At 57.9% G+C, this 228,003-nt stretch overlaps 51 protein-coding genes across 51 annotated transcripts; all 51 read left to right on the forward strand.

Moving 5' to 3' along the window:
- Positions 1 to 1,312: 1,312 nt before the first annotated feature.
- Positions 1,313 to 2,491, forward strand: LINJ_19_1190 (putative actin-related protein 2; the record flags this gene model as incomplete). The annotated part of the gene is made up of 1 exon (XM_001465042.1): positions 1,313 to 2,491. One exon carries the CDS (start codon positions 1,313 to 1,315, stop codon positions 2,489 to 2,491), a length of 1,179 nt encoding a protein of 392 aa, XP_001465079.1.
- A 1,010-nt stretch (positions 2,492 to 3,501) lies between these two features.
- On the forward strand, positions 3,502 to 4,131 carry LINJ_19_1200 (conserved hypothetical protein; the record flags this gene model as incomplete). Its single annotated transcript, XM_001465043.1, has 1 exon — positions 3,502 to 4,131. One exon carries the CDS (start codon positions 3,502 to 3,504, stop codon positions 4,129 to 4,131), a length of 630 nt encoding a protein of 209 aa, XP_001465080.1.
- A 1,132-nt stretch (positions 4,132 to 5,263) lies between these two features.
- On the forward strand, positions 5,264 to 5,962 carry LINJ_19_1210 (conserved hypothetical protein; the record flags this gene model as incomplete). The annotated part of the gene is made up of 1 exon (XM_001465044.1): positions 5,264 to 5,962. The coding sequence occupies one exon, from the start codon at positions 5,264 to 5,266 to the stop codon at positions 5,960 to 5,962; it is 699 nt and encodes a 232-aa protein (XP_001465081.1).
- A 2,266-nt stretch (positions 5,963 to 8,228) lies between these two features.
- LINJ_19_1220 (conserved hypothetical protein) lies at positions 8,229 to 9,260 on the forward strand (the record flags this gene model as incomplete). The annotated part of the gene is made up of 1 exon (XM_001465045.1): positions 8,229 to 9,260. One exon carries the CDS (start codon positions 8,229 to 8,231, stop codon positions 9,258 to 9,260), a length of 1,032 nt encoding a protein of 343 aa, XP_001465082.1.
- Positions 9,261 to 11,845: 2,585 nt separating this feature from the next.
- On the forward strand, positions 11,846 to 17,218 carry LINJ_19_1230 (conserved hypothetical protein; the record flags this gene model as incomplete). The annotated part of the gene is made up of 1 exon (XM_001465046.2): positions 11,846 to 17,218. One exon carries the CDS (start codon positions 11,846 to 11,848, stop codon positions 17,216 to 17,218), a length of 5,373 nt encoding a protein of 1,790 aa, XP_001465083.2.
- A 1,192-nt stretch (positions 17,219 to 18,410) lies between these two features.
- On the forward strand, positions 18,411 to 19,796 carry LINJ_19_1240 (putative peroxisome assembly protein; the record flags this gene model as incomplete). Its single annotated transcript, XM_001465047.1, has 1 exon — positions 18,411 to 19,796. One exon carries the CDS (start codon positions 18,411 to 18,413, stop codon positions 19,794 to 19,796), a length of 1,386 nt encoding a protein of 461 aa, XP_001465084.1.
- A 1,285-nt stretch (positions 19,797 to 21,081) lies between these two features.
- On the forward strand, positions 21,082 to 21,597 carry LINJ_19_1250 (conserved hypothetical protein; the record flags this gene model as incomplete). Its single annotated transcript, XM_001465048.1, has 1 exon — positions 21,082 to 21,597. One exon carries the CDS (start codon positions 21,082 to 21,084, stop codon positions 21,595 to 21,597), a length of 516 nt encoding a protein of 171 aa, XP_001465085.1.
- A 599-nt stretch (positions 21,598 to 22,196) lies between these two features.
- On the forward strand, positions 22,197 to 22,880 carry LINJ_19_1260 (putative RNA binding protein; the record flags this gene model as incomplete). The annotated part of the gene is made up of 1 exon (XM_001465049.1): positions 22,197 to 22,880. The coding sequence occupies one exon, from the start codon at positions 22,197 to 22,199 to the stop codon at positions 22,878 to 22,880; it is 684 nt and encodes a 227-aa protein (XP_001465086.1).
- A 799-nt stretch (positions 22,881 to 23,679) lies between these two features.
- LINJ_19_1270 (conserved hypothetical protein) lies at positions 23,680 to 24,513 on the forward strand (the record flags this gene model as incomplete). The annotated part of the gene is made up of 1 exon (XM_001465050.1): positions 23,680 to 24,513. One exon carries the CDS (start codon positions 23,680 to 23,682, stop codon positions 24,511 to 24,513), a length of 834 nt encoding a protein of 277 aa, XP_001465087.1.
- Positions 24,514 to 26,702: 2,189 nt separating this feature from the next.
- LINJ_19_1280 (conserved hypothetical protein) lies at positions 26,703 to 27,554 on the forward strand (the record flags this gene model as incomplete). The annotated part of the gene is made up of 1 exon (XM_001465051.1): positions 26,703 to 27,554. One exon carries the CDS (start codon positions 26,703 to 26,705, stop codon positions 27,552 to 27,554), a length of 852 nt encoding a protein of 283 aa, XP_001465088.1.
- Positions 27,555 to 29,257: 1,703 nt separating this feature from the next.
- On the forward strand, positions 29,258 to 31,822 carry LINJ_19_1290 (hypothetical protein, unknown function; the record flags this gene model as incomplete). The annotated part of the gene is made up of 1 exon (XM_001465052.1): positions 29,258 to 31,822. The coding sequence occupies one exon, from the start codon at positions 29,258 to 29,260 to the stop codon at positions 31,820 to 31,822; it is 2,565 nt and encodes an 854-aa protein (XP_001465089.1).
- Positions 31,823 to 35,180: 3,358 nt separating this feature from the next.
- On the forward strand, positions 35,181 to 38,093 carry LINJ_19_1300 (conserved hypothetical protein; the record flags this gene model as incomplete). Its single annotated transcript, XM_001465053.1, has 1 exon — positions 35,181 to 38,093. One exon carries the CDS (start codon positions 35,181 to 35,183, stop codon positions 38,091 to 38,093), a length of 2,913 nt encoding a protein of 970 aa, XP_001465090.1.
- Positions 38,094 to 46,593: 8,500 nt separating this feature from the next.
- On the forward strand, positions 46,594 to 47,832 carry LINJ_19_1310 (putative glycerol uptake protein; the record flags this gene model as incomplete). The annotated part of the gene is made up of 1 exon (XM_003392382.1): positions 46,594 to 47,832. The coding sequence occupies one exon, from the start codon at positions 46,594 to 46,596 to the stop codon at positions 47,830 to 47,832; it is 1,239 nt and encodes a 412-aa protein (XP_003392430.1).
- Positions 47,833 to 50,309: 2,477 nt separating this feature from the next.
- LINJ_19_1320 (putative glycerol uptake protein) lies at positions 50,310 to 52,832 on the forward strand (the record flags this gene model as incomplete). Its single annotated transcript, XM_003392383.1, has 1 exon — positions 50,310 to 52,832. The coding sequence occupies one exon, from the start codon at positions 50,310 to 50,312 to the stop codon at positions 52,830 to 52,832; it is 2,523 nt and encodes an 840-aa protein (XP_003392431.1).
- Positions 52,833 to 55,549: 2,717 nt separating this feature from the next.
- On the forward strand, positions 55,550 to 57,274 carry LINJ_19_1330 (putative glycerol uptake protein; the record flags this gene model as incomplete). Its single annotated transcript, XM_003392384.1, has 1 exon — positions 55,550 to 57,274. A coding segment is annotated over one exon (1,725 nt), but the record flags the coding sequence as incomplete, so codon positions are not given.
- Positions 57,275 to 57,366: 92 nt separating this feature from the next.
- LINJ_19_1340 (putative glycerol uptake protein) lies at positions 57,367 to 59,016 on the forward strand (the record flags this gene model as incomplete). Its single annotated transcript, XM_003392385.1, has 1 exon — positions 57,367 to 59,016. The coding sequence occupies one exon, from the start codon at positions 57,367 to 57,369 to the stop codon at positions 59,014 to 59,016; it is 1,650 nt and encodes a 549-aa protein (XP_003392433.1).
- Positions 59,017 to 60,448: 1,432 nt separating this feature from the next.
- On the forward strand, positions 60,449 to 62,782 carry LINJ_19_1350 (putative glycerol uptake protein; the record flags this gene model as incomplete). The annotated part of the gene is made up of 1 exon (XM_003392386.1): positions 60,449 to 62,782. One exon carries the CDS (start codon positions 60,449 to 60,451, stop codon positions 62,780 to 62,782), a length of 2,334 nt encoding a protein of 777 aa, XP_003392434.1.
- Positions 62,783 to 63,808: 1,026 nt separating this feature from the next.
- Positions 63,809 to 66,142, forward strand: LINJ_19_1360 (putative glycerol uptake protein; the record flags this gene model as incomplete). The annotated part of the gene is made up of 1 exon (XM_003392387.1): positions 63,809 to 66,142. The coding sequence occupies one exon, from the start codon at positions 63,809 to 63,811 to the stop codon at positions 66,140 to 66,142; it is 2,334 nt and encodes a 777-aa protein (XP_003392435.1).
- A 2,980-nt stretch (positions 66,143 to 69,122) lies between these two features.
- Positions 69,123 to 71,327, forward strand: LINJ_19_1370 (conserved hypothetical protein; the record flags this gene model as incomplete). The annotated part of the gene is made up of 1 exon (XM_001465067.1): positions 69,123 to 71,327. One exon carries the CDS (start codon positions 69,123 to 69,125, stop codon positions 71,325 to 71,327), a length of 2,205 nt encoding a protein of 734 aa, XP_001465104.1.
- A 4,846-nt stretch (positions 71,328 to 76,173) lies between these two features.
- LINJ_19_1380 (phosphatidic acid phosphatase protein-like protein) lies at positions 76,174 to 77,376 on the forward strand (the record flags this gene model as incomplete). The annotated part of the gene is made up of 1 exon (XM_001465071.1): positions 76,174 to 77,376. One exon carries the CDS (start codon positions 76,174 to 76,176, stop codon positions 77,374 to 77,376), a length of 1,203 nt encoding a protein of 400 aa, XP_001465108.1.
- A 1,511-nt stretch (positions 77,377 to 78,887) lies between these two features.
- LINJ_19_1390 (hypothetical protein, unknown function) lies at positions 78,888 to 79,154 on the forward strand (the record flags this gene model as incomplete). The annotated part of the gene is made up of 1 exon (XM_001465070.1): positions 78,888 to 79,154. One exon carries the CDS (start codon positions 78,888 to 78,890, stop codon positions 79,152 to 79,154), a length of 267 nt encoding a protein of 88 aa, XP_001465107.1.
- Positions 79,155 to 80,802: 1,648 nt separating this feature from the next.
- Positions 80,803 to 81,297, forward strand: LINJ_19_1400 (conserved hypothetical protein; the record flags this gene model as incomplete). Its single annotated transcript, XM_001465069.1, has 1 exon — positions 80,803 to 81,297. The coding sequence occupies one exon, from the start codon at positions 80,803 to 80,805 to the stop codon at positions 81,295 to 81,297; it is 495 nt and encodes a 164-aa protein (XP_001465106.1).
- Positions 81,298 to 83,327: 2,030 nt separating this feature from the next.
- LINJ_19_1410 (conserved hypothetical protein) lies at positions 83,328 to 85,571 on the forward strand (the record flags this gene model as incomplete). Its single annotated transcript, XM_001465068.1, has 1 exon — positions 83,328 to 85,571. One exon carries the CDS (start codon positions 83,328 to 83,330, stop codon positions 85,569 to 85,571), a length of 2,244 nt encoding a protein of 747 aa, XP_001465105.1.
- A 3,490-nt stretch (positions 85,572 to 89,061) lies between these two features.
- On the forward strand, positions 89,062 to 90,903 carry LINJ_19_1420 (putative cation transporter; the record flags this gene model as incomplete). The annotated part of the gene is made up of 1 exon (XM_001465072.1): positions 89,062 to 90,903. The coding sequence occupies one exon, from the start codon at positions 89,062 to 89,064 to the stop codon at positions 90,901 to 90,903; it is 1,842 nt and encodes a 613-aa protein (XP_001465109.1).
- A 1,073-nt stretch (positions 90,904 to 91,976) lies between these two features.
- On the forward strand, positions 91,977 to 92,858 carry LINJ_19_1430 (transcription initiation factor-like protein (TFIID-like protein); the record flags this gene model as incomplete). The annotated part of the gene is made up of 1 exon (XM_001465073.1): positions 91,977 to 92,858. One exon carries the CDS (start codon positions 91,977 to 91,979, stop codon positions 92,856 to 92,858), a length of 882 nt encoding a protein of 293 aa, XP_001465110.1.
- Positions 92,859 to 93,728: 870 nt separating this feature from the next.
- On the forward strand, positions 93,729 to 94,415 carry LINJ_19_1440 (conserved hypothetical protein; the record flags this gene model as incomplete). Its single annotated transcript, XM_001465074.1, has 1 exon — positions 93,729 to 94,415. The coding sequence occupies one exon, from the start codon at positions 93,729 to 93,731 to the stop codon at positions 94,413 to 94,415; it is 687 nt and encodes a 228-aa protein (XP_001465111.1).
- Positions 94,416 to 96,632: 2,217 nt separating this feature from the next.
- Positions 96,633 to 99,434, forward strand: LINJ_19_1450 (conserved hypothetical protein; the record flags this gene model as incomplete). The annotated part of the gene is made up of 1 exon (XM_001465075.1): positions 96,633 to 99,434. The coding sequence occupies one exon, from the start codon at positions 96,633 to 96,635 to the stop codon at positions 99,432 to 99,434; it is 2,802 nt and encodes a 933-aa protein (XP_001465112.1).
- A 1,094-nt stretch (positions 99,435 to 100,528) lies between these two features.
- Positions 100,529 to 101,593, forward strand: CPA (cysteine peptidase A (CPA); the record flags this gene model as incomplete). Its single annotated transcript, XM_001465076.1, has 1 exon — positions 100,529 to 101,593. One exon carries the CDS (start codon positions 100,529 to 100,531, stop codon positions 101,591 to 101,593), a length of 1,065 nt encoding a protein of 354 aa, XP_001465113.1.
- An 8,228-nt stretch (positions 101,594 to 109,821) lies between these two features.
- LINJ_19_1470 (conserved hypothetical protein) lies at positions 109,822 to 110,919 on the forward strand (the record flags this gene model as incomplete). The annotated part of the gene is made up of 1 exon (XM_001465077.1): positions 109,822 to 110,919. The coding sequence occupies one exon, from the start codon at positions 109,822 to 109,824 to the stop codon at positions 110,917 to 110,919; it is 1,098 nt and encodes a 365-aa protein (XP_001465114.1).
- Positions 110,920 to 111,208: 289 nt separating this feature from the next.
- Positions 111,209 to 112,300, forward strand: MPK4 (putative mitogen activated protein kinase 4; the record flags this gene model as incomplete). The annotated part of the gene is made up of 1 exon (XM_001465078.1): positions 111,209 to 112,300. The coding sequence occupies one exon, from the start codon at positions 111,209 to 111,211 to the stop codon at positions 112,298 to 112,300; it is 1,092 nt and encodes a 363-aa protein (XP_001465115.1).
- A 389-nt stretch (positions 112,301 to 112,689) lies between these two features.
- On the forward strand, positions 112,690 to 114,444 carry LINJ_19_1490 (oxidoreductase-like protein; the record flags this gene model as incomplete). The annotated part of the gene is made up of 1 exon (XM_001465079.1): positions 112,690 to 114,444. The coding sequence occupies one exon, from the start codon at positions 112,690 to 112,692 to the stop codon at positions 114,442 to 114,444; it is 1,755 nt and encodes a 584-aa protein (XP_001465116.1).
- Positions 114,445 to 115,650: 1,206 nt separating this feature from the next.
- On the forward strand, positions 115,651 to 116,004 carry LINJ_19_1500 (conserved hypothetical protein; the record flags this gene model as incomplete). Its single annotated transcript, XM_001465080.1, has 1 exon — positions 115,651 to 116,004. One exon carries the CDS (start codon positions 115,651 to 115,653, stop codon positions 116,002 to 116,004), a length of 354 nt encoding a protein of 117 aa, XP_001465117.1.
- A 796-nt stretch (positions 116,005 to 116,800) lies between these two features.
- On the forward strand, positions 116,801 to 118,666 carry LINJ_19_1510 (putative protein kinase; the record flags this gene model as incomplete). The annotated part of the gene is made up of 1 exon (XM_001465081.1): positions 116,801 to 118,666. One exon carries the CDS (start codon positions 116,801 to 116,803, stop codon positions 118,664 to 118,666), a length of 1,866 nt encoding a protein of 621 aa, XP_001465118.1.
- Positions 118,667 to 120,807: 2,141 nt separating this feature from the next.
- On the forward strand, positions 120,808 to 121,653 carry LINJ_19_1520 (eukaryotic translation initiation factor-like protein; the record flags this gene model as incomplete). Its single annotated transcript, XM_001465082.1, has 1 exon — positions 120,808 to 121,653. The coding sequence occupies one exon, from the start codon at positions 120,808 to 120,810 to the stop codon at positions 121,651 to 121,653; it is 846 nt and encodes a 281-aa protein (XP_001465119.1).
- Positions 121,654 to 122,434: 781 nt separating this feature from the next.
- Positions 122,435 to 122,779, forward strand: LINJ_19_1530 (conserved hypothetical protein; the record flags this gene model as incomplete). Its single annotated transcript, XM_001465083.1, has 1 exon — positions 122,435 to 122,779. The coding sequence occupies one exon, from the start codon at positions 122,435 to 122,437 to the stop codon at positions 122,777 to 122,779; it is 345 nt and encodes a 114-aa protein (XP_001465120.1).
- Positions 122,780 to 124,076: 1,297 nt separating this feature from the next.
- Positions 124,077 to 125,042, forward strand: LINJ_19_1540 (conserved hypothetical protein; the record flags this gene model as incomplete). The annotated part of the gene is made up of 1 exon (XM_001465084.1): positions 124,077 to 125,042. One exon carries the CDS (start codon positions 124,077 to 124,079, stop codon positions 125,040 to 125,042), a length of 966 nt encoding a protein of 321 aa, XP_001465121.1.
- A 5,081-nt stretch (positions 125,043 to 130,123) lies between these two features.
- Positions 130,124 to 132,481, forward strand: LINJ_19_1550 (conserved hypothetical protein; the record flags this gene model as incomplete). The annotated part of the gene is made up of 1 exon (XM_001465086.1): positions 130,124 to 132,481. One exon carries the CDS (start codon positions 130,124 to 130,126, stop codon positions 132,479 to 132,481), a length of 2,358 nt encoding a protein of 785 aa, XP_001465123.1.
- Positions 132,482 to 133,559: 1,078 nt separating this feature from the next.
- On the forward strand, positions 133,560 to 134,858 carry LINJ_19_1560 (peptidylprolyl isomerase-like protein; the record flags this gene model as incomplete). The annotated part of the gene is made up of 1 exon (XM_001465085.1): positions 133,560 to 134,858. One exon carries the CDS (start codon positions 133,560 to 133,562, stop codon positions 134,856 to 134,858), a length of 1,299 nt encoding a protein of 432 aa, XP_001465122.1.
- A 4,353-nt stretch (positions 134,859 to 139,211) lies between these two features.
- Positions 139,212 to 141,809, forward strand: LINJ_19_1570 (choline/Carnitine o-acyltransferase-like protein; the record flags this gene model as incomplete). Its single annotated transcript, XM_001465087.1, has 1 exon — positions 139,212 to 141,809. One exon carries the CDS (start codon positions 139,212 to 139,214, stop codon positions 141,807 to 141,809), a length of 2,598 nt encoding a protein of 865 aa, XP_001465124.1.
- Positions 141,810 to 142,775: 966 nt separating this feature from the next.
- Positions 142,776 to 143,969, forward strand: LINJ_19_1580 (conserved hypothetical protein; the record flags this gene model as incomplete). The annotated part of the gene is made up of 1 exon (XM_001465088.1): positions 142,776 to 143,969. One exon carries the CDS (start codon positions 142,776 to 142,778, stop codon positions 143,967 to 143,969), a length of 1,194 nt encoding a protein of 397 aa, XP_001465125.1.
- Positions 143,970 to 145,399: 1,430 nt separating this feature from the next.
- On the forward strand, positions 145,400 to 146,944 carry LINJ_19_1590 (inosine-5'-monophosphate dehydrogenase; the record flags this gene model as incomplete). The annotated part of the gene is made up of 1 exon (XM_001465089.1): positions 145,400 to 146,944. One exon carries the CDS (start codon positions 145,400 to 145,402, stop codon positions 146,942 to 146,944), a length of 1,545 nt encoding a protein of 514 aa, XP_001465126.1.
- A 2,038-nt stretch (positions 146,945 to 148,982) lies between these two features.
- LINJ_19_1600 (hypothetical protein, unknown function) lies at positions 148,983 to 149,729 on the forward strand (the record flags this gene model as incomplete). The annotated part of the gene is made up of 1 exon (XM_001465090.1): positions 148,983 to 149,729. One exon carries the CDS (start codon positions 148,983 to 148,985, stop codon positions 149,727 to 149,729), a length of 747 nt encoding a protein of 248 aa, XP_001465127.1.
- A 945-nt stretch (positions 149,730 to 150,674) lies between these two features.
- LINJ_19_1610 (hypothetical protein, unknown function) lies at positions 150,675 to 151,796 on the forward strand (the record flags this gene model as incomplete). Its single annotated transcript, XM_001465091.1, has 1 exon — positions 150,675 to 151,796. The coding sequence occupies one exon, from the start codon at positions 150,675 to 150,677 to the stop codon at positions 151,794 to 151,796; it is 1,122 nt and encodes a 373-aa protein (XP_001465128.1).
- Positions 151,797 to 152,757: 961 nt separating this feature from the next.
- On the forward strand, positions 152,758 to 154,554 carry LINJ_19_1620 (metallo-peptidase, Clan MA(E), Family M41; the record flags this gene model as incomplete). Its single annotated transcript, XM_001465092.1, has 1 exon — positions 152,758 to 154,554. One exon carries the CDS (start codon positions 152,758 to 152,760, stop codon positions 154,552 to 154,554), a length of 1,797 nt encoding a protein of 598 aa, XP_001465129.1.
- An 842-nt stretch (positions 154,555 to 155,396) lies between these two features.
- On the forward strand, positions 155,397 to 155,897 carry LINJ_19_1630 (conserved hypothetical protein; the record flags this gene model as incomplete). The annotated part of the gene is made up of 1 exon (XM_001465093.1): positions 155,397 to 155,897. One exon carries the CDS (start codon positions 155,397 to 155,399, stop codon positions 155,895 to 155,897), a length of 501 nt encoding a protein of 166 aa, XP_001465130.1.
- An 892-nt stretch (positions 155,898 to 156,789) lies between these two features.
- LINJ_19_1640 (putative protein kinase) lies at positions 156,790 to 157,626 on the forward strand (the record flags this gene model as incomplete). The annotated part of the gene is made up of 1 exon (XM_001465094.1): positions 156,790 to 157,626. One exon carries the CDS (start codon positions 156,790 to 156,792, stop codon positions 157,624 to 157,626), a length of 837 nt encoding a protein of 278 aa, XP_001465131.1.
- Positions 157,627 to 158,091: 465 nt separating this feature from the next.
- On the forward strand, positions 158,092 to 159,018 carry LINJ_19_1650 (putative potassium voltage-gated channel; the record flags this gene model as incomplete). The annotated part of the gene is made up of 1 exon (XM_001465095.1): positions 158,092 to 159,018. One exon carries the CDS (start codon positions 158,092 to 158,094, stop codon positions 159,016 to 159,018), a length of 927 nt encoding a protein of 308 aa, XP_001465132.1.
- A 546-nt stretch (positions 159,019 to 159,564) lies between these two features.
- Positions 159,565 to 159,942, forward strand: ATG8 (putative ATG8/AUT7/APG8/PAZ2; the record flags this gene model as incomplete). The annotated part of the gene is made up of 1 exon (XM_001465096.1): positions 159,565 to 159,942. One exon carries the CDS (start codon positions 159,565 to 159,567, stop codon positions 159,940 to 159,942), a length of 378 nt encoding a protein of 125 aa, XP_001465133.1.
- A 4,372-nt stretch (positions 159,943 to 164,314) lies between these two features.
- On the forward strand, positions 164,315 to 165,997 carry LINJ_19_1670 (hypothetical protein, unknown function; the record flags this gene model as incomplete). The annotated part of the gene is made up of 1 exon (XM_003392388.1): positions 164,315 to 165,997. The coding sequence occupies one exon, from the start codon at positions 164,315 to 164,317 to the stop codon at positions 165,995 to 165,997; it is 1,683 nt and encodes a 560-aa protein (XP_003392436.1).
- Positions 165,998 to 169,983: 3,986 nt separating this feature from the next.
- LINJ_19_1680 (hypothetical protein) lies at positions 169,984 to 175,242 on the forward strand (the record flags this gene model as incomplete). The annotated part of the gene is made up of 1 exon (XM_003392389.1): positions 169,984 to 175,242. One exon carries the CDS (start codon positions 169,984 to 169,986, stop codon positions 175,240 to 175,242), a length of 5,259 nt encoding a protein of 1,752 aa, XP_003392437.1.
- Positions 175,243 to 198,107: 22,865 nt separating this feature from the next.
- On the forward strand, positions 198,108 to 203,333 carry LINJ_19_1690 (hypothetical protein; the record flags this gene model as incomplete). The annotated part of the gene is made up of 1 exon (XM_001465097.2): positions 198,108 to 203,333. One exon carries the CDS (start codon positions 198,108 to 198,110, stop codon positions 203,331 to 203,333), a length of 5,226 nt encoding a protein of 1,741 aa, XP_001465134.2.
- Between the last annotated feature and the right edge of the window lie 24,670 nt (positions 203,334 to 228,003).

Consider the following 228,003-nt stretch of genomic DNA (forward strand, 5'->3'; position numbering starts at 1 on the left):
TCGCTCGTCGGAGCTGCGCAGGCTGTCGCCCTGTCGTTGTGTGCCTGTGTGGACTGTGGATGTCGTTGTCTCGTTTTCGCTCGTAGTCGGTGTAGCCCCGTGACGGCATGGGGGAGCACACCTCTCCGTGCGTGCTATCTCAGGGTCCAGTGCCCACCCACCCCCCTCGCAACTCGCTGTGCTGGAAAGCCAAGCAGCACCCCGATCCCCATCCCCTGCCAAGTGCCGAGCCGCTTCTGCTGGTGACAGGGGGGTTAGTGTTGGGTGCAGGGGCCGCGCTCAGGTCACCGAGCTGGCGCCTTGCCGTAAACGCGTGTGTCTCCTGCCGCCTCGCACCACGCGGATGGGGCCTGTGGCAGGGGCCGAGTGGTGGGGAATGGGATGCGGAGTGGCGTTGGGCCTCGCGTTGCATGGCCGCGAGATAGAGAGCGTGGACACAAGTTGGCATGCGTATGCGAGGGTGCTTGGGCGCACTGCCACCTGGTCCTCTGGCTGGCGCGTGTCCGTCTTCCCCCCCCCCGCCTCTCTCTCTCTCTGGCCCTACTCGTTCTCTGTCGATTGCTGCCTGTTTAGCTCCATCACACAGATCACGTCACACGTTTTGGCTCCGCAAGGCACACCGAAAAGGGGGGGCTGGTGTCCGCGGCGTCTGCGCAATGTTCGTCGAGGCGGATCACATGCATTGGTGCAGCGGAGCTGCGTCTTGTGCATGACCCTCCCAGGCGGGGCTCCCCTCCCCTCCCACTGCCATCCCCCTGTGCCCTCGCTTCGCTTGTGATTTTCTTTGTATTTGCTTTTCTGCTGCTCGTTTTTCGGATGATCTCGTTGCTTAACGCTCCTCTTAGCGCCCCGTCTCCCCCTCCCCGGCTTCTCCTCAATTCTCACACTATATATGCCGTTTCGTGCAGCGCCCATCCACACCCCAGGCCACACGCACGAGCAGCTGAGAGAGCGAGCTGGCGCTGCAGCTGCCTAGCAGGGCACAGCGAGCACCGCTGTTGTCCGACGACATGAACTGTGTTTGAAGGGAAGTAACGAGAGAGAGAGAATGCCAGTAGCTGCTTCGATGGCTGGCACACCGGTGGTTCTGGATAACGGGACGGGCAACGTTAGATGCGGCTGTGCCGGCGTCTCTCCGTTGCCGCTGCTCCTCTGCCCCACCGTCCTGGGCCGACCGACGATGCAAGCCGTCACCCCACTCTCGCGCATCGCAGACTCGCCTGCGGCCTCGCTATCATCTTCTCACTTCGCGAAATCCTCCCTGTGCACGTCAGTGTTCAAGGGGCTGACGGCGGTGCGTGGCCTGGAAAGCATGCGTCTCCATCGAGCACAGCCTCTTGAAAAGAAAGCCCTGTGCGGGGACGACCTTGCGGCGACGGGGGCGCTCGCCATGGTGGAGCTGACGTATCCGATGCGCAACGGCGTGGTTCACAACATGGACGCCATGCAGGTGATCTGGGACTACGCCTTGTGCGAGCGGCTGCCGGCGCTGGTGGGGCCGTCTGGTGGGAGCACAGCCCGATGGCGGTACGAAGACGGCCTCGCGTGGCTGCAGGACAGGCCCTTGCAGCTGAGCGAGCCACCGAATATGTCGCTTCGACAGCGATGTGACCTTCTTGGGCTGTTCTTCGAAAAATACGGCCTTTCAGCGATTCAGACGGTGCAGCAGGGAATCCTGTCGCTCTTCGCGAACGGCACCGAGCGTGGCGTCGTCGTCGAGTGCGGCGAGGGGCTCTCCCACTGTACGCCGGTGTTCGACGGATTCGTGCTGGCGACTGCACAGCGCCTCGTTGACGTGGCTGGTCGCGCGGTGACGGAGCGCCTTGGGCAGGTCCTGGGGCATCAGCAGCCGCATCGACGGTACCAGCGTCGTGTGCCAACAGGGTCTGATATAGGCGCAATGTCGCATGCGTCTTGGCTCTTCAATGACATGAACACACTCCGACAGATTAAGGAGCATTACTGCTTTGTGGCACACCGGAGGAACGGCCTGGAGGATCGGCTGACGCGGGAGACGAGCGCTCTGCACCGCGATTGTGTGCTTCCGGACGGCACCTCCTGCCGCCTGGGGCCCGAGCGGTTCGCCGCGCCAGAGGTTCTCTTCAACCCGCAAGAGATCGACCACGAGTGTGACGGCATTGCCACGGCGCTGTGGAAGTCGATCGAGGCCGCCGACATCGACGTGCGTGCTGCCCTCTATGAGAACATCATCCTCTCCGGAGGATCCACCTTGCTGCCAGGCTTTGGGGCGCGGCTGCAGCGGGAGATGAAATCCTTCTACTTGACGGAGAAGCTAAACGGCGACCCGGCACGCATGGCTCGGTGCCCGATCCGGGTAAAGGAGCCGCAACGGCGGCAACACATGGTATACATGGGCGGTGCCCTCCTTGCAGAGCTATCGCAGGATCAGCCAGAGAGGTGGCTGTCGCGGAGCGCCTACGAGGAAGGCGGCACCTCTGCGATCATCGCTCGCTACCATGGAGCAAACTGATCGAGCGTCGATTTGTGCGCTCGTTGTTGCCGCGCCGGCGGCATTTTATCCGTCGACTTGTTGGCCAACGGCGCTGCAGAGAAGAGCGGCAGCACATGCATCGCTCTTTGTTGATTTTTTCGTGTTCTCTGATGACCGGAGGATACCCTCACCCTCAAATCTCAGGGTCCAGTGCCCACCCACCCACCCCCTCGCAACTCGCTGTGCTGGAAAGCCAAGCAGCACCCCGATCCCCATCCCCTGCCAAGTGCCGAGCCGCTTCTGCTGGTGACAGGGGGGTTAGTGTTGGGTGCAGGGGCCGCGCTCAGGTCACCGAGCTGGCGCCTTGCCGTAAACGCGTGTGTCTCCTGCCGCCTCGCACCACGCGGATGGGGCCTGTGGCAGGGGCCGGGTGGTGGGGAGTGGGGTGCGGAGTGGCGTTGGGCCTCGTGTTGCATGGCCGAGAGAGGGAGCGGGGGCGCACGCTTCCGTTAACCCTTTGCAGGCGCATTTCCTGTTGAGGCGCGCCCCTCCTTTCTGCTCGTCGCGCGTTGCGCCACCTATCCCTTCTCGCCCACTCGCGCTATTTTCATTTGTGCTGCGCAGCACCGCTCCGCCGCAATGCCTTCCACAACAAGCAATACAGAACAAGCGTGTAAAGAGCAAGACACAGTCACGTTGATCAACGCAGCCGCCGTAACTGTTACCTCCCTCCCACCCCTCCATGCATGGGTGCACGTGGGACATGTGCGTGCAAGACTCGCTTTCCTCTTATCCCGTATCTCCGGCGTGTCAGTGACATACCGATGCGGTCGAAGCTTCCTCTTCGTCAACCTCACGTCGCTCTCCCGCCTTTCTTCTCGGCCACACTCCACCGGCCTCAACGTCTCGTGTGGTCTCTCTTCGTTCGGTTTTTTGTCTGTTGCTCATATATATATATATATATGTTTTACTTCCTCGTGCCTCTCGGCGCACGGACAACGATGGCGCGCGCACAGAGAGTTCGAAACACACCAACAGCAGCAGCAACGATGGGCAAAGTCAAGAGGCAAGCAAATCATGCCATCAAGAAGATCCTCATGAAGGAAAAGTCGCTCGCCATGAAGAAGAAACGCGAGGCGGAGAGCTACCACGAAACCCCCGAGTCCAACACCACCAAGCAGGCGACCAAGGACTACGCGGCTGTGCTCTTCCGCAAGGCGCTGGTGACTCAGGCGGCCCCGACGCGCACGGCACACTTTCTCTCCTACAACACCGCCCTCGGCCCGCCGTACCGCATCTGGCTCGACACAAACTTTATCAACTTTTCCATGCAGAACAAGATCGACATTGTGCAGGGCTTGATGGACTGCCTTCTAGCCAAGGTCATCCCGTGCATCTGTGACTGCGTCTTTGCAGAGCTGGAGAAGCTAGGCAAGAAGTTCCGCATCGCGCTGAAGCTGGCGCGAGACAAGCGGTTTGAGCGTCTGACGTGTGACAGCAAGTACGCTGATGACTGCGTGGTGCGCACCGTGACGCAGCACCCCATCTACATTGTAGCAACGTGCGATCAGGAACTCAAGCGGCGTCTGCGAAAGGTGCCTGGTGTGCCTATCATGTACATTGCGAAGCACCGCTACACCATTGAGCGTCTCCCGGAGGCGTACGGTGCCCCCGAGTAGAAAGGCCGAGAAGAGGCGTGAGTTAGGGTGAGGAAACGAAGGAAAAGAATACGCGTACAAGCGGAAAGAGGCGCTGCACGCACCTCTCAACGCTTGCCCTGCCTGTATCCCTGTGCAACATCGCCCCACGTACCTGTGTCCATGTGTGTGTGTGTGTGTGTGTGTGGGTTATCGGCTATTCGCTTCTCTTCGTCTTGGCCGTGGCTTTTTGCTCTTCTTGATCGTCAACGTTTAAGCGTAAGCTGCACCAGCAGCACCAAAATGTCATCGTCATCCTGCACGCACAACGGCGTGCGCTCTGCTTCTCCATTCGACGGATTCCACGCGGCATATGCGTCTGGTAGTGCTGGTGGTGGTGGTGGGAATAGGAGGGGAGGTGCCCGTGGGGCTTTCATAAAAGGCTCGCGCAAACACGAAGGACAGAAGAAAACGACCTGCGGACTCGAGTGCGCGCCTCTGGCTGCTCATCTGGGACAGTTGAGAAGCCCGTAAGTCTCGCGCGGGGAGACAGGCACGGAGCACAGCAGAATAGCGCGCCTTGTCGTCGCCGACGGCCATGATCTCGAGCACGCAGGCGGCGCGGCGCATTGTTTCGCACGCGCAGTAACATCAAGGAAGCGCCACTATTTCTCTGACGCTCCCTCTTCGTTCTTCTTCTTATGCGCCTCGCGTGCCTTTGTCGGATCTAGGAGGACCATGCAGAGGCCTTTCGATGGGAAAAGGAGGAGAACGAGGAGGGCGAGTCTTGAGGCGAGGAGGTGCGTTCCTAGCGCTGCATGCCTCCCTGTCATTGCTGCGGCCGGTTCTCATGACGACTGCGCTTCACAGACCTCTTCGCTCGATATGCATACGATTATATTTCTCTCCTCTTCCTGGCGCAAACACTGCCCCCACAACATACCCCTCCCCCCGCCCACCGCCGCAGCAAACGGCGGAAACGAATTGTTGCATGTGGCGCCTCCGTAGCTCAGGTCCGTGCGCTGGCCACGTAGCTCGACTGGCCGCCTTTACGGCGTGCCGTGTCGTTGTCGGCTCATCCGGTGCGGCCTCTGCTGTCGCGGCGAGCTTCCGCACCACCTCAGCGGGTACCGCCCTCGTCGTAGCCCACCGCGCCAAGAGTTATCACTTCTTCATGAACCTAGACGACCCTGACGCGACGCGGCGCCGCATCGAAGACGACCTGGACCGCCTCGCCAGCGACGAAAAGAAGAACACGACGGCCTACCTGCACAGCCTCCTGAATCTGGCTCTGAGCCACTACCAGCGCGGCGACTTTATCAGCGCACGCGACATGGCCGACTACACCCATCAGAGGGCGCTGGTGCACAACTCCAAGTCTTCTTTGATCTACTTCACGGCAACGACGTGCGCCCGTTGCGCCGAGGCACTGGCGAAAGAATATGAGGCACACCTACAGCGAAAGGATGAACAAAGCCACGTATCCGCCGCCCTGACGCCGGAGCCGTCGGTGGTGTTCAGTGCGCGGCGCGCCATCAAGAAGCTGCGCGCTGACGCGGAGCGGTACCGCGCCATCGCACATCGTGTGTACCACCGCCCTGACATGGCGTTCATGCGGGGCAGCGGCGACGGAGGTGGTGGGAGGTGGCGCTCGTCGGCACGACACACCGAGGGCCGTGACACCCGCCACACGTGGGCGGACGACAGCAGCAACAACGGCGTTGATGAGGAGTACATGCCGTACATATACGGCCCCCGTTGGCAGGATCGACGGAAGCGGCCGGAGCACGCGGAGATGAAGCACTACTACAAGCATCAGTGCGGGACGTCGCCGTCGTCGCGTGGTGAGACGCGGTGGAACGTGCCTAAGTGATAAAGCGAAGGAATCGTGGCAGCAGCATGCCTGCACGTAAAATGAGGAGGGAAGCATTCGTGTGCTCGCCTTGAAAGTCGCTCCCTTTTCTCAACCTGTCGCACCGGGTAGGTATGTGCGCGGAGGCATGGCCAGCGCGTCCCGACGAGGAATGCGCATCCTGTTGTCCGCCCACCCCATCCATGAAGTGTCGCCACACCGGTGTGCCATGTCTTTGCGTGTAGGCCGCTCTTCTTCCTCCATAGGCACAGCGGTCTTTTGATGGATGTCGCCGATGCTTCGGGCGCTGTAGAACTCGTTGCCCGCCCACCTCCTCGCCCTGGTCGGTGAACGCACTCGCCAACATCAGCTGGTGATCAAGCACACACACATACACACACGCACAACTCGAAGAAGGGGAAGGGAGGGCGAGAATTACGTCGAGCGAAAAACAAGGAGCACCGCGCACTGCAGCTCGCGGCGGCGTCTCGTCAAGAGTTACGGCTTTTTCACTTCCTTCTTTGGTTGCCAACGCCCCGCTCATGAAGAGCGCTGAAGCGCCCCTTTTTGTGGAGAGGAGGGGAGAGGGACTATACCAACTCCTGCGCGCTACGGCCGAAGCCCCTTTTCGCTCGTATGCCCTCAAGTGCGCGCACGCGTCTGCAGCGATGATGTGGCGGGCCTTTATCTTTTTCGCGTTTCTGCCGTCGCCTCCTTCTCCGTCGATCTTCACCACCGCCCCCCCCCTCCTCCCTGCCTTCCATCTCGCCACAATTGGCTCTCCCACTCGATCACGCTTTTCGCCCCACAACTGCCGCAACCCCTCACCGCTCGTCACCCCACAGACATACACGCATACCTGCCTCCGCCAGCTCACGAGCGCCACCAGTGCACGTCTACAGCGGTGAAGGCTCGCAGTCGGCGGTCCACGCAGATGCCCGTCGATCGGCCTATGCCTTCATACGTCCTCTCCTCCCTCCTCTTGCTCAGCCAGTTCGCGAGCCGCTGCTTTTGTGGCTCCAACGCGTCCGCTCTACCATGCGCAGGTCAGTAAGTGCGCACATGCACAACCACAGCTCACCGATCTCTGTTGCACTGCGGCGATGTCGCCGAACCAGGCCAAGCAACATCGTTTGGCGCCATCCAGTCCACTGCAACGCCAGCTCATACAGCGCAGGCTCGCTCCAGGATTAGGCTCGTCACCGCCTTCCAACCTCAACGGCCCAGTTTCTTCTCATGGCTCCACCCGCCTCTCTCTTCATGAACGCAACCCCTTTCGCAGGCGCCTGCACTTGTACCTTTCTGTATATCTTTGGGCTTGCTTGCGCATCTGCTTCTCTGCTCTGTCTTTCTGTGGGTGTGTGTGTGTGTGTGTGTGTGTCTGCCGCTGATGCTCTCCGCACACCACCACCACCCACCCCCTCCTCTATCGCTCGCTCGCTCGCTCAAGGCTGGCGCCATCACGACTGAGGCATAATGCGCTAGCCAAGCGCTGCACGGGTCGGCAGGGCTGCGCATCGTTTGGGCGCATCGAACTGCTGAGCGAGTCTTCCCTCACCGCGTTGTCTATCTTTGAGCGGAGCAGACCGCCGCCGTTCCGTCCATTCTCCCTCCCCCCCCCCAGCACTAGAGGAGGCTGTCGAGCGGTGGTACCTCTTGGACAGCGGCTTGCCATGGATTGCCCACTGGACGGGCCTTCTCCATCTCCCCGCGGCTTTTGTTCTGTGCGCAGCTCACCCTCCCACCCTTGCTGTACCTCTCTCTCTCTGTCTCTGTCTGTCTCCGCCCCACCGAACCCCGACAGCCTGAGCGAAGAAGGGAAGCGTATTGCTCTTTCTTGCTTTCGGGCGGGGGTGGCGTCTTTCTGGTACGTTGCCGCACGACCTTCGTCCCGGCGCCCGCACTCCAAAACGTCCACGCCCTCCCCCACCCACCCAAGCCTTCCCTCCTGATTCTCCTCATCCCCCTCCAAGGCGGCGGCACATTACCGCATACGGGGGTAGCACCAGCTGCAGAAGGAACGCCATCGCACACAAGCGAGAGAGAGAGAACGGGGGCGTCGAAGTACGTTCCTCCCTCTCTCCCTTCCCCTCCCTCTGCCCCTGGTATTCCCTCAGTTCTTGTTTTTTCGGTGTGCGAGTGCGGCACTGTCATGCTGAAGCGGAGCGTCAGTGCGGCGGCGAGGAAGGCGGGTGGTGGCGCGTCGGCCGCAGCACCCGCGGCCGGGCAACAGCCGCCCTCCAATCCACTTTTGCCATACGCGCTGCGTCGCGCGGCAGCCTGTGAAATGCTCTACGGTGGCTCTCGCGTGCAGTATCTCGTGCAGCCGCCATTCAAGCTTCACAAGATTCGCAGCGAGAACCTGCCGCCGCCGTCTCTCTACGCGGAGCGGCACGACCTTGGGCTCGAGATGCAGCTGCCGCGTGACATGCACGTCTACAACAGCATTAACATGGCCATCCAACGCCAGGTCGGAGCAGATTCTAGCACGCTGGACGGGGAGCAGCAGCAACAGCAGCTGCAGGATGGGCACGCTGACAGCTTCGACATGGGCGCTTTCTTCACTGAGCAGCACCACCCTGAGCGGCATCACAACTCCTCCTTGCCGTACGCCAAACACGATACGAACAACGTGCTCGCGATGCGGCTCTTTCCTGTCAACATTGGCGTTCGCGCGCGTACAGAGGCGATTCGGATTCGCACCGAAGACTGCTTGCAGCGCCTTCGCGACGCTGATCTCTGCGCGAAGATGCGCATACCGCTCGAGTACCCCCTCCCATTGAGCCACCGCAGCCAGTACGCGGCTGTTCATCGCGCGCGACGAGAGCGTTGCTACGATGCTCCGACGGAGAAGGCAGGAGAAAGCGCGGCGGTAGCGGCTGAAGAGGCGTCGCGAACGGCGCATCTACGCGGCGCTGCTGCCCATCCGCCGCCGTCAGAGCTCTCCATCTTAACTCGGCCAGTCGACCGCCTCGGCAGACACAGCGGCAGCAGCGCCGCTGCTTGCACCGCAGATGCCGACCACCTAAGCTTCCCCGTGCACCCCTTTGCAGCTGCTGCTGTCTCGTCCGGCTGCCACAGTGCGCGCAGTGGTAGTGCCGCCCGACTCGCCTCGCAGCGTTGGCTGCCGTTGCAGACGCTGAAGCCGATGGGGCACAACTGGAGCGCCGCAACGCGCAGCAGTGGTGTGCGCGGGCCGCACATGCAGCTCATGCAAGAGCGACTTGACCAGAAGGGCTTCGGCTGGAAACGCAAATCTCGCTCGCTTTGGCAGCAAGACGTGGCAACGGCCGGCTTCCGTCCGCATCGCTACTTCTAAGCACCGGCAATCAATCATCCCCCCCCCCTCCGTGCGCGGTCGGGCGGGTGGTGGCGGCTGGGCGCGGTGACACCGATCGTACGAAAGCCGCATGTGATTTGCGTGCTCGGGTTTGTGCCTCCGGCCATCTTCACTTTTTTTTTACTTGTTGGTGTCGGTGTTCGCTTCATGTGGTAAGCCGTGTTGTGAGCAGCCGATGGGCTGGGGTCTCCGCGTGTCTGAGCCTGACCTCTCGGGCTCCCTCTCCCTTCTGCGTGCGGGGTGGGAAGGTGCTGGATGGGTACCTACACGCAGCATGCTCATGAACGGTGATTCAAAAGAATGCGCTTGGAGCGGCAACGGCGGCAGCGATGCTAAGCGGTCCTCGTGTTCAGGATCGCCGGCATGGCGTCTTGTGCATCCACGTCTCCCGCCCACCCACTCAGCCCCACCAGAATATCGTGCGTCCGACGTGGGATAGCAGTAGTCTTGAGGGCGTGGTGGTAGTGGATGATCGAAACCGTTGCAGCAGCGCGCCATCATCCACGAGTGAGAGTGAGGAGAAGCAAATCGAAGGGCTCACTGGAGAGACAACAGCCGTTCTTCCATCTCTCGTCCTTCCAGCCCCGCCAAGCACCCGCAATCACGCTCGCATGCTGTCCCGAGCTGTCTTTCTGCTTCGCCTGTTATGCCTCTCCTCGTCTCTTCCTGGTTTTCAGCCCTCGCACCCACTCACCTCCGTCCACCCTGGGCGCACGCCCGCGTGATCGCGTTTGAAATGCATCGCCAACGACACTACCGCTAGCACCGCGGCAGCGTGGTGTTGTGCACAGTGCTGCACCCACACGCACGCACACACACATCCACATATGCATATATATGCAAGCCAGCGCCCATGTCACCTTGCAGCTCAGAGCGCCGCTGATACCACCACAGAAGAGAGCAGCTAAGGCCCGTCGGCCTGACTCACTCCTCCCTTTTCCACCGGCACGCTCCCTCCTCGTCTTCTCTACTCGCGCCTTTCCCGTCCATCACTCGTGCTCCTCTGACCTCTGCATGCCTTCTTGGATGTCATACACCGTCTATGCGTGCTGTGCTTGACCGCAGGTGCACACAGCGCTCGCATTTTCGGGCCCTGGGGCCTGTTTCCGGACGGCGTTGCTGTCCGTGCGGCTCGCTGCTGTGCGTCTGTGGCGGCGGGGGCATTCCACCCTCTCCTGAACCCGCGCGTAAGCGTGTGTCTGCGCACAGCGAGCTCACGGCTTGCCGTTGTGAAGGGGCACACAGGGGGGAGGGGGGGCAGCCATAGACACGCGACAGGGGAAGCGCATGCAGCGCGAGGCAGATGTGCGCGTAGCCGCATCACTGCGCGCAAGACCACAGCGCGAAGCGCGCTGCGCTTCGGGCTTCGAGCAACCCGCGAATCTCGCGTAGCATACCGGGCACAGCGCCTGGTATGCCGCCCTCACAGCGAACACAGGCAGGGGAGGGGTGGCGGTGCCGCCTGCTGCACCGCCTGCCTGCGCTTCGGTGCGGGACAGACGCCGGCAAGGAGCGCGTGTCGCATCGTGTAGTGCCGTAGCGGGGGCTGTCGGCCTGGCGTGTGAGACCGGTGGCCGGGTCCGCAATCCATGCAGTCGGCGTCGGCGCCCCTGGCATGGCTGGCTTTGCAAGCGTGCCCGCCACGTCGTTGTGCACCAGCTCCCAAGGGCCAGAGACGGGCTGGAGTGAGGGGCGAACGCGACAGGCCAGCAGACCCGGCACCTGTGCCCCCCCGCCAATGCGTCGCGATGTGCCATCCTCCACCGCTGTCAGGCCGGTGCGGAGCGCCGTGAGGAGGGAAGCCAGGCTGCTGTGGGTGGGGCCTGTCTTCCAGATGGTCACGTGGGCATGCGGCGCGAAGCAGGAGCACCAAACGTGCGAGCGGGCGCAGGGCACCTCATCGGCAGCAGTTCCGCGGGAGTTCTAGCGGAGCGTATCATTTTCTTTGTCGGAGTGTTCTCTGTCACTCTCGAAAGGCGTATATGTCTGGTGGACGACCACCTAAACACCTCCTCACCCGCACCCCTCCGACTGACGCGCTTACATCTTCTTCACGCTTGCTCGTTTCGCCCCTGCGACTCTCATGATTGCCGACCCTCCATGTTGGGCATATTTCGAGTTGGCTTCGGTGTGCGTGCGTGCGCATGCACTCGGAAGGGCTTCGACCTTCTGAGAAGTTTTTTTTTCGCGGATCCATCGCCCTGTTCAATGGATGGATGATGTGAAGCAACGCTGCCGTTGAGCCCCCCCCCACCCACTCACCCCACTCCACATGCACACTTTCTCCGCTATTTCTCTTCATCTCCCTGAATGCGTACCGCACGCGGATGCGGCGATATCCAATCGCTATCGGAGTACGTGCACATCAACACACACATACACACACTATCATCCACTCGTGCGTGTGTGTGGCGGCGGTGGTCCAGCCGATCACCTCGAGCTGCGCCTTGTCCCCTTTCCCTCCCCCCTCCACACACACACACAAACACACACACACACGCACGCACGCCCACACGCCACTCATACACAGGACTCGTTTTGATGCGTGAAAGGAGACGAGAACGATGAAGGACAGCAGAGACTATATACTGCGTCTGTGGAGCCTGGCGGAGGACATGGTGATACACAGCGGCAAGCCTCTACATGCGTTTCTTCTGCTGCACCACGTCTTGACAAAGCCACCCCCGTCGCTGCGGCGTGCGAGTGGAACGACGGCGGGCAAGCCTAGCATCAACAGTAGCGGTGTTGGAGCAAGCACGGTCACGCTGCCCACAGCAGCAACGTCCGAGGCTGCACTCCCACTGCACGTTACCGCCTTTGATGCCGAGTGGAAGTGCGAAGAACTTGTCACGCGGCTGCGTGCGGCCGAGTATCTGCTGCTCGCGGACGTGCCTGCAGCACGCACAGCGGTGTCATCGGCGAGTACCGCCGCGCCGGCCGCATCGTCTCCGCGTACGCTCAGCTGCACCGCCGGCCTGGAGGCGCTAGAGCTGGCGGAGCAGGTGCTGGCGCCGGTCTTCGCAACGACATCTCTCTCGGTGTCGACTGACACTGTCCCCGGAGCCGCGCCGCCGCCGCCGCCGTATCAGCAGGCGTCTTCCACCGCGTCTTGGTGGCATCGAAGGTGTCGTGCTTCCAAAGACTCTGCAGGAGGTGGCGACAAGAGCAGAGGCAGCTGCAGCGCTTCGTACTCCCTCGATGACGTGCTGCGAGAGGTGGCGGACGTGAGCCGAAGCTCCGCCTCCGCGGCTGCCCGCTCGTCCTCTGATTCATTGGGGGCGAGCATTGACGGCACCGGCGCGGGGGTACAGTCGCGGGTGGCGAGCATGTATTTCCTCAATCATGCTACCGTCACAGCCCTGGCCTGGCCGCTCTCCAGCTTCACGCTGGCCTGGCCGATGCGTGAAGCAGCTGGGGATGGTGCAGACAGGTCCCACCGTGCAAGCGGGGACGGCGAGCAGCACCTCCGTTTTGGGCCGGCCAGTGAAACCATAACCATCTCGGTCTCGCTGGTCGTACGCGCGCATGTGCTGCAGGCCTTCATATGTCACCGACGCGCTCAGCACAAACGCGCTCTACAGTGTCTGGCGGAGGCGCGGCAGTGGATCGCGCAGCAGTATACCGATGCCGCGCGTGCGCGAACCGTGCGACTCTTGTGGGAAGACCTTCAAGAGCGCTGGGCGCCCCCCAGTCCGCCACCGCCGCAGCAGCAGCAGCAGTCGTCCGGCACGTCTTCATCGTCGTCAGCGACTGCCATCTCCGCAGCCCAGCTGCCTCCCCTGCCGGCCTTTTATCGGCTAATCGAGCGTTTGATTGCGGAGGAGGGCCGTTCCTGCGCTGCCATGGTGCAGGTGGAGGAGTGCAAGGTGCACTACGCGATCCTGCAGGCGTGTGGCTCGCTGCCGCCACCGCCTCCGCTGCCGGTGCGAACCTCCTCGATTGCCGTGACAACCACCTTAGCCGATGCCAGCGCCCAGATGCAGGCACACGCCGCAGACCTGCGCCTGCATTACCGCCGCTATCAAGAGAGTCTCCAGCTTCTGCATGTTTTATCTCGGGCTTACATGACGGTGGTGCGGTGGATAGAAGAGGAGGCGCAGGGAGACGTGATGACGGCTACTGCGGCAGAAGCGCCGCCTCCGAACGGAAGCATGGACGTGCCGGAGCAAGGCGTGGCGTGGCGTGAGGCGCTGCGGTGCGTTCGGAGTCAACTGAGCCCGTTCTGCCTCTGCGCGCTGCAGTACACCTGCAACCGTGCTACTCCAGTGGCACCGCGCGGCCTCGCCACGGACACCGCGGCCACGACAACGACCGCCGACGTCTCTCCGTGCTACGCGCTCGGCTTCGATGTCCGGCTGGCCGCGGAGGTTCTGGGCCTGTACCACTGCCTCAGCTACGTGTACCTGCTCTACCAGCAGTCTGCCGCGGCATCGACGCTGCAGCCGCTTTCCGCGAAGCATCACGAATCGCTCTCCGTCGTTGAGCTTATGGCACGAGGCACCGGCGGCGGCGGTTGCAGCGGGCAACAATCGTGCAACGGCAGCGCTATGGAGGAGCGCACGAAGGACAGGCATGCGAGTCGAGGAGACGACACGTTTGAGGCGACCAAGGAGGAGGTGGCGTTCCTGCGGCGCTACCGCAGCGACCCGGCCTACGTGGCGCTCTTCGGCGATCACCAAATCCGTCCTCAAGCACGGCAAACGCTCTCCTCCTTGGACGCGGCACTCGACACGGACGCCGCAGACGACGCAGACGTACTCGCCATCACTCGCGATTTGGTGCACAGCGCGGTGGAGCACGCTAAGATCAACGCGTTCGTCTTCGGTCAATGGCGTTTGGGTGACGCCGCCGTAACCGCGACGTTGCGCGCTCCATCTTCCACCAGTGCGAACGTGAAGGGGGAGAAGCGACTGAAGACGGAGAGCGCTCATAACGACGAGACCGGTGGTGCACGCGATCAGTGCGAAGGGGTACAGGTCGCTCCACTCCTTCGTTGGTGCGCACCGAAAGATGCTGAAGCAAGCACAGCACCTGCCACCGCGCACGAAGCCGCACTGTTGTGGTGCCTGGTGGAGTTGGGCCTACGGGATAACTATCCCTTCGTCATTCGATTCCTGCGGGAGCTGAGCGGCGCCCTGTCACGAGTGACCGGCATCACGTATGCCTCTGGCGAAGGTGCGGCAGATTGCGTGGCCGCGCCGCCTCAGCTACCCGAAGAAGCTGCCGAAGGCGAAGTCGGCGTAGGTGACGCTCTGCCAACGTGCCCTCGCCCTGAGGGGGCATCCCTGCCGGGCATCCGAAAGCACAGCCGCTCGCCGTCGCCATCGCCGATGCCTCTGATGCATCGAGCGTCCCATGGGGCCACGTCACGTCTGCAGCCGCCGCCTTCAGGCAACTGGGTGTTTCCTGGCTTCCGCCGAGCCTTGCAGCTCTACCTAGAGCTTGTGACGGTGCTCATGCGATCAGCCGCCACCATGCATGCCACTTCATCCACCGCCGCCACTGGCGCCGAGGAGCCGCAAAGTGCAGCGGCCTTCTCCTCCACAGCGACGTCATCTACGGCACCATCGATCCCCATCCTGCGACTTGGCTTGCACGATGCGGAGCAGCTCATGGCGCAAGTCCTCTTCACCGTCGACGCCGAAATGTTGCACCTGACAGGCAATACGTGGGGCATTGCTTCTGGCGCTAGTGCGCGGGAAGGCGGCTGCACACGCGTCACCGGTGCCACGGACTACCGAAACCGGAACGGAAAGGGCACCAGCAGTGGCGACATTAGCCTATCTCACCTTAGGCAACGCTTCCTGCTGGCTGATCAGCTGCAGTGCTCCGCCCCGGCGCAACTTCGCGGGCTGGTACAGATCAAGGCGGCGGCGCTGGTCACCATGGCGCGCCACCACCTCACGCAGCTGTCTCTCGTGCGAGCTGTGCATTACCTCCGCGAGGGGCAGCAGTTTGCTCGCGTTTTCCATCGGCAGGCAAAGCTGACGCTGGTGCCGGAGATGCACGTTCTGCTGGCGTGTCTTGCGACGTGCATGAGCCTGCGGCGGCTCCCAGACCTCCCAGAGCCGGCGGTAAAGAAGGGAAGAAGAAGCGAAGGCAGGGGCCACTCCGTGAGCAGCGGGGACGGGGAGGCGGCCACTGACGTGGCACTCGGCACCGCGCATGATGCGCTGTACGCCTCTGCGCAGGGCTGGATCTCGGCGGAGCGAGCCACGTCCATTCACGCCGGCAGTGACGATGGCGCAGCGCCCCACGAGCCGCACTCGCTGAGCGGGCACCACAGCAGCCACGTCGGCAACGGCACCGGCGCCGCGGCCTTTGCTGTTCCCCCGCGAGAGGAGTCCACGGTGGCGCAGGACGTTGGGCTGCCGTACCTGCACCTGCTCGCCGCTGAGCGTGCCGCCTGCACCACCTTGCACACCCCACCATCTCTCTCCCTACTCCTCTATATCTTGAAGGCATGGACTGTCTTTCATCTCGTGACCGCAGGCGAAGAGCTAGTCTGGTCGGACGTGGGCTGCAACGTCTCCTCACTGCTCACGACGCCACCGCACGCCCCGACGCCGCTGCAGCAGCAGCAGTCGATACGCCAGATGAATGGGTCACCATCGATGTCGGCAGCCGTCCCGCGATCACTGGCGCTGAAACCAGCGTCACCGTCACCGCCTTTTCTGCCGCTTCCCTCACCTTCTCACGCCACCACGACGCTCAACACCACAGTTGAGGATCAGCAGCGTCGCGTGGCGCGACTCGACAGTCTAACATCGACACCAACCAGCACCCCGACTCTGCGCAGCCGACACGCCACGGTGCCGACGGAGATGCACCGCATTCAGCTTGAGCCTGCCATAATGTCGGCGGCCACCGCCCGAGCGACAGTGCAAGCGGTAAAAGGCGAGGGCAATGACGACGAGGGCTGCGGAGTGGGACGCGCCGCCACGGGTGTCGCGTACGTGAATGCAAAGGGGGCCAACGATGGCAGTGCCGACGGGAAGGTCACTCACAGTCTTCAGAGCCGCGGCAGCAGCGGCGTCGACAAGAGTAGTGCCGTGAATTCAGAGAGCGGCATTGGCGGTACGCATGTACGAGGCATCTGCACAAGCTTTCGCGGCGCCTCAGCCATGGCCGCAACGGCTTCATGTCCCGCGGGTGCGCACGTGAGAGCACTCCCGCACACGCAGAGGCACCGCGCCGGTGATGTGCTGCAACGCATGATGGCCGTCCTCCTCGACCACTACGAGACGCATGGCGTTTACGCGGCGCCCATAACGGCAGCAGCGCCCTCGCTCTCCACAGAAGCTGAGAGGGCTACCCTTCAGCAAGTTCCTGCCGCTGCGTGGACGCCGCAAAACGTCGCTCTCTTCCGCCTCCTTCGCGGGGCGGTGCTGCTGTGCGAAAACAAAGACGAGCCGGCAGCGGCGCGGGAGCTGAAAGAAGCCACACACATTGCGAAGCGGCATCTCGGCGTCCTTCACCCGTACGTGGCCGATGGGCTGGCGCTGCTGGCGAGCGCGTACGCTTCGCTCGATGTGGACGCTGTGCCGAGCGGCGATAGCCATAGTCACGGTGAGCCCTCCGGCTCCGCCACCTCACCGTCGCCACAGCAGGTGACGGGAGGCGCAGCTCGAACACGGAAGGTAGCGGTGCAGGTCGCCATGCGCTGCAGCTGCATGGCGCTGGCCTCCCTCTACGCAACGTCGGCGGCCAACGGCAGCGATAGCGTCGATGCTGCTGGAACGACGACGGCACAGCAGCAGCAGCAGCAGACGGCGCCCTTATCCACCATAGGAGCACGTCTTCAGGAGTGGTGGGGCAGCCAAGTCCTCCACGGCTTGTGTGGCAGCGGCAGCGGTGGGTACAATGCAAATGCGGTTCAGCATCTGCGGCTTCTGTTCGGTTGGCTCCCGGGGTCGGCAGAGTACTGCTTCTCGTAAAAATAGCTGTCTGCGAACGGGCCACGCACGCTCACCCACTCACGTACGTCTCCGACACCGATCTTGTGAGTTGATCCTGTCACTCTCCGGCAGCATTGATCACTCTGCAGTTGTATATGTATATGTGTGTGTCTGTGGAATGCCGTCTGCGTTCACTCGCAGCGACTCACCTACGCGTGCATGCGCAAGTCTGCGCCAGGGCCAGCGCTGACTGATAGCCTCGATGGTTCTCTCCCCCCCCTTGCTTCCCTCTTATCTTTGATGTGTTTCTCTCCTTGAGTCGCCCTTGATCCACTCGTCGCAGTGCGGGTGCTGCTGTAGTCGTTATTGTTGCTCTTGTGGTCGCCTCAGCAGCGGCAGCAGCGGCAGCAGCAGGGCGGGCACGCAAGAAGCGGAAAGACACCAAGAGGTCAGGGGCATCGGGTACGTCTGCTTGTTTCGTTGGTTGCGGCCGGACCCCACCCCCCTCCCCACACACGCCGCCCTCTATTCTCTCTCTCCTCACTGTTTAGACAAGGAAAAGCACATCAAGATAGATGATTTCGAAAAACCAAGCTCAACAATGCAAAGACGACAAGCTCTTCCCGCCTCCCCCCCTCCAACCTGTGTATGTGTATGTGTATGTGTATGTGGGGGGGGGGGGGGCGGGAGGCGGGTACGTTCGCTGCATCACTTGGCTGGTGGTCGTCGTGCACACACACACACAAAACCACCTACCCACCCACCCACCCACCCACCCTCCTCGCCCTCACAAGCTGAAGTGCACGGAGTGGGGAGGGCTTGTTTTTGCCAGCGAGAACGCCGTCGATCCCCCATGTCGTGCTTTTTGTGCTTTCCTCTCACTGCACACCTGACTCACCCCCCTCACCCCTCCCACCACCAACACGAACGCCATCGTCACCACCCCTCACCTTTATAAACAGGCATGCACGCACATCCCAATCTCAGCCCTTCTCCGACAGGGTCCGCGCGCGTTTCTTTGTCTTTTGTCTCGCCCCTCCGCCACATATATACACACACCCTTTTCCACCTATCTGTGGGCGGGCACCTGTAGCCATCTCATACCTTGTGCTAATTAGCGCACACTCGCATCAGCTCTCGTTCTCTTCATCTTCGAACACACAAACGCTTCCGCCGTCAACACTCCCTCCCTCCCACCACTCTCCTATCATTGAAGGAACGCGCGGGCACAATGTTCGAGAGCAACCTCCTCTCGCAGATCAACACCTCGTCACCGCTGCCAACAGTGGTCGAGGTGCAGTTCACCACCAGCATCAACCAGACCCTCTACAAGGCATTCCAGTTTGCTCACACGCTGCTCGCGGAGAAGAGTGACCGGGCGGCTGTGCTGCTGCCGTGGAGTGATGAGATATACTTGGCTTTGTCGGGAATGATGGAGCGGCTGATGCTGGAGCACGCTGACACCACCTTCTCCGAGATGATATTTGCCCTGCGTCGCGCGGAGGTGGACGGGCCGCTCGCCGCTGCCCCACCACTCTCCTCGTCATCCGCCGCCGCGTCTGGGCCATCTTCGCCAGGGCTGCGGCCTGGTGCGCGTGGTCGGTACCTTCGCTGGCTGCTGCTGGGGCCACCGCCGGTGACCACTCCGGAAGAGCGCGCCATGAACTTCATCAACGACGGTGTCTCCTCACAGCTGCGCGTTCACGCCAGCGCACCGGCAGACGCCGCCGTCGCGGCGATCGTGTCGCCGGATATGGCGACGCCCACGCCGCTCATGGATGCCGGCGCCACAGACTCGACGGCGGCGGTGGGGAGCGCGGCGGACGCCGCGGCGCTCTCGCAGCTGAAGTCCGTCGAGCTTCTCAAGGCTGAGCACGCTCCGTACGGCTACCTGCGCTTCAAGACGCTTAGCCGTCGCAACAAGGTCATCTCTCTCCTCCTCTTGACGCTCAAGCCGTACCTGGAACGAAAGGCGGAGCAGTGGTACGTGCGCAGCACCGACACCTCCGTCGACGCCGTCGCCATGCGGAACGCGTATGCTTACCGCTACCCGCACCGAGCGGCCCTCTTGCACTTCCTCGCGAAGTACGTCTACCCCATCTACCACGTCATGAAGCAGGGGTCACGGTTCCTGTACATGATGTGCTTCCTGCTGGAGATGACGCCCTACACGTCGCCGCTGCATCGCGTCTTCGGCATCGCGCTGCGCCGGAGTACCCTCGAGGACTCGCTTGCGACGGGCCCCCGTGCGCAGCGCGCGCTGCTTGTCGCGCGCGTCGTGCTGATTCTCGTCTTCTGCGGCTTCCGGCTGCTAGACTTCACACGGAACGCTGACGGGGCATCCTCGCCACGTCAGATCCGGGAAGAGGGGCTTCCGATTCCGCCGCCACCAGTGCTTGGCAGCGACGTGCCGCTGCCAGAGGACCGAAGCAGCCTCCCGAAAGCTGGTGAGTGCCCCGTCTGCCGCAGACACGTTACGAACGCGGCGGTCTGTCTCATCAGCGGCATCGTGGGCTGCTACCCTTGCCTGCAAGGGTACGTGCAAGAGCAACGAGCGTGTCCTGTCACGCACCAGTCGATGGGGGTGGAGCAGATCCGCCGAGTTTTCGAGTGCTAAGGTGCGGCGGTGCCTGAGAGAGAGGAAGAGGTGGCGCGCACGCAGGTGGGGGAAGAACAGGAGCGAGAAAGGGCTGAGCCGGGGAGAGAGCTCTAGGCGGCTGGCTCGCTGGTGTTTGCCTTTGGCCACGGGACAGATGTGTTGTGTGTGGCGATGTGCGCTCCTGTAGGGCTCATGTGTTTGTCGTAGAGGGGAGGGGAAGGTGGGGGCGAAGACGTGCCGTAGGCAGAAGCAGAGCTCGTCTGATGGCGCATGCCACCATCACGCCCTCCACCCATCTCCGTGTATGTCGGCGCTTCTCCTTCGTTATTCGCTGTGCTATTTGTGATCTCTCTTCAGCTTTTCCGTGTGTATCTCTTCGGTGCCGGATGGTTCCCTCTCCCCCCCCGCCTTTCTCTCTCTTTCGGTGGGCAAACGCTGGAGTCGCCACCCAACATCGACGTTGGCGCTGCGGAGCGTGCTCACTTTGCCCTTCTGTAGGTGTGCGCTATTCGATCAGCTTCTGTTGTGTGTCAGGGGATGGGCGGGGGGGGGGAGTACTGTTGAAGCGGACTCCTGCCGATGTTTGTCATTACGTTGCTGGAGCCTGCGCTGCGCCTGCACAGGCGCAGCTGTGTGTGTGTGTGTGTGTGTGAATGCATATTTGGATGGGAATGCGCGCCCCAGTAAAAAGGGAAGAGGCGTGTTTTGAGAGGCGCAGCTGCGCGTGCCAAGACATTACGCTCCTCCTTTTTCGCCTCAAAAAGCGTCCATCTTCCGCCACGAGCGCGCCAGCAAGCGGTTGCGCCGGCAACTGCCGCAGCAGCTCGCCCACCACGGCGAAGTCCCCGGGCGTCTTGGGCGAACGGTCCTGCCGACGAATCGCGTGACATGAAGCAACACACAGAAAACAAAAGGAGCTGTCGTGCAGCCTGTTAGGCTCCCCCGCATCATGCTGGGCACCCACGCGTGCGCGTATGTGTTCGTGTGCCGATACACCCAAGCATCACGCCCGCCTTGTGCCAGCGCCTTCGTTCGCGAGTGGAGGCGACCAACAGGACGGCTGTTACGCTACCCATGACTGCCGCTGCTCTCCCAGGACACTCACTCTCCGCTCAACCGCCTTCTATCACTCTGTTTTTTTTTTTTTTTCGGGACATATATACACTTATGCGGGCATCACTCTGCGTCTTTCATCTGCGCGTCGGCGCATCGACGACACTGGCAAAATGAGGTGGGGAAGCAACGCCGAGCTAGAGAAAAAAGGGCTTGGAACTCCTGCATTGAGGTTCGGCTGCCTTTGTCAATGTCAACGATGGGAGGCATCAAGGGTGGCGTAGGCAGCTTCCTCCTCCGTCGTACAGCCGCGAAGAGCATCCGCCAGAAGCACTTCACCGGCCCGCAGTTCTACAAGCGCAAGACCTTCAACTTCCCAATCGGTCACCATCAGCTTCACCGCCGCGTTGCCCCGGCTCTGCAGACTGGGTCACCGACACATCAGCGGGAGCATCAGCGCTACGCCCACCTTCCGGGAGATGCCCGCACACGGCCGAGCGAGGACTTCACCTTCTCCCGCTCGCCCTCGCCTCGCGACAGCGGACGGAGTCGGCAACGGGTAGACAAGGCCATGTACGCCTGGGCGAAGCGTGGCTCACTGCAGCTCTACCAGATGGGTGGCAAGCGCGAGACCTTTGTGTGCTACAGGTGCGGCTACCCTGTGCGGAGCGCTCTCGTCGCCATCAAGGACGATAACTGGGATTACCGCATGTGTTACAACTGCTACACAAAGACCGTGGACACCGGAATGGAGAGAAACACGTAGGAGGGCTGACGCTTCTGGTGCGAGTCTGTGTGGTGGCTTTGTGCGCCGAGTGCCCCCACTCTCTTCCTCCGACTGTCTCATCACATACTCTAACCGACACGCTTCTGGATTACGTCTGAAAAGGCCTGCAGGACTTGCATGGAAAGCAGCATTCGCGGGTGCGCCGAACGTTCGCCTGTGCGCGAATGCCAATACCCTGCATGGCCTCTTGCGCACCTCCGTCCTGGTGCCCACGTACAGCTTCTTCCTCATCGACGACGGAGAGAGCGGGCGAGCGAGCCGGAGGAAAGTCGACAACGCATCTGCCGCGGTGACGGCTGCACAGTCGCTGGGAGGGTGTATGGCGGCATCAAAGTCGCCGATCGCCCCTCACTGTTGGTGTTGGCCCTCTCGGCGGGCGGCCGCTTTTTCTCTTGCCGACGGTCTCGTGATGATCTTCAGTGACCAGCCTTTCACTTATTCTTGTTTGTCCTCCTCTCGCCTCCCTCGTGAGTCGGTCATCACGCACACGCACACGCACACGCAACGGTTTGCGAAGCACCGAGAAAACACAAAAACGAAAGGAAGCCAGTTTTGGACCACAGCCTCCGACCCTCTCTATGGCGGACTACAACGCAGCAGGTGACGGCACGGCGGTGGTGGACGACAACGTGCCGCCAGGCATCACGACGAAGCAGGACGAAATCATCCAGTACGTGGCCAAGTACGTGGTCGCATCGTGTGACGGGGCGCGATATCAAGACAAGGTTCGCACACGCACAAAGCATAATCCGTACTTCGATTTCCTCAACGCCAAGCACCCGTACCACCAGTACTACCAGTACCTCCTCGAGTCCTACCGGCATTGGATGCGCAATAGCGAGGCAGTCGGGGCGGGGACGTGGGGCGGCGGTGTCGATGCGATGCAGGGCCAGGGGCAGCAGCAGCAGTGGAACGAGGAAGACTACTACCAGTACTACGGCGCCTACGCTGGACAGGCGAGCGGCATTGAATTTCAGGGCAACGCCGCTGCTCAGCTTGGCGAGGGAAGCAGCTATGTGGACGCATCTAGCTCCGCGCACGCGCAGAACGCCAGCAGCGGCGTCGATCCCACCTTGTATGAGCCGGAATCAGTCACTGTCACGGGCTATGGCGCTGGCTACGACCCCTCGGCGGTAGGCCCGGAGCCGGCTCAGGCGGCAACGACTGCAGGCAGCGGCGAAGCTCAGGCCGAGGAAGACGAAGACGACGAGTACGAGCTAGTCATGGAAAACGGGCAGTGGGTGTCACGCAAGCGGATGTAGCTGCATCGCTTTTCATGGCTTTGGCTCTCTCCATCGGCGTGTGGGACGACATATATGTGTGATGGTGTCCGCGCGTGCGAAGGAATAGCAGAAGACATGCGGTGAGGGTTTATGGATTGTTGAAGCCGGCCAAAGGAGGAGGTGCGAGGTAAGGCGCTCGCCCACCAATCAACACCAGCGCCTGCCTCCTCCTCTCTCTCGCACCTTTTCTATATAGTAGCCCGAGTAATCGAAAGGAAAGAAAGGGGGGGTGCAGGCCACCGTGGCCAGCACTCCACGGGCACGAACATATATGCCAGCACTTGCTTGAGTGTCTCTTAGTGATGCCCCTCGGCGTCTCACACGCGCCTTGTATGAGGCGGTGCAACTCGCCGAACCAGACGCATCATCATCGAGTGTCACGAACCCGATAACCCCCACCCACTCCTCTGCCTCCTTGATGCGTCGCTGCAACATGGGACAAGGACCTTGTTATTCGTGCTGCTGCTGGAGCGCCCCTGAACGCATTCCTGTGTGTTCTTTTCTCTTCCTCTCGCTTAACCATCCGTCTGCACAGAAGCACGCGTGCATCCACTCTGCAGCGACCACATCCGTCACAAATCCATCTCTCTATACGTGCGTGTGTGTGTGTGTGTGTGTGTGTGCGTGTGCGTGTCTTGCGTTTTCGTTCGTGTTCGGTGTTCTGGCTCGTGCACGCCGACAAAGCACTCGAGCGGCAGCGTGAGATCATCGCCGTCATCGTCATCGTCCATCTCCTCCATCCACGGATCACCTCCTCGACTCTCTTCTCATTGCACCAATGGGCACTTGCCCGTCCATCTCTCAGTCCGAGGTCGGTATCGTCGAGACTTGTGGCCGCTTCTCCTACACTGCCGACCCCGGCATCCACTGCCTGTGGTGCGGCTCCATCCTCGTTCGCCGCATTACTCTTCGCCTGCAGGAGTACGAGCTGAAGGTGGAGTCGAAAACAAAGGACAACGTGTTTGTGACCCTATCGCTCGTCATACAGTACCAAGTGGCCCCTGACAAGCTCGCCGAGGTGTACTACGCATGCGACTCGTCGCTGGAGTGCATGCGGGACTACGTCTTGAACTCGATTCGTGCGAAGATTCCTCTGTACAAGCTGGAGGCGCTGTACGTCGAGCGCGGCACCATCTCGCAGCAGCTGAAGGATGAGGTTGACGCAATCATCAACACCTATGGCATCGAGATCGTGTCCGCCCTCATCTCCGACATTGACCCTGGCGCGGAGATCACGAAGGCGATGAACGAGGTGCAGAAGTTTCAGCGGCTGCGCGTCGCCTCCGTGGACGCTGCGGAGACAGAAAAGCTGAAGCGCGTGCGTGCTGCTGAGGCTCGGTGCGAGGCGCGTCGTCTCTCCGGTGAGGGTCTCGCCGAGCAGCGCAAGGCCATCGTCGCTGGTCTGATGCAGTCCATCGAGGACGTGCAGAGTGAGGTGCGCGACTTGTCCTCCAACGACGCAACGAACATGCTGCTAATGAACCAGTACTACGACACGCTGCAAGCCATCGCCGCAAACAGCAGTTCAAGTGTCATTATGTTGGAGTCGAATGGCGGGCTGGAGAAGGTGGCGGCGCAGCTGCGCCAGGGCGTGACGCACATGATGCGGTGAGAGCGAACGAGGGGGAAAACACGGCTGTGAGCTCACGCAGCAGTCCTGCCATCTTCGGGGCATCTGCACACACGCACGCCACATCTCTTTCTCTTTCTTCGCTTTCAAAGTCAGCGCCCCGCTGTCTGAGCTCTTGGAAGCTCGCACGCTCGCGCATTTTCTCTTTTCCTTCTTTCGAGTGCGATGCGTCGCGTGTTTTTTGCTTTGCTGATGTTTTTTTCGTGGGTTGTTGGCGCACCTCTGCATGTGCGTCTGTCTGCCGGAGAAGGGGGCGAGGAGGAAGGAGGGGGTTGCGCTGTAAAGCTCGCGTATTACGTATCCTGCCGCTGTCTCGCCCTCTGTCTGTGTGTGCGTGTGCAATTCTTGTTGCTCTATGGATGCACATATGTGAAGAGTCGACAATAAGGAGAGGAGCGGCACCTCTGCGCCTGCGTCCAACGGATCGCCTCTTTCGTGGTCGTCGTCTGCGGGGGCGTGTACGGCTGTTCTTGTTGTTGTCGCTCTTGTTGTTGCGTTCTTTTGCCTCGCTTAGACTATGCATCCTTGCCTCCGCTCACCCTGGCGCGCCAGCCCGCATGCGTTGCTTGGCGTGGGTGTGTGCATCCCTGTCTGCGCGCCTTCGCCTTGAGCTCCGCCTTGTGTCGCTCTTCTCCTGATTGGTTGCATCGCGGCAGCATCACCGCCGACGTGTCGGCACACACACAAACACGAGCAGGCAGGCTCACCACTATGAAGGCTAGGAAGCGATTTAGCGAAAAAGAAAAGGCGAGGAAGGCTGGTGCGCCACGCATAGACTTAGACACGCGCCCATCACGCGCGTGCTAACGCATATCGCTCGCCACCACCACCACCCCCTTTTTGTGTGTGTTTGGTTGCCATGACGCTGCTCGAATCATACACGTTGTTGTTCTTGTCGTGCCTGCTCCCATCGCTCCACCCTTGGGCATGCGCTGGGCAGAGGATGGGCATGTCCAGTTCCTTTCTACATACATATACAGGCACATACACATATGCGTATATATATATATACATGTATACATATTCTTTCGACGAGGTGCGATTCTTCCGCTCACGCACGCACGCAGACACGCAAGCCGCCTCATATTCGTATTTATATCTCTGTTCATTGTATCGGTATGGCTGCCCGTGTGACTGCGTGGCTTCCCCCACCCACCTCACCCCAGACAACGGAACGGAAACCAAAAAAAAAATGCCAAGCTTTCGTGTGGATACGAAAGTCGATCGATATGGAGAGGGAAAAAGGGGGAGGCGGGGCGGGCCTTTCCGTTGACTCCGTTCCGCAGATGACGGCGGCACGCGGCGCCCCCTCCTCCGGTGAAGCGCCCGCTTCCCAAAGCTGTCGAAGAACACAACGTGAGCGTGTAAGGAGGGGGAGGGGAGGGGAGGGGAGGGGAGGGGAGGGGGGCGATCGCGAGAGGGAGAGTCGCACACGCGAACCCGAGAGATGAGAGTGTCTTCTTGACGCATGGAAACTGGGCTACGCTTCCATCCCCGCTCCACCCCCGGCTCTCTGCACTTCTGCCTCTTCCCCCCTTCGAACCTTGATCGCCTCCCCGCTGTCACCCCTCACTTGCATGAGGAGCACCTCTGGCACTGGCTATGGTGGGCGCGCTTGAAGAAGCGTTGACGATGTCCTGCCTTTGACTGCTTCTTTTCTCTATGGATACCACCTTCATCATCCTTGCCTCCTCTGTTCCTCTCTTCTTTCTTGTTTCATTTTTTTCTCTCTGCGCTGGCACCCATCCGCGGCCGCGTTGTTGCCTCACATCTCATCTGCTGCGCATGCGCGTCTACTTCGCAGGCAATTCAGCCCTATCGTCCTCCCTCCCTCCCACCCTCCCTCCGCACCCCTTACACACATGACTACGCCCTAGCGCCCACCCTCATCTCCGCACGCGTCGTTTCGATTTTTGTTCGTCTTCGCTCCCTTTCTGCTGCCCACGTAAATCCGCGCTTGTTGTTGCTCGCTCGGCTGTCCTCGTGACTTTCCCTGGTGTGTGTGTGTGTGTGTGTGACGTGCGCGTGTGGGTAGCCGCACCTCCCTCCGTCGCTTAATCGTGTCGTCTCTCGTCGATTTTCGTGTCTTTGTGCTTGTTTCGGCTGTGGCTCGCTCGGTTTTCTGTCACGCCTGGACCGTCTGGGCGGCTCGCGCCTGCTCGACGAGGAAAATGACCTTCTGCGGCTGTGGGTGCGTGTCGACGTCGGAGGTCGGCATTATCGAGAACTGCGGCAAGTTTGACCGCACTGCCGACCCGGGCTGCTTCTGCATAGTTCCGTGTGTCGAGTCGGTGCGCGGTGTCGTCTCACTCAAGGTCGCCATCTCCACCGTTCGGGTAGAAACCAAAACACGCGACAACGCCGTCGTCAACATTGAGACCCGGTTGCACTACAAGGTCATCGCCGAGTACGCCGAGGATGCCTTCTACCGCTTCTCGAACCCCTCAGAGCAGATCGCGAGCTTCGCTGCCAGCATAGTGCGTGGCGAGGTGCCGAAGTACACGTTGGACGAGCTGTTCCTCATGTCTGACGAAATCAAGAAGGTGGTCAGTGCCGAGCTGACCGAGAAGCTGTGCGGCTTCGGCTTCTCGCTGGAGAGCACGCTGCTCACCCGCATCGAGCCAAGCGCGAGTGTGAAGACGGCCATTTCGCAGACGCAGATCAACGCGTACCGCCGCACGGCAGCTGAGCACGAGTCGGAGCTGAATAAGATTTTGGCGGTGAAGGCGGCCGAGGCAGATTACGAGGAGAAGAGACTCTCCGGTGTGGGCCTCGCCCAGGAGCGCCAGGCGATTATGAAGGGCCTGAAGAGCAGCATCGAGTCTTTCGTGAACGCCGTGCCGAGTATGCGCGCAAAGGATGTTATGAACCTGCTTCTGCTGAACCAGTACTTTGACGCCATGAAGGAAGTGGGCTCGGGGAAGTCGAATAAACTCATCCTGATGCCCAATACGTGCGGTGCCGCCCCGAACTTCATGGCTGATCTCGTGGCAGCACAGGCCGGGGCGGCGAGGATGATGTGATGGTGAACCGCTGGAAGCCAAAACGGCCGGGCTACAGAGGGAGAAGGAGCTGCGTGAAGTGGAGAAAAGGGAGCGAACGAAGCTGCATCGTGTACTACGAGAGAGCGGTTAGGCGGAGGCGAGGGCGAGGGGGTCGGGGGTGTCGGGGGCTCAGGCAGAGCGGGAAGGGCAGGCCTCGTGCAAATTCGCACATATAGATAGGAATAGACAAGCAGCGGTGCGCACGCGCACGCCTGGTGCCGCGTGGCACGCAGAGGGCTCACTGTGCATTTTCCCTTTCTCTTCGATTATGATTTGCCTTCTTTCTTTGTTTTACCTTCTCTCTCTTTCTGTGTGTGTGTATGTGTGCATGCCCTCGCTCTAGACGGTTCCGCACTCGTGTGCTGCCTCCTCAGCGTACCCTTTCGTTGTCTATCTTCTTGTTTGCGCGCACGCTCTCCGTCACATGTCCTGATCGCTAGCGTCGATACCACACGAAGAGCGAGAGGGCAAGAAGAACAGCAGCGAAGGTTGTCGGTGGTGTCGTTATCCGCCTACCCCCACCCCCGGGCAGCCCTGGCGTTTGTGTAGAACATCGACGCATCCCCCCCTCCCCCACGGCCTTCCTCATACCTCCCTCTCACTGACGTTTCCGCCCAAGTGCCACCTACGCGAGCACGTGCCGACAAGGGCATGCAGCGGTGTGCCGTCATTCCTTGAGGCCTGTCACTAACTCTCCGAGGCAATCATTCTGAAGCGACAGCAGCTGCTGCAAGCAAGGAAAGGGGATAAAGACGGAGCTCTCATGTCGCCGGCTTGTGTGCGTGCAATGTGAGTGGGCTGGTGCGAGTGCCGGCACGCCCGTTCGCTTGACGGTGTTGAACAGATCCCTTTACGCCATCAAGGCCCACAGCGGGCGTGTGTGTACTTGCGCGTCTGTCGGCTCGTCTGCCCTGTACGACTCGGTGAGTTTTCATGTGTGCACTACCTGCGCGGCACCGTTCGCTAGTGTCGTGTTGCATACACAGACACACATATATGTATCTTGTAAGGTGTTGCTCCGACATTCTTTTTCTTTGCGTTTTTATTTTCTGGCGTCTTTCTCCATCCCTCTCTGTGCGCCTGTGTGTACATGTGTGTGTGTGTGTGTGTTCGCTTAAGAACTCGCACATGCTGTTGTCTTTGTCTCTCTTCCTCCTCCTCCCCCCACACACACACACCGCGCCCGCCTCCCTGCGGTCGCGTCCAGCGTTCCGCGTCATGAGCTTCTCCGTCTGGTTGCCTATGAGTGTGTCTATCGAGATGTCACGCGCGCATAGGCATGCCGCACTCTGGTCTGTCCTATAAAAGGCCCCCAGCAACTCTGGCGACTCCAAGGTCGGAAGCATCCACCTGCACTGCATCGAACGCAGACACGCTCGCTGTCTCTGTGCAGCAGCCGGCTCCCCTTGCTTTTGTACCACCACCGCTACGGCCACCGTCTGATGTGAGTTTGACTTCTCTCTTGCTAACCTCGCCTCTCTCGCGCCGACCACTTCTCGAAAAGACCTCAACCGCATCAGCCACCACGCCCACCGCCCCACCCCGCGCATCACCACCGCCGTCAGTCCCCTCCCCCTCACTGCGCTGCACGGACGCCTGCCTGGACACAGACACGCATACACACGGAACCGGCCCTTTTATACGACTCCCATCTTCTCTTTACCGGTTCTCCGCCACTCAAGATGCCCTTCCGCGCCCACGTTGGTCAGCACCTCCTCCGGGAGACAGCAGCTATGGGTCTGCCGGAACTGCTTGTCCCGCCCTTTGAGTGGCCGCTCGTCATCACAGCGTTGGACGTGCTCGAGAGTACGAATCGCGCATCAGCGCAGCCGCCCGACACCGACGTGAACGATGTTGCCGCCGCCTTTGAGGACATCCGCGATGATGTCATGGAACCGGAGTGCGTTGCAGCGCCGTGGGAGGCGCAGCGCCACCACCGGCGTGCAGTGTGCTGTCTGGTTCAGCAGCTCGCCGGTCCGCAATTTCGGGTTCTGCCATGGGACCCGGACGCTATGCAGCAGCGCGTGGTCGCCTCCACTACCCCATCGCGGGGGCCGCCCCTGACGCTGCCAGCTCTGCCGCCTCGCCGTGTGTTCCTCGCGGAGAGCACCGACTTCGCCGGTCGCGGGTGCGTCGTGAAGCTGCTCCCTGCACCTGCCCTGCAGCGCAGCCATGCACACATGGGGGCGATCTCGAGTGCGACTGGCCCGTCGACCCCTGGCTCTCCCGCGTTCACTCAGCGATGGTCCCCGTACTGCCCTGTAGAGGAGCCCGCAGTAGCAGGGGAGGTGGCTGCTCTTCTTCACCTTCGGACTGCTACCTCACCTCGCGATGGCCGTGATGGAGTGCTCGGGCGACGAGTTCTCGAAGCACACCCCAACGTCGTCACCTTATTTGGAGTAGTCACCGCCGAGGAGAGGGTGTGCTGCTGCGGGTACGCCGGCGGCATCGAAACGCCGATAGCCACGGCGGCGATGACGCACGGAGCAGGTCTTGTCGAGGGTGTCGATCCCGCTGCTGTTTCCCTCTGCCAAGTGCGTGCAGTGCTGTTGGAGAACGTCTCCGGCGGTGCGTGGTGCGACTTCCTCGCCACCTACGGCAAGTTTCTGACGCCTCTATGCGTCATGCGCTGGTTCAGGGACGTGGTTACCGGCCTGGCGCACCTTCACAGCCGCTTTATCGCCCACGGCAACCTCACGCCGGCCAACCTTCTGGTGCGGCTGACAGCTGCTGGGCCACAAGGCGTCTGTGGGGGCGCGGGCGCCGCCGCTCAGGGGTACGACTGCGTGAAGCCGCTGCTGGAAGCGCTGACACCCTCGGCGGACATCGTCGAGATCACGGGCGCCAACGGCTCTGCTACGGTGCGGTGCGAGCAGATGATCGTCTCGGCGCTGCTGGAGAGAACGCAGCTGGTTCTCAGCGGTTTCCGCTGCGCGGCGCGGATGAGCAATGACGACGGCGGCTGGGCTGCTGCGCATGCTGCGGAGACGGAAGACGACGTGCTTTTCGGACGCAGTGCTGCGGACAAGGGTCGGCGTTCGCTGCGGACAGAGTCTCGCGAACCCCGCACTGATGCGGTGGGCGCATGTGCCGCTGCTGCGGATCTGTGGAACGCGGCCTTTGCATTCTACCTGCTGCTTGTCGGCGGCGCGACGGCGGTGGCCCGCGGGTGGGGTGCACTCGCGACGTCTGACACTGGTCTGGGCGGAGCTGGAACCCCGAAACATCTGCGTGGTTTTGTTGCGAGTCGCCTACCACGGCTGGTGAGCATGCGGTTCCCAGGAGCGCTGTCAACGGACCCGGTGCAGAGTGTGGACGGTAGGAGCGAGAGCGCCTGCGAAGTGGCGCAGGGCTACTCGGGCCCGGAGATGGTCGCACGCCTCGTATCGCACACCGACGCATCAGGTGCCGTGCTGCCTCTCAACGCAGCTCAAATGGGATTGCAGCTGCGTCTGCTGTGGACGGCGCTTCCCCGCGAGTTTCTCGAGATTCTGGACAATATCCTGCAGGGCGACGGGGATGCCGCCAACCGGCAGACGGCGGCAGAAACTGCGCGCCTTGTGGACCAAATAATGGCCTCGCCGCCAGTGCTGCAGCGGTGCATCGTATGTGCCGTACCCCCGCCTGCACTGCTGCTGGAGCAATGGCTGGACTACCTGCAGGACTCATGGAGTGACTCCTTCGTGTGCCGCCCGATGGCGCGCATGCCGCTGGAGCGCGCACTGCAGGACGCGGCTACTCGCATGCTGTGTCTGCGCGTCGCAAGTGGCGTATGTGATGCGGCTCCGCGATGGCTGCAACTGGCCAGCTGGCGAGCCCGTCTGCTCGAGCTCGAGGGCTTGCTCAGGCAGCCAGCGGAGGTGCTGGAGGAGTGGGCGGCGGTGAGCAACAGTGCGCTCCTTCTGCAAAGCGCGCTGAGATGGTTATCTCAGCTCCGAGCCGGTACCCGTCAGCTGGAGCTGCCGCGCGCTGACGTCACCATCCTCTTGGGCAACAGCGTGCTCCGTGCCCTGGATGAGGTGACATTCGCCTATGAAGAGCAACCCGACAGAAGTCGCGGCACCACGCTCGGTTTCCACGACGCCTTTCGGTGCTTCGTTGCGCGCTGCGTCGCGGGCGGGCAGCCACCGTCGCCACCACTTCTGGAGGAACTTATCCTCCACGTCGTCATGGCGGTCTGTTCCCATCTGCCACGCACCTTCAACGCGCGAGAGGGCCGCCTTGCGTGCAAGTATGTGCGGGGTTGAGCAGGCTCACTTCCTTCTCTGCTTTCCCTCGTCACCTGACTCTTCAGTTCGATTGGAGTCATGTCGTTCCTGTGGTGGCTGCTCTGCGTGCGTGTGCGTGTGCTCAACGGACTCTCGCTGTGTGTTTTGCTTTGTCGTGAGTTTTGTTTGTGTCGGTAAGGGTGTATGCGCATCTGCGTGTGCACCATCGCTGTTTGGCCGATGAGATACGCCAAACACTCGCAGACACGCGCCCCCCTTCCCTCTTCGTTGGTTCTCTCGCTTTCTCTCTCTTGTTATGTCGTGCCCGCGCAGGCGGGTGAGGGAGGGGAGGGGCGGAGTTGAACAGGAAGACACAACGGGAGGAACGCCGCGTGTCTGTGTGGCCCTCATGTGGCCTTCTTTCCGTGCCCTCGTTATTCTTTTTTTTCCGTTTTTCGATTTTTGTTTCCGTTGTCGTCGTTACCTAGCGGCTTCTAACAGAACATGCTCACACGACAAGCTCCCTCACTCGCCCACAAACATACACACACACTCATGCACGCACCTGCGCGCCTGTCTTTCTCCATCCGTCTCTATCTTTGTATGCATTACAGACACGCGAAATAGTCCCCCCCCCTCCTCCTTTTCCTGCCCGTCTCGAGGTCCAGGCATAAAACGGCGCCCTACGCACGCGCAAGAGGCATACGCGTGGGCGCTTTTCTTCTTCCTCCGTTTCTTTTATGTGACGTTCCCTTCTCCCGCTCGCCCTCTCTAGCTTGATATCTCTGTCCATCCTGATATCACCTCCTCTTACGCAGAGCCTTCGTGGTGCCTTGATATTGCCATATATATTTCTTATATATATATATATATGTATATATTTGTGCCGATGCATGCATATATATAGCTGTATATATATATATATATACTGATAAATTTATAGTGATATAGGTATGTGTTTATATATAGTATGTATATTTATATGCGTATATTTATGCTGTTTTCTTTTTTGAAAAAAAAAATGCTACATATTTCTACCTTTGTGCATGTGTTTGTCTGTAGTTGCGTGTGCGCTGCCGCCTCACTCTCACGCTTATTGGACTCGCCTGTTTTGCCACACGTGCGTCAGGGCGGCCGCCACCACCATCACAGGCTCCGCATCGGCTTTCCTCTCTCTCCCACACTTGGTACTCTGTTGTTGTATTTTGTTTTCTTGTTCGTCGTCTTCTCCGTTCTTTTCCCTCTCCCTGTGGGTCGTGTACTCGACCTAATCATGCCCACCCCGCCACCTTCTCACGCATGCTCGTTCCTCATTGGGGTGTACACATACCGCGCTGCGGGCCATCATGCTGGCAAGCTACACACCCATCTGTTGATATAGAAAAAGGATTACGAAGCGGAGGGGAGAGGCCGCAGTGGCATTGGTGCCTCGCAAGAAGAAAGCGAAGGCACACCTTATCACTATCACTAATCCATCGTGATTTACAGCTTATTCTCCTGTCGTCGCATCTCTCCTCACCACACCACCCAAAGCAGCCCCGTGCAATTTTTTCTTTTTCGGGCACAGCTACGCAGGTCACTATATGTATATGTGCCCGTATGTGTGATGGTCAGCGCGCCTTCTTCCCTCTTTTTCTTTTGGTGTGTATGTGTGTGTGTGTGTGTGTGTGTGCACGCGTGCTCAGCGAATGGCGTGCACTGCGGCAACGCCCCCCCCCTCTCTCCCTCTCTCCCTTCCTTTGCCTTGCCCTCCCCTCCCTCCCAAACCGTATTTGCTTGTACTTCTCTGCCGCCTCTCTCTCTATCAATGGCGACAGTGAGATGGCCATAAAGACGGCATCGCTTCCTTGTACGCACTCTCCTCTGAGCCCCCTTCCTCCTCCTCTCCCCTCCTCCCCCCTCCACACACACACACACTTGGCCCTTACCTCACCCCGATGAAAGCCGCGGTCTCAGCGCAGCTAGACATCACCCTCCCCCCTCCCCCAGACATCACCACCCTTTTCTTCGTTTCTCTCCTCTACTGCCTCGCCCTCTCTCTTTCTCTCTCCCTCCGTGTGTGTTCGTGTGTGTCTGTCGTCTTCTGCCGCTGCCATCTTGATGTACTGCCCGTGTCAGCACTAGGCATAAGAATTGGAAGGGAGTGGAGACGAGTCACACAGATCAACCATGATAGTGGAGCTAGAGCGTGTATGGTGTGCGTGCGTCAGTGCGGACCTCCTCAGTGCCTCGACACAGCCGCGGACCGCTTCAACACGGCATCAGAGACTTCTTTTTTTTTTGGTTTGTTTGTTTGTTGGTGGTGTTTTCCTGCCGACCTTACAACTGCAAGGTGAGATCAGCTGCGTCCTTGCGGCCGTGTCTAGCTCGCTGGATTCTCTATGTTACGCCCATGAGTGACGGCGTCGTTGGCCTCGTTCAGTGCAGAATCGCTTGGAAGGAATAAAAAGAGTGCTCAGACGCATCACCGCTGCCTGCGTGTGTGCTACCGGTGGTTCTCTCTTCTGCCTGCGCGCCGCCCTTGCAGCAGTTGTTTGTCGGCGAGGCACTCATGCACGCGTCGAGATAAAGGAATGTTCTTTCCTCGCCGTACGCGCTTGCGCTGTCAACACTGTAGTGTGGTGCCTGAGATGGCGGTGGCTGTTCGGCTGTACTCTCCGCGCCTTGAGCAAGCCTCAGCATCGAGCCGCTGTCACCAGACACACGCATCCTCACGTTTTGTCTTCTCTCGCCCCTCCATTCCCTCTTGACCACGCTGCGGTCTCCTCGTTGGCCGTCGTATCCCCGGCGCTGATTCCTCTGTATCGGTGCATCTCCGTCTTGCGGCAGAGGCCGCAGAACCGCTGAGCAATCCTGCTAGAGCCCACACGCACACGTACACAAGTACTGGCACAGAGCCTACCCAGAGCGCTAGGCTCACGGTGTGTTGGCCATCACCACCGCAACCGTGCACCTCTCTTTCTGTCTCTCGCGTTGCGCTTCTCTCATGCGCCCTCCCTTACCCCCCTCCCTTACCCCCCTCCCACACACACACACGAAAAAAAAAAGCGAAGGCCCCACGCGGAGGATCGCCTGCCCACACGCACTCACGAAAGCCCTATAGACGCACACCACCCATATCTTCAATCCTTATTGGTTTGCTCACCCTTGAACCGTCACCACTGTAGAAGACACATAGACATAACACATACACGCACACACGCGCCATCACGCTCGCAGGCTCAAAAATCAAGAGAGCACTGGCACAGCGCTTAGTGGTGTATTCATTGCTTTCAACACGCACGAAGTGCGACACTTTCCTTTTTTCCTTCGTATCTGCCACGCACGTCTACAACTCACCGTGCGCTCCCGTGCGTCTCTTTGCCTGTGTGTGTGTGTGTGTGTGTGCGTGTGTGCGATGGACGCAGTACAGACGGGAGGTGGGCACCTCGTCAGCGGTGCCGCCAGTGCGGGCTTCACGTACGCAGAGTACTGGCAAACGCTGATGGCCACAGCCGAGCACACGGGGCAGACTCTTCGCGCGGATGGCTCCCACGAGCCTGCCCCTTCCCTACAAAGACCTACACCGACCCCCCCGCCCCCATCGCGACGCGTGGCGCCGGGCAGGCAGAGCAGTGCTGCCGCCAACGTCACACCGCGCGCACCGCCTAGTCATCTGACAGAGGCTGGTACGTACCGTCTCAACCTTGCCCTCACGCCCAGCCCTCACCAAGCGCAGCGATCACCTCTACTGCAGCATCAGGAGCCGCTGCGCACGACAACGATGTCCAATCATGTTGGCGAGAGAGAGAGAGGAGAGTGGATCGCGAGGGCGATGCGAGCGGGCAAAGAAGCCTCCGCTCCTGCTGGGCAGTCGGTCCGCAAGCCGTCGAGTGCGCGGAAGTCTCCGCCACCTGCGGAGCGCGCTAGGTCACGGGGCCCTCCGTCGTCAGCACTCGACACTGCGGCCGACCCCAGCGTTGAGGACGCCGGTCCAACCAGGGCAACGGATTCGATACGTGAGCAACGGGCGCGCGCCACAGTGATCGGAGGCACTCGTCAGGCGGGGAGCTCCGTCGGCGATCAGCGAGACTCATCTGCCCCATCAGCCGACAAAGACCTTGTGGACTCGCCTCGCCAACACTCCTCCGCAGCAGACAGCACCTCAGCTCAGCACGCCTTCTCGCTCACTGCAGGAACACCACCAGTGGATGCTGTATACGCCTATACGCCGGATGACCTCGTCGTGAAGGCGGCTCAGTGCTATGAGGAATGGCGTCGGTGCGTCATGGAGGGCAGCATAGACACCGAAGACGACAATGATTCGACACGGGAATGCTGTTTCAGTGGCGAAGATAGCTCTATGGCAGGGAAGGGCGAGCCTGGTGATGCTGTGCATCGAATCAGCCCCCCTGAAAGCCGTGCGCGCGAGGGCGCGGAGTCGCATGGCGCCGCAGCGCCGAACTACACTCCCAGCGCTCTGTCACGCACGCCCACCAACAACAGGCGTGGTGCACTCAATCCAGACAGAAGCAAAGTCCGTTCTGATGGGAAGTCCTTGCTCTCCCCAGCGTGCACGCGAGGAAAACAGACACCCTCTCGCGCCGAGGGCACCCAAAGCCGTATCCACAGCGCTGAGACAGCAACACATGGCTTAACGAGCGGGAGACGAGACCGAGAGGGTGACACAGACTCAGCCATCACGGCGGCAGTGACGTTGGCATCGCTGTTCACGTGGATGGATGCGTCACCGGCCGCGAAGAGCCCATCTCCGCACGTCGCATCAGCGGCTTCCACCGTCTTTCGTAGCGTCAGAGCGCTCGATGAAAAGGTAGCGGAACGGCTCACCGTAGAAGACGAGGTGGAGACAACGGTAGCGAAGCCAGGGGCCCGCTCCAACGGCGCGATACGGCCATCACAGCAGCAGCGCCACAAGCACCCTTTGATTCAGGCGCGTCACTGCTTTCATCAGCGAGCCGAAAGGATTCCGAAGATGGCCGCGAGCACATCCCGCCCCGAGCCGACACACCGGACATACATGAGCAAGGACGTGCGCAGTGTTGATGAGGCTTCGGGCTCGTTGCAGAGCTCCCCCGTGGCAGAGGCCGACGTGGACGACGCGCATAACGCGGCGCCGCTCAGCTTTGTTTACCGCCGCCTCTTCGCAGACGAGGTCGAGGACTGTGGCGGCGGTGTCGCTGATGCCCGTCATCCCGAGAGAGGTGGCGTCACAAACGCCGATGGCGCTCTCTCTCTGGACACGCCTTCTTCTGGCAAGGAAGGGCAGGAGCGGTTGCCGGCTGGCGCACTTGATGTCCTCGCCGAGTGTGAGAGCGAGGTGACGAGGATGATGAGCAGCGACGCTGCCCACAACCTAACCACGTTGGCTGAAGTCGATCATGTTCGAGAGACCTTGATTGAGCTCAGCAGCTGCTGCAGCAGCATCGAAGATCGCAGCGATCCCGTTGGTGAAGCAGAACTCAACGAAAACGAGATCGCGTCACACACGGAAGCCAACCTTCACCAGGGAGCAAGTAATTCTTCGCACGGCGCACCATCTCTCAACGGGAGCCGGAGCAACCCGAGCTTGCCGAGCGTTTCCCGCCTCTCCTTGCCGTCTTCGGTACCGCCTGTCGACAAGGGCAAACGTGACGGTCCGGATCGAGCAGAGATGACCGATAGTGAAGCGCAGGTGCCCCCAGCTGTCGCCGCGAGACCCTTGCTGTGCCGTGATCACCCCCTGTGGTGTAAGCATCACGCCTCCGTGTCGATGCTGTACGCGTCGCGGCTGCTGCCCAGTGAGCAGGCCAATGATGAGCTGCAGCTCTTTCTCTGCTGGGCGCAAGAGAAGGCCGAACGGCAAAGTCGATGGAGGCAGCATCATCACAACAGCGACACCGGCGGATCTTCGGAGACGGTGCTCGTGAGGAGCGAGCTTGGGGCAGGTCCGCATGTGTCTTGCGCGGCCGCCGAGGTGTACAAGGGAGCCTACGCCATGGCACGACGTGGCAAGTGGGTTGGTGCGCCTCTGTCGCGGGTGCAGCGAGATAGTGTCAGCGGCAACAGCGAGCGAGACGCAGCTGTAGGTGCGTTGCCGGTAGGATTCGCCTCCGCACAGGCCACGTCTCCATCCCGCCAGCAGGCGCCACCCTTACCTCACCCAGTAGTGTTTGTGGCCGCACCCGTGCAACGCAGCGAAGCGGCGCGGCCGTCGACACCATCCGAAGATGTCGATTGGACGGTCACGCCGTCCGCCGCGCCGTCGCGCTTTGTCGAGTGGATCGCGACGGAGGTGGACCCCTACGAGAGCCTCCTCTTCTCCCCTCTGTGAGCGTGCTTGGTCTGCCTCGCCTTGGCAGCCGTCGGGCGTGCAACGGAAATCACACGCAAGCACGCAAAGGATGACAAGCTGCAAGGATCGGAGGACGATGCGCGACGCAAGCCGGTGCGGTGTGCCTGGGCCCTTGTCGCCGTGATATTCTCTCATACCTTTTTCGTTTCTTTTTCGATCGTATGGTCCTTCCGTCGCGTCGGACCTTGCTGCCGGTGGAGCTCACAACGCCATTACAGACAGGTACACGCGCGCATGCGCACACATGATTCGGCACGTTGGCATGCAAACCTCCCTCCTGAAGTTGTGCGCGGTCCTCAGACATGCAAGCGCTGACGAAGGTGGAGAGAAAGAAGGTCACGAAGGCAGCAGCAGCAGCAGCACCGGCTGAACACCCGCGCAACAGCCGTCCTTGTCCGCATTTTGATTGCCTCTACGCTCGTCACGCCATTCCTGTGTGGAAGACGGATAGCTGGCAGGGTAGATGCGGGCGAGGCGGCCATATGCAGGGTCGCTCCTCTGCTGTCGTGCCTGAATTGCATTCGCGTTCGCCACCGCCAATGCCGACCTCTCACCCTCGAACGAAAACGAAACACCTTCGCAATCGCTCTCTCTCCTGCATGCTGCACCACCCATACTGCTCTTGAGAAGACATAACAGCAGGTTCCGTCGCTCTTTACAGTACCAGCTGAGCGATGCTTTCGGCGTGCGTGTGCGTGTGCGAGCGTTATCGGCTTCAAAACGCACAGACACGCGTGCGCAACGAGATCGAAAGACGCATCAAGAGACCAATAATGGAAAGAATCAGAGGCGTCCTGGAAAAGAGAGAAACACGCGCTCCGCTCGCTGTGGGGCGAAGGGGAGAGGGATATCATCATTACAATCCTTTCAGTGCGTCAGTCTCTGAGTGGATAGGGAAAGCGCGACATTTACGCGAGCCTGCATGCATACACGCATGCTCGCCTTGCATGCTTGATTAATCTCTGTTTGTGTGTTTCGAGGTGTATGTACTCGCAGGCCATTGATTACTTAATGGTGTGTGCGCACCTCGCCTCCCTTTTTCGTGGCTATCGTTGCTCGCTGCGCCGCTTCACCGGCATCGACATCGCCATGCCGTTCGGCGCTTACTACGCCTACCACGGCGCTGCCGTGGACAGAAAAGGTCTCGGTGAGGCGCACTAACTGCTTCAAGGCGTACGTGCTGTGGCGCGGCGGCTGGCCGCCATCCGCGACGTTGCAAAGGTGCTGTGGCTGTGAGCAGAGGAGCGCGTGTGGACGGACCTGATATCGGGGCTGAACGTATTCTCGATCTGCGCGCCGCGCGTGGTAGCCTTCGCGGCGAACCGCTACAAGGCGACCTGTGCGAGCGACACCGGCAACACCGAAGCGAGGGGCCGCCTTTTCTCCAAGTACCGCTCACAGTGCCCGCGCGACGTCGCTGTCTACACGCTGCTGGGCTACACCGCCCATCTGCTGCAGCTGCCGCCGCCGCTTGCTGAACCGCTGCGCACGCACAATGTCTTCGTCTCTTACTTGGTGAGGCGCACACTAGCAGCGCCTCAGCGCCTTCCTCGGGTCCGACTGGATCCTCGCCGACCTCGCGCCGTACCAGATCCTCAGCATAGCCCTCTACACGCACATGATTCATCTGCCCCTCGAGCTCAGCACCATCTGGAATCTCTCGCGCGGGATGGCGCTGCTCAACGGCGTCGATACACCGGAAGACATGCCCGCGTTTCTAAGCCGATGTGGTCCGCGAAGGCAGAAGGAAAGCGCACGAAATGCTCGCAAAGGGCAAAGCCTCTTCAGCCTAGCCACTCATGTCGTGCGGCGCTGCGTTCGTTGCGTCAAGGACAGGGTGCAGGCCACGGGCAACCCCCTTTGACCTGTGCGTGCTACCGCTCGGTACAAGCACCGGATTGTCCGATATCGTGTCTTGCGGAGACTAGGCGACCACCGGCAAGCTGGTCGAGAGGTTCACGGTGCCCCGCTACTCACCTGCAACGGAGTTGGCGTATCTGAAGAGTCGTCTGTGCGGTGCGTCGATAACGAAGGATGGCGTGCTCGAAGACCGCTCCAGCGATAACGCCTTTCAGGGTTTCTTCCGCACCTGCGCAAACAAGTTTATGTTTGTGAAGGCGGCTCCTCCTTGGAGGGAGGCGACAACGCCAACGGTGAACAACACGTCGAGGCCGCGGATATGGCGAATACCGAAGCTGTAATCATGGAGTTCCCGCGGCGGGGAACGATTTGCGCAAAGAACCTGCCAGGCCGAGGTCGAGGCAACGCCCGGCGCGGCCGAGACGGCAACCGTCGACGTGACAACCAGACGCCTCGGTACCGCGACGGAAGTGATGCGACCGCTGAATCCTCCAAGGATGGGGCCACCGATCTTGCATTGGAAAAGAACGGGTGAGAGCCCCTGCGAGCGAGGAGGTGGAGGCGCAGCCGCCGAATGCCCTTCGGTGGAGCCCGTGCTGAAAGGTGGACGCTGCTGCACGGCTTGCGGTCGCGCTCCGCTTTGGCTGTGTTGGAAATGGAGCACCGCGCACCACTGCGGATGCCCATCTCTTCCCTGCTGCTCACACGCCACCACGGGATCGCTGGCGTCATCGAGGAGGGTGAGCACGGAGGCTCCGGAGCTGCACATCTTTGACGCAGCACCAGCGTAAGAGGTGCGCAAGCATCTAAAGAAAACGCTTTCTGCGCATTGGTCAGGCATCGCAGCGCCCGTCAGTGGATGTGCCCGGCAGAAGCGCGACAGTGGCGGCGGAAAACTTTTCTAGGATCGCCACGGTTTGCGCCGGACATCTAGGCGCGGACGTGGGGCGCGCCGACTCCACCGCTCGCCGGTCGCGCGTTTTCCTGACGGATGTGCTTCAGCACTATCACGTAAACAGCTCTGGAAGCCAGCGCGCGCGCTGCTCGACCGACGCCCCTCGACAGTAGACTGTGGCGACGCAGACGCCGGCTTTTTTTGGGGGGCGGAAGCGCTTCCGATACGAAATGTATTGACGAGCTGCTCCGCAAGGTCACGTAGGTAGGGGGCGCTTGCGCACACGGCACACGGTGAAGCCCGCGAAACCCAGGCTGGGGGGAGGGCGGGAGCCGCGCGTTGGCAATCTGCAGGCCTGGGGGTGCACGGTGCAAACGTTTTTTCTGTCTCTGAAGTGAAGGGGAGGCGGCGGAGGATCCCCGGGCCGAATATGCACTCTGTCACCGGCAAGGAAGACTTCCCACCATTGACGAACCCCGAGAAGGCGGGAGCATGTACACGAGGGCTGCGGAACGCCTAGCACACTATCCCACCGTCCGTTTTTTTTTTGATGCGTTTGAAGCTGCTAGTCCGCTTCGGTGAAGCGGTTCGTGATGCACTTGTTCCGCGGTTGACCTCGTATGGGTGTCTGCGCCTGACAGCACGGCCAACAGGTGCGCGATGGAGCGCGGCCGTGGGCCCGGGTATCACACGCATGATCGTGGGCATGCCGACCGCCGCGACAATCCTCACCGGTATCACCGGCACGATGCTTGCCACGAGGGAAGGCTACAAGCAAGTTTTGCTTTCAGCCGTACGCGCAATCCTCAGATGTGTTGGACAGACGAACCTGCTGCCATCCCCCAGACAGAGGAACTAGGGCGCAAAAGGAATACGGGGCGACTGCAGGTGGCACACGATGAGCTGAGCTTTCGTGAGGCCAAACATATATATGTATTTCCGTGGCGGCACGGCCGTGAGCGATATTCGCCTCGCACTCACTCCATTCAGTGGCAAAGCCGGCGTTAGCGATGCGCGCCGAAGCCTTTACCTGCGGTCTTGTTGCCTTTACGTGTCGCTGGCAATGAATGCTCTGTATGCAGCTATGATGCGCCCACCCAACCTTTTTTTTCCCGGTTGTTGCTCGAGAGGGCATCGTTGTGTCTACCGTCTGGTGGATCGGGGCAGAGAACGGGTCTCACCGCTTCCGTACCTGGACCCTCACGCGCGAAGCCTGACGAGAGGTCAAGGCTCGCCGGCTCATGCAGAACCCGTGGTGGCAGATCTCACCTGAGATGGACGTTGGTGACGACGGGCGAAACACATGGCTACATCAATGTCACTGACGCCTCGGCTGAGAGCTGGGGTGCCTTAACTCGCTGGCGCACCGGCGACGGTTTCCAGTGCCAGCAAAGGTTGGTGAGCAACCTTGAAGGCGAGCACAGCTCCCTACCGCGAAACGAAACCCTGCACTTCACGGCAAAGTATTCGGTGCGCGCGGATCCAGCGGCGGCGTTGAGACCCCTCAACCTGCTTTACCGCTGTTGTCCGGAAGAGGGTCAGAAGTGAGCTGTGATGGCCGGCCGCATCACCACTGTGCGTGCGCAACGACGACAGAGCGGTTACGGTGGGGTCGGGAGAGAAGACGTCGTGAACGCCCTGCGAGAGTGCATGCACTCCCTTGTCCACAAGAAGAATATGCAGGTGGCATTCTTCTACATGGCAGGCGAAACCAACCCTGCCGATGGCCTCCCTCGCGGCATTGACGCTTACTAACCCTGCACAGAGGATCAGGCTCCCGTGCAAGCGACTTTGGACTTCCGAGACAGCCAAGCACTCATTGCTCCCCCGTACGGGTAATCCTCTAGCTGACAAGAGAAACGGAGTGGCTACGGATGGGGGTACTACGCGAGACTGCACTAGCGGGGTAGTCGTCCATAAATCTATCGAGCATCTCAAAGAAGCGTGATGCCCCTCGATGGGCAACAAACCGGTGCGGCCATGCGAGACGTCTGCGCACCGCGTTTGTGGCCGAAGTGGCGCGTTCCCCTGAATTCCCCCATCCCCGCTGAGCATCTTTCCACTTTCAATCAGGAAATCGGCGGGCACGACCCAGCATGGCCTGCGCATGCTCCCTCTCCTCGCGAGCACCGCTTCAGGTCGAATGCACACCCAGAAACGAAGAAAAAGAAATCGCCATTCGATTCTTAGCTGCCGCAGGTTGTCACACCTTCTCCCTCGCAAGGACGTGGAGAAGGCGAGGCAGAGAACTGGCAGGACGGGAAGCTAAGAGTCTCTGCTCGGAGCAAGAATCTTGGACGGTGACAGACCCTACTGTTGCCTCTCGGCAGCGGCTGAAAGCCTTGATGGGCGCGTACGCGGAAATGCGCCGTTGTGCTTCTTTCACTCTCTCCTTTCTGTCTCCCTGTCGCTCTGCCTCGTTGAACCGACGGCAAACCCGCCGTTTTATGCAGGAGCTGTGGAAGCCATACAGACTAAGGAAGAAAGGCAGAGCACCTCTCGACTTGCGCTTGCCTGTCGGTCGGTCTGAGTTCCTTCTCTATCTTTTCACGGGCGGTGCGTCACTGAGTGCGACACGCTTCATGGACGTTGGTCGTCACCATCGTTGTCAGGCGTACTCCTTGTGTGCTTAGCCTTTGTTATTCTAATTAAGGTCAACCGGCGTGTGAGCGTGGGGCCTGCCGTATTGGGTGCGCCTACATCTGCTACCGGCTTGCTTTCGTGCGAGCCAAGATCACAGCTGTAAAGGCTATTGTGTGTATGCGTGTCTGTGTGCGTCGGCATATCGTCAGAAACGCCGCCCACCCCTGCTATAATGTTCGGCCGTCGTGTCTTTGCGAGCGCACCGCTCCCACGCCATATGTGGGCGAAGCTGCACATCCAAAACGCGGCCCAGGCGCAGCGCATGCTGCCCTCTCTCGCCCCTCTTGCCGCGGTGGAGGGAAAGCACAGCAGCTTCTGCTCCGGGCTCGCCTTCAACACGCTCTGCCGCAGCAGCGCCACGCTGGGTGGAGAGGAGGGTATGGTGAGCGAGGATGGAAAACTTGTCTCGGCTGAGGTTGCGGCAGCGTGCGCAGAGTGGTGCGCTCAGGCCCTTCGCTCAGCGATGTTGCCACTGCAGCACTTAGCGTTCAGCTCTCCCCACTCAACGTGCCTAACCTGGCAGACAAAAATGTGGCACTGATGTGTGCACTCACGCACAGAGAAGCCAAAGAGCGCATGGCCCAGAATAGGTCCTCCTCGATGATAAACAAAAAAACGCATGCACGCACGTGTATGTGTGCGTGTACGTGAGGAAGAAAGAGAGAGAGCGAGAGCACGTCGGTGCTAGCATGTACGTGTGCGTCTGTGTGTGTGTGTGGCGCATATCCTGTACCTGTTTTACCTCTCTTCGGCTTGCCTTTTACTTCGACAATGGGAAGAGGGAAAGAAAGAGAAGGAAAGGGGCTGTCATTGCCGTCCTTTCGTCGCCCGCCCGTTCGCACCCCCCCCCTTCTTTCCAGTATTCACAAAATGGGTGATTTTTTGTTGTTGGTGGTTTCCTTTTATGGCCTTCGTTATCTTTCCTCTTCTCTATACATATACACGCACACACAGCTTAACATCACTGTCGTCACCGCACCGGCGGCACGCGCGAGAGCTGCGGAGGTTTGGGATGGAGGATCATCGCTGAAGGGGCGAACCAAAAAGAGGGCGAGAATAGGGAAAGAGTGAGAAAGACGCCGCGGAGACGGTCCGCGGGAAGATGGCGGCGACGAGGGCCGCACGGCGTACCGCCGGCCTCCTGCCACCATGCATTACTCTGCCGCACCGTTTTGTCTGTTGAAACACTTTGGCGCCCCACCCTTCCTTCCCCTTTTCCGCAGCAACACATCAACCTTTCTCACGCACCGCGAACCCACCGACCCCTGTGTCACGCAACTCGCCGTCGTTGTACCTTTGTGTGGCTCGAAAAGCAGATATATGCGTGTGTGCGTGCCCGCCTATCGGTCGTGATGAGGATGCTAGACGTCCGCTAGCTAGGTGGCCTTTCTGTGGTGCTTGAACGCTCTGCCAGATACACTCTACGGCGGTGCGCGTCGTCGCCGTGTGCTAACGGAGGTGGCTAGCTCAGCGCTAGGGACTTCCCCGCCCCCCGAGTCCGTTCTTTGCTGAGCCCACTACGCATGCCTTTTTGCCCTCGCATAGCACTATATACTCCTCCTAAGCCCTTCCCACATCATCATATCTCACCTACGTCTGTCTGTGTATGCTTGACGAACACCTGCTCATCTCGTCGTGCAACTTCGAAACGTTATAGGCGCTGCACTCCCTCTCAATGCCTTCCGTTCCCATGCATGAGCGCGGTCGTACAACCACCTGTCTCTCTTTATCGCACACACATAAACTGCCACACTACCACCACCCACCACTAATCAACGGTGAAAAGGAGAAAAAAAAACGCCCTCCCTACATCTGTTCTGGCTTGCTCGTACGCTTCGCGCCCATCATCACCCCCCCCCACACACACCTCCCCCGCGTACGCATGCACACACTTTTTCCTGTGTATGTGTATGTGCAACCCATGGTAGATGCGGAGAGCGGGCAAAAAACAACATAGGCTGATTTTCGACCCCAGCAGATCGCGCGCAATCCTCATCCCGGCAGAGCGCGACGCTACCGGATAGCGAGAGGGAGAAACTGATCATCGATCATCGATTCTTTTTCTTTGTTTGTCTCCTCATCTACGCAGATGGAGCGGGGAGCTGATGATGGTCCGGCCTCCCTCCCCTCCCCTCCCTACTCCTCAGCTCTTCGCTAACCTCACTGCCTCCGTATTTTCTCAGCTTCGGCCCTTTGTCGTGCCGCGCCTCTCTGACCGATGTGGAAGTTTTCCAGATCACTATGCTTTTTACGGATGGCACGTCATCACGGAACAGGGGCCGTTTCGCTGACCGCCGTCCGATACCCGAGCCTTTGGAACCCGCCCAGCTGTGGTTGCAGCCGGTTCTGTAGGCATACCCCGCTCCTACCCAGATTCAGGTCCTGGATCCCTCATCACCGCCGGCAACGCCGCTTTCCGCTTCCTCGGTCGACGCGGTTAGCCGCAGCAGCGTCAAAACTGGTGTCGCCGGCGTCTGCTCAAAGCCCCGGCCGTGTCGCATGACCTGATGATGAGATGGAAGAAGACACGTCCGCGGCACCAGGCTTTTCATCTCCCGAGCGTCTCTTCTACGCAGTCGTCACTCTCGGCTTCCTGCTCCGCTCCTTCTCGATTGCGGCTCTCTTCTTCACCTCGAACATCAACTTCCCACGTGTCGGCGTCGGCGCGTCACATTGACTCTTGGCAGCCCACTTCACCATCCGTGCCATCGGCTAGGACGGCTGACAAAACCCGCAGCAGCGCCCCTTTATGCGTGGCGTCCCTAGCCTGGCAATGTCCGCGGCAGTGCTCGTCGATGCTGCTCGGCTCATACGTTGGGTAACATCCCTGCTGTGTTTCATCACTGCCATTTCACGACCTCTGAGTTCTGTCGCAGCACTCTCGACTCACCCTCAGGTGCACGGAGGAGGTGCACCGCCTTTCTGCAGCGCTCTTGGATCCTGCCCGCCTTCTACACGGTTGTGGGCGTCGTCTTCGTCATCTTTGTGCACGGCCCGCACTTTTTCCTCCCGCTGCTCATCATCATCGCCAACTACGTCATCTTCTCGCGGCTGCAGCGCTGGTGCCCCTACTGGCTGTTCATGGTCATCATGTGGGCCGCGCACGTCACTCTCCTGTACCTCATCGAGATCAACGATGGGTTCGAGCAGACGCCCTGGTTACAGTACTACACTTCGTGTATTCTGTCACACCTGCAAGCCATTCAGGAAGATGCGGAAGCAATTCCTTGGGAGCAGCGTATGCGCTGGTGCGTAGCCTTCCGCATGTCGACGCTGCGCCTCATCGCCTTCAACTACGACCTGTGGGAGGCCACGCACGCCGCCGCACGCGCGCGCGACCGTGCCAGGGCGAAGCACGACACCGGCTGCGTCGAGTGCGCGCAGCTGCGCGAGCAGAACGCAGCGTCGGCGGCCGCGCTGCCCGCCGAGGCGTTGCGCTGCTACAAGTACCGCACCGAGTACGCGCGCGACCCCGCCGACTACAACTTCCTGAACTACGCCGNCTACGTGCTGTTCCCGCCACTGTACCTTGCCGGGCCAATGTCGTCCTTCAACGCGTTCGTGTCGCACATGCGCGTGCCGAGCACGTCGATGCCGCTGCGCAAGATGGTGAGGTACGCGTTTGGCATCCTCCGCATCTACATCACGGAGTACACGCTGTTGCACTTTGTGCACATCCCGTGCCTCGGCTCGTACGCCTTCGTGATCCTTCGGATGACGTTGCTGGAGCAGGCGCACTTCCTGTTCTACATGCTGGCCTACCTGTGGCTGAAGTTCAGCTTTATATGGAAGTCGTCGCGTCTCTTCGCCATGTTCAGCGGCATCGAAGTTCCGGAGGACATGCGGCGCTGCTTCGGCAACACGCTGACGGTGCGGGGCTTCTGGCGCGACTGGCACGCCTCCTTCAACCTGTGGATCGTGCGGTACATGTACATCCCGATGGGTGGCCGCAGCCGCGTCGCGCTGTCGGTGCTGCCCATCTTCCTGTTCATTGCGGTGTGGCACGACCCGGCGCTGCACCTTGTCAAGTGGGCGGTGTGCATTGCCGCGATGTTCGTGGCGGAGGTGGCGGTGAGCGGGTGCTTTGGGTGGGCCGCTGCGGCGTTCCGGCGCGAGATGGCCGCCGCGGCACCGCATTCCACGAGAGGGGTGAGGATCAACAGTCAATACTCTTGGCGTATTTCTCTCCTTGCCTCGAAGACGTACTTTTGGGGCCGCCACGTCAGCCGGCACAGCCGAGCGGCAATGCGACGTCATCTGTGCTACGGTGGCTGCTTCTCGAGTATCTTGGGGGTCATGAGAGCGAATATGATGGGGTAGCCGTGCCGCACGTGCAGGCCGCCTCCAGGGAGAAGCGGGCAGCCAAGGCGCTCTTCTTCAAGGTCCTAAAAGAAGCAGGTGCATGGTTGCACATTATCTTGGCAGTCATCGTGTGCACGGCGGCCTGCAGTAGCGTGTGTACGCGGGATGTGAAGGCGAGGGGAATGGGTGCACCGCCCCATGGAGATCAACTGAAGCAGCTGTAGTGTGGCGGCATGTGACTCCCTACCACCACGCAACACCACCATCACTACAAGGGGCCTCAACCCTTCGCCCCTCAACACGCACACGCACACACCTATCCTCTACAACTCTCCCCTCCGTGTGCTTCCCGCTACCACACACTGTCTTGGTGATGGTTTACTTTTCACTGTGACGTGCGTTCTCTGATGACCGGAGGATACCCTCACCCTCAAATCTCAGGGTCCAGTGCCCACCCACCCCCTTCGCAACTCTCTGTGCGGGAAAGCCAAGCAGCACCCCGATCCCCATCCCCTGCCAAGTGCCGAGCCGCTTCTGCTGGTGACAGGGGGGTTAGTGTTGGGTGCAGGGGCCGCGCTCAGGTCACCGAGCTGGCGCCTTGCCGTAAACGCGTGTGTCTCCTGCCGCCTCGCACCACGCGGATGGGGCCTGTGGCAGGGGCCGGGTGGTGGGGAATGGGATGCGGAGTGGCGTTGGGCCTCGCGTTGCATGGCCGAGAGATAGAGAGCGTGGACACAGGTTGGCATGCGCAACACAGCGTGTCGCTCATTTGGCCTTTTACGTTTTCCTTGTCACTTTTTTTTTCAGAGGTTTACGCTGGTCGTACTTCGGTGCAAGCTCTGCTCGTGTCTCGTTCGATGCTCACCTGCCTGTGGGGGTGGGGCGCGCCTTTGCGAGGCTCGCGTCATCTCCGCCCTTGCTCGTCCTGCTGCCGTGGCCGGCCGTCCGTGTGTGAGGATGCACGAGCACTGTTGTTGTTTGTTGTCGTGCTCGCTTTGTTGATGTTGTTTGTGGTGCTGTGTGACGCTTCTCCGCTTCTTGCCTGTGGAAAGAGTGAAAGGTTGGGGAAATACGGGGCAGGGCGACGTGATGCGTGGTCACCAAGCTTGCCCTGCTCTTGCGCACAAAATTGTGTTTGATCAGCGTCTACTCCACAAGTGGGCACAGGTACGCCACGCACGATCCGGCTCGCGCGGGAGCGTATAAAGTCCCCTGCATCACTAGGTGGTGTCTCTGTCGACCTCCTGTGTGTGCGTGTATGCGTCTGCGGTGGTTGGCTTTGATGACCCAGAAGGCAAACCTCGCCCCTCGTTCTATCGTGCGACGTCCAACTCTATCTTCCTTCTCCCGCTGCCATTTATCTCCACCTTTCCGGCCTCCCATCTCTCCCGGCATCTTCTCGTTCTTTCCGGCTCAAGACCCTTCTCCGTAATCGAGCTGCTACGGCCCCTTCCCCTGCCGGTACATGAGAGGCGGTGCGCTGTTCACTGGCTTCACATGCACGCACCTCTCACGCGCTGAGCATCGACTGAACTTGCATCCGCTTCTGCCCTCCGCCCCATTCTCCCATTCGAGGTATCTTTGTCGAGGAAGTCAACCATCTGCTTCTCCGATGGGCATCGCTGTTCATTTTTTGTTTTGTTTTTCTTCCTCGTTTTTCTGCGTTCACACACGGCTGCCGCGTCTGCATGTGTACACAAGCGCGTACGTGTGTGTGTGTGTGTGTGTGTGTCGGTGACTGCGTATTGACTACTTTGCGTCCATACTGTTGTTCGCGCTTGCCTTTATTTCTTATCTTAGGTTTTTCGCTTCATTGTCGTGTGTGCGTGTGAGCACATTAAACACACTCTCTTCTCTCCCATCCTCCTTCTCCCTCTCCCCCAATATCCTCCCCAGCACCGGTCTCTCTTTCGCACCGCTGCCATGGTGAGGCACATCTTAACATTTTCTGCCGTTCATTTTTTCTTCTGCCACGTCTCTTTACCGCTCTGTAGCCTTCTGCTGTTTGTAGGCACGCCCGTGTGTGCGCGTGTGATCAGTGTCTCGGTGGCGGCGGCTGTCTCACACGTTTACGTTTTGAGGTGCCTTGTCGCTCTGCCACTCCGTCTCTGTGCTTCGTTCCTAACTACACATCCCTGCACACGCACACACAAGCACAAATATATGCATACATACACATACGCACATTAAAATATCTTTTCTATCGAAGTATTCCCCCCCCCTCCTCCCCCTCTCCATTCTCTCCCTTCCCTCTCTTTTTCTTTCTGGCTGTTGTGTGGCTCATTCCCGAGTACCACTCGCCGGGCTCCTTTTCACGCATGGGCCGGCGGCTCTCCGTGTGGTTACCGCCGCCTTGACCTTCGTACCGAGAGAGAAAGAGAGAGGCACCGTGTTCGTGATACAGCTCGGTATCTCCGAGGTGAGGGAGCAGGCTGTTGCAGGACCGTGACGCTGGTGCTCCGTGCTTGCGGACGGGGTGATGCTGCACTGGTGGTATGCATTCACCAATGGAGCACACCCCAACCTCGGCCAGCGGAGGTGCTGGCCGCTTTGTATCGACCTCGCCGGTGGCCCTTTCCGCAGGCAGTAGTGTGCATGCAGCACCACGGCAGCCACTCACCAGCCGCGCCGGCTCGCTCACCGAGGGCGGACTGAGCAAACCGTTGGGCAGCATTCAGGTACTCGTGTCCGAACGGGTCTCATTACCCGCCTCGCTCTCATGCGCTGCTTTGGGGTCTCTCCAGACCTCCAGTGCTGCCGAAGAAGCTTTTGTGAGCTGCTCATCGCTCCCGGCGGTGGCGGCGAAGAGTCCTTCCGCGCAGCGCTCACCTCCCTGGAAGTGCGGTCGCCTGTACTTCGTGAGCCCCACCACGGCGCTGGACGTTGGGGCCGCTGATTACAACACCGTTTACCCTCGGTGCTGCTCTCTCGAGTATCTCGCCGGGCTTGCTGTTGCCGCCTACATAATTTTGTACGGCTTCGCAGCGATTCGAGACTTCTGCGACCGCCACGCGAAATACTACTGGATAAAACTCGTCTACCCAACTCCACTGTTCCTGCGGCTTGGCACCAATGGCTACGACAACTTGACCGATAAGCAGTGGACGGGGTTCTGCGGACAATATCCGAAGCTCCTGGGGGTGGCGCTTCTCCTTGGCGCGTGGTCAGCTCTGTGTCGAGACTCGAGGGCTTCGTCGCCTCCGTCATCTTCGTCCTCTCCGCTGTCCGCCTTTACGACAGGAAAGCAACGCGCCGATGTCGGAGACCGACGTCCTCCGGGTACTCCTCTAGCCTCCGTTTACCAACTCTGCTCCCACGCCGCCCTCACGCTCGCAGAGCGGGTCATCCTTTACCGCTCATCGTGTATTCCTGCCTTCTACACGGTTGTGGGCGTCGTCTTCGTCATCTTTGTGCACGGCCCGCACTTTTTCCTCCCGCTGCTCATCATCATCGCCAACTACGTCATCTTCTCGCGGCTGCAGCGCTGGTGCCCCTACTGGCTGTTCATGGTCATCATGTGGGCCGCGCACGTCACTCTCCTGTACCTCATCGAGATCAACGATGGGTTCGAGCAGACGTACTGGCTGCAGTACTTCGTACCCACTTCCGAGAAGGTTGCTTGGGCTGTGCTGGCCGAGGTCCGGATACCTCTCTGGAAGCAGCGTATGCGCTGGTGCGTAGCCTTCCGCATGTCGACGCTGCGCCTCATCGCCTTCAACTACGACCTGTGGGAGGCCACGCACGCCGCCGCACGCGCGCGCGACCGTGCCAGGGCGAAGCACGACACCGGCTGCGTCGAGTGCGCGCAGCTGCGCGAGCAGAACGCAGCGTCGGCGGCCGCGCTGCCCGCCGAGGCGTTGCGCTGCTACAAGTACCGCACCGAGTACGCGCGCGACCCCGCCGACTACAACTTCCTGAACTACGCCGCCTACGTGCTGTTCCCGCCACTGTACCTTGCCGGGCCAATGTCGTCCTTCAACGCGTTCGTGTCGCACATGCGCGTGCCGAGCACGTCGATGCCGCTGCGCAAGATGGTGAGGTACGCGTTTGGCATCCTCCGCATCTACATCACGGAGTACACGCTGTTGCACTTTGTGCACATCCCGTGCCTCGGCTCGTACGCCTTCGTGATCCTTCGGATGACGTTGCTGGAGCAGGCGCACTTCCTGTTCTACATGCTGGCCTACCTGTGGCTGAAGTTCAGCTTTATATGGAAGTCGTCGCGTCTCTTCGCCATGTTCAGCGGCATCGAAGTTCCGGAGGACATGCGGCGCTGCTTCGGCAACACGCTGACGGTGCGGGGCTTCTGGCGCGACTGGCACGCCTCCTTCAACCTGTGGATCGTGCGGTACATGTACATCCCGATGGGTGGCCGCAGCCGCGTCGCGCTGTCGGTGCTGCCCATCTTCCTGTTCATTGCGGTGTGGCACGACCCGGCGCTGCACCTTGTCAAGTGGGCGGTGTGCATTGCCGCGATGTTCGTGGCGGAGGTGGCGGTGAGCGGGTGCTTTGGGTGGGCCGCTGCGGCGTTCCGGCGCGAGATGGCCGCCGCGGCACCGACGGGCGCAGTAAGTGATGCTGCGCTGGAGAACGGTCGCCCCACGAACTGCGCGCCGCGCCGCAGTCTGCTGGCACGGCTGGCGAGGCTCTCTGCGCGTCGCTTGAGCCCGCGCACGCGAGCTTGGCTGCACCGCCAAATCCGCGTTGTAGGCGGGATGTCAACTGTCTTCGCGCTTATTGTGGCAAACCTTATCGGTTTCTCGATGCAAAACAGCTCAGCTACAATCGCGAAGATTGGCACTACCTTGGAGCCCACGGATGCAGAGGACATTATCGCAAGATCATTCTCGCAGTTGACGCCGTGGTTTGCTACTGGTCTTCTCGTCTCTCTGTACACCCTGTCATCGCTAGCCGTCATTGACCGGGACATGCAAGCGCACATGATGTCATGGTTACGGCAGCAGTATAAGCTGAATAAGAGAACCAGCGGGGCAACTCCTGTCGAAGGGAGGACCTGAGAGAACGTATGACTGTCGGCGGATGTGAAGAGTCGCCGCCTCTGCGGACCTTCACGCTCTTTGTAGTTCTGGCGGTTGCTCTCCGGGCTGAGGGTCTGCATGCGCAGGCGGGTGCATAGGAGTGTGAGCCACTGGTGGTGTCGTCCTCATGTGCCGCTGGCATAGCTGCTTGTGGACGCCGCTCTATACATCCATTCATCTGTGCATATATATATATATATGTAGATATATGCATATACATCCGTGTGTGTGTGTTCTCCGTTTTTTATTCCCACTCATCCCAGTGCTTTCCCAAGCCAGAAGCGTCGAAGAATGAACGAATGGAGCGAAGCAGGGCAGAAAATAACTTCAAAAAAGGAAAATACGCGCACGACGAAGCAGAATGGCGCTGAAGAAGTCAGCTACATCTGCGTGCGTGCACCGGAGGCCTCTGTGCCCATGCTAGGAGAAGCGTGTGCACGCGTCCCCGCCCTCTCCAGCCGACCCCCCTTTCGGTTTGATGTCCTACCAGTGAACTTCCTTTTTTGTTTTGCTGCCTCTTCAACATCACCTTCCCCCTCTCTCACGTACTCCTATTTCCGTGCCGTGGCGTGTCAAACCGCGTCATCCGCGTCTGGGGTGTGTACTGCTTTGCCTTTTCTGGCACGCGCACATATCGTGTCGCCCTTCAGCTTTCCCTCGCCGGTGCTTCCTGTGTGGCCCCCTGTTCACGTTGCAGGTTGTTGTGGAACCCTCTCGTGAGTCTTGTCTTTCCACCTCTCATCCTCCACCCTTCCTTTCACGCCCCTCGCCCCTTAGCTCTTGTCAACCCAAGTCACCGCTGCTGCCCGTTTCTTACTCTTCTCCGTCGACACGCGAACGCAAACGAGAAACCGCACATCCGCCAGCCAAGCGTGCAGCGCGCTCCCGTCCCTCTTCCAGCTTTCTATTATCCCGCGCGCGGCTGTGCCACTCGCAGAGTCCTCCCAGCTTGTCTTTCGGTTGGCAAGTCTCCTGTAGCTTCTCCCCTCCCCGTGCGAGTGCATCGTGTCTTTGCTGGCTTTCGTTTGTGCGCGTGCTCAGCACGCCGACTCTCCTCGTTCTCGCGGATATCTCTCCCTCTCCCTGGTCGCTCTTTCCGTTCGCCCCTTCGCCGCTGAGCACCGCGCGGTGGGCGTGTTCTCGTTTCTCTTTTCGCAGGGCCCCCTCCCTCCGTCTGTGGCGCAGGCGCTCGTCTTTCTCCGCTCACCATTTTCGGTGTTCCCTTTGGCCCCTCCCCCTCCAAACTCATCACCACGCAGCTCTCGTCGTGTTACTGCTGCTGTTATCGTCTTCGCTCCCTATCCCGCATCCTCATCTTTCTTTCACCCCAGCTTTTCCGTCCAGCCTATCCGCAACGTCCCTCCCGGACTCACGTGTGCTACTACGCGGTGCGAGCGAGCCACAAGCCGTGGTATGCTTTGCCTGTATTCTTTTCCTTTGCAGTCGCAGTGAAGGCATCAACGCACAGGCACGGGCGTCCCACGTGTGGTTGAACTTGGTCTGCGCTCTTCCCTCTTCGCTCTCCCTCTCCGTTATGGTTGTCGCTTCTTTTCGCCACTTTGCCGTGGCTGCTTGCATCCACACGATCCCACTCACCCACTCCCGTCCATCTTCTTCGGCAGCTTGGGGTCTCCGCGTGCGGCCGACGCTTCTCTTTCTCTTTTACTCTTTCCTTCACGGCAGAAGAGGCGAGCAAGGGGGAACACACCTCTCCGTGCGTGCTATCTCAGGGTCCAGTGCCCACCCACCCCCCTCGCAACTCGCTGTGCTGGAAAGCCAAGCAGCACCCCGATCCCCATCCCCTGCCAAGTGCCGAGCCGCTTCTGCTGGTGACAGGGGGGTTAGTGTTGGGTGCAGGGGCCGCGCTCAGGTCACCGAGCTGGCGCCTTGCCGTAAACGCGTGTGTCTCCTGCCGCCTCGCACCACGCGGATGGGGCCTGTGGCAGGGGCCGGGTGGTGGGGAATGGGATGCGGAGTGGCGTTGGGCCTCGCGTTGCATGGCCGAGAGAGAGATGAGTTCACACGGCAGTGGGAAGGAAAAGCACCATTTATATTTCGTATTTGCCGCACGTTCTCCCTCACCCTTTTCAACTGAATCTTTTCTGCCGCCCCCCCCCCGCTTTCTGTGACCTCTCGCAGTGGCTGCTTGCACACATGCGCCGTACCGGCGGGGCCTCTTCCTCTTGCCCGCAGTGGTGAATGCGCAGCATCTGCGTGCCGCTCAACTTTTTCCTCCCCTTCCGGCATTCTCCGTTGTTAACCACCTCTACCATGTTTCGCCTACCCCCCCCTTTATACCCGAGTCTTGTCTGTTTGCGCCTTTCTTGTGAGCACTGCCTGTCTTGTCACGTCGACGCTCGCTCCATCGCCGACAATTCCCACTCGCGAACCCGTAAGCCCCACTAGCTCCGCTCAGAGGATCATGGCCACGCTACCAGGTCTCAGTGAACATCTCCGTTTACTTCCCCTATCACTCACCCGCCGCATCAGACACAACCACAGCAGCAGCCAAAAAAAAGACACACAGCCCATTTCGCCCGTGAACATGCTTCCCCAGGCCCTCCAGCCGCTAGTGCCACCTCCACTTCGTGAACCCCACCACGGCGCTGGACATTGGGGCCGCCGATTACAGCACCGTTTACCCTCGGCTGTGTTCCATCGAGTATCTCGTGACCGCCGCAACGTGTCTGGGAACGATGCTTTATGGGTTTGCCGTGCTCCAGTCGTTCTGCTACAAGAATTTCTTTTCGTACCAGTGGGACACCGTCGATCCGAACCCCTTCTTTGAACGCATGGGCTCCAAGGGCTACGACGATAGCGTAGACGATCAATGGGTCGGGTTCATCACTCATTACAAGCGTTTTCTTGGTCTGGCCCTGCTGCTGGCGGGCTTTTCCGGGCTGTATCGAGCGCTGCTCTCTTACTCAACGTCATCTGCATCCCCCGTCCCCTCTGACAACACGGCCTGCTCATCACCCTCGGCGAGCAGCGAGTGCTCAGGGTCGCTGGACGGCCATGTAAAGGTGTGGATGCCACCGAGGTGGTTGGATAAGCTACGCTCACGCGCGCGCACTCTCGGCTCACCCTCAGGTGCACGGAGGAGGTGCACCGCCTTTCTGCAGCGCTCTTGGATCCTGCCCGCCTTCTACACGGTTGTGGGCGTCGTCTTCGTCATCTTTGTGCACGGCCCGCACTTTTTCCTCCCGCTGCTCATCATCATCGCCAACTACGTCATCTTCTCGCGGCTGCAGCGCTGGTGCCCCTACTGGCTGTTCATGGTCATCATGTGGGCCGCGCACGTCACTCTCCTGTACCTCATCGAGATCAACGATGGGTTCGAGCAGACGTACTGGCTGCAGTACTTCGTACCCACTTCCGAGAAGGTTGCTTGGGCTGTGCTGGCCGAGGTCCGGATACCTCTCTGGAAGCAGCGTATGCGCTGGTGCGTAGCCTTCCGCATGTCGACGCTGCGCCTCATCGCCTTCAACTACGACCTGTGGGAGGCCACGCACGCCGCCGCACGCGCGCGCGACCGTGCCAGGGCGAAGCACGACACCGGCTGCGTCGAGTGCGCGCAGCTGCGCGAGCAGAACGCAGCGTCGGCGGCCGCGCTGCCCGCCGAGGCGTTGCGCTGCTACAAGTACCGCACCGAGTACGCGCGCGACCCCGCCGACTACAACTTCCTGAACTACGCCGCCTACGTGCTGTTCCCGCCACTGTACCTTGCCGGGCCAATGTCGTCCTTCAACGCGTTCGTGTCGCACATGCGCGTGCCGAGCACGTCGATGCCGCTGCGCAAGATGGTGAGGTACGCGTTTGGCATCCTCCGCATCTACATCACGGAGTACACGCTGTTGCACTTTGTGCACATCCCGTGCCTCGGCTCGTACGCCTTCGTGATCCTTCGGATGACGTTGCTGGAGCAGGCGCACTTCCTGTTCTACATGCTGGCCTACCTGTGGCTGAAGTTCAGCTTTATATGGAAGTCGTCGCGTCTCTTCGCCATGTTCAGCGGCATCGAAGTTCCGGAGGACATGCGGCGCTGCTTCGGCAACACGCTGACGGTGCGGGGCTTCTGGCGCGACTGGCACGCCTCCTTCAACCTGTGGATCGTGCGGTACATGTACATCCCGATGGGTGGCCGCAGCCGCGTCGCGCTGTCGGTGCTGCCCATCTTCCTGTTCATTGCGGTGTGGCACGACCCGGCGCTGCACCTTGTCAAGTGGGCGGTGTGCATTGCCGCGATGTTCGTGGCGGAGGTGGCGGTGAGCGGGTGCTTTGGGTGGGCCGCTGCGGCGTTCCGGCGCGAGATGGCCGCCGCGGCACCGACGGGCGCAGTAAGTGATGCTGCGCTGGAGAACGGTCGCCCCACGAACTGCGCGCCGCGCCGCAGTCTGCTGGCACGGCTGGCGAGCTCTCTGNTGGACATTGGGGCCGCCCATTACCAGCCCCGTTTACCCTCGGCTGTGTTCCATCGAGAATCTCGTGACCGCCGCAACCGTGTCTGGGAACGATGCTTTATGGGTTTGCCGTGCTCCAGTCGTTCTGCTACAAGAATTTCTTTTCGTACCAGTGGGACACCGTCGATCCGAACCCCTTCTTTGAACGCATGGGCTCCAAGGGCTACGACGATAGCATAGACGATCAATGGGTCGGGTTCATCACTCATTACAACGAATTGGTCTGCCTGGCCCTGCTGCTGGCGGGCTTTTCCGGGCTGTATCGAGCGCTGCTCTCTTACTCAACGTCATCTGCATCCCCCGTCCCCTCTGACAACACGGCCTGCTCATCACCCTCGGCGAGCAGCGAGTGCTCAGGGTCGCTGGACGGCCATGTAAAGGTGTGGATGCCACCGAGGTGGTTGGATAAGCTACGCTCACGCGCGCGCACTCTCGGCTCACCCTCAGGTGCACGGAGGAGGTGCACCGCCTTTCTGCAGCGCTCTTGGATCCTGCCCGCCTTCTACACGGTTGTGGGCGTCGTCTTCGTCATCTTTGTGCACGGCCCGCACTTTTTCCTCCCGCTGCTCATCATCATCGCCAACTACGTCATCTTCTCGCGGCTGCAGCGCTGGTGCCCCTACTGGCTGTTCATGGTCATCATGTGGGCCGCGCACGTCACTCTCCTGTACCTCATCGAGATCAACGATGGGTTCGAGCAGACGCCCTGGTTACAGTACTACACTTCGTGTATTCTGTCACACCTGCAAGCCATTCAGGAAGATGCGGAAGCAATTCCTTGGGAGCAGCGTATGCGCTGGTGCGTAGCCTTCCGCATGTCGACGCTGCGCCTCATCGCCTTCAACTACGACCTGTGGGAGGCCACGCACGCCGCCGCACGCGCGCGCGACCGTGCCAGGGCGAAGCACGACACCGGCTGCGTCGAGTGCGCGCAGCTGCGCGAGCAGAACGCAGCGTCGGCGGCCGCGCTGCCCGCCGAGGCGTTGCGCTGCTACAAGTACCGCACCGAGTACGCGCGCGACCCCGCCGACTACAACTTCCTGAACTACGCCGCCTACGTGCTGTTCCCGCCACTGTACCTTGCCGGGCCAATGTCGTCCTTCAACGCGTTCGTGTCGCACATGCGCGTGCCGAGCACGTCGATGCCGCTGCGCAAGATGGTGAGGTACGCGTTTGGCATCCTCCGCATCTACATCACGGAGTACACGCTGTTGCACTTTGTGCACATCCCGTGCCTCGGCTCGTACGCCTTCGTGATCCTTCGGATGACGTTGCTGGAGCAGGCGCACTTCCTGTTCTACATGCTGGCCTACCTGTGGCTGAAGTTCAGCTTTATATGGAAGTCGTCGCGTCTCTTCGCCATGTTCAGCGGCATCGAAGTTCCGGAGGACATGCGGCGCTGCTTCGGCAACACGCTGACGGTGCGGGGCTTCTGGCGCGACTGGCACGCCTCCTTCAACCTGTGGATCGTGCGGTACATGTACATCCCGATGGGTGGCCGCAGCCGCGTCGCGCTGTCGGTGCTGCCCATCTTCCTGTTCATTGCGGTGTGGCACGACCCGGCGCTGCACCTTGTCAAGTGGGCGGTGTGCATTGCCGCGATGTTCGTGGCGGAGGTGGCGGTGAGCGGGTGCTTTGGGGTGGGCCGCTGCGGCGTTCCGGCGCGAGATGGCCGCCGCGGCACCGACGGGCGCAGTAAGTGATGCTGCGCTGGAGAACGGTCGCCCCACGAACTGCGCGCCGCGCCGCAGTCTGCTGGCACGGCTGGCGAGGCTCTCTGCGCGTCGCTTGAGCCCGCTCGCGCAATCGTGGGTATACCGCCAATTTCGAGTGATAGCGGGCATGACCACAGTGCTCGGGCTGATCATTGCGAACTTGGTGGGTTTCTCGATGCAAAATGCGGTGGCGACTGTGGAGAAGCACGGCCTACCGTCGTCGGGGACCGATGCAGACAATGTGATCAAGAAGGCGTTTCACGGTCTCACGCCTCTCTTTACCCTAGGCCTGATTGCCTTCATGTACTCTATGTCCGCCTTGGCGGCGATGGATCGCGACATGGCCCGCCAGCAGGCATCGTACTTGAAGCTGCTCTATAGATTGAAGCAGTAGCGGCCCCGTCACGATGGCGTCACGAAGGAGTAGGTGGCACGAGTCTGCAGTGTGGATGAGCCTGTGCATCCGACTGGCGCGCGGCCCCATCTCCCTTTTGCGCCAGCCATCTATGGTTTCTTCCCCTTTCTGCGAAAGGCGTCGATGATGTCGTTTCGCAGGCTTTTTTTTGGGTCTCTGGCCTTCTCTTCCCCTCGTTCTCCAAGGAAGGTGTGTACGTGCGTGGGTAGGTGTGGGTGTGGGCGCATACCGCGCGTAGATGCATCGCCCATGGCCTCCCCCCCCCCCTCGCACTTCACCGGCCCGCCCATACGTCGACAGAAGCGCTGCCAACCGCTCTTTCGCGCGTGCCCCTGAGAGGCCCCGTCTCGCCGACTCTCCCACTCCAAGACGCTCTCCCCCTCCCCCTTTTCTTGCCTCTCACCGTTTGCAATCTTCGCTCTCCCCCACTCCCACTCGCCTCTCCGGGACTCTGCGCCTCTCAGACAACCATCTCCAATCAGAGGACCACCAACGGAAACAGTAAAAGCACAACCGTGTGAGTCAAGCACACTATAAAGCCGTGCTCATTCTTGTGTGTGTGTGTGTGTCTAGTCACCACACCTCATTTTATAGCGCTCTTGTTTGTAAATTCCTTGCGCTGTCCCTCTCCCCGTCTCATCCCTACCCATCCCCCCTCCGTATTCCTCAAGCAACCCCCTTTCACATTGCTGCTGTGGTCTATCCGCGGTGTCGCTGGCACGTGGCGTTGCGCGCGACGCTGTGTGTACGCTGGTGCGTTGGCTAGCAGGTCACCCCGTAGGCATATATATGTGAATACCAAAAGACGCCTTGAAAGCAACCACAGGCACCCAGGTACCCGCAACCACGCTCGAAGCGCGCCCTCCACCTTTACCCAGCTCATGGCTAGTCGTTACTCGTCATATTCCTGCCCCGAGTGATTTGCGATCTGCGCCGTTCTCTGTCCTGTTTCCCACCCCTCCCCTCACCGCATCGCTCTCTCTTGCGCGCTTCTCGGCAGCGACGATGGAGCCAGAGAAAGCGTTCAACGAAGAGCCGGAGGCGACTGTGCAGGACCCCTCGCTGGTGTCGCCCTCGTCCCTCCTCCAAGGCTCCGCGCTGCCGTTGCTATCGCCATCCACTTCTGTCTCGCAACCACCCCGCACTGCGCCTTCGTGGAGCTGCCGCCTCCACTTCGTGAGCCCCACCACGGCGCTGGACATTGGGGCCGCCGATTACAGCACCGTTTACCCTCGGCTGTGTTCCATCGAGTATCTCGTGACCGCCGCAACGTGTCTGGGAACGATGCTTTATGGGTTTGCCGTGCTCCAGTCGTTCTGCTACAAGAATTTCTTTTCGTACCAGTGGGACACCGTCGATCCGAACCCCTTCTTTGAACGCATGGGCTCCAAGGGCTACGACGATAGCATAGACGATCAATGGGTCGGGTTCATCACTCATTACAACGAATTGGTCTGCCTGGCCCTGCTGCTGGCGGGCTTTTCCGGGCTGTATCGAGCGCTGCTCTCTTACTCAACGTCATCTGCATCCCCCGTCCCCTCTGACAACACGGCCTGCTCATCACCCTCGGCGAGCAGCGAGTGCTCAGGGTCGCTGGACGGCCATGTAAAGGTGTGGATGCCACCGAGGTGGTTGGATAAGCTACGCTCACGCGCGCGCACTCTCGGCTCACCCTCAGGTGCACGGAGGAGGTGCACCGCCTTTCTGCAGCGCTCTTGGATCCTGCCCGCCTTCTACACGGTTGTGGGCGTCGTCTTCGTCATCTTTGTGCACGGCCCGCACTTTTTCCTCCCGCTGCTCATCATCATCGCCAACTACGTCATCTTCTCGCGGCTGCAGCGCTGGTGCCCCTACTGGCTGTTCATGGTCATCATGTGGGCCGCGCACGTCACTCTCCTGTACCTCATCGAGATCAACGATGGGTTCGAGCAGACGTACTGGCTGCAGTACTTCGTACCCACTTCCGAGAAGGTTGCTTGGGCTGTGCTGGCCGAGGTCCGGATACCTCTCTGGAAGCAGCGTATGCGCTGGTGCGTAGCCTTCCGCATGTCGACGCTGCGCCTCATCGCCTTCAACTACGACCTGTGGGAGGCCACGCACGCCGCCGCACGCGCGCGCGACCGTGCCAGGGCGAAGCACGACACCGGCTGCGTCGAGTGCGCGCAGCTGCGCGAGCAGAACGCAGCGTCGGCGGCCGCGCTGCCCGCCGAGGCGTTGCGCTGCTACAAGTACCGCACCGAGTACGCGCGCGACCCCGCCGACTACAACTTCCTGAACTACGCCGCCTACGTGCTGTTCCCGCCACTGTACCTTGCCGGGCCAATGTCGTCCTTCAACGCGTTCGTGTCGCACATGCGCGTGCCGAGCACGTCGATGCCGCTGCGCAAGATGGTGAGGTACGCGTTTGGCATCCTCCGCATCTACATCACGGAGTACACGCTGTTGCACTTTGTGCACATCCCGTGCCTCGGCTCGTACGCCTTCGTGATCCTTCGGATGACGTTGCTGGAGCAGGCGCACTTCCTGTTCTACATGCTGGCCTACCTGTGGCTGAAGTTCAGCTTTATATGGAAGTCGTCGCGTCTCTTCGCCATGTTCAGCGGCATCGAAGTTCCGGAGGACATGCGGCGCTGCTTCGGCAACACGCTGACGGTGCGGGGCTTCTGGCGCGACTGGCACGCCTCCTTCAACCTGTGGATCGTGCGGTACATGTACATCCCGATGGGTGGCCGCAGCCGCGTCGCGCTGTCGGTGCTGCCCATCTTCCTGTTCATTGCGGTGTGGCACGACCCGGCGCTGCACCTTGTCAAGTGGGCGGTGTGCATTGCCGCGATGTTCGTGGCGGAGGTGGCGGTGAGCGGGTGCTTTGGGTGGGCCGCTGCGGCGTTCCGGCGCGAGATGGCCGCCGCGGCACCGACGGGCGCAGTAAGTGATGCTGCGCTGGAGAACGGTCGCCCCACGAACTGCGCGCCGCGCCGCAGTCTGCTGGCACGGCTGGCGAGGCTCTCTGCGCGTCGCTTGAGCCCGCTCGCGCAATCGTGGGTATACCGCCAATTTCGAGTGATAGCGGGCATGACCACAGTGCTCGGGCTGATCATTGCGAACTTGGTGGGTTTCTCGATGCAAAATGCGGTGGCGACTGTGGAGAAGCACGGCCTACCGTCGTCGGGGACCGATGCAGACAATGTGATCAAGAAGGCGTTTCACGGTCTCACGCCTCTCTTTACCCTAGGCCTGATTGCCTTCATGTACTCTATGTCCGCCTTGGCGGCGATGGATCGCGACATGGCCCGCCAGCAGGCATCGTACTTGAAGCTGCTCTATAGATTGAAGCAGTAGCGGCCCCGTCACGATGGCGTCACGAAGGAGTAGGTGGCACGAGTCTGCAGTGTGGATGAGCCTGTGCATCCGACTGGCGCGCGGCCCCATCTCCCTTTTGCGCCAGCCATCTATGGTTTCTTCCCCTTTCTGCGAAAGGCGTCGATGATGTCGTTTCGCAGGCTTTTTTTTGGGTCTCTGGCCTTCTCTTCCCCTCGTTCTCCAAGGAAGGTGTGTACGTGCGTGGGTAGGTGTGGGTGTGGGCGCATACCGCGCGTAGATGCATCGCCCATGGCCTCCCCCCCCCCCTCGCACTTCACCGGCCCGCCCATACGTCGACAGAAGCGCTGCCAACCGCTCTTTCGCGCGTGCCCCTGAGAGGCCCCGTCTCGCCGACTCTCCCACTCCAAGACGCTCTCCCCCTCCCCCTTTTCTTGCCTCTCACCGTTTGCAATCTTCGCTCTCCCCCACTCCCACTCGCCTCTCCGGGACTCTGCGCCTCTCAGACAACCATCTCCAATCAGAGGACCACCAACGGAAACAGTAAAAGCACAACCGTGTGAGTCAAGCACACTATAAAGCCGTGCTCATTCTTGTGTGTGTGTGTGTGTCTAGTCACCACACCTCATTTTATAGCGCTCTTGTTTGTAAATTCCTTGCGCTGTCCCTCTCCCCGTCTCATCCCTACCCATCCCCCCTCCGTATTCCTCAAGCAACCCCCTTTCACATTGCTGCTGTGGTCTATCCGCGGTGTCGCTGGCACGTGGCGTTGCGCGCGACGCTGTGTGTACGCTGGTGCGTTGGCTAGCAGGTCACCCCGTAGGCATATATATGTGAATACCAAAAGACGCCTTGAAAGCAACCACAGGCACCCAGGTACCCGCAACCACGCTCGAAGCGCGCCCTCCACCTTTACCCAGCTCATGGCTAGTCGTTACTCGTCATATTCCTGCCCCGAGTGATTTGCGATCTGCGCCGTTCTCTGTCCTGTTTCCCACCCCTCCCCTCACCGCATCGCTCTCTCTTGCGCGCTTCTCGGCAGCGACGATGGAGCCAGAGAAAGCGTTCAACGAAGAGCCGGAGGCGACTGTGCAGGACCCCTCGCTGGTGTCGCCCTCGTCCCTCCTCCAAGGCTCCGCGCTGCCGTTGCTATCGCCATCCACTTCTGTCTCGCAACCACCCCGCACTGCGCCTTCGTGGAGCTGCCGCCTCCACTTCGTGAGCCCCACCACGGCGCTGGACATTGGGGCCGCCGATTACAGCACCGTTTACCCTCGGCTGTGTTCCATCGAGTATCTCGTGACCGCCGCAACGTGTCTGGGAACGATGCTTTATGGGTTTGCCGTGCTCCAGTCGTTCTGCTACAAGAATTTCTTTTCGTACCAGTGGGACACCGTCGATCCGAACCCCTTCTTTGAACGCATGGGCTCCAAGGGCTACGACGATAGCATAGACGATCAATGGGTCGGGTTCATCACTCATTACAACGAATTGGTCTGCCTGGCCCTGCTGCTGGCGGGCTTTTCCGGGCTGTATCGAGCGCTGCTCTCTTACTCAACGTCATCTGCATCCCCCGTCCCCTCTGACAACACGGCCTGCTCATCACCCTCGGCGAGCAGCGAGTGCTCAGGGTCGCTGGACGGCCATGTAAAGGTGTGGATGCCACCGAGGTGGTTGGATAAGCTACGCTCACGCGCGCGCACTCTCGGCTCACCCTCAGGTGCACGGAGGAGGTGCACCGCCTTTCTGCAGCGCTCTTGGATCCTGCCCGCCTTCTACACGGTTGTGGGCGTCGTCTTCGTCATCTTTGTGCACGGCCCGCACTTTTTCCTCCCGCTGCTCATCATCATCGCCAACTACGTCATCTTCTCGCGGCTGCAGCGCTGGTGCCCCTACTGGCTGTTCATGGTCATCATGTGGGCCGCGCACGTCACTCTCCTGTACCTCATCGAGATCAACGATGGGTTCGAGCAGACGCCCTGGTTACAGTACTACACTTCGTGTATTCTGTCACACCTGCAAGCCATTCAGGAAGATGCGGAAGCAATTCCTTGGGAGCAGCGTATGCGCTGGTGCGTAGCCTTCCGCATGTCGACGCTGCGCCTCATCGCCTTCAACTACGACCTGTGGGAGGCCACGCACGCCGCCGCACGCGCGCGCGACCGTGCCAGGGCGAAGCACGACACCGGCTGCGTCGAGTGCGCGCAGCTGCGCGAGCAGAACGCAGCGTCGGCGGCCGCGCTGCCCGCCGAGGCGTTGCGCTGCTACAAGTACCGCACCGAGTACGCGCGCGACCCCGCCGACTACAACTTCCTGAACTACGCCGCCTACGTGCTGTTCCCGCCACTGTACCTTGCCGGGCCAATGTCGTCCTTCAACGCGTTCGTGTCGCACATGCGCGTGCCGAGCACGTCGATGCCGCTGCGCAAGATGGTGAGGTACGCGTTTGGCATCCTCCGCATCTACATCACGGAGTACACGCTGTTGCACTTTGTGCACATCCCGTGCCTCGGCTCGTACGCCTTCGTGATCCTTCGGATGACGTTGCTGGAGCAGGCGCACTTCCTGTTCTACATGCTGGCCTACCTGTGGCTGAAGTTCAGCTTTATATGGAAGTCGTCGCGTCTCTTCGCCATGTTCAGCGGCATCGAAGTTCCGGAGGACATGCGGCGCTGCTTCGGCAACACGCTGACGGTGCGGGGCTTCTGGCGCGACTGGCACGCCTCCTTCAACCTGTGGATCGTGCGGTACATGTACATCCCGATGGGTGGCCGCAGCCGCGTCGCGCTGTCGGTGCTGCCCATCTTCCTGTTCATTGCGGTGTGGCACGACCCGGCGCTGCACCTTGTCAAGTGGGCGGTGTGCATTGCCGCGATGTTCGTGGCGGAGGTGGCGGTGAGCGGGTGCTTTGGGTGGGCCGCTGCGGCGTTCCGGCGCGAGATGGCCGCCGCGGCACCGACGGGCGCAGTAAGTGATGCTGCGCTGGAGAACGGTCGCCCCACGAACTGCGCGCCGCGCCGCAGTCTGCTGGCACGGCTGGCGAGGCTCTCTGCGCGTCGCTTGAGCCCGCTCGCGCAATCGTGGGTATACCGCCAATTTCGAGTGATAGCGGGCATGACCACAGTGCTCGGGCTGATCATTGCGAACTTGGTGGGTTTCTCGATGCAAAATGCGGTGGCGACTGTGGAGAAGCACGGCCTACCGTCGTCGGGGACCGATGCAGACAATGTGATCAAGAAGGCGTTTCACGGTCTCACGCCTCTCTTTACCCTAGGCCTGATTGCCTTCATGTACTCTATGTCCGCCTTGGCGGCGATGGATCGCGACATGGCCCGCCAGCAGGCATCGTACTTGAAGCTGCTCTATAGATTGAAGCAGTAGCGGCCCCGTCACGATGGCGTCACGAAGGAGTAGGTGGCACGAGTCTGCAGTGTGGATGAGCCTGTGCATCCGACTGGCGCGCGGCCCCATCTCCCTTTTGCGCCAGCCATCTATGGTTTCTTCCCCTTTCTGCGAAAGGCGTCGATGATGTCGTTTCGCAGGCTTTTTTTTGGGTCTCTGGCCTTCTCTTCCCCTCGTTCTCCAAGGAAGGTGTGTACGTGCGTGGGTAGGTGTGGGTGTGGGCGCATACCGCGCGTAGATGCATCGCCCATGGCCTCCCCCCCCCCCTCGCACTTCACCGGCCCGCCCATACGTCGACAGAAGCGCTGCCAACCGCTCTTTCGCGCGTGCCCCTGAGAGGCCCCGTCTCGCCGACTCTCCCACTCCAAGACGCTCTCCCCCTCCCCCTTCTCTTGCCTCTCACCACTTGCCATATTTGGTGTTGCCAAGCGCATGTATCTTCTTTGTATTCGTTTTTTGTTTGAATTAATCGGCTTGGGGGTGTTGCTTGGTTGCGTCAACGAGGACTGTGGACAAACTGGCTCGTCTTCGGCACCGTGCTCACGCAGGCTTTGATCCCTGTGTGTGTGTGTGTGTGTGTGTGTGAGGATGCGCATATACGTCATTATATAGCGTTTTTTTTAAGGATTTTATGGAGAGTGTGAAAGTTGAGAAGGCATGTGAAATATCCTTTTTTTTTTGGCAGTGCACCCGTGTATTTGAGCGTGCGTCCGTGCAACTCCCACATCCGCGAAGGGCTGTCCCGCCCATGCGAGGACTTAGCGAAGCCTGAGGGAAAAGCTTGTCCGGAAAGGATCAAGAGAAAGAATCAGTGGCATTCATAGATAAAAGAGGCGCCGGAAGTTAAGGGGGAGAGACGGAATGCGGGCTATGCTACGGAAGGGTTTTTATTTGATTTTGCCTTTACTGTTACGCTGAGTTGATTCGGTGGGGATAGGGCAGATGGTGAAGGTGGTATTCTCTCTCTTTTCTTTTTTTGTTTTCGGTCATCATATCTTTTCTGTGTACGGAGGGAGGGGCTTTGGCTTATACTGTGGACTTGTGCGGAGTTGTGTCTGCCGATGCGTATGTGTACATGTATATCAGTGTTTATGTGCCTATCTGTATGTAATAGTGGGTGTGGGTGTGTTGGTCGTCTCCTATAATCGATTTGGTTTAGTCATCCCCTCCCCCTCCCTCTCCCTCCTCTCTGTACGGTTGTTGTTTGCTTTGTCTGTCTTCGACTCGGAGTGGCAGCGGCATTTATTTTGTTGGTAGAGGGATGCTCTGCGTCTTCCGGGTTTGGGGTGCGGAACATGCAACGGTACTACCTCCTGTGGTGATGAAGGAACGTATTTTTTTTTATTTATTCTATGTCGATGTGTGTATGTATGTGTGTGTGTGTGTTTGTTTTAGCGCACCGCTACGTCTTCGGCGGCGGTGCTGTTGTCATTTTGCGTGTTGTTCGTGGCGCCGTAGATTCTTTTACCGAAATACCATCAGCGCAGCAACAGCAAACCCTCTCACCGCTCGCCTCCTACCCGACCACCATCACCACCATCATCACTTTCTCTTCTCCATAAGTATTGTTATAGATTCGTTTTTGTTTAAACTGCTTCTTTTCGAAAGTCTCCTATCATCACGTTCCCATCATCGAGTCCCTAAGCCACTGCCAGAAGAGCCATGCCCCCCACCACCACTCCACGCCCCCTCCGCCTCATTTGAGCCTTGTACCTCTTTTCTCTGTCCCCGCCTTACCGCCCACCGCGGAGAATGAGGAAGGCTCTGGTTCTCTCTCCGTGCTCCTTCTTGGCTGCACCACCTCTTATCACCCACTTTCTTTGCGGCGGCGGCGTCAACTGGAAAAGCAAAATGTGTTGGATGAGAAGATAAGCATACACGTACACACATACTGGCACGTATGTGTAGGAAAACAAAAGGAAACGGGCTTATCTGCGCACTGGATCGACTAGATCACGGTGCAGCGCATGTAGTGGCCATGATGCGCCCCTGCAGGCCAGTTTAGCTCCGTTGCACGCTACGCAGGCGCGACAGTGGCAGCGTGCGCGGTCACCTCATAAGAAGGGGACTGACGGGATTCAGCAGTTGTTTTCTTCTGCTATGAGCAAAGGTCATCTATCTTGTGTGCAGGCCGGAGCACTAGGTTTTTTTTTCTGGTATGCGGCGTCTTGCCATGCTGCACACCGCTACATCCTCGATTGCCCGCCTGTCTTTTCTCCCATCCCCCCCCCCAACCATCCGTTTTTCTTCGCGAATGATTGCCCTATGCGCGAGTCTCTGCCGTGCACTTTAACCGTTCTCTCTCTGCGGACGATATACGCGCATCCCATTCACAAGCGCACATGCAGACGCGCACACGCAGTGGCACAGCTACTATCAGCTGGCATCTTGCACACCCAAGGCACTACGAAGCACCTGTGCCGTATCGCTCGACAAAAAAAAAATTGCGCGGCCTTTTCACCGCCTACCGCTCACAGCGCGTTCGTGTTTTTGCCGTATGCTATGTGGTGAAGCGTTGTCGCTTTAACTGAGCGCAGCCGGTCGGATCGTCGCTGCTGCTGGTGTCGTGGCCGTGCCTCTCCTCTGTACTAGATCTCGTTCGTTTTTCTTTTTCTTTCTTGCGTCTCCCTCCCCCCTTTCCCTCTCGCATATAGCGTGCCCTAGAGAACAGGAACGCCTTGGTGTTGCATGTGCGAGTTTGGCTTCGGTACCAATATACGGCATCTCTCACACCTGATCAGCACACATCACACGCAAGCACACACACACGCCTGCGCGTCAAGACAAGAAGGGCCGTGGCTTATAGATTGACGGAAACTCCACACACACACGCACACACACACACCTGCAAAACGTTCACGTCTGTGTGTGTGTGTGTGTGTGCGTAGAAGCACTCATGGAAGCTGAGCCCCTCAGAATGGTGCCGAACGCCCGAAGCGCGTCCCTGTTGCACTGGGGAATGGCAGCGGCGGCCACCTCCTCTTCCACCAGTCTTGCATCGCTGCCTAGTAAAAGTGACGGCGTATGTGGCGGGGGCGGAGGCAAGAACGACGACACGGGCACTGTGCTACCGCTAAACCGCGCCACGATGGCCGATGCTGAAGCGTCGGTCAACCGCGCCTACCTCTCCCGCACCTCACTGGAGTACATTCTCTGCGTCGCCTTTGTCGTCGTTGGCATCTTCTACTCTTGCGTCTACAGGATCGCCTGCATTGGCCGTGAGCATCACGAAGAGCTGAAGGAGAATCTTAAGCCACCATGGGCACTATACCGCTGGCTCGGCAGCAAAGGTGTGGACGTAACGGATCTGCAGTGCTACTACTTTGTGGTGGCGATGCCCCCATCCATACCGTACATGATCGGCTTCCTGCTCTTGTCACGACGACTGCGACGCCATGCCGCATCGAAGACGGCGACAGCTGTAAAAGAATCTACCATCGCTGCGGCTGGCGACGGCAAGGAGCGCAGCGGCTCGATGGCAAGCATTCACCACCCAGAGCACGTCATCGGCGACAGCAGTGTTGGTAGAGGCAGCGTCAGCCCTACGCTCCTGATTCGCAAAGACGTGTCGACCCTCCAATTCCTTCACATTATCGCTGGCATGTTCATTGCTCTGTGCCTCTGCGGGCCGGGGTTTCTCTTCGGAGTGGTAATGATGTTGCTCAATTTCTATCTGATCGCGCCTCTTTACAAGAGAGCGTCCTTTCGGGTATCCATGACGGTGATGTGGGTGATGCACGTGTTGGTCCTCTTCTTGAACTACCACGCTGGCGGGTACCAGTTTGCCTGGTTTGGGCTCAGCTTCCTCGATAACCTGTGGTCGCCATTGATCCAGTGGACCACCCAGTATAACATGTCGGTGCTGCGCATGATCTCCTTTAACAGTGATCTCTGGGAGTCAGTAAGCTGTGGCGAGGAGCGGCGGCAGAAGTCGCTGGCGAAGCACGCACGCACATGCATTGCCTGTGCTCAGATACGCGACCAGCACCGTCACGCCGTCACCTCTCTCCCGCCGGAGGCACTCTCGTGTTACAAGTGCCGCACAGAATGCTCACGGCACGTGGAAGAGTTCACTCTCAGCGCTTACCTCGGCTACATATTCTACCTGCCTCTTTTCATGGCGGGGCCGGTGTCGTCCTTCAACGCGTACGTGTCCTACCAGCATTACTCGGCACGGAGCATTGAGGGCAAGGCTATCTGGCGGTACGGATTTCGCTTATTGTGCCACGCTATCTTGCTAGCAACGTTGATGCACTACGTGCCTATCATGGCCATTCTGCTGACACCCGCTCCGTCAGCCAGTGGAGCGGCTGAAGCAGTGCCTGCCGCTGGGGCGATCGCAGCGGAAGGGGCTGCGCTGGCGCGCAGTAGCGGTGCTATGGCGGTCACCACGAGTAGCTCGCCAGCGGGCAACGCACTGCAGAATATGGTTAGCACAACCACTGCAACCACAACACCCACAGCAGCCGTTGTCACCCTCTCGGTGCTGGACCAGATGGGGGTTACGGAAAAGGCGTCCCTGTTTGTACTGGCACTGGCCTTCCTGTGGGCTAAGTTCGACGTTGTGTGGCGCTTCTTCCGCTTCTTCGCGCTGCTAGACGGCTTCGACCCGCCGGAGGACATGCCGCGCTGCTTCGCCAACACTGTGAATATCCAAAGCTTCTGGCGCGACTGGCACGCCTCCTTCAACCTGTGGATCGTGCGGTACATGTACATCCCGATGGGCGGCAGTCGCACCAAGTCTCTCTCCATATTTCCCATCTTCTTCTTCATTGCCATCTGGCATGACATCGAGCTGCGTCTGATCTTCTGGGCCACAATCATGTGCACCGCATTAATCCCTGAGATCGCGGTCACTCTCTTCTTCTCCTCCGAGAACCCGCTGGTGATGCGAATCAAGCGCTCGCCGCTCATGTGGAGGTACCTACGCGTACTCGGGACGCAACTGGCGCTGATGGAGTTGACTGTAGCAAACCTTGTCGGCTTCTCCGTTGGTACAACCGGCGCGGCGTGGGCCGCTCAGCACATGTTTCGCGAGATGTCCTTCACGTTCAAGATCCTCGCGCCGTGCTTTTACCTCTGCGCGGCGATCATCTCCATTCAAGACAGCGACCAGAAAGCGTATGAGCAGCAGCAACTCAAACTAAAGTACGATCTCCAGTAACAGGAAGTCGTGAGGCGCGTACATGATACGACTCGCCTGGACGCCCTTCTCCCCCTCCCCCCTCTCGTCCTCTCTTCAGCTTCAGCCTCCGCCTCCGCGGCAAGGGCAACATCGCTTCCTAATCCATATTTCCCTTCGTCCCCCCCCCGTTGCTTGCTTTACGTGTGTGTGCTTCCTTCGCATCTCCCGCCATCTCCCTCCTTATGGCGTCGGCTTTAGCACTTTTCCGTGTTCTTCCTCTTTGTGTGTCCATCGTATTATTTCCATTTATATCGTTTTCGTGATCCCTGGTGACGGAGTGAGGGTGGGGGAGGGGGAGGGACATCTTGCCTTCATATATCAAGGCTCAGTACCCTCCCTCCGCGGGAAAGCGAAGCAGCACCCTTCCTACTCCCCCTCTCTCTCCTATCCCTGCCAGCTGCAGAGCCGCTACTGCTATGTCGGCGCTTAGGCCGTGGGTGGGAGCTGCATTGGAGCCGCCGGCGCCTGTGAACACATTTGTGCCATCCATGTGATGGGCGAAGTGTCCGCGTGACTCCAACCCATCTCACCCGGACCCTCACACTGCCCACTGGTGTGGGGGAGCTTGAGCCCCTCTGAGGGGGCCGCACCGCGTGGCGACCACCACAATGGAAGCGGCTGTGAGGCGATCTGCGGAGCAGAGTGTGGGTAGAGTGTGAGGCAGGCGCTGTGCTCTGATAACTGGGTCGGCATATTGCTCTGACGTGTGTCTCCTGCTGCCTCGTACCACGCGGAAGGGGCCTGTGACAGGGGCCGGGTGGTGCGGAGTGGGGTTCACCTCATGCTTAATGGCGCAGAGGAGACGTTTATTGCGTTTTTCTCATACCTTGTTCCCTTTGTCAGCGTGTCCATTCTACCAGAAGCAAGCCAACAAACGCATACGCACACAACAACACCACTTGACCCGCCTCTGCTGCACCACGGCGAGGCTCCTGTCCGCGAGGACGAGCCGCTCTGCCGTCGAGTCGGGGGCACGCGTCTGGCGGGCTCCCCTCGTCCTTCCTCGTCTCTTCTACGCATGCGCGCTGCGCGATCGGCGCGGACGCGCTTGGCTGGACGGCGTCCATCGATCCGAAGCGGCCCGCGTCCACGGCCCTGCTCGAGGGCGGAGGCGGCGGCGTCTGTGGTGCGGGTGGTAGGGGGAGGGGCACTGCAGGTGCATGCCGGATGAGCTCCAGCCGCAAGTTGGCCAGAGTCAGGCCAGGGCCCCCTGAGGCCCTGCACCCGGCCTGTGTGCCGTGCATCGCCCTGACTCGCCTCAGGCCGCTGCGCGCCGTAACGTGGTGTGGAGACTCTCCGCATGGGGGCCTGGTGGGGTCGGTGGTGCAACTCGGGGTGTCCCCCGTCATGCTGCCGGCGTCCGTGCCGCATCAGCCCACCCGGCCGGATGTAGGAGATGCGGCATATGCCGCGCACATGCACTGTGGCGCTGACCGGTGTGCGTCTCTTCGCGCCTTTCCCGTCCATCACTCGTGCTCCTCTGACCTCTGCATGCCTTCTTGGATGTCATACACCGTCTATGCGTGCTGTGCTTGACCGCAGGTGCACACAGCGCTCGCATTTTCGGGCCCTGGGGCCTGTTTCCGGACGGCGTTGCTGTCCGTGCGGCTCGCTGCTGTGCGTCTGTGGCGGCGGGGGCATTCCACCCTCTCCTGAACCCGCGCGTAAGCGTGTGTCTGCGCACAGCGAGCTCACGGCTTGCCGTTGTGAAGGGGCACACAGGGGGGAGGGGGGGGCAGCCATAGACACGCGACAGGGGAAGCGCATGCAGCGCGAGGCAGATGTGCGCGTAGCCGCATCACTGCGCGCAAGACCACAGCGCGAAGCGCGCTGCGCTTCGGGCTTCGAGCAACCCGCGAATCTCGCGTAGCATACCGGGCACAGCGCCTGGTATGCCGCCCTCACAGCGAACACAGGCAGGGGAGGGGTGGCGGTGCCGCCTGCTGCACCGCCTGCCTGCGCTTCGGTGTGGGACAGACGCCGGCAAGGAGCGCGTGTCGCATCGTGTAGTGCCGTAGCGGGGGCTGTCGGCCTGGCGTGTGAGACCGGTGGCCGGGTCCGCAATCCATGCAGTCGGAGTCGGCGCCCCTGGCATGGCTGGCTTTGCAAGCGTGCCCGCCACGTCGTTGTGCACCAGCTCCCAAGGGCCAGAGACGGGCTGGAGTGAGGGGCGAACGCGACAGGCCAGCAGACCCGGCACCTGTGCCCCCCCGCCAATGCGTCGCGATGTGCCTTCCACCACCGCTGTCAGGCCGGTGCGGAGCGTCTTAGGAGGAAGAGCGAGTGCGCGGCTTCTGACCGGTTGCCTGCCTGCATGCCCGTATGAGAGCTGCCGAGGCATTGTGGCGGCACCGTGATCCGGCCTGCACACCTGCCGCGCCAAATGCGCGAGGTGGTCTGCTCGCGTGAGGGCGGAGAGGTGTGCAGTTGACTTCGGTGTCGCGCGCCGAAGAGTGTGCAGCACCTCGTTCTGGGGGCACTCAGCTCCACGAAGTGCTCCCGTGTCCAGTGCTCCGCCCTCCAGCGGGCGGATCGTAGTGTGGTTCGCGTGACATCTTTCGCTGTGGAGAATGTGAGGAGTGCGAGGTCATCAGCGAAGAAGGCGCGGCGTAGTCCGGGGGTCTTGATGCGCTGCGCACTCAGCCGGTCCACCACCATGATGGAGAGAGAAGGGCCTCGGGCCGATCCCTGTGGGACCCCGCACGGAAGCCGGGCCATCTTGGCTTTCCTCGTGCGGAAGCAAGCACAAACACGACGGCAGGCCGACAAAGTCATGATCCGGCGAGTGTGGTTCGGGTCTGCGTTGGACCTCCTCAGCACCGTGATCTAACGAGCCAGGAGTGCGAGCGTGGAGCCGTGAGGAGGGAAGCCCGGCTGCTGTGGCTGGGGGCCTCTCCTCCAGACGGCTGCGCAGATTGCTGGTCAGCGTTACAGGGTGGTAAGACGCGGGGCCATCATCGGGCTTGTGCGGCCTCAGGAGGTGCTCGCTGTGCCCCTCTTTTCCAGGTAGCAAGGACGCGGCCGGTGGCGACGCTCTCACTGCAGATGTTCAGCAGTGCCCTCTTGCCTTGCATCCGGAGGGCCTTGACGCTCTCAGAGTGGGTTCCGTCGAGGCCCCCGGCCGAGCGGCAGTGGCGTTCGCGGAGCGTCATGTGGAGCCGACCCACCGCGAATGGCTGGAAGGGTGTGGAGCTGGGTCTCAGTGGGACGCGGGGTGGGGCTGCCGGGTGCCGCACCGACTTCGGCTTTTGCATCGCCAATTCGTTGGCCTGCTCTCTCGCGCTGTGGTGGCGGTAGCCTTGCATCATCGCTGGGGGTGCCGGGCCATATCCCCCCTCAAAGTGGAGAGTGGACCGGACCGCGCACGGGTCACTTGGCGCCGTGGTGGCGGCGCCCCGGTCCTTGATGAAGCAGCCGAGCCCCGGGGTGGCGTCCGGTGACGCTTCCGTGGCCCCGTCTGCGCTGCGCCGTGCCGGGGTGTCGTTATCGCCTGCACAGGCCAGGCATCCGCCCTTAAGCCGGTCGTGCGGGGGTGGCCCCTGCCCGGTCGGATCGTCCTTTCGCGTCCCACGCCGGGTAGTGCGAGCTGGCGCCCACTCGAATCATGCGAGAGCTGAGCGCGACGTTGCTTGGCACCTGATGGAGAGAACTTCCCGAGTCACCAGGTCACTCTTAGGGGTGCAGCCGGAGGTGAGGTGTGTATCCGTCTAGTAGGGCCACCGCGGCAAAGCCAGAGCGCCCCTGCTGAAACATCGTTCTTTGGAGCGGGAGGGGGAGGGCGCACACCTGTGCGCATGCCCTGTTGTGCGAGCACGGAGACGCGACAGCCGCGCTTCTTTCCTCCTGCTGCACCGGCACGCTGATAACCCACGAGGCCGAATGCCGTGGTGGCATGCCCTCCTCTCGCAGAATGCAGACTTGCATCGAGGATTCGCCAAGGAGCCAGGCCCTACCAACACCGTTCGGCGCCGTTTAGTCCAGCGCAAGGCCACGGCAGCACACAGCGCAGGCTCGGCCCGGGATCACGCTCAACACCACCGCAACGCAGCCAAAGCCGAGATAAAACGGGAGGCGGACGCGTACGCGTGCTGAACCTTCGACACGATTCGCAGTGAGCTTCTCCGAACTGCTTGATGGTCGCACGTCTCTGCAGCACCGCGCTGACCCATACCTGTCCACGGACACCAAGAGCCCGCTATTCATACCCGAGGGCAGGCTGCAGCTCTCGGTGTCCCCACGAAGAGTGGGTGCAGTGGCCACCTCGAACAAAGGAAGCCTTGATATCAATAACGTGTTTTGCGTTACCGACGGCTTTGTTCCGCCTGTATGTCGTCCGTATGAGGATGTGCATGCCGGAAGGAAGGTCTTCTGCGTAGCGTGTGTAGCTACTATGGATGCTTTCTCTCTGCCTCTCTTTCCCTCTGCCGCTACCTTTGCCCACCCTCGCTTTTCCGTCCTCCTGTGCACCGTGTGGCCCCTGCGCACACATTTGCATACACACACACACACACACACACATAGAGTCGATACACTGCACTCTGCCAAGTCGACCCCCTCCCGCACCCCCTCCCAATTTTTCAAAGTACTGTGCATCGCACACGTGCGTCCGTTCCTTTCGTTATTGGTTCTTTTTGTTTATTCACGCGCTCTCTCTCCGCCTCCTGCGGGCGGGTGTGGCTTGCCCACAAAGGAGTTGTTCGCCCTCCATCTCCCTCTTCAGGCTTTCGTTCATTCCTGTGACGGTTCCCTACCGTACGTACCTACACGTGCGTCGCACCGCCGCTCTCCTTCGTCTTCCTCGCACCGTTCACCCCTGTTATTCGCCATGGTAGTGCTCAGCAAGAAGGAGTTCTACTACGCGTGGAACCAGTACCACCTGCTTGACTGGATCGTCCTGACCGTCCTGCTCCTGATCTCCATGATCGTCACGATTTCGATGAAGCCGCACTGTCGAACCTTCTCCTGGAATGACGCCACTATCGCGTACCCGAGCCATGCAGACACGTTCCCCGATTACTCGCTGGCACTCATGCTGGTGTTTTCCGTCGTGTTTTACGTGATATTCATCTGGTACCTCGTGCGGCCACTGCAGGAGTTCGTCGGTGAGCCGCTGGACTGGTATAGCATCGGCGGTGCTGACGCCGGCACAAGCGGCGAGGGCAACGCGTACGCAGAAATGGACACTGTAGTGAACACGAGGCAGCCGCGCATCCGCGACATGCAGACTGGCCGTGGTCTGGTGTATCCGTGGCTGCGTGCACAGCTCTGGTCTGTTGGAATGGAGTCCTGCGCGACAGCGGTACTCAAGGTGTACGCCGGCCGGCTTCGACCAGACTACCTGAGCCGGCTCAAGGCAGCTGGGTACACGAGCTCGATGTCGCATCTGCCCGACCCACAGACAAACCCTGACTACTACTGCGCCCTTATGGATGCCCACCCCGCGCTGAAGGAGGGCCGGCTATCTTTTCCATCCGGGCACAGCAGCACGTCCTTTGCGGTGTGCACAGTCGTCTGTCTCTTCTTCGTCGCCCATCTGCGTCCATTTGCGCGGCACGCCAGCTTTACCCGGCTCATTATTTGCCTGTTGCCGATCTCCGTATCGCTCATGTGTGCCGTGAGCCGCACGCGCGACAACAAGCACCATTTTTCTGACATCATCGCCGGCTCGCTGATCGGGGTCGTCTCTGCCTTTCTGTCGTTCTACGGTAGCTTCCGGCAGGTAGGCGGAGCGGCTGGCATCTACTTTAGCCGCACGGCGACGGACATCGAGTATGAACAGTTGCGCGAGTGGAAATCAGCTGGCGGCAACGAAGGCAGCGGTGCTGCCGTGGAGATCCCTACTGCTGGCGGCAGCAGTGCCAACTACCAATCGACTAACAAGAGGGAAGAAGCCGCGCGTTGTAGGTCTGCGTCGCCGATAAACAGGATGAACGACGCTGTGGTGACCTTCAACGACTCGGTGCGGCGGCCGACAGGGCTGACGGAGCGGCGGTTGAACGAGGACCCAGCGGCCGTTCCGTGGATCTAACCTGCACGTGCATGCGTGCCCGTACCCATGCTATGTGAAAGCTCGCTCCGTGGTCACTGTTCCCGTTAGCCCATCTCAACAAGCAGGATCGCCTGTAATGGACACAAGCACGCACGCACACACACACACACATACACACAACATACAGGCGTGAAGCAGCGACAGCGACAGGCGCAAGAGAGGACGGGATGCGGGCGGGACGAGAGTGCTGCAGTGTATCGTCGCAGCGCTAATAAGGGCATGAGACGCAGCCGCTACTGAAACAGAGCAAGAAAGGCCTAGCGCAAGCAGCAGACATGTCGCCTGCAGATGGAGACAGAGGGCTTCCGCGAGATGAAGAGAGAGGGATAGAAGAAGAGGCGATCCAGTGCGGATAGAGACAGAAACAAGCAAAACGAAAAGCAGGAAAGCGCCCACTTGTGTGTGTCGGCGTGTGTAGGTGTATATATATATATATATTTGTATGTATGTGGGCAGGTGTGTAGCTCTCTCTATTTCTATCGGTCTCTCTCCCTTCCTCTTCGTGCACTCGCACGACATCCTCGGAAGAAGCCCGAGCAAAGAGGTCGGCAGCCTGGTCTTACGTTTATGAGACTCCTCGCCCCGCCCCTCTCTCGTCCCTTCAAGATCCTGATACATGCGTAGTAGGCTGGAAACGCGCTGTGTGGGGCTGTATGTGTGTGTGGATGTAGTGTGCGCTGACAAGGCGTGCGCGTTATCGTCTTTTTTTGTGAGGGTGAAGTCTTTCATGTCTGAATTTGTAATGGAGTGCACTCAAGCCGCGCACTTGCCTCGACTCGAAGGAGACGCGAAGGGAACAAGAAGCTCCTGCGCGTGCACCTGTGTCACCTCATTACCCTCACGGCCTTGGAGGCGTACGAATGCGCTTGGTGTGTGCTTCTAACACGTGTTTTGTGCGGTCGTGGGCTTTTGTGCATGCTCGGGTGCTTGCCTCCTCTCAACGGACGTGCCCTGCCGCTGACTCGGGGTAGAGCAGCTTCAGTCTTCTACAGGCGGGCGCATAATGTACACCGCACAAGGACAGACAGATGCCCATGATGTGGAGTATGTGGAAGCACTTTTCAGAGTCTCCTCTCGTGTCGTGCCTCTATAACTTTGCCTGTCATGGTGATCCCCGCATCATGCTGCGGCACCGCTGTTTGTCTGTATGAGCTGCCCTCTTCCCACTCCCTTACCTACCCACCACCACCTCCCCAAACACACACAAACACCTCCACTTGTCGATGTCCATCCTCCTCCTCGCACCACGGTGAACTCCGTCACCCCACCTAGATGAACGGAAGCATCCATACACACAATCGCAGAGGTACGTCGCACATCAGCCATTCGCCTTTTTCTTCGTTGTCTGCGTGTGCGACTTCTTCGCTATATGTGCTTGTTTGTGGCGTTTGTACAGCCCCAAGTCGTCGGAGACGGACATCTCACATGCCCACACGTTGTCGGACTGCGCACGTTCATCTTCTACAAGGCGGAACGCCACGTACTGCACAATGACATCTCGAGCACGCCTTCTATTGCTGGCGTGTGTTGGGACAGTCATCGTGATTCTCCTAGTGCGTGCACAGACCGTCGTTGCGCAAGGCGACGAAGCCAACGCTGCCTTCGCGCAGCAAGAAGCGCCTGAGTCCGAGAAGGACCAGCACCTGCTGCGCCTGGTGGTCATCCTCCTTCCAGCCATGTTCGTGTTGTGGTTCATCCTGTGCATCATCTTAGCGTACATCTACATTTGTGTGTACCCCAACTATTACACCAAGTAGGAGGCCTCGAAGGGCCGAGCTACGAGTCTGTGATGACGGCGTGGCATCCCAGCCTTTTGTTTTCTTGTTGCGGTGAGCTTTCTGTCGAACTCACGACTGGTGTCACTCCCTTTATTCGGAGACCCCTCCCCCATGAGGAGGAAGGCGCTTTCCGTATCTGTATATGCATATATATATATATGTGTGTGTGCATGTATATTACTCTGATGGAGGCCGACCGGCCTTGTGCTTTTTTTTTTGGGGGGGGTACCACTTTGTTTTCTACCATGTGCACAGCTTTACCATTCCTCTCTTGTTCTGTAATCGATATATGACCCCCCCCCTCTTTGTGCCTCACTCCCTGCCTACATATATATGTATATATGTATGTATATATATACATATATGCGTGTGTGCGCGCGCGTTGCTTCTCTGAAGCCCTCAACCTTTCTACTCAAGCGAAAGGGACGAACGGTTGAGGCCTCCAAAGTGTGACTGGGGCGTCCCCAACGTGAGCGTCCCAACTGGGCGTGTCGAATATTCGCTCACGAAGAATGGATCGAGGGCAGGCCATCGCCGCATCCTTGTCCTCCTTCCCCTCACCATCCACCGCTCACTGCACCTTTTCTCCGGTATGGAAATCATACTTTGGCCGCTTGCCTCCCGCCGCCAATTGCGCGGCGCACGTGTGTTTGGGTACGTGTTGTGCACCTCGGGCATTTGCCAAGCCACACGCACGCAGTCAGCTCCCTTGGCCCTTCTCCTCTTTTCTACCATCTTTACCTGGGTGACCGTCCTCGGGTTCAACCTCCCCCTCGTCTTGCTTTGCTTTTCCTTCCGACTGACATGCACGCATATATATATATTTGCATATACATGCGATGGTGCAGGCGTGCCATGGACAGTGAAATGCCGACGACGAAGGCCCGCCATCTCTCTCCCCCTCGCGTCCTCCTCCCCTTCCCAAGCCAGCAAGCGAGTGCGTCGGTCCGTGCGAATATATGTAATGCTTCTTTGGTTTCCTTTACTTCTTCCTCTTATTTATTTGTGCACGGTTTGCTCCGAGCACAACGGTGCGGCGAGATCGGAGGACAACAGCGTTTTCTTGTCGTCGTCTAGTGGCAGCGAGACCTCTGCTCTACCCGACAACGTCACTGCAGGCCTCCGCCCTCTTTGAGAGAGGGCCCCAGTGACCTTACACGGACCATTCTCTCTCGTTGTTTCCACGGTCCTTGCCTTCAGCGCAAGTCTCCTCGCCCATCCGACCTCGTTCATGTCCGCACCCGGTGAAACGGGTGGCCCCGCACGCACGCCGGCACACACAAGCGCAGGCGTATGCGCGGGTGTACGCTCTTGTATGGAAGACGCACTCTGTTCCCGCCGGTACGGCCTCGGTGTAAGCAGCACGATGGCACACACACCGCCCAGAAGCCCGATCGACTGCAACGAATATGCTGGCTCGCGAGTGGCCTCGGTGTAACTCTCTCTCTCTCCGTCCCGCTCTCTCACTGTGGCGAGGGGAAGGAAGTACTCGCAGCCAAACATACCGGCCTTGTAACGCCTACCTCATCTTACCTCTCCCTCTCTCTGCTCTCTTACACGTCAGTGTGTGAGCCCCGCGACGGAAAAAGCAGTCGAATCGTCACAGACGCCGCCCACCCCTGCTATAATGTTCGGCCGTCGTGTCTTTGCGAGCGCACCGCTCCCACGCCATATGTGGGCGAAGATGCACATCCAAAACGCGGCCCAGGCGCAGCGCATGCTGCCCTCTCTCGCCCCTTTGGTCTCGTCTCTGGGTCGCAGCACCAACGTTTTGAACAGCCAGGCGCTCACGCAGGCGCGTGACGGCATGGCCTCCGATCCAAGTGCCGCGTCGTTGGAGGAGTTTTCTGTGCGCTGTTTCTCCGGCTCGCTCACGACGGTGAGCTCCATCGTCTTCGGGCCAGTGAAGTTTACATTATCGGTCAGCACACCACTCGTCAGCTTTCTAGAGTTGCTCGAACAACTAAGAATAAAGCTCATACATAGCGAAGGACTGAGGTGTGAGCCCGAAGAGCCCCGCGTCAGCTCCCCAATTCGCTTCGCCTCCCAGTTGATTCTCCCTCTCGCTTTGGCCAAGCACTGTCGTGATGTGCGGAAGAATGAGAGAAGTGAGCCGGGCTGACAAGGAGTAGTCCCGGAGCACACCCAAGCATGCACGTGTGTATGTATGCGTGTACGCATTCTCTTTTTCTACGTCTCTTTGCGCGATTCCTGGTGACGGAGGTACATCGCACACGGGGTGGTATCTCAGGACCCAGTGCCCTCCCTCCGCGGGAAAGCGAAGCAGCACCCTTCCCACTCCCCCTCTCTCTCCTATCCCTGCCAGCTGCAGAGCCGCTACTGCTATGTCGGCGCTTAGGCCGTGGGTGGGAGCTGCATTGGAGCCGCCGGCGCCTGTGAACACATTTGTGCCATCCATGTGATGGGCGAAGTGTCCGCGTGACTCCAACCCATCTCACCCGGACCCTCACACTGCCCACTGGTGTGGGGGAGCTTGAGCCCCTCTGAGGGGGCCGCACCGCGTGGCGACCACCACAATGGAAGCGGCTGTGAGGCGATCTGCGGAGCAGAGTGTGGGTAGAGTGTGAGGCAGGCGCTGTGCTCTGATAACTGGGTCGGCATATTGCTCTGACGTGTGTCTCCTGCTGCCTCGTACCACGCGGAAGGGGCCTGTGACAGGGGCCGGGTGGTGCGGAGTGGCGTGAGCCCTCACGTCGCATGGCAGAGAGCGATGAACACACATGGCGAAGACGTCTTTTTCGCGACTGTCGATGCATCACGAGAAAGGAGCCCTTTTACAAAGGGGAAGAAATATGCTTGGCCCTTGGATTGGGCGTGTGTGCGCGTTCGTGTTTCATGATTTCCCCACCGCCACCACCAAGAAGAACGTCGTGGGTGTTTCCCACATGGCAGAGCATATGTTTACGCTGTCGGTTGCTATGATTGTGTGTGTGTTAAAGATGCATAAGCTCTCACAGAGTTGTTTGTTCTTTGTTTTTTTCCCATGTCTTTTTTTTTCTCTCGTAGTACGCTACGCCTTGTCTTGACCCGTTCGCCATCTTGGATGTGGTTTGTGCGTGTGCGCCCCATGACGTCATTATAGGATACGGTTCATGCGACCTCCTCATTGTTGCCAGCTGTGGGCATAACCTTAGACGCTCTTCTCTTCTCTCTCCTGCCCTCCTCCTCTCCATTGCCCTGTTAACCGAGCAAGAGATCTGAGCTGGATGCGGAGAGGCAGAGAGAGAGAGGTGTGTGGTGTGTGTGTGTGTGTGGTGTGTGGTGGCACGTGCGTGTGTTGCATATTTGTCGGTGTTGGTGTTATGTTGTTTGTTGTTGTTTGGACGGTGTTGTGGTACGTACAAAGCGCATGCGGGTGGTGTGCGCGGGCTCAAAGAAAAAGGCGGGAGGGAGCGAGGGAGCGGCATCACACAACTGCTCCGAGAGCACAGCTGTGGCGCGTGGCATTGTGCAGGCGGCTCTTCCTCAGATGTCAGAGACACACGCACACGCAATCGAAAGCAACTTGTACGCTCCTTACACGAGTTTTGATGAGAGAGACGGGGCAAGAGGTGGCAGCGCCGCACCACGATGGTCTCCGCTCCTGTTTCTCGCTTTTCTTTGCTCGCCCATTCGTCTTTCTCACCACCTTTCCTCAACGATCTTTGAGCTTCTCTCCAGCACCGTCAACTGCGATCCCCCCATACTGCCCTCGCTGTTCTGAGCACGCCATAACCCCATTGCGTCAGTCGTCGTCGTGGAGGAACCCCTTGCCCAACCAACATACAAAACGCTATCGCCAACGCCCTCACTACTGTGACATAGATAGGGTTTGCCCTGTATGGATCTCCCTCCCTCTCTCAATCGGCTGCCACCGTTGTTCTTCTGGCTGTTGTTTTACTCGTGTTATTTTCTGCTTCTTCTTGCCTGTTAGACGAAACCAACCCTTCTCGCCCTCCCTCGCGCCCCTCCCCTCCCTCCATCCTTCGTCCCTACTCACCCCACCGCTTTCTTTTTTAATTGTTGTTTGTCGTTCTGTTCGTGCCTTTCCTTCTTTTCCATTCGCGTGTGTGTGTGTGTGGGGGGGGGGGGGAGGACACCAGCGCACGCATCTCAAAGCAGACATACGCGCATACACGCAAACCATCCGTCATGGCTTCCTCCACCGAACTCATGCCGCACTCCGAGCGCGATGGCTCCGAAGGTAGTGTACCGTATCCTCATCGTGTTGGGGAGACTCTCGTTTTGGAGCTCAACACGCTTTGCCGGCTGCGCGACTTCTACGAGCAGCACACCTTCGATACACAAGGGCCGTATGCAGACTTGTTTGCGGTTCTCCTCTCATCATGCAAGCACGTGATCGATATCAACGTGGAACTCGTTCACCACATCAAGGCTCAGCAAGACCAACAGCGGCGGCAGCAGGTCGCCTGTGATGTTCTCTGTCGTGAAGCGGCACTGCAGCGTGCTGACATCAAACACCTTCGCGCCGCCCTGGAGCATCTGTCTGCGCGCAGAGCAAGTGGAGAAGCATCCGTGGTCAAGTGCGAAGATGATGATACTGGGCTTGGCAACGGCTCAGCAGCCTCGTCGCATGCTTCGCCGAAAAACGAAGCAGCTACAGCAGAGTGTTGCCAGCACGTTTCCCAAAGAAGCCCCGCGGCGTCCCTGGCACCGCAGCGCAGTACAGGTGCCGCCTCCCCTTCCTCGGCTGCAGTCGGCCTTGAGCGATCATCGTTGTCTACAGCATCAGCTTCTCTTGTAGGGCCCGTTTCGCAAGCGCACGCCACCGTGACCTTTGCCCCCACAGAAGCCCCAGCACAGCCAATCAACTCGCTGACGCACTCCTCGCCTTCTGACCACGCCTGCGGGGGCGCATGGGCAGCAGAGATGGTGCGCCGCACGGACGCCATGCAGGGCAGCTCGGCTACCGTACTCGTGGATGGCCAGTTGTCTTCCGTGCGACTCGATGAAGAGCAGCGGAAGCAGCAGCAGTCCTCTACTGCCTTGTTTGCGCCCTCTGAAGCAAGGAAGCACCACGCCGAGGACGCCGTTGAGAGCCACCTTGAGCACTTGACGCGTCACTTTGCTGCGGTGGACCCGCGCGTGCACAAACAGCGGCGAATGTGGGGGGAGGAGGAGGACGTTGGCAGCAGGAGTCCGTCATCATCACCAGTAGCGGCTTCGGGAACGGCAGGCGAGAGTGAATTTCCTCATTCATGTACGACTGTGGCTGGTCATGCTCGGTCAAACCCCCAGGAGTCCAGTCAACGCCAAGGAACCTCTGTCGCCTCGCCTGTCGGCACTTGGACACCACCGGCGGTACTTGTGCGTTGGCTCGACAGTCGGCTCCGTCGATGGAAAGCGGAGTGGAAAAGAGTGCTTGAAGACGTGCAGGACGCGCTTCTCCTTGATGCTACCGTCGATGCTCAGACGTTGCGTCCGATTGCACATGCAGCAGGTCAGCAGGAGGCACATGTGAACCTAGGGACTGCCCACGAAAGAGCCTCCGAGAGCAACGGAGGCGCTGAAGCGGTCATGACTCCAAGCTGCCGTGGCGACCTTGTGTGTGTCATCCGAGCTCTTCTTTCTTCTCACGGCACGGAGCTGTACAAGCAAATCGTCGCCGAATCCACCCGACAAGTCCAACGCACCGATGAAGAACTGCATGATTTGCGCTCCAGGCTGGAGGCACTCGAGGTATACGCGCCGCATCGCTACGCCGTCACTGCCCGACCGCCGCTGCTTGGAGTGGAGCTAGAGGACGTGCTCGAGCCGCGCATCGGAGTGCGGCTGCGCACGGTGTACCATCACTACCTCGCCGACCGCGCTGGACTCAGCGTGGGCGATGTCCTCGTCGGCGTCGGCCACCAATCCATCCAGACACGCGCGCAGCTACACGTCGTGCTGGGGGAGCTGACCCGTGACTACAATGCGCAGTGCCACATACAGATCGAGGAAGGCTTCATGCGGAGTTTTGCCCTCGGTGATCAGTGCTGCGTCAGGGACGGCCACTGCGTTGAGTGCCATTCACCTTATCGCGAGGCAACGGTAGAAAGAAAAGGCAATGACTATGGACTTGGCCAAGAACTTCAACGCGCCCGTTCAGAAGCAGCGGCAGCGGTTGCTGGAGGCACTATCCCTAGCGACGCACGTTCGTCAGCTCGATGGATGTATATGCACTCGTCGCTTAAAGGCCGTGCAGCTATGGCAGGCTCGTCTGCCGCCGCCTCGCCCTTCCTCTCCACATTCCACAGTGCCGCCCAGCACAAGGAAAAGCTAGCCCAATATCTGCCCTACTTCGAACTGTGCCTTCACGTTGTGCGTGACGGTCGATTGCGTGACGTGACACTTCTGATTCCGCCATGGGAAGCTCTTCGATCGGCGGCGTACTAAGGTGGCTGCCGTCCTCCTCCTCCCACCCCCCCCCCCTGCTGACTCTCCCGAGCGCGTATGTGGTAGCGAGGTGGCGAGCAGGCGCACCGGTGCGCGCCCTCGTGAGTGCTTTTCTTTCGAGTCAAGATACAGCGCTGTTCGTTAAAATCGGTGAAGCATCCGCCACCCGCTTCTGAGAGTGCCACCCGCATCAGAAGACGGGGGAGAAAGGTGCCTCGTCAGCGAAACTCTCTCCCTGCTGCTCCGGTGCACCGCATTCGCCGAGGCTGGCGTTGGCGCCACAATAGACACAGGTGGAAGCACTTACACATGCACACACACACACACACCTCCTTAAAACGCAAAATTAAAACAGGAAAACGAGAGCCATCACTCGGCATGTGTAGGACCTGTCTTTATCATCTTGTTGCTCTGCAAATGCGCATCAAGACAGCGAGGAGCGCGCTTGCGGCATACCCCTCAACGACCCACCCACTCACACCCCTTCTTTCCCTTTTCTTAGACCATTGAAAGAAGCGAAGAGAGACGCTCTCCGCCGCACGCCGACTCGTACCATCTCTCCCTCCCCTTCCTCCTCATCTCTCCTTGAAGCGTTCCCTTTTTCGCGTCTGTTTTTTTTTGGGGGGTGGGTTTGCGTGCTTCCCCTTAACACGACATGGTGACTCTCTTCACGCGGCGCTCACTCGCGACCTGTATTGTTTGCTTCGTGTTTTCTTCTTGTGTCGTTGTTTTGTCTGCTCCTGCTCGCTCACCCCTTCCCCTTTACCACCGCCACCAATCACGAAACGGCGACGCATCAACAGCTGTGCGTACATCCGCCGTTGCGCCTCACTTGCTCCTTCGACCGCTATCGTCCTTTCTGCCTTCACCCGCTTCTTCCAACTTCATTTCTTTGGACGCTCTTGACCGTGCACCGGCAACTACGCCAACGCATCCCCAATGCACGCTAGCACCTATCGCCTCCGCCTCTCGCACATCCCGTAATTGCCGGCATCTGTCCCACAACAATAGACGAGGATGCCGAGCACGCGATACGCGAGGGCCTCCGCCTCGCTCAGTCCCGCACAGACGTCTGTCCGTACCTTGGCTTACGGCGATGGCGGGTGAGTAGCAGCGGCAGCATGGCGTGCAGATGGTGTGCAGCCTACCACTCCGCTAGTGTGGTGGAACCGCCACCCCTCCCCTGCCTGTGTTCGCTGTGAGGGCGGCATACCAGGCGCTGTGCCCGGTATGCTACGCGAGATTCGCGGGTTGCTCGAAGCCCGAAGCGCAGCGCGCTTCGCGCTGTGGTCTTGCGCGCAGTGATGCGGCTACGCGCACATCTGCCTCGCGCTGCATGCGCTTCCCCTGTCGCGTGTCTATGGCTGCCCCCCCCTCCCCCCTGTGTGCCCCTTCACAACGGCAAGCCGTGAGCTCGCTGTGCGCAGACACACGCTTACGCGCGGGTTCAGGAGAGGGTGGAATGCCCCCGCCGCCACAGACGCACAGCAGCGAGCCGCACGGACAGCAACGCCGTCCGGAAACAGGCCCCAGGGCCCGAAAATGCGAGCGCTGTGTGCACCTGCGGTCAAGCACAGCACGCATAGACGGTGTATGACATCCAAGAAGGCATGCAGAGGTCAGAGGAGCACGAGTGATGGACGGGAAAGGCGCGAAGAGACGCACACCGGTCAGCGCCACAGTGCATGTGCGCGGCATATGCCGCATCTCCTACATCCGGCCGGGTGGGCTGATGCGGCACGGACGCCGGCAGCATGACGGGGGACACCCCGAGTTGCACCACCGACCCCACCAGGCCCCCATGCGGAGAGTCTCCACACCACGTTACGGCGCGCAGCGGCCTGAGGCGAGTCAGGGCGATGCACGGCACACAGGCCGGGTGCAGGGCCTCAGGGGGCCCTGGCCTGACTCTGGCCAACTTGCGGCTGGAGCTCATCCGGCATGCACCTGCAGTGCCCCTCCCCCTACCACCCGCACCACAGACGCCGCCGCCTCCGCCCTCGAGCAGGGCCGTGGACGCGGGCCGCTTCGGATCGATGGACGCCGTCCAGCCAAGCGCGTCCGCGCCGATCGCGCAGCGCGCATGCGTAGAAGAGACGAGGAAGGACGAGGGGAGCCCGCCAGACGCGTGCCCCCGACTCGACGGCAGAGCGGCTCGTCCTCGCGGACAGGAGCCTCGCCGTGGTGCAGCAGAGGCGGGTCAAGTGGTGTTGTTGTGTGCGTATGCGTTTGTTGGCTTGCTTCTGGTAGAATGGACACGCTGAAAAAAAAAGGAGAACCTGCCATACTCCCTCTGCTGGCAGGGAGGCATTGCAGTGCGTGGTATCTCAGGGCCCAGTGCATTCACATTATTCCACAGGGGGGGGTGGCCGAGCAGCCCCCTCCCGCTATCCCCTTTCCTGCCAGCTGCAGAGCCGCTTCTGCTGGTGACAGGGCCATCCCCCCTACGTCGTAGGGGGGGGTCAGAGCGATGCATCGCTGTTGATGTCGGCGGTCGAGGCCCTGGATGGCGTTGCATCGGAGCCACCTGCGACAGCGAACGCGTCTGTGCCATCCGCCTGATGGGCGAAGTGTCGGCGTGACTCGAGCGCATATCAGACGGTCCTCGCTGCCTACTGGTGTGGGGAGCGTGAGCCACCCCGAGGGTCGCACGAGGTGGTGACCGGCACCATGGGCATGGCTGTGAGGCGACCTGCGAGGAGGCTGGGGGGGGGGGAGGAGCTCGAGGCAGGGGCCGAGCTCAGATGACTGGGTCGGCGCATTGCTGTAGCGCGCGCCTGCGGCTTCTTCGCACCACGTGGGTGGGGCCTGCGGCTGGCCGGTGGTAGAGTGTGAAGTTTGACCGGTCGGCGCATGGCAGAGAAAAGGACACATCGAAGCAAAGCAAGAATCCTGACCCAGCGGCCCAATTCAGCGCGTAGACATCTGCTCATGCGACGTGAATCCGGTTCTTCTTCTCCCCCGTCTTATGTTTTGTGCATGCATGTTTGTGTGTGCCGCCGCCCCCCCCCCACCTCCCCCACACACCCCTCCCGGCGTTATAGTGCTCGTCCCTCTCTCACTCTTGCAGGCGATCACAGCGCACGCAATATCATCAAGAGACCAGAGAGGGGGAGCAGCGTTCTTTGGATACCACCCTGCAGCTGTCCTTGTCACCCCTAGCACGGACGGCTGAGCACTCACACACATAGACGCACACGCCGTCTCTCTTTTACCCTGCCCGTGTAGTGTTTTCTCTAGCATTTTCTTCATTATTCTGGCTGCCAACGACCGCCTCCGGCGACTGTTTCATCCTCGGTGTGTGTTTGTGTTGTGTGTGTGTGTCTCTATGGGGAGAGTGTGGGTGTGTGGGTATGCTTGACCCTCGGAGGGTAACAATACGCCTTCATCCGCACACGCAGCACGACAGTGTCGCGCAAGCTTCCTTTTCTCCTTCATTCTTTATCGCCCTCGCGTTGCCGTAGTGGAGTGGATGCGCCGCTTTTTTGCAATGAAACCCTCTGCAGTCGCCAAAACCACCACTGCCGGCGGCACCGCCGCCCAACTGCACGCACACAGCCACCGCCATGGCGGCCATGCCCACGCGCACAGCCACGGCAGCATTGAGAAGGGTATTTCAGGCAAGTACTTGCGTCAGTGCCAGGTGGCCACCTTGGCTGGTGGGGCCACAAACGTGTTCTTCTGCGTTACGAAGCTGTGGATCGGCTCTGCTGGTGGCTCCGTTGCTCTCGTCGCCGATGGTTTCCATTCCCTCACAGACATTCTCGCAGACATCATCTCCTACGTCGCCATCTCGCTTTCCCGCAAGAAGCTACCGCGCTGCCGGTTCCCGCTAGGCATCGGCCGCCTCGAAACCTCCGGCGCTGTCATTGTGGCGGCAATTCTCTTCTTCGGTGGTGTGGCTCTCCTTGTGCAGTCGCTCGAGCAGTGCTTCGCTGATGTGGCAAGTCTGCTCGAGACAGCGGCGCCGACGGGTGGCATTGCTGCCGCCCTCGCGCTCGGCGCCCGCCGTGCGATGGCCGCGTTGAGGGGCAACTCCACGTCGGCAGGGTCCCCAGCAGGGCACGTCCACGCACACGGATCGCACGATCACAGCCACGAGGAAAACCACGGTGGTGGCGATCACCAAGGCCACAGTCACTTTCAGGTGATGACGTACGACGAGGACATTGGGAAGCAGGTGATTCTGTGGACCATGGTCGGCGTCGCTACGGCATCGGTGGTTTGTAAAGAGCTCCTGTTCCGGTGGACGCGACGTGTCGGGCTGCGCGCGGGATCGCGTGTCGTGGTGGCCAACGCGTACCACCACCGCGCGGATGCGTGGAGCGGGGGGGTGTCACTGCTTGGTGTAGCTGGGCAGGTGATGGGTCTGCCTGGCGTGGACGGACTTGCTGGTCTTGCCGTGTCGCTATCCATCTGCAAAATCGGCTACGGTATTTTCAAGGACTCTGTTCTTGAGTTTTTCGACTACCAGAACGCCGAGGAGGTCAGTGCCATTCGAGATCAGCTGCAAAGGTTTAACCTCTGCATCGTGCGTGGGGTGGATGTGGTGCCCAACCACAAGTGCCAGAATGCGGTGAAGGCGGCGGCCTCGGGAACAGAAGCTTCGTCAACGAGCTCTCCCGCCACCGCCTCGAGCTCCGATGATGACGAAACCGTTCACCGCAAGAAGATGCACTTCATCAACGTGTTTCTCGTGCGCCACGGCCACCAGTACGCCGTGCACGTCACGCTGCTCGTCTACGAGAGCGTCTCTGCGCAGCAAATCAAGGAAGCAGCGGACCTGATCACGGCGCTGGCCCGTCGCAGTCTGCCGGTACAGGACACCTTTACGACCCTACTCGTCTGCAGCAACTACACTGAGTCACGAGAAGTATCCCTCGGTGGCTGCAATGATAATGAAGGAGTTGACGAGGAGGGCGCAGCCGCCATATCGAGCGGCGCCACTGCGGCCAACTGCCATGGCCATTCGCGCGCAGGGTGCAGTGGCTCGTTCTCACGAGCACACGGTAGCGAGGATAGTGCTACTTCGACTCCGCCGATCGCTGCCACAGGTGCCATCATCAACCCGTCGCTCGAGCGGTGCATCGCGTCCCTGCAGGAGTTCCACACGTTCACGGCGCCGATTCGCTACAGCTGGGAGGAGCGCACCATCACTGCCCCATCGTCGGAGTCGTGCGAGTGCGAGCGCGACATCAACTCCGTTGCTGAAATGTTCAAGTGCCGCCTCATCAGCGGCGAGATCGCTTCTGCCAAGAAGACCGCCGCAGACTCGGCGAAGCGGAGCGGCCACAGTTGCTCTCACGGCGCACAGGCCGACCATTCGCATTAAGCTGGCGTATGAGACGTTAGTTGCTTGTGTGTTGTTGTTTCTTCCTGTCTTGCGGAGGGCGGTGTTTGAGCTCGGCCGCCGCTCTTCCTGCATCCGCCTCCTCTTGGGATATCACTTAACTCAGCGGGAAGCAGAGCTGAAAGCGTGTGCCGTATCGTCTTCTTTTATCCTCCACCCTCCTCTTCCCCTTTTGTGGAGCAGAATAGGGCAAGCTGCCCGTTCCCAGACAACAACAATGTGTGTGTGTGTGTGTCTATTGTTTAGCAGTGATAGTGGTGGTGGTGGCAGATGACTCCTCCTTGCGGCGAGTTACAATGCCACATCTTGGAGCCCAACAAGCACAGTTGACGAGGCGGAAATATCGGAGGGTTGAGGAGCAGATATCGGATTGGGACGCGCATCTATCAGGCCGTCGCCGCTTATAAGTGCCCTCCCTTATATGTTGTCGTATGCATATATATATAAAGGAAGATTTATGCAAAACATCGAAAACGACTCTTTTGCCCGTATTGTATTGCGGCTCTGTGTGGCGCACCCATGAAACCACTTCTCCGAGTGCAGCGCCGTCATCCGCGGCGTGTGAAGTGAGTTGTCCCCTCCCCACTCCATAATCTCCCCTTTGCGCTCGTCTTCGCGGGGCTTTCTCTCCCTTCCACTCTGATTCAGATGAGAAGTGCGGGCATGAGGGGATAAGAGAGCTTCTCGCTGACCTACGGCTTCAAGGAGGGCACTTGCGTATCCCCTTCCCCACGTAAAAGTGTGTATGTATGTGCGTATGCGTGTGTGGAGATGCGCAGGTTCTCTCTCTGCATGTGTTTCTCTGCTTTTCTCCTCCGAGCCACCCTGCACAAACCCTACTCTCTCTCCCTTGCATCCCTTGTTCACTTGAGCTGGAGAACAGTCTTCTCCGTCTGTTCATCAACCATTCTCTCCTTCTGAAGCCTGTCTGTCTCTCTCTGCGCGGAGGTGCACACAGCAGTGTCGTGCCCCACCCCAGTCTCCTGTGCTCTGCTCTGATACGCGCTTTACCGTGCGCACGGCTCATTTTCGACCCCTTTCTCTGTCGTAGCACCATGGACGATGACTACGCTTTCTTCGAATCCGACAACTTAGTCGAGGAGGAGCTGCCTGTCATCGGTGCTTTTCCCGACCCCGTTGCCGAGTTTGGCGGCGTCGTCGGGCCCACCGGTGCAATCGGCGATTCGGCTCTGACAGCGGACGGCCATCTCGCTGCTGCCGCGGCCACGCTGCCCGGCGGCGACGACGCTGCTGCCAACCTGGACGTTGACGAGCTCCCTCCACCCATCAAGAACGTGCAAGAGTTCCTGCCGAATGTTCACCCGGATGCCTTCCCTGTTGTCGTAGCCGTGCAGGCCCAGGCCAGTATTCCGGTCGGCATTAACCTCGCTGAACTTAGCTGTGCCACACGCAATGTGGAGTACATGCCGAACAACCGAATTCCATCTGCGACGATGCGGCTGCATGAACCGACTGCCGTAGTCATGATGCACAACTCAGGGGCTCTCAGCATCATTGGCGCAGCTAGCGTCAGTGAGGCGCGCCAGGCGGCGGAGCTGGCAGCCCGTATCATCCGCAAAGCGCTCAACCTCAACTTCTCATCCCTCAAGTTCCGCGTCCGCTCCATCGCGGCGCGCTTCAACGTGTGCAGCCCGATTCGTCTCGACAAGCTCGCCGCCTACCAACTAGACCCCGCCATGTCGATCGGGGTGGCGAAGCTGCAGGTCAGCTACGAGCCAGAGCGCTTCAACGGCTGCGTGCTTCGCCTCGTGGGCAAGTCCTCGCGCGGCGACAACCAGTGGAGTGTGAGCTGCAGCGTGTTTGTGACCGGCAAGGTGCAGCTGATGGGCGCCCGCAGCATGGATGAACTGCGTTTTGCCTTCAATGCCTTTGTGCCTATCATTGCCAAGAATTTGGACGAGCGAAAGACTGCCTAGTGGTCCGTGCGGAGGATTACGTGTGTCTCTTAACGTACCCCGTGGGTGACGCGTGATCACTGGTATTTTTTTGTTTCGATCAACTGCTGCTCTACTGCCTTCATGGTGAAGAAAATGACGAAAGGAGAAAGAAGGGGAACACTGAGCCATCGCGCTGCTCGCCACGTCGTTCACACACACACACACACACACACACATACACCTGTTTCTTGATTCTGCGCGTCTGGTGGCCGCCCTTCCTCTCCTCCACTTTGCCGAGGGCTGTTCCGGGACGTCGGTGCGTGACGCCGCTACCCGTATTACGGCCCCCCTTTCCTACACTGGAGACCCCGTCTTTAAGAGCGTATACACACAAAAGAAAACAAAGTCGCATGTGCGAGCCAGCTGGGTCTCTCTCACACACACGCACACACCACCTCTGGGGGGGGGGGCAGGAGGGAGGTGTGAAGAGGGATGGGGGAGTCACAGAGATAAAAAGGGAACATGCAGCAGCACTCGTTCACCTCCCTCGTCGATTCCCAGACCAGCCAAGCGCCGCGTTCGCTCTTTTTACTCAATGCCAGCATGACGGTTCAACGGCATCACTCAGGCGCACGCGCCCATGGAAAGAAGGAGATAGATTGGCATGGCTGCCTCTCCTCGCTTCCCCTCTCTGCGCCTTTCTCTGCACTCCTCTCTCTCCTGCAAAATCTGTCTTGGGAATCACTACACGTGCACAAGCGTGTACACATCCGTACCCGGCTCACCTTGCCCACCCACCCACCCACCCCCAGCACAAGCATTATCATCGCAACAACACCACGTGGGCATCTCACCCACCCTACGCAACACCTTTCTGCTTTTTCTTTCTTCATCTTACTCTATATCACGATGTCTGACTGGGAGACGATCGCGAAGGAATCGGAGGAGGTGCTTGCGAAGCCGGATATCAAGGGCTGCCACGAGATCCTGATGAAGGCGTACGAGGGCGGCAACCAACACCCCGAGATTCTCTGGCGCCTCGGTCGCTCCTACTACGAGATGGCGAACGAGAGCACCGATCCGGCGGTGCGGGAGCCCTACCTGAAGGAAGGCATGGAGCTATGCAAGAAGTCCGTGGAGGCGGACCCGAACAACTTCGCCTCGCACAAGTGGCTCGGTATTCTCATTTCCGATCAGAAGGTTGGCAACAAGGAGAAGATCGCGAACGCGTATGTCATCCGCGACCACTTCCTGAAGGCGGTGGAGCTGAACCCCAACGACGCCACCTCGCTGCACTGTATGGGCAACTGGTGCTTCAAGATCCTGCAAATTGGGTGGTTGGAGCGCAAGGCGGCGGCGCTGATTCTTGGCGAGCCTCCGAGCTCCACCTACGAGGAGTGCCTCGGCTACCTTCTCCGTTCTGCGGAAGCAGGGAACACGATTCACAACTCCACGATGATCGGCGACGCGTACGCGCAGCAGAGCATGCACGATGAGGCTCGCAAGTGGTACCAGAAGGCGATCGACATGCCTGCCTACACGGAGCTACAGAAGCGTAACCACGACGTCGCTGTTGCCAAGATGAAGAAACTCTAAAACAAGGAAGAGGTATGATGCGGTCAGGTAGGATGAAGAAACGAATGCTGCTAAGAGAGAGGGGTACGTGCGATCCTTCCGAGAGCGACGAATTTGGTGATAGTGAGCGGGCAGATCATCAAATGGAAAGAAGGGTCTCCATAGCGTGTGGCCCCTTGTTGGCATCAACGTCTCTCAGCGAAGGAAAGGGTGTGACAGCAAAGGCGGCGTCATCAGCAAGTGCACGAAGTCAACATACGCACACGCATACATTACAGGCGTACAAATCTTGATCCGCGTTGCATCGCCGGTGCTGGTGGTGGGGGAGCAGGGGGGATGCTGAAATGAAAAGCGACAGAAACGGAAGTGATAGTCAGCGCCGACATGCTGGGCGTCATCTGAGCTTGTCTGTGATTTCTTTTTCTCGCGTTCCTCTGGTTACACTCTTTTCCTTGACGTGGTCTGTTGCTCTCTCACCCTCTCTGTCTCGCGCAGACTCTTGCTTTGTTTGTGCTGGTGCCGTGCACCTCTTCCACGCATGCATGCCACTGAAAGCAAGTTGTGTTTTTGGTGCCCGCTGTTCCTCCTCCGCATCCACATCATTCTCTCACACACATTCCTCTACCATGTTTGCGTTTGCGTGGATCAGTGCGCATGTCAGCTGGAGAATGGATGTACCCGTCTTCCCTCTTCACCCCACACGCTCCTCGATCTCCCTCGCACGCAACTGTATCCACACGCAGGACTGCAGCACAGGCGAGCACGAGCATGGCCCCTTTTGTTCGCGTGTGGCATGCATGCAAGTGAAGCATTGAGTTCTTCTCCCCCCTTTTTTTCTTCGATGTGTCCTTTTCTCTGCCATGCGCCGACCGGTCAAACTTCACACTCTACACCGGCCAGCCGCAGGCCCCACCCACGTGGTGCGAAGAAGCCGCAGGCGCGCGCTACAGCAATGCGCCGACCCAGTCATCTGAGCTCGGCCCCTGCCTCGAGCTCCTCCCCCCCCCCCAGCCTCCTCGCAGGTCGCCTCACAGCCATGCCCATGGTGCCGGTCACCACCTCGTGCGACCCTCGGGGTGGCTCACGCTCCCCACAGCAGTAGGCAGCGAGGACCGTCTGATATGCGCTCGAGTCACGCCGACACTTCGCCCATCAGGCGGATGGCACAGACGCGTTCGCTGTCGCAGGTGGCTCCGATGCAACGCCATCCAGGGCCTCGACCGCCGACATCAACAGCGATGCATCGCTCTGACCCCCCCCTACGTCGTAGGGGGGATGGCCCTGTCACCAGCAGAAGCGGCTCTGCAGCTGGCAGGAAAGGGGATAGCGGGAGGGGGCTGCTCGGCCACCCCCCCCCTGTGGAATAATGTGAATGCACTGGGCTCTGAGATACCATGCGCTGCAATGCCTCCCCCCCCCCCTCTCTCACCTCCTCCGTCATCAAGGGAGTAGGGTGGAATGGAAGAACGAACCAAAAACAAAGGTCGAGAAGGGCGAACGCGTACCGCGCGCGCCTGAGGCGTGGCTGTGCAAAGTGGCGTCGGTAATGCCCTGTGTCGACCGCAGACCCGACGACACCGAGAGAGGAAAAAGAGAGGGCAGATGACGCACTGGAAGCGCGCGCACTCACGCACACACACATCCATCAAAGAGAACTGCCAAAGGACGCGGTGTCGCGTGCCGGGCGAGTAGGTTTGTGAGGTTGCCCTTCTTCATCCCCACCCCCACCCCTCACCCTTTCCCCTTCCTCTTCCCCTCACGACTGTCAACGAGAATGCTGGGCAAAGAGGTAGAGTCGTCCGGGTTGTCTTTCCTGTGCATGGGCGTGCTGCAGCGCCGTTCACCGCACGAGCCAGCAGAGCGGTGCTTCATTCGTGCCCTTCAGGCTTCCGCAGCTGGACACCTCGCGATCGACTTCGAAAGCTGTCTCACCCGCATCCCATTTCCCATCGTTACGTTTACACCTCTATCATGATGATCAAAACCCATGCTACGAAAGGAAAGAGATACATAGTAGCACGAGTAGTGCTATAGCCTTATCGGAAGCGGCGAAGGTGACGTGCACACACACACACACACTCACACGCGCCCCCACATACCGGTTGCGCACGCGTGACTGTGCACATCCGCGTGGCAGTGCGGCCTTGCTCGCCGAGTCTATATCATCCAGAACGCAAACCTGCACACGCATACTCGGCCTCTCGTACAGGACACATAAAGGTCATCAATATCACCATCATGACCGAAAAGGAAGCGAATGACTTGATCGCCTCTGCCTTCAGCTCTGAGGCGATGGTGGAGGCGGTTGCGCGTGTTGTCGCGTCCGGCTACGAAAAATGCTCACTCTGCAACAACATCATTGAAGGCGAAGCCGAGCATGTTCTGCGGGAGCATCCGCATGTGCAGCATATTCACACAATGGTGGCAAAGCCCATATCGCCACTGCCCGCTCGGGGAAGCCAGGACCAGGCTTCGATGGATGTCGGCTCCTTCGCGGTTGCAACGTCTGTCAAGGCTGATCGCGGCGAGGACGCCTTCCGTGTCGTACAGCGCGCGCGGGCGCAGCTCCATCGCCTCCTAGATGGCATGCAGGGCATCGAGGGGCACGTGTACCTGTTCGGCAGTGTTGTTTCAATGGGCTCGTGGGACGGCGTCGGCGATGGCGACTTTTCTTTCATATGCCCCAAATGGTACACTCTGCCGGCTCCGCATGGGCAAGTGGTGGTGCGGGAGGAGGCCGTGGAAGAGGACAGTGACGACGAAACCCTTGCAGGGCGGAAGGAGGGCAAGGAAGTGGAAGAGAGCTCATCCGTTGGAGAAGCTGATGACTTCGGTACAGTCTCTGCCACCGCGCTGCGTCACGCGAGCCCAGGAAAATCAGCTGAGGACGCCGCCACGGAGAAATCCCAGTCGTCGGTGCTGTCTCTGAAGAAGGAGAAGCGCATTATTTGCAACATCGCGGCGCGGCTGCGGGACGCCGGCTTCCGTTTCGAGGAGCTGGACCTTGTCTTGAGCACGCGCATTCCTGTTGTGCGGCGTAAGCGGGCTGAGCAAGAGCCTCTTCGCCTGCACGCCGCCCCGCAGGGGTCCTTCATTTGTGTTCGCTTTGACACGGCACACGCCGAAGAGCAGTTCCGCAACGAGCGTCTGAGCCGCGTCATCTCCACCTACAACGCGGAGGAGGTGCCAAGCCGAGGCAATCAGCGCGGCCGCTCGCTCGTACTGTGTGTGCCGGACTCCACCGACGCCATTCATCTCATGTCACAGTGGAAGCGCAAAAATGGGGTGCGGAGGGAATGGCTGGGTAACCGCCGCTCACCGGAGATCTTCTCCATCGACTTTGACCTTTCGTGCCGCTGCAACGGTATACGCAACAGCTGGTTGCTGCGGCGGTACCTCGCACAAAGTGAAGTGTTCCGCGTGGGCAACGTCTTTCTCAAGACGTGGAGCAAGGCGTGTGGTGTGAACAACTCCCGGGTCGGCTTCCTGACTTCGTATGCGGTCTCTGTGTTGTGGATTTACTTCCTGCTGCGTCGTGGTGAGGTCGTCTTTGTGAACCCTGCGGACATCCCGGCGCTGCCGAACCCGAAGGAGCAGATGGAAGTGCCCTACATTCCTCTGTGGCCCGCAGTGGCCGACGCTGAGGCCGATGCGGCTCGGACGGCGCGCCTCGGTAGCCTCCTACGAGGCTTCTTCTACTTTTACGGAGAGGAGTTCGACTGGGGCGCACACGTTGCGACGATACGGCAGCCGTGCGACAGCGCCGCCGATATTCGTACCAAGGAGGACCTTGGCTGGGAGAAGTCTGACACGTTGAGCCTAGTGCTCCGAGACCGCTGCTACCACATCTTCTCCATCGAGGACGTCTACGAGGACGACCTCGACTTGGGCAGGCACCTCACACCGGAGAAGGCGGGTTGGATACGCCTCCAGTTTCGCCTCGCCTATCGACTGTGCTGCTCGACCCGGCGCGCTGGCGGAGCTGCAGGGCCGTCGCCGTTGTGGCAGCTATTTGATACACCGCGGAAGCGAGCAGAAGATGTGCTGCACGCCCGACTGTACGCGTACCTCCTGCGCAATACCGAGGACGCAGCGGCGCCCATTTCCGAGATCCTCGAGCAGCTGGGTGTGGATGAGGAGTCGGAGGCAGTGGATGCGGACACGAAAGAAGATCCCCTGTACCTTGCCTGCGCGTACGAGCTGGGCAATCGACTGTGCGACCTCTGGTTCGACGATGCGCAAGTTGCGCAGGACACCGCGTTCCACAAAATGTACAACCGACGCAGCATGGACTACACCCCGCCGGCGAACCCCACGACATGCGGCGAATGGGCCGCTGTGTGCACCGATGACCTCCAAGAGCACCATGATCCAACAAGCGTGCATCAGCAGCGCTGTGTGCGACTGGTTCCACCACTGAGAAGTGAGGCTGGTGCTCCTGCGCCACACTTCCAGGCGGCAAACGCGCCAGCGCGTGAGCGGGCTCTGCAGCTCATCAAGTCACGCCGCCAGTATGAAGAGTGTGCACGGGAGCTGGGGGCCCATGCGGCGAAGAAATCCAACCAGGCCCCGGCGGCTGTGGTTGGTGTGCCGCTTAAAAAATCAGCCGCCGGCATGCTGTACCCCCATTGCTTCTACCCGCTTCAACAGCACCGACTGTTCGAGACGTACGCGGCTCGCGCAACGTTCACACGCTGCGTCCGGGACGTGATTGAGGAGATGGCGCTGCTTCGTGGCGCCGACGCACCGGCGGCATTTGGGGAGAGAGGCGATGTCCTGCACGACCGCAATAAGCTCTTGCGGTACCTCAAGAAGCGACTCTGCTCCAGCGTAGTAGTCGCAGATCCGACCTACGAAGCAGTGCTTCAGTTTGTATGTCTGCCGACGGAGCCCTACATTCACGCTCCGCAGCTGCCGCACGGGCACAATGAGCGACCAACGCTCCACCCGACACCGCTTTTCCTCAGCCTCGTTGGTGACGGTAGTAGCGGTGCCGGTGTTGCGGCTAAGGCAAAGGTTCCCCGCGCGCGCCCGCCGTAGTAGTACTAGCGACTGAAGGCGCGGCCCGCGTTCGCCCTCCCAGACCCCTCCCCGTCGCGGGCGTCAAGAAGAACGCGCCAGCCGCGACCCCTGCTCCCGTGGTGCGCAAGGGCTACAACGGTCGCGTAAGGGAAAAAGAAAGAAAAGAACACCGCCAGCCAGTGCGATTCCTGCACCGCCACCAACACCACTTCAGAGACCGTCTGCATCCAAGGTGCATCAGCGGCGTCGCAAAACGGGCACCTGTGACAACTGTAGCCGACAACACGTAGAGACATTCCCGTTTACCCTGTCAGACAAGGATAGCGGCTTCTACTGCACCAGGTACTGGGCCAACTATTCGTCAAGCGCTGTCCCTGGGAGTCCAGGAAGGCAGAGGAGGGTCAGTGATGCTGTGGTTTGGATGATCGTCGGCCTCTCTTCCATCATCTCGCTGTCAAGAAACGCACATTCTGGCTTCCGTTTGTCAGTCTCCGCTGAGGTGCAAATAACCTAAGCGTGAATGTAGGTATCGGGTGTAGTCTCGAACAAATCACGCAAGAAACGTAGCGACGGTGCGCCTGTCATCGAACGCTGCCGATTCGCCGCGGCCGCGTGCTGCACCGCAGCCATTCCCGTTCGACTCTCTGTCCCCTCCACTTCCTCTCCCCTCACCACCGCTTCGCCTTTTTTTCCCTCAACCTTGACCTTGGTGTCACTGACACGCGCGCGTGCCCACTGTGGCTCGAGCCCACCGATCATCGCCTCCGCAGTCGCCGCTTTCGCACCACACACTACCTGTTTGCTTGATTCTCTTGTTTTTTTTTGTTTGTACTCCTCAGAACGCAGAAACTACTAGCGCGCGCACACGCACACACCTCGCCCAACCAGTGCTTTTAAACCCCTCTTGCCTCCACTATACCCGCTCACTTCCACAGCAGCACCTGCTACACACTGTACCTTTTCCCGCCTTGTTTTTCGTATTCGCCCTTTGTTTTTTTTTTTGCTTTTTTGATTCCAACGCTCTCTTCTCCGCTCACGCATCCGCCGCCCCCCCCCCCTGCACCCCGTCACGTCCTTCTCGTGCGCACGTTGCACAACAAGTATCGGCAAAGATGGCGCGCCGCAACCCCTTTTTTTTTGCGATAGTGGTAACTATCCTGTTCGTGGTGTGCTACGGTTCCGCTCTTATCGCCCAGACACCTCTCGGCGTCGACGACTTCATTGCCTCGGCGCATTACGGACGCTTTAAGAAGCGCCACGGCAAGCCCTTCGGCGAGGACGCCGAGGAGGGTCGACGCTTCAACGCCTTCAAGCAGAACATGCAGACAGCCTACTTCCTCAATGCGCACAACCCGCACGCGCACTACGACGTGTCCGGCAAGTTCGCGGACCTCACCCCGCAGGAGTTCGCCAAGTTGTACCTGAACCCCAACTACTACGCGCGCCACGGCAAGGATTACAAGGAGCACGTGCACGTCGACGACAGCGTCCGCAGTGGTGTGATGTCGGTGGACTGGCGTGAGAAGGGTGTCGTGACGCCGGTGAAGAACCAGGGAATGTGCGGCTCGTGCTGGGCCTTCGCCACCACTGGCAACATCGAAGGCCAGTGGGCTTTAAAAAACCACTCGCTGGTTTCGCTGTCGGAGCAAGTCCTCGTGTCGTGTGACAACATCGATGATGGGTGCAACGGCGGGCTGATGCAACAGGCAATGCAATGGATCATCAACGATCACAACGGCACTGTGCCCACGGAGGACAGCTACCCCTACACCTCTGCCGGCGGCACGAGGCCTCCGTGCCATGACAACGGCACCGTCGGCGCCAAAATAAAAGGTTACATGTCCCTGCCGCATGACGAGGAGGAGATCGCGGCTTATGTAGGGAAGAACGGCCCAGTCGCCGTCGCCGTCGACGCGACAACCTGGCAGCTGTACTTTGGCGGTGTGGTCACCCTCTGCTTCGGGTTGTCGCTCAACCACGGTGTGCTCGTTGTCGGCTTCAACAGACAAGCGAAACCGCCGTACTGGATCGTGAAGAACTCGTGGGGCTCCTCGTGGGGTGAGAAGGGGTACATCCGCCTTGCCATGGGCAGCAACCAGTGCTTGCTGAAGAATTACGTCGTGACGGCCACGATTGACGACTCCAACACCTCACACGTGCCGACGACAGCGGCCTAGCCGGAGCCCAGCCCCACGGCGCTTGTGCAGATGAACTGTTTGAGTGGGTGCGCGCGGCTGTGCACAAACACGACCTATCCGACCGGTGTGTGCCTGAAGCGTAAGAATGGCGGCTCTGCCCAGGTAGCCTGTGGCAAATCCGAGACGGTGGAGCTTCTCTACGACTCGCCGGGCTGCTCCGGGCCTGCCAACGAGGCCCGCGTGCCGCCGAGCCTATGTATGTGCAGCTACGCCGGCTACCTCCAGAACGTCCGCACTGAGTCTGTCGCTGCGGTGAGAACCAACGACGCCGTCTCTAACTTGGCCAAGCCGCTCATCTTAGGCCAACCACACGCGAGGCACGCAGACATCTAGGACTGGCAGGATGCACTGTGCGCTGTGCACCTCAGCCGCACCGATGCGGATCCCTCCCTCAACCTCTCTTTGGATGCCTCTCTGCCTTCCCCCGAGTGCCATGAAGTCATGACCCTACCGTATACCTCTGCGGTAGTCCCTTTCGAAGTGCACCTACTCGCGACGAGTCCGCGCGGCTTGTCACAGTCCATTGCGACTCGCAGCTCGTCAGCTTGCACAACGCGATCTGGCGCACAGCTGATAAGACAGTGCAAGAGCACCGTGCCGGCCACCGCCACCCCCTGCCTCCACCACCATCGCGAGCATCGTACTCTCTTGCTTTACCTGAAGAGCGACGACGGTCTCTGCCCCGTCTCTCTGTCCGTTTGCTGTTCCTTTCATATTTGTTGTTTCGCCTTCACCACCCCGTTCTTTTCGTGCTTTTTGCTTTTCCTTCCGACTGACATGCACGCATATATATATATATATATATTTGCATATACATGCGATGGTGCAGGCGTGCCATGGACAGTGAAATGCCGACGACGAAGGCCCGCCATCTCTCTCCCCCTCGCGTCCTCCTCCCCTTCCCAAGCCAGCAAGCGAGTGCGTCGGTCCGTGCGAATATATGTAATGCTTCTTTGGTTTCCTTTACTTCTTCCTCTTATTTATTTGTGCACGGTTTGCTCCGAGCACAACGGTGCGGCGAGATCGGAGGACAACGGCGTTTTCTTGTCGTCGTCTAGTGGCAGCGAGACCTCTGCTCTACCCGACAACGTCACTGCAGGCCTCCGCCCTCTTTGAGAGAGGGCCCCAGTGACCTTACACGGACCATTCTCTCTCGTTGTTTCCACGGTCCTTGCCTTCAGCGCAAGTCTCCTCGCCCATCCGACCTCGTTCATGTCCGCACCCGGTGAAACGGGTGGCCCCGCACGCACGCCGGCACACACAAGCGCAGGCGTATGCGCGGGTGTACGCTCTTGTATGGAAGACGCACTCTGTTCCCGCCGGTACGGCCTCGGTGTAAGCAGCACGATGGCACACACACCGCCCAGAAGCCCGATCGACTGCAACGAATATGCTGACTCGCGAGTGGCCTCGGTGTAACTCTCTCTCTCTCCGTCCCGCCCTATCACTGTGGCGAGGGAAAGGAAGTAATCGCATCTATGTCGCTTCCCTCTTGTCTCCCTGTCCGTCTCTCCCTCTGCTCCGCTTGTACTTTCTCTTCCTTCAATCCATTCATGTCCTCTTCCCCCCCCCATCCGTGACGACGTCACAAAAAAAAAATCCCCGCATAGCTGAGCGAAGCGGAAACGAGCTGACGAGAGGGAAAGAAAAGGTGGGCGCATGCAGTGCTGCCGCGTATTCGGGGCCTGCGTGGGCCACCACCACCCATCCCCCGCCCCACCCCCCCGCCGACGAGGCGCCCAAGAGCAAGGCAGGGGGGCGCCCAAGCAAGCCGGCCCGGGCCGGAAGCAGGCCCTAGCACGCAAAGCGGCGGCCCACCCCGGCGCTGACCGGGGATCCGGGGGTGGGAAATTGCGCGGCCAGCGGGACGCACACCGGCCCAAACGGCGCGGCGACACCTGGGCCGCCACCGGAAACCCACGCCTGGGGCAGCTTCGGCGCAGCACCAAGCCCCAGCCCCCCCCCCCAAGACCCAACGGGGTAGGCCGCACGCCGCCAAACATGCAAGAACTTCCGGCCCTGCCGTCTGCGAGCCACCCGCGGGAATCAAGGCGCCCGGGGGGACTTGGCCCCTGACAAGGGCACGGCCATCCCAACCACCCACCCGCAGCTGGCCGCGGCAGCCAAAAGATGTGGCGCAGCCAGATGCCCAGGAAATCACCCAGTTAGCGGCAGCAATTGGCGAAACAGACGAAGGTCTGCGGGAGGCACTCGTGTGTGTAGAGCCTCCCCCCCCCCCCCCCGCCCCAAACACCCGCATGGCTTTCGTGCGGTTCGGTCTTCCAGGCTGGGGCCGCGGGGGTTTGATTTGGCGATACATAAGGCAAGTTCCAGCGGCCCCACGGCGGCATGCGCCACCCCCTTTCGCAGGATGCGCACCCGATTACGCGGCCCGGGTTAGAGAACGCAAATGCAGGGGAAAACTGATCGCGCAGCCTTCGCCTGGTGACCCCATTTGAAAGGAGAGCGCGGCGCAGACCGCCGAACTCCCCGCGGCTGTCGATCCGCCAGGGGCGAGACAGGGTTGCGATACATGCCGAAATTCAGATTCAGTTGCCTTCTGCCACGCCATCCTGCAGCCAAACAAAAAGCACAACAGCTTCGTCTTCCGGGTTTGAAACCAGCTGCACAGCCGTTTCACCCTGTCCACCGGCGCCCGCTGCAGCTTTTCACCGGGAAAATCAAAGACAACCTAATTTGTCGATACCTAAGCCTGCTTCACGACACGCAACAATCCACAGCACCTTTTTGGCGGCCGGAACCGCCCACCGTGGCAGCACTTGCCTCGGTGTCCGCGAAGTTTTGAAAATCATTCAAGTTGCTGACCCGCGTGTTCCCCCCAACCCGAAAGGCCCCATTTACACGCGCCAGGTGAAGAGCTGCTGGGGACGGCGTGGGGCCCAAATTCCCCTGGCAAGGAATACGGCTGGCACACCGACCGCACACGTAAGAAAATCTGAACGAAATCCGTTGCGAAGTGGAAGCCTTCGCCCAGAAGAAGGGGCACAAGACCACACAGTTCGCCGTTTTCCTTGACCCCACGACAAATGACGCCAGCGAAAAAAAATGTACCCGGCCGACGCCCACCCCCTCCCGCCAGTAAGCCAAGGATGTGCCGGCTCCGGCGGGAAGCGGGGCAAGTGGGGCGTGATTACCCCGCCCAAAGCGGGCAACAAAGGGCGGCTGCCCAGGGGCCGGTGGTTGGGGCGCCGCCCGCCCACCCCCCGCGCCGAAACGCCGGCACGCAGCGCGCCCGACCCCACAGCCCCAACAGACCGCCCAAGGAGGAAGGGCGCCGCGGCCATCTTTCGCGAACGGGGGGTGGCGATGGCCACAAAGCGGCGCCGGCCCGACGGCCCAGCCCCGGCCGAAGAGCCCCCGCGACGTCACAAAAAAAGACATTGTTTTGCGGCCAGGGACCCCACGAACAGCACGCCCCCCACGGCCGGCCGCATCCTGCGCAAGCCTCGGCCAAACGGAAAACAAGCACACCGCCTTTTCATTTGGAGTTACGATCCCCACGGCAAAAAGCCACGGCGCCATTTCGCAAGCCCAAAGGGGGCCCAACTGTTCCGGGGGCGCCGGCCGCAAACCCCCCACCCACGAGAAGGCTGAAAAAACACCACCGGCGACCTTTTTTCAAAAGCAGAGAGCAGCCATTCGTTTTTCTGCGTTATTTACCTTTTGCACAAAAGCAGCGCATTCCAGAGGAAGCGCGAACGCGGAAGTGGAAAGGGCGTTCGCCCGTTATCCGCCCCATGGCCTACCGCTACCGCAAATCCTTTCTTCGCTGCGCTTAAGCCGAAATACGCGGGGGCGCCGGGGGCCGCAGGGCCAAAGAAAAAAACACCCCCCGAAAGACGCAAACGGCCAGGATGCCGGGAGTGCGCCGGAAAGGGCTAGTTGCTGGAAGACGCCTGGATAGANCGTTCGCCGCTGTATTCTGTTGCGAAAATGTGGCTGGGAGGGTTCCTGACCTCGCGTTGGTGAAAAAAAGGTCTTCACAAGCGCCGCCCTGATCTTCGCTGGCGCTTTGCGTGCACCGCCGGCTTTGTTGCACGTGCGTGCGGTTGGCGCCACCCGAAGTTGCCGCCACGAGGTCAATCCACAGCAGCTCCTTTCGCATAATCTTTTTCCAAAGCGCAAGCGAATGTATTTCCTTAGACTTTTTTTGGATCCACCATGGCAACGCCAGCTGCCCCCCCCGCACGCGTGGGGGTTTCCTGGCGCGAATAAAAGATCTTTTTGGCACACCGCCAGCTACGCCCACCCGTGCAGACCCCCACCCTCTGCTTAAACACGGCCGGGCTTTTGTTGGAAAGCATTTCTCCTTTTTTCACCTTTGTCCATTTCAGCCTTGCTCCCCGTCTCGCTGGTACTTTGCCGTTGGCCAGAGCATGTGCTGTCATAGTTCCCGGAATCGCCGCTAAGAGATCTCTGGCTGCTGCACGTCTTTCCTGCCAAGCGCCGCGGTGCTTCCAACTGTCCCACCCCCCGCGCTGCGCGGGCGACCCCCAAGAAGCTCTCGCTCGTTTTTGCGAAAAGACCCACCAGCTCGGCTTGGCGCTTTGGGTGTGCCGGCGGGTCGAAGTAACGCAGTCGTGCCCGCCCCTCCCCGGGCCCCCAAATAGTTGATCGTTACCGGGTCCCAAGAAAATCCAAAAGCCTTCTGAGGGTGCCTGCGGATATGAAAGGTGCGCTTGCATGCCGTGCCCTGAAAAGATCTCTTGCCCGTTGCTTTTTGACGCCTTCACGTCTCCAGACTTTGAATTTGATGAATCTTGCGACAAAAGCCCGCGGGTCCGCCACCCGCAAAACGCCCTCTTAGGGAAACGGCGGCGCGGTAGCTTTGACACAAAGTGAAAACCCGGCTGTCGTGGGTGTTTCCCTGCCGGGTTGCCCTGGCAAGGTGTCCGCCCGCTGCCCACAGGTGTGCCTTCTCCGAAAACCACTTTTGTCAGCGCACTGGTCGCGCGCGTCTTTGCTTTCGGCGCCCCCCCCCTTTCTTTTCACCAGACCCGCTGTGATGAGTCATGCTTTCTCATTCCTGAGCCAGCTATCGGTGTGATCCCCTTTTCAGCGATGCGTGGTGACCTTCTGTCGGCTTTTTATGTCTGGCTGCGAATGCGGAAACCATAAATAAGTGGCAGTGGTTTGTGTCCCTCTTTTGCTTTGTGCACGCTTCGTGTGTGCGTTTTGCTTTCTTCGCTAAGGTTAGGTTTTTTCACGCAAAGACCCAGGCGGCGCCAAGTCTCGCACATGCAACGGTGGGCTCCCATGACAAAATCCCTTTCAGACGCCCTCGATCCGTGGTCAGTGCAAAAACAGTTGAAACAAAGCAGGTGGGTTTTGCCGGTCCGCTGTTCGGCCTCCTTGGCCATCAATGTGGTTAGGACGGGGATGGTTTCGCGCCTCAGAATGGCGGGGGTCGCAAAGTAGTGCTGTGCGACCCGGTCGATTTCCACGTTCAAGCCTTGCCCACTGCAGAGCCACCGCCTTCTGGCGCCCTCATTCCCATCCTGGCTGGGAAACTGGCTTGGGCGCTTGGGGCTACTTCTTGGCGCTGGGTCTCGTTCGGCTTTGTCTTGTGCGGTCGTCTTCGGGCTTGCGTCGTCTCCCCGGGTTTCTGGTCTGCATGTTTTCCGCCGCCCCCCTCCCCCCAAGGTCCGCCGCAGCGGCAAAACAGCGCACCGTCACAATGGACGGCTTGGTGGAAACTCGGGTCTGCGTTGGCTCTGTCTGGCGCGGTGGCGTTCTCGCCGCTAGCATCGCGCATTGCCCCAGCGCAACCGCGGCCTTACAACGGCCCCTTCGCTTTGGCCTGGTGGGCGGAGAATTAAATGCCGCCACCGACGCCGCCCTCGGTTCCCGCTATGCCCTGTGTGGGGGGGGGGGCTTTTAACCTGCCGTTGGGGCGGCCAGGTGAGGGGTGGGGTGGGTGCGGGGAAAGTCCACAATCGCCTCACAAATCCACCAAAAGGCGGTTTTGTGACCCCCCCCCGGGGTGTCCGGGAAAGCGTTCCGGTTGAAGGGCCCCAGCCTTTCGCCCCCCGCAGCCCCGGATGGCGACAGACCCGACAGTTTGGGCGCGCTCGGCCTTTTTGTCTTCAGCGCAAAAAGGGGACATACCGCGATCGGCGATACGAGGGGGAAAGCGCCGCGGTTCTTTGCCGTTGCTTCAAGCCTCTCCATTCCTTGCGGCTTTGCCGTCTTTGCTCTGCCTGAAAAAGAGGCTTCGGCCTGTTTACGTCCATCAACGGATGTCACGTCAGCCCGCTCGTTTGACCAGGTAAGATGACGCGTCCGTCTTCGCCGAAGACGGTGGTGGTGGTGGTGGGGAAAGGCAGCGTGCTTTGCGGCAGAAAGCCGCGGGCTAACCCCTCTTTTTGTTTATGGAGCATCACATGGCTGTCGGCACGAGGCCGGGTCTCCCAGTGGCTCCCGCGCTCGTGTGTGGTAGTGCGTCTCTTTTCCCTCTGCAGCCGAGCCCGTTTTAACACCTTTAGCAAACAGTGGTGGCGCTTAAAGGTAAATGTAAGGGTGGCGGGAAAAGGATGGGGGGGTGGGGGTTTTCTTTCCACCCCCCCCCCCCCTTCGCGGGCGCACCGAACCCGACATGGATGGCAAAAAGCCATTTGCTGTTATATACCGCTCCGGTGCGCTGCTGTATGGGGCTTTGCCGCGGGAATTGGTGGTGGTGGTTCGCTCTGGCCCCCCCCTGCGCAACGGGCGCTTTTCCCATTGTCACCGGGGGGGGGGGTGTTTGGCCTTTGCGGGGGTGGGCGCCAAGCCCTTTTTCCCGCCTGGCGGCCCCAGCGGTCATAAGAGGCGGAAAGCGCCGTGATTGCCAGGCTGTAGTTTACTTCTGCGACGGTGGTCGTTAGGGATGCCTTCGGCTCAGACCCCCGAGCCAAGCTTGTCAAGTATCACGCCCGGGTTTGACATAGCTACTTTTCTCTTGCAGAAAAAAAAACTCGAAAACAGGCTCCAGCACACATGGGGATTTGCTTTGCCATCCAGTCGCTTAGGTTCTTCCTCCCTGCGTCGCACATGTCCCTCCCGACATCGTTATTACACCCTCCTTTGCTGAGTCACTTTTCTTCGAATGCATGGGTGGTTCTCTTTTCCGTAACCTGCGAGGAATGCATGTCATTTTCGACGCGCGCGGGCCGCGGTTGACGTGCGTGGCTCCTCTTTCCTTTGCGCGGGCATCGCCGTGAAAACTGCCCGCTGCATCTCCTGTCTCGCTTTCGTCGTATCCGGCCAAATGCGGGAACGGCTTGGAGGCGACACGCAAAAACTCCCTGCATCTTTTTTGAACTGCTCAGACCCATGCTTTCCCACCCGGCGATCACTCAGGAGACACAACCTCTGCGCAGATCTACCTTTCCTCGACCTACCGTCTCCAGAGAAATACAATGCACTTTCAGTTTCTTTTCCGGCGTTCTCCTGCCCGAACCCGATGGCCTTTCGGGTTCCTCGGCGTGGTGCCTTGGGTCTCCGTGCTTCGACGCCCGTCCCCGGCGACGCCCCAATGACGGGGAGGAGGCATCTCAGTGCGTGGTATCTCAGGGCCCAGTGCATTCACATTATTCCACAGGGGGGGGTGGCCGAGCAGCCCCCTCCCGCTATCCCCTTTCCTGCCAGCTGCAGAGCCGCTTCTGCTGGTGACAGGGCCATCCCCCCTACGTCGTAGTGGGGGGTCAGAGCGATGCATCGCTGTTGATGTCGGCGGTCGAGGCCCTGGATGGCGTTGCATCGGAGCCACCTGCGACAGCGAACGCGTCTGTGCCATCCGCCTGATGGGCGAAGTGTCGGCGTGACTCGAGCGCGTATCAGACGGTCCTCGCTGCCTACTGGTGTGGGGAGCGTGAGCCACCCCGAGGGTCGCACGAGGTGGTGACCGGCACCATGGGCATGGCTGTGAGGCGACCTGCGAGGAGGCTGGGGGGGGGGGAGGAGCTCGAGGCAGGGGCCGAGCTCAGATGACTGGGTCGGCGCATTGCTGTAGCGCGCGCCTGCGGCTTCTTCGCACCACGTGGGTGGGGCCTGCGACTGGCCGGTGTAGAGGGGGGCCGCACTCGTGCTTCTTGCCAGTTAAGGGAGATGTTGGCACACCAAAAATGTAACGTTGATACTTAGGCTCTTCTTTACTTCCCTCCTTTTTCTTTGCAGTCGGTAGTGTTTTCGAAAACTCTCACTCTGAAATGTTGACGGCATCTGGTCTCATGGTCGGCTTTGCGTTCGTGGCAAAAACCGCGGATGAGTCTTGTAGTTACATAGTGAATGTTTGCGGCCACGATTCTGTTGGGCCCCCACTTGCCCGAAGTATGAACGCAGTGGATACTGAGTACGTAGAGCACCGCGGAGTCGATAATCTTATTATCCCCATCTCCGTCAGCGAACCGAAAGAAACAAAAAGTGGCGATTACGCATACTGCGTGGATGTTGTCGTGCATACGCTTTTGATTAAAAAGTGCTCTCCCGGGCACCGCCTTCTTCAACATCTGACGGAAAAACTGGTGACGCTTTCGATGGAGTGGATTCGAAATGAGTGTGGTGTACAATTGTTGCCGAGGTCTTGTCGAATCGCTGGCAACCCCCTTTACTATGACGACACCGTCGAAACATCAAAGTCGATGACTTCGATAATCGAGAACGCTGCTGCGCTGCTTCAGAGGAAGTCAAATAGTTCTTTTACTCGCAAGGACGAGCAAGACACCATTCCGGATGCACTTGATTTAATGAAGGCACAGGTACCGGAGTGCAAACAACCGCGGATTCGTGAAGTGATATCAACACCAGCGATCAAAAAAGGGTTTTTGGTAGACGGAAATGCACGACTTTACGGCCCTGACGGAAGCAGTGAAGGTTCTGGCAAAGCTCCAGACCCTTTGTCACACATTCCACAATCACTGCGGGAGAGGTGTCAAATTATTGACACACGAAACGTGGAAGGGCTCACCGCTCCCCCTGCTAAAACACTGAAGTCCGTAGATAAGACGGCAAATACGCACACTTCCGGCACGATTGTCGCACCTACTTCTGAGCTTCAAGGAAAAGACGAGGCTAGCTGGGCCCGCTTCTCCATAGAGCGTACTGGGGAGAAGGTGATCGTTAGATTTTTAGTACCTGACAGTGTGTCCTCACTTCATGACATTGATCTCTCTGCAACAAAAGACACACTGGAAATTAATGGAAGCGTAACTCAGCTGCCAGTGCCTATCGTGACGGATGACGTGCAGGCCAAGTTTGTCAAATCCACACGGATCTTGATCGTGACATGTATGATTGATGTATCATAAAATAGTCAAGAAGAATTATTTTTGCCACTCATCCTCAGCAGCCGACTAGTAGCAAATTCACTCTCCTGTTCGAAAAACAAATAGGCTCTCTCTCGCGGAGTATAAAGCGGAATTTCGCACGACTTGACAAAATCGCTGCACACTACTCAAGTCAACTGCATATGCTCGGGAAACTATCTGTAAAATACCTTAAATTTACTCCCTTTACATCTCTGCTCACTACTGCTGCAAATGTTGGTTGTATAGCTGCTCACAGTCCAGAAAGCGACTGGAGGAGACATAAATAAACATGGCTCAACTCGTCCCTTTAGTTGAACTGCCCAGCGGCAAAAAAATATATAGTGTCCGAGGGCAGCAGTTCGAAGTGGACAGGCAATATGATCTGGTCAAGGTTGTTGGATTTGGTGCGTGTGGCACTGTTTGTTCAGCGGTCGCGAACGGGTCGGGTGAGCGAGTGGCGATCAAGCGACTGTCGCGTGTTTTTGGTGATCTTCGTGAAGGGAAACGAATTTTGCGGGAGATGGAGATAATGACGTCGCTGAAGCACAATAATCTGATTCGCCTCCACCACTTCATGCGGCCACAGTCAAAGGAGACTTTTGAGGACATATACTTGGTGATGGATCTTTATGACACAGATCTAAATCGTATTATACGAAGTCGGCAGAAACTCACTGATGAACATCTGCAGTATTTTATGATTCAAGCGTTCCGTGGATTGCATTACCTTCACTCTGCCAAGGTGATGCATCGCGACCTGAAGCCGAGCAACTTGCTTGTAAATGCAGACTGCGCTCTAGCAATCTGCGATTTTGGGCTGGCTCGTGATGATCAAGTGATGAGCTCGTCAGATCTCACACAGTACGTCGTAACACGGTGGTACAGACCCCCTGAGGTACTCGGGATGGGATCCAATCAGTACACGAGCGCGGTCGATGTCTGGAGCCTTGGCCTGATCTTTGCAGAGCTAATGCTGGGGCGCACTTTGCTTCCGGGAACAGATTATATTGGACAGCTAGTAATGATTGTCAACCTATTAGGATCCCCGTCCATAGATGACATGGAGTTTCTGAGCTCAGAAGCAAAGGCATTTATTCTCTCTCAGCCGCGTCGGCCGGCTCTCTCCTTCAGAGATCTTTTTCCAATGGCTACAGAAGAGGCAACTGACCTTCTGTCGAAGCTGCTAGTTTTCCATCCAGCGAGGCGATTAACTGCGAAGCAAGTGATGGAACATCCATATTTTTCGAAGTACAGAGATGCCGCAGAAGAAGCTGACGCTCCTGATCCGTTTGTGTGGAATCATAGCCATATAGAAACCAAAGAGCAACTCCGTGAGGATTTGTGGCGGGTTGTCGAAGCCCATTCGCAATCGAACGGATAGGAATCTGGTTCTCACTTTTTTGTTGCATGCACCACTCAAACCTCTTCTAATAAGAACACCCGCTTTTAAATCGTCCACTGACGGTGCACTGTGGCTATTGCTGAGCAAGGCAACACTCCACATTTCTTCTCCGCAAATTAAAATTCACTGTAATTTCTAGAGATCGAAGATCCCTCGTTTCTGGACTGTTAAAAAGAAAAAATAAGAAACTCTGATGAAGCGTAAACCAATCTTGTGCGCGCTGCTGCCCAATCTATACTTCCTCCCCTTTTCCCCGCCTCTCAATAGTACATGGATACTTCGATCGTTTTTTATTTTTTTTTTATTTTTGCTCATCAAGGGATAATTATTCGACGATCTCTTTCGTATACACCGGTAAGTTGAGACGCATGAGACGTCCGCGTGAGCCAGCACCAGGGGAGTGCTGTGGAAGCGGGTGTACCCGCTGCGTATGGGATATTTACTACGATGAAGTCGCCAGATTTGAAGAGCTTATAGCAGGCGGGGGGATCGAAGAGGATTGCACCCAATCCTCAGAGGAGGAAGAGGTTGTTAATTATATCGGTTCCGTTGTGGTGAAGTACATTGATCCACCAGCTTTGCCCACCACAGGCTCTCCAGGTGAGTGGGAGAGAGCCGAAATGAAGGCGCGCGGTTTCTTTCCCATTGACAGAATCGAACTAGTGAGCTGCAGCACATCCCTGTTTTCTCCAACTGATCCGGGAATCAGCGTCGTCAACCTCTTCACATCCGCAAAAGGCAGGACAATGCTACCAGGCGATGTAGTGGAGGTTCTTGTGACTAACAGTCGCGGTACTCAGGACGCCGATGACGTTGAGAGGCTGTGCAAGGCGCTTCGCCTGGATCCGTATGCGTGGTGCGAGCTGCATCGCTCCCCGTTTGTGCCGGAAGACAACTTTCCCCCGTGGCTTCCGCTACAAAAGCCTCTGACACTTGGACAGCTTCTCTCTGCCTACGTCGATATAAGCAGTAGTAGCTACCTGTTGCATCAGAGCTTTTTCGAAAGTCTTTTTCGAATTTACAGCGACTCCAAACCTTCCTCAGCATCTTCGACTTCAACCACCCCGTCACCCGATCCAGAGAAGGTGCGACTTCTTGAGGCCTGCGCGTCCTCTGAAACAGGTCCCCAGCTGCTGCGTTCGCTGTCAAAAAGCAGTACACCGCTTTGCTACCCTTCTCTTGTCGACGTACTTGAGGTCTTTTCCTTCGTCCAAATTCCACTTGACCGTCTCCTTGAGGTCAGTGGACCGCTCCAGACGCGCAGGTATAGCCTGGCAAACTGGATTCCTGCAACGCTTCCGCCAAGCCCACTTCAGCTGTGCATGAGGGAGGTGTGCGCTCGACGCTCTGCAAATTTACCTGCAGCTACTGCCGTTGGCGCGGACGCTCAGCGCGTTGCAGACATGCTCAACAGAGCTGCTCAGGATGCCTCCAGGGACCACAGCGACTTTTTCTTTGGACACACGTCCCACCCGTTGTGTTGTGCAGCGCGCTCTATGACGAGGAGCGCAGCTGCCGCAGGTCAGAGAGGCATGTACGTCAGCTTTTCTCTTTTTGGAAACTCTTTATTTGCCCGGCAGCTTCAGGCTGGATGCACAGCTCTGTGCAACCCTGCTCAAGCCAAGAGTTTGTGCAGTCAACTTTTTCTTATCGGGTGTGGCACAGGGATTGCTCCTTTGATTGCGGCTGTCACGCAGCTGATGCTTCGTCGCGCCTCCACAGCCGCCGGCAGTGCTCCGTTTCCATGCTGGGTGTTCTACGGAGCGCGCACAAAGGCGGAACTTTTGTATGATGAAACCCTCCAGGAAGCACTGAGGACAGGAGCCATTGCCAAGTACGAGTACGCGCTTTCCCGAGAGGAGGACAATAAGAAGCAAGGCAGGTATGTGACCGACCTTGTGAAGCGGAACAGGCTAATGGTCACGGGTTCCCTGCAAAACGAGGGTCAGCTATTTGTGTGTGGTCCGGCAAAGGCTCTTCTATCTGTTCGGCAGCTGGTCAAGTGCGACCTGCTCGCCGAGCCAGACGATGATGACAGTGTGCAGGAGCAACGACTGTTGATGCTAGAGGATCGAGGGCGACTGAACTTCGATATATGGAGCACGGGAAACATATTTGAGTGATGCATACGTTCCTATCGCTGTGTATGATGGACTACATGAGTGAACGGTTAAAAAAATAGAGGCGCAGCAATGGAACTTTCAGTGAATCAGTATTCCTCTACATGGATCTTGCAGAGCTTTTCGGCGCGGCGCTTGAGATGTACACGTCTATTTGAGTATGAGGTGCTAATGGATGCTTTGTTTTGTACATCACGCACAGTCTCTCCACTTTTGACGTTGTGCCCTTATCGCTGATACGGTGCATATTTCTCGTTACTGCGCAATCTCCAACTGTTGCGCTAGTGAAGCCACTGGTGTCCGTGAATCTGCATCATACATAGAAACCATTCAATGATACAGTTTATCGATACTATCGCAAGTGAGGCGGAAGAAGAAGAGCATTGGCGCTGGCATGAGCGAGCTGCTTAAACGCGTGCAGCCCAACCTTGATAACTGCGCGTGCGTTTTCCTCAGAGTATCATACCATGGCAAACGGCAAGAGGGCCAGTATTCGCAACATTGCATTTAGCCAAGCCATCGCCACGTTTCGTGAAGCTGAAGGACTGAACTTTATCGTCGAAGACGCCTTTTCGAAGAACACATTATGAAGGCCACTGACCCTTCTGCACGAGTATTTAAGCCGTTGAGGGAGTACTGGCGGTCTTGCCCCGAGGAGGAAGAGCAACCTTACCTGAGCCAGATCACGATGCGCGTCCACTCAAGCCTGTCCGCGGTGGGCTTCGCAGCGTTCAGCCGTACGTTGACGGACGCAGGCATTAGCCACAACGTTTTGCAGGCTACTACCACGATAAAATTTTTGTCCCTGCGGCGAGCAGGGCGACAGCGTTGAGTGTACTGACTGTTCTTTCCGCTGGATCTTTCTAGTGACATTATCGACCACCTCGGTGTCTTGGTCTTTTGTGCTTTGGCACTCAAACACGGAAAAGCAAACAGCTCTCTGCGGTCTCTTGCATTCCAGAGCCTCTCTGCACATCAGCGATGCAGTCCGATGGGCTCCTTTCGTTCTGTTTTATGCGCAATGCCATGTGTTGCTGCTGCGAAGAAAAAGAAGCACATAGGCACTTCTGGGGTGCCGTTCTTGGAGCCCCCTTCCACTATTCCTCTCTCCCCATCGTTTCTCCGTTTTCACATTTTCCGAAGCTGGGTCGAGGGGCCGACAGCAGTGGCTAGAGACACGCATCACAAACTCATCATTGTAAGGCGAGGATGCCGCAAGACACGTACTTTCGCCGTGCCATCAATTGGATGTACGGGGACGATGCCTACCTTCAAAACATGCCAACGAAGGACCTGGCCAACAAGCACATTAACGAACTTCTCGGCCGGCACCCCTACCACCCGTACGATCCCGATATGAAGGCCGACAACCCCTGCTACCAATTCAACGCACTCTTTCACGAATGCATGGAGGCGGATCACGTGGAGGGGTACGAACTTTATCAGAAGCATGTTGCCTGCTACTTCCCGTACAAGGTAGATTTGATGAAGTGTATCGCCAAGGAGAAGCGGCGCCATCGCATGGAGGTGGAAGCTCTAGAAGAGAAAGGTCCGAAAAGCTGATCCCTGGTCCTAATACGCGTTCTGTTACTCATGCCAACATCCTTCCTATTCACAAGCTTGTTGAGTAGAATAAAAAAAATGCCGGTCAACCCCACTGAGGGTTAGCAGTGTCACTGCGCCGTTTCGTTTGATGAAAACGAAAAGCACAAAAAAAGTCGGCTTCACCGTGGCTGACAATGAATCCTCGCAGATCTCTGCTGCTCGAGTTGGGTCACGTGAGCACTTATGTGCACCATGCCAATGGGCGCGACGCGAGTGTGTGCTCAGGCGAGACAGGTACACTTTTCTGTGCTGAGTGGAGTGCTTCACTTTTATTTTTTCGTCTCGTATGCCCCTTCTGGACTGTCCTCAAATCATCGCTTCTCTCCCTTGTCTACGCTTTTGCGATGCTCTGCACGCACTCCGCCCCCGCCGCTCAGCAGCTAACAACTGTCGGGACACCGCTTGTAAATCGCGCCTTCTTTTATGCCATTGCACCTTTGTTTTGCTTGACGTTGAGGTCGGCAGTGAAGTGTGTGGTGCTTCGTTGCGCTGCAAAGGACTCTAATGACTCAGAGTGACTTCCTGCCACGCACCACGTCTACTTGGCATATCCCGCTTTCTCTTCATTCTCGCACAGGCGAGATACGTTATCACAGAAGAAAAGGGATTCGACCAGTCGCTACAGGTGTCTCTTTCCACCTCCGGCACAGGGCTTCGGCGACGTCTGTTGCTACCGATCAACCGCCTCGAACAAACTTTACACACAGCTGGCTCAGTTCTTCCGAGGTCCTTCTTAGACGCCTAGGCGGATCAGATGGGATCGCAGAGCGGGAAAGCGTCTTTATCGACGTCCAATCGGCGCCGCGCGGTGTGTGATTTGTGTGGCACGAAAGCGACCCGCAAGTCGTCACTGCAAACGGGAAGCACCCTCGTCCTCAAGCAATGTAGCCGCTGCCATCTTCGCTGCTGCGGCGAGTGCTACGTGTGGCGCCGCTACGGGTCTAGTTTTTCGACCTGCTATGACGAGGAGCACGCTGTTGCCGAGTTTGCGCCAGTGTGTCGGCGATGCGTAGCAGGGCCGAATCTGGTCGCCAACGCACCGCGGTTTGTTTGGAATAAGATTTTTGAATACTGTGACGCGACGGCAAAGCATCATCTGCTGCAGCTATGCCACGCCACGCAGATGGGCGTTGTGCTGCCGTACCCTCACACGCGGTACGGGTGGAGTACTTTTTTCGAAGGTAGGCATTTCATCTCCAAAGGTGCCAACGGTGAGGTTTATCACACGGTGGTGCGTCGCGACATTACGAAGGAGCTCGCGCGGTCTCTAATTGATGCGCTGGATGCAAAGGTGCTAGCCGATCTTTCTGGTCGCGCGGTGGCGGTGAAGGCGATCCGAAAGTCGACTGTTTTCTCCTTGAGGAGGTGGAAGCACATTCAACGGGAGGTGGACACGCTACGTAGATGCTGCCATCGTCACGTCGTTCAGCTGCACTTCGTCGCGCAGGGCCCCAGTGAGGTCTACATTGTGCTTCAGTACGTGGCGGGCGGAGACTTGTTTGACTGGCTAGTTCGCCAACAGATTCCAATGGAGTATGATGTGGTCGTCATCGCGCGCCAGCTTCTCGAAACGCTTCACTTTATGCACGAGGTGTGCGGCGTTGTGCATCGCGATATCAAGCCGGAGAACATTCTGCTGCAACCCGTTGCAAATCCAGATGTACAGAGGCAGGGGGATGGATCTCTCGGTGCAGACGACGGGCGCTCCACGGAGCACACCAACTCGTCTGATGATTTGTACATACGCCTTGCTGACTTCGGGTACGCGAAGCTGCTTCCGCAAAACGAGGCTGGAGATGCGACCTTGTCGCCAGCACAGATCTCGCGCCCCCCTTTGCCGCCTGTACCCGCGGATGCCATTGGTATTGTAGGACCTAGGGCGGAAAACGTGCAGCGCACCGAGCCTCGTGCGAAGGCTTGCAAGCCGCTCCTCATTTCGTCCACTCCGTGTGGAACGCTCGGCTTCGCTGCCCCTGAGATTCTCTCCGCCTACAACGCGCGGAAAAACGCTTTGCAGCGCCCTCGTTCAAACCGGCAATCCGCCGAGCAGCTCGGAGACGCAGCCAAGCCGCGAACGCCGGTAGATTTAGTGAAGCGTATGGACATCTTTGCGGCTGGTGTGACTATATGCATCCTCCTGACGGGGTGCGAGCCGTTTCCGTGTCGGTCGTCGAAGGAGCATATTGAGGCTGTGCACGAAGGTCTGGACTTTAGCGGACCTCAGTGGAACTACGTTTCGCAGCCGGCCAAGAACTTACTACGTCGCATGCTTGCGCCAAGGGCAGCGGATCGTCCCTCAGCCTTTGAGTGTCTCAACTCATCATGGATGAAGCACCAGGGCCCATACACTGACGCCACCTCAGAGGTGGAGGACGACGACGAGAATGCGCGTGGGAAAGGCCTCAATCGCAGCGCGTCTGTGTGGCAGCTACTCTCCACCTCGTTCCAGAACTCTGTCCACTCGCTGCGCAAGAATGAGGGGTGGCTATTTGTGCAGGATGCACAGGGACTCGTGACGACGATTCCACGTCAGCTTGTAAACGGTAGAGAAGATAGTGAGTCCTTTTCCGAGGCGCTTCATTCCCCCAACAGTTGCGAGCAGGCCTCCACTGTCTACTAGAGACTCTGAACGTTTCTCATCTTGGTCAAGTGCATTTCCATGCCATTGGCTTCTGTGTCGAAGTCTTTCTTCATCCTGCGAATCGTAGTGCACATTTCCTCATTCATGCACGAAGGACCCCTTACAGACCGCACGAATGCAAGGCCTTCCTCCTGCCTACACGCTCTTCCCCTCCCCCCCCAGATACTGCTGTTAGCTTTTCTTTGCTTTCTTTCCCTCTCAATACTTTCAATTCTCGTCTGCTTTATTTTCCCTTTTATCGCCCAGCACCGATGAATTCGAAAGCGCACCGCCCTCTTGTGTAGTTTCTCCATTCCTATTTTGTATGTTTCTTGGTTTCATCGCCTTGCACGACGCCCAACTTTCGCTTTTCTCTTACCCCGCCTTTTCTTTTCGATGATACTATGGTATGTCCCCATTCGCTTCTCCGATCACGATTTCCCCTGCTGTCTTGTACCATTTATGTTTTCCTCACTGCTGGTCTTACATGTTTTTTTTTTTCTTTGCGTCAGGGCCGCGACGGATTGGTCTTTCACGGCTCTTTTCCCGCTTTCCGCTCTGTTCTGCATTGTTCCGTGATGAGTGATCCAGTGATTCTCTTCCCTGTCTTCGGATCCTGCTTCTCTTGTTCGACTTAGACGGTGTTTTTGTAGTTTCTCCCTTCTCCCTTACTTCTTCGACGTTCACGCATTCTAAAAGCAAAGCAGAGGAGGAGAGAGCGCTTTATATGCGCTTCTGCTACGCCCATAATCTCGCTTTGTCTTTTCTTTGATTGCCGCTGCGACGACCGGCGGGTTCCTGCTGATCTCCCTAACACGTGCCTATACCACGGCTCCATCCCTTACATTCTCTTGTTGCTTCCTCCTACTTGACCCTGATGACGGGGAGGGGGCATCTCAGTGCGTGGTATCTCAGGGCCCAGTGCATTCACATTATTCCACAGGGGGGGGTGGCCGAGCAGCCCCCTCCCGCTATCCCCTTTCCTGCCAGCTGCAGAGCCGCTTCTGCTGGTGACAGGGCCATCCCCCCTACGACGTAGGGGGGGGGTCAGAGCGATGCATCGCTGTTGATGTCGGCGGTCGAGGCCCTGGATGGCGTTGCATCGGAGCCACCTGCGACAGCGAACGCGTCTGTGCCATCCGCCTGATGGGCGAAGTGTCGGCGTGACTCGAGCGCATATCAGACGGTCCTCGCTGCCTACTGGTGTGGGGAGCGTGAGCCACCCCGAGGGTCGCACGAGGTGGTGACCGGCACCATGGGCATGGCTGTGAGGCGACCTGCGAGGAGGCTGGGGGGGGAGGAGCTCGAGGCAGGGGCCGAGCTCAGATGACTGGGTCGGCGCATTGCTGTAGCGCGCGCCTGCGGCTTCTTCGCACCACGTGGGTGGGGCCTGCGACTGGCCGGTGTAGAGGGGGGCCGCACTCGTGTTGTACGGCAGGGAGTGAACACGTTGATGCAAAATGAAGTCGACCTTACTTGTATAGGCGGTGTTGAAGGAAAATGTTCGAAAATTTCTTCTCTCTTTTCCCCCTTTCCGTGCACGCGCCACTTTTAAGTGTTTACTTGCTTTTTGAACCTGCAGTACAGAGTGGGACCAACAGGAGGGCCCAATGGATGTCGAGCGAGGAATGACTCGTGCCTGTAAGCATAAGCAGCCAGCGACAAACCTTACCGCACCTCCGTCGAGGGCGCTTTTGGAAGCGGACACGGTCTTTTCTCCCGCTGCAGACGTGCCCTTTAGCGGGAGTGAGGCTCACTTTCACTGGTCGCGTGTTGGTCCCCGGAAGGAGAAAGGCATCTTTGAATACCGGAAGGAATCATCACCTTCCATGGGAACACGTCTGATGTCGCTTCCACGGATCACCGCGACTGCTGCCCCTTCGTCCTTACGCTTTCTGGCCCGCCTCAAAAGGAACCGCCTAGACAGAGGAGAAAAAACTTATACACAGAAGCTGCAGGCGTTGCTCAGATAGACGGAAGAAGTCCCTGGCTCATGAAGGGACACACACTCTCACCTTTCACCACAGTTATCGAGAGCGCTCTCAGCATCATACACATAGACTGATAGACATTGCATCAGTTTTTTTTTTCTTCTTCGTGAAGTGCGTTTCATTTCTAGCTTTGCCGCGCACCCCGACGCTATGGATCCGAATAGATGTGCCCCGGCGAGTACTGTAACAGATGAGCAGCCGCTTACTCTGCTGTGGGGGACGTGGGAGATGTGGTGCGACATGCCGCAGCGACAGCAAGGCCAGGGCACAGAAAATACCAACTGGCTGGAGCAAGTGAAGAGTATTGGCTTGTTCGACAGTGCCGAGGGCTTCTGGGGAATTTTCAACTGCACCATCCTGCCATCGCAGCTTCCACCGAACGGCTCCTATTACCTTTTCCGAAAACACATTGCCCCAATGTGGGAGCACGAGGCAAACCGCAGAGGCGGAAAGTGGGTGATTCCCTTTACCGGCAAGTCGTCGCGGAGTGAGGGCGATTTGCAGCCGGTCGATGAGGCCTGGCAGACACTGTGCCTCTCTGCGATTGGGGAGCTCTTTCCCGGTGACGAGGAGGAGGTCTGCGGCGTCACTGTGAGTCGCGGGAGGCAGCGCACCTTGCCCTCTGGCCATGCGACGTCTGTGCTAAGTGAGTGGAAGCTTTGCCTGTGGACTCGCAGTGCCGACAACAGGGGATCTCAAATGCGCATTGCAGAGTACATTCGCAAGCAACTGCACTTACAGTCCCTGTCGAAGGAAACCAGCAGGGATGGAAAAAGCGGCGAAAATGACACACTGATGGAGATGCCGCGGTCTCCAGACCGTTCTCCAGTTGCCAAGACGCGAGAGGCGTCTAGTATTCCGTCAGCAATGACCTATGTGGCGCACCGGGACTTGATGGAGGCAAAGCAGGAGTTTGTAAAGGGCGGCAGCAGCGTTGCTCAAGCGTTCAGGCCCAAGTACACTCTTGCAATCGATGTGAGGGGTGAAGCTGTGTGATACTACACCTCGACCCGTCAACCTCAGTGTGTGTCGCTTGTCAGGTATTCCTTTATCCGCGAGTTTTGTGTCTTTTTGAGCCCCTAGCGTCACGCGTACAAGCGCACTGCAACTTGCTAGATGATTGGTACACGTCCTCGCCTCATTTGGCCAATCGAGTAGGAAGAGGCTTGCCGCCCTTTCTCATTTGCTCACCATATCTTTAGACATCAGAGTATTCGGTTGCTACCTTGTGTTCCGGAGCACTCAAACACGAAAACCTTCAGAGAAGGCAGAAAAGTGCCCTCACACGCGTGTTCCCTCTACTCTCTCGCCCGGGAGCGTGGGTTCACTTGCGAATGTGTTACAACCGCGCCGCCCTCCATGATCATAATACTCATTGGCAAAGAATGTGCCCTCATTTGTATCACGCCATCGGCTCTTTCCTACGCTCGGTGGCATTTTCTCCGTAACATAGTGAACTCTCTGACGTACAAGAATGATGCGGTACACACACATGGCCTGCCTTGAAAACGCTGACCCTTCTTCTCTGGCGTCTTGCCTGCCTCTCTACACACGGCTCACTCTTTCCTCTCCCTCTTCTCCCTGTCCGCACCTCTGTTTTTTTCGGCCTCCTGTCACACGTCTGCTCCGACGGCTCAGTCGATATCGGAAACTCCTTCTCCCTTCAACTTTGTTTGAGGTAGAACACAGAGGCCAAGAGGGACCTTGCATTTTGACCTCGGTGTTTTTTTTTTCGTTTCCCTCTTTCATCTCTTCTCCTCAGATTCATATTGGGAAGATGTTTGGTCGTCGCGTTGCCAGCTGCTGCTGCATTCCCGCTAACATGTACGCCCGGCTGCACATCAGCTCCCCTCAGCAGGCGAGTCGGATGCTACCGCCATTAGTCCCTATCACCACCTCCATCTGCCGAAGCGTGAGCGGTGGAACCGGGGCATTTGCATCCTTGGTCGCTGGAAGCGAAGCTGTGCCGGCAGACTTGACGTCCGCAGGGAACCTGCTTTCCCTTCTCGGTGTGACGCCGCAAGTACTACTCGGCGCAATCAACGCCAATACTCTTCTGCTGCGCATAATCTCCGATACAATGTGCACTTATAGTGTTATATTACTACACACCATCGGATGATGTGGCGGCGATTCATCCTCGCCGTCACTCCGCATAGACACAGGCAGGGTACTGCGGTCGAGGGGAGGGAAGCAAGGCCCCCGCTGAGGATGAAACGATCGTCGAATGTGCAACGCACTTGGCCTCTCTTTTCTCCGCCGATCCACCGCTCGCCTGCGCGCTTACCACAGGAGTTTGTGGAGAGGTCTCACTCTCCTTCGACAGGTTGTTCACATCTTTCCTTACCTTTTTTTTTTTGTTCTCTCCGTGCGTGCGTGTGCCACAGCCTGCGCATGACAGACAAACGACGTCCGAGGTGCAAACCTGTGTTTTTCTAGCACCCTTTCCGCGGTGCACTCTGTCGTCCTCTCCTTTTTTTCGGAGACGAGAGGCGCCTCTCGCAGTGCTGCAGCTGGCTGGTGGAGGGCCCATCAAGCCATCGTTGCGTGGGGGGCTTTCATGGAAGCAAGTCGTACACATCTCTTCTGTCCCCTCACCCACATGTGCGCTCACTGGATCACGGCACTCTAAGCTGTGCTTCCTTGTCCTTTGATCAGTAGAAATGCACCGATAGCTGGCCCCCTTCTTTTTGTGAGTGCCGTGTGCCGATTTGGATTGTGCCTGTGAGGATGTGTCCTTCCGTGTGCTCGTGTGACTTTTCTGTTCTCTCCTTCTCGCAGAGGGGCGGATGACGTTTTTTTTTTGCTTTATCCGTCGTTGCTTGTGTGGTTTCTGGTACACGGTAGCTGTTCATCTTGTCGTCACTTGTTTCATTTTTTTTTTCAGCAGGTACAACTGGTTGTAAGCGTAAGCGAAAGCAACGAAACACAAACACAAAGGAGAGGGACCAGCAGCAAGAAGCATATCCCTAAAGCAGCGGCGATGCAGGTGCCGTTTGTACCGCAGGGATGCTTGAGTGGCGATGTGCCTGTGCGTGTGGCGTGTTGCATCTGCACGACGTAGCAGAGTGTATGATATGCTTCTATACCTGACTGCGCGGGCAAATATCTGCTTAATAAATGAGTGGGAGCAGTTCATGCATGCTTGAACTCTGATTTCTCACCTCTTCTTACACTCTGTCTTCAGAGTTTTCCAGTTTCGGCCGCATCCTGCTCTTCTTCACAGTCACGAGCAGGGGTCCAGGGGCTTTTGAATTCGACACCCGTACGAAATCGAGCAGCCGATCACCTTCATTGTTTATCCCGCTGACTGGCTTCGCCGACTTCCAAATTTTCTTCTCTCTTTTCGCGCCTGTAATAGGAACGCAAAAGGAAAGTAATCCCTCTTCTCGCCTTTGGCAGTTTCTGCTTCATCGAATATGTCCACAGAGCAGGCTCGCACTTTGCTCTACCTGGCGCTGAACGCTTTCAGCAGCATCGGCATCGTGTATACGAACAAAGTCATCTTTACGCGGCACGGCTTCAGCTATGGCACCCTCCTCACGGTGATTCACTTCTTCATCACGACCCTCGGGCTGTTCATTTGCCGCATGATGGGTGTCTTCGAGCCGAAACGCATACCCGTACTCAAGATCCTACCCCTCTGCGTGGGCTTCTGCGGTTTTGTAGCGCTGAACAACGTGTCGCTGGTCTACAACACCATTGGCTTTTATCAGCTTATCAAAGTGCTGACGACGCCCATGCTGGTTGTCATTCAGACCTTATTCTATCAAAAGACGTTTTCCGCGAAAGTGAAGCTCTCCTTGACGGTCACTTGCATCGGCGTGGGTCTCTCCACGGTGAACGATACCTCGGCCAACTTGGCGGGTACGGTGGTAGCCCTCTCGGCACTTCTTATTACGTGTATGTATCAAATTTGGGTGGGGACGAAGCAGAGTGAGTTTCACTGCGACAGCTTTCAGCTTCTCTATAATCAGGCACCCATTTCGTGCGCCATGCTGATGCCGATGGCCTACTTCGCCGACGATCTTGCAAACAAGTACTACACGCCATGCTGGCCCACTATCATAGTGATCATCTTCTCGGGCCTCCTGGCGTTTTTTGTGAACATCTCCATTTTCTTGGTGATAGGCAAGACCTCCCCTGTGACGTACAACGTGCTGGGCCACTTCAAGCTATGCGTCATTCTCTCTCTCGGGTTTCTGTGGTTCGGCGACCAGATGAATGCACGTATCTTCCTCGGCATTGTAATTACTCTATTCGGAGTGTTCTGGTACACACATCTAAAGATGCAAGAAGGGGAGAAAGAGGAGGATGCCAAGATCCTGGCCAAGCACGAGGAAGAGCACGTCAGTGTCGGTGAAGGGGATGAAAAGTACGTGTAGTAATACATCGTTTTTTTTGTTCCTTTCCATTGCATGCTTCTCCCTGATAACGGGGAGGGGGCATCCCAGTGCGTGGTATCTCAGGGCCCAGTGCATTCACATTATTCCACAGGGGGGGTGGCCGAGCAGCCCCCTCCCGCTATCCCCTTTCCTGCCAGCTGCAGAGCCGCTTCTGCTGGTGACAGGGCCATCCCCCCTACGACGTAGGGGGGGGGGTCAGAGCGATGCATCGCTGTTGATGTCGGCGGTCGAGGCCCTGGATGGCGTTGCATCGGAGCCACCTGCGACAGCGAACGCGTCTGTGCCATCCGCCTGATGGGCGAAGTGTCGGCGTGACTCGAGCGCATATCAGACGGTCCTCGCTGCCTACTGGTGTGGGGAGCGTGAGCCACCCCGAGGGTCGCACGAGGTGGTGACCGGCACCATGGGCATGGCTGTGAGGCGACCTGCGAGGAGGCTGGGGGGGGAGGAGCTCGAGGCAGGGGCCGAGCTCAGATGACTGGGTCGGCGCATTGCTGTAGCGCGCGCCTGCGGCTTCTTCGCACCACGTGGGTGGGGCCTGCGACTGGCCGGTGTAGAGGGGAGTGCTGCTCGTGCTTCTTGCCAGTTAAGGGAGATGTTGCCGAAAAGAATCTGCCGAACTCGTCCGCATCTCTCTTCTCGAAGTCGTGAGCTCGCTCGCCCGTCAAAGCCGTTTTGTGCGTGCAAGTCTGGGCACGTGGCCTTGTGCGTGCTGCTCGGCAGTGATAGCGATGACTTTCTCAGGGATGGGGACGGAGAGGACGAACGGAAGAAACGTGGCAGTTGGAGGCCACAAGAGCCGTTCGTGTCTTTCTTTTCGGCTCGTTTTCTCTTCTGCTTTATGCACCGCACCGTAGAAAGAGTGCCGACTCCTCAAACATGTGCGCGGCAGTACCTAACGGATCCTGCGAGTTGGCAGGAGTAAGCAAAGCAGAATGAGTTTCTTTCGCGAGCGCTTGTACGTCCCCTTCACTTCGGTGGACACCCTCTCCTCCCCCTCCCCCCTTTTCCGTCTTCGCTTTCCTGCGCGCCGAAACGAAAGAAAAGGGCAAAACCTTTTTTCTTTTCTAGGAAAAGTGCGTGCTTCCCGCCAGTGCTACCACGATGTATCTCTCTCTTTATAACTTTTTTCCCACGGACAACAGACGTGTGCGACACGGTAAGGGCAGGTTCCTCTTTTGTTCTTTTGTTTTGTCGTCGTCCTTTGTGAAGAACTTGTCGCGCTGCATCAAAAGGACACCTGCGGGTATCGCACGCATACCACGGGGATACAACTCCTGTACTCATTGAGACACGTTTTCGCCTCCACATGGTCCCCTGCGCACCTCTTGTTTGCCGCTAATATTCACAGCTCTGACGCAAGTTTGCCTTTCCTTCTTTTTGTAAGCGCACTATTCTTTTCATCATTCACAAAGAAGGGAGCTGCGCGAAGTTCCCTTACTCGCTGGTGGCGGATAGTGCGGCATTCAGGCAGGCACCCGGTCAGAAGCCGCCGCGATGCTCTACTGCCACCATGCACTCGTAGGCACCGCGGCAACAGGCTGCGGCCGCCTTGCTTGCAGCTGTCGCACGGAGTGTGAGGGAGTGGAGCTGGGGCTCGACCTGCTGCGGACACAGCACCAGCGCCGAAGACACAGGCAATCGAGCGTGGCTGCGGCTGCGCACTCGCTCTCCCTCCTCACGACGCTCCGCACCGGCCTGACAGCGGTGGAGGATGGCACATCGCGACGCATTGGCGGGGGGGGCACAGGTGCCGGCGCTGCTGGCCTGTCGCGTTCGCCCCTCACTCCAGCCCGTCTCTGGCCCTTGGGAGCTGGTGCACAACGACGTGGCGGGCACGCTTGCAAAGCCAGCCATGCCAGGGGCGCCGACGCCGACTGCATGGATTGCGGACCCGGCCACCGGTCTCACACGCCAGGCCGACAGCCCCCGCTACGGCACTACACGATGCGACACGCGCTCCTTGCCGGCGTCTGTCCCGCACCGAAGCGCAGGCAGGCGGTGCAGCAGGCGGCACCGCCACCCCTCCCCTGCCTGTGTTCGCTGTGAGGGCGGCATACCAGGCGCTGTGCCCGGTATGCTACGCGAGATTCGCGGGTTGCTCGAAGCCCGAAGCGTAGCGCGCTTCGCGCTGTGGTCTTGCGCGCAGTGATGCGGCTACGCGCACATCTGCCTCGCGCTGCATGCGCTTCCCCTGTCGCGTGTCTATGGCTGCCCCCCCCCCCCCTCCCCCCTGTGTGCCCCTTCACAACGGCAAGCCGTGAGCTCGCTGTGCGCAGACACACGCTTACGCGCGGGTTCAGGAGAGGGTGGAATGCCCCCGCCGCCACAGACGCACAGCAGCGAGCCGCACGGACAGCAACGCCGTCCGGAAACAGGCCCCAGGGCCCGAAAATGCGAGCGCTGTGTGCACCTGCGGTCAAGCACAGCACGCATAGACGGTGTATGACATCCAAGAAGGCATGCAGAGGTCAGAGGAGCACGAGTGATGGACGGGAAAGGCGCGAAGAGACGCACACCGGTCAGCGCCACAGTGCATGTGCGCGGCATATGCCGCATCTCCTACATCCGGCCGGGTGGGCTGATGCGGCACGGACGCCGGCAGCATGACGGGGGACACCCCGAGTTGCACCACCGACCCCACCAGGCCCCCATGCGGAGAGTCTCCACACCACGTTACGGCGCGCAGCGGCCTGAGGCGAGTCAGGGCGATGCACGGCACACAGGCCGGGTGCAGGGCCTCAGGGGGCCCTGGCCTGACTCTGGCCAACTTGCGGCTGGAGCTCATCCGGCATGCACCTGCAGTGCCCCTCCCCCTACCACCCGCACCACAGACGCCGCCGCCTCCGCCCTCGAGCAGGGCCGTGGACGCGGGCCGCTTCGGATCGATGGACGCCGTCCAGCCAAGCGCGTTCGCGCCGATCGCGCAGCGCGCATGCGTAGAAGGGACGAGGAAGGACGAGGGGAGCCCGCCAGACGCGTGCCCCCGACTCGACGGCAGAGCGGCTCGTCCTCGCGGACAGGAGCCTCGCCGTGGTGCAGCAGAGGCGGGTCAAGTGGTGTTGTTGTGTGCGTATGCGTTTGCTGGCTTGCTTCTGGTAGAATGGACACGCTGACAAAGGGCATAAGAGATCGGGGAGGAATAAAATTTTGTTTTCTGCTGAAGGCGGACTTCTTTTTCAGGTGACCGACGGCGGGCACAAGTACCTCAGGCAGCCGATGCAGGGTGTGCTTGGAGGACGGCAGGAGAAGGATGTCGTTGGACCAACCAAAGAACCGCATTCTTTGTGCTGCTTCCTTTTCGTGTGTTTGTGCTGCTTGTTGGCCCCTGTGCTCTTGCGTGGACGGGGTGTGCTTTTGGGTACGGTTGGGGCCGAATAGGGGAGAGTGAGGCAGCGGTTATGAAGGCGAGATCAGGCGGGATGCAAGGGCTCAATGAGGGGAGTGTGTGCGTGGGCTGTTTTGCTTCTCGGTTTCATTGTTTTGTGCTCAAGTCCGACGCGACGCGGCTTCTTTCTCTGAGACCGTTGAAAGCGGAGGAATAACGCTTCACTCATTCGCAAAAGGCGCCAAGGCTCTTGCCCCACCTTTTTCTCTGCATTTGTGCGACCGATGGTCTCAACAAGAACGACATGGCTTGTGACGGCTTTCGATAGATTGGTGAAGTACTCCATGTTCTTGACGGCGAACGACAACACGTGTGTTTGTGTCGCTTGTGTCGCCTGCGGTTTTTCCTCTGGTAGAGCTGCCGCCTTGTTTTTCTCTCCTCACCATGGATACGAAACGAAGTGCTTCGTTGTTTTCTGTAAAGTCCTTTCACCGTTTTGTGTGGCTGTCTGCTTGTTGTTTGCTCGCGAGCACGCTTGATGCTTTTCGTGCACCGTCTCGCTCACGTGAGGCCGCCAAGGAAAGTACTGCGCGTTGCAGCGTGCTCATGAGCGCTACGTGTAGGTACGTATACATATCTGCCGAGACTACGATCAGTGCTTCGCAGTTCCCCTTCTCGCTCGGGTGCTGCATTCGTGGCACGGAGGCAGCGAACGGGAAACGAAGACTTTATAAAGGTTTTGCTTGGCGAACTCGAAGGCGTGCACGCTTGAGCAGCGCATGCCTAGGCGATAGCATTCTCTTGGAGTTGTTGCAGTACCTCTGGCGAAGAGGCACCGCAGGGCGACCACGTGCCGTTAGTCTTATCTTGACCCTCTGCCGCTACAATGGTCGCTTGTGTCTGATTGCGATCGCTCCCTCCACGCTTTCGCCTCTTTCCTGCTTCTCTTCCCTTCTCTGTCCATTTAGCTCGACAGCGCATCGGGTTCAGTGCTGTCCCCGAAGCTGGCGACGTTGAGAGAGTGCATGTGTGCGAAAAGCGTGAGACACTCTTCTGGCAACTGGCTCATCTTGTCGCCGTTGTGAGTGTGCCCTGTGAGTGCCGCCTGTGCGAGTGTTTTTGCGCGCGAGTGGGTGCAAGCGCCAAGTCTCTTACGCTTCTCTGCTTTCGGAAAACTAACTCTTCGACCTTTTTGATCACACAGTTCATAACACCGCTCCAACAGCGGGGGCGTCCACCCTTGTCGCGGCAACGCAGTGCAGAGAATGCCAGCAACGGGCGCCACACCTGTTTTCTTCTTTTTTTCGTTTTGCTGTCAAAACCCCACCTCACGTCTTCAGCCATGACGGTGCGTCGAGCAACGGGCGCCCTCTCGCGACGCGGCGTATTCTCTGCAGCGCACGCAGCCGCCTTCATCGGCCCTTCGCTTTTTCTTGCATCTTTTCTTCTGCAAACGCGTCGGCTGCTTCACATGCCGCCCGGCGGCTTCGAGGAGGCGCTGCCGGACTCGTTTGGCAGACAAAGCGGAAAGGGAGAGCTGAGCAGTGTGAATCTGCTCACCAGGCGACAGAGTGCACGACGCATAACGAAGAATCGGCGAAAACTACGGCTGCCGCCGCCGTCCTCGCCTCCGCCGACGCTCGCCAAGGTGAAAGGTGAGTTGCTGCACCTCATACAGCAGACGCGGGAGGCACGCGAGGACGCGCTGTCGAGGCCCGCAGAGGCGGTGAACATGAGCGCGGCAGAGTCGTTCTCGTCTCCGTCCGCAAGCCGCATCCTGCCGGTCGACGTTGCGGATAGTATTTGCCAAGATGAGGAGGGGGAGGGCAGGTCAACGTCTTGCTCATCGCACATCACCCGCTTTGTTTACGAGGCCAGCAACTCCGCACCAGCAATGAGTGCGGCGAGCTCATCATCTCCGGCTTCGTCGCTCACAGTGAAGTCACCACCAGAAGAGGCTTGGACGTCGGACGAGGATGCTATGGAGCGGCTCTATGCTGTCAAGCCGACAAGCACCATCTTCGGGAGCGATCTTGACCGACTCGAGCGAGACATGATGCGGGATTACCATCAGAGAGGAGCCAGGCTTCCACCGCGTGACCGGGTGTACGCCGAGTTTGGTGGCAGCCAACGCGGCCGGCGGATGCAATGGGAGCCGTCGTCGTCCTTTGACCGTCTTGCCGCCTCCGATTTCCGTTTTCATGCGCGTAGTGAAACAGCTGTTGGGGACGACACTAACCGCAACTTGGCTGCTTACCATCTTTACGCTGAGGCATACCAGACGCAGCAGGAGGAGAGCCGGCGGTCTCAACGCGGCAGGGCCACGAAGGGCAAGGGCGTCAACCTTTGCCGCGTCGACCAGGGCGCTAGTGTCGGCGCCGAGACTGACCTTCCTGCCTCGGAGAATCCCCACTTCCCCACCGGAGGCCCCAGTGACACGAATCACTTGAGGGCCTCGTCATCTGAACACGTCGGTGAGTCTGATGAGGGGCTCCTTAGCGGTGTCCGGAGCGCGCCAAAGGAGGTCGTGGTGAACGCGCGGACAGACTACAAAGCACGGCTATCAATCGTGTCAAGTCCACCCTGCGAAGGCGAGGATGCGAATCGCATTGTCTATGACGCTTATAACCAGAGGCCGACCGACAACACACTTCTCGAGGTGCGCGGCGCGGATTACTGGGGCCACTACGAGAACAGACGTCGCGTGGAAGAGCGTAGTGCATATCGGCAGGAGGCAGTTGCGAGAGAGGTGCTGCAGGAAGGGGCTGTGGACACGAGCGAGGTGGAGTACAGCACGAACAAGGTCCGCAAGGAGACGCTTCTGTACTTTCAGGCGCACCCCATCAACGAGATGATTCAGGAACCGTTTGTCCGTATTCGCCAGCTCGTGCCTCCTGGTGGTGGCGCTAGTGTTTCCTTCAACCCCAACGAGCCGCCGCCGACCCCGGCGGAGAGCGAGAATGGCGGACGAAGGGTCATTGAGTCGGTCAACATGGACGCCGACATACCCGTTCAGGAGGCACGACGGATGGCACAGGAGCTGGGCCTGGATTTGGTTCGCATCGGTGCCATCTACTCGCAGAAGACGGATCGCCGTATCATTGCACTGTGCATGATTGGCGACCACCGCGAGCACATGCGTGAGATGATAAAGTTCAAAATACAGAAGCTTGGCGTACAGCCTCCACCGACGAAGGAGTGCATTGAGGTGCCCTTCAAGGGCGGCACTCACCCACACGCGATACGCTTCAAGTGTGTGGGTGTGGCCAAGCATCTTCTCCATCGCCATGCGATTCGGATCAACCTGACCAAGTTCGGCACCCCGCGTGAGGGGTTTCCGGTCTTTCAGAGCATTCTGGACGAGCTGAAGCGGCAGTGCATGCGGCTAAAGGCGTACCATACCGCTGGTCAAATCCAGTCGAACTACGACGAGATTTTTTGCTACCTGTATCCCTCCACGGGACGATCTCCAAAGACGACTGTGACGCACCCCACACCGCAGCAGGTTCTGGAGGCGCGCGATGAACGCATTCTCGAGAATGAGAAGGAGATATACTTTGACGATCTGCAGGATAAGGCCACGCGGAAGCAGCGACTGCAGTACATGCTGAAACTTGAGAACGGCACGGCGTGGGCGGAGAAGGATGAGGGCATGTCTCTGCAGCGGCAGCGCGCCATCAAGGTGATGCTTGGGTACCTGCCGAAGGGGAACAGAGAGTTGTACGCGGCCCGCGGTGATGTGAACGTTCCCGCCCCGTTCCGTGCTAGCCACCCGACGTCGGTGCACAAGTGGTCGTACCCGTCCGAGTCCAACTTGGAGCAGGCAAGTCGCGGTGCGGCCGCACTGGGCAAGCGTGCTGCCATGCCCATCAGCGAGATGCACGACGCTGGAGAGATGCCGGAGAACCCGACGCAGCTCGATCGCTTTTACTACACGGCGCAGGGACCCGCCCTCGAGATGGGCGAGTTCAAGGAGGCGCTGGGGCTCAAGGACAACCGGGCGCGGCGTCCGCCTATGGGGGCGGGGTTTTCCACTCTGGGTGTTGGGTCTGCGGACGAGACTGTGCAGAATGGCTTTGCGACTAAGTAGACGAGACCACCTCCCTGCCTACCACCGCTAACGGCCTTCTATGCGACGTGGTCTGTGAGGAGTCGGAAATGCCCTACGACGATAACAGGAATAGTTTTTAATTTTTTTTTATCGGCCGCCGTGGGTCACGCCTACGCCGCTGACGCGGGTGACGTGGCTTGTGTGGTGTGTCTTTCCCCCGCTACCCAGGCAGCAGTTGCTTAGCACGTGACGCTTTCTTCTTTGTATTTCACTTCACAGACAACATCCCTTCCTGTGTTCGGTGCTCCTCTTTTCATTGAGCTTACCAACTGCTATGGGAAGGGGGGAGATAGAGGCGGTGCGTGTTTGTGGAACTGCGCATGCTCATGAGTGATCACAGATTTCGAAGTGCCGTCACGTCGATTAACAAACACATCAGCGCGCGACAGTGCCAGCGCTCCTCATGGTGGTCTCCTGCGATGGTGAACGATGAAGGGGAAGTAGGGTCTATATCTCATGCGATGAAGATGACATGCACAGAGTTGGTGTGTGTGGGGAGGAACAGCAACTGCGGAGGCACCACCTTTAGAGAGACGACGGGAGCTCGTCACGTTGGCGCGAGACACGCATCGTCTGTGGTTTCTCTCCTCTCCATTCGAAGGATCTCTCTGTCAGTGCGCAACGCGACACTTTTTTCACCCCCTTCCCTTCCTTTGACGTCTACCCTTCTTTGTGCTCACCCGACCTGACCGACTTGAATAGACAAGCAAGCGAACACACGTACAAGCTCCACGCACTTCAACAGCTACACACGCACGCACACGTGCTCCATCACAGCGTAAGAAGTAACAAGACACCCTATTTCAGCTCTCTCCGTGTCGCACCGTGGAAAGGCGAGGGGAAGGCGCGGAGGGTATCCTTGAGCGTTCATATTGTTGGTGCCTTCTATTTGTGTCCCTTTCGGCTCTTCTCTATTCTATTCACAGCTCCACAACACGACGGTGATTAGACTCCCCCCGTCGTGTTTTTGTTTTCATAATTTTGCGCTTTTTGCACTTCGCACATAGCGTCGAAGAATCAGGAGAAATTATCACAAACAAGCGAGCGTTATTGCACAATGTCGGATCGACCAATCAGCAGCTCCGCCAGCGCCGTGAGTGAGGCCAGCCAGCCGCCGATGGAGGTGGCATATCCTCTGAATGAGGAGGTGGAGGTGCCCGGGACGGATGGCGGCCTGTACAAGACAGTGCTGGTGGAGGGTGCGGGCTCGCAACCCGTGAAGGGGGCCAAGGTAACGGTCCACTATGTCGGCACGCTGCTGGACGGCACAAAGTTTGACAGCAGCCGCGACAGGGGTGACTGCTTTGAGTTCACCCTGGGCCGTGGCCAGGTCATCAAGGGCTGGGACAAGGGTGTGTCGACGATGCGGATTGGCGAGAAAGCGCTGTTGAGGTGTTCGCCGGAGTACGCTTACGGCGTCGCTGGCAGCCCCCCCACCATTCCTGCCAACGCCACGCTTCTCTTTGAGGTGGAGCTGTTCCATTGGACGCGCGAGGTCGACATCTCCGCTGCGAAGGACAAGTCCCTCATGATGAGCGTCTTGAAAGATGGCGTCGACTACGAGAATCCAGACTTTGAGTCGTCCGTGACGATGGACCTTCTCATTTACGTGGGCGAATTCGATCCGGAGAACAAGGACAAGTACACACCGGTGAAGACGATGCCCGACTGGAAGGCCGTCGTCGGCGTCACGTCGCTGCCTCCGCACCTAGAGGCGTTTCTGTACAAGATGCGCAAGCGGGAATCGGCGGCGTGCCGGGTGCGCAGCGACCTGATCTGCGACGCCGTGCCGGAGTTCGCCATCCCGTCCAGCGCCGAGCGAGGCCACTGCGATGTCACATACGTGGTCGAGATCAGCGAGCTGAGCCGTGTCAAGACGTATGATTTCATCGGAGAAGCCAAGGTTGCTGAGGGGGAGAAGCGCAAGAACAGTGGAAACGACGCGTTCAAAGCCGGCAAGCTGGACCTGGCGGAGCGCTTCTACCGTCGCGCGATGGAGTTCATCGGGCAAGACTACGGCTTCGATGACACCGTTAAGCCGGAATGCCATCGTGTACGCATCGGCGTGATGGGAAACCTCGCGCAGGTGCTGCTGATGCGCAACAAGTACGCCGAGTCCGCTGACTTCTCACGGAAGGTGCTAAGCCTCGACTCCAGCAACACGAAGGCGCTCTTTCGCCTGGCGAAGGCGCTGGACGGACTGCAGGACTGGGACGACGCTTTGAAGTGTGTCACTGACATCCTCGCCATCGACCCTGGGAATGCCGACGCGGCCAGCTTGAAGGTGCGACTCATGCAGGAGCAGAGGGCCTTCGACCAAAAGCAGAAGTCCATGTTCAAGAAGATGTTCGCCTAGAGGGCTGCTCAAGCGTGGCCGCGGAGAACACACACACGCACACGGACTCTCCGCTTCTCCTTCGCTCGCCCGTCTCGGCTGCACCTTCCCTGCAGCGTCATACGGTGACTTCCCTCTTCTTTCTCTTACATTTTTTCTTTTGAAGTATTTTCTGTTGTCTCTCCTCCTCCGTCCTCATCCCTCTGCGTCTCGCTGGCGTGCTTATGGCCCAGTCGCACGAGCGGAGCGAAGACTCTTTTTTTCAGCGTGTCCATTCTACCAGAAGCAAGCCAGCAAACGCATACGCACACAACAACACCACTTGACCCGCCTCTGCTGCACCACGGCGAGGCTCCTGTCCGCGAGGACGAGCCGCTCTGCCGTCGAGTCGGGGGCACGCGTCTGGCGGGCTCCCCTCGTCCTTCCTCGTCCCTTCTACGCATGCGCGCTGCGCGATCGGCGCGAACGCGCTTGGCTGGACGGCGTCCATCGATCCGAAGCGGCCCGCGTCCACGGCCCTGCTCGAGGGCGGAGGCGGCGGCGTCTGTGGTGCGGGTGGTAGGGGGAGGGGCACTGCAGGTGCATGCCGGATGAGCTCCAGCCGCAAGTTGGCCAGAGTCAGGCCAGGGCCCCCTGAGGCCCTGCACCCGGCCTGTGTGCCGTGCATCGCCCTGACTCGCCTCAGGCCGCTGCGCGCCGTAACGTGGTGTGGAGACTCTCCGCATGGGGGCCTGGTGGGGTCGGTGGTGCAACTCGGGGTGTCCCCCGTCATGCTGCCGGCGTCCGTGCCGCATCAGCCCACCCGGCCGGATGTAGGAGATGCGGCATATGCCGCGCACATGCACTGTGGCGCTGGCCGGTGTGCGTCTCTTCGCGCCTTTCCCGTCCATCACTCGTGCTCCTCTGACCTCTGCATGCCTTCTTGGATGTCATACACCGTCTATGCGTGCTGTGCTTGACCGCAGGTGCACACAGCGCTCGCATTTTCGGGCCCTGGGGCCTGTTTCCGGACGGCGTTGCTGTCCGTGCGGCTCGCTGCTGTGCGTCTGTGGCGGCGGGGGCATTCCACCCTCTCCTGAACCCGCGCGTAAGCGTGTGTCTGCGCACAGCGAGCTCACGGCTTGCCGTTGTGAAGGGGCACACAGGGGGGAGGGGGGGGCAGCCATAGACACGCGACAGGGGAAGCGCATGCAGCGCGAGGCAGATGTGCGCGTAGCCGCATCACTGCGCGCAAGACCACAGCGCGAAGCGCGCTACCTTCGGGCTTCGAGCAACCCGCGAATCTCGCGTAGCATACCGGGCACAGCGCCTGGTATGTCCGCCCTTCCAGCGAACACAGGCAGGGGAGGGGTGGTGGTCCCCCTTGTTGCACCGCCTGCCTGCGCTTCGGTGCGGGACAGACGCCGGCAAGGAGCGCGTGTCGCATCGTGTAGTGCCGTAGCGGGGGCTGTCGGCCTGGCGTGTGAGACCGGTGGCCGGGTCCGCAATCCATGCAGTCGGCGTCGGCGCCCCTGGCATGGCTGGCTTTGCAAGCGTGCCCGCCACGTCGTTGTGCACCAGCTCCCAAGGGCCAGAGACGGGCTGGAGTGAGGGGCGAACGCGACAGGCCAGCAGCGCCGGCACCTGTGCCCCCCCCGCCAATGCGTCGCGATGTGCCATCCTCCACCGCTGTCAGGCCGGTGCGGAGCGTCTTGAGGAGGGAGAGCGAGTGCGCAGCCGCAGCCTGTTGCCGCGGTGCCTACGAGTGCATGGTGGCAGTAGAGCATCGCGGCGGCTTCTGACCGGGTGCCTGCCTGCATGCCCGTATGAGAGCTGCCGAGGCATTGTGGCGGCACCGTGATCCGGCCTGCACACCTGCCGCGCCAAATGCGCGAGGTGGTCTGCTCGCGTGAGGGCGGAGAGGTGTGCAGTTGACTTCGGTGTCGCGCGCCGAAGAGTGTGCAGCACCTCGTTCTGGGGGCACTCAGCTCCACGAAGTGCTCCCGTGTCCAGTGCTCCGCCCTCCAGCGGGCGGATCGTAGTGTGGTTCGCGTGACATCTTTCGCTGTGGAGAATGTGAGGAGTGCGAGGTCATCAGCGAAGAAGGCGCGGCGTAGTCCGGGGGTCTTGATGCGCTGCGCACTCAGCCGGTCCACCACCATGATGGAGAGAGAAGGGCCTCGGGCCGATCCCTGTGGGACCCCGCACGGAAGCCGGGCCATCTTGGCTTTCCTCGTGCGGAAGCAAGCACAAACACGACGGCAGGCCGACAAAGTCATGATCCGGCGAGTGTGGTGCGGGTCTGCGTTGGACCTCCTCAGCACCGTGATCTAACGAGCCAGGAGTGCGAGCGTGGAGCCGTGAGGAGGGAAGCCCGGCTGCTGTGGCTGGGGGCCTCTCCTCCAGACGGCTGCGCAGATTGCTGGTCAGCGTTACAGGGTGGTAAGACGCGGGGCCATCATCGGGCTTGTGCGGCCTCAGGAGGTGCTCGCTGTGCCCCTCTTTTCCAGGTAGCAAGGACGCGGCCGGTGGCGACGCTCTCACTGCAGATGTTCAGCAGTGCCCTCTTGCCTTGCATCCGGAGGGCCTTGACGCTCTCAGAGTGGGTTCCGTCGAGGCCCCCGGCCGAGCGGCAGTGGCGTTCGCGGAGCGTCATGTGGAGCCGACCCACCGCGAATGGCTGGAAGGGTGTGGAGCTGGGTCTCAGTGGGACGCGGGGTGGGGCTGCCGGGTGCCGCACCGACTTCGGCTTTTGCATCGCCAATTCGTTGGCCTGCTCTCTCGCGCTGTGGTGGCGGTAGCCTTGCATCATCGCTGGGGGTGCCGGGCCATATCCCCCCTCAAAGTGGAGAGTGGACCGGACCGCGCACGGGTCACTTGGCGCCGTGGTGGCGGCGCCCCGGTCCTTGATGAAGCAGCCGAGCCCCGGGGTGGCGTCCGGTGACGCTTCCGTGGCCCCGTCTGCGCTGCGCCGTGCCGGGGTGTCGTTATCGCCTGCACAGGCCAGGCATCCGCCCTTAAGCCGGTCGTGCGGGGGTGGCCCCTGCCCGGTCGGATCGTCCTTTCGCGTCCCACGCCGGGTAGTGCGAGCTGGCGCCCACTCGAATCATGCGAGAGCTGAGCGCGACGTTGCTTGGCACCTGATGGAGAGAACTTCCCGAGTCACCAGGTCGCTCTTAGGGGTGCAGCCGGAGGTGAGGTGTGTATCCGTCTAGTAGGGCCACCGCGGCAAAGCCAGAGCGCCCCTGCTGAAACATCGTTCTTTGGAGCGGGAGGGGGAGGGCGCACACCTGTGCGCATGCCCTGTTGTGCGAGCACGGAGACGCGACAGCCGCGCTTCTTTCCTCCTGCTGCACCGGCACGCTGATAACCCACGAGGCCGAATGCCGTGGTGGCATGCCCTCCTCTCGCAGAATGCAGACTTGCATCGAGGATTCGCCAAGGAGCCAGGCCCTACCAACACCGTTCGGCGCCGTTTAGTCCAGCGCAAGGCCACGGCAGCACACAGCGCAGGCTCGGCCCGGGATCACGCTCAACACCACCGCAACGCAGCCAAAGCCGAGATAAAACGGGAGGCGGACGCGTACGCGTGCTGAACCTTCGACACGATTCGCAGTGAGCTTCTCCGAACTGCTTGATGGTCGCACGTCTCTGCAGCACCGCGCTGACCCATACCTGTCCACGGACACCAAGAGCCCGCTATTCATACCCGAGGGCAGGCTGCAGCTCTCGGTGTCCCCACGAAGAGTGGGTGCACTGCGTCCTTATTCCACGCTGAGGTGACCGGCATCATGAGGAAAGAGAGGAGTTTTATGCACAGAATAGTAAGTGCAGAGAGGCTCATGTGCGCTTGGAGCTCCAACTTGCAGAGGTGGACACCGAAGCCCGAGCCTTCTCTTTTCGAGGCCTTGCTCGCTGTTAGCTGGAGGAGGTTGGGGACCTCAGCAATGGCGTTGGAGAGTTGCCCTCCGCCCTCATCCCCTCTCTCGCTTCAGTCGCTTGTTCTCGGGGCCATGCCGAGAGACACGCGGGAACGTCGTGTTTGGAATGTGATCAAGATGGTGTATGTGATGTCTTTTTTATTACTTGTACGTTTCGTGGCGCAGTCAAGGAAAGGGGTAGCGCCCTTTTCTTGATGGCGCACAATGACTGCAGCTGTTCACCACCTACTCGCTATTCCCTGCTGTCTTGCCGGCCCCCGCCTCCACACTCATACATTGCACGCACGGAGGTGAGTCGACTTCACCACTTCGCCACCTCCCCTCCCACTCGCACCGCCGTCTCCCTTGTGTGCCCTTACAGGAGGCGTGCGACGCGTCCGCGGTCGACCTTCTTTTGTTTCTTTGCGCACGCAAGCAGAAAGACGCTTTCGCCCACGCTCACATCGCACTCGTCATGGCAGAGGCGTTCTTGAGTCAGCGGCCGCACCCGGCGAACCAGACGAGGGACGCGGGGTCTTCTGTAATGCAGATGCGCGTTTCGTGGACGTGCAACGGCCTGGATATCCACGTCCCACCTCTGCGGTATATTTGGCGTGGCGTGCACCGTTCCATCGTGGACAACATCGACAAAGTTTCCGCAATGGTGTACCCCATCCCCTTCTCGTGCGTGGTCGCCTGCGCTGCCGGGTCGTGCGTGTGTGTGTGGTATGTACCGCAGACGTCCTGGGTGCACACCAACCCAGCCAGCACGTGGCTGCGCTACTTCGACTCCATTGTGACACCGCTCTCGCGGTACCTCCCCCCGTCCTTTCAGGCACCCGTGCTCTGCGCAAAGGCGTGGGCCGTCACGCTCGCCGCGGCGACGGTGCTGCACCGCTTCGCCTTGCGCAGGCTGCTGCAGTACAAGGGATGGATGCTGGAGAGAAACCCCCAAAAGCCGTCGTGGCGCACGCGCGTGTGGTCGCTGGTCATGCGCGCCTTTTTCACTCGCCCGTCCATCCCAAAGACAAGAGTGTACGGGAGCTGCCTTCCCAGCGTACCGCTGCCCTCGCTGCAGCAGACGGTGAGCAGCTACCTCTCCAGCATGCGTTCCCTTTACCATCAAAAGGACAGCGACGTAAACGAGTGGCTGGAGCTGCGCCGGTCCGCTGAGTCCTTCCTGCTCAACGAAGGTCCATCACTGCAGATGTACCTGCGACTGCAGAATGTGATGGGCCACAGCTACGTCCCTGAGTTGTGGACCCGAAACGTCTTCCTTGCCGCGCGCGACTCGCTGTGTCTGCACTCGAACTTTTACACCGTTCCTTTTGCGACGCACCTGCCCACCCCTCTCCCCGAGGCGCGCGCAGCGGTGCTTATTTACCTAATGACGCGGCTCAAGGGTCACATTGAGCGCCGTACATTGTGCCCCAACTTCATTGGACCTCGTGATTGTGTGCCCCTGTCCATGGACCAGTACTCGATGGCGTTTAACACAACTCGCATTCCCGGACGTGAGGTAGACGTCCTCGAGCATCGTGGAGAGCGGGAGAACAGCTACCTCGTCATTCTACACCGTGGCCGCATTTATCAAATGCCAGTCATTGACCCACAGACGGGGCGCCAGCTCACCCCGCATCAGCTGGAGGTGGTGCTGCACCAGCTGCTCTTGGAGGTGGAGGAGGAGGTGAGCACCGGCCGCGACGAGTCTGAGGAGGACGACGCGGAGGACACGCTGGAGACGCTCGGGAAGAAGCGCTCATACCGCGTAGTGGAGGCGCTGCTGCCTGCCCTGACCACCGCATCCCGTGCGCAGTGGGCCGACGTGCGTACTAGCTATCTGCTTCACGACTCCAACAACAACGGCCCCTTGCGCATAATCGAGAAGGCGTTATTCGTGGTCAGCTTCGATGAGCGATGTGGGATGGCAGTGCCTTCAAAGGCGAGCTCGGCCGTGGACGAGGTGAAGCGCCTCTCCATGGACTGCGCTCACTATCTCTGCGGCAACGGCTCCAACCTGTGGTGTGACAAGAGCTTCAATCTCGTCGTCCGCTCTGACGGGCATGTTGGCCTGCACGTGGAGCACTCGTGGAGCGACATGTCCACGTTTCTCGGGTTCTTCGAGCACGTGTCTGCGCAGGAGGAGTCTGCCGATCTCTGGTACGACACGGAAAGCGGACACGCAAAGAAGCTGCCCGAGGACAAGCGTCGTGCCAAGCCGTTCCGTGCCCCCAACATCGACAACCCGCTGTGCCCGAAGCGGCTGCGCTTCACCATCCACAAAAAGCTGGCTGCTGCTATTCGCCGGGCGCACACAGAGTTCCTCCTCAACACCAGCTCGCAGGTGGACCTCCACGTCGTGCGGTACAGCGAGTACGGCCGTGAAGTCCCCAAGAGCATGGGATGCAGTCCCGACGCGTGGGTCCAAATGGCTATTCAGCTCGCCCATTACATTGATCAGGGAGGGCACTTCAGCCTCGTGTACGAGTCTGTGCCGCAGCGCATGTTTGCGAAGGGTAGGACGGAGGCGGTGCGCAGTGTTACTGACGTGAGTAGCACCTTCGTGAAGGCGATGGCCTCCACTGGAGGTGAGGATGAGGCTATGTCTGCAGAGGAGAAGCGAGCACTGTTGATCGACGCCTGCGCCAATCACCAGCGCGCCGTGCAGGAGGCTGTGGCGGGAGGTGGGGTGGACAGGCATCTCTTCGCGCTGTTCATGGCGAGCGCTAGCCAGGAGACACCTTCCGACTTCCTTACCGCCGCCCTTCGCAAGACGAAGTGGAAAGTGAGCAGCGCTCAGGCCCATCAACGCAACCTGCTCGATCGACTCCACCCCGCAGGTGGCGGCAGCTGTTATCACGAGACGCCTGGGTTTGGCTTTGGCCCTGTATCCCCCGATGGCTACGGTATCTCCTACTGTTTCTGTGCCAACGAGGTGCTCTACGTCACTATCACATCCTACAAGAACTGCGACGCCACGTCGTCGCGCACCCTCGGCAACCACATGACGAGGGCTCTCGACATGCTGGGCGCGCTCAGCGCGTCTGGTCGCGACGACTCAGCACCGCGCTGAGAAAGGGAGAGTGAGTGCTGCAGCAGCTCGCGGCGACGTCCGACTTTCGAGGCTTCATTTCTCGTGTCGATAAGTACGTATGCGGTGTGCGGCCGATAGGGAGGCAGGGAGGTGGCGTGGCACGCCTTGTCTTCTCCTCTTGCTTCATGCTCTGTTTGGTGTCCGTCGTCCTTGGCCTGGTGCCCTACATTCGCCCCGTTAGTGTTCTTTGCCTCGTTGTCTTCGTTAGGCGAACAGCAATGGGACATCTGAGAAAACGAATGTGATCGATGCAGCGCTTGTCTTCGAGGCGCAGACGGGATGTGTGTCTGTCTGTATGTGGAGGGGAACGGCGAGTGAGAGGCACAACCATACGGAGATTGAGAGAACTCTCTGTCTTTCTCGTGTGCCCACTCCGTGGGGCTGTGCCCTCACCTCTTCTTGACACTGCACACTCTCACTCATTCAGAGGGACAAAGGCGAGCTGCGCCGATGACCTTCTTTGTGTTGTTCGCTTTTCGACTGAGGGAGCGTACAGGCGACAGACATGCATGTATGGACGTATATATATATATATATATATGCAAGCGAAATGCGAAAAGAAAAGGACACCCCCAGTAGCTTCTTCTTCCCCCCCCCCCAATCTCTCACACACACGCACACACGTCTGTACCCACGTGCAGGATGACCACCGCCACAACAAACGCTTACTTTGCTCAAGGTGCGCAATCTTCGAATACGCACCCGCACTCAAGTACACAAACTCGCACGCGCTAGAAAAGTGCGAGGCGGATCCAACTCTCCGCTATACCGCATCCAGCGGAACTGAATAGCAACATCCGTTCTCTAAAGCGTGGCCGATTCTCAACCCCTACCCAGGCGACAGGAGTGCCGTTTACGCGTTTTCTGCATCGTCTCTGAAGCCACTACACACGGAGCCGGAAGGGGGTCAGGGCACTGACTTCTAGTGCACGCGACACGCGATCAATGCTCGACTCAGGCTCCTCCAGCGCCGAAGGCGGCGCGAAGCGGTTCAGCCGCCAGCAGATCATTCAGCACGTCAAAAAAAGCTTGCTCTACACGGCGTTCGACGTCAGGTGGGTGCCGCAGACGGCGTCCTTCGCGGTGGTCGGACAGTACCCAAACAACCACGGTGCGCTCTCCGTTTATCAGCTGCACCACGGCGATGTGCAGCCGACGGTCGAGGTGCGGCTTCCTCATCCGCTGAAATGCTGCACGTTTGGGCATAACGTATCTTTTAGCAGCAGTGGAGGGAACACCAGCAACATCACTGCCGCCAGTGCGACGATGAATCAGATCGCGACTGGCGACTTTGCCGGCAGCTTGCAGATTTTCGACCTGAGCCGCCTCGGCTCGACCCCCTCAAGAGCGCCCAACGCACTGAGCGACGTGACAGCGGCTTCTGTGCTTCACATACCCCATGCACACGAGAGCATCATCAACGCCATCGACGGCGCGCGTTACTCGGGGCCGCCGGAGGTGGCGACAGGGAGCCGCGACGGCTCCGTCAAGGTGTGGGACACTCGCCAGTCTAACAAGCCGGTTGTGTCGCTCAACCCTGTCGACCCTGCTCGCGCCCGCGACTGTTGGACAGTACGACTCGGAAACAGCTTCGACCCGGACGAGCGTGTGGTCGCTGCGGGCTACGACAACGGTGACGTCAAAATATTCGACCTTCGCACGCAGAAGATGCTGCACGAGATGCACGTGAACAACGGCGTGTGCGATTTGGAGTTTGATCGGCCCGACATTCCCATGAACAAGCTCCTCGTATCGTCTCTGGAGGGTCGCGTGCGGTGCTACGACATGCGCACCTTGCATCCCAAGCTCGGCTACGCGTACGTGGAGGAGCGCGTATCCGAGGGGACGGTGTGGTGCTCTCGCGCGCTGCCACAGAACCGAGAGATCTTCTTGAGCGGTGGCGGTGGCGAGCTGACGCTGTGTCTCTACAAGTACCCGCCAGAGCGCACTCTGAAAGACGGGGATGGGCTTCAGCGCGGCGTGGCGGGCGCAGTGGAGCAGCTGAACAAGGCGAAGATCGGCGATCAGCCTATCAACGCGATGGACTGGAATCGCTCAAAGGAGGGTCTCGCTGTGTGCGCCTCTTTCGACCAGAGCATTCGGGTCATGCTGGTCACTAAGCTCAGTCTACTTTCGTAGCGACAGGGCGAGTAGGGGGTGGGGAGGGACGGGCGGAAAGACTTCGCACCACCAGAATGCGCACACGCCTGCATAGGCGCGCTGCGCGCTCTTTTCCTGACTTGTTCCTCATCGACAAGGGCCTACAAACTGCTTATGTGTTGTGCGACTGCGGCCTTGTTTGCCCCCCTACCTCCCTCACCACTGACATATCTGTCTCCGTTTGCATGCTTCGCGATGGCGCCCACTCATGGTGGTTACACGACCCCCCTTTTCTTCCTCTCGTCTCTCATCGTTGTGCATCACTTGTCTCATCTGCGTCGGTGCGTGCGGTTGCAGCGTGCGCGGCGGCGGATCGAAGGCAACGTGAACACGTGGGCGCCCACTGTGCAATCAGACACACACGCACACACACACATCCGTCCATAGTGGGATGCTGTTGTTGCTCGCCGTCATGTGCCTGTGCCGTTTGAGGAGTTCTTGTTTATAGAGGGCGGCTGCTGGGTCGGTGGTGCCTTTCTCGTGCCTGTGTGCGCGCGTATGAGCGATGACTGCAGTGGGCTGTGTGCATGCCGCTCCCCGTCCTCTCCCGTCTTCACTGCTCCTTTGCTTGCCTGTGGCTTCGCCTCCCCCGTGCGTGTGTCGTGCACAACACCGCAGACGGGAGCCGACCGTGCCCAATGTTGTACATTGTGCACTTATACCGAACCACCGAGCAGCAGCGGCGGCAGTGGAAAGGAATACAAACGAACACTCATGCGCACACCAACGGAAAGAGTACCCGACAAGTACAACATCGCTGGCATCCGCGTAGACGTGAAGCAGAGGAGAAGGCCAAGCCGGGGGTGGAGGCGAGCCTCACACCATGTGCAGGCCTACGCGAATTTGACCTTTTTGTTTCATGGAAGCAACGAAGGAAAAAGCGACGCCACTCTGCGTGCGGCTGTGGGCCGATGTATGATTTTCGTCTCTTTGTATGTCCCTCACCATGCCACGTCCCGACTTCCCTGCATCTTGTGGCGCTGTGCGGGGGGGGGGCTACACGATATCGCCTCCGGCGACTGTCGTCTGTGCACGCATGCAGGCACTTTCGACGCCGAGGCAGTGGCGGTGAACTATTCTCACGCTTGGACGCCCCATTCTTGTCTCTGCCGCGCGCTCTACGCTGATGCGGACGCTCACACGCGCGTCCACGTTCGCAGCCCACTGCTCTCCGTCTTCTCTCTGTTCATTTGTCTGCTTGAGTCGTGCATTTCTCTTCAGCGTGGCGGCGACATACTGCGCGTCCCTCTCTTGACCTCCCTCTCAGTCTTTCGTTTTATATACCGTCTTCCTCTCCCGACTCTCTCGTTCTCCGGGCCTTCCCGCTGTAGCGCAGCCCTTCAAGGCACATTCGCCCTTCGTGCACCTGCTTCACTTGCGTGTGCGTGCGTGTGTGTGACATGGACGCAATGGCGACCAACAACGCGAACTACCGCATCAAGACCATCAAGGATGGCTGCACCGCCGAGGAGTTGTTCCGGGGCGATGGACTGACGTACAACGACTTTATTATTCTGCCAGGCTTCATCGACTTTGGCGCTGCCGATGTGAACATCTCCGGCCAGTTCACGAAGCGCATCCGCCTCCACATCCCGATCGTGTCGTCGCCGATGGACACCATTACGGAGAACGAGATGGCGAAGACAATGGCACTTATGGGCGGCGTCGGTGTGCTGCACAACAACTGCACGGTGGAGCGGCAAGTGGAGATGGTGAAGTCGGTGAAGGCGTACCGCAACGGATTCATCTCCAAGCCCAAGTCGGTGCCTCCGAACACTCCCATCAGCAACATCATCCGTATCAAGGAGGAAAAGGGCATCAGCGGCATTCTTGTGACGGAGAACGGCGACCCGCACGGCAAGCTGCTTGGCATCGTGTGCACGAAGGATATAGACTACGTAAAGAACAAGGACACGCCGGTATCGGCGGTTATGACGCGACGTGAGAAGATGACGGTGGAGCGTGCACCGATTCAGCTGGAAGAGGCAATGGACGTGCTGAACCGCAGCCGCTACGGCTACCTGCCTATCGTGAACGAGAACGACGAGGTTGTCAATCTCTGCTCCCGTCGCGATGCTGTCCGCGCGCGTGACTACCCGCACAGCACACTGGACAAGAGCGGTCGACTCATCTGCGCTGCCGCAACCTCAACGCGCCCGGAGGACAAGCGGCGAGTGGCAGCTCTGGCGGATGTCGGCGTTGATGTTCTGGTTCTGGACAGTTCTCAGGGCAACACGATCTACCAGATCGCCTTCATCAAGTGGGTCAAGTCGACCTATCCGCACCTCGAGGTGGTGGCGGGAAATGTGGTGACGCAAGATCAGGCCAAGAACCTCATCGATGCCGGCGCGGACGGTATTCGCATCGGCATGGGCAGCGGCAGCATCTGCATCACGCAGGAGGTTCTAGCTTGCGGTCGTCCTCAGGGTACGGCGGTGTACAAGGTGGCACAGTACTGCGCGTCCCGCGGCGTTCCGTGCACTGCTGACGGCGGCCTTCGCCAGGTCGGCGACATCTGCAAGGCGCTTGCCATCGGTGCCAACTGCGCGATGCTCGGCGGCATGTTGAGTGGCACAACTGAGACGCCTGGCGAGTACTTCTTCAAGGGCGGCGTGCGCCTGAAGGTGTACCGCGGCATGGGGAGCCTGGAGGCGATGAGCCAGGGCAAGGAATCCGGCAAGCGCTACCTCTCCGAGAACGAGGCGGTACAGGTTGCACAGGGCGTGTCTGGCAACGTCGTGGACAAGGGCTCTGCCGCGAAGCTCATTGCCTACGTCTCGAAAGGGCTCCAGCAGTCGGCGCAGGACATCGGCGAGATCAGCTTCGACGCGATTCGCGAGAAGATGTACGCCGGCCAGGTGCTTTTCAGTCGCCGCTCCCCCACGGCCCAGGGCGAGGGGGGCGTGCACTCGCTTCACAGCTACGAGAAGAAGTTGTTTGCAGCCAAGATGTAGGACGTGCAGGCAGTTCTCTTCCCTTCGCCTAACTGTCCTCCCCTCTCGCGTCGTCTCCGTGCCCTTCTCTTGCTGCTGCTTGCGCTTGAAAAAGCGCGTTCCTTGATCGACGACTTGGCGCCTTTTACTGCTGCTGGCTTGCTCAGCGTCGTGGAACACACGCAAGCAACAGACGCAGTCCACACATCCCCCCTCCCAAGAGGCCAAGTTGCACTCACGGGCTATTCTGAGCACGGCTTGGATGAGACCATCCCCGTCATCTTTTTTCCTTTGCTGCTATGCCTTTCGAGCCCGCCGTGCAAGAGGTATCCACCGCGTGCCACCTGAAATGGGGCAGGAGGGCTGCAGAGGTGCACGCTTGCGCGACTCGGGGGGACAGCCAAAGAGAGGGAGAGAGCGGGGCGCAGTTGCTCTTGTCCATGAACTATGCCTGTGCGCCACTCAAACTGCCCAGTGCGTTTTTGTGCGCATCTTCATGAAGAGAGTAGCAACCTCTCATATGGAGAAGACTCATCAGCAACGTGAACGTCATCGGCAACGTTTGGCAGGCGCCTGGGAATGAGTCGTTCCTCCGTCTCTCGCGCCTGTCTCCTTGTGCGTGATTTGTCTTACTTTTCCTTGCCGAACCCCTCTACCAACGAGCCTGCCTCACCGTCGGATGACAAGGCCTCTTTTCAACGCAGGTTGACACGTAATCTTAATCGATATAACGCACTCAAGGTAAAATATATCACATTCCCCCTCGCCGCCGCCGCCGCCTGCCCTGTCGTCTCACGCCGCACTCCTCGGCATCGCTTTGGGTGAGACCCGCCGACGCGCCATCCCAAGCAGTGCAGGCGTTTGCAAGCGTGTGCGTGCCTCTCCCTCTGTTGTTGTTGGCATTTCTTTCGCCACTGTGCTCTTCTCTCCTTTTTATCTGTGCTGAGTGGCGCTTCGGCCTCGTAAATTTTCTCCAAGCACACGCACACAAACGTTCTGAGGGCCGCCGTCGGGCTTGTTTGTCTTTCTTCATGCTTGCCGGCGTGACCTCCCTACCGAGAGCGAGGGCAGTCTCTACTCCGCCTTTGAGGCAGAGAGAAATCACGACCTCAAAATGGACGCGCAATACATGAGCGGACCGCGGGTGTATGTGTGCGTACGTGATTCGGTGTGGGTGGCTCCCAGACGCCCTCATTTCTTTCTTCGCTATCAACGTATATCGCTCCCACTCACATCGATAGCCTCTCATGTGGTGTGCCTGCGTCTTTGCCGTGTTACACGAATGGCGGTACCTCGAGGCTTTCACTTGCGCCCTGCGCACGTTCACCATTCTCGCGCACAACTCATCCAGTGGGCTCTGCCGTCGTTTGCGGAAGAGAGTGGTGCTCGCGCCACCGACGTACACATCGAGGGTGTAAGCGTGTCCCTCTCACTTTGTGGCGTGCGTCGTTGCCAGGAGCGGTCTCTTCGCATCTTCACCTCTCCCCAGCGCAGCCTGCAGATACACCTCTTCCATGAATCTCCTTTCACCACGTGCGTCTGCCCGTCTCTCTTCGGCATGGTATCGTCTTGCGGTCCGTCCGTCGTGCATGCGCGTTGCACTCTGTGCAGTATCACCACCACCACCTCTACGCACAGGCAGAGAGAACACTATCGAGACAAAACTCCACAAGAGAGCCACAGAACAACAACAAGAAGCAGCACACACTCCGAAGCTGCTCACACACACACCCACACACACACATATATATATATATATGTTTGCCTGCGTGCGCCCTTCTCCACCTCTCCAGCCTCGCCAACCATCCCTCCACTTCCTCTTTTTTTTTGTTCTTGGCATTACAGCCCCAAGATGCGTCAACGCAAAGGCGTGCCGGCCCCTGTGGTCCCATCCGCCACCGCTACGTACGCGGCATACCCAGGCAGCTCGGACAGCGCCCACACCGCGCACCAAGCAAGCTCAACGAACACCCGTGACCTCAACCACCGAGCAGCAACCACTGCCGCAACGGCTACAGATGCTGACTCGTTTCAGCGGCGTGCAAATCGGCTTGAGGAGATGGAGCGCTCCCTCTACTACACGCCGCAGCTCTTGTGGCTGCAGGTGATGGACCGAATGCCGTACGAGCTCACTCACTACTTTGTGTCCTCCCCCCCACCCCACCACGAGGCGATGCTGAGTGGAATTCGTGAGCAGTACGGCCGGCCGTACTCCGCAGAGAAGCCGTTCGATGTCGAGCTTCTGGGCCGCTTGTGGAACGGCCATAGCAGGGTGATGTTTGCGACGGACAACCTGGTATTCTCGGCAGCGGCTCACTCGGTGAGTGATCGGTGGAAGGAGATGGGCTTTCAAGGCACTGACCCCTCAACGGACTTTCGTGGAGCCGGCATTTTTGGCCTCGCACAGCTCGTGTACCTCGTGGAACACCACCCTGAGCAGTGGAGCGCGATCCTGACTCCCGACTTCATGGCCGCCGCCGCGGGGCTGAACGTGACGATGCGCCTCGCGACACTGCTTGGCATCAACTCGTCCCTGAACCAGTTCAGCAGCTCGGTTCTCTCCACATATTCCGCGCGCGAGGCGCGTCTGCGGTTGTGCCGCTTCATCTTCGATCCGAGCGTCGATGTTGCCACTCAGCGACTGAGCGAGGTCTACTGCTTTGCCATGCGTCTTCTGCATTACCGATGGATGCGCTCGACGCGCAACATCATGGAGCTCAATCAGCAGCTTAGCAATATGTACACGGAGCTGGACCGGCTGCTGTTTCTGTGTAATACACTAGAGGAACTGTGCAGCCTCCTGTGATGGGGCTGAGCTTTCCGTTCTCTCAGCAACGCCGCCGACGAACGCGCATTGCTGACAAGAAAGCCTCCAGTCCCGCTCCGTCTGCGGGTATTATGCAGCGACTGGAGCAACGCTATACTCTGCTTCTCTCTTCTGGGTCACGCGGCTGGACACCCCGCACCTGCGCGTTTCTCTAATGTGCGTCAAATGTGTGTGTGTGTGTGTCTTGGGTGACATTGTGTTGCTGACACGTTCCCTTGTCTCTTCTTCCGAGACTTCTCTCGCTTAAGCTCGCGCGTTCTTCGTCAGCTGTGAAGGGTGGACACACTCGGGCTCCTCTCTTTTCTCGTGCCGGCCTTCTGTCGCTCCGTTGCTTCGCCTTTTGCCGTTCTGCCCTCTCGTGGTGGCACTCTCAGTGCTGGAAGAGATGCTGAGGAAAAGACCCATGGGGGGACTCGTTGCAGATTCTGTTTGTTCGCGTCTGTGCTGGACGCAACCCCTCTTCCAGTTTGTGCATTGTGTACGCACACCGTGTCTGTACCGGCGCTCTGCACTACCAGCCCTGCTTTGCCTCTACGAAGCCATGGCCACACCGGCGCGTCGTCGCCCCGAAGGGAGTAGCCCCGTCTCTGTGGTGCTCCCATTCAACGAAGTCTACGTGGCCGCAAGGCGACTTATTGATCACTGTGCTCATTCCTCGTTTTTTTTTTCCACCGCTTCGTCCCGCTGTGACGTGTGTGCAGACGCTGGCACACACTCAAATTTGCTGCCAGCACCCCACCCACACAGACATGCACACACTTTTCGAACACTAGACGCGCTCTCTCACGCAGTGCGCCGCTGTCGCTGTTTTGGTCCTCTAGGCCTTGCTTTACTGTGCCACGCGACGAAGAGGGCGGAAATATAAAGCGCACACAACATATCGATTCTCGGGCCTGCCAGAAGAAAAGACTGCGAACCTGTTTGATGCCCCTCATTGGCGACTGCATGCGCCAGCTGGCGGAGCAGCTGAGGGGCTGCGATGGTGTCGTCGCTGTGGATCCATTGGCGTGCGCCTCATTCCATGAGGAGACTGCGGCGCGCATCGCACTAGAGGCTCTCTCGTTGCTCCTCTTGGATAGGCCCAGTGAGCGGCGCACGGACGGCATGTGTGCACATCGTCGAACGTGGTGTGGCATTGGCGTTTTGCGTGGCCGGGAGAGTGACGTGGCCTACAACTCTGGAGAGGGCGCCAGCGTGCTATGGAACGTTGTCCCTGTCGCCCTCACCGTGGTGCCGTGGCAGGTGGAGCTTCCACGGCGGCTGCAGGATCTCGTGCTTTGCCAAGGCCACTTTGCATCCATCGACCAGCTTGATTACGGAAGCAGCGCTGTCGGCCCCGTCCCGGACACCTTCCTGACGCGCGAGGCGGTGGCCTTGCTTTGTGGGCTGCCACGCTGCCGCGTGCAAGCGGTCTCCGGCCGCTTCCCTCTCTTTGGTCGAGTCGTACCTCCCTCTTTTTCGGCGGCGCCTCGAGGTGTCACGGCAACGGATGCGACCTGGTCGTTGGTGTCTTCACGAGAGGTCTCTCCTGCTCGATCCGCAGCGGCTGCACAGCGGCACGCACGCCGGCTGATGCCCTTCCTGGTGAGCGGCTTGTCATCTCTGATGGAGCCGTTTTCTCTGCGGAACGATAGGTCTGTGCCGGAGTGCTGGGCCGTGGTTTCTTACCCAGATGGACTGCCGCGTGCAGAGGCAGCGCGTGAGGAGGTCGACGGTGTCTCTCGTGACATCAGTGACACTGCCGGAGCCGTCTCCTCACACGAAGCCAATGTGCACGAGTCTGATGGCTCCTGCGAGGCGGCACCGTTTTTCATTCTGCCGTCCCACCTGCTGTGCCGCTCGCTGCGCGTCGCGGTTGGCTGGCAGAAGATTTCGCCCTCCTCACGACCATTGGTGTCGGAGGTGCTTCAGCGTCTCTGCTGCCTTGTGGATCGTATTGCACTCCGCACAGACCGAGGCGTCACACTCACATCCCGGACAGCCTGTAGTACCGGTCAGGAGACGCTTTCTGCCACCATGACGATTCAAAAGGCGTCCAGCATGTGAGCTTCGACACCATGGCAGCCCCTCCACGGCGTTCTTCCGAGTTCTCGCGCACGCGTTCGTTTTCTGTGTATTCCCTTTCGATATCCCACCTTTGATGTCTTTTGTCCCTTTGATGGTGCGTGCTGTGCCGCACATCACCCGCGCCCCGTCAACGGGCTAGTCTCCTGCTACATGTCCTTGCCACCCAGAACGAAAAACAAAGAGGAATGCGCACCAGGGGCGCGAAGGGAGCGCCATCTTCTCTGCAGCAGCGCGCCGATGTAGCGTGTGCCTCTCTCGCTTTCTCTGCAGTTGGAGTGGCGTCTGTTCATGTGCCAGACACATCGGATAGCGCAGGTGGTGGTGATGGACAGAGGTTGAGGAGGTTCATGCGGGTCACGTGCCCTTTCACGTTCTTGACTCCTCTCCACTGTGCCTTGTGTGCACATCCCATTTGATGCTTGCTTGCTGCTCCTCGCTTCCACGGCTTTGTTTCGGTGTGGTGGCACACCAGAGTCCTTCCCCCGGGGCGACGCGCTTCTTCACTGTCCATATACTGCCTCACCTGCGTCTTCTCTTGCACTTCTCTCCCTCTCATCCATCTCGTTGCGCGACTGTTGCTCTGGGCGACACCGCCTCCTCTCCATCTCGTGACACGCACACAAACATCTTCGGCTTGACAAGCACTCCTCGATTCCCGATACCATTGCAGCAGCGAGGCCGATGCAGCAGCAGAGCGGCCACACCTCTTTTTAAATCCCCTCGATCTCTCTCCCGCGTCTTCTCATCTATTCCTGTTGCTCTTAGCGAAGTCCTTCCCTTTAGCGTGCGTGAGCTTGCGGACTGTCGCTGTCGCACGTACCAACTATTGGCCTTCCCGCGCGCTTTCTCTCGCACGCACGCAGTGCTAGGCGGCTGCGCGGCTCAGCGGTGACTGCACCGCCCGGCCTCATCCGCGAGATTTTCCTTCTCTATCTACACAATGGATCCTCTGCAACGGGAGGCGTCCAAGAACGGTGAGGAGGGGGCGGCGGGGGCAGAGAGGCCCTCCTACTTCCGCGGCTTCTTCGACGCAGAGAAGCGCCGCAAGGTGGTCAACCATGACCCTACCGTAGGCCAGGCCATTGGCGGCGCCGTTGTAATGGCACTCCCGGTGGCGCTCATCATAGTTTTGGTGATGCGTCGACGCGCGCGCCTCGCCACTCAGGAGGCGTCCGGCGCCGCGCCGAAGGAGGGCGGCTTCTTCAGCGAGATGCAGAAAATGATGCGGCAGACCATGAATCCGATGGGTGAGAAGAACTTCAAGGTGTCGGTGAAGGACACGAAGTTTAGCGACGTCATCGGTGTACCAGAGGCACTGGCAGAGGTACAGCAGTACGTCAACTTCCTGAAGACGCCGCAAGTTTTCACCCGGCTCGGCGGCCGCCTACCGAAGGGTTGTATTCTCACAGGAGAGCCCGGCACCGGCAAGACGCTGCTCGCAAAGGCGGTGGCCGGCGAGGCGAGCGTTCCCTTCTACAGCTGCAGTGGTGCTGACTTCATCGAGGTGTACGCCGGCTCCGGACCAAAGCGAGTGCGCGAGCTCTTCGCGGCGGCCAAGAAAGATGCCCCGTCTGTTATCTTCATCGACGAGATCGACGCCGTCGGCTCGCGCAGCAGCGGGAACGGTGCGATGGGTCTCAGCAGCGAGGAGAATCGAACCATCAATCAACTGCTGGCCGAGCTGGACGGGCTGCAACCGAACGAGGCGGTTGTCGTGTTCGCGGCTACGAACTTTGTGGACAGCCTAGACAAGGCACTCCTGCGCGAGGGCCGCTTTGACCGCAAGGTCGAGATCCCGATGCCGGACAGGCAGGCTCGCCAGGACCTCTTCAACCACTATCTTAGCCGCATCGCCTGCGAGGATGCCGGGTCGCTCTCGAAGAAACTGGCCGAGCTGACTCCTGGAGTGTCGCCAGCCACCATCGCAGCCATCGTCAACGAAGGTGCTCTCAGCGCCGCCATAAAGGACAAAGCCGTCGTCGCCGCCGTGGACCTCCTCCCCGCGATTGACGACGTACTCGTCGGCAAGAAGCACCGCAGTCGCATGAGCGACGATGCTGCGAGAAGGGTGGCACTACATGAGAGCGGCCACGCACTCGTGGCATGGCTGCTGCCAGAGCAGACAGACGTGGTCAAGATCTCCATCACGCCGCGCGGCCCCGCCGGAGGCTTCACCCAGCAGGTCGGCCGCGAGGTGTTGGACATGGCGACTGAGTTTTCGCTCTTCACGGACATTTGCGTCATGCTGGGTGGGCGGCTGGCGGAGATGACGCAGCACGAGTCCCTCACCACTGGTGCTCAGGACGACTACCAGCGGGCGACTCAGACGGCCATTCGTGAGTTCCTTGCGTTTGGTATGTCTCGCCAGGTCGGTCTCCTCTCGTACGAGCCGCAGCGACTCAGCGAGGGTCGCATGCACCAGAAGCACTCGGAGGCAGCGCATAAGATGGCGGAGGAGGAGGCGGCCCGGCTGGTCGCTGCCGCGTCTGATCACGTGAAGATGCTCTTGCGGTCTCATGATGCACTACTGCAGAAGCTCGCGGCTTCGCTCTTCGAGAGGAAGGAACTGCTGCGCGAGGATATAGAAGCGATTGTGGGTCCACGCCCTGGAACCAGCTCGGCCGTGTCGGAGCAGACACGTGCGGCACTTCGCCGCTTCGTCGACGCGTCTGAAGCCGCAGCGCTGCAACGCCAGACCGCAAGAGAGGCGATGTGTGCCACCCTTTCTACTGCGTAAGGTGGAAGGTGGGTGGCCGACACAGATACACGCATGCAGGTGCAACTCCTGGTTGCCTTTTGTTCAGGCCCCTTCTTTTCTCTCCGTATTTGCTGCTCTCTTTTCGGTGCTGATCAAGCAGTGCTGCTGCCAAGTGGGGCGGCGCTGCTGATCGCACGGAGTGCTCATGCCTGTAGCTCACAGAGGTGTGTTGACACCTGCGGCCAAGTCGGTCGCGTTGCGCTGTTGTTGAGCGACGCTTGCTAGTTGTGCAAAGAGAGACAGAGGCCCGTTGCGGCACGCCCGCATCCACATGAACACAGATGTGCTGCCGCCGCACTTCGCCAGTGGAGGTGGGGATAATTAGCTTGGATCTGCATCTAAAGCAGCACCCCTGGGACAGACTTGTGAGCGTCCCCGCTGCGTTGAGCGCGTGAGGAGGTGTGCCTTATCCTGCACAGGGCGGAGTAGCTGAGGGTCGCCACTGTCGCTTGCCCGTGCAGGTCAGTGCGCCGACTCTTTCAGCGCCGCTGCTGTGAATCGGTATCTGGACAACAGCCTCGCCACGCTGACCCGCGCAAATCGCGCTGGTCAGCACTCTATCTAGTTGCTCTCTGCTCCTTGGTTTCGTGTTCGCATGCATCTGTTTGCCAGCTCCCTGTTTTCCTCCCTCTCCTGACTTCTTGATCCGCTCTCAAACGTCGACACCCCAAAGCAGCGAAAGAGCAAAGTCAGACACGCGACACGTTTCCAGCCGCGTGTGCGTGGCCGTGACCGTGTGTGTTTTCACTTCTACATCGCCCCTCTCCGCCGTCCCTGCTCATCTGCTCCCGTCCCTCTCATTCGCATTTAGCGTAGTCGCCATGCAGCAGCCACGCCCTGGGCCCGCCCAGGCGGCCCCGCGCTCTTACGACAAGAAGGCGTACCAGACCATCTACCCTCAGTACCTCGATTCCTACCTGACACCCAGCGAGGGCCGGCGTCTCACCAAGTCGCAGGGCGTCGAGCACCCGACGATGGAGGAGATCCTTCATGCACTTAGGGTTCTAGGCTACAAGGATGTCATTGTAGACCCGGCCCGCTCATACCCGCGGAGTCAGAGCACCACCAAGTTTCCAATGGTGCCGCGCGGATGCATCAAGGTTGCCATCAAGACGCCGGTGGACGAGCACTACATCAAGAAGAGCGACTTTGACACACAGACGCGCAGCGCTGTGGTGAACAACATCGACACCAAGCAAGAGCTCCTCCGTCGTGTCGCCGCGCTCATCAAGGAAAAGATGCCAAATCGGCCGCAGCTGGCAACCGTGGAGGACATCATCACCACGTATAATCCCACACCGCAGCCGAAAAGCAAGAAGTAGCTGGTGAACCGACTAGACGGGTGGTGGTGGGGCACACGGAACTGGATATGCCTGCGATTGACACGCAGCATGGACTCTCTTTCTCTCTTTCTCGTTCGTTCTCTGTGTGTGTGAATGTGTGCGCCGGCGCACACATGCGCTTAGATCTGAGTAGCGAAACTGTCGACGTCGCTGCTGGACGACGGTCAAGGTCGAAAGAAGCGGTGAAGCAGGAAAACAAAAGACGAATGCGCCTCGAACGCGCGAGCTCCTGAGTAGCGGCTCGGCACCTCAGCGGGGCGTCACGCCTCCTCCTCTCTCTAACCTCGCTTCGCAGGAGGGAAGGCAGAAGAGGGCGACAAGGGCAAACGCCGATGCGTCGAGACATACCTGTGCAGCCTTTGCAACACGGCTCGAGAGGGCACATGTGTGGGGGCAGCGCGTGCGGCTCACTTCTTGCCGTGTTGTCCTCGCCACTAATGACACACCTGCGCTAGAAGACTGCGCCGGCGGTTGCATTCTCCCATCTTCTCTCTTCACGCCTCTTACCTGACTCCGTCGCTTTCTTCTGCTTGCCTCCTCTCCATACCTCGTTGCTCGTGAATCTCGCCTTCCTTTTTGTTTTGTCGTGTCTCTTGTTGTTTTCACGCGTTTGCATGTAGGGTCGACAGCAAGCGCGAGGCGCAGCTGACCTCGGTGTTCAGCCGGCCTTCACGAGTGTTCTGTTCTCCTCAACAGACTTCCCCGCCGCCTCACGCTCAACTGTAGCGCTTTAGTCCTCGCACAGCCACCTTGATGTGCACGTGCGTCGACACGGATGAGTGGCTTTCCTTTGTTCTCATTAGAAGACGCCTGCGGCATCGAGGAGAAGCAGCACGGCGGGGCTGTGACGCTCTCCACTGCAGGCGGTGAGATGAGCGCACGGCGTAGTCGACTCCGCCGCGTTCGGTGGCTGCCGCACCAGCGCATCGTGGTGCTCAAAGAGGTCGATTTGTGGGCCGAGGACTGCGTAACGGAGGGTGTGGATGTGGTTGCGGAGCGACTTTGGCGGATGCGCATGGATGCGAGCCGCAACGGGAGAGCGCAGTACTTGGCCGAGTACCTGGCCCTCCATGTCGACTCCTCGCGCCACTATCAGTGGCTCCTAAGCAACTACGGCCCTTCGCTCCGGGACGTGTTGCTCACTTCCTCCCTGACTCCCTTCACAGAGGAGCGCTGCAAAGGCGTGCTGCGCCGTGTCCTCCTGGCGCTCGATCAGCTGCACCGCGTGTCCATGTACGTGCACGCCGACGTTAGCCTCGGCAATGTCTTGACTTCACCGTCGAGCTGTGACGACGTTGTGCTGGGGGACTTGGAGAGCGTGAGCCCGATCGGTGCTGTGCCTCGTGGGTGTCTTGGGTCATACCTCTTCATGGCGCCGGAGAGACTGGTGGACGGCGCACTGCCCCTCGCCCCTCACGACGACATTTGGGCGTTCGGCATCGTTTGCTACAACCTGCTAACGTGGGACGTGACGCATCCATGGTGTGCTCTAGGGACAGAGTCCGATCACTCGGAGAACTACTGGGCCTTCTTGGACCTCATGTCGAAGGCGAAGGACGTGCCGCCGTGCCAGCTCCTGTTGCAGTCGCCACTGTCACGGTGCTCCAAAGAGGCGCTGACGTTTGTTGCGGTATGTTTGAGTTGGGACCCGGCATGTCGCCCTTCTGCTGCGGAGCTGCTACAGCACAGTTGGATGCTTTCTCCATGATCGTGGCGCACGTGTGGATCTGCTAGTGTGAGTGACTTCACACGAATGACACGGAGAGCGGCGAAAACGAAAGAGGTGTAAGGGCATTCGATTTGGGGCCCACACTCTCCCACGATTCTCTTTGGCGCCGGTAGGCGACTGAGCGGCGCTGCACCTCCCACGTTCACGACAGTGAAAAACTTGTGCGCCGCTCCTCACCATGCCTTGTCTCGTGGCATGCGGTCTCTCTGCGTATGCCTCTTGTGACGCCGCCGCCACCGTGCACTTGGGCAGTGATGTGCGCACCGCTGAATGCGCTGTATTCTGTCTCTTCTGTTCAACTGCTCCCTCTACCGTTTTCCTTTCGCATCTCTGTTCTGTGATATTTTGTCGGCGTTGGTCGTGGCCACACTTACCCCTGGCGCCTTCAACGAGTCGCGGCTTCAGGAGTGCGTGCGTATGCTCCAAACCCGAAAGCGACCGCAAATGCACCGAATCGTCAAGGTGAACGTCGGAGGGCGTTACTTTCAGACACGCCTCACCACGCTGCTCCGCTTCCCCGACACGTCTTTTGCCAAGATGTTTGAGGGACTGGCATCGACGAGCGCCTTACCGCCCACTCCATCGCCGCCGCCGCAGCCCACAGAGAGCGAGGATGTGTTTGTGGATGCTAACCCCGACGCTTTTGAGAAGGTTCTGGGATTTCTGCGCACCAACCGCATCCAGCTGCCCTTGAATGACGAGTGTCTGCGCGCCGAGCTCGTCCATTATCTCAATGCCTGGGACCTCATGCCGCATGCCTTCCCTGCGTCTGCTGCAGACGGTGCCGTGGAAGGGGAGGAGGCTCATCTCATCGAACTCCCCGACGTGTGCGTGGTGCAGCTGTGCGACCACATGCAGCACGACCAAGGTGTGAAGCGCCACGCCATGACTATCACCTACGGCGCCGACGGGTTTCAGCTCCGAAAACTCACGCAGATGATCCGCCGAGACCTGAATCAGCAGCTCTCCTCCACTTACTGGCAGTGCTACCAAACCAACGAGCGGGCGGCCTTCTTCGCGACCACCAAGGTGGCCAACGGCGCCGCGGACATTCTCACCACCTCCATCACGCAGCAAGTTGTCCAGCACACGGAGAGACTCGGCTACCACTTAGCCACCTCATATGTGACTCTGAGCCCCGATGTTGTGCACACGAGCGTGCGCATGCTCATCCACAACTTTATCTTTCGGCGAGTGCGGCTCCCTGCGTTGGAGGCTGCAGATGAAGCGTCGCTGCTGGGCGATGGGGGGGACGAGGTGGAGACATACCAGAACTTTGAGCCGCGCCCTGTGGGCCCGCAAAAGGTGCAGTGGGCGGACTCGCCATCGAAGCCGCCGGCACAGGACGTCTCCACTGACCTTTGGAAGTAACGTACGCCCAGGTGTGGATGCACGCGTGGGCGTGCGCGCGCGCACCGTCACCTAAGCAGCTCCTTCACATTTGATGCACACTTATGTGGCTTCATAAACAATAAGACACGATGATGAAGTGGGAGGCACCTTGCAGCCCTGCGCTAGTGAAGCTGCGCCGGCGAGTGCGTCAGCTGACAGCTACGCATCACCTGCGGCTCGGCGTTTGACCCCCGCCCTCCTCCCCCCTGTCGCCCAGTTTAGGCGTACACATACTCTATGGTGTTTCGCTTCCCTCTACCTCGTCTACATCTCTCCGCCCTGTCTGTCGCACGCTCTTCCAAAGAAGCACAGCCACCCATCACACACCCACAAGCCACACTCGTCATCTTCTCTTCGACCCACTCAATCCTCTTCCATTTGTTGCACTGACACGCACGCTATTACGGCTACCCGTGCCAACGCCGGCGAGAGAACAACGAAAGAGGGCGCAAGCGTGCGCATACATCTCTCCGTTCTCTTTTTGGTACTCCCCCGCTCTGCACGTTTGTTCACGAGCGCGTCAGCATGTCTTCCAGAGTAGCTGGGTCGTACAAGAAGGCGCACACGCTGGAGGCGCGCCTGCGCGATGCGGAAAAGGTCCGTGAGCGTGCTCCCGATCGCATTCTCGTGATTTGCGAGAAGGCAGAAAACTCACCCGTTCCTGATCTGGACAAGAGCAAGTTCTTGGTACCGCCGGACGCGACCGTTGGCGGCTTTCTCGTGAGCATCCGTCGTCGCATCACCATGGAGGCCGAGAAGGCGCTCTTTCTCTTTGTGGGTGACAGCGTCCCGGCAAACAGCACTCTCATGAGCGACCTCTTCAATCGCTACAAGGATGAGGACGGGTTCTTGTACGTGACGTACTCTGGTGAGAACACGTACGGCTGGCAGGGGCTGCACTAGAGGTCGGTATTGTGCGTCGCACACCCCCACCCTCAGTTTCCCACGAGACACATTTGTTGCTGCACATGCGTGCGCGTTCGCGTGTGTATCTGCCGTCGCCCGTGAAGGCGGAGACCCGTTGCCGCCGCTGCCCCTCTTGCTCTGGCTCCCTTTGCTTTTCTCCCTTCCCGCGCGCGCGTTTTCTTTCCCCTACACACACCTCCACCTACAGTGTGGCATGAATTTCTGCTTTCGTTTTTCCTTCGCTTTCTTGCGTTTGAAATATCCCGCACCTCCGTCAGAGATGAACAGCGCCCACGTGCATGACACACACCACGACATACATACGCCGATGTCTCTCCCTCTCCCTCTCTTCCTGCTCGCTGCTTGTTTTGTTTGCCCACTTCTCTTGTTTAGCTCGTTGTATGTGCGTTTTGCTTTCTTTTCTCGCTTCATCTCTGTGTATGTGTGCGTGCTGTGCATATGATGGCGGCATCTCGGCTTGCGTGCCCGCACGAATGCTTCCCTTGTCACGGTATTCAGGTTGCATAGGAGAAGGGGGGGGGACTACATCGACTCTTCCGCTGTAGCGGGGGTATTACGGACGTGAGTTGTATGCCCTTTGGCATTTTCGCGGCGACTTGTTTTTCTACGTAGATGTTTGCGGCGAACGCGACCTTTAAGAAATAGAGAGTGCTGACGAATCCGAGCACAGACTCGCGCACACCCACAAGGTCATGCGTCGATCGGCACCGGCGGCACTGCCGCCGCAACGGTGGAAAAGCCGGTGGCTCCGTAAGAGGGACAGGAGAAGGAGTAGTGCTGGATAAGGCGAGTGCAAACCCTGCGACCCCATCTTGTTCCATCACCGAGTCTCGCGCACGTCTCCTCAATCTTTTTTTTTTCTCTTGCTCTCTCTGCGTCGATAGCGCTCTTTGCCTCTGTGCGCCACTTCGCCCCTCTCGCCGTGTGCCCATCGGCACATCTTATCATGTCTCTCTCCCTCGCTCGCTTGCCATCTCTTTTTCTGTGCTGCCACTTTTCTTTTTCACTCCGCGTGCCTGGGCGAGGATTCTGAGGTGAACGAAATCACGTAAGAAACAAAACAAAGAGGTACATTTGTGTTTGTGGAGCAGGAGGAGGAGGGAGGGGGGGGCATAACCTCTGCTTACACCATCATCTATGGAGCTGTGGTGCGTGGCATTGTGGAGTGCGACCACCGCTGCCGCCGACGCGGCGTTTCTGCTTCCCGTGTAGGATTGTGCTGTTCCCTCTGTTGAGGCGGTACAAGCGCTCCATTACCGTGGAAACGACTTCTACATGGAGCAGAGAAGGGCAAAAAGGGGAGGAGGGGCCATTCTCTGACGTTCAGGGAAGACGCCCTCTCATGTAGCTCAAGAAGCTCTTCCTTCATGTGCGTGCTTGGCGAGGTTGCACCCCATCTGATGCTATTTCTCCTTTCCTTTTATTCTCTCGTTCTCTGCCTGATCCGTTCAGTCGAGGTGGGTGCTCGCGTTCACGACGCTCTCTCACCATCGCCGCCGCCGCCGCTGCCGCTGCCTCTCTACCTTAGTGCCCTTTCTTTCATCACTTCACTCCTTTCACCCCCGACTCAGCCACACGCACACACACCTAACGACCTGAATAGGCGGCAGGCGCCTTTTTTTGTTGTTGTCTCCTGAACGTGTTGTGCGCCCTGCGCTGACTACGCTGATGGGAGGGGCGGTTGCCGCAGGCGGCTGCTGCTCCAGCTGACGACCCACTGCCTCCTTGGTGGTGTTGCCGGCTGCTCTCAGACAGTCTGTCTCTTTGTGCTGGATTGTGGCGCTTGGCGAAGCCTACACCGCAAAACGCGAGTCCTGTCGGAGGCAGCGCGCATGGACATTAGCGGGGGATTTTCCATCCTCTCTTGTACCATGAGTAGTGCTGTTTCGGTATCGCCGCTGCTCACGAGAAACGGGATGCCGTCCATTAAGACGTGTGTCTTCCTGTGCTGCTTGCGGCGCATTGGATGGGCGGGGTTGTTGCTTGCATAGTGGCGCAGCTGCTGGGTTCAACTGTGACGCTGGCCAGAATCATTGATTTCAACGCACCTTCACGGTCCCCCCACCGGTGACGGATGTGCACCCATGGTAGACGTTTATGGCGCCATCACTGTGGCCGAGTAGCAACCATCTGATGCTTGCCCAGCCTCTCCCTCTGCTGCTGCCTTCACTAGGCTGACCAGCAGCGAGCTGCTTTACTCCTGGACCTTGGGCAACTGCACCGTACGGGACTCCCGTTGTCGCGGTAAGACCCACCTCCTTTCTACAACTTCTGGGGAGGTACACTTACATATGAAGCACGCCACGACGTATCCATCGGTGTGGCGCAGCGTGTACACCGTTTCCACCTTCAACACGCCCGCCCCCTCCGTCTGTGGGCATTTGACTTCAAACGGCGGCGTGTTACTTGATCCTTGCACGATGGTGTCGGCTGCGCACTTGCCTGTCTCATCTTCGCTTGACAGCTTCGACGATACACAGGGCATGGCGGAGGCGGTGCTAGGCATTGCAGATGCCCATGGCGGTGATACTGCATCCGACACTACCTTGTCCCCTGCAGCGTCGTTTGCCGCTTACCGTAGGTCCGGTGCTGTGGAGGTGGTATGTGCGGTCACGCGTGGCCGCTTCCCCGCACAGAGACTTGCACCTATCGGACCTGCACCCACACATGCGCACCGTGCTGCCCCTTCAAACTCTTCCACTCGTTTTTCATCACATGTATGCTTGACGTTCTTGCACGGCAGCCAGGAGGAAGAGGAGGGAGGGAGGGAGGTAGAGGTAGAATAACGGACGCATACGGTAGCGAACGCTTCATCGCCGTACGCGTCCGCCATGCGCGACCCAGAGATGCAGTTTCTTTGTTGTGACGCTCGTATTGCCTCGGTACGTGAGCAGAGCTAACTGCTGAACACTTTCTTTTGAAGGAGATGGCAGTACGCACACCTCAACTGGGCACCATTTGATGTGCAACCGTCTCTGTGAACATTTTCAGAGTGCAGATACGGATACAGCTGAGGGGAGGACTGACAGGATCCAAATGGGTACTGAGGACTCGCGTAGGGACTCGCTGAACTTGTGCACAGATGATGATTGACTGTAACATCACAGACTTTGAGTCGCGATGATAGCAACCATGTCGCCCCAGTCTGACGTGCGCCGGCGCCGTGCACGCCGTGTGGGTGTGCGCGTGCGCATCTAGAGAGCTGTGCCTGTGTGATGTCGCGGGGGCCGTGCGTGCCCGCCGCTGCGCGTTGACATGATCGACACCTAGGCTGATGTAAAGCCGTCGCAGATGGACGTTGAGTGGCGCACGCCGTGAAACCAACCCCGCCTCGTCTGATCGCGCGCACTCCTTCCTCCCCACCCCTGCCGCGCGGCATCTCTGCCCTGTGCTGCGGCCCCGCCACCCACAACGCCTGCTGCCGCGCTGCGCGAGCAAGTGCGTGTGCGCGAGTGAGACGAAGCGTCGGTGTGGGGGCGGTGTGAGTTCTATTGTTTGGCGCCGAGAACCCTGTCACTGCTGCTGCCCTATCGCTTTATTTGCGGTACGTATAGTTTCTCCTTCCCTTCTGTGCGGCAGCGTGGGGGTGTGGTATGACGGGAACGAGAGAAAAGGTTGGTTTCAGTGGGACGAGTGGGCGGGGAGGGGGGTATGGAAGCAAAGAACTCGAGGACGGTCTGCCATGGAACGCAAGCGATGCGTGTTGGGGGCGCCAGAAAGAGAAATGAGAGGCGCTGGCCGGTGGATGGGCGCTGAGGGAGAGAGATGTAGGCGCTCAGAGAAAGGGCCATTGTTGACTGCCGTAGACGTTTGTGACGAGACGCTCAGCTACCCGCTCTCTCTGCCTTTTTCCGCAGACACTCTCAAAGGAAGATACCTTAGCCGACCCTCGGGGTGCTTTATTAATGCTTCGGCAGACGTATATGTACACTGATGTCTGCCTGCTCCTCCTCCATCGCTAGGCTGGTGGGATGCTATGTCTCGCGCCTTCCTTCAACTTACTTCGCTGTCTTGTGTACTTCTCACGTTTGTCTCTCTCTCTCACAGCACAGTGCACCAGCCACCGTTCCCTATCCGCTGTCTTTAACCTGTCGCTTCCGGCTCATCACCTCCGCACCGTCGCCACGAACCTCTGCAGCCCATGTTGCATCAGAATCGTCACTCAGTACCGGAGTCTCTCTTCCACGTCTCCTATGAGCCCTCCACACCCTCCTCCACCTTCGTAACCGAGGCGACGACGCCCATAGACGACGCCGTCGCCGTCACACCTGCTCAGCGTGGTGACTCGCCGTTGTCGCCCTGCGACAGCCGAGATGCTCCACGCAGCCTCGTTCCCGGGGACTTGTCGATGCATCGTAGCTTCTTCTGCTACGTCTGCTGCGAACCTCTTTTTCGAGCAATGAGTGACGGTGTGTGCGATCACCATGTGCGTGAGGCGTGCTGCTTAAAGATGAGCGTCAGCGGTACTGCCACCTGCCCTCTGTGCGGGTGGAATGGGCCATGGTCAACGGACGGAGCGCACAGTGAGTGCGTGCGCGACGCGATCGAGGTGCGTTTGAAGGAGAATGCCATTGCCCTCCTTCGCGACGCCTACCCTGCGCTCTCGAGTGACTGCGTTGGCGATGTGGTGGGCAGCTGCTTCGATCGCTCGTGTCTCACAGTGGACCTGCACCAAGCACAGCAGTATCTTGCGGCGGTGCCTCCCGATGGAGTCGGCGCTGTCTGCACGTCGCTGGGTGCGCCTGATACGATCCCTAACAAGGCGGCTGTCTTCTCGCTGCGCGTCGAGGGCCCGTGGCTCACTAGCTGTGACCTTGTGAGGAGGTTCTTGAAGCTGCAGGTGCTTGTCTTGTGTGACTGCGCAGACCTCGTCTCGCTTCGCGGAGTCGAATGCGCGCCACTGCTCGAACGTCTCACTGTGGAGCGCTGTGGCTTGGCTGACACGTTGGGGATCGACGCGTGCCCATGTCTCACGTTCCTGCAGCTTCGCGAATGCCCTCGGCTGTCGCACTTGGGGTGGAGCCAGATACCTAATAGCCAATCAAGCCTCCAAGAATCTAGCGGGCAAGATGGTGGCTGTGCGGCACTGCGCAGTGTGAGCGTTTTTCGCTGCCCCGCCTTCCGGGGCATCGGCGTCCTCTCCGCTTCTCCGCATCTGCGAGAGTTCCGTGCGCAGTGTGCTCGCATCAGCAGCCTGGCCGCATTGCGTGAGTGCCGCCGCCTCGAGTTGCTTGATGTTGGAGGGTGTCAGCAGGTGTGCTGCATTGAAGCCCTGCGAAGTGCGAAGGCGCTAAGGTATCTTGACCTCTCCAACACGGCTGTCTCCGACATCGGCGCGCTCTCACAGTGCACGGCGCTCGAGAGGGTGAATCTGAACGGGTGCCTCCGGTTGCGCTCTCTCGATAGTCTTGAGTGCTGTACGGAGCTCAGAGAGCTGCAGGCGTCTCGAACTAGCATTGAGACGCTGATCGGTCTGCGCCTGTGCCGTGCCCTCAAGAAAGTGGATGTCAGCGGCTGCGCGGCGCTGAGGGACGCCGCGGCCCTCACGCATCTCTCCCAACTCACACATGTCGATCTTTCCTTCACGGCGGTGGATGACGTCAGCTCCCTTGCCTACTACAGCGGACTGGAGAGCGTCCGTCTGCGCGGATGTCGGCACGTGCGAGACTACTCACCACCGCACAACCTCGAGGATGCGCCGCCGCTGCGCTCTCTCGACCTCACCAACACAAGTGTCTGCAGCATCTCCGAGTGGGGTCGCTGCCCACCGAGGCTGGAGATGCTCCGCATGAACGGCTGCACGGAGCTCTCTGACATCTCAGTCCTGCAGTCTGCAAGCCGGCTGAGGGTGGTGGATTTGGACAACACCAGTGTGCGGAGCGTGTCGCCGCTGCGGTTGGCTGCGCCTGAGCTGGAGGAGCTTCACACCAATGATGTCACTTACCAGAGTGAGGTGCCTCTCTTCCAAACCACTGGAGTGCAGCGACAGCATAACGTGGTAAACGCTGGCGCGTCGAGCCGATCACTGTGATATGCGCGACGCGAGCACATGTGTGGCTCCACACCTGGTGATGGTGAGCGGACACACGTGCGGGATTCTACGCTCTGCGCGTCGTATACTTGTTATCCTTTTAGCTTCATTCTCTTCTCTGTTTAATCTTGTGTGTGTCTTCTCTATTCTCTATTCTCTATTCTTCTGTCTTCATTCTTGTACTGCTTGATACGACTCTACCGTCTCTCCCTCCCCCCACTCCGTGACACCCCCTCCACTCAGTCACACGCTTGAGCGCATTCTGAAAACCTATTCCGCTTTCGTCGTCAGGGCGCTCCTGTGGTTCTTCCTTTGCGCTGCGTTGCGGGCCCTCCCCTCCGCCTCCCCCTCCCTCTCCCCTCCGCTGTCGCTTCCTCTGTCCTTTTCGTACCCTTTCACGCACGTTTTGCACCGCCTCGCCTCTGCGCTCTGCGCGAAGTACGCAACGTACGGCAGAAAGCAAAACCTTCGCCACACGCGCTGCCACTCACACGCTGATAGGCGGCGGTGCGGCAACGTATGACGGCCTCCTTCTTGTACCCCAAACAAACAAACACGCCCGCGGAGATGTCTTTCCACACGCCTCCCCCCCTGCCCATGCGCCACCTCCGCGTGTGGCGACTTCACACCAATCCACGCACACGCTCTCTCAAGCTGGTGGAGAACATCATCGGGGGGGGGGGGCTCTTTTGACGTGCCACGAGCCACACGCGCTCTCCTTCATGTAAGGGAAGCGGCGTTTTTCGGTGTTGGACGAACGCGGCCTCGCATGCCCACAGCGGGGGCTTGAATTAACCGCGAACGCTCGCTGATCTTTCTGATGAGCAGCTGAGCGGTGGGGTCTGTGCATACCACGCGCCATCGCTCGACTGTTCGCATGTGACGTGTGCTCTCAGACTGCGTGTCTTGCATGAGCGCGTATGGGTTCGGGTGCCGTGGCCGACTCTGCGCACCACCGCCCACCTTGTATGCAGTGTGCTTCTTTCCCGTACTCTACGCTGAAGGCTGATTTCTTTCTGAGATGAGACGGAGGAGAATGCACCCTTCCTGTCTTGAATACAACAGGCAGACGTACCGCACAGACATTCATCTGTGAGGGTGTGTGCCGTTCGTCCACTGAGGTAGAATGCATCGCGGCATGGGCTTCTCCGCACGCACAGACACACCGAGGCATAGAGAGAGGCAGAGGAGCACAGGAGACATGGGGTATACAAGGAAGAAGTGCTCCTGTGTACCCTTCCTCTGTTCCTCGTACATGCACGCTCCCCTACATCCTCTCTCGACATACGCATGATTCACCTTTGCTGGTTTTCAGCGCCCCGTCTTTGGCAAGTCTCGCCACTCTGAGGTTTGCCCATCGGCACGGCCTCCTTGACGTCATGCGCCACCTCACGCACTCGCGCTGCCGCTCTCTCCCTGCTTCTTGTTTCTCCTCTCCTGCCGTGCCGTGGACCCGCTTCTCGCGCTTCACTCCGTCATCTCTCTGCTTCTCTCTCACTCCCATTCAACCCCTTTCTCCTTCATCTGCTCCTCACATTTGTACGTCGGTGATGTACTCCCCTTCACCTCCCCCTCCCGCGCACGGAAGCTGCCGCACCTTTGCCCGCTCCCGCACCCGCACACTGCCCGCTCCCGCACCCGCAGACCGCCCGCACCCGCAGACCGCCCGCACCCGCAGACCGCCCGCACCCGCACCCGCACACTGCCCGCGCCCGCACCCGCAGACCGTCCGCACCCGCACCCGCACACTGCCCGAGCCCGCACCCGCAGACCGTCCGCACCCGCACCCGCACACTGCCCGAGCCCGCACTCGCAGACCGCCCGCACCCGCACCCGCACACTGCCCGAGCCCGCACCCGCAGACCGTCCGCTCCCGCACCCGCACACTGCCCGCACCCGCAGACCGTCTGCCCCCGCACCCGCACACTGCCCGAGCCCGCACCCGCAGACCGCCCGCACCCGCAGACCACCCGCACCCGCACACTGCCCGAGCCCGCACCCGCAGACCGTCCGCACCCGCACCTGCACACTACCCGAGCCCGCACCCGCAGACCGTCCGCACCCGCACCCGCACACTGCCCGAGCCCGCAACCGCACACTGCCCGAGCCCGCAACCGCACACTGCCCGAGCCCGCACCCGCAGACCGCCCGCACCCGCAGACCGCCCGCACCCGCACACTGCCCGCGCCCGCACCCGCAGACCGTCCGCACCCGCACCTGCACACTACCCGAGCCCGCACCCGCAGACCGTCCGCACCCGCACCCGCACACTGCCCGAGCCCGCAACCGCACACTGCCCGAGCCCGCAACCGCACACTGCCCGCTCCCGCACTCGCAGACCGCCCGCACCCGCACCCGCACACTGCCCGAGCCCGCACCCGCAGACCGTCCGCACCCGCACCCGCACACTGCCCGCTCCCGCACTCGCAGACCGCCCGCACCCGCACCCGCACACTGCCCGAGCCCGCACCCGCAGACCGTCCGCACCCGCACCCGCACACTGCCCGCTCCCGCACTCGCAGACCGTCTGCCCCCGCACCCGCACACTGCCCGAGCCCGCAACCGCACACTGCCCGAGCCCGCACCCGCAGACCGTCCGCACCCGCACCCGCACACTGCCCGCGCCCGCACCCGCAGACCGTCCGCACCCGCACCCGCACACTGCCCGAGCCCGTATCCTCGCACTTCCTGTCAAACTCGCGTGCGTCGATAATTCGCTCATCGCTGTGCACCACCCCTCGGCGCCTGTTTGTGTGTCCGTTTCGTAGGTTGGTTTTGCTCTCTTATAGATCAGAATATCTCCATACAAGCCGTCAGAACAACGAAGCCGCCCCCCATCACTGCCTCCCTCTACGTACACCGTTGTTGCCTTTTTTTCGTGGCTGCAGAGTAACCTGTGCATCTGCGCAGACATACTCGCCCACCGCACACAGACATCGACCGACACACGAACCGAAAGAAACGCATGTGCCGAGAAGAGCAGACAGGCGCACGTGCCTTCTGTGAGAATCTCCCACTGCTCATCTTCGGTTCCCCTCTCTTTTCCCCTGCATCGTTCTCTCCACGGGTGTACATCTGCGCGATCTCGTCGTTCCTCGAGTCGTAGTGAAGTCTCGTCTCGCCTTCGTCTTGCTCCGCATATCGTCGCCTTCCTCCTTTGGCGTTATTACTGTCCCGCTCGTCAAATAAGCTCGACATCTGTCCTCCGTGTTTGTGCGAGTGTCTTTCTCTGTCCTCACTTCCTCGGTGCGTCTGGTGGTGGTTGCGCCACTTTTTCAGATTCCTGTAGCTGTCACCTCGTTTCAAATTGTTTTCATCTTTTGCAGGTATAGATCCTTGTGTGTTTGCACGCCTTCCGTGGTTGCTGTCGTTACTGCGTCGGTTGGTTGCAGACACCTCTTTTCGTCGACTATATCTTTCTTTCTTTCGCCCTCGTCTTTTACATCTACTCCCATTCGTTCTCTCATCTCCCTATATATTTGTTTTTCCCACCCGCGTCTGATCGCGTCTCCGGAGGTTCCTCTCTGTGCCCTCTGTGGCTGTGTGCGCTGTTCTACTCGCCCTTTCTCGTGTCGCCGAAGCCCACGTTCTCGCCCCCTCCGCTCTCTTTGATTCCTGTTCCGGACAACAACTGCGATGACGGGAAGCAAGGAAAAGGCGGCTCCGCAGCCCCGTATTCACACAAGGAAAGAAACAAGAAAACGCACAAGAAAACGCACAAGAAAACGCACAAACACACAAGAAAACGCACAAGAAAACGGAGGCGGCAGGGAAGGCGAAGGGCAACAACGCAAAAGAAGAAAAGGCGGCGCCGCAGAGACGGGTGGGAGAAGACGGCACACGTCCACTGGGCCGTTCTGGTCATATTTCTCTGCGTGCCTTCGGTGTTTTTTTTCTCTCGTTTTTGTGTCTTCTCTTTCCTCTCTTTGTTTTCGAGCCGGTTTTCCGTGCGCCTTATTTGTCTGCCCTCTTCCTCGCCCTTTCGCATGTCGCCGAAGCCCACGCTCTCGCCCCCTCCCCACCTCCGCCGACATCCCGTCGGAACACGACGAGGACGGCAGGTAAGAAACGGCCGGCTCATCGCCGACGTTGAGATGCCGCTCCTTACCAGCTGTGCGGTGGTTTCCCTCCTCCTCGTGTGTGTTTTGTGGAGGATGGAGGACGGAGTGGAGCTGTGCGCTGTGGGACTTGTGTCTTGTTTTGGCTGCCGCGCCTTGCGGATGGCGATGCGGTTCTCTTTGTTCTCACTGCACGCTTTCCTGGTGCTCGTGAGGGCGCACTGCCCTCTTGCCTATACACTCCTTTTCGTGGCCGGAGGACTCGTTTTGCACGCGTGCGCCCTCCTCTCTCTCTCTCTTTCTTTGGGCATGCGTGCTCTTCGCTCTTCGTGCCCCGCCTTTCCTTGCTGGCAGGCTTCGCCGAGCACCACGCCACTCCTCCGGGAAATCAGCCGCAACGAACCACCGTCCGCGAAGAATGAGCGGAACAACCCAGATTATAGCAGCATGAAGCCGAGCAAGCGAGCAGCAAACCTGGATAGCCGTGGGGCCACAAGTGCAGATCATTCTACAGCGTCTTCTCACACAGAGGCGGTGCCGCCGTTGACAGTCGATACATTGACCGTTCCGCTAGTCCACGCCGAGTGCGCACCCACCACCGCACCGCTGTCGCCAGGAAACGGTCTTACACCCACACTGGCCGAGTGCGCATCTGAGGCGGCGCGCCGGCCGACCGAGGCGGCGCCGGTGTCTGCAGTGGAGGCTCTGCCTCCGACGCCTGCCGAGTGCGCATCCGACGCCGCGCCCCAAAAGATCAAGATGACGGCAAGAAAACGTCATGCGACCGCTTCCCTGCATCGTAAGCGGGAGCGTGATGGTGCGTCTGATTCAAGTTTATGGCCGCTGCATACTCGGCGCGCTCTTGACCCGTCCGCCAACACGGCCGCGCCTCTGCTGAGCGAGGCGGCGCCGGTGTCTGCAGTGGAGGCTCTGCCTCCGACGCCTGCCGAGTGCGCATCTGAGGCGGCACCCCAGCCGAGCGAGGCGGCGCCGGTGTCTGCAGTGGAGGCTCTGCCTCCGACGCCTGCCGAGTGCGCATCTGAGGCGGCGCCCCAGCCGAGCGAGGCGGCGCCGGTGTCTGCAGTGGAGGCTCTGCCTCCGACGCCTGCCGAGTGCGCATCTGAGGCGGCACCCCAGCCGAGCGAGGCGGCGCCGGTGTCTGCAGTGGAGGCTCTGCCTCCGACGCCTGCCGAGTGCGCATCTGAGGCGGCGCCCCAGCCGAGCGAGGCGGCGCCGGTGTCTGCAGTGGAGGCTCTGCCTCCGACGCCTGCCGAGTGCGCATCTGAGGCGGCGCCCCAGCCGAGCGAGGCGGCGCCGGTGTCTGCAGTGGAGGCTCTGCCTCCGACGCCTGCCGAGTGCGCATCTGAGGCGGCGCCCCAGCCGAGCGAGGCGGCGCCGGTGTCTGCAGTGGAGGCTCTGCCTCCGACGCCTGCCGAGTGCGCATCCGACGCCGTGCCACAGCCGAGCGAGGCGGCGCCGGTGTCTGCAGTGGAGGCTCTGCCTCCGACGCCTGCCGAGTGCGCATCTGAGGCGGCGCCACAGCCGAGCGATTCGGCGCCACAGCCGAGTATGGTGTCGCGGATGTTTGCAGGCAATGCTGCACCTCGCATGTATTTCGCCCCTCACCACCGTGAGGAGGGAGGCCCCGTTATGGCGATGCGGCCGCCTTCTGGAAGCTGCAGAGTGGACGCGTCGCGTGCGGCGGCACGGCTGGCTGCGGTGTTTGGCGGGCTGCCGACGCTGGAGGTGTCGCCGCCTTCCCGCTGTCCGAAGGTGGTCTTGCCGGCGTCGCAGCATGTGCCGCAAGCGAGCAAGGCGGCGCCGGTGTCTGCAGTGGAGGCTCTGCCTCCGACGCCTGCCGAGTGCGCATCTGAGGCGGCGCCCCAGCCGAGCGAGGCGGCGCCGGTGTCTGCAGTGGAGGCTCTGCCTCCGACGCCTGCCGAGTGCGCATCCGACGCCGTGCCACAGCCGAGCGAGGCGGCGCCGGTGTCTGCAGTGGAGGCTCTGCCTCCGACGCCTGCCGAGTGCGCATCTGAGGCGGCGCCACAGCCGAGCGAGGCGGCGCCACAGCCGAGTATGGTGTCGCGGATGTTTGCAGGCAATGCTGCACCTCGCATGTATTTCGCCCCTCACCACCGTGAGGAGGGAGGCCCCGTTATGGCGATGCGGCCGCCTTCTGGAAGCTGCAGAGTGGACGCGTCGCGTGCGGCGGCACGGCTGGCTGCGGTGTTTGGCGGGCTGCCGACGCTGGAGGTGTCGCCGCCTTCCCGCTGTCCGAAGGTGGTCTTGCCGGCGTCGCAGCATGTGCCGCAAGCGAGCAAGGCGGCGCCGGTGTCTGCAGTGGAGGCTCTGCCTCCGACGCCTGCCGAGTGCGCATCTGAGGCGGCACCCCAGCCGAGCGAGGCGGCGCCGGTGTCGCTTAGCCACACTCGCCCTCCCACGCCTGTCGAGTGCGCATCTGAGGCGGCGCCCCAGCCGAGCGAGGCGGCGCCGGTGTCTGCAGTGGAGGCTCTGCCCCCGACGCCTGCCGAGTGCGCATCTGAGGCGGCGCCACAACCGAGCGAGGCGGCGCCGGTGTCCCTTAGCCACACTCGCCCTCCGACGCCGGCCGAGTGCGCATCGGACGCCGCGGCAGACCCGAGCGATTCGGCGCCGGTGTCTGCAGTGGAGGCTCTGCCTCCGACGCCTGCCGAGTGCGCATCTGAGGCGGCACCCCAGCCGAGCGAGGCGGCGCCGGTGTCGCTTAGCCACACTCGCCCTCCCACGCCTGTCGAGTGCGCATCTGAGGCGGCGCCCCAGCCGAGCGAGGCGGCGCCGGTGTCTGCAGTGGAGGCTCTGCCCCCGACGCCTGCCGAGTGCGCATCTGAGGCGGCGCCACAACCGAGCGAGGCGGCGCCGGTGTCCCTTAGCCACACTCGCCCTCCGACGCCGGCCGAGTGCGCATCGGATGCCGCACCCCAGCCGAGCGAGGAGGCGGCCCAACGCGATGAGACCGCGCCTCTGCGTCGTAAGCGGCCGCGCGATGATGCGTCTGATTCCAGCTTCTGGCCGCGCCGGCGGCGCTTTTCACGTCGTCTTGATAGGGAGCCGCCAACTGCTCCTCCAGTGACGTTGCCGCGGAATACTCGGCGCGCTCCTCGCGCGTCCGCCCACACTGCAGCGCCCCAGCCGAGCGAGGCGGCGCCGGTGTCTGCAGTGGAGGCTCTGCCTCCGACGCCTGCCGAGTGCGCATCTGAGGCGGCACCCCAGCCGAGCGAGGCGGCGCCGGTGTCTGCAGTGGAGGCTCTGCCTCCGACGCCTGCCGAGTGCGCATCTGAGGCGGCGCCCCAGCCGAGCGAGGCGGCGCCGGTGTCTGCAGTGGAGGCTCTGCCTCCGACGCCTGCCGAGTGCGCATCCGACGCCGTGCCACAGCCGAGCGAGGCGGCGCCGGTGTCTGCAGTGGAGGCTCTGCCTCCGACGCCTGCCGAGTGCGCATCTGAGGCGGCGCCCCAGCCGAGCGAGGCGGCGCCGGTGTCTGCAGTGGAGGCTCTGCCTCCGACGCCTGCCGAGTGCGCATCTGAGGCGGCGCCCCAGCCGAGCGAGGCGGCGCCGGTGTCTGCAGTGGAGGCTCTGCCTCCGACGCCTGCCGAGTGCGCATCCGACGCCGTGCCACAGCCGAGCGAGGCGGCGCCGGTGTCTGCAGTGGAGGCTCTGCCTCCGACGCCTGCCGAGTGCGCATCTGAGGCGGCGCCCCAGCCGAGCGAGGCGGCGCCGGTGTCTGCAGTGGAGGCTCTGCCTCCGACGCCTGCCGAGTGCGCATCCGACGCCGTGCCACAGCCGAGCGAGGCGGCGCCGGTGTCTGCAGTGGAGGCTCTGCCTCCGACGCCTGCCGAGTGCGCATCTGAGGCGGCGCCCCAGCCGAGCGAGGCGGCGCCGGTGTCTGCAGTGGAGGCTCTGCCTCCGACGCCTGCCGAGTGCGCATCTGAGGCGGCGCCCCAGCCGAGCGAGGCGGCGCCGGTGTCTGCAGTGGAGGCTCTGCCTCCGACGCCTGCCGAGTGCGCATCTGAGGCGGCGCCCCAGCCGAGCGAGGCGGCGCCGGTGTCTGCAGTGGAGGCTCTGCCTCCGACGCCTGCCGAGTGCGCATCCGACGCCGTGCCACAGCCGAGCGAGGCGGCGCCGGTGTCTGCAGTGGAGGCTCTGCCTCCGACGCCTGCCGAGTGCGCATCTGAGGCGGCACCCCAGCCGAGCGAGGCGGCGCCGGTGTCTGCAGTATACGCTTCGTGTTGCAGGTGCCGCAGGAGCGCGTGGAATCTTGCTTGTGATCGCTGGGGAGCGAGTCGTCGTCGCTGTGTTTTAGGCAGGGTGAAGACGTCCCAGCGGTCTAACTGCCGGGGTGGCGGCGCGCGCCCATCGCCTGTTTCTGTTCGGTCACGCGTGATAAATGGATGGCAGTCTGTGCTAGGTGTGATCCGTAGGTGGAATTCCAAGGGTTTTGGTGTCGATCGGCGAGACATCGTTTGCAGTGCGCGGGTATCTGAACCGGCTGCTGCGCCACAGCCGAGCGAGGCGGCGGCGAAACTTGATGCGACCGCGTCTCTGCGTCGTAAGCGGCCGCGCGATGATGCGTCTGATTCCAGCTTCTGGCCGCGCCGGCGGCGCTTTTCACGTCCTCTTGATAGGGAGCCGCCAACTGCTCCTCCAGTGACGTTGCCGCGGAATACTCGGCGCGCTCCTCGCGCGTCCGCCCACACTGCAGCGCCCCAGCCGAGCGAGGCGGCGCCGGTGTCTGCTGTATACGCTTCGTGTTGCAGGTGCTGCAGGAGCTTGTGGGATCTTGCCTGTGATCGCATTGGAGCGAGGCGTCGGCGTTGTGTGTTGCGCAGGGTGAAGACGTCGCAGCGGCCTAAGCGCCGGGTCGTTGGCCCGTCCGCGCCGGCTGCCGCGTCCCGCTCACGCCTGAATGGCGGATGGCATGCTCTGGTGCGTATGCTGCGGAGGTGGTACCGAAGCGCTTTGTGTGTGGGACATCGGCTGATTTGCCGCCGTTCTCGCACCTCCGCACGTGATGCAGCACCACAGGTGAGCGAGGTGTCGACGCTGCGAGGCCAGAACGCTTTGCCGGCGGATGTCCCGCAAGCCCCGCGGGTTGTGTCGGACGCGGGGACGACGTCCCTGCCGGTATGTGCGCACTGTATCGCTGACTCGTAGGATGGGGCTGCGTGGTATGCAAGGTGCGACGGCACGGCGAGGAGCCGTCATTCTCCAGTGCATAGAGGGGCAGGTGAGTAGCGACACCGCACCGAGAAGCGTTGAGAGCGAGGCGGTTGTTGCAGAAAACCTTGGTGGCACTTGTGGCCGTGTGAACCGCTATGACCGATGGTCAAATTGCGGCGGCGAAAATCAGAGGGCATCCCCGCGGACACAAAATGCAGAGGCGCTGTCGAGTCCTGTGCTACGCGATGACTCAGCACCTCGGGATAAAAAGGCGCTCGCTTTTAAACAGCTCCTGGAGCTGCTGCGTCGCCGGCTGGTACAGCACCCCGTAAGGCGCACATCGCCAGAGGACTTGTGCATATGCGTCTTGACATCTGTGCGCCTTCATTTTTCTTTTGCTTCTGTTCTTGTCTTTTCCTGCTGTGTAAGTCTAAACCTCTCTCTCTCTATACATCTTTGTTTGTGTGTTGTGTACACTAACGTCTATATATATCTTTGTTTGTGTGTTGTGTACACTAACGTCTATATACATCTTTGTTTGTGTGTTGTGTACACTAACGTCTATATACATCTTTGTTTGTGTGTTGTGTACACTAACGTCTATATACATCTTTGTTTGTGTGTTGTGTACACTAACGTCTATATACATCTTTGTTTGTGTGTTGTGTACACTAACGTCTATATACATCTTTGTTTGTGTGTTGTGTACACTAACGTCTATATACATCTTTGTTTGTGTGTTGTGTACACTAACGTCTATATACATCTTTGTTTGTGTGTTGTGTACACTAACGTCTATATACATCTTTGTTTTTTTTTTCTTAAATATGTGTGTGTTGTAAACGTGTGTGTGGTGTATATATATGTGTGTGTTGTAAACGTGTGTGTGATGTATATATATGTGTGTGTTGTAAACGTGTGTGTGATGTATATATATGTGTGTGTTGTAAACGTGTGTGTGATGTATATATATGTGTGTGTTGTAAACGTGTGTGTGATGTATATATATGTGTGTTGTAAACGTGTGTGTGGTGTATATATATGTGTGTTGTAAACGTGTGTGTGATGTATATATATGTGTGTGTTGTAAACGTGTGTGTGATGTATATATATGTGTGTGTTGTAAACGTGTGTGTGGTGTATATATATGTGTGTGTTGTAAACGTGTGTGTGATGTATATATATGTGTGTGTTGTAAACGTGTGTGTGATGTATATATATGTGTGTGTTGTAAACGTGTGTGTGATGTATATATATGTGTGTGTTGTAAACGTGTGTGTGGTGTATATATATGTGTGTGCTGTAAACGTGTGTGTGATGTATATATATGTGTGTGTTGTAAACGTGTGTGTGATGTATATATATGTGTGTGTTGTAAACGTGGGTGTGATGTATATATGTGTGTGTTGTAAACGTGTGTGTGATGTATATATATGTGTGTGCTGTAAACGTGTGTGTGGTGTATATATATGTGTGTGCTGTAAACGTGTGTGTGGTGTATATATATGTGTGTGTTGTAAACGTGTGTGTGATGTATATATATATGTGTGTGTTGTAAACGTGTGTGTGATGTATATATATGTGTGTGTTGTAAACGTGTGTGTGGTGTATATATGTGTGTGTTGCAAACGTGTGTGTGATGTATATATATGTGTGTGTTGTAAACGTGTGTGTGGTGTATATATATGTGTGTGTTGTAAACGTGGGTGTGATGTATATATGTGTGTGTTGTAAACGTGTGTGTTATGTATATATATGTGTGTGCTGTAAACGTGTGTGTGGTGTATATATATGTGTGTGTTGTAAACGTGTGTGTGATGTATATATATATGTGTGTGTTGTAAACGTGTGTGTGATGTATATATATGTGTGTGTTGTAAACGTGTGTGTGGTGTATATATGTGTGTGTTGCAAACGTGTGTGTGATGTATATATATGTGTGTGTTGTAAACGTGTGTGTGATGTATATATATATGTGTGTGTTGTAAACGTGTGTGTGATGTATATATATGTGTGTGTTGTAAACGTGGGTGTGATGTATATATGTGTGTGTTGTAAACGTGTGTGTTATGTATATATATGTGTGTGCTGTAAACGTGTGTGTGGTGTATATATATGTGTGTGTTGTAAACGTGTGTGTGATGTATATATATGTGTGTGTTGTAAACGTGGGTGTGATGTATATATGTGTGTGTTGTAAACGTGTGTGTGATGTATATATATGTGTGTGTTGTAAACGTGGGTGTGATGTATATATGTGTGTGTTGTAAACGTGTGTGTTATGTATATATATGTGTGTGCTGTAAACGTGTGTGTGGTGTATATATATGTGTGTGTTGTAAACGTGTGTGTGATGTATATATATATGTGTGTGTTGTAAACGTGTGTGTGATGTATATATATGTGTGTGTTGTAAACGAGTGTGTGTGGTATATATATGTGTGTGTTGTAAACGTGTGTGTGATGTATATATATGTGTGTGTTGTAAACGTGTGTGTGGTGTATATATATGTGTGTGTTGTAAACGTGTGTGTGATGATATATATATATGTGTGTGTTGTAAACGTGTGTGTGGTGTATATATATGTATGTGTGGTAAACGTGTGTGTGGTGTATATATATGTGTGTGTTGTAAACGTGTGTGTGGTGTATATATATGTGTGTGTTGTAAACGTGTGTGTGGTGTATATATATGTGTGTGTTGTAAACGTGTGTGTGGTGTATATATATGTGTGTGTTGTAAACGTGTGTGTGGTGTATATATATGTGTGTGTTGTAAACGTGTGTGTGGTGTATATATATGTGTGTGTTGTAAACGTGTGTGTGATGTATATATATGTGTGTGCTGTAAACGTGTGCGTGGTGTATATATATGTGTGTGTTGTAAACGTGTGTGTGGTGTATATATATGTGTGTGTTGTAAACGTGTGTGTGATGTATATATATGTGTGTGTTGTAAACGTGTGTCTGGTGTATATATATGTGTTGTAAACGTGTGTGTGATGTATATATATGTGTGTGTTGTAAACGTGTGTGTGGTGTATATATATGTGTGTGTTGTAAACGTGTGTGTGGTGTATATATATGTGTGTGTTGTAAACGTGTGTGTGGTGTATATATATGTGTTGTAAACGTGTGTGTGATGTATATATATGTGTGTGTTGTAAACGTGTGTCTGGTGTATATATATGTGTGTGTTGTAAACGTGTGTGTGATGTATATATATGTGTGTGCTGTAAACGTGTGTGTGGTGTATATATATGTGTGTGTTGTAAACGTGTGTGTGGTGTATATATATGTGTGTGTTGTAAACGTGTGTGTGATGTATATATATGTGTGTGTTGTAAACGTGTGTCTGGTGTATATATATGTGTTGTAAACGTGTGTGTGATGTATATATATGTGTGTGTTGTAAACGTGTGTGTGGTGTATATATATGTGTGTGTTGTAAACGTGTGTGTGGTGTATATATATGTGTGTGTTGTAAACGTGTGTGTGATGTATATATATGTGTGTGTTGTAAACGTGTGTCTGGTGTATATATATGTGTTGTAAACGTGTGTGTGATGTATATATATGTGTGTGTTGTAAACGTGTGTGTGGTGTATATATATGTGTGTGTTGTAAACGTGTGTGTGGTGTATATATATGTGTGTGTTGTAAACGTGTGTGTGGTGTATATATATGTGTTGTAAACGTGTGTGTGATGTATATATATGTGTGTGTTGTAAACGTGTGTCTGGTGTATATATATGTGTGTGTTGTAAACGTGTGTGTGATGTATATATATGTGTGTGCTGTAAACGCGTGTGTGGTGTATATATATGTGTGTGTTGTAAACGTGTGTGTGGTGTATATATATGTGTGTGTTGTAAACCGTGTGTATGATGTATATATATATGTGTGTGTTGTAAACCGTGGACTAGCGGAACGGTCAATGTATCGACTGTCAACGGCGGCACCGCCTCTGTGTGAGAAGACGCTGTAGAATGATCTGCACTTGTGGCCCCACGGCTATCCAGGTTTGCTGCTCGCTTGCTCGGCTTCATGCTGCTATAATCTGGGTTGTTCCGCTCATTCTTCGCGGACGGTGGTTCGTTGCGGCTGATTTCCCGGAGGAGTGGCGTGGTACTCGGCGAAGCCTGCCAGCAAGGAAAGGCGGGGCACGAAGAGCGAAGAGCACGCATGCCCAAAGAAAGAGAGAGATAGAGGAGGGCGCACGCGTGCAAAACGAGTCCTCCGGCCACGAAAAGGAGTGTATAGGCAAGAGGGCAGTGCGCCCTCACGAGCACCAGGAAAGCGTGCAGTGAGAACAAAGAGAGCCGCATCGCCATCCGCAAGGCGCGGCAGCCAAAACAAGACACGAGTCCCACAGCGCACAGCTCCACTCCGTCCTCCATCCTCCACAAAACACACACGAGGAGGAGGGAAACCACCGCACAGCTGGTAAGGAGCGGCATCTCAACGTCGGCGATGAGCCGGCCGTTTCTTACCTGCCGTCCTCGTCGTGTTCCGACGGGATGTCGGCGGAGGTGGGGAGGGGGCGAGAGCGTGGGCTTCGGCGACATGCGAAAGGGCGAGGAAGAGGGCAGACAAATAAGGCGCACGGAAAAGCGGCTCGAAAACAAAGAGAGGAAAGAGAAGACACAAAAACGAGAGAAAAAAAAACACCGAAGGCACGCAGAGAAATATGACCAGAACGGCCCAGTGGACGTGTGCCGTCTTCTCCCACCCGTTTCTGCGGCGCCGCCTTTTCTTCTTTTGCGTTGTTGCCCTTCGCCTTCCCTGCCGCCTCCGTTTTCTTGTGCGTTTTCTTGTGTGTTTGTGCGTTTTCTTGTGCGTTTTCTTGTGCGTTTTCTTGTGTGTTTGTGCGTTTTCTTGTGTGTTTGTGCGTTTTCTTGTGTGTTTGTGCGTTTTCTTGTGTGTTTGTGCGTTTTCTTGTGCGTTTTCTTGTGCGTTTTCTTGTGCGTTTTCTTGTTTCTTTCCTTGTGCGAATACGGGGCTGCGGAGCCGCCTTTTCCTTGCTTCCCGTCTTCGCAGTTGTTGTCCGGAACAGGAATCAAGGAAAAGCGGAGGGGGCGAGAACGTGGGCTTCGGCGACACGAGAAAGGGCGAGTAGAACAGCGCACACAGCCACAGAGGGCACAGAGAGGAACCTCCGCAGACGCGATCAGACGTTTCAAACTATTTTTTTGAAAAACAAAGCGGGGGGGTTTGCACGCCTCCCCTTCGTTGCTGTCGTTACTGCCTCGGTTGGGTTGCAGACACTCACTTTCGTCGGTGGAATATTCTTTCCTTCGCCCTCGTCTTTTACATCTATTCCCATTCGTTCTCTCATCTCCCTATATATTTGTTTTTCCCACCCGCGGCTCTTCCTCTCCCTCACTCCCTCGGTGCGTGTGGTGGTGGTTGCGCCTCTCTTGTCGATTCCTGTAGTTGTCGCCTCGTTTCAAATTGTTTTTTCGAAAGTCAAGCGTGTGTGTTTGCACGCCTTCCGTGGTTGCTGTCGTTACTGCGTCGGTTGGTTGCAGACACCTCTTTTCGTCGACTATATCTTTCTTTCCTTCGCCCTCGTCTTTTACATCTACTCCCATTCGTTCTCTCATCTCCCTATATATTTGTTTTTCCCACCCGCGGCTCTTCCTCTCCCTCACTCCCTCGGTGCGTGTGGTGGTGGTTCGCCTCTCTTGTCGATTCCTGTAGTTGTCGCCTCGTTTCAAATTGTTTTTTCGAAAGTCAAGCGTGTGTGTTTGCACGCCTTCCGTGGTTGCTGTCGTTACTGCGTCGGTTGGTTGCAGACACCTCTTTTCGTCGACTATATCTTTCTTTCCTTCGCCCTCGTCTTTTACATCTACTCCCATTCGTTCTCTCATCTCCCTATATATTTGTTTTTCCCACCCGCGGCTCTTCCTCTCCCTCACTCCCTCGGTGCGTGTGGTGGTGGTTCGCCTCTCTTGTCGATTCCTGTAGTTGTCGCCTCGTTTCAAATTGTTTTTTCGAAAATCAAGCGTGTGTGTTTGCACGCCTTCCGTGGTTGCTGTCGTTACTGCGTCGGTTGGTTGCAGACACCTCTTTTCGTCGACTATATCTTTCTTTCTTTCGCCCTCGTCTTTTACATCTACTCCCATTCGTTCTCTCATCTCCCTATATATTTGTTTTTCCCACCCGCGGCTCTTCCTCTCCCTCACTCCCTCGGTGCGTGTGGTGGTGGTTCGCCTCTCTTGTCGATTCCTGTAGTTGTCGCCTCGTTTCAAATTGTTTTTTCGAAAGTCAAGCGTGTGTGTTTGCACGCCTTCCGTGGTTGCTGTCGTTACTGCGTCGGTTGGTTGCAGACACATCTTTTCGTCGACTATATCTTTCTTTCTTTCGCCCTCGTCTTTTACATCTACTCCCATTCGTTCTCTCATCTCCCTATATATTTGTTTTTCCCACCCGCGGCTCTTCCTCTCCCTCACTCCCTCGGTGCGTGTGGTGGTGGTTCGCCTCTCTTGTCGATTCCTGTAGTTGTCACCTCGTTTCAAATTGTTTTTTCGAAAATCAAGCGTGTGTGTTTGCACGCCTTCCGTGGTTGCTGTCGTTACTGCGTCGGTTGGTTGCAGACACCTCTTTTCGTCGACTATATCTTTCTTTCTTTCGCCCTCGTCTTTTACATCTACTCCCATTCGTTCTCTCATCTCCCTATATATTTGTTTTTCCCACCCGCGGCTCTTCCTCTCCCTCACTCCCTCGGTGCGTGTGGTGGTGGTTCGCCTCTCTTGTCGATTCCTGTAGTTGTCACCTCGTTTCAAATTGTTTTTTCGAAAATCAAGCGTGTGTGTTTGCACGCCTTCCGTGGTTGCTGTCGTTACTGCGTCGGTTGGTTGCAGACACCTCTTTTCGTCGACTATATCTTTCTTTCTTTCGCCCTCGTCTTTTACATCTACTCCCATTCGTTCTCTCATCTCCCTATATATTTGTTTTTCCCACCCGCGGCTCTTCCTCTCCCTCACTCCCTCGGTGCGTGTGGTGGTGGTTCGCCTCTCTTGTCGATTCCTGTAGTTGTCGCCTCGTTTCAAATTGTTTTTTCGAAAATCAAGCGTGTGTGTTTGCACGCCTTCCGTGGTTGCTGTCGTTACTGCGTCGGTTGGTTGCAGACACCTCTTTTCGTCGACTATATCTTTCTTTCTTTCGCCCTCGTCTTTTACATCTACTCCCATTCGTTCTCTCATCTCCCTATATATTTGTTTTTCCCACCCGCGGCTCTTCCTCTACCTCACTCCCTCGGTGCGTGTGGTGGTGGTTGCGCCTCTCTTGTCGATTCCTGTAGTTGTCACCTCGTTTCAAATTGTTTTTTCGAAAATCAAGCGTGTGTGTTTGCACGCCTTCCGTGGTTGCTGTCGTTACTGCGTCGGTTGGTTGCAGACACATCTTTTCGTCGACTATATCTTTCTTTCCTTCGCCCTCGTCTTTTACATCTACTCCCATTCGTTCTCTCATCTCCCTATATATTTGTTTTTCCCACCCGCGGCTCTTCCTCTACCTCACTCCCTCGGTGCGTGTGGTGGTGGTTCGCCTCTCTTGTCGATTCCTGTAGTTGTCGCCTCGTTTCAAATTGTTTTTTCGAAAATCAAGCGTGTGTGTTTGCACGCCTTCCGTGGTTGCTGTCGTTACTGCGTCGGTTGGTTGCAGACACCTCTTTTCGTCGGTGAAAATTTCACTTCATTGATCTATGGTTGTCATAAAAACAACGTCATGGTGCATTATGCATTTACATTTGCGTCTATACCAAACTCGCCTCTTATTATGCATCACTCCCTCTGTGAGTGTGGGGGTGGTTAGCCTGTCTTGTCGATTCCTGTAGTGTCGCCTCGTTTCAAATTGTTTTTTCGAAAATCAAGCGTGTGTGTTTGCACGCCTTCCGTGGTTGCTGTCGTTACTGCGTCGGTTGGTTGCAGACACCTCTTTTCGTCGACTATATCTTTCTTTCTTTCGCCCTCGTCTTTTACATCTACTCCCATTCGTTCTCTCATCTCCCTATATATTTGTTTTTCCCACCCGCGGCTCTTCCTCTACCTCACTCCCTCGGTGCGTGTGGTGGTGGTTGCGCCTCTCTTGTCGATTCCTGTAGTTGTCACCTCGTTTCAAATTGTTTTTTCGAAAATCAAGCGTGTGTGTTTGCACGCCTTCCGTGGTTGCTGTCGTTACTGCGTCGGTTGGTTGCAGACACATCTTTTCGTCGACTATATCTTTCTTTCCTTCGCCCTCGTCTTTTACATCTACTCCCATTCGTTCTCTCATCTCCCTATATATTTGTTTTTCCCACCCGCGGCTCTTCCTCTACCTCACTCCCTCGGTGCGTGTGGTGGTGGTTCGCCTCTCTTGTCGATTCCTGTAGTTGTCGCCTCGTTTCAAATTGTTTTTTCGAAAATCAAGCGTGTGTGTTTGCACGCCTTCCGTGGTTGCTGTCGTTACTGCGTCGGTTGGTTGCAGACACCTCTTTTCGTCGACTATATCTTTCTTTCGCCCTCGTCTTTTACATCTACTCCCATTCGTTCTCTCATCTCCCTATATATTTGTTTTTCCCACCCGCGGCTCTTCCTCTACCTCACTCCCTCGGTGCGTGTGGTGGTGGTTCGCCTCTCTTGTCGATTCCTGTAGTTGTCGCCTCGTTTCAAATTGTTTTTTCGAAAATCAAGCGTGTGTGTTTGCACGCCTTCCGTGGTTGCTGTCGTTACTGCGTCGGCTGGTTGCAGACACCTCTTTTCGTCGACTATATCTTTCTTTCGCCCTCGTCTTTTACATCTACTCCCATTCGTTCTCTCATCTCCCTATATATTTGTTTTTCCCACCCGCGGCTCTTCCTCTACCTCACTCCCTCGGTGCGTGTGGTGGTGGTTCGCCTCTCTTGTCGATTCCTGTAGTTGTCGCCTCGTTTCAAATTGTTTTTTCGAAAATCAAGCGTGTGTGTTTGCACGCCTTCCGTGGTTGCTGTCGTTACTGCGTCGGCTGGTTGCAGACACCTCTTTCCGTCGACTATATCTTTCTTTCTTTCGCCCTCGTCTTTTACATCTACTCCCATTCGTTCTCTCATCTCCCTATATATTTGTTTTTCCCACCCGCGGCTCTTCCTCTCCCTCACTCCCTCGGTGCGTGTGGTGGTGGTTCGCCTCTCTTGTCGATTCCTGTAGTTGTCGCCTCGTTTCAAATTGTTTTTTCGAAAATCAAGCGTGTGTGTTTGCACGCCTTCCGTGGTTGCTGTCGTTACTGCGTCGGTTGGTTGCAGACACCTCTTTTCGTCGACTATATCTTTCTTTCTTTCGCCCTCGTCTTTTACATCTACTCCCATTCGTTCTCTCATCTCCCCAAATATTTGTTTTCCCACCCGCGGGTCTTCCTCTACCTCACTCCCTCAGTGGGTGTGGGGGGGGGTGCGCCTCTCTTGTCGATTCCCGTAGTTGTCGCCTCGTTTCAAAATGTTTTTTTCGAAAGTCAAGCGTGTGTGTTTGCACGCCTTCCGTGGTTGCTGTCGTTACTGCGTCGGTTGGTTGCAGACACCTCTTTTCGTCGACTATATCTTTCTTTCGCCCTCGTCTTTTGCATCTACTCCCATTCGTTCTCTCATCTCCCTATATATTTGTTTTTCCCACCCGCGGCTCTTCCTCTCCCTCACTCCCTCGGTGCGTGTGGTGGTGGTTCGCCTCTCTTGTCGATTCCTGTAGTTGTCGCCTCGTTTCAAATTGTTTTTTCGAAAATCAAGCGTGTGTGTTTGCACGCCTTCCGTGGTTGCTGTCGTTACTGCGTTGGTTGGTTGCAGACACCTCTTTTCGTCGACTATATCTTTCTTTCCTTCGCCCTCGTCTTTTACATCTACTCCCATTCGTTCTCTCATCTCCCTATATATTTGTTTTTCCCACCCGCGGCTCTTCCTCTACCTCACTCCCTCGGTGCGTGTGGTGGTGGTTCGCCTCTCTTGTCGATTCCTGTAGTTGTCGCCTCGTTTCAAATTGTTTTTTCCAAAAATCAACCGGGGGGGTTTGCACCCCTTCCGGGGTTGCTGTCTTAACTTCATCGGTTGGTTCCAAACCCTTCTTTTCGTTAACTAAATTTTCCTTTCCTCCCCCCTCGTCTTTTACTTCAACTCCCATCCGTCCTCTCATCTCCCAAAAAATTTGTTTTTCCAACCGGGGGTTTTTCTTTTCCTTCATTCCTTCGGGGGGTGGGGGGGGGGTTCGCCTCTCTTGTCGATTCCTGTAGTTGTCGCCTCGTTTCAAATTGTTTTTTCGAAAATCAAGCGTGTGTGTTTGCACGCCTTCCGTGGTTGCTGTCGTTACTGCGTCGGTTGGTTGCAGACACCTCTTTTCGTCGACTATATCTTTCTTTCTTTCGCCCTCGTCTTTTACATCTATTCCCATTCGTTCTCTCATCTCCCTATATATTTGTTTTTCCCACCCGCGGCTCTTCCTCTCCCTCACTCCCTCGGTGCGTGTGGTGGTGGTTCGCCTCTCTTGTCGATTCCTGTAGTTGTCGCCTCGTTTCAAATTGTTTTTTCGAAAATCAAGCGTGTGTGTTTGCACGCCTTCCGTGGTTGCTGTCGTTACTGCGTCGGTTGGTTGCAGACACCTCTTTTCGTCGACTATATCTTTCTTTCTTTCGCCCTCGTCTTTTACATCTACTCCCATTCGTTCTCTCATCTCCCTATATATTGTTTTTCCCACCCGCCTTCAAGGATAGCGCCGCGGACAGTGCCGTCGCGGCGGAACCGCAGCTATACAATCGGCTGGATGCCGCCGCCCACGACGACGACGCTGTGAAGGCCAAGAGCGACGTAGCCGACGACTCCCCCCCCCACATACACTTCTTACAACTTGCGATGTGAACCCATGACACTCAACTCGATGGACCCCAGCCCCAGTGTAACTGAGAACGAAGAGAAATTCTGTTCCAGAGATGCACATGGGCCGTCAAGAACCGCTACCGACGGCCTTAGTGCCGTGTTGCACATGCGGGCGTCGCAGCCTTGCACCTGCCCCTTGTTCGGCTTGACCGTCCGCACCCGCACCCGCACACTGCCCGAGCCCGCAGCCGCAGACCGCCCGCACCCGCACCCGCACACTGCCCGAGCCCGCACCCGCAGACCGCCCGCTCCCGCACCCGCACCCGCACCCGCACCCGCACCCGAACACTGCCCGAGCCCGCACCCGCACACTGCCCGAGCCCGCACCCGCAGACCGTCCGCACCCGCACCCGCACACTGCCCGAGCCCGCACCCGCACACTGCCCGAGCCCGCACCCGCAGACCGCCCGCACCCGCACCCGCACACTGCCAGAGCCCGCACCCGCAGACCGTCCGCACCCGCACCCGCAGACCGCCCGCTCCCGCACCCGCACACTGCCCGAGCCCGCACCCGCAGACCGTCCGCACCCGCAGACCGTCCGCACCCGCAGACCGTCCGCACCCGCAGACCGCCCGCACCCGCACCCGCACACTGCTCGAGCCCGCACCCGCAGACCGTCCGCACCCGCACCAGCACACTGCCCGAGCCCGCACCCGCAGACCGTCCGCACCCGCACCCGCAGACCGCCCGCACCCGCACCCGCACACTGCCCGAGCCCGCACCCGCAGACCGTCCGCACCCGCACCCGCAGACCGCCCGCACCCGCACCCGCACACTGCCTGCTCCCGCACCCGCAGACCGCCCGCACCCGCACCCGCACACTGCCCGAGCCCGCACCCGCAGACCGTCCGCACCCGCAGACCGTCCGCACCCGCACCCGCAGACCGCCCGCACCCGCACCCGCACACTGCCCGCTCCCGCACCCGCAGACCGTCCGCACCCGCAGACCGTCCGCACCCGCACCAGCACACTGACCGAGCCCGTATCCTCGCACTTCCTGTCAAACTCGTGTGCGCCGATAATTCGCTCATCGCTGTGCACCACCCCTCGGCGCCTGTTTGTGTGTCCGTTTCGTAGGTTGGTTTCGCTCTCTTATAGATCAGAATATCTCCATACAAGCCGTCAGAACAACGAAGCCGCCCCCCATCACTGCCTCCCTCTACGTACACCGTTGTTGCCTTTTTTTCGTGGCTGCAGAGTAACCTGTGCATCTGCGCAGACATACTCGCCCACCGCACACAGACATCGACAGACACACGAACCGAAAGAAACGCACGTGCCGAGAAGAGCAGACAGGCGCACGTGCCTTCTGTGAGAATCTCCCACTGCTCATCTTCGGTTCCCCTCTCTTTTCCCCTGCATCGTTCTCTCCACGGGTGTACATCTGCGCGATCTCGTCGTTCCTCGAGTCGTAGTGAAGTCTCGTCTCGCCTTCGTCTTGCTCCGCATATCGTCGCCTTCCTCCTTTGGCGTTATTACTGTCCCGCTCGTCAAATAAGCTCGACATCTGTCCTCCGTGATTGTGCGAGTGCCTTTCTCTGTCTTCACTTCCTCGGTGCGTCTGGTGGTGGTTGCGCCTCTTTTTGAGATTCCTGTAGTTGTCACCTCGTTTCAAATTGTTTTCATCTTTTGCAGGTATAGATCCTTGTGTGTTTGCACGCCTTCCGTGGTCGCTGTCTTTACTGCGTCGGTTGGTTGCAGACACCTCTTTTCGTCGACTATATATTTCTTTCGCCCTCGTCTTTTACATCTATTCCCATTCGTTCTCTCATCTCCCTATATATTTGTTTTTCCCACCCGCGGCTCTTCCTCTACCTCACTCCCTCGGTGCGTGTGGTGGTGGTTCGCCTCTCTTGTCGATTCCTGTAGTTGTCACCTCGTTTCAAATTGTTTTCATCTTTTGCAGGTATAGATCCTTGTGTGTTTGCACGCCTTCCGTGGTTGCTGTCGTTACTGCGTCGGTTGGTTGCAGACACCTCTTTTCGTCGACTATATCTTTCTTTCCTTCGCCCTCGTCTTTTACATCTACTCCCATCCGTTCTCTCATCTCCCTATATATTTGTTTTTCCCACCCGCGGCTCTTCCTCTCCCTCACTCCCTCGGTGCGTGTGGTGGTGGTTCGCCTCTCTTGTCGATTCCTGTAGTTGTCGCCTCGTTTCAAATTGTTTTTTCGAAAATCAAGCGTGTGTGTTTGCACGCCTTCCGTGGTTGCTGTCGTTACTGCGTCGGTTGGTTGCAGACACCTCTTTTCGTCGACTATATCTTTCTTTCCTTCGCCCTCGTCTTTTACATCTACTCCCATTCGTTCTCTCATCTCCCTATATATTTGTTTTCCCACCCGCGGCTCTTCCTCTCTCTCACTCCCTCAGTGCGTGTGGTGGTGGTTCGCCTCTCTTGTCGATTCCTGTAGTTGTCGCCTCGTTTCAAATTGTTTTTTCGAAAGTCAAGCGTGTGTGTTTGCACGCCTTCCGTGGTTGCTGTCGTTACTGCGTCGGTTGGTTGCAGACACCTCTTTTCGTCGACTATATCTTTCTTTCTTTCGCCCTCGTCTTTTACATCTACTCCCATTCGTTCTCTCATCTCCCTATATATTTGTTTTTCCCACCCGCGGCTCTTCCTCTCCCTCACTCCCTCGGTGCGTGTGGTGGTGGTTCGCCTCTCTTGTCGATTCCTGTAGTTGTCACCTCGTTTCAAATTGTTTTTTCGAAAATCAAGCGTGTGTGTTTGCACGCCTTCCGTGGTTGCTGTCGTTACTGCGTCGGTTGGTTGCAGACACCTCTTTTCGTCGACTATATCTTTCTTTCGCCCTCGTCTTTTACATCTACTCCCATTCGTTCTCTCATCTCCCTATATATTTGTTTTTCCCACCCGCGGCTCTTCCTCTCCCTCACTCCCTCGGTGCGTGTGGTGGTGGTTCGCCTCTCTTGTCGATTCCTGTAGTTGTCACCTCGTTTCAAATTGTTTTCATCTTTTGCAGGTATAGATCCTTGTGTGTTTGCACGCCTTCCGTGGTTGCTGTCGTTACTGCGTCGGTTGGTTGCAGACACCTCTTTTCGTCGACTATATCTTTCTTTCCTTCGCCCTCGTCTTTTACATCTACTCCCATCCGTTCTCTCATCTCCCTATATATTTGTTTTTCCCACCCGCGGCTCTTCCTCTCCCTCACTCCCTCGGTGCGTGTGGTGGTGGTTCGCCTCTCTTGTCGATTCCTGTAGTTGTCGCCTCGTTTCAAATTGTTTTTTCGAAAATCAAGCGTGTGTGTTTGCACGCCTTCCGTGGTTGCTGTCGTTACTGCGTCGGTTGGTTGCAGACACCTCTTTTCGTCGACTATATCTTTCTTTCCTTCGCCCTCGTCTTTTACATCTACTCCCATTCGTTCTCTCATCTCCCTATATATTTGTTTTCCCACCCGCGGCTCTTCCTCTCTCTCACTCCCTCAGTGCGTGTGGTGGTGGTTCGCCTCTCTTGTCGATTCCTGTAGTTGTCGCCTCGTTTCAAATTGTTTTTTCGAAAGTCAAGCGTGTGTGTTTGCACGCCTTCCGTGGTTGCTGTCGTTACTGCGTCGGTTGGTTGCAGACACCTCTTTTCGTCGACTATATCTTTCTTTCGCCCTCGTCTTTTACATCTACTCCCATTCGTTCTCTCATCTCCCTATATATTTGTTTTCCCACCCGCGGCTCTTCCTCTACCTCACTCCCTCAGTGCGTGTGGTGGTGGTTGCGCCTCTCTTGTCGATTCCTGTAGTTGTCGCCTCGTTTCAAATTGTTTTTTCGAAAGTCAAGCGTGTGTGTTTGCACGCCTTCCGTGGTTGCTGTCGTTACTGCGTCGGTTGGTTGCAGACACCTCTTTTCGTCGACTATATCTTTCTTTCTTTCGCCCTCGTCTTTTACATCTACTCCCATTCGTTCTCTCATCTCCCTATATATTTGTTTTTCCCACCCGCGGCTCTTCCTCTCCCTCACTCCCTCGGTGCGTGTGGTGGTGGTTCGCCTCTCTTGTCGATTCCTGTAGTTGTCACCTCGTTTCAAATTGTTTTTTCGAAAATCAAGCGTGTGTGTTTGCACGCCTTCCGTGGTTGCTGTCGTTACTGCGTCGGTTGGTTGCAGACACCTCTTTTCGTCGACTATATCTTTCTTTCTTTCGCCCTCGTCTTTTACATCTACTCCCATTCGTTCTCTCATCTCCCTATATATTTGTTTTTCCCACCCGCGGCTCTTCCTCTCCCTCACTCCCTCGGTGCGTGTGGTGGTGGTTCGCCTCTCTTGTCGATTCCTGTAGTTGTCACCTCGTTTCAAATTGTTTTCATCTTTTGCAGGTATAGATCCTTGTGTGTTTGCACGCCTTCCGTGGTTGCTGTCGTTACTGCGTCGGTTGGTTGCAGACACCTCTTTTCGTCGACTATATCTTTCTTTCCTTCGCCCTCGTCTTTTACATCTACTCCCATTCGTTCTCTCATCTCCCTATATATTTGTTTTCCCACCCGCGGCTCTTCCTCTCTCTCACTCCCTCAGTGCGTGTGGTGGTGGTTCGCCTCTCTTGTCGATTCCTGTAGTTGTCGCCTCGTTTCAAATTGTTTTTTCGAAAGTCAAGCGTGTGTGTTTGCACGCCTTCCGTGGTTGCTGTCGTTACTGCGTCGGTTGGTTGCAGACACCTCTTTTCGTCGACTATATCTTTCTTTCTTTCGCCCTCGTCTTTTACATCTACTCCCATTCGTTCTCTCATCTCCCTATATATTTGTTTTCCCACCCGCGGCTCTTCCTCTACCTCACTCCCTCAGTGCGTGTGGTGGTGGTTGCGCCTCTCTTGTCGATTCCTGTAGTTGTCGCCTCGTTTCAAATTGTTTTTTCGAAAGTCAAGCGTGTGTGTTTGCACGCCTTCCGTGGTTGCTGTCGTTACTGCGTCGGTTGGTTGCAGACACCTCTTTTCGTCGACTATATCTTTCTTTCGCCCTCGTCTTTTACATCTACTCCCATTCGTTCTCTCATCTCCCTATATATTTGTTTTCCCACCCGCGGCTCTTCCTCTACCTCACTCCCTCAGTGCGTGTGGTGGTGGTTGCGCCTCTCTTGTCGATTCCTGTAGTTGTCGCCTCGTTTCAAATTGTTTTTTCGAAAATCAAGCGTGTGTGTTTGCACGCCTTCCGTGGTTGCTGTCGTTACTGCGTCGGTTGGTTGCAGACACCTCTTTTCGTCGACTATATCTTTCTTTCCTTCGCCCTCGTCTTTTACATCTACTCCCATTCGTTCTCTCATCTCCCTATATATTTGTTCTTCCCACCCGCGGCTCTTCCTCTCCCTCACTCCCTCGGTGCGTGTGGTGGTGGTTCGCCTCTCTTGTCGATTCCTGTAGTTGTCGCCTCGTTTCAAATTGTTTTTTCGAAAATCAAGCGTGTGTGTTTGCACGCCTTCCGTGGTTGCTGTCGTTACTGCGTCGGTTGGTTGCAGACACCTCTTTTCGTCGACTATATCTTTCTTTCGCCCTCGTCTTTTGCATCTACTCCCATCCGTTCTCTCATCTCCCTATATATTTGTTTTTCCCACCCGCGGCTCTTCCTCTCCCTCACTCCCTCGGTGCGTGTGGTGGTGGTTCGCCTCTCTTGTCGATTCCTGTAGTTGTCGCCTCGTTTCAAATTGTTTTTTCGAAAATCAAGCGTGTGTGTTTGCACGCCTTCCGTGGTTGCTGTCGTTACTGCGTCGGTTGGTTGCAGACACCTCTTTTCGTCGACTATATCTTTCTTTCCTTCGCCCCCCTTTTTTACATCTACTCCCATTTGTTTTCTCATCTCCCTAAATATTTGTTTTTCCACCCCCGGGGTTTTTCTTTACCTTACTTCCTTGGTGGGTGTGGTGGTGGTTTGCCTTTCTTGTCGATTCCTGTAGTTGTCACCTTGTTTCAAATTGTTTTTTTCGAAAGTCAAGCGTGTGTGTTTGCACGCCTTCCGTGGTTGCTGTCGTTACTGCGTCGGTTGGTTGCAGACACCTCTTTTCGTCGACTATATCTTTCTTTCCTTCGCCCTCGTCTTTTACATCTACTCCCATTCGTTCTCTCATCTCCCTATATATTTGTTTTTCCCACCCGCGGCTCTTCCTCTCCCTCACTCCCTCGGTGCGTGTGGTGGTGGTTCGCCTCTCTTGTCGATTCCTGTAGTTGTCGCCTCGTTTCAAATTGTTTTTTCGAAAGTCAAGCGTGTGTGCTTGCACGCCTTCCGTGGTTGCTGTCGTTACTGCGTCGGTTGGTTGCAGACACCTCTTTTCGTCGACTATATCTTTCTTTCGCCCTCGTCTTTTACATCTATTCCCATTCGTTCTCTCATCTCCCTATATATTTGTTTTTCCCACCCGCGGCTCTTCCTCTCCCTCACTCCCTCGGTGCGTGTGGTGGTGGTTCGCCTCTCTTGTCGATTCCTGTAGTTGTCGCCTCGTTTCAAATTGTTTTTTCGAAAGTCAAGCGTGTGTGTTTGCACGCCTTCCGTGGTTGCTGTCGTTACTGCGTCGGTTGGTTGCAGACACCTCTTTTCGTCGACTATATCTTTCTTTCCTTCGCCCTCGTCTTTTACATCTACTCCCATTCGTTCTCTCATCTCCCTATATATTTGTTTTTCCCACCCGCGGCTCTTCCTCTACCTCACTCCCTCGGTGCGTGTGGTGGTGGTTCGCCTCTCTTGTCGATTCCTGTAGTTGTCACCTCGTTTCAAATTGTTTTTTTCGAAAGTCAAGCGTGTGTGTTTGCACGCCTTCCGTGGTTGCTGTCGTTACTGCGTCGGTTGGTTGCAGACACCTCTTTTCGTCGACTATATCTTTCTTTCTTTCGCCCTCGTCTTTTACATCTACTCCCATTCGTTCTCTCATCTCCCTATATATTTGTTTTTCCCACCCGCGGCTCTTCCTCTCCCTCACTCCCTCGGTGCGTGTGGTGGTGGTTCGCCTCTCTTGTCGATTCCTGTAGTTGTCACCTCGTTTCAAATTGTTTTTTCGAAAGTCAAGCGTGTGTGTTTGCACGCCTTCCGTGGTTGCTGTCGTTACTGCGTCGGTTGGTTGCAGACACCTCTTTTCGTCGACTATATCTTTCTTTCCTTCGCCCTCGTCTTTTACATCTACTCCCATTCGTTCTCTCATCTCCCTATATATTTGTTTTTCCCACCCGCGGCTCTTCCTCTACCTCACTCCCTCGGTGCGTGTGGTGGTGGTTCGCCTCTCTTGTCGATTCCTGTAGTTGTCGCCTCGTTTCAAATTGTTTTTTCGAAAATCAAGCGTGTGTGTTTGCACGCCTTCCGTGGTTGCTGTCGTTACTGCGTCGGTTGGTTGCAGACACCTCTTTTCGTCGACTATATCTTTCTTTCCTTCGCCCTCGTCTTTTACATCTACTCCCATTCGTTCTCTCATCTCCCTATATATTTGTTTTTCCCACCCGCGGCTCTTCCTCTACCTCACTCCCTCGGTGCGTGTGGTGGTGGTTCGCCTCTCTTGTCGATTCCTGTAGTTGTCACCTCGTTTCAAATTGTTTTTTCGAAAATCAAGCGTGTGTGTTTGCACGCCTTCCGTGGTTGCTGTCGTTACTGCGTCGGTTGGTTGCAGACACCTCTTTTCGTCGACTATATCTTTCTTTCCTTCGCCCTCGTCTTTTACATCTACTCCCATTCGTTCTCTCATCTCCCTATATATTTGTTTTTCCCACCCGCGGCTCTTCCTCTACCTCACTCCCTCGGGGCGTGTGGTGGTGGTTCGCCTCTCTTGTCGATTCCTGTAGTTGTCGCCTCGTTTCAAATTGTTTTTTCGAAAATCAAGCGTGTGTGTTTGCACGCCTTCCGTGGTCGCTGTCGTTACTGCGTCGGTTGGTTGCAGACACCTCTTTTCGTCGACTATATATTTCTTTCGCCCTCGTCTTTTACATTTATTCCCATTCGTTCTCTCATCTCCCTATATATTTGTTTTTCCCACCCGCGGCTCTTCCTCTCCCTCACTCCCTCGGTGCGTGTGGTGGTGGTTCGCCTCTCTTGTCGATTCCTGTAGTTGTCGCCTCGTTTCAAATTGTTTTTTCGAAAGTCAAGCGTGTGTGTTTGCACGCCTTCCGTGGTTGCTGTCGTTACTGCGTCGGTTGGTTGCAGACACCTCTTTTCGTCGACTATATCTTTCTTTCCTTCGCCCTCGTCTTTTACATCTACTCCCATTCGTTCTCTCATCTCCCTATATATTTGTTTTTCCCACCCGCGGCTCTTCCTCTCCCTCACTCCCTCGGTGCGTGTGGTGGTGGTTCGCCTCTCTTGTCGATTCCTGTAGTTGTCGCCTCGTTTCAAATTGTTTTTTCGAAAGTCAAGCGTGTGTGTTTGCACGCCTTCCGTGGTTGCTGTCGTTACTGCGTCGGTTGGTTGCAGACACCTCTTTTCGTCGACTATATCTTTCTTTCTTTCGCCCTCGTCTTTTACATCTACTCCCATTCGTTCTCTCATCTCCCTATATATTTGTTTTTCCCACCCGCGGCTCTTCCTCTACCTCACTCCCTCGGTGCGTGTGGTGGTGGTTCGCCTCTCTTGTCGATTCCTGTAGTTGTCGCCTCGTTTCAAATTGTTTTTTCGAAAATCAAGCGTGTGTGTTTGCACGCCTTCCGTGGTTGCTGTCGTTACTGCGTCGGTTGGTTGCAGACACCTCTTTTCGTCGACTATATCTTTCTTTCCTTCGCCCTCGTCTTTTACATCTACTCCCATTCGTTCTCTCATCTCCCTATATATTTGTTTTTCCCACCCGCGGCTCTTCCTCTACCTCACTCCCTCGGTGCGTGTGGTGGTGGTTCGCCTCTCTTGTCGATTCCTGTAGTTGTCGCCTCGTTTCAAATTGTTTTTTTCGAAAGTCAAGCGTGTGTGTTTGCACGCCTTCCGTGGTTGCTGTCGTTACTGCGTCGGTTGGTTGCAGACACCTCTTTTCGTCGACTATATCTTTCTTTCCTTCGCCCTCGTCTTTTACATCTACTCCCATTCGTTCTCTCATCTCCCTATATATTTGTTTTTCCCACCCGCGGCTCTTCCTCTACCTCACTCCCTCGGTGCGTGTGGTGGTGGTTCGCCTCTCTTGTCGATTCCTGTAGTTGTCGCCTCGTTTCAAATTGTTTTTTCGAAAGTCAAGCGTGTGTGTTTGCACGCCTTCCGTGGTTGCTGTCGTTACTGCGTCGGTTGGTTGCAGACACCTCTTTTCGTCGACTATATCTTTCTTTCCTTCGCCCTCGTCTTTTACATCTACTCCCATTCGTTCTCTCATCTCCCTATATATTTGTTTTTCCCACCCGCGGCTCTTCCTCTCCCTCACTCCCTCGGTGCGTGTGGTGGTGGTTCGCCTCTCTTGTCGATTCCTGTAGTTGTCGCCTCGTTTCAAATTGTTTTTTCGAAAATCAAGCGTGTGTGTTTGCACGCCTTCCGTGGTTGCTGTCGTTACTGCGTCGGTTGGTTGCAGACACCTCTTTTCGTCGACTATATCTTTCTTTCTTTCGCCCTCGTCTTTTACATCTACTCCCATTCGTTCTCTCATCTCCCTATATATTTGTTTTTCCCACCCGCGGCTCTTCCTCTACCTCACTCCCTCGGTGCGTGTGGTGGTGGTTCGCCTCTCTTGTCGATTCCTGTAGTTGTCGCCTCGTTTCAAATTGTTTTTTCGAAAGTCAAGCGTGTGTGTTTGCACGCCTTCCGTGGTTGCTGTCGTTACTGCGTCGGTTGGTTGCAGACACCTCTTTTCGTCGACTATATCTTTCTTTCCTTCGCCCTCGTCTTTTACATCTACTCCCATTCGTTCTCTCATCTCCCTATATATTTGTTTTTCCCACCCGCGGCTCTTCCTCTCCCTCACTCCCTCGGTGCGTGTGGTGGTGGTTCGCCTCTCTTGTCGATTCCTGTAGTTGTCGCCTCGTTTCAAATTGTTTTTTCGAAAGTCAAGCGTGTGTGTTTGCACGCCTTCCGTGGTTGCTGTCGTTACTGCGTCGGTTGGTTGCAGACACCTCTTTTCGTCGACTATATCTTTCTTTCCTTCGCCCTCGTCTTTTACATCTACTCCCATTCGTTCTCTCATCTCCCTATATATTTGTTTTTCCCACCCGCGGCTCTTCCTCTCCCTCACTCCCTCGGTGCGTGTGGTGGTGGTTCGCCTCTCTTGTCGATTCCTGTAGTTGTCGCCTCGTTTCAAATTGTTTTTTCGAAAATCAAGCGTGTGTGTTTGCACGCCTTCCGTGGTTGCTGTCGTTACTGCGTCGGTTGGTTGCAGACACCTCTTTTCGTCGACTATATCTTTCTTTCGCCCTCGTCTTTTACATCTACTCCCATTCGTTCTCTCATCTCCCTATATATTTGTTTTTCCCACCCGCGGCTCTTCCTCTCCCTCACTCCCTCGGTGCGTGTGGTGGTGGTTCGCCTCTCTTGTCGATTCCTGTAGTTGTCGCCTCGTTTCAAATTGTTTTTTCGAAAATCAAGCGTGTGTGTTTGCACGCCTTCCGTGGTTGCTGTCGTTACTGCGTCGGTTGGTTGCAGACACCTCTTTTCGTCGACTATATCTTTCTTTCGCCCTCGTCTTTTACATCTACTCCCATTCGTTCTCTCATCTCCCTATATATTTGTTTTTCCCAACCGCGGCTCTTCCTCTACCTCACTCCCTCGGTGCGTGTGGTGGTGGTTCGCCTCTCTTGTCGATTCCTGTAGTTGTCGCCTCGTTTCAAATTGTTTTTTCGAAAATCAAGCGTGTGTGTTTGCACGCCTTCCGTGGTTGCTGTCGTTACTGCGTCGGTTGGTTGCAGACACCTCTTTTCGTCGACTATATCTTTCTTTCGCCCTCGTCTTTTACATCTACTCCCATTCGTTCTCTCATCTCCCTATATATTTGTTTTCCCACCCGCGGCTCTTCCTCTACCTCACTCCCTCAGTGCGTGTGGTGGTGGTTCGCCTCTCTTGTCGATTCCTGTAGTTGTCGCCTCGTTTCAAATTGTTTTTTCGAAAATCAAGCGTGTGTGTTTGCACGCCTTCCGTGGTTGCTGTCGTTACTGCGTCGGTTGGTTGCAGACACCTCTTTTCGTCGACTATATCTTTCTTTCGCCCTCGTCTTTTGCATCTACTCCCATCCGTTCTCTCATCTCCCTATATATTTGTTCTTCCCACCCGCGGCTCTTCCTCTCCCTCACTCCCTCGGTGCGTGTGGTGGTGGTCGCGCCTCTCTTGTCGATTCCTGTAGTTGTCGCCTCGTTTCAAATTGTTTTTTCGAAAATCAAGCGTGTGTGTTTGCACGCCTTCCGTGGTTGCTGTCGTTACTGCGTCGGTTGGTTGCAGACACCTCTTTTCGTCGACTATATCTTTCTTTCGCCCTCGTCTTTTGCATCTACTCCCATCCGTTCTCTCATCTCCCTATATATTTTTTTTTTCCCACCCGCGTCTGATCGCGTCTGCGGAGGTTCCTCTCTGTGCCCTCTGTGGCTGTGTGCGCTGTTCTACTCGCCCTTTCTCGTGTCGCCGAAGCCCACGTTCTCGCCCCCTCCGCTCTCCTTGATTCCTGTTCCGGACAACAACTGCGAAGACGGGAAGCAAGGAAAAGGCGGCTCCGCAGCCCCGTATTCGCACAAGGAAAGAAACAAGAAAACGCACAAGAAAACGCACAAGAAAACGCACAAACACACAAGAAAACGCACAAACACACAAGAAAACGCACAAACACACAAGAAAACGCACAAACACACAAGAAAACGCACAAACACACAAGAAAACGCACAAACACACAAGAAAACGCACAAGAAAACGGAGGCGGCAGGGAAGGCGAAGGGCAACAACGCAAAAGAAGAAAAGGCGGCGCCGCAGAAACGGGTGGGAGAAGACGGCACACGTCCACTGGGCCGTTCTGGTCATATTTCTCTGCGTGCCTTCGGTGTTTTTTTTTCTCTCGTTTTTGTGTCTTCTCTTTCCTCTCTTTGTTTTCGAGCCGCTTTTCCGTGCGCCTTATTTGTCCGCCCTCTTCCTCGCCCTTTCGCATGTCGCCGAAGCCCACGCTCTCGCCCCCTCCCCACCTCCGCCGACATCCCGTCGGAACACGACGAGGACGGCAGGTAAGAAACGGCCGGCTCATCGCCGACGTTGAGATGCCGCTCCTTACCAGCTGTGCGGTGGTTTCCCTCCTCCTCGTGTGTGTTTTGTGGAGGATGGAGGACGGAGTGGAGCTGTGCGCTGTGGGACTCGTGTCTTGTTTTGGCTGCCGCGCCTTGCGGATGGCGATGCGGTTCTCTTTGTTCTCACTGCACGCTTTCCTGGTGCTCGTGAGGGCGCACTGCCCTCTTGCCTATACACTCCTTTTCGTGGCCGGAGGACTCGTTTTGCACGCGTGCGCCCTCCTCTATCTCTCTCTTTCTTTGGGCATGCGTGCTCTTCGCTCTTCGTGCCCCGCCTTTCCTTGCTGGCAGGCTTCGCCGAGCACCACGCCACTCCTCCGGGAAATCAGCCGCAACGAACCACCGTCCGCGAAGAATGAGCGGAACAACCCAGATTATAGCAGCATGAAGCCGAGCAAGCGAGCAGCAAACCTGGATAGCCGTGGGGCCACAAGTGCAGATCATTCTACAGCGTCTTCTCACACAGAGGCGGTGCCGCCGTTGACAGTCGATACATTGACCGTTCCGCTAGTCCACGCCGAGTGCGCACCCGCCACCGCACCGCTGTCGCCAGGAAACGGTCTTACACCCACACTGGCCGAGTGCGCATCTGAGGCGGCGCGCCGGCCGACCGAGGCGGCGCCGGTGTCTGCAGTGGAGGCTCTGCCTCCGACGCCTGCCGAGTGCGCATCCGACGCCGCGCCCCAAAAGATCAAGATGACGGCAAGAAAACGTCATGCGACCGCTTCCCTGCATCGTAAGCGGGAGCGTGATGGTGCGTCTGATTCAAGTTTATGGCCGCTGCATACTCGGCGCGCTCTTGACCCGTCCGCCCACACTGCAGCGCCCCAGCCGAGCGAGGCGGCGCCGGTGTCTGCAGTGGAGGCTCTGCCTCCGACGCCTGCCGAGTGCGCATCTGAGGCGGCGCCCCAGCCGAGCGAGGCGGCGCCGGTGTCTGCAGTGGAGGCTCTGCCTCCGACGCCTGCCGAGTGCGCATCCGACGCCGTGCCACAGCCGAGCGAGGCGGCGCCGGCGTCTGCAGTGGAGGCTCTGCCTCCGACGCCTGCCGAGTGCGCATCTGAGGCGGCGCCCCAGCCGAGCGAGGCGGCGCCGGCGTCTGCAGTGGAGGCTCTGCCTCCGACGCCTGCCGAGTGCGCATCCGACGCCGTGCCACAGCCGAGCGAGGCGGCGCCGGTGTCTGCAGTGGAGGCTCTGCCTCCGACGCCTGCCGAGTGCGCATCTGAGGCGGCGCCCCAGCCGAGCGAGGCGGCGCCGGCGTCTGCAGTGGAGGCTCTGCCTCCGACGCCTGCCGAGTGCGCATCTGAGGCGGCGCCCCAGCCGAGCGAGGCGGCGCCGGCGTCTGCAGTGGAGGCTCTGCCTCCGACGCCTGCCGAGTGCGCATCTGAGGCGGCGCCCCAGCCGAGCGAGGCGGCGCCGGCGTCTGCAGTGGAGGCTCTGCCTCCGACGCCTGCCGAGTGCGCATCTGAGGCGGCGCCCCAGCCGAGCGAGGCGGCGCCGGTGTCTGCAGTGGAGGCTCTGCCTCCGACGCCTGCCGAGTGCGCATCTGAGGCGGCGCCCCAGCCGAGCGAGGCGGCGCCGGCGTCTGCAGTGGAGGCTCTGCCTCCGACGCCTGCCGAGTGCGCATCTGAGGCGGCGCCCCAGCCGAGCGAGGCGGCGCCGGTGTCTGCAGTGGAGGCTCTGCCTCCGACGCCTGCCGAGTGCGCATCTGAGGCGGCGCCACAGCCGAGCGAGGCGGCGCCGGTGTCTGCAGTGGAGGCTCTGCCTCCGACGCCTGCCGAGTGCGCATCTGAGGCGGCGCCCCAGCCGAGCGAGGCGGCGCCGGCGTCTGCAGTGGAGGCTCTGCCTCCGACGCCTGCCGAGTGCGCATCCGACGGCGCGCCACAGCCGAGCAAGGCGGCGCCGGCGTCTGCAGTGGAGGCTCTGCCTCCGACGCCTGCCGAGTGCGCATCTGAGGCGGCGCCCCAGCCGAGCGAGGCGGCGCCGGTGTCTGCAGTGGAGGCTCTGCCTCCGACGCCTGCCGAGTGCGCATCTGAGGCGGCGCCCCAGCCGAGCGAGGCGGCGCCGGCGTCTGCAGTGGAGGCTCTGCCTCCGACGCCTGCCGAGTGCGCATCTGAGGCGGCGCCCCAGCCGAGCGAGGCGGCGCCGGCGTCTGCAGTGGAGGCTCTGCCTCCGACGCCTGCCGAGTGCGCATACGACGGCGCGCCCCAGCCGAGCGAGGCGGCGCCGGTGTCTGCAGTGGAGGCTCTGCCTCCGACGCCTGCCGAGTGCGCATCTGAGGCGGCGCCCCAGCCGAGCGAGGCGGCGCCGGCGTCTGCAGTGGAGGCTCTGCCTCCGACGCCTGCCGAGTGCGCATCCGACGCCGTGCCACAGCCGAGCGAGGCGGCGCCGGTGTCTGCAGTGGAGGCTCTGCCTCCGACGCCTGCCGAGTGCGCATCTGAGGCGGCGCCCCAGCCGAGCGAGGCGGCGCCGGTGTCTGCAGTGGAGGCTCTGCCTCCGACGCCTGCCGAGTACGCATCTGAGGCGGCGCCGGTGTCTGCAGTGGAGGCTCTGCCTCCGACGCCTGCCGAGTGCGCATCTGAGGCGGCGCCCCAGCCGAGCGAGGCGGCACCGGTGTCTGCAGTGGAGGCTCTGCCTCCGACGCCTGCCGAGTGCACATCTGAGGCGGCGCCACAGCCGAGCGATTCGGCGCCACAGCCGAGTATGGTGTCGCGGATGTTTGCAGGCAATGCTGCACCTCGCATGTATTTCGCCCCTCACCACCGTGAGGAGGGAGGCCCCGTTATGGCGATGCGGCCGCCTTCTGGAAGCTGCAGAGTGGACGCGTCGCGTGCGGCGGCACGGCTGGCTGCGGTGTTTGGCGGGCTGCCGACACTGGAGGTGTCGCCGCCTTCCCGCTGTCCGAAGGTGGTGTTGCCGGCGTCGCAGCATGTGCCGCAAGCGAGCGAGGCGGCGCCGGTGTCTGCAGTGGAGGCTCTGCCTCCGACGCCTGCCGAGTGCGCATCGGACGCCGCGCCACAGCCGAACGATTCGGCGCCGGTGTCGCTTAGCCACACTCGCCCTCCCACGCCTGTCGAGTGCGCATCTGAGGCGGCGCCCCAGCCGAGCGAGGCGGCGCCGGTGTCTGCAGTGGAGGCTCTGCCTCCGACGCCTGCCGAGTGCGCATCTGAGGCGGCGCCACAGCTGAGCGAGGCGGCGCCGGTGTCTGCAGTGGAGGCTCTGCCTCCGACGCCTGCCGAGTGCGCATCTGAGGCGGGGCCACAGCCGAGCGATTCGGCGCCACAGCCGAGTATGGTGTCGCGGATGTTTGCAGGCAGTGCTGCACCTCGCATGTATTTCGCCCCTCACCACCGTGAGGAGGGAGGCCCCGTTATGGCGATGCGGCCGCCTTCTGGAAGCTGCAGAGTGGACGCGTCGCGTGCGGCGGCACGGCTGGCTGCGGTGTTTGGCGGGCTGCCGACACTGGAGGTGTCGCCGCCTTCCCGCTGTCCGAAGGTGGTGTTGCCGGCGTCGCAGCATGTGCCGCAAGCGAGCGAGGCGGCGCCGGTGTCTGCAGTGGAGGCTCTGCCTCCGACGCCTGCCGAGTGCGCATCGGACGCCGCGCCCCAGCCGAACGATTCGGCGCCGGTGTCGCTTAGCCACACTCGCCCTCCCACGCCTGTCGAGTGCGCATCTGAGGCGGCGCCCCAGCCGAGCGAGGCGGCGCCGGTGTCTGCAGTGGAGGCTCTGCCTCCGACGCCTGCCGAGTGCACATCTGAGGCGGCGCCACAGCCGAGCGATTCGGCGCCACAGCCGAGTATGGTGTCGCGGATGTTTGCAGGCAGTGCTGCACCTCGCATGTATTTCGCCCCTCACCACCGTGAGGAGGGAGGCCCCGTTATGGCGATGCGGCCGCCTTCTGGAAGCTGCAGAGTGGACGCGTCGCGTGCGGCGGCACGGCTGGCTGCGGTGTTTGGCGGGCTGCCGACACTGGAGGTGTCGCCGCCTTCCCGCTGTCCGAAGGTGGTGTTGCCGGCGTCGCAGCATGTGCCGCAAGCGAGCGAGGCGGCGCCGGTGTCTGCAGTGGAGGCTCTGCCTCCGACGCCTGCCGAGTGCGCATCCGACGCCGCGCCACAGCCGAACGATTCGGCGCCGGTGTCGCTTAGCCACACTCGCCCTCCCACGCCTGTCGAGTGCGCATCTGAGGCGGCGCCACAGCCGAGCGATTCGGCGCCACAGCCGAGTATGGTGTCGCGGATGTTTGCAGGCAGTGCTGCACCTCGCATGTATTTCGCCCCTCACCACCGTGAGGAGGGAGGCCCCGTTATGGCGATGCGGCCGCCTTCTGGAAGCTGCAGAGTGGACGCGTCGCGTGCGGCGGCACGGCTGGCTGCGGTGTTTGGCGGGCTGCCGACACTGGAGGTGTCGCCGCCTTCCCGCTGTCCGAAGGTGGTGTTGCCGGCGTCGCAGCATGTGCCGCAAGCGAGCGAGGCGGCGCCGGTGTCTGCAGTGGAGGCTCTGCCTCCGACGCTCGCTGAGTGCGCATGGAACGCTGTGCCGCTGTCGAGGGGGTCTGTTCCACCGCTGCTATTGCGCGGAGTTGATGCTGAGGCTGAGTTGGCAGCGGCGCAGCTCGTAGTTGCGGCGCGCAGCGCAATGACGCCAGCGCCTGTTTACAGGAGCTGTCACAAGCCCGTGTATGTGGAACGGGGTGCTGCGTGGGACGCTGAGATGGCGGTGAAAGCGAGTGTGAACCGTCTTCGTTGTCAGGCTTACGGCTCGCCAGTGCCATATGGCGCGCTGGAGGGGAGTATTATGGTGCCACCGACGCCTTTTGATGACCATTTTCCGGCTTCCTTATTTGGGGGTGAGCACACGGGTGAGATCTTGACAGTCCCCAAAAATGTGCTCGTCGCTACNGGAGAAAGGAGGGTCACCGGCAACGCAGGACGCGAGAACGGAAGGCGGAGAAGCAGAGGTCGCCGACAGGAGTGTCCACATTTGTGTACACACAAATGCAAGCACACACCGCTCACGAAATGGGTCAATGAAAGGAAAAGCAAACACGCGCCATCCACGGCAGCAGTATTCCCGGGATACGCAGAATGTGTGTAGTCGGCTGAACCGAGGCAACAGGCGGAGCATCACTAACGAATGGAAGATCGAGAGCATCAGCAGAGAGGCTGCGAGAGGGAGGTACGAAAGCTCGGGGTCGCGGCAGAGAGAAGTGCGAGAAGGGCGCGACAACATGGGGAGAAGACAGCATGAATGAGATCCGCCTCGCTCTTGCCGACCGCACCAGCACCGCTCTCATTGGGAGGGGCCAAGCATCTAAGCCACGCTCAAGCACGGACTCGCAAAGGCGCCCATGGCCTGCTCGGTGCGCACGCTCACGTACAGGAAGCCGTCGTCCCGCTTGCAGGCGTCGGCGATGTCGCCGACCGCGGCGGTCACCGCCGGGGCGGAGCCCTCGATGGCGAGCGTCACCTTCTTGACGCTGGTGCTGAGCGCCTGGCGCACGGCCGCCTCGAGCTCGGCGACGGTGGCGTCGCGCGGCAGCGCGAGGAAGTGCGCCTTGCTGCCGGCCTTTTCGGCCGCCTCGACAACCACGGCGACGTGGCCGGGGTACTTGGCCTGCAGGCGCGCGCACTCGGCGCGGCGGGCCTCGACAGGGTTGCTGCTGTGGTAGGCGGACATTGGTGGTCTGGAGAGGGTGCGGTGCGAGGGCAAATGGGCTGCTGCGTGCAGCGGTGCGGCGCAGAGGGGGAGGGAGGGAGGGAGGCAGGGAGGCAGGGAAGAGGGGGGAGGATAGCGCCGTACATAAGTCGGTTGTCTCCGGACAACGTCGCACGCGGGCCATCCGCCGGGGAGGGGGTCGCGACCGAGTGGATTAAGAATCCACAATAAAACGATGCTTTATTTCAAGGCTCACCGTTCTCCGCCGCACAAGACGAGGCCAGCTCTACTGTAGGCCTGTCACGGGCCCTATCGCACGCTGCCAAGCAGCGCTAGACACACGCGTCACGGCAATGCACCGACTCAGTGACCTGAGCGCGGCCTCTGTCTCCAACTCCGCCCGCCCCCGCCTCGCAGGCTGCACACCGGTGGGCAGTGAGAGTGGGGTGGGCGGGTGGGATACGTTCGAGTTGCGCTGGCACGTTGCCGGGCATGTGGATGGCGCAAACGTGCTCGCTGTCGCAGGTCGCACCAAGGCAGCCCCATGCACACCACGGCCGCCGACGTCGGCAGCGAGGAGTCGCGCTGACCCCGCTGCGTCGTAGGCACTTGACGCTACCATCACCAGAAGTGCCTTGGCACCGGCAGGGATGGGGAGGAAGCAGGTGTGAGTGTGTGTATGTGGGCACTGGGCCCTGGATACCCCCTCCTCCCCACGCACTGAGGGATGCTTCCCTTCTTATCAGGGACTGATAACAGGACAAACACAAAAGGCACCATAGCGTTGAAGATGAGCAGAGGGGTGGAGCGGAAGAAAGGGAGGCGAGGGAAGTAGAGTGTGCATGTTTGTGTATGTGCCTGATCGGCAGCAAGCATCGCGCAGCAGAGGGCGCCCTCAGGCTGACGCATTGGGATGCGTTGCGCAGCACTACACCGTGAAGTCTGCTGACCAGGCGAAGGAGAGACGAGCGCCATCCTTCTCTAACAAGGACTGTACACACGCCGTCACGCGCTGGTGGATGAGGCGCAAGAGCGGGAGAATGCACGCCGGCGCCTCTCTTCACCTCTTTCTTTTCCCATTTGGAGTTTAATATCCGGGGGGGGAGCATGACAGCCTGTGCACATTGAGGGAGCGGAGATGCGGGAGACAGGGCAGAGGAGGAAGCGGGAGCAGGGGAGAGGACGGCGAGGCTACCGAAGAGCCTCACCGCCGGATTTCCCCCTGCCCCTGTCTCTCGCTGGTCTCCGTGGAAAGGACCGGGAGATCGCCAACGCAGGCAAAACACAAAAGACAAGAATGGAGTCACACTCGACTGCGAGCCTAAACAAGAGAACGCGCAGGGAAGTGAGAGCGGGCACAGAAAAAGGACAACGAGCATCGCGTGGGTGTACTCCTCATGCCGCACCGGCCACGGGCGCGGGTTTCAAGAACGGGATGAGGTAACGCCGCCACTCATCTCGCAGGCCACGGTCCCAGGTGCCACTCTCACCTACGGAGGTCGCTGGGTAAAAGAAGTACCGAAGACGACGTTACGGCCCACCCATGGCGTAAAAACAGAAAGAGAGAAAACAGGGAAAAACATGCGGTGGAGTGTGGTGACGCCACCCGCCTCCGCATCCGCACTCTCGTAGCGACACACGCTACATACAGACGCACAGCGACGGCAGTCTTTATGTGGGGGCTAGAGCACACGGTTGAGATCATCGACAGTCACAGAAAAGTGTGCTCGTCGCTACGGGAGAAGGGAGGGTCACCGGCAACGCAGGACGCGAGAACGGAAGGCGGAGAAGCAGAGGTCGCCGACAGGAGTGCACCGAGGGAATAAGGTAAAAGAAAAAACCCCGGGTGGGAAAAACAAATATATTGGGAGATGAGAGAAACGAATGGGAGTAGAAGTAAAAGACGAAGGCGAAGGAAAGAAAGATATAGTTGACGAAAAGAGGTGTCTGCAACCAACCGACGCAGTAACGACAGCAACCACGGAAGGCGTGCAAACACACACGCTTGACTTTTGAAAAAACAATTTGAAACGAGGCGACAACTACAGGAATTGACAAGAGAGGCGAACCACCACCACACGCACCGAGGGAGTGAGGGAGAGGAAGAACCGCGGGTGGGAAAAACAAATATATAGGGAGATGAGAGAACGAATGGGAGTAGATGTAAAAGACGAGGGCGAAGGAAAGAAAGATATAGTTGACGAAAAGAGGTGTTTGCAACCAACCGACGCAGTAACGACAGCAACCACGGAAGGCGTGCAAACACACACGCTTGACTTTTGAAAAAACAATTTGAAACGAGGCGACAACTACAGGAATCGACAAGAGAGGCGCAACCACCACCACACGCACCGAGGGAGTGAGGGAGAGGAAGAGCCGCGGGTGGGAAAAACAAATATATAGGGAGATGAGAGAACGAATGGGAATAGATGTAAAAGACGAGGGCGAAGGAAAGAAAGATATAGTCGACGAAAAGAGGTGTCTGCAACCAACCGACGCAGTAACGACAGCAACCACGGAAGGCGTGCAAACACACACGCTTGATTTTCGAAAAAACAATTTGAAACGAGGCGACAACTACAGGAATCGACAAGAGAGGCGAACCACCACCACACGCACCGAGGGAGTGAGGTAGAGGAAGAGCCGCGGGTGGGAAAAACAAATATATAGGGAGATGAGAGAACGAATGGGAGTAGATGTAAAAGACGAGGGCGAAAGAAAGAAAGATATAGTCGACGAAAAGAGGTGTCTGCAACCAACCGACGCAGTAACGACAGCAACCACGGAAGGCGTGCAAACACACACGCTTGACTTTCGAAAAAACAATTTGAAACGAGGCGACAACTACAGGAATCGACAAGAGAGGCGAACCACCACCACACGCACCGAGGGAGTGAGGTAGAGGAAGAGCCGCGGGTGGGAAAAACAAATATATAGGGAGATGAGAGAACGAATGGGAATAGATGTAAAAGACGAGGGCGAAGGAAAGAAAGATATAGTCGACGAAAAGAGGTGTCTGCAACCAACCGACGCAGTAACGACAGCAACCACGGAAGGCGTGCAAACACACACGCTTGATTTTCGAAAAAACAATTTGAAACGAGGCGACAACTACAGGAATCGACAAGAGAGGCGAACCACCACCACACGCACCGAGGGAGTGAGGGAGAGGAAGAGCCGCGGGTGGGAAAAACAAATATATAGGGAGATGAGAGAACGAATGGGAGTAGATGTAAAAGACGAGGGCGAAGGAAAGAAAGATATAGTCGACGAAAAGAGGTGTCTGCAACCAACCGACGCAGTAACGACAGCAACCACGGAAGGCGTGCAAACACACACGCTTGACTTTCGAAAAAACAATTTGAAACGAGGCGACAACTACAGGAATCGACAAGAGAGGCGAACCACCACCACACGCACCGAGGGAGTGAGGTAGAGGAAGAGCCGCGGGTGGGAAAAACAAATATATAGGGAGATGAGAGAACGAATGGGAATAGATGTAAAAGACGAGGGCGAAGGAACGAAAGATATAGTCGACGAAAAGAGGTGTCTGCAACCAACCGACGCAGTAACGACAGCAACCACGGAAGGCGTGCAAACACACACGCTTGATTTTCGAAAAAACAATTTGAAACGAGGCGACAACTACAGGAATCGACAAGAGAGGCGAACCACCACCACACGCACCGAGGGAGTGAGGGAGAGGAAGAGCCGCGGGTGGGAAAAACAAATATATAGGGAGATGAGAGAACGAATGGGAGTAGATGTAAAAGACGAGGGCGAAGGAAAGAAAGATATAGTCGACGAAAAGAGGTGTCTGCAACCAACCGACGCAGTAACGACAGCAACCACGGAAGGCGTGCAAACACACACGCTTGATTTTCGAAAAAACAATTTGAAACGAGGCGACAGCTACAGGAATCGACAAGAGAGGCGAACCACCACCACACGCACCGAGGGAGTGAGGTAGAGGAAGAGCCGCGGGTGGGAAAAACAAATATATAGGGAGATGAGAGAACGAATGGGAGTAGATGTAAAAGACGAGGGCGAAGGAAAGAAAGATATAGTCGACGAAAAGATGTGTCTGCAACCAACCGACGCAGTAACGACAGCAACCACGGAAGGCGTGCAAACACACACGCTTGATTTTCGAAAAAACAATTTGAAACGAGGTGACAACTACAGGAATCGACAAGAGAGGCGCAACCACCACCACACGCACCGAGGGAGTGAGGGAGAGGAAGAGCCGCGGGTGGGAAAAACAAATATATAGGGAGATGAGAGAACGAATGGGAGTAGATGTAAAAGACGAGGGCGAAAGAAAGAAAGATATAGTCGACGAAAAGAGGTGTCTGCAACCAACCGACGCAGTAACGACAGCAACCACGGAAGGCGTGCAAACACACACGCTTGATTTTCGAAAAAACAATTTGAAACGAGGCGACAACTACAGGAATCGACAAGAGAGGCGCAACCACCACCACACGCACCGAGGGAGTGAGGTAGAGGAAGAGCCGCGGGTGGGAAAAACAAATATATAGGGAGATGAGAGAACGAATGGGAGTAGATGTAAAAGACGAGGGCGAAGGAAAGAAAGATATAGTCGACGAAAAGAGGTGTCTGCAACCAACCGACGCAGTAACGACAGCAACCACGGAAGGCGTGCAAACACACACGCTTGATTTTCGAAAAAAACAATTTGAAACGAGGCGACAACTACAGGAATCGACAAGAGAGGCGAACCACCACCACACGCACCGAGGGAGTGAGGTAGAGGAAGAGCCGCGGGTGGGAAAAACAAATATATAGGGAGATGAGAGAACGAATGGGAGTAGATGTAAAAGACGAGGGCGAAAGAAAGAAAGATATAGTCGACGAAAAGAGGTGTCTGCAACCAACCGACGCAGTAACGACAGCAACCACGGAAGGCGTGCAAACACACACGCTTGATTTTCGAAAAAACAATTTGAAACGAGGTGACAACTACAGGAATCGACAAGAGAGGCGCAACCACCACCACACGCACCGAGGGAGTGAGGTAGAGGAAGAGCCGCGGGTGGGAAAAACAAATATATAGGGAGATGAGAGAACGAATGGGAACAGATGTAAAAGACGAGGGCGAAAGAAAGAAAGATATAGTCGACGAAAAGATGTGTCTGCAACCAACCGACGCAGTAACGACAGCAACCACGGAAGGCGTGCAAACACACACGCTTGATTTTCGAAAAAACAATTTGAAACGAGGCGACAACTACAGGAATCGACAAGAGAGGCGAACCACCACCACACGCACCGAGGGAGTGAGGTAGAGGAAGAGCCGCGGGTGGGAAAAACAAATATATAGGGAGATGAGAGAACGAATGGGAGTAGATGTAAAAGACGAGGGCGAAAGAAAGAAAGATATAGTCGACGAAAAGAGGTGTCTGCAACCAACCGACGCAGTAACGACAGCAACCACGGAAGGCGTGCAAACACACACGCTTGATTTTCGAAAAAACAATTTGAAACGAGGCGACAACTACAGGAATCGACAAGAGAGGCGAACCACCACCACACGCACCGAGGGAGTGAGGGAGAGGAAGAGCCGCGGGTGGGAAAAACAAATATATAGGGAGATGAGAGAACGAATGGGAGTAGATGTAAAAGACGAGGGCGAAAGAAAGAAAGATATAGTCGACGAAAAGAGGTGTCTGCAACCAACCGACGCAGTAACGACAGCAACCACGGAAGGCGTGCAAACACACACGCTTGATTTTCGAAAAAACAATTTGAAACGAGGCGACAACTACAGGAATCGACAAGAGAGGCGCAACCACCACCACACGCACCGAGGGAGTGAGGTAGAGGAAGAGCCGCGGGTGGGAAAAACAAATATATAGGGAGATGAGAGAACGAATGGGAGTAGATGTAAAAGACGAGGGCGAAAGAAAGAAAGATATAGTCGACGAAAAGAGGTGTCTGCAACCAACCGACGCAGTAACGACAGCAACCACGGAAGGCGTGCAAACACACACGCTTGATTTTCGAAAAAACAATTTGAAACGAGGCGACAACTACAGGAATCGACAAGAGAGGCGAACCACCACCACACGCACCGAGGGAGTGAGGTAGAGGAAGAGCCGCGGGTGGGAAAAACAAATATATAGGGAGATGAGAGAACGGATGGGAGTAGATGTAAAAGACGAGGGCGAAAGAAAGAAATATATAGTCGACGAAAAGAGGTGTCTGCAACCAACCGACGCAGTAAAGACAGCGACCACGGAAGGCGTGCAAACACACAAGGATCTATACCTGCAAAAGATGAAAACAATTTGAAACGAGGTGACAACTACAGGAATCGACAAGAGAGGCGAACCACCACCACACGCACCGAGGGAGTGAGGTAGAGGAAGAGCCGCGGGTGGGAAAAACAAATATATAGGGAGATGAGAGAACGAATGGGAGTAGATGTAAAAGACGAGGGCGAAAGAAATATATATATAGTCGACGAAAAGAGGTGTCTGCAACCAACCGACGCAGTAAAGACAGCGACCACGGAAGGCGTGCAAACACACAAGGATCTATACCTGCAAAAGATGAAAACAATTTGAAACGAGGTGACAACTACAGGAATCGACAAGAGAGGCGAACCACCACCACACGCACCGAGGGAGTGAGGTAGAGGAAGAGCCGCGGGTGGGAAAAACAAATATATAGGGAGATGAGAGAACGGATGGGAGTAGATGTAAAAGACGAGGGCGAAGGAAAGAAAGATATAGTCGACGAAAAGAGGTGTCTGCAACCAACCGACGCAGTAACGACAGCAACCACGGAAGGCGTGCAAACACACAAGGATCTATACCTGCAAAAGATAAAAACAATTTGAAACGAGGTGACAACTACAGGAATCTCAAAAAGAGGCGCAACCACCACCAGACGCACCGAGGAAGTGAAGACAGAGAAAGGCACTCGCACAATCACGGAGGACAGATGTCGAGCTTATTTGACGAGCGGGACAGTAATAACGCCAAAGGAGGAAGGCGACGATATGCGGAGCAAGACGAAGGCGAGACGAGACTTCACTACGACTCGAGGAACGACGAGATCGCGCAGATGTACACCCGTGGAGAGAACGATGCAGGGGAAAAGAGAGGGGAACCGAAGATGAGCAGTGGGAGATTCTCACAGAAGGCACGTGCGCCTGTCTGCTCTTCTCGGCACGTGTGTTTCTTTCGGTTCGTGTGTCTGTCGATGTCTGTGTGCGGTGGGCGAGTATGTCTGCGCAGATGCACAGGTTACTCTGCAGCCACGAAAAAAAGGCAACAACGGTGTACGTAGAGGGAGGCAGTGATGGGGGGCGGCTTCGTTGTTCTGACGGCTTGTATGGAGATATTCTGATCTATAAGAGAGCGAAACCAACCTACGAAACGGACACACAAACAGGCGCCGAGGGGTGGTGCACAGCGATGACCTCCCACAGGTCGTAGTTGAAGGCGATGAGGCGCAGCGTCGACATGCGGAAGGCTACGCACCAGCGCATACGCTGCTTCCAGAGAGGTATCCGGACCTCGGCCAGCACAGCCCAAGCAACCTTCTCGGAAGTGGGTACGAAGTACTGCAGCCAGTACGTCTGCTCGAACCCATCGTTGATCTCGATGAGGTACAGGAGAGTGACGTGCGCGGCCCACATGATGACCATGAACAGCCAGTAGGGGCACCAGCGCTGCAGCCGCGAGAAGATGACGTAGTTGGCGATGATGATGAGCAGCGGGAGGAAAAAGTGCGGGCCGTGCACAAAGATGACGAAGACGACGCCCACAACCGTGTAGAAGGCGGGCAGGATCCAAGAGCGCTGCAGAAAGGCGGTGCACCTCCTCCGTGCACCTGAGGGTGAGCCGAGAGTGCGCGCGCGTGAGCGTAGCTTATCCAACCACCTCGGTGGCATCCACACCTTTACATGGCCGTCCAGCGACCCTGAGCACTCGCTGCTCGCCGAGGGTGATGAGCAGGCCGTGTTGTCAGAGGGGACGGGGGATGCAGATGACGTTGAGTAAGAGAGCAGCGCTCGATACAGCCCGGAAAAGCCCGCCAGCAGCAGGGCCAGACCAAGAAAACGCTTGTAATGAGTGATGAACCCGACCCATTGATCGTCTACGCTATCGTCGTAGCCCTTGGAGCCCATGCGTTCAAAGAAGGGGTTCGGATCGACGGTGTCCCACTGGTACGAAAAGAAATTCTTGTAGCAGAACGACTGGAGCACGGCAAACCCATAAAGCATCGTTCCCAGACACGTTGCGGCGGTCACGAGATACTCGATGGAACACAGCCGAGGGTAAACGGTGCTGTAATCGGCGGCCCCAATGTCCAGCGCCGTGGTGGGGCTCACGAAGTGGAGGCGGCAGCTCCACGAAGGCGCAGTGCGGGGTGGTTGCGAGACAGAAGTGGATGGCGATAGCAACGGCAGCGCGGAGCCTTGGAGGAGGGACGAGGGCGACACCAGCGAGGGGTCCTGCACAGTCGCCTCCGGCTCTTCGTTGAACGCTTTCTCTGGCTCCATCGTCGCTGCCGAGAAGCGCGCAAGAAANAGCGATGCGGTGAGGGGAGGGGTGGGAAACGGACAGAGACGGCGCAGATCGCAAATCACTCGGGGCAGGAATATGACGAGTAACGACTAGCCATGACCTGGGTAAGGTGGAGGGCGCGCTTCGAGCGTGGTTGCGGGTACCTGCAGACACCTCTTTTCGTCGACTATATATTTCTTTCGCCCTCGTCTTTTACATCTATTCCCATTCGTTCTCTCATCTCCCTATATATTTGTTTTTTCCCAACCGCGGCTCTTCCTCTACCTCACTCCCTCGGTGCGTGTGGTGGTGGTTGCGCCTCTCTTGTCGATTCCTGTAGTTGTCACCTCGTTTCAAATTGTTTTCATCTTTTGCAGGTATAGATCCTTGTGTGTTTGCACGCCTTCCGTGGTCGCTGTCTTTACTGCGTCGGTTGGTTGCAGACACCTCTTTTCGTCGACTATATATTTCTTTCGCCCTCGTCTTTTACATCTATTCCCATTCGTTCTCTCATCTCCCTATATATTTGTTTTTCCCACCCGCGGCTCTTCCTCTACCTCACTCCCTCGGTGCGTGTGGTGGTGGTTCGCCTCTCTTGTCGATTCCTGTAGTTGTCACCTCGTTTCAAATTGTTTTCATCTTTTGCAGGTATAGATCCTTGTGTGTTTGCACGCCTTCCGTGGTTGCTGTCTTTACTGCGTCGGTTGGTTGCAGACACCTCTTTTCGTCGACTATATATTTCTTTCGCCCTCGTCTTTTACATCTATTCCCATTCGTTCTCTCATCTCCCTATATATTTGTTTTTCCCACCCGCGGCTCTTCCTCTACCTCACTCCCTCGGTGCGTGTGGTGGTGGTTCGCCTCTCTTGTCGATTCCTGTAGTTGTCGCCTCGTTTCAAATTGTTTTTTCGAAAGTCAAGCGTGTGTGTTTGCACGCCTTCCGTGGTTGCTGTCGTTACTGCGTCGGTTGGTTGCAGACACCTCTTTTCGTCGACTATATCTTTCTTTCCTTCGCCCTCGTCTTTTACATCTACTCCCATTCGTTCTCTCATCTCCCTATATATTTGTTTTTCCCACCCGCGGCTCTTCCTCTCCCTCACTCCCTCGGTGCGTGTGGTGGTGGTTCGCCTCTCTTGTCGATTCCTGTAGTTGTCACCTCGTTTCAAATTGTTTTTTCGAAAATCAAGCGTGTGTGTTTGCACGCCTTCCGTGGTTGCTGTCGTTACTGCGTCGGTTGGTTGCAGACACCTCTTTTCGTCGACTATATCTTTCTTTCCTTCGCCCTCGTCTTTTACATCTACTCCCATTCGTTCTCTCATCTCCCTATATATTTGTTTTTCCCACCCGCGGCTCTTCCTCTACCTCACTCCCTCGGTGCGTGTGGTGGTGGTTCGCCTCTCTTGTCGATTCCTGTAGTTGTCGCCTCGTTTCAAATTGTTTTTTCGAAAGTCAAGCGTGTGTGCTTGCACGCCTTCCGTGGTTGCTGTCGTTACTGCGTCGGTTGGTTGCAGACACCTCTTTTCGTCGACTATATCTTTCTTTCCTTCGCCCTCGTCTTTTACATCTACTCCCATTCGTTCTCTCATCTCCCTATATATTTGTTTTTCCCACCCGCGGCTCTTCCTCTACCTCACTCCCTCGGTGCGTGTGGTGGTGGTTCGCCTCTCTTGTCGATTCCTGTAGTTGTCGCCTCGTTTCAAATTGTTTTTTCGAAAATCAAGCGTGTGTGTTTGCACGCCTTCCGTGGTTGCTGTCGTTACTGCGTCGGTTGGTTGCAGACACCTCTTTTCGTCGACTATATATTTCTTTCGCCCTCGTCTTTTACATCTACTCCCATTCGTTCTCTCATCTCCCTATATATTTGTTTTTCCCACCCGCGGCTCTTCCTCTCCCTCACTCCCTCGGTGCGTGTGGTGGTGGTTCGCCTCTCTTGTCGATTCCTGTAGTTGTCGCCTCGTTTCAAATTGTTTTTTCGAAAGTCAAGCGTGTGTGTTTGCACGCCTTCCGTGGTTGCTGTCGTTACTGCGTCGGTTGGTTGCAGACACCTCTTTTCGTCGACTATATCTTTCTTTCCTTCGCCCTCGTCTTTTACATCTACTCCCATTCGTTCTCTCATCTCCCTATATATTTGTTTTTCCCACCCGCGGCTCTTCCTCTACCTCACTCCCTCGGTGCGTGTGGTGGTGGTTCGCCTCTCTTGTCGATTCCTGTAGTTGTCGCCTCGTTTCAAATTGTTTTTTCGAAAATCAAGCGTGTGTGTTTGCACGCCTTCCGTGGTTGCTGTCGTTACTGCGTCGGTTGGTTGCAGACACCTCTTTTCGTCGACTATATCTTTCTTTCCTTCGCCCTCGTCTTTTACATCTACTCCCATTCGTTCTCTCATCTCCCTATATATTTGTTTTTCCCACCCGCGGCTCTTCCTCTCCCTCACTCCCTCGGTGCGTGTGGTGGTGGTTCGCCTCTCTTGTCGATTCCTGTAGTTGTCGCCTCGTTTCAAATTGTTTTTTCGAAAATCAAGCGTGTGTGTTTGCACGCCTTCCGTGGTTGCTGTCGTTACTGCGTCGGTTGGTTGCAGACACCTCTTTTCGTCGACTATATCTTTCTTTCCTTCGCCCTCGTCTTTTACATCTACTCCCATTCGTTCTCTCATCTCCCTATATATTTGTTTTTCCCACCCGCGGCTCTTCCTCTACCTCACTCCCTCGGTGCGTGTGGTGGTGGTTCGCCTCTCTTGTCGATTCCTGTAGTTGTCGCCTCGTTTCAAATTGTTTTTTCGAAAGTCAAGCGTGTGTGCTTGCACGCCTTCCGTGGTTGCTGTCGTTACTGCGTCGGTTGGTTGCAGACACCTCTTTTCGTCGACTATATCTTTCTTTCCTTCGCCCTCGTCTTTTACATCTACTCCCATTCGTTCTCTCATCTCCCTATATATTTGTTTTTCCCACCCGCGGCTCTTCCTCTACCTCACTCCCTCGGTGCGTGTGGTGGTGGTTCGCCTCTCTTGTCGATTCCTGTAGTTGTCGCCTCGTTTCAAATTGTTTTTTCGAAAATCAAGCGTGTGTGTTTGCACGCCTTCCGTGGTTGCTGTCGTTACTGCGTCGGTTGGTTGCAGACACCTCTTTTCGTCGACTATATCTTTCTTTCCTTCGCCCTCGTCTTTTACATCTACTCCCATTCGTTCTCTCATCTCCCTATATATTTGTTTTTCCCACCCGCGGCTCTTCCTCTACCTCACTCCCTCGGTGCGTGTGGTGGTGGTTCGCCTCTCTTGTCGATTCCTGTAGTTGTCACCTCGTTTCAAATTGTTTTTTCGAAAGTCAAGCGTGTGTGTTTGCACGCCTTCCGTGGTTGCTGTCGTTACTGCGTCGGTTGGTTGCAGACACCTCTTTTCGTCGACTATATCTTTCTTTCCTTCGCCCTCGTCTTTTACATCTACTCCCATTCGTTCTCTCATCTCCCTATATATTTGTTTTTCCCACCCGCGGCTCTTCCTCTACCTCACTCCCTCGGTGCGTGTGGTGGTGGTTCGCCTCTCTTGTCGATTCCTGTAGTTGTCACCTCGTTTCAAATTGTTTTTTCGAAAATCAAGCGTGTGTGTTTGCACGCCTTCCGTGGTTGCTGTCGTTACTGCGTCGGTTGGTTGCAGACACCTCTTTTCGTCGACTATATCTTTCTTTCCTTCGCCCTCGTCTTTTACATCTACTCCCATTCGTTCTCTCATCTCCCTATATATTTGTTTTTCCCACCCGCGGCTCTTCCTCTACCTCACTCCCTCGGTGCGTGTGGTGGTGGTTCGCCTCTCTTGTCGATTCCTGTAGTTGTCGCCTCGTTTCAAATTGTTTTTTCGAAAATCAAGCGTGTGTGTTTGCACGCCTTCCGTGGTTGCTGTCGTTACTGCGTCGGTTGGTTGCAGACACCTCTTTTCGTCGACTATATCTTTCTTTCTTTCGCCCTCGTCTTTTACATCTATTCCCATTCGTTCTCTCATCTCCCTATATATTTGTTTTTCCCACCCGCGGCTCTTCCTCTCCCTCACTCCCTCGGTGCGTGTGGTGGTGGTTGCGCCTCTCTTGTCGATTCCTGTAGTTGTCACCTCGTTTCAAATTGTTTTTTCGAAAGTCAAGCGTGTGTGTTTGCACGCCTTCCGTGGTTGCTGTCGTTACTGCGTCGGTTGGTTGCAGACACCTCTTTTCGTCGACTATATCTTTCTTTCCTTCGCCCTCGTCTTTTACATCTACTCCCATTCGTTCTCTCATCTCCCTATATATTTGTTTTTCCCACCCGCGGCTCTTCCTCTCCCTCACTCCCTCGGTGCGTGTGGTGGTGGTTCGCCTCTCTTGTCGATTCCTGTAGTTGTCGCCTCGTTTCAAATTGTTTTTTCGAAAATCAAGCGTGTGTGTTTGCACGCCTTCCGTGGTTGCTGTCGTTACTGCGTTGGTTGGTTGCAGACACCTCTTTTCGTCGACTATATCTTTCTTTCCTTCGCCCTCGTCTTTTACATCTACTCCCATTCGTTCTCTCATCTCCCTATATATTTGTTTTTCCCACCCGCGGCTCTTCCTCTACCTCACTCCCTCGGTGCGTGTGGTGGTGGTTCGCCTCTCTTGTCGATTCCTGTAGTTGTCGCCTCGTTTCAAATTGTTTTTTCGAAAATCAAGCGTGTGTGTTTGCACGCCTTCCGTGGTTGCTGTCGTTACTGCGTCGGTTGGTTGCAGACACCTCTTTTCGTCGACTATATCTTTCTTTCCTTCGCCCTCGTCTTTTACATCTACTCCCATTCGTTCTCTCATCTCCCTATATATTTGTTTTTCCCACCCGCGGCTCTTCCTCTCCCTCACTCCCTCGGTGCGTGTGGTGGTGGTTCGCCTCTCTTGTCGATTCCTGTAGTTGTCGCCTCGTTTCAAATTGTTTTTTCGAAAATCAAGCGTGTGTGTTTGCACGCCTTCCGTGGTTGCTGTCGTTACTGCGTCGGTTGGTTGCAGACACCTCTTTTCGTCGACTATATCTTTCTTTCTTTCGCCCTCGTCTTTTACATCTATTCCCATTCGTTCTCTCATCTCCCTATATATTTGTTTTTCCCACCCGCGGCTCTTCCTCTCCCTCACTCCCTCGGTGCGTGTGGTGGTGGTTCGCCTCTCTTGTCGATTCCTGTAGTTGTCGCCTCGTTTCAAATTGTTTTTTCGAAAGTCAAGCGTGTGTGTTTGCACGCCTTCCGTGGTTGCTGTCGTTACTGCGTCGGTTGGTTGCAGACACCTCTTTTCGTCGACTATATCTTTCTTTCCTTCGCCCTCGTCTTTTACATCTACTCCCATTCGTTCTCTCATCTCCCTATATATTTGTTTTTCCCACCCGCGGCTCTTCCTCTCCCTCACTCCCTCGGTGCGTGTGGTGGTGGTTCGCCTCTCTTGTCGATTCCTGTAGTTGTCGCCTCGTTTCAAATTGTTTTTTCGAAAGTCAAGCGTGTGTGTTTGCACGCCTTCCGTGGTTGCTGTCGTTACTGCGTCGGTTGGTTGCAGACACCTCTTTTCGTCGACTATATCTTTCTTTCCTTCGCCCTCGTCTTTTACATCTACTCCCATTCGTTCTCTCATCTCCCTATATATTTGTTTTTCCCACCCGCGGCTCTTCCTCTCCCTCACTCCCTCGGTGCGTGTGGTGGTGGTTCGCCTCTCTTGTCGATTCCTGTAGTTGTCACCTCGTTTCAAATTGTTTTTTCGAAAATCAAGCGTGTGTGTTTGCACGCCTTCCGTGGTTGCTGTCGTTACTGCGTCGGTTGGTTGCAGACACCTCTTTTCGTCGACTATATCTTTCTTTCCTTCGCCCTCGTCTTTTACATCTACTCCCATTCGTTCTCTCATCTCCCTATATATTTGTTTTTCCCACCCGCGGCTCTTCCTCTACCTCACTCCCTCGGTGCGTGTGGTGGTGGTTCGCCTCTCTTGTCGATTCCTGTAGTTGTCGCCTCGTTTCAAATTGTTTTTTCGAAAGTCAAGCGTGTGTGTTTGCACGCCTTCCGTGGTTGCTGTCGTTACTGCGTCGGTTGGTTGCAGACACCTCTTTTCGTCGACTATATCTTTCTTTCCTTCGCCCTCGTCTTTTACATCTACTCCCATTCGTTCTCTCATCTCCCTATATATTTGTTTTTCCCACCCGCGGCTCTTCCTCTCCCTCACTCCCTCGGTGCGTGTGGTGGTGGTTCGCCTCTCTTGTCGATTCCTGTAGTTGTCGCCTCGTTTCAAATTGTTTTTTCGAAAGTCAAGCGTGTGTGTTTGCACGCCTTCCGTGGTTGCTGTCGTTACTGCGTCGGTTGGTTGCAGACACCTCTTTTCGTCGACTATATATTTCTTTCGCCCTCGTCTTTTACATCTATTCCCATTCGTTCTCTCATCTCCCTATATATTTGTTTTTCCCACCCGCGGCTCTTCCTCTCCCTCACTCCCTCGGTGCGTGTGGTGGTGGTTCGCCTCTCTTGTCGATTCCTGTAGTTGTCGCCTCGTTTCAAATTGTTTTTTCGAAAGTCAAGCGTGTGTGTTTGCACGCCTTCCGTGGTTGCTGTCGTTACTGCGTCGGTTGGTTGCAGACACCTCTTTTCGTCGACTATATCTTTCTTTCTTTCGCCCTCGTCTTTTACATCTACTCCCATTCGTTCTCTCATCTCCCTATATATTTGTTTTTCCCACCCGCGGCTCTTCCTCTCCCTCACTCCCTCGGTGCGTGTGGTGGTGGTTCGCCTCTCTTGTCGATTCCTGTAGTTGTCACCTCGTTTCAAATTGTTTTTTCGAAAGTCAAGCGTGTGTGTTTGCACGCCTTCCGTGGTTGCTGTCTTTACTGCGTCGGTTGGTTGCAGACACCTCTTTTCGTCGACTATATATTTCTTTCGCCCTCGTCTTTTACATCTATTCCCATTCGTTCTCTCATCTCCCTATATATTTGTTTTTTCCCAACCGCGGCTCTTCCTCTACCTCACTCCCTCGGTGCGTGTGGTGGTGGTTGCGCCTCTCTTGTCGATTCCTGTAGTTGTCACCTCGTTTCAAATTGTTTTCATCTTTTGCAGGTATAGATCCTTGTGTGTTTGCACGCCTTCCGTGGTCGCTGTCTTTACTGCGTCGGTTGGTTGCAGACACCTCTTTTCGTCGACTATATATTTCTTTCGCCCTCGTCTTTTACATCTATTCCCATTCGTTCTCTCATCTCCCTATATATTTGTTTTTCCCAACCGCGGCTCTTCCTCTACCTCACTCCCTCGGTGCGTGTGGTGGTGGTTGCGCCTCTCTTGTCGATTCCTGTAGTTGTCACCTCGTTTCAAATTGTTTTCATCTTTTGCAGGTATAGATCCTTGTGTGTTTGCACGCCTTCCGTGGTTGCTGTCTTTACTGCGTCGGTTGGTTGCAGACACCTCTTTTCGTCGACTATATATTTCTTTCGCCCTCGTCTTTTACATCTATTCCCATTCGTTCTCTCATCTCCCTATATATTTGTTTTTCCCACCCGCGGCTCTTCCTCTACCTCACTCCCTCGGTGCGTGTGGTGGTGGTTCGCCTCTCTTGTCGATTCCTGTAGTTGTCGCCTCGTTTCAAATTGTTTTTTCGAAAATCAAGCGTGTGTGTTTGCACGCCTTCCGTGGTTGCTGTCGTTACTGCGTCGGTTGGTTGCAGACACCTCTTTTCGTCGACTATATCTTTCTTTCCTTCGCCCTCGTCTTTTACATCTACTCCCATTCGTTCTCTCATCTCCCTATATATTTGTTTTTCCCACCCGCGGCTCTTCCTCTCCCTCACTCCCTCGGTGCGTGTGGTGGTGGTTCGCCTCTCTTGTCGATTCCTGTAGTTGTCACCTCGTTTCAAATTGTTTTTTCGAAAGTCAAGCGTGTGTGTTTGCACGCCTTCCGTGGTTGCTGTCGTTACTGCGTCGGTTGGTTGCAGACACCTCTTTTCGTCGACTATATCTTTCTTTCCTTCGCCCTCGTCTTTTACATCTACTCCCATTCGTTCTCTCATCTCCCTATATATTTGTTTTTCCCACCCGCGGCTCTTCCTCTCCCTCACTCCCTCGGTGCGTGTGGTGGTGGTTCGCCTCTCTTGTCGATTCCTGTAGTTGTCACCTCGTTTCAAATTGTTTTCATCTTTTGCAGGTATAGATCCTTGTGTGTTTGCACGCCTTCCGTGGTTGCTGTCGTTACTGCGTCGGTTGGTTGCAGACACCTCTTTTCGTCGACTATATCTTTCTTTCCTTCGCCCTCGTCTTTTACATCTACTCCCATTCGTTCTCTCATCTCCCTATATATTTGTTTTCCCACCCGCGGCTCTTCCTCTCTCTCACTCCCTCAGTGCGTGTGGTGGTGGTTCGCCTCTCTTGTCGATTCCTGTAGTTGTCGCCTCGTTTCAAATTGTTTTTTCGAAAGTCAAGCGTGTGTGTTTGCACGCCTTCCGTGGTTGCTGTCGTTACTGCGTCGGTTGGTTGCAGACACCTCTTTTCGTCGACTATATCTTTCTTTCTTTCGCCCTCGTCTTTTACATCTACTCCCATTCGTTCTCTCATCTCCCTATATATTTGTTTTCCCACCCGCGGCTCTTCCTCTACCTCACTCCCTCAGTGCGTGTGGTGGTGGTTGCGCCTCTCTTGTCGATTCCTGTAGTTGTCGCCTCGTTTCAAATTGTTTTTTCGAAAATCAAGCGTGTGTGTTTGCACGCCTTCCGTGGTTGCTGTCGTTACTGCGTCGGTTGGTTGCAGACACCTCTTTTCGTCGACTATATCTTTCTTTCGCCCTCGTCTTTTACATCTACTCCCATTCGTTCTCTCATCTCCCTATATATTTGTTTTCCCACCCGCGGCTCTTCCTCTACCTCACTCCCTCAGTGCGTGTGGTGGTGGTTGCGCCTCTCTTGTCGATTCCTGTAGTTGTCGCCTCGTTTCAAATTGTTTTTTTCGAAAGTCAAGCGTGTGTGTTTGCACGCCTTCCGTGGTTGCTGTCGTTACTGCGTCGGTTGGTTGCAGACACCTCTTTTCGTCGACTATATCTTTCTTTCGCCCTCGTCTTTTGCATCTACTCCCATTCGTTCTCTCATCTCCCTATATATTTGTTTTTCCCACCCGCGGCTCTTCCTCTCCCTCACTCCCTCGGTGCGTGTGGTGGTGGTTCGCCTCTCTTGTCGATTCCTGTAGTTGTCGCCTCGTTTCAAATTGTTTTTTCGAAAATCAAGCGTGTGTGTTTGCACGCCTTCCGTGGTTGCTGTCGTTACTGCGTCGGTTGGTTGCAGACACCTCTTTTCGTCGACTATATCTTTCTTTCCTTCGCCCTCGTCTTTTACATCTACTCCCATCCGTTCTCTCATCTCCCTATATATTTGTTTTTCCCACCCGCGGCTCTTCCTCTCCCTCACTCCCTCGGTGCGTGTGGTGGTGGTTCGCCTCTCTTGTCGATTCCTGTAGTTGTCGCCTCGTTTCAAATTGTTTTTTCGAAAATCAAGCGTGTGTGTTTGCACGCCTTCCGTGGTTGCTGTCGTTACTGCGTCGGTTGGTTGCAGACACCTCTTTTCGTCGACTATATCTTTCTTTCCTTCGCCCTCGTCTTTTACATCTACTCCCATTCGTTCTCTCATCTCCCTATATATTTGTTTTCCCACCCGCGGCTCTTCCTCTCTCTCACTCCCTCAGTGCGTGTGGTGGTGGTTCGCCTCTCTTGTCGATTCCTGTAGTTGTCGCCTCGTTTCAAATTGTTTTTTTCGAAAGTCAAGCGTGTGTGTTTGCACGCCTTCCGTGGTTGCTGTCGTTACTGCGTCGGTTGGTTGCAGACACCTCTTTTCGTCGACTATATCTTTCTTTTCGCCCTCGTCTTTTACATCTACTCCCATTCGTTCTCTCATCTCCCTATATATTTGTTTTTCCCACCCGCGGCTCTTCCTCTCCCTCACTCCCTCGGTGCGTGTGGTGGTGGTTCGCCTCTCTTGTCGATTCCTGTAGTTGTCACCTCGTTTCAAATTGTTTTCTTTTGCAAGTATAGCTTGTGTGTTTGCACGCCTTCCGTGGTTGCTGTCGTTACTGCGTCGGTTGGTTGCAGACACCTCTTTTCGTCGACTATATCTTTCTTTCCTTCGCCCTCGTCTTTTACATCTACTCCCATTCGTTCTCTCATCTCCCTATATATTTGTTTTCCCACCCGCGGCTCTTCCTCTCTCTCACTCCCTCAGTGCGTGTGGTGGTGGTTCGCCTCTCTTGTCGATTCCTGTAGTTGTCGCCTCGTTTCAAATTGTTTTTTCGAAAGTCAAGCGTGTGTGTTTGCACGCCTTCCGTGGTTGCTGTCGTTACTGCGTCGGTTGGTTGCAGACACCTCTTTTCGTCGACTATATCTTTCTTTCTTTCGCCCTCGTCTTTTACATCTACTCCCATTCGTTCTCTCATCTCCCTATATATTTGTTTTCCCACCCGCGGCTCTTCCTCTACCTCACTCCCTCAGTGCGTGTGGTGGTGGTTGCGCCTCTCTTGTCGATTCCTGTAGTTGTCGCCTCGTTTCAAATTGTTTTTTCGAAAGTCAAGCGTGTGTGTTTGCACGCCTTCCGTGGTTGCTGTCGTTACTGCGTCGGTTGGTTGCAGACACCTCTTTTCGTCGACTATATCTTTCTTTCGCCCTCGTCTTTTACATCTACTCCCATTCGTTCTCTCATCTCCCTATATATTTGTTTTCCCACCCGCGGCTCTTCCTCTACCTCACTCCCTCGGTGCGTGTGGTGGTGGTTCGCCTCTCTTGTCGATTCCTGTAGTTGTCGCCTCGTTTCAAATTGTTTTTTCGAAAATCAAGCGTGTGTGTTTGCACGCCTTCCGCGGTTGCTGTCGTTACTGCGTCGGTTGGTTGCAGACACCTCTTTTCGTCGACTATATCTTTCTTTCGCCCTCGTCTTTTACATCTACTCCCATTCGTTCTCTCATCTCCCTATATATTTGTTTTTCCCACCCGCGGCTCTTCCTCTACCTCACTCCCTCGGTGCGTGTGGTGGTGGTTCGCCTCTCTTGTCGATTCCTGTAGTTGTCGCCTCGTTTCAAATTGTTTTTTCGAAAGTCAAGCGTGTGTGTTTGCACGCCTTCCGTGGTTGCTGTCGTTACTGCGTCGGTTGGTTGCAGACACCTCTTTTCGTCGACTATATCTTTCTTTCTTTCGCCCTCGTCTTTTACATCTACTCCCATTCGTTCTCTCATCTCCCTATATATTTGTTTTTCCCACCCGCGGCTCTTCCTCTACCTCACTCCCTCGGTGCGTGTGGTGGTGGTTCGCCTCTCTTGTCGATTCCTGTAGTTGTCGCCTCGTTTCAAATTGTTTTTTTCGAAAGTCAAGCGTGTGTGTTTGCACGCCTTCCGTGGTTGCTGTCGTTACTGCGTCGGTTGGTTGCAGACACCTCTTTTCGTCGACTATATCTTTCTTTCCTTCGCCCTCGTCTTTTACATCTACTCCCATTCGTTCTCTCATCTCCCTATATATTTGTTTTTCCCAACCGCGGCTCTTCCTCTACCTCACTCCCTCGGTGCGTGTGGTGGTGGTTCGCCTCTCTTGTCGATTCCTGTAGTTGTCGCCTCGTTTCAAATTGTTTTTTCGAAAATCAAGCGTGTGTGTTTGCACGCCTTCCGTGGTTGCTGTCGTTACTGCGTCGGTTGGTTGCAGACACCTCTTTTCGTCGACTATATCTTTCTTTCGCCCTCGTCTTTTACATCTGTTCCCATTCGTTCTCTCATCTCCCTATATATTTGTTTTTCCCACCCGCGGCTCTTCCTCTACCTCACTCCCTCGGTGCGTGTGGTGGTGGTTCGCCTCTCTTGTCGATTCCTGTAGTTGTCGCCTCGTTTCAAATTGTTTTTTCGAAAATCAAGCGTGTGTGTTTGCACGCCTTCCGCGGTTGCTGTCGTTACTGCGTCGGTTGGTTGCAGACACCTCTTTTCGTCGACTATATCTTTCTTTCGCCCTCGTCTTTTACATCTGTTCCCATTCGTTCTCTCATCTCCCTATATATTTGTTTTTCCCAACCGCGGCTCTTCCTCTACCTCACTCCCTCGGTGCGTGTGGTGGTGGTTCGCCTCTCTTGTCGATTCCTGTAGTTGTCGCCTCGTTTCAAATTGTTTTTTCGAAAATCAAGCGTGTGTGTTTGCACGCCTTCCGCGGTTGCTGTCGTTACTGCGTCGGTTGGTTGCAGACACCTCTTTTCGTCGACTATATCTTTCTTTCTTTCGCCCTCGTCTTTTACATCTACTCCCATTCGTTCTCTCATCTCCCTATATATTTGTTTTTCCCACCCGCGGCTCTTCCTCTACCTCACTCCCTCGGTGCGTGTGGTGGTGGTTCGCCTCTCTTGTCGATTCCTGTAGTTGTCGCCTCGTTTCAAATTGTTTTTTCGAAAGTCAAGCGTGTGTGTTTGCACGCCTTCCGTGGTTGCTGTCGTTACTGCGTCGGTTGGTTGCAGACACCTCTTTTCGTCGACTATATCTTTCTTTCTTTCGCCCTCGTCTTTTACATCTACTCCCATTCGTTCTCTCATCTCCCTATATATTTGTTTTTCCCACCCGCGGCTCTTCCTCTCCCTCACTCCCTCGGTGCGTGTGGTGGTGGTTCGCCTCTCTTGTCGATTCCTGTAGTTGTCACCTCGGTTCAAATTGTTTTTTCGAAAGTCAAGCGTGTGTGTTTGCACGCCTTCCGTGGTTGCTGTCGTTACTGCGTCGGTTGGTTGCAGACACCTCTTTTCGTCGACTATATCTTTCTTTCCTTCGCCCTCGTCTTTTACATCTACTCCCATTCGTTCTCTCATCTCCCTATATATTTGTTTTTCCCACCCGCGGCTCTTCCTCTACCTCACTCCCTCGGTGCGTGTGGTGGTGGTTCGCCTCTCTTGTCGATTCCTGTAGTTGTCGCCTCGTTTCAAATTGTTTTTTCGAAAATCAAGCGTGTGTGTTTGCACGCCTTCCGCGGTTGCTGTCGTTACTGCGTCGGTTGGTTGCAGACACCTCTTTTCGTCGACTATATCTTTCTTTCGCCCTCGTCTTTTACATCTACTCCCATTCGTTCTCTCATCTCCCTATATATTTGTTTTTCCCACCCGCGGCTCTTCCTCTACCTCACTCCCTCGGTGCGTGTGGTGGTGGTTCGCCTCTCTTGTCGATTCCTGTAGTTGTCGCCTCGTTTCAAATTGTTTTTTCGAAAGTCAAGCGTGTGTGTTTGCACGCCTTCCGTGGTTGCTGTCGTTACTGCGTCGGTTGGTTGCAGACACCTCTTTTCGTCGACTATATCTTTCTTTCTTTCGCCCTCGTCTTTTACATCTACTCCCATTCGTTCTCTCATCTCCCTATATATTTGTTTTTCCCACCCGCGGCTCTTCCTCTACCTCACTCCCTCGGTGCGTGTGGTGGTGGTTCGCCTCTCTTGTCGATTCCTGTAGTTGTCGCCTCGTTTCAAATTGTTTTTTCGAAAATCAAGCGTGTGTGTTTGCACGCCTTCCGTGGTTGCTGTCGTTACTGCGTCGGTTGGTTGCAGACACCTCTTTTCGTCGACTATATCTTTCTTTCTTTCGCCCTCGTCTTTTACATCTACTCCCATTCGTTCTCTCATCTCCCTATATATTTGTTTTTCCCACCCGCGGCTCTTCCTCTACCTCACTCCCTCGGTGCGTGTGGTGGTGGTTCGCCTCTCTTGTCGATTCCTGTAGTTGTCGCCTCGTTTCAAATTGTTTTTTCGAAAGTCAAGCGTGTGTGTTTGCACGCCTTCCGTGGTTGCTGTCGTTACTGCGTCGGTTGGTTGCAGACACATCTTTTCGTCGACTATATATTTCTTTCGCCCTCGTCTTTTACATCTACTCCCATTCGTTCTCTCATCTCCCTATATATTTGTTTTTCCCACCCGCGGCTCTTCCTCTCCCTCACTCCCTCGGTGCGTGTGGTGGTGGTCGCGCCTCTCTTGTCGATTCCTGTAGTTGTCGCCTCGTTTCAAATTGTTTTTTCGAAAATCAAGCGTGTGTGTTTGCACGCCTTCCGTGGTTGCTGTCGTTACTGCGTCGGTTGGTTGCAGACACATCTTTTCGTCGACTATATATTTCTTTCGCCCTCGTCTTTTACATCTACTCCCATTCGTTCTCTCATCTCCCTATATATTTGTTTTTCCCACCCGCGGCTCTTCCTCTCCCTCACTCCCTCGGTGCGTGTGGTGGTGGTTGCGCCTCTCTTGTCGATTCCTGTAGTTGTCACCTCGTTTCAAATTGCTTTTTCGAAAATCAAGCGTGTGTGTTTGCACGCCTTCCGTGGTTGCTGTCGTTACTGCGTCGGTTGGTTGCAGACACCTCTTTTCGTCGACTATATCTTTCTTTCGCCCTCGTCTTTTGCATCTACTCCCATCCGTTCTCTCATCTCCCTATATATTTGTTTTTTTCCACCCGCGTCTGATCGCGTCTGCGGAGGTTCCTCTCTGTGCCCTCTGTGGCTGTGTGCGCTGTTCTACTCGCCCTTTCTCGTGTCGCCGAAGCCCACGTTCTCGCCCCCTCCGCTCTCCTTGATTCCTGTTCCGGACAACAACTGCGAAGACGGGAAGCAAGGAAAAGGCGGCTCCGCAGCCCCGTATTCGCACAAGGAAAGAAACAAGAAAACGCACAAGAAAACGCACAAGAAAACGCACAAGAAAACGCACAAACACACAAGAAAACGCACAAACACACAAGAAAACGCACAAACACACAAGAAAACGCACAAACACACAAGAAAACGCACAAGAAAACGCACAAGAAAACGCACAAACACACAAGAAAACGCACAAGAAAACGGAGGCGGCAGGGAAGGCGAAGGGCAACAACGCAAAAGAAGAAAAGGCGGCGCCGCAGAAACGGGTGGGAGAAGACGGCACACGTCCACTGGGCCGTTCTGGTCATATTCTCTGCGTGCTTCGGGGGTTTTTTTTCCCTCGCTTTTTGGGGCCTCCCCTTTCCCCCCTTTGGTTTCGAACCCCTTTTTCCGGGCGCCTTAATTTGGTTTGCCCTCTTTCCTCGCCCTTTCGGGGCCGCGGGGCTTTTTTCGCCGCCCACCTATCCGGGGAGCGCCCCCTGCGAAGGCACGGCAAAGCTTCCCCGAAACCGCCAACCCGCCCCTTTCGGGCTGCCAAGCCGGCCCGCCACCGGCACGAAAAGCCTGTGGGAACTTCGTGTTGGGCGCTGTCGGTTGCGCGTTTCTTCGGGGCCCTGGGGCGCTTTTCACGGCAAAGGCTTTGGCACGGCATGCCGCACACACCGCCCACCGCCAAGCACCCGCCACCCCGGGCGCCGCGATGGCGGCCACGGCCCGCAAAACGCTTCGCCGCTGCCGCCCGCGCGTGTCCTGTACGGCGCGCTGCCCCCTAGCGGGCCGGCGCACCATCGGATGATTCACGGCATTTTTCCTTTCAAAATAACGGCACCGCGCCCCAAAAGACACCCCGCGCCCCAAAAGACACCCCGCGGGGCGCTGGCACCCCCCGGCATCGCACGGGTTCAAAAGAGAAAAGTGGAGCCGCCCGCGGGGTCCCCCGCACCCCGGCCGTTGCTTTGGCGCCGCGGGTTTTTTTCTTTAAAGGTGGGGGG

This window comes from Leishmania infantum, chromosome 19 (genome assembly GCF_000002875.2).
Source record: "Leishmania infantum JPCM5 genome chromosome 19".
NCBI classification, from domain to species: domain Eukaryota; phylum Euglenozoa; class Kinetoplastea; order Trypanosomatida; family Trypanosomatidae; genus Leishmania; species Leishmania infantum.